At 54.1% G+C, this 256,187-nt stretch overlaps 10 protein-coding genes and 1 long non-coding RNA gene across 11 annotated transcripts; 5 read left to right on the forward strand and 6 right to left on the reverse strand.

Moving 5' to 3' along the window:
• The first annotated feature begins 48,773 nt into the window (after positions 1-48,773).
• On the forward strand, positions 48,774-50,906 carry LOC308525357 (mammaglobin-B-like). The gene is made up of 3 exons (XM_081100192.1): positions 48,774-48,848; positions 49,243-49,430; positions 50,806-50,906. The coding sequence occupies exons 1-3, from the start codon at positions 48,794-48,796 to the stop codon at positions 50,842-50,844; spliced, it is 282 nt and encodes a 93-aa protein (XP_080956318.1). The 5' UTR covers positions 48,774-48,793; the 3' UTR covers positions 50,845-50,906.
• Positions 50,907-65,667: 14,761 nt separating this feature from the next.
• On the forward strand, positions 65,668-68,785 carry LOC308525616 (secretoglobin family 1D member 2-like; the record flags this gene model as incomplete). The annotated part of the gene is made up of 3 exons (XM_081100378.1): positions 65,668-65,722; positions 67,389-67,576; positions 68,756-68,785. The coding sequence occupies 3 exons, from the start codon at positions 65,668-65,670 to the stop codon at positions 68,783-68,785; spliced, it is 273 nt and encodes a 90-aa protein (XP_080956504.1).
• A 9,592-nt stretch (positions 68,786-78,377) lies between these two features.
• Positions 78,378-80,591, forward strand: LOC308523975 (mammaglobin-A-like; the record flags this gene model as incomplete). Its single annotated transcript, XM_081098087.1, has 3 exons — positions 78,378-78,432; positions 78,828-79,015; positions 80,396-80,591. The coding sequence occupies 3 exons, from the start codon at positions 78,378-78,380 to the stop codon at positions 80,432-80,434; spliced, it is 282 nt and encodes a 93-aa protein (XP_080954213.1). The 3' UTR covers positions 80,435-80,591.
• A 14,299-nt stretch (positions 80,592-94,890) lies between these two features.
• Positions 94,891-97,604, reverse strand: LOC308524407 (mammaglobin-B-like). Its single transcript, XM_081098824.1, has 3 exons — positions 97,044-97,604; positions 96,461-96,648; positions 94,891-95,086 (listed from the first exon to the last, which is right to left on the reverse strand). The coding sequence occupies exons 1-3, from the start codon at positions 97,096-97,098 to the stop codon at positions 95,048-95,050; spliced, it is 282 nt and encodes a 93-aa protein (XP_080954950.1). The 5' UTR covers positions 97,099-97,604; the 3' UTR covers positions 94,891-95,047.
• Positions 97,605-117,549: 19,945 nt separating this feature from the next.
• Positions 117,550-120,461, reverse strand: LOC308524729 (secretoglobin family 1D member 2-like; the record flags this gene model as incomplete). The annotated part of the gene is made up of 3 exons (XM_081099282.1): positions 117,550-117,579; positions 118,636-118,823; positions 120,407-120,461. 3 exons carry the CDS (start codon positions 120,459-120,461, stop codon positions 117,550-117,552), a joined length of 273 nt encoding a protein of 90 aa, XP_080955408.1.
• Positions 120,462-134,976: 14,515 nt separating this feature from the next.
• Positions 134,977-137,099, reverse strand: LOC308524633 (mammaglobin-A-like; the record flags this gene model as incomplete). The annotated part of the gene is made up of 3 exons (XM_081099210.1): positions 134,977-135,086; positions 136,462-136,649; positions 137,045-137,099. The coding sequence occupies 3 exons, from the start codon at positions 137,097-137,099 to the stop codon at positions 135,048-135,050; spliced, it is 282 nt and encodes a 93-aa protein (XP_080955336.1). The 3' UTR covers positions 134,977-135,047.
• Positions 137,100-146,678: 9,579 nt separating this feature from the next.
• On the reverse strand, positions 146,679-149,789 carry LOC308524864 (secretoglobin family 1D member 2-like; the record flags this gene model as incomplete). The annotated part of the gene is made up of 3 exons (XM_081099466.1): positions 146,679-146,708; positions 147,883-148,070; positions 149,735-149,789. The coding sequence occupies 3 exons, from the start codon at positions 149,787-149,789 to the stop codon at positions 146,679-146,681; spliced, it is 273 nt and encodes a 90-aa protein (XP_080955592.1).
• Positions 149,790-162,855: 13,066 nt separating this feature from the next.
• INCENP (inner centromere protein) lies at positions 162,856-181,299 on the reverse strand (the record flags this gene model as incomplete). The annotated part of the gene is made up of 17 exons (XM_081099622.1): positions 162,856-163,315; positions 164,695-164,845; positions 166,201-166,293; positions 166,484-166,538; positions 168,145-168,299; positions 169,026-169,148; positions 169,474-169,594; positions 169,680-169,789; positions 173,864-173,998; positions 174,066-174,183; positions 174,581-174,632; positions 175,574-175,652; positions 176,506-176,560; positions 177,375-177,426; positions 179,192-179,889; positions 180,754-180,867; positions 181,160-181,299. The coding sequence occupies 17 exons, from the start codon at positions 181,297-181,299 to the stop codon at positions 163,101-163,103; spliced, it is 2,466 nt and encodes an 821-aa protein (XP_080955748.1). The 3' UTR covers positions 162,856-163,100.
• Positions 181,300-189,375: 8,076 nt separating this feature from the next.
• Positions 189,376-204,061, forward strand: ASRGL1 (asparaginase and isoaspartyl peptidase 1; the record flags this gene model as incomplete). The annotated part of the gene is made up of 6 exons (XM_081099283.1): positions 189,376-189,595; positions 192,588-192,730; positions 193,590-193,747; positions 202,468-202,586; positions 203,381-203,491; positions 203,850-204,061. 6 exons carry the CDS (start codon positions 189,376-189,378, stop codon positions 204,059-204,061), a joined length of 963 nt encoding a protein of 320 aa, XP_080955409.1.
• Positions 204,062-219,651: 15,590 nt separating this feature from the next.
• On the forward strand, positions 219,652-223,279 carry LOC308525031 (uteroglobin-like). Its single transcript, XM_081099726.1, has 3 exons — positions 219,652-219,888; positions 221,724-221,968; positions 222,188-223,279. Exons 1-3 carry the CDS (start codon positions 219,660-219,662, stop codon positions 222,233-222,235), a joined length of 522 nt encoding a protein of 173 aa, XP_080955852.1. The 5' UTR covers positions 219,652-219,659; the 3' UTR covers positions 222,236-223,279.
• Positions 220,628-223,611, reverse strand: LOC308525032. The gene is made up of 3 exons (XR_013996442.1): positions 222,853-223,611; positions 222,365-222,508; positions 220,628-221,876 (listed from the first exon to the last, which is right to left on the reverse strand). It is a non-coding gene; the product is annotated as an uncharacterized lncRNA (long non-coding RNA).
• Positions 223,612-256,187: the final 32,576 nt, after the last annotated feature.

Raw genomic sequence — 256,187 nt, forward strand, 5'->3', positions numbered from 1 at the left:
CCCCTCAGTGCCATCACCCCTCTCAGTGCCATCACTCCCCTCAGTGCATCACCCCCCTCAGTGCCATCACCCCTCTCAGTGCCATCACCCCCTCAGTGCCATCACCCCTCTGAGTGCCATCCCCCCCTCAGTGCCATCACCCCTCTGAGTGCCATCACCCCCCTCAGTGCCATCACCCCTCTGAGTGCCATCCCCCCCTCAGTGCCATCACCGCCAGCAGCAGCTGAGTGGCTCGCCTCCCTGGCGCGGGGCCCAGGCTGGGGGGGGTCCTACAGACACAAGCTCCTCCTGAGCATCGGCCATGGGGTCACCTTTGGGTGGGGCAGCAGCCCACAGCCTCCCGGACGGGCAGTGGGACTCCCTCTGGGCGCAGCGCCTTCGGAACCTTAGAAAGTCGCGCTTCCTAAAAGGAGCCGGGGAAGGGTCCCAAGTCAAATGTCGCCCGCATGAACGCGCTGCTCCCCCCGCTGCGAGGCGAGGCTCCTCTGGGGAGAACCACAGCCGCACGGGGACCACGCGGCCCGCTTCGTCTCCGATTGGCTCAGCCCATGGCAGGCGGGACACGCCCCGACAGAGCCGCCAAAACGCCTTTCTCCAGGGCGATCCCCGTGAGCCAAGGCCGGCGCATCAGTCTGCACATGACACTGTTGGGTTGAAACTCCCTCTTGCCTTGCCCTACCCCCCCGCCCCCCCTCCCCCCCGTCTGCGGGTCCCCTCAAATCCCTGTCCTTGATTGTCTTTCTGAGCCCAACTCACGTTTGAGATGTGCTTTCGCCATCTGGGGACACTGTCCACAGACAACGTGCGTTTGGGGTGCCCGTTGCTGCCTAAATGCCAAAGGGCCACGCCCCGGTCTACGTTCCAGACCTTTCTGAGCTCCAGACAGAATGCCTGACTCCTCGCCGGACGCCTCTGAGGTGGGGGGCGGGGGGGGGGGGATGTTCCTCCACCCTCAAGGCCCTGTCAGCTGGTGTAACAGTGAAGTGGACAGGAGGCAGAGCAGCACCATGAAATAACAGATTCAGTGCCTGCGTGTGTACGGGAACCCCGCCCACAGGAGAGAGACCCCACGTGAGGGGAGAGTCCGAGAGCAGGCAGGGCTTTCTGAAGACGCTCTGAGCGAGGGGTGCGCTAAGGTGGTCTGGGGGCTCCATGGGGCCCGTGCGGAATGATAAGACAGATGTTTGCTAACCTGGTCCAAGGGGGCCAGCTCTTGTGATGGGCACGGACTCCAATTCCAGCTCTTCTTGGGAGTTAAGGGAGGGGCGGAGGTTTCTCTGGGATCACGGCTAAAGATGCCTTCAGCTCAGGAGACTGTTTGGAGCCAGGACTCTCAAACTCAGCGGGACTCGCAATGTGAAATCTTTCCTGCGCCAAGTCCAGAGCCGCCCTGCACAGGCCGGCCCGAGGCAGACGGCTCCGGGGCCCCTGCCCAGTAGCGCTGATGTCGCCGGGAGGACATCTTCCATCAGGGGGTTGATCTCCTGCTTTCAGGAAGAGAGAGGCGCAGCCAGAGCACCCCACACATGGGCTGTTGTTTCTTTAAAAAATATATATATTTTATTGATTTTTTTACAGAGAGGAAGGGAGAGAGATAGAGAGTTAGAAACATCAATGAGAGAGAAACATGGATCAGCTGCCTCCTGCTCACTCCCTACTGGGGATGTGCCTGCAACCAAGGTACATGCCCTTGACCGGAATCGAACCTGAGACCCTTCAGTCCGCAGGCCGACGCTCTATCCACTGAGCCAAACCGGTCAGGGCTTGCTTTTTAAGCGTCTTAAGCTCAAAGGAACCCTGACGCCGAGGGCACATTTGGGAGTGGCGGGTCCTGCCACCGTTCCGTAGCGATTTCTAACATATTGCACAGAGCATGGACGTGTGACACGTTGGCAACAACGCGAAAGCGTCTGGTCCTCCCGCCCAGGGACGGTGGGAAGCGCTGAGCCAGCTGCAGAGGCGCCGGGCAGGGAGGCCGGCCTCGGGGGCGGTGCAGGGCCAGGCCCCTCCGGGCCTTGGGAGAACCAAGAGCCGGTCCCTCCGGCTGAGAACTGTGTCCCCCCGGACAGGCAGTGCTGGGGTGCTGGCCCGTGAAAGAGAGGACTGGGAAAGTAAGTAACGAGAGGCATGGCCAGTGTTGACAGAGCAGCAGCCACGGCGCCCGAGGGGCTGTTAGAAAGAGCGAAGGCGGGCAGGTGGCCGCGGGCAGCCACGGAGCAATGGGGCGCTCCCATTCCGTTCCCAAGCGATAGGATGAGCACAAGGGGGGGGTGGGGGGGTGGGGGGGGCGCGAGGAAGCCATGGCCCTCCCCACGCACCTCCCCATGCACCTCCCTCCCCTCCGGGCAGGGCCGAGCCGGGATTGCACTCAAATGGGATTGAAGTTCTGCCCTTTACAAGTCTCATTAAGGATGCGGGTCTCAGGGCCGGCTCACCGGCCGCAGTTCAGAACGCCCTGTGCTGTGCCGGGGGCTCTGCTGCCTCAGGCTCCCCTCTTTGTATTTTGGGCAGGAGGCGGCGGACACCCCAAATCCGACGGAGCCCCTGTGAATGAATCCGACGTGGCCAGCTCTGCACACCTGCCTCCGTAGGGGAGGAGAGGAGGGAGTCCCCCAGGAGCTCTGCACCCCCCGGGCGGGCGGGAGGACGCGGCCCTGAGCTCCCGGGACAGCGCCATTGGGGGCGGACCTGGTGCCACAGGTGCCCCAGCAGCACCTGCTCCGCCTTCAGGTGAAGGAGGGACTGGCCTGGGCTGGGGAGGCTCCTGCACCGGCGGGCTGGGGGAGGGGCTGGGGGAGGGGTTTGGAGAGGAGCTGGGGGAGGGTAAGTGAGTTGCTTGTTCTGCTTTCTGGCTGGAAGGCGGGGACAGAGCATAACTGTTAGCCGGGCTGGGCCGGAATGACCAAGGGCTTCATGGGAAATGGCCTCGGGGAGTGACTCAGGTCGCTATCTCAGCGCTGTTTACACCCCGGAGGCTATAACCCGAGGCAAAGAGCTCTAGGTGTCGCCCATAATTGCGGTAAATCATGATAAGGAGCCGGGAGGATAAGCCAGCCAGGTGATAACGCTGAGGCCGCAGCTGGTGACAGCTCGGTGACAGCGCACAGAGGAGCAGGGGCCTCTGCTCATCCCAGGAGAACAGTGTCACCCGGACACGCAGGGTGTGTCCTTGAGCCAGCCAGGCGGGAGGGCAGGTCTGTGAGAACGAAACACACAGAACGGCGCCAGCCCTGGGCCCGCGCGCTCCCTTCCAGAGAGATCCGAACACCAGGGCCCTCTCGCTCGCGTCTCCAAACAGACCCGGGGCCCAGGGAGGGCGTGTTGGACCGTTGTTCCGCCCAGTTCCCGCGCGGCAGAGGAATGAGCACCTTGCCCGTCCCCCTCCCCGGGGAAGGCTGACACACGTCTGGCTCGAGCACATCACCGACCTCATCGCAACGGGCTCGAGTCTGACACACGTGCCAATGCCAAAGCCGCGGGGACGCGAGAAGCTGTGCCAGGGGGACGCGGGAGAAAGGCGGATGCGGGTGCCGCTGACGCAGGAGGATGTGTTTAGGGGGCGTCTTTGGAGCCGTTCGACGTTAAAGGACGGGCTCCTGGGAACAGGAGCCTGAAGCTGGCAGAGGCGAGCTGCTCGGCCCCAAGAGATTCTTAGTAGGAAGAAGAAGCCAGGGTAGCGGCCGCAGACAACACTTGTTCGCCATCAGGAGCAGCAAAAAGAGCCTTTCTCTCTGCGTCCTTCCCATGGCCCCGGATGGACAAGGGGCCCTCTTCTCTTCCTGGGCCCGCGGCCCCTCCTCCACCTTCAGGGCCAGCAATGGTGGGCAGAGTCTTCCCCCTCCACCCCCCATCTGTCCCCTCCTCCGAGGGGAAGGACCCCCACCATCAGGCTGGGCCCCTGGTGAAGGTCAGTAGATAGCCCACCTTTTTCTTACGAACACACTTGAATTCCTTTTATTCTAAACACTCTTTGGTGACATGGTGCGCGAGACACATACTTCCGTCTGTGGCTTATCTCTTCTGCTTCATTGACATCGTCTTTGGAAACACGGGATTTTTACATTCCAAAGCCAACTCTATCAACCTTTTATTTTATGCGTTTTGAAGCGAATGAAACCCTCCCGTATTCAAAGGTCTTATACTTACGTACCCTTCTATGTTTTTAAGAGCATGTTAAAGGCGTGCTGTACGTTTAGATGCCTAATTCCTGGGGGTTTATTTTCCATGTTCGGTGCCGGACGGGTGTCTCTTTGTCTCTGTGTGCGAGTCTCGCCGGCAGTGTGCACGTAGAGTAGCCTCGGGAGCTTTGAGACAACAACACGATTTCTGGGCCTCAATTTCTGGGCCTCCAATAGGGGAGTGGGTCAGCAAACTGGTGAACTGGAACATTTTTTTTAAAAAAAATTAAATCTTTATTGTTCAGATTATTACATTTGTTCCTCTTTTTTCCCCCCATAACTCCCCTCCTCCCAGTTCCCACCCCACCCTCCGCCCTCACTCCCCACCCACTGTCCTCATCCATAGGTGCACGATTTTTGTCCAGTCTCTTCCCGCATCCCCCACACTCTTTTCCCCCCGCAAGAATAGTCAGTCCATTCCCTTTCTAGGTCCCTGATTCTATTATAATCACCAGTTCATTCTGTTCATCAGATTATTTATTCACTTGATTTTTAGATTCACTTGTTGATAGATGTGCATTTGTTGTTCATAATTTGTATCTTTACCTTTTTCTTCTTCTTCCCCTTCTTAAAGGATACCTTTCAGCATTTCATATAATACTGGTTTGGTGGTGATGAACTCCTTTTGCTTTTCCTTATCTGTGAAGCTCTTTATCTGACCTTCAATTCTGAATGATAGCTTTGCTGGATAAAGTAATCTTGGTTGTAGGTTCTTGGTATTCATCACTTAGAATATTTCTTGCCACTCCCTTCTGGCCTGCTTAGTTTCTGTTGAGAAATCAGATGACAATCATATGGGTACTCCCTTGTAGGTAACTGACTGTCTTTCTCTTGCTGCTTTTAAGATTCTCTCTTTGTCTTTTGCTCTTGGCATTTTAATGATGATGTGTCTTGGTGTGGTCCTCTTTGGATTCCTTTTGTTTGGGGTTCTCTGTGCTTCCTGGACTTGTAAGTCTATTTCTTTGACCAGGTAGGGGAAGTTTTCTGTCATTATTTCTTCAAATAGGTTTTCAATATCTTGCTCTCTCTCTTCTTCTGGCACCCCTATAATTCGGATGTTGGTACGCTTGAAGCTGTCCCAGAGGCTCCTTACACTATCTTCGTATTTTCGGATTCTTTTTTCATTTTGCTTTTCCGGTTGGGTGTTTTTTGCTTCTTCGCATTTCAAATCTTTGACTTGATTCTTGCGCTCCTCTGGTCTGCATAATATTCTTTATTTCAGTCTGTGTATGCTTAATTTCTAGTTGGTCCTTTATCACAACATCGAGGGTCCCACTAGATTTCTTGAGGATCTCACTACATTTATCGATGGTTTCTAGAAAGTTCTTGAAAAACCTTAAAAGTGTGATTTTGAACTCTATATCCAGTAGTTTGCTTTCCTCCATTTCTGTCATTTGTGTCCTGTTTCTTTGTCTCGGCATTTTTTATGCTTTGCTGTGCTGATAAAGTGGCCTTCTGTGCTAGGTGTCTTATAGGGCCCGGTGGCTCAGCCTCCCCAATTACCTGAGGTAGACACTCTTGGTGCACCCCCTTGTGGGCTTTGTGCACAGTCTTGTTGTAGTTAAGCCTTGATTGTTGTAGGTAACACTGGGAGGATTTGACCTCAGGCCAATTGGCTGTGAGAATCAGCTGTGTCGATGGTGGGAGAACTTCTGTGCTGAAGACACCCTTATGGGGCAAGACTTGCTTCAGTGGGGCTTTGGTGCTCACTGAGTCTGCCCCCTGAGTGTGTCCCATATGGATCTGCGGAGTTATAATTGGATGGTCCCACTCTGACCACTGGGTACACTGGCTCTTGAATCTAAGGAGGTGCTAATTTAGCCTCTGCCTGAGGCTACCCTGCAGAAGCCAGCTGTAAAGGATTGCAAGTTGCTCTGGGGCCTTGGGCAGCTGCAGTTTGTTAAGTAATTTTCAGATGACAAAAGGCCGGGCCTTTCATATGCAAAAGCCTCTTTGCACGGTTTGGGCGGGGCGGAGCCCCAGGGATCATTTGGGCAGCAGAGCAAGCAGTATGGCTGCTCTCAGTCCTGTCCTCAGAGGCCTCAGCAATAGCCGAGAGTGCCTCCGAGAGAAAGCGGCCAATGCCAGACAGTCCCGTTTCTCCCGTATGAGTCTGGGTCCCCAGAGACTCGCCTGGAATTGGAGCTCAGAGCCTGAGACTCCCTCCCGATTGAAAAAGACAATCGTGACCTCAGCCGCCAGCCCTCTCCGCATGCACCTCCGCACCTTTGTATTTTACTTCCGCACTGCACCTCCTCTGAGTCTTGGTATGCTTTTCTCTTTCCTTCTAGTTGTAGAATTTCCACTCAGCCAGCCTTCTTGTGGTTCTGGATGATGTCCGTTCCGTCTTTTAGTTGTATTTTTGAAGTGGTTGTGCGAGGCAGCAATCTCCGGTGTTTACCTATGCCGCCATCTTGGTTTCTCTGGAACATTATTTATAAAATTATTTATGGCACCTTATTTGGTGATAAAAACATCTGAGCAATCCAGCTATAAAAAGACTTAGAGGAACAGTAAATGCTACTTAGAGGCAGTCTTCAAAGGCTTCACACTGTACGATTCCAACTACTCGACTTTCTGGAAAAGGCAAAACGACGGAGACAGTAACAAGCTCAGCGGTTGGAGGGGCTGGGCAGGTGGAAGGCTGAGCAGGGAGCGCGGTGGGCGTGTGGGCAGTGAGACTGCTATAGGGCACCGTGCATCTGTCGAAGGCAGGGGGTGAACCTGGCGCGGGCGCGAGGAGAACACTCCAGCCCCAGGCAGGTGCGCAGTGACTGTGGATTTCACTGACATGTAATCCCATTCCTTTCATACTTCTTCTTCACATGGCTGTGTGGGCATGTAATAGCCCCCTCCTGGCAGTTCTAGAACTTTTGCTATCCTCAACAAGGCTACAATGGGCACCCTTGCACATGAATCTCCCAACACTTCTAAATGTATTTTTGTGCATTATTTTCTGTGCCATGTGGAGGTGAAATGTTAGGTCCCAGAGACCAGAAATTAAATGCTTTTATGCTTCCAAACAGCCAGCCAAAAGGCTAGGCTAAGCTCATGCAAGGCTGAAGGAGTTTCTGGCCCTGGAGAACAGGCGGAGCCTTTCCAAGCAGCCAGGACAACGGCACTCCCTGCTGGCCGAGTGCAGCCGCTAGCACCAGCTTCTGAAAGGCCGGCTCTGCCTCATCAGCCAGAAAATGTTCCTAGGCCGTGGAGACGTATTTCCACATTTAGGAATCTCCTCTCAGAAAACAAAGTGAACAAAAGTTAGTTACAAAATCACATTCTTCACAGCGTCGTTCGTGTGCAAGTAGAGAAGCATTACAATGCTGCTTATGAAAAACTTCTCCTGACTTGGGGAATGGTGTATATGCTATAATTTCTTTAAAACTTTGTTAGTGCTGGCCAGTTTGGTCAATGGTTAGAGCGTCGGCCCACACACCGAAGGGCTGCAGGTTTGATCCCAGGTTGGGATGGGAACTGGAGGCAGCCACTGATATGTCTCTCTCACACTGACATTCCTCTCTCTCTTCCCCTCTCCCCCTCCCCACCTTCCACTCTCTAAAAAAGATCAATGGGGGGGGGGGGGGAATGATCCTCGTGTGAGAATTTAAAAAAAACATACAAACTTTTATGAAAACAGGGAGAACACAAATCTATACACAACATATAATATATGTCAACAACCCACAGATGAGTATATACATTAACATGTATAAACTCATGTCCACAAAAAACAGAAAAAAAGAAAGGCATCCCAAATGTAAACTCCACTGAGCAGGACTGTATCTTTACCTCCTTAAATGTCTCTCTATTTTTATATTTCAGCAACGTGTATCAATTATTTCCTTTCCTACTCAAGAGAAAATACAAATTCTTTAATGATGGAGGAGCAAGCTGTGTGCAATGGTGTCCGAGGGAGTCGGAAGAGCAGGGTGTCCCACTGGAACGAAAGGTCCGTGAAGTCCCAGTCCGGAGGCCAGGACCCCGGCCCTCCGTCGCCCACCGCACAGCCGTCACCAGCTGCCAGGCGTTCCTGTCTTTGGGAACTCAGCTCAGGTCACTTCCTACATAGTCCTTCTCTTTAGCTCCCGAACCTGGATGGCTACTCACTTCCTTGACCTTTTCCCTCTGGTGCCCAGTTTAGCTGTGTTTGCGTTTTTTTTGTTGTTTTTTTTTTATCCTTTTGGAGTGTAAGTTTCTAGATGTTGCAGTAGGAACTGCATCTTACATGGCTTGCATCCCTTGTAGCATCTTAAACAAAGTAAGCATTCATTCACTCATTCGTTCGTTCATTCATTCATTCAAGTGAAATTGGCCAACGGGCTGCTATGTGCCTGGTGCTGCTGTAGGTGCTAGGGGTACAGAATGAAAGTCTCTGTTTTTATTGAGCTCTTTTGGTGTTAGAATTGCTGCTTCTTTGATAAATGTATTGATAAAAAAAAAAAAGTCTAAATTTGGCCTTTCTGTTTCACTAGCCAGTGTTATGTGAACTTGTTGGTCAATACTCACAGTAAGAAAACTATGTTTTCTGTGTAGGATCCTCAAGCATGTGTGAAACAAAGGTTATGTGAAACACTATCTGTGTGCGTGTTACTCCTCACGTGAGGATATTCTTTCCACTGATTTTCGGAGTGTGGCAGGGAGGGGGAGAGACTGAAAAACTGAGAACTATCAATGCACCGGGGATCCCGCAGCCGAGGAATGGAACCCAGGACCCTTCACTCTAACCACTGAGCAAAAGCGGCCAGGGACCAAAGTTAGGCCACTTTTGATTCAGGAAAGCTCAAGGGATTAACATGGCAATTAAAGGAGAAGCCTGGTTTTCCCAGATTCAAGATGCCTGAAGCTTGGAGTGGAGACACCACCCGCTCCACGAGCCCGACTGCCCTTGACCACGTGTGAGTCCAGCAGAGGAAGCCTGACCACGGCCTCCACAGACTCTGCGGCCGTGGACACTAAAGGACCCCACGCCTGGGCCTCCACGCAGGGCAGGCGGCGTGGGAACAGGCGGCTCATTCGTTGGGGCGGGAGGGACCAGGAGCTGGATTTTGAAGGACGGGTTGGACTTTAGAAGATGGACTGAAGTTCATGCTGGCTTAACTCACTAAAAAGAAAGGAGACACCAAGTCCATCTGAAGAAAGCGAGTAATGCACATGCCCAGGATCCCAGCGCAGATGAAGCTGCCCACAAGGCTCACCTCTGGGCCACCGCGAGCTCGGACTCCACGGGCAGCGTATAGGGCAGCGTATAGGGCAGCATCACATAACACATGACCTTCACCGGTAGGAAGCTGCAAATCTTGCTCAAGCAGCCACCTCGGGGTCTAAGTGCCTCACTCAGGCCTGAAAGATACCATTGGGGGGAGGGGCGTTCCCCCCAGTGTAACCTCACCCAGGTGCTGCCTGCAATTCCAGTGAAACACACAAATCCTGCTGCCAAAGAATCAGAAGCCGGGCCCATGCCATGGAGCAGGGAGTGCGGCCAGAATAGCCCTGGGACAGCCACAGGCCCGGGAACAACTCTGTCCCACTGGCAGCTCTCCCTGGAGGAGACACCGACCCCCAACCCCACCCGCCTTACGGGCTTTCCCAACACGCCCTCTTCTGCCTGGAGCCCTGGCTTCTGTTTCCCCTTCGTCGTGGCCCCAGGACCCTCAAATCGTAGCAACCTGGGCACCAGCGTCGTGTTTATCTTTGAATTTCTGCCAGTGCCCGAATGCATCTGGTGTGCACTCCTGGTCCATCTGGTGTCTGACGACATGATAAAATGCACTACCGTCCTTCAATGACAAGTTCAGAGCTGTGGGTTTGGGGAAGGGGAGGCAGACAGGATCCTCCAGAAAGAAGGCGTGGAGACGGGGCCCAGGCAGGAATGGTGTTCTGGAAGAAGGGGCCCACCCTCAGGGCCCCCAAATCCAGTGCGCCCGGACCCAGGAACTGGGTGCATGCCCGCGTAACTCCCAACGGGCTCACCGGGAGTGTGGCTTTTTCTGGCCATGCACACGGGGAAGGGAGGCTGAGCAAGGCGCCCGGGTGGGGAGATGGTGCCAGGAGGTGGGGCCTCCTCTCCTCCCCGTGGCAGCATCACCTCCTCCCCAACCCCGGAGAGAAGCCCTCTTAGCCTCAGCAACAGAGAGCAGCACCCTGCCGTCCTGCCAGAGGCGTCTCACCGCAATGAGCTTGGGCGACAGTGTCTCCAGGATGCTCTCGTCCCAGGGCCGGAGGCTGACACGCAGGTGGGCCAGCAGCTCGGCCACCTCGGGCCTCCCCTGCCAGGCAGCCGCCCCCGGGGAAGCCTTGGGGCTCAGGGTTTCCCAGGAGAACGGAAGGAACTCGGGCGTTGCCGAGGGCACACTCGGGCTCGGACGGGGCCTGTCACAGATGCCTACGCGGGGCACGGAGACAGGGGGCATGACTCACACACCCACCCTCCCATGACAGGAGGCCAGCGGCCACTGGACACTGCAGGCCTGGGATCAGCTCAGTAGCAGGCAGGATGGATGAGGGCAACAGGCTTCACAGGGAGGAGGCGGCACGGGGTCTGAAGCCACAGCGAAGGGCGCCGAACTCCTGGCTCCGTCTCGCACTCACTGTGGGCTGCACAGCCACTGTGGACTGGGAGGGAAAGGTGCCTGCAGCTAATGTGCACTGACTGTGGCACCGCTGGTGGAGCCCATGCCCCCGGCCCTGATAGGAACGCCCCAGTCAGGCCTGGCAGCAGCCCTGCAACTGCTACTATTATCAGCGTCTCCCCTTTTCAGCTGAGGAGTGGGAAGCACAGAGAGGTTAAGAGACTCATCTACAGCCACACAGCCCGTCTGGGGCAGAGTGGGATTTGAACCCAGGCCTGACATCAGTCATGGCCCTCTTCCACCACACAACCCTGAAAGCAGTATTAGGCACGGGAGAGTGTGTGTGTGTGTGTGTGTGTGTGTGTGTGTGTGTGTGTGGTGGGGGGGGGGGTGCTGCCCCAGGAGTTGGGGCGCAGTAGCCAACACCACAGGGGCTCCCAGCTCCCTCGGAATTGGCGCACAGGGTGGAGGCGGTCTGGGTGGGTGGGTGGGGACTGTAGTTTTAGAGGCTCCGGTTTGCCCTGGCTCACCTGTTGCCTCCATCCTCAGGTTACAAAGACCAGGGGCTGCCCCTGGACACCTCTCGGTGCTCCTAGATAACCCTCCCCTTTATGCTTCTCTCTCGATCTTTCCCGGGGCCTCCCTTAGACACGCTGCTCACCCTCTGGGACATCACCTGCCCCAGGTACAGATCTGTGCCCAGAGGACATCACCTGCCCCCCGCCGCCCACGACTCCCCTGCAGGACCCCAGGGACCAGCTGCCTGAGGACCTCCTCACATATTTGAACCCCAACCCGGCACCACGCCTGCAAACGCTGGGCCATGTGCCAATCTTTACAATGACCAAGAATCACCTGGACGTACTTGCATCCCAACTCCCCTCAATACAGAGGCGGGAATAGGCCCAGGGAGGGGGGGTGGCCTCCCCAAAGCCTCTGAGTGCTTCCCTGGGCCCAGACCATTGGGCCATTGAAAGCCCTTGTGAAACTAACAGGGGACACTGTGCCGGGGGAGCACCCTGGAGCAGGGACATCCTGGGTTCCAATCCCAGTTCTGCCCCTCAGTGGGTGGAGTGTGGTCCCTGGCTCGCCTCTCCAAGCCTCCATTTCCCCACCTGTAAAATGGGGCAGAGAGTTCCTATGTAGCAGAGCTCATTGGAGCACTGAGCCCGACAGATGGTGAAGGGGGGAGCACCACGTGATGTCACATCATCTGGGGCTCACCAAGCCTGCTAACAAACAGCTGAGGAAAAGGGCACATCTGGCCTGGCCAGTGTTGCTCAGTGGTAAGCACCAACCCATGAACCAGGAGAACACGGTTCTATTCCCTTTCAGGACACGTGCCCAAATTGCGGGCTCCATGCCCAGCAGGGGGCATACAGGAGGCAGCCGATCAATGATTCTCTCTCATCATTGATGTTTCTATCTCTCTCTCCCTCTCCCTTCCTCTCTCTGAAATCAAGAAAACCATATTTTAAAAAAAAAAGAAAAGTGCTCATCTGCTCCCCAGCCCACACATACCGTTTTCTTCCAAGAACCTGGCCGCGTCTAAATACCCTCGTAGGAATAACTCTGCAAGCACCTGTAAGCGAAGCAAGCGGGTGAACTACCGGGCGGGGTCACAAAGCCCCACTCACTTAAACCGGAGGCCCCTTCAAACTCTGAGCTGCCTCCACGGGCCAGGCACGGCCTCTGTGTGTGCGAATGTTTGGGGCTGTTTTGACAGTAGTTGATTTCTACTTTCCTAACACTGTGATCTGAGAAGACGCTTGTAGAAACTTGTTTTGTGCCCTAACATGTGGTCTGTCTTTGAGAATGACCCATGTGCACTCGAGAAGAATGTGTATCCTGCAGCTTTGGGGTGGAATGTTCCATAAATCTCAATTAAATCCATCTGATCCAGTGTGTCTTTGGAGTCACTGGTTCCTTCTTAATTTTCTGTCTGGATGATCTATCCAGTGAAGTCAGCAGGGTGTTAAAGTCCCCTACTGTAACTGTATTGTTCTCGATCTCTCCCTTAAAGTTCTTTAGAAGTTTTTTTTTTTTTTAATATATTTAAGTGCTCCTATATTGGGTGCACATATGTTTACCAGGGTTATTTCCTCTTGTTGGATTGATCCCTTAGTATTATGTCATGACCTTTGTTGTCTCTTCTCACGGCTTACATTTTGAAGTCTATTTTGTCAGATATGAGTATTGCCACCCCAGCTTTTTTTGTTTGTTTACATTTGCATGGAAAATTTTTCCCATTCCTTCACTCTCCTCTTATGTGAGTCTTTTGTTCTGGGGTGGGTCCCTTGTAGACAGCATGTAGTTGGGTTATCTTTTATATCCATTCAGCTACCCTATATCTTTTGATTGGAGCATTTAATACATTTACATTTAAGGTTATTATTGATAGGTACTTATTTATTGGCACTTTAATCCTGTATGCCTAGGTTTCTCTATTTCTTCTCATTACAGCAGTCCCTTTAGCATTTTTTGCAATGCTGGCTTGGTAGTGATAAACTATCTTAGGCTTTTTTTTTTTTTTTTTTTGTCTGGGAAGCTGTTTATTTCACCATCTATTCTGAATGATAGCCTTGCTGGATATAGTAATCTTGGTTTCAGATTCATGCTTTTCTTTACCATGAATACTTCTGCCATTCCCTTCTGGCCTGTAAAGTTTTTGATGAGGAATCAGTTGACAGCCTTATGGGAGCTACTTTGTGGGTAACAAATTGCTTTTCTCTTGCTGCCTTTAAGATTGTTTCTCTTTAATTTTTGGCATTTTAATTATGATGTGTCCAGGCCAGGGCCTTTATGGGTTCTTGCTTGGGACTATCTGTGCCTCCTGAACTTGTGCGACTTTTTCCTTCACCAGGTTAGGGAAGTTTTCTGCCATTATTTCTTCAAAAACGTTTTCAATCCCTTTCTCACTTTCTTCCCCTTCTGGTACAACCATTATGCGGACATTGTTACGTTTCACATTGTCCCACAGCTCCCTTAAACTGTCCTCTAATTTTAAATTGTTTTACTTTTTGGTTCTCTGATTGAGTGATTTTTTTCTACCATCGTCTAATTCACTGATATCATCCTAAGCTTCCCCTAATCTGCTGTGTATTCCTTCCAATGTGTTCTTTATTAGTGCTATGTCAATCTTTATTTCCGACTGTTCTTTTTTCATATTTACTATATCTTTTCTCATGCTGTTGAACATCTTTACCATCATTATTCTGAACTCTATATCAAATGAATTTCTTATCTCCATTTCATTTATCTCTGCTATTGGAGAATTCTCTTGTTCTTTCATTGGGGGTTGTTTTTTCATCTCTCCATTTTGGGTGCCTGCTTGGGTTTGTGACCGTGTATTAGGTAGATCTGCTACGCTTTGGGCAGCACAGTTTAAACGTCCCCAGATGATTCTCAAAATTAGAGTGGGGCGCCTATTCACTGAGGGGTCTGCTTTGGTTTGTCTGTGTAGTGAACCACACTAGTGGGTCCCCAGGAGCACAGAGCTGAACAAACAGCCCCACTCACCTTGACATCCGGGGGGGACACCATCTGCCTTATCAGCTGGATGTTCTCTAAGCAGATGCGGAGACTGATCTTGGAGACGTCCATATACAGGAAGTTCGTGGACTTGACCTTAGGACAGATGTCATGCTCCCCAAGGAACGGGGACTCAGTGATGGTCGTCTTGTCATCAAAGCAGGGTACGCTGTTAGTAAATACTCCATCCACGTACCGCTTGTAAGGGAGAGAGAAAACACATTCTGTCAGAGGCTCTGGGCAGGGAATTCTCAGAACCGCAGCTGACCCAGGAGAGGACCAGGTTGGGGGAGCCTCTTTCAACACTTTCGGCTGTGCAGGCAGGTTTGGTACAAGCTGGACAGTCTGCACCTGTCAAACCAATGCTAGGAGCCCTGCCCCATTGTGACATCCTCAACTGTCCGCAGACAGGACCGATGTCCCGGGTGGGGATCAATCAGCTCCAGTGGATAGTGGCTGCCCAGGAAGGAGCTGCCCTTGATGCTGCACAGCCCAGCACGCGTCCCAGAGCCTGCAGAGCACACACTCCACTCGGACTCTGCCCGTGCAGGGCTCACCATCAGCCGCATGTGTCTACAGAGAGTATTTGCTGATGGAACTGAACCGTAGCTCTGTCGGCAGCTCTGCCCCAAGCCACGGGCTGGAAGGACAGTCAGATCCAGAGAGGACTGACTCGCTCCACCCTGAGAGCGAAGCTCGGCTTAAGGGAGTGGCTGAGTCTTAGGTGTCGTATTCTGTAACTAGGCCACGGGGCACCTGTCCTCGGTGCACAGGTGAAGATGACATGAACAAGCTCACCTTCCAGAAAGCCAGATGGTGGGTTCTTGGTGAGGCTGGTTGGGCTGGGGGTGGGTGGGGTGGAGATGCAGCAGCTACGGAATCACTGTCTCAAGGCTGAGCCACAGAAGGCCCTGTGTTCGGATGCCTGCGCCCAGCATTGTGCAGGCAGGAGCTGTGCAAACACAGTATAAAAGCAGACTTACCACGCCTCTGAAGGTCGGGGGGATTAAGCCACAGAAGTAAGAGATGAAGGAGGTGCAGATCAAGGCCTGTGAAGATAAAAGGAAGTGAAACCTCAGGCAAAGCAGTAGGCCCTTCCTTCCCCTGGGCCTCCCTGAGCCTTCTCTCTGTGAGTGAGAAGAGCAGCTGGTCTGCATGTGCTCTTTGCACACAGTAGGCACTTTATTTAATGGGTTGAATGAACGATGAACCAACCTACACAAGTGTATTTCAGCCCCAAGTATATATCCCTGCTGCCCACGAGAGTCGCAATGGCCATCGCAGACTGGACCTGGAGCTGTGGACACGATGACTGACTGGGAAGGACTGGATCAGACTCAAGCTGCTTGACCCGCTGGCCCTGGACCCCGGCCTGGGATTCCGAGGCAGCAGCTTGGAGGAGGGGCCTCAGATTGCAAGTCTCACAGGTTCCCAGGTGATGCCCACGTGGGTCCAGGGACCACACTGGAGTAGCACCGGCTGGAGAGCATTAAGCAGCACACAACACTGACTCACAGAAGGAACGCCTGTGGGAGGAACAGGTGCTGGCTGAATAGAAACTTCCAGAAACAAGGTTCAATGAAAGATGGTTCTGGGTGCTGAGATGCAGCTGGCTCTATGGGCCAGGGCGCTCTGCAGACCTGTGTGAAGTGAAGTGTCTATTGAACCCCCATGAAGGTATCAGGCAAATACACTGTATTGTGACCTTGCAAACAACCTCCTCTGGGCTGAGCCCCGAGGAAGAGGCTCCGCCTTTCGCTGCTTCCCTCAAGCTGTCCTCCTGCAGGAACACGCATCCCGTGCAGGAGGGACACCGAGGGACAGGGCCCTGAGGAGGTGGACAAAGCCATGCCTACAGGATGGGGAGCCATCCTTTAACATGGAACCTGTGCTGGAACGCCCAGGGTTTCCCAGGCTGTGTCCCAGACCACAGGGGCACAGCGTGTACATCACAGGGTGCGGGCAGCGTCCCGGCCGGCCAGGTGCTTGTCCGTGTAAGAAACGGGGCAGGTGGCCTGTGCCAGCCTCTCCGTGTGACTCCCAGAATGAAACCGCCCCTCACTGCCAGCACCCAGACAGGCCCACCGCTTACGTCCACAACGTCGTCTTTGGACTGAAACTCGGACACCAGGACGTTTTCCCAGTCGGACACGCTGGTGAGCGAGATGCACATTTTGCCTGAGATGAGCTGGTGGACGTTGTCCGGGAGGTGTCTGTGGAGGGCTTCTCGGAGGGACCTGACTACGGTGATGGACGGATGGAGGATGCTCATGGTCCGGCTTCTGGCGGACTCAACAAGGTCTGTGAGGACCTGCAGAGTGTGGTCTGTGGGGGAGACAAGCCCACAGGGGGATGGATGTGCCGCCTGGGAGAGGGGCCGACTGTGGCAAGACCAGAAACCGGGCGGAGGGAGCTGTGTTCTCATGTGGCTACAGAGCCCTAACAATGGGGATCATCCAAACTGAGGTGTAGTTAGAGGATCTCAAAACTTAATGAAAAATAGAATGTAAAATATCTCAACATACTCTTATACTGACTAAATGGGAGCAGGGTACTGTTTGGAGAGAGAGAAGAGCAGGCATGAGAAGGGAACCCAGCCCTGATCTCTAAAAGGTTTGCAAACGACCCAGACACCAGGTGACTGTCTTGTCTGAGCGGCTTGGGACTCCATTGTGAAGCTCCCTTGGGCACCTGTAGAGGCGGAGAGGCCGATGCTGCAGCCAGCGGAGCCGCAGGGGCCAGGCCCAGCGCAGCTGCTCCGTGAGGAAACGTGGGGCTGAAAAGCGTGGCGGCACCTGCTGCAGAGGAAGCAGGTCTGTTCTAAGACACGGTCAAGAGCAAACGCCAAAGGGTGTAGAATCCACGGATCTTCAAGGAGCCGCCAGTACGAGATGGCTAATCAGGTGTCAGGGCTGATCTCCCTACACTTTTAACTCATCACACGTGTGACTGTAAACCCGCCCAGTGGACACCGCCACTGTTACCGCTGCCTTCGAAGTGGCTTCTCTCGCCTCCCGCTGTTTGGCTTCTCAACATCCTGCGCCTCGTCTTCCTGGGACCGGGAGGTGCCCAAAGGGGAAAGGTGCCGAGTGGCGCCCCCTCTCTGTCGCTGCCCTTTGCCTAGAATCTTGACCCTCAAGTCCATGCCGCCTTGGGGCGCACCAACTCCGTCAGGCAGCTCACTTCCCATTTCCTGTAGATGCTCTGCTTGTTCTTGGGGGACGTGTGGGTCTCACACAAGCTGTATGGTTATCGGCAGAAGTGGGAGTTTGTGGGGCTTCTTTATGGGTGTGGGATGGCTCATAACTTTGGCATTTGCTCATGGATTATTAATTCAACTGTTTACGATCCCATTAGTCTCACTTATGTCCTTTGTGGGTTCTAATTTCCCAGATGTCGGACCTCTCACATGGATCGCGGGGTGAGGAGTGGCCAGTCAGGTCCCCAGGGGGACTGGCACCCAGCAGGGAACAGCCTGAGTTTCCTTAGACTGAGCGCAACTGTGAGTCCTCCCCACCAGGGGGCGCCGTTTCATGCGGAACCTGGGCTCTCCCTGAACACGTGCAGTCTACCGCCCGCCACTAGGCGGCGCCTGTAGGCTTCCTCTGGATGCAATGGCCAGAGTGACTCCAAATGGCAGTTTCACTTGGATTTGGACTCCTTCCAAACGACGGGCCAGCTCTTCTCTCCTTTATTTTTAATCCTCACCCGAGGATATTATTTCATTGATTTTTAGAGAGAGTGGAGGAGAGAGGAAAGACAGAGAGAAACATCGATGTGAGAGAAACACATCCATTGGTTGCCTCCTGCATGAGCCCCAACCAGGTCCCGGGCCAGGGAGAAGCCTGCAACCAAGGTCATGACCTTGACCAGAATTGAACCCAGGACCCTTCGGTCCCGAGGCTGATGCTCTATCCACTGAGCCAGTCTGGCCAAGCCAGCTCTTCTCTTCTTGACAAAAGAGGCCTTTCCATAGCCCTGTCCAGTGGACTTAATGGCTGACTCTTCCGGTGTCACACCCACAGAGCAGCAGACGAGAAACTGAGGCCACCAGGAGCCCCGGAAGCTTGAGACACAAATGCCGCTGAGCCCGGGGAAGGTGTGAGCGTGGAGGGCACAGGGCCTGGAGGGGCAGCAGGTGGCCAGCTTGGTGGTGTGGAAGGACAGGAGGAGGCCGTGGAGGAGGAGCCGGGAGGGAGGAAGGTGCCTCAGAAGTGCCTTCTTGGAGAGGAAGGTCAGGGTCTGCATGGACGGCTCCTGTCAGGGGATCATCTGACCGAGACCCGGGGCGGGGTCTTGTACAGATGCGATCGTTTAATTCCTGTTATTTTCTTGTAAAGACAGAATCGCCTCCAGGTGCTGACACTCAGACAAGTTAATGGCCTCTCTCCAGCTGACTCAGCCCACATGAGCCCCAGGTGGAAAGGGGGATATGCACCCCAAATCCTGATGTTGCTGAGTGTTCCCCTGCCCGTCCCTACAGCCCCGGGAAGGCATCAGGGCCCCACAGTGGTGGCTGCAGAGACAGGTTCCACACTGGACCCGGGTAGCCGGGCTCACTTCTCCCTTAAGCAACACGGAAACGACCTCCCTGCTACCAAGGCCTCTCCTCTCTGTCACTACCATCCAGTGTCGGAGACCAAGGCTGTCAGGACAGAAACAATGTCCAAAGGAGAGTTAGCGGGAGTGATGTTTCCTTAGAAACACCCCATAAACGCACTTCCATCGGCCGCCACAGGTCAAAGCCCCCGACCCCATGGGAATCCACATCACCTGGGCTGAGTCCACAGCACACACTGGACCTGGGGTTCATGCCTGCCCGTCCTCCTTTGAAATCCCCCCACAAAACCCACCAAATATTAAACACTAAACCACCAAGTGGTCTTCCAATCCACAATGTGATACTGAAGAACAAAGCAGTACAGTCCCCAGTGCGGTGGGAAAAGAGAGTGGCAACATCTGGTTAGAAGTGTGTCCACGCGGATGGAGAGCAGGTGGGGCACCTGCTGAGACATCACCCTGGGGAGTGAGGGCCGAGCATGGGCTGGGGGAACTCCTGTAGAGCGAGCAGATTTCTGTGCAAAGGACAGAGGGGAGTAGAGGGGGCAGGGATTGAGACTGCAACTCAGGAGCCCTCTCCTCCCAGTTCACAGGTTGATGCTCAACAGCTGAGCCAGGCCGCCCGGGCTGACCTGTGGGAAGGACAGAGGACACTGAGCCCCACAGAGCGATTGAGTTCTGCAAGAGACGGACGACCAGAGGAAGGAAACAACCTCTGAAGCTCAGGCCCCCCCGCCCCTGCCCCATAGCCTGGGCCCCCCTCTGGAGCTCAGAGCTCAGAGCAAGAAGCCAGAGAGAATCTTAAAAGCAGCAAGAGAAAGAAACTCAGTTATCTACATGGGAGTACCCATACGACTGTCAGCTGATTTCTCAACAGAAACTATGCAGGCCAGAAGGGAGTGGCAAGAAATATTCAAAGTGATGAATACCAAGAACCTACAACCAAGATTACTTCATCACCACCAAACCAGTATTATATGAAATGCTGAAAGGTATCCTTTAAGAAGGGGAAGAAGAAGAAAAAGGTAAAGATACAAGTTATGAACAACAAATACACATCTATCAACAAGTGAATCTAAAAATCAAGTGAATAAATAATCTGGTGAACAGAATGAACTGGTGATTATAATAGAATCAGGGACCTAGAAAGGGAATGGACTGACTATTCTTGGGGGGGAAAGGAGTGTGGGGGATGCGGGAAGAGACTGGACAAAAATCGTGCACCTATGGATGAGGACAGTGTGTGGGGAGTGAGGGCGGAGTGTGGGGTGGGAACTGGGAGGAGGGGAGTTATGGGGGGAAAAAGAGGAACAAATGTAATAATCTGAACAATAAAGATTTAATTTAAAAAAAAGAGTATGGATCTAAAATGCCTTGGGATCTATCACTCAACATTATTTTAGTCTGGCCGGCGTTAGAGCATTGACTTATGAACCCCGAGGTCACGGTTTGATTCCCGGTCAGGGCACAGGCCTAGGTTTCAGGCTCAATACGCAGTGGGGGAAATGCAGGAGGCAGCTGATCAATGATTCTGTCTTATGGATGTTTCTATTTCTCTCTCCCTCTCCCTTCCCCTCTGAGATCAATAAAAGTATATTAAAATTACTTTTAATGAGTTATCAGCCACAATTAAGAGTCCTTCTTTAATTCCATTCAAAGCAAGGACAGGGAGGCCACTGTCATACAGTTCCACAAATGTCACTGACCCTGCTCGTTGTCACGAGAGCTGTACCTGTGGAGTGAATGCCTGCATGTCTGATGACGTGTGTGCCTTGGTCATGTAACACGGAACAGGATGAGTGTGACAGGGATGGGCCCATGGGGACTGTTGTCTCCAGAGGCTACGTAGAGGGCAAGAGCCCATGGGGACATCACGACCCAGAAGTGATGTCTGAGGCGCCTCCATCCCCAGGCACCTGGGGACCAGTTACAGCCTGAGCGCTGGAAGGGCCCTGGGATCCAAGGGACTCACGCGACCAGTGCCTCCTGCTGAGGACGGGAGTGCAGAGACCTGAGGGGCTCGGAAACATTATCCCTGTCCCCACCCGCCCCCTCCTGTTCCCTGACTCCAGTTCCCAAGGTGAAGGGTTAGAAAGTCACAATAAGCCTCGCTTAGATGTGACCATTAACTAGTCAATTAAGTGACTGAAAAGTAACCAGCTGGTGGTGACGAGAGAAATCCCAATAAAACCAGAGCCAAATTCCGACGCCCATCAGCCCGGAGGGTAAACCAACACTCCTCCTGGCAGAGCAGGTGAGATCGCCTGATATTTGCCTTTGGGGACGAGGCGGTCTGTTCTGTTCGACTGTCACTCACATTTTTCCATTTTGGTGCATAATTGTAATGGCTGACGCTGGCTGCCAGGGATGGCGCCGCCCATTTGTCCTGGATGAACCCACTTGTCCTAACGCACATCTGTGCTGTCCCCTTATTTCCAGACGAGGACACTGAGGCAGAGGGGTCAGCACCTGCTGGGGACCCCATAAGTGGGAAGCTCCAGAGCTGAGCTTGAACCCGGGTCTGGCCCTGAAGATGGGCTCTTGCTCTCAACCCACTGAGGGGAACGTCCCACATTTGAAAGAGAGACCCAAACGGCCTCCAGGTTCTCAACAATGTGTGAAGCTGCCGGTTAGGCTCTGATCTGGGGGGATGAACCTGCAGAATGACACCCGAAGAGGGGACTGTAAATGCTCCAATGTTTCCTCGGGGCAAGGTGTGTGGGTGGTGTTCTTAGATTCCTCGTCCCGTCGCTGAGGAAATGTTGGTGATTTCATACTTAGGGTTTGCCTGCTTCAAGTGTGTGGACGTCAGTGTGTTTTTGTTGCTGCTACAGTTCCTGTCGCCAAGGGGCCACTGTTTCTGTTAGGTCCACGGTGACAGGTTTGCATGGAGGATTGCTGTCCCTGGGCCGATCCTGAATTCAGCTACAGCATCAACTTTCATCCGTTCTCACTGCGTTCCTCACTAGAGTATCTTAGATTTCTCTGATGTTTGATTAATTGTCTATATACTAGTGGCCTGGTGCATGAAATTCGTGCACATTAAAAGGGAATTAATTAAAGGGAACATTTTAATATTGCTATTTGCTCGTTCTCTATAATAGAAGTTTCAGAGGTGAAAAAAATTAGTAAAATGTATATGAAAATCTCCCTCCTGTCAGAGTCAGGGGCAGGCTGCAGGACCCAGAGTCTAGTCCGCGCCAACCTGCACCTGCCTGGAAATTTCGTGAGACCCAGACCCGGCCGGCCCTGCCCTCATCAGGCCCTGCTGGGCAGGGCATAGGTTCAGGTACCTCGTCAAGCACTGCCGGGTGCAGGGAGCCACCTCAGGTCTCCCGTGAAGTCCCGCTAGGAGGGGGGAGTGTGGCCTCAATACCCCGGCCTGGCCTCAAGTCCCTTGGCCCCAGCACAATGGCGGGAGGGTGTGAGCGCATGACACCCATTTGCATGTTACCTCTTTATTATATAGGATTATGACCAACTTATTGATGGCTTTTTATATGCTTTCCGCCTGGTTGGAAGAGAATGTTTTCAACAAGTTGAGAGCCTCTGCGTTTGCTAGTCTTTACTTCACAGCAGCTTTTAGTTCACAGAAAACTTGACAGAAGGTATTGAGAGCCTGGCCAGGGCCTCTCAGTGGTTGAGCGTCACTCTGTGCGCCGATGGGTTGCCGGATCAATTCCTGCCGCCTGAATGCCCGTCCAGCACATACAGAAGGCGCCCGCTGGGTGCTTCTCATGGCCCTGGTGGGATTAAAACACAAAGAGAAAGCAGAGAGAGGTCCCACCGCCCCCTTCCTTCCGGACACACACGGAGCTTCCCGGGGTCAGCCCCAGGCCCGGTGATGCCGGGACCCCGGGGTCTCAGGTGCTGGGCTGGGTGCGGTGAGAGGGCGTGTCGGTCACAGGGAACTGCCCAGCTGTCCTGCCGAGTGGCCGTGCTCCTGTGCGTCCCCTCCCTCGGCGAGGACGCGTTACTACTGCCCCACACCCCGCCAGCACATGGCGTCCGTCAGTGAGCTTCTCTAAACAGAGAGAGGAGAAAGGACTGAGCAGGTGGAGGAATGAGGTGGCATCACTGAGAGGACGGGACTGAGTCAGAAACCCGGATGCAAGCGGCTGAGCCAGAGCGTCAGTGCCATGCACCTCCCTTCCGTCTGACAGGTCCCCCTGCCCGACACCTGTCAGAATCCTGTCTGTGCTGCGTGGTCTCAAGCCCGCTGGCCGTCACCTGCTTCCCACAGCCTGTCTCCGAGTCGGGCGGCCTCCCTGTGCCCACGGAGCAGCGGCCCACGGTCGGCTCAGGTGGCGGACCAGCCCTGTGGGCGCTTCTCCTGTGGAGCCCGATGGCCACAGGGGCCACCTCGGAACCGACAAGTGAAAGCGTCCCCAGGACACGTGGGCATTGGTGGATCTGAAGGTGTGGGCATGGCTTTCCACAGGCGCTCCAGCAGGAAGGTGGCAGTGGGAGGGTGGGCTTCCTCTTGGCACTGTTTTCTCCGAGGAGGCGGACACCACGGACTGACTCCCTCCACTGCCCTAAGCAGCCCTGGCACAGCGGGCACCATTTTACCCTGAGAGTGCGGCCCAGCCACTCTGAGAGCTCGTTCACTCGGGGCCACGCATCTCCCACAGGGTCACGTGCTGGCCCCCTTCTAGTGCCAGGCCCTGGGCTGAGGGAAGAGCAAAGCGGACCCTGTCCGCACTGAAGGAGCTGAATCCCAGGGGCTCCCCTCCATCCACAGGGCGCACACTTGTGACCCTCCCGCCTCGGGCGGGGCTGAGGGAGCCGTGCCCGGTGCCAGCAAGTCCCACTCTGACCAAGTCGACGGGCTGTGACGCTGATGGATGGTATCAGCCATCCATGAGGAAGGGTGGCTGGAAGCCAGGCCTTGTGACCTGCCCGTCCCCTGTGGCAGGACCAGTGAGGCTCCCTGGGTACAAATAGCCCTGGGCTCCCAGGCTGCTCAGTCCAGCTCCTCAGCGCTCACGGTTTGCTCAGCTGATCGCTCAGCCAGGAACCATGAAGCTGGCCCTGTCTCTGGTGCTGGTCACTCTGGCCCTTTGCTGCTCTGACGGTGAGTGTCACGTCCACTCAGACACCATCAGCCGGGAAGGGCCCCTCTCGGTCCAGGTGACTTACATGGGGAGGGGGGACGGTCAGAATCTAACCTTTCCCGCGCCCTGTGGACCAGCCCCCAAAGCCCAGCACTCGGGGTGTCCGATCCCGGGGCTCTGGAATTTCCACAGAAACCCCCGCAGCCAGTGTGGGCGGTCCCGTGGGAGGCCCCACTGCCGCCTGGTCTGTGTCCCAGAAGCAGCAGGACGGAGTCACCCTCTCGTGAGCCAGGGTCCTGCCCCTGCAGCGCTGTGGCCTGGAGCACAGGCTGCATCTCCCAGGCCTCCCCTCCCCGCATCCCAGTGCCCAGGAGAGCAGCTGGGGCGATGGCGGAGAGGAGGGGGTCCGAGGCCGCCCTGGTCTCACCGCCGTCTCCCCAGGGTCCCTTAGGTGCCAGGTGAGCCCAAGGCTGTTGGACTCCTAGGTTCAGACTCAGAGAATGTTCCAGCAGGAGAGGCCTCCGTTCAAGAGGAGCAGTGCCGCCTGCGGCTCAGAGTGGCCAGTGTCCACGTGGCTGTGAGACCCAGAGGTGCTCAGGCGCCCACAGGCCCGCCCTCCCCCAGGGGCCCAGCCAGGACGTGCAGAGCCAGTGGGAGCGCTGGGGCCGCCACTGCCCTTTTCCCGGTGAAGGTGGCCAGTGGCCTGCAATGCTGGGCGGGTCCTCACGCCCTCGGGGCTGAGCCAAGTCCTTTGGAGCCTCTTCCATCTGACTTTCTGAACCCGGTCCTCTCTCCCCACGTGACCCTTGACCTGACCCTCCACCTCCCTGCAGAGCGGCTGTCTCCCAGGTGGGAGGGGCCTGGTGGGCGCAGTCCCAGCTGCAGGCGCTGGCAGAGGCCTGAGGGTAGGGATGGAGGATCCAGACCTGGAAGGGGTTCCTGCAGGTCTCAGCACAACCCACTGGGTGGAAAGTCAGCCCAGTGCCTGCGCCCCCTCCAGGGGGTTCTGTCCTCAGGGCGGAACCAAAGAGCCAGTCCTGGTCTGGCCTCAGCGTCAGGTGTGACACTCACAGACTTCTGTGGTGAAGCCTGAGCCCTCTCCCTCCCATGACATGATCCCAGTGTTAGACTGAGCCTCCAAGGGCATCCTCCATCCCTTAGGAGCGTTCCTCCCTCCTCTCCACATTTACTGTCCCCCTCTGGGCCCTCTGCCAGGACCTCACCCTACCCTTCCCTGGAAAGACTGAGTGCTAACAGCTCCCTCCCCCAGAAGCCAGACAAAGGCAGGTGAGGCTCTATTGAGGAGCAAAGCTGAGTCTTTGAAATCCAGGGACAGTGACTGGGGCAAAGCAGGGGACTCTTGGGAGGCCTGGGTGTACTTGGTGAAGGGAAGACTGACCAGGGGGGTCACCTGTGCTCCATCTGGGCTCCGCTGCGTGCTCTGTGACCCGGCGCCAGTGAGGACTTGGGGGAGATGCCTTGTCCTGGGCACAAGTGTGGGAGGAGACCATAAGTCCCTGGGGTTCCTGTCTAGATCTGAGGTCAGGGAGCCGTGGGGAAAAGTGGCTTTCCTACATCCAATGTGTTTCTTTTTCTTCTCCTCCAGCAAATGCCAAAACCTGTCCAGCCCTTCAAAACGAAGCGAGAGCCTTCCTGTTGGACATTAAACCGCTCTTTTATTCCATCCTCAAGACGTTTCCTGCACCTGAACCCGCCTACGAGTCCACGATGGCTGTGAAGTATTGCGTAGATCGGATGTCCTTTAGCAACAGACTCAAAATTTACGACGTTGTGGTAACTCCATTCTCCTTGTGCATAGAGGCTGCTGCTCAGCTGCATGGCCAGGCGGGGGGAGGGCGCTGCTCTGTGGGGCACAGGTGGGGGCACCGGTCCCTCTGCTCACCTCTGAGAGAGGGGCCCGAGGCCAAGGGTGAATGGTGACCCGACACCCGCTGGGCCAGCCTCAGGCTGCACAGCCTCTGCAGGCCCCTCCCTGGGCTCCGGGTTCCCCAGGGGTCCTGAGGGGGGACAGCCAGGGCCCAGGCGGTGATGGTGAAGGGCCAGGCACTGCTGCCTTCCTGCCTGGGAGCCTTCTGGAGGGCGAGGTCCCTCACTGGGGGCAGGAGGCCCTGTCCCTGGGGAACGCCATGGGGTGGGGGTGCAGGGGGAGACAGGGGAGGCAGGGAGCTGGCCCCGCCCCATGACGGGGGAGGCAGACGAGGCTCTGGCAGCTTTTGCACAGCCAGGCCCAGTCCCTGTCCCCTCCCCCTCTCCCTCCTCAGCCATCAGGCCAGAGGGCAGAGCCCCTCCCAGTCTGTCCTCTGCAGCCACAGGTGGAGCTGACCGCCTCCCTGTCTCTCTGAGGAAATCAGACATTGGGGGGAGGGGGTGTGTCTCAGCTCCTCCACCCCTGAACCAGGTCGGGCTTTCAGCACGCGTCCCCATGAGCAGGGCCTCGGTGTGGACATGTCAGTGCGCCACCAGGTTGCACGTCGCCCACCCCCCCCCCCTACCGTCCCCATCTCCCCACCCCCACACCCCACCCCCGGGCTGCAGATCTCCGCAGGCAGCTCCTCCCGTGGCCCTTCCCGCCTGGCCACGCCCCTGTCCCCCCCCCCCCCCCCCCAACGTCCACTCTGGAGTGAACAGTCCCGTCCTGGAACCTGGGACTCAGAGAAAGCAAATTCTGGGCTCTCGTCCCCCCGTCCCCCTCCTGCTCCATCAGAAACCCGAGGCCACTCCTGGGCTCCTAGGTGTTTGCGTCCGGCCGTGGCCATGGCTCTTCCCTAACGTGTCTGCTGCTGGTCCTGCACCGGGACCATTGAATCTGCACCTGCACCCTGTCTGCCCGCCGCCCAGCTGGCCTGTGCTGGTTGCAATGCTTCGCGTCTTGGTTGTGAGCACACGCTGTGCCCGTGGCATCTCCAGGGCAGCGGGACTGACGGCCCTTTCTCTCTGTGTCTGTTTCAGGGGGCTATCGCGAAAAAGTGCAACCAATAGATTCAACATACCTCACCTAAGAGGGCCCCTGCTTTCACGGATGCCCTGACCTTCCCTGGAAAATGTAGAGGTTTCAACGTCTTGCTTCAATAAATCACTTGCCCTGCACGTCCCGCTTGTCTTGTTTTATGCCAGTCTCTGGCCGTGGGTGGGGGCATCATGAGGGGCCTTGGGTGGTGACAACAGAGCGTCACGCTGACCCGATGGGCAGTGACCTGTTGCCTGAGGTCGCGGATCACAGGGGAACGTTGGCTCAGAGCCTGGCCCGCGTCTCCGCACAGGCCTCCCAGGCCCAGGCCCTGCATGAGCCACGCAGGCTCCCGCACCTCCATCCCCAAGGGGCCCACTCAGCCAGCCGCACACCTGAGAGCTCAGACTCCTTTCCAGCGGCTGCTGCCAGGCCCGCCGCGCACTGGGTCAGGGCAGTCTGTCCCAGGGGCCAGGACAGGAGGATGCGGTCTGTCACCCTCTGCCCAGACCCCAGGGTGCGGAGGCCCTGCTGGCTGTGCAAGTCCAGGGGGAAGCTCTTCCTGGCGGCTTCCTGTGGGGAGGCGGATGCAGTCCCTGTCTGGCTGCATGGGCTCCAGGGCCCCCTGAGCTGCCATTGCGCCTCCTTCCTGTGGAACCTCTGCCTCCTCCTCCCCCACATGTGGGTGGCAGAGAGCAGGCCCAGGGAATCCAGGGTGTCGCCCACACTCAGAATCCGTACCTTTATGGCAGCTGCCAAGTCCCCACAGAGAAGAAAGGGAAGTCCGGGGCTTAGGGCATGGAACGTTTGGGGCTTATGGCCCCACTGCAGCTCATCTGACTCCTGACACCTGTGAGCCACGCCATCCCCCTGCACGGCCCCCCTCCCTCATACAGCCTGTCCTTTCCATCTGCACAGCCATCGTCATCGCCCTGCCCTCGTCCCTCCCGGCTTGTGCCCAAGGCTCCTACCCGGTCCCCTGGGGTCGGAGCTGCCCTCCCTGCAATGCGCCTGCGCGTCCACCCCACAGTGACCTCCCACAGGAGTGGAACCGGCCCTTCTTCTGCACCTGAGAGCCTAGGCCATGGTCCCCATGTTTCCAGGAAGAGGACGTTTCATTAGTCCTCAGCGTCTCCCATGACGAAGGGCACATGCTGCCCACATGACTGAGAGCATAGCCGATGGTGCCATGTTATCAGCGATGCCCCTGCGGCCACAGTGAGTGTGTGTGTGTCTCATCGGGAAACACGCACACTCAGTTGCCTCTTTTCTGAAGCACAGGTGTGCTCAGTCTACAGCCTGTGCTTGGTGGACGCAGGATTCTTGAGCTCTTGCCACAGCCTGAGAGACACAGGCTGGGGTCCTGCCGGGAGGGCCAAGACCCCGCTGGTGCTTCTCGCAAGGCCTCGCACTGAAGCATCCATCTTATATAAAAACTGCTGTTTGAAATTTTAACCCTGCTATTTTGGCTTCTGTAAATGCTTGCTTGCTTAAATAATAAGGAAAGTAAGACTACTCCCATCCAGACAGGCCGTTAACTATGCCCCAGACAGAGTTGTCAGTGCTGACACCAGGCCAGGCCTTGAGATATGGTGTCATGGCCCCTTCCCAGCATGCAGGCCTTCTTTCTCAGAAGGCCCGGAAGTCTCATTCCAAATTTGGGAGCGAAAGGACTGGAAAAAGTATAAATGAAGAGAGTTTCCTCCATGTTGGGAGGCCTAGAATTTGAAAGACATTTTTTGCTTTTTCTGGGCCTGCACAGAATTGAATAATAAAACGTAACTCCCTTTCTCTAAGCGTGGCTTGTTTTCTCTCAGGTCTTCTGGAACATTAATGGTTCCCTGACCGAGAGAAGGCCAAACATGCTGGCCTCTTGGCCTCCAGTGAGTGGACCGGGTTTGGGGTCCAGGGGAGCCAGACAGACAGACCTCCGGGAGGCGCCACTCTGCTGATCTAGCAGAATTGAACTGTGTACTCTGGGCACTCCCGGACCTCAGCCCAGGACCTGGCCAGCATCTGGAGAGAGTGGACAGACACTTCTGGACCTGTCAACAGAAACGGTAAGGTAGGGCCCCTATCAGTCAAGCCCACTCCCAGTGAGTGGAAGGGGGGCTAGATCACCTCCCTGGAGGTCATGCGACTTCCTCAGGGAAATTAATCAGGAATCAGGTGGACTGTTTAAACTCTGAGTAAACATCTGGTAGAAGTGAAAACTCAGAGTATCTGGTGTATGAACGTAAGTGTGAGAGTCTGTGTGAAGAGAAAGCTGCTTTGTGCCGTCTGGCTGTACACATGAGAGTATTTGTTTTATCTTTCTGCTGTTCAATTTGTTTAAAGATAGGGCAAACCCCACTTTAGGGGGAAGACAGTAGAGAACTTTAATTGATTTTCCCTGATGTGCAATTTGGCTGTGTTAGGTTAAGATTTCAGAAGTCTAAGGTTAATTAAAGTTGTGAAGGTTGCAACCCAGAGAAGTTTAAACAAAGGCTTATTGGGTTAAGATTAGTTCATTTTCTCATGGCCTGTGTAGGGTGAGGGAGAGGGACTGCCGGATTTTTATCATGTGGTCCAGAGACCTGTGACCTGCCTGCCCTTCCTGATAGGTGCACAGTGGATCTCTGTTGGGGACAGCATCTGCTCTGATTGGGGAGGAAGAGAGCTGAAAACTGCTCGGGAGCGGGTGTGATATGGGGTGGAGGTGGGATTCGCTGGATAGGGTGATAGGCTCTCAGCCTGCTGAGATGGAGGAGCCCGAGGCTGGGGGGTTGGGGGATGGTCAGAGAGATCACAAGTGGTAAAGGAGGAGAAGGATTTGAGCCTCTGGGGCTTAGAGTAAAGAAGGCAAAGTCTAGGAGGGAGAGGAGCTCAGAGTAAATAGTTAATGCAGAAAAGTGGGGGGTGTCGGCAGGGAGAGCAGGGAGAGATGGGTTTTTGTTGATTTTTACTTGTCTGAACTATGCTGGACTCAAGGCTGTAAGCTGCTACTAAGCACAAGTTTTTCTCTGCTACATTTTGTTCTCTTTAACCCTTCCAATACTAAATCAGACCAATGCAATATACTTGAACTTACATAGAAAAAATATAGCAGTTTTTACTAGACAAATTTTAATTTACCTGCTCTTAATAATCTAAGAAATACTGGCTGTTTACTTTTTAGTAATCATTAAAGGATTGATGTTTCTAAGAATATGGAATTACTGAGTAGAAGGTCTGAGGCATGGTTATGCATTTTTAAAGGACATAGAAAGAAGGTTTAAAGGCTAATTTAGACGTGTAAAATTTATAAAGGTTGGGTATGTATGTAAAGAAGGAGAAAAGAAATGTTAAGAGGAAATTAATCAAAATTACAGGCCAGTAAGCCAGGAAGAGTAAATAATTGACATTCTGCCTCCCTACACAGAGGGTAACTAGTTATGCCAAAGTACTTAGGGGGGACTGATAAAAGAAATCCAACAGTTACTGTTTTGTTATAACTCTAGAGAGTCCATAAAAAGAACTGGCAAGGAAAGTCAGAAGACCTTAAAGCAGGACAGTATATTTTTCTCCTTATACAATTCCTCCGAAATTTGGCAATGCTTAATAAATCATGGCAATACATTTCTTTGCATAAATTCAATAAGGCCGGTTTCCAATAGTGGTTTTATTGACCGAAAACTTTGACTGGAGTACCATGTATTAACGAGCCCTGTCTGAACTCTGAAGACTTGAAGCCAATAAGAGTGCCATGGAGAAAGCCTGGTATCCTGCTTGGTAGCCCTGAAAATAGCTGGTGCTGGAGTATCAGGCCCATGCCCTACCATCACTGGCGGTTGGTCAGAGTAGAAGGGGAGCAATAAGGGCGCCTCTGCATCCCTGCAGAACCCCCATGCACTCTGGGCCATGACGAGTAGTAGGGCTGCTGAGAAGGGCCTTAATGCAAGGACAATGGGCCCGGGTAGAGCCACTGCAGGTGAGGAATTCACCTAACTCAGCAGATACTGCAGGCAGGCCTGATGGCAGCTGGATGGCTTGGCTTCCTGGCCCTACAGGGCACATTAACATTCAATCATGAAATTCCAGCAAAGGTAGTCAGTTACCATTCTTGTTGTGTTTATGCAAACAATCAGGCCAAATTAAATACAGTAAATAAATTAGTCTTTTAATAAACAGAGGGATACTTTTAAGGAGGAAAAACTCTATTTCAATAAAGGTTATTAAAACTAAAATGTTTTCTTTCCCTTCCACCAGACCATTTGTTGCAGTTTGTCTCTGCCAGGTCACAAGCCCACCTCTTTCTGGGCCCAGGCCTCATAGTCCCTCTGACAGACAGCAAGGATCTCTTGGCTCTGAGAGCAACCTCTGACCCGCATCAGCAGAAAGTAATTACAGAAGAAAACCAACATCCATTATCCCTGAAAGAATTCAGAGCCAGGATCCTTGAGGTAATATAGGAGGCAGTTAGACAGACAGGAGCAGAGCAAGGGCGATGGGCCATCTGGCACTGCCAGATGTAACTACGTCTTTCCACCTCTATGTGTGTAAGACAAGGGGATTCCCCAGAAGCAAGAGGGAACTAGGCTGTAGATAAAGCCGCTCAGGAGGCTGCCCTAAAACCAATGGTGCCTCTACAGATTCTAGTGACTCTTCCAGACCCTGACCTACTCACCTCACCAGCTTACACAGAAACCCAATCTAGAAAAGCTGAAATCCATAACCAATCTTTACTCGAGTTCTTACAGGCTTTACAGTCCACCCAGAAAGCAGTCCGGAAGCATGTTCGAGATGCTCTGCCTATACCAACTTCTGATCCGGTTCATCCCTTCCAACCTGCTGACTCTATTTGGGAAAAGACGTTTGCCACCCAAGGACTGACTACAACCTGGAAAGGATCACCCCCACGACTGTCAAGGTCAACAGTGCCGGAAGCCGGTCCATCCTTGCTGCTTGACACAGTCGCTGCAGGAAAGAAACATCTGCACAGCATATGTTTCAAGGGACCTGGCATATATAGCATACTGTTCTTAATATGTTTGCTCCCCTTAGCGCTGTGTGTTTTAACCAAGGTCACCTCTCCGAGAAAGGTTGTTTCCCCAGGTAGGAATTTTTCCCTGAAGTCAGGGAGGGGATGCCTCTCCTAGAAAGGTTGTTTCCCCAGGCAGGAATTTTTCCCTGAAGTCAGGGAGGGGATGAAACTCCTTAACTAAGTGCCAGGCGGGTAGTTAATCACTACAAACAATCATGCTTAAGCTACATAATCTTTACTCCCTGGAATGGAGATAAGAAACGCCCTAACCTTTGTAATAGAAATTGACAGGTTTAAAATCAACTGGGATAAATACAGATGTAACAAGACAATAAACAGCAGAACCTCTCTGGAGATCGAGACCAGAACTTGGCTGGAGATCCTGGCTAGGCTGCTGATCAACTGAACGCTGTCTCCGTGTCATTCCTTCTTCGCCGACTCCGTCTACGCTTTTGGGAACCCCTGGACCTGCTGGCATTGGACCCCGGCATCTGGCGCCCGAACAGGGTTCCCTTAGGTAAGTCCCCCGTACTTGGGACAGATAGGACTGCACCGTAGGGTGCTTCAGACCCCCCCTATAGAGGATAAGTAGGGTAAGCAGGTAGTTAGCACAGAACTTAGATTGACAAGATGGGTCATACTGAGTCTAAAGAAAAAAGACTCTGTATTAATCTTTTAACGCATATGCTTACTAGCAGAATTGGAGTTAAGGTTACTACCAGTCAGACAGAAAGTTTTATAGAAGAAGTATGTCAATGGCTTCCAGAGGATGGAACTGTTAATTTAAAAACTTGGGTTGAAGTAGGAAAGCAATTAAAGAAACATCATGGATCTGAGAAGGTCCTGCCATGTTTCTTTTCCCTCTGGGATTCAATCTGTGACACCTTGGCACCAGAGGCAAAAACGGTTGAACTTTCTCAAAATTTAAATAGTCCCTCGGCTCCACCCAGAGAGGATACATCATCATTGTCTTCAGCTCAATCTAAAAGCAATTTAGCTATGCCTACTGATCGGGAGGAGAATAAATATCATAAACATGACCATTGGTCCTTTCCAGTCAGTAGAGAGGAGAGTGGCCCTCCCATTCAAAACAGGCTCCCCAAATTAGAAAGGAAGCCTAAACCAGGTCCTGTGGCTCCTATGAGCTCCATGTCTAAATTTCAAAGTGCGATAAGAGAAGCTGAAGCTAATGGAGATCTTGAATTCTCACTCTGCTTCCCAGTTACATATGAGAATGAGTCTGGTGGGAATAGAAACCCCACCTTGGAGCCTATACCTTACAAAGTACTTAAAGAATTAAAATTGGCCTGCTCTGAATATGGACCTCTAGCTCCTTACACACAAACCTTGGTAGAAACCCTAGCCAGTAAATGGATGACTTCTTATGATTGGTCACAGGTTTGTAAATCCTGTCTCTCAGGAGGCGATTACTTATTATGGAAAACTGAATATGATGATCTTGCTAAGAAAGCTGTAGCCACTAGCGAAAAAACCAGAAAAGGAATAACCCTAGACATGATATTAGGAGAAGGTGATTTTAACACGGCTGAGGAGCAAATGAATATGCCCACAGAGGCACTTACCAAAGTAACCAGTTGTGCAGTAAGTGCCTGGAAATCCCTACTTTATACAGCAGGAAAAACAACCACCCTTACAGAGGTTAAACAGAAGGTCGAGGAACCATATCAGGATTTCCTTTCTCGCCTCATGCAGGCAGTCAAGAGAGTAATCAATAACAAAGAGGCAGCCGATATCCTAATCAAACAACTGGCTTTTGAAAATGCTAATAATACCTGTCAGACTTTATTAAGGCCGATTCTCAGAACAGGAACTATAAATGATTTTATAAAACAGTGTGCTGATGTAAGTCCAGCATTTATACAGGGTGTAGCTATAGCTGCAGCTCTCAAAGGGGAGACATACCCTCAATATGTACAGGCTATAGGACAAGCCAGCAATAATACAGGTAATAAAAGAAATATGAACTGCTACTCTTGTGGCTTATCTGGGCACTTTAGCAGAGAATGCCCAAATAAAAATAATAATAATACTCAGGCCAGATGGCAAGCTCTTCGACAGCCTGGAAATACATTAGGGAATAATATTAATCCTCCAAAAACCGTTTGTCCCCGATGTCAGAAAGGATTCCATTGGGCAAAGGAATGTAGATCAAAATACCATAAAAATGGTCGGCCTTTAAACTCTACAAATAGCTCCCAAGGAGGTTATATCCCATCACCTCAATTGGGAAACTTGAGAAGGGGCCAGCCCCAGGGCCCTGCAATAATAGGGGCATCAACCCTCAACCCCTTTGCAAATTTCAATCAGTCAGTGACCTCTTCAGGGCAACCCCAGGCAGTGCAGGATTGGACCTCCACTCAACCACCCATGCAATACTAACCCCAGACTCACCAGTAGCAGCCATTCCTACAGGAGTGTCTGGGCCGCTGCCTGAGGGAACTGTAGGTTTAATATTAGGACGGAGCTCCACCTCGTTACAGGGGATCTTAGTCATCCCAGGAGTTGTTGATGCAGACTACACAGGAGAAATACAGATTTTACTTTCCCCACCCACCACAACTATACAGATTCAGCCCAACCAGAGAATTGCCCAATTAATCCTGTTGCCAATACATAAAATAGGGACAGCTGTTACCCAGGAAGCTAGAGGGGCCGGAGGCTTTGGATCTAGTGATGCAGCATTTTGGATACAAGAAATCCATGCTACTAGATCTACAAAAATTTTACAAATTCAGGGAAAACCAATTGAAGGTCTATTGGATACAGGAGCAGATGTTTCCTGCATAGCAGAGAAGGATTGGCCCTCTTCATGGCCCACGCATACCACCTCCACTTCCCTAGTAGGACTAGGCAAGGCATCTAATGTAAAAAAGAGTTCTCAGATTCTAACTTGGACTGATGAAGATCAACATTCAGGAACATTCTGTCCCTATGTAATTACGACTATCCCCTTTACATTATGGGGAAGAGATATCTTGTCTCAAATGGGAGTTGTATTATATAGCCCCAGTGATAGAGTAACATCACAGATGCTAGACACGAGATTTAACCCAGGAAAGGGATTAGGAAAGGAAAGTAATACCTCATACTCCTCGACAGGATCTGTAATTGGGGCCATTGCCCTTAGGACTGCTGATCCCATAGTCTGGAAATCGTCACAACCAGTATGGGTTGAGCAATGGCCCTTAACATCTGAGAAAATATCAGCAGCCCGACAATTAATTGATCAGCAATTAGCACAGGGACATATAGAGCCATCAAATAGTCCCTGGAACACACCCATATTTGTAATAAGAAAGAAATCAGGCAAGTGGAGACTTTTGCAAGATCTAAGAGCCATAAATGCCACCATGGAAGATATGGGCTCCTTACAACCTGGATTGCCCTCCCCTGTGGCAATTCCACAGGAGTATTGTGTTGTTGTTATTGACTTACAGGATTGTTTTTTCACTATACCTCTTCACCCAGCTGATTGTCAAAGATTCGCATTCAGCATACCATCAGAAAACTTTAAACAGCCTTATCAGAGATACCAATGGAAGGTTCTCCCACAAGGGATGAAAAATAGTCCTACATTATGTCAAAAGTTTGTAGATCAGGCATTGCAAGTTATTAGAAAGAAATTTTCAGATCTATATCTTATTCATTATATGGATGATATTTTGCTAGCTCATAAAGATCGGGCTACTTTACAGGAAATTCTTACTCAGACCATCCTTGCTTTAGAAGAACATGGTCTAAAAATAGCCCCAGAAAAGATTCAGACTGAACCTTCTTTTTCATACTTAGGCAGAATATTACATACCTCTACTATCACCCATCAGCCTCTACAATTAAGAAAAGATCATTTAAACACATTGAATGATTATCAGAAACTATTAGGTGATATCAACTGGGTCAGGCCATATCTAAAAATAACCACTCTTGACTTAAAACCTCTATTTGACATTCTAAAGGGAGATTCTAACCCTAAGTCTCCCAGACAATTAACTGTAGAAGGAGAAAAGGCTATAGCAAAAATAGAACAGGCCATCAATAAACAGCAACTACAGTATCTAGATTATTCCAAATCTTGGGCCTTAATTATTCTAGCCACTAAATATACTCCTACAGGATGCTTGTGGCAGGAAGGACCATTAATTAGAATGGATACATTTACCTGTCACTCCTAGGAAGATTGTACCACCCTATCCCTCCCTAGTGGCCACTCTCTTTATCAAAGGTAGACGACGCAGTATCGAACTCTTTGGAAGAGAAGTTACTGAGATAATAATACCTTATAAAAGAGAACAATTAGACACACTATTACAATTTGAAGAAGAGTGGCAAATAGCTATAGGTAACTTCCCAGGACAAATTTTACATCATTTGCCAAGATCACCTATATTGCAATTTCTCTCCCTACATCCGTTTATATTTCCTATTAAATGTTCAAAAGAGCCATTATCACCTCCTGCCTCCTTAGTATTCACAGATGGTTCCTCTAATGGTAGGGCAGTAACAATCATTGACTCAATAACCCATGTTCAACAAACCCTAGAGACGCCAGCCCAGAGAACAGAGCTTTTGGCAGTCATTTATGCTTTTGAACAATTGCAACAGGTTCCCTTTAACTTGTACACTGACTCTCAATATATAGTTAAATTATTTCCTCATATTGAGACCGCCTCTCTCCCACAAGGAAGAACAGCCATTTTCTCTTTGTTAACTCAGCTACAAACTTGCATTCACAAACGAGAAAAGGCTTTCTATATTGGACATATTAGAGCTCATTCCTGCCTACCAGGACCCTTAAGTGAAGGAAATTATCAGGCGGATTTACTAACTCGCCCAGTAGTTTGTACAGCTCTAGAAGAAGCCCGGCGGTCTCATGCCATTCACCATCAAAATGCTTCTGCTCTCCGTCTATATTATCGCATATCTAGAGAAGCTGCTCGAAGTATTGTGCGTGACTGCGGCCATTGTCCTACTCATTTTCCTAGCCCTGCTACTGGAGTTAATCCAAGAGGACTTAGACCCTGTGACTTATGGCAGATGGATATTACTCATGTCCCATCTTTTGGCAAACTTTGCTATGTGCATGTTTGTATTGATACCTTTTCTCATGTTATCCTTGCTTCTGCACGTACAGGAGAAGCCTTTAAAGATGTAAGTCAACATCTATTCCAATGTTTTTCCTACCTAGGAATACCAAGGGCACTTAAAACTGACAATGGGCCTGCCTATACCTCTAGAGCTTTTAAAAACTTATGCTCTACATTTGGCATCGCACATACTACAGGAATACCCTACAATCCTCAAGGCCAAGCAATAGTAGAAAGGGCTCACCAAACTTTAAAAACACAAATTAAAAAATTACAAGAAAATGAGTTTAAATATTCCTCTCCTCATCATGTTCTACAACATGCTCAATTTGTAATTAATATACTAAATGTAGATTCTGAGGGAAATTCCCCGATGTACAGGCATTGGAACCCTGATCTAACTAAACCTAAAGCCCTCGTCAAATGGAGAGACTTGCTTACAGGAGCCTGGAAGGGACCTGATGTACTTTTAACCCAGGGGAGAGGATATGTATGTATATTTCCACAGGACGCAGACTCACCTGTGTGGATTCCAGACCGTCTAGTCCGACCTTATGTCTCACCGCCTGCCATCTCTGCCTCATCATAGCACACCTGACCAGTGCCCATCTGCAGCAGATGTGCAGCCCTGAGCTGGAACAATCTGTCCATTGGGAGGATCACATGTGCCTCCGTTTTGTCTTTCCACATGTCCCAGCTTTGCCCCACATCTCCTTTCCTTTTTCCTTTTTTTAAAATCTAACTACTTGTTTGCTGGTTCTTTGGCCTTTCTCCTTCTTTCCTGAACACAGCGTTTTCTAGAATCTCCCTACCCTACTGTTCCAGGAAGGGCATCTCCCTTTTATGCCGTGACTAGGGGTGTTTGGTATATGCCCCATACATGGAGTTGTCTTGTGCCAAGAGCCTGACATCCTGGGCTGAGAAAGCCCTGTTCCAGGACTCTCCTTTGTCCTGTATTGGCGCCTCTTACCCTTGTGCCAAGAGGGACCCTCTTCTTACAATCCAATTGCCCATAGCTGTTGCCTGAGCTCTCTGTTCATGCTGAGGTTGAAGCCTCATGGTGGCTGGTACCATGGATCTGTATCTGGCCCAATGGCGTAAGCTGGGCCCTCTCTAGAGAAGAAACCTGAGTTCCCTATGATCAATGCCAGAGCCCCGCCAGCAGGCGAGGGAATCCAAAGGCAGTTGCTGGGCATGGAGGCCAGAGGGACATAGGCTATCAAGGAGACAAAACTGAACCTCACATCACCCTACTTGGCCCAGAGATGGCTGGTAGTCAACGACGGATAAGACTCCACAGGGTGGGGCAACCTAAGACAAGCACAGTCGGGGGCCAGTAGGAGAAAACTTGGGGTGCAACAAAGGTGGGGCACAGACCCCCCTCCCCAATGGTGCAGGGGCTTGAACACTCGCCTCTTCTGAGGAAGGTCTCCTGTCCCCATGGCTGCTTCCTGCTTCCCATGCCCAGCTCAGATCGGGACCCAGGTAAAGACAGAGACTGGCTGACAGCAGCTGCCCTCTCACTGCAACAGGCCTTGTTTCCCATTTCTACCTGGGACCACAGGGAAAGGGGAAGCTGAAGGAAAGGGCTGTGTCAGGATGCTGCCTTCTTCCCTTTCTTCTCCCTCTTTTTTCTAAACACTTCCATGCCTTGTAGTTCTTTTGCTTTCTCTTCTTTTTCTACTACCCTCCATTTTCCATATCAGCTGGATCCAGAGGGCACAGCTTACTCCTCCTCGGACATCGACACCACCAACCACGGCCCTGATGGACCCTTTGATGCAGCCCTTCAACTTGCTGACGCTTCGGGAAGCCTGTCGCCAGTGACGCCGCCCGCTAGCCAGACCAACAAAGACAATCAAACCAACAACTTGAGGACAGCTGAAATCCCTTGACTGAAGAGGCTGGTAACCTTCTACAGGAATGGGGCTCCTTCTGCGCTCCATCCACTATGTTTATAGCTATGCTCACTATCATTGCTTGCCACTCTTCTTCCGAGACTTAAATGGCCCAATCTGAGAGATGGCCACTGATTTGCATGCGTGATCATTTAAAAAATAAAAAAGGGGGAATTTGCCGGAAGCCGGTCCATCCTTGCTGCTTGACACAGTCGCTGCAGGAAAGAAACATCTGCACAGCATATGTTTCAAGGGACCTGGCATATATAGCATACTGTTCTTTTTTTTTTTTTTTTTTAATATATTTTATTGATTTTTTACAGAGAGGAAGGGAGAGAGACAGAGAGTTAGAAACATCGATGAGAGAGAAACATCGATCAGCTGCCTCCTGCACATCTCCCACTGGGGATGTGCCCGCAACCCAGGTACATGCCCCTGACCGGAATCGAACCTGGGACCCTTCAGTCCGCAAGCCGACGCTCTATCCACTGAGCCAAACCGGTTTTGGCAGCATACTGTTCTTAATATGTTTGCTCCCCTTAGCGCTGTGTGTTTTAACCAAGGTCACCTCTCCGAGAAAGGTTGTTTCCCCAGGTAGGAATTTTTCCCTGAAGTCAGGGAGGGGATGCCTCTCCTAGAAAGGTTGTTTCCCAGGTAGGAATTTTTCCCTGAAGTCAGGGAGGGGATGAAACTCCTTAACTAAGTGCCAGGCAGGTAGTTAATCACTACAAACAATCATGCTTAAGCTACATAATCTTTACTCCCTGGAATGGAGATAAGAAACGCCCTAACCTTTGTAATAGAAATTGACAGGTTTAAAATCAACTGGGATAAATACGGATGTAACAAGACAATAAACAGCAGAACCTCTCTGGAGATCGAGACCAGAACTTGGCTGGAGATCCTGGCTAGGCTGCTGATCAATTGAACGCTGTCTCCGTGTCATTCCTTCTTCGCCGACTCCGTCTACGCCTTTGGGAACCCCTGGACCTGCTGGGGTTGGACCCCGGCACAACAGGATCCTGATGTGGCTTCATCACACCCGGCTTAAGACAGCCCAGGCAAAATAGAGAGTCCAGGACTCTTCGGACCCTCTGATGATCACTCCTGTCCCTCATTACAGGCCCTTATCTTATAAACAGGCCCACTGACTTTTTTCGAAAATATTTAATTCTATTAAGCTTGTAGTCCTCAGGGGTCAATACAACTCCCTCCCAACAATGACCCAAAAGAGTCAATGATTTGACTCATGTACATAAAACCAGTAGGGAATGAAGCACCCCTCTTATAGAAAAACTGCCGTTTGAAATTTTAACCCTGCTATTTTGGCTTCTGTAAATGCTTGCTTGCTTAAATAATAAGGAAAATAAGACTACTCCCATTCCTGAGAGGCCATAAACTATGCCCCAGACAGAGTTGTCAGTGCTGACACCTGGCCAGGCCTTGAGATATGGTGTCATGGCCCCTTCCCAGCATGCAGGCCTTCTTTCTCAGAAGGCCCGGATGTCTCATTCCAAATGTGGGAGACAAAGGACTGGAAAAAGTATAAATAAAGAGAGTTTCCTCCATGTTTGCAGGCCCAGAATTTGAAAGACACATTTTTCTCTGGGCCTTCACAGAACTGAATAATAAAATAGAACTCCCTTTCTCTAAGCGTGGCTTGGTTTTTCTCTGGTCTTCTGCAACAGCACGACCCATCCCTTCACCCTCTGATCATCTCCCTGCTCAGCCTGGATCTGTGCTCAGATCTATATGCCACTCATGCAGGCAGTATGTTGGGTCACACCCCTGCACGTGGACATGTCGGGGTCCCTCTGCCTCCACACTGCTCCCTGCACAGGACAGGTGACCAGCTCCTTGGTCAGGCCCTTTCCACGTCTCCTCTCTGGCGGTCCTCTCTCACTCTCACCCCTAAAATAAACCTTTTTACACAAACACACAATTACATTCAGCGACAATCACAGAGATACACATATTTACACACACACACAGACCTCCCCGTAAGACATGCATAGCAAGACTCATGTGTGTGTGTCCTTGTGCGTGCACGCACACACGCACACACACACACACTCACACAAACAGACATGCACACAGGGAGACATATGTACATACACAGACATGCACACAGAGAGAGATGCACACAGGCAGACATGCACACAGGCAGACATATTCATACAGACATACAAACAGATAGCAAGCATACGGACAGACATATACAGACAGACATATGCACACAGACATATACAGACAGTCCTATGCACACAGGCAGACATGCACACAGACACATGCACACAGACACAGGCACACACACAGGCATAGTGAGCCGTCTGTGCGCACTGTGTCTTTCTGTGATGTGGTAGTCGCATCACAGAGTGGTTGCGAGAACACAGTGACTACATTCACAGTAAGAAGGACAAGTGGTATCACCCATTGCTGTGAGTTGTAAACTGCTCAGAGTTTGCCAGCAGCCAGCAGCCCCTGGGCGGACGGGGTCCGGGAAGGTCACAGTCCTGCCTCCCATTTCCCGGTGACTGGTCTCCAGGAAGGTGAGGGCGGTCACCACCACCGGACATGGGGAGGAAGCAAGTGCTCCCACGGCCCCTGCAGCCTGGCTCAGGTCCTGTCAGAACCAGCAGGGAAGACTCAATAGCAGGGATGCCCCCGCCCCGCCCAGACTGAGGTGTGGGGATCTCTGCAGGGAGAGCCCAGGTGGTCTCCGGGGCACCAGCTCCCCCGCCTGCAGAGCGGCCCCCATAGCCTACAAGGCAGGACCCGCAGACGTAGGGTTCGCAAGGCTGTGCCTGAGGGTGAGCAGCTACCAGCACAGCAGGAGCCTCGGGACCCTGCCCTCGCCGCCCCCCCCCAGCCCTGCCCTTGGCCCCCCAGGCCTGACCTCGGCCCCCCAGCTCTGCCCTTGGGCCCTCAGGCCTGTGCTCAAGGCCCCCAGCCCTGCCAGCCTGGCAGCTGCCGTCCCATCCTCATTCACGGGCTCTGCCACTAAGAGACCCAGGTCTGCACAGGCCTTTGCTCCTGAGCTGCTGACCGAGGGGGAGGGGGCCACAGGCTGCACGGGCGGGGCTGGGTGGGGGAGGGGAGGTGACGGTTTAATGGGGAGCGGGGTTTGGGCTGACCCTGGAGGGGACAGAGGTGACATAAAGACGGTGCGTGCAGCAAGGCCAGTGAGCGCTGCAACTCATTTCAGGCAACGTGGCTTCCACACTGAACCAAACTGAGGAGAAACGCGATGTCTTTTGTTGAAAGGATTCATTGGTTTCCTTAAGGAATCCATTGGAACAGCGGTTCTCAACCTGTGGGTCGTGACCCTTTGGGAGTCGAACAACCCTTTCACAGGGGTCGCCTGAGACCATCAGAAAACACACATATAATTACACATTGTTTTTGTGATTAATCACTATGCTTTCATTATGTCCAATTTGTAGCAATGAAAATACATCCTGCATATCAGATGTTTACATTATGATTCATAACAGTAACAACATGACAGTGATGAAGTAGCAACGAACATAATATATGGTTGGGGGTCACCACAACATGAGGAACTGTATGAAAGGGTCACGGCATTAGGAACGTTGAGAACCACTGCCTTAGCATGTTAAATGACAAGACCTAAGACAGGCCAGAGAAGGGAGATATGAGGTGTATCACTAGCATGAGATTGTATCATAGAAATTAAAGGCCTATAGACATTCAAGGGACACCAGGCCTTATGAGCTTGCATTCTCCAGGAAGAGAAGCTCTGTGAGGAGGTGAGGACTGAGTTGGACCTTGAAGGACAAAGTCCATGAGGATGGCAGACAGGAGAAGGTGAGGTCCTCCAGGAGTGAGGACAAGCCAGGCGAAGTCACCACCTTGAAGCTGAGCTCCGAGCTAGAGAACACACGGGCCCCAACCTGTCGGGCTAGGTCTGCACTGAGGCTCCACTCACTGTCCACTGAGTGTGAGACCACCTCACACTCCACCAGCGACAAGGCTTCCAGAGCTTTCTCCATCACTGGGTGTCTCAGCCAGGACTCCTGGTGCCACTGGATGTAGAAGAGTTCTCTTCTGGGTGGATGCCCTGAGCACTGCGTACCGTTTAGCAACAACCCGGTCTTACCCATTAGATGTCAGTGACACACCACCCACCTGTGGGGACACAAAGACATCTCTGGACCCGGACAAATGTCCTTAGGGGTGGGCGCAAGGAGGAGGAAGATCATCCCCAGGAAAGAGGCATTGGAAAGAAGTATTCTTAGACCTCTCAGAATCCCCTTGCCATGCCCCTAAGGGCTAGGGGTTCCCACACTGGAGGCCTATGGTTTGCAGGAAATTCTGGCATGAGCTGCAGGGAAAATTAGTAACAGAATGAGAAGATAATGGTGTAGAAATCAAATGACCCCTACGGACTGTCACAAGTGTGTGGGGATTAAATATTTAACCACACGATTTGTGGAAACATCAACTTATGTAAAGTTCAGGGTTTTCGTGAAGGAGCCAAGGGGAACTGGCTGGAGGCAACACCTGATCCTGAATCGGCTTCCACATCCGGGTCCCTGTCCCCAGGCATTAGATGGATCCGTGTTCCATGGGATCAAGCTAATGTTTACTGATAGGGAACAGGAGGACAGAGGTGGCCCAGGGCCTGGATGTCAGAGCTCCAACTTCTTGCTCTCCTGACCTGGTCCCACCTATGGTGATGCCACAGTTCTCTCCGGAAACACAAAGAACTCGGTGTTAGCCCCAGGATGTCAGGCTGATGCCTGGGATTAGTGTAGGGTGGGAGCCTTGCCTTTATTAGAGTTTCCAGTTAAAATGCACGTCTCCTTCTAAATGGACCCAATAAGTAAACATGTTATGTAGTCAGAGAATTCTTTCTAGAATTGCAAATCCTGTTCCTTAAGGAAGTTACACACCTAATTAGACACCTACTGTATCACTGTTGTCTCTCAAAAACCAGAAAAGCGCAGGGCATGACCTCCAGGGGCTCAACGTGGAGGAAAGGGCCTTGGCGTCAGGTCCTGGTCACCTGGAGAAAGGTGCACCCAGAAGCCACAGGGTCTTGGGAAGGGGATCCCTAGAGAGTAAAGGCCACCGTCCAAAACAGGAAATGGGCTGTCTGTGCTGTGGCATCGGGAATAAATAAAGAGTTTCCAGCTGAAGGGACTCAGGCAAGGACGGTGGAGGAGACTTCACCTGGAGCCAAGGCCTCGAGCAGAAAACTGTGGGTCCTGCTCAGACATCTGCCTGGAGCCCACACAGGGCAGTTGGGCAAGTCCAGGGCACAGGACGCCTCCTGAGTCATAACGTGAGGGGCCATAGAGTCACACTAAGGAGACCTGCCTCTGATATCAGCACACCTGGCTCCCTACCGGGCTCTGCCACCCTTCCCCCACCACCTGCGAGCCCTTGGTCAAGGGACTTGACCTCTGTTGCCCCACTGTGTGCAGCTGGGAAATGGTAGCCCAGCTCATGGGAGGGAGACCACACATGTCAGGTGCTCAGGAGGGTCCTGGTCTGTGCTGCTGCCCTGGCGTTCCCCCCGTTCAGTGACCTCTTCTCCTGTCAGAAGTGCCCCCGTTTGGACACTGTTTTCATCATCACTCTGCTCACTGGGCTGCTGCTGTGAAGACAAGAGAAGTGGTCACCAGTGCTCCGCAGGGAGTAATGATGTGCCATTACTGGCCACTCATGTTTTACTGAACCTGGAAGTAAGTAGCACCGGCAGCGGCTGGCTATTGAGAAGGTTAATAGACCAACATTATGTAGACGATGCTCAAAGAGAAGATCTGCACAAACTAGATCTCAATGAAACTCTTTCACGGAGTCAGAAAAATATCAGGTAAGAATGGATCAAAATATAGAGCTTAATTTTCAACTTTGACCTTTTCCTTCATATCTGAACATGATTATCTCTGGATCTCTTAGAGGATGGAGTGCAGCAGAAAGTTCTACGGTCTGTACTGGTCCTTGTAGGCCACCAGGATTTAATAAAACAGTCTTCTCAGGTTTATAAATTAACTAGAGGCCTGATGCACGAAATTTGTGCATTGGGCGGGGGGGGGGGGGGTGGGTAGTCCCTCAGCCTGGCCTGCAGTGATGCCAGCATCCCTAGCCTTGGACTCTGGCCCAAGGCCCCTGCCCTCCCCTTCCTCTGTGCATTGGGGTGCGAATCTGGCCCGAGGCCTTTCCCCTCCCCTCCCTCCGCCAGGCAGGGGTGCGGACACTGGGCATCTGTTGAGGGGGACTCCGCGAGCCCTGTGTTTCTCGCTGCAGACTCCAGCCCGAGGTCCCTCCCCACCCCTCCCTCCATGCAGCTGAGTCGGACGATGGGCTCGAATTGCTGGGGCAATGCCGCCAGCGTCCCGCACCAGCCACTATGGGTGCTGCCATCTTTGTCGTGAAGTGATGGTTAATTTGCATATTACTCTTTTATTAAATAGGATTGCTGGCTGCTGATGTGTAGAGAGCACCTACTCTGTGGAGTTACAGGCTGTACCTAATTCAGGCCTCACAACAAGTCTAGATCTCTTCCCACTATACAAAGAGACCCCGCTGTGAAACCCCACAGCCGTCTTGGCTCAAGGCATGGGAGGCACCTGCTCTAGGCCTGGACAACAAGACCAACAAACATCTCACTGCCATTGAGATGTCTCTAAGAGCCCTGACTGGTTTGGCTCAGTGGATAGAGCGTCGGCCTGCGGACTCAAGGGTCCCAGGTTTGATTCTGGTGAAGGGCAGGTACGTAGGTTGCGGGCACCTCCCCAGTAGGGGGTGTGCAGGAGGAAGCTGATTGATGTTTCTCTCTTCTCTATTCCTCTACCTTCCTCTCTGTAAAAATTCAATAAAATGCATTTTAAAAAAAATAAAGATGTCTCAAAGAACAGAGCCTGTCCTATAATTCTTTCTGGGAAAGTATCTCCCTACCAACTTCTAGATATTGGCATGACCTTAAGGAAGAAGAGGTTCACCTCCAAGAACATCCTGGAGGCTTGTGTCTCAACAGCCCTGGAAGTGAGGGGCAGAGCCAGTTTTACAGAATCAGTGAGAAGTAAAGTAGAAAGTTTCTTGTGGCCGAAACCGGTTTGGCTCAGTGGATAGAGCGTCGGCCTGCGGACTGAAAGGTCCCGGGTTTGATTCCGGTCAAGGGCATGTACCTGGGTTGCGGGCACATCCCCAGTAGGAGATGTGCAGAAGGCAGCTGATCGGTGTTTCTCTCTCATTGATGTTTCTAATTCTCTATTCCTCTCCCTTTCTCTCTGTAAAAAAATCAATAAAAATATATTAAAAAAAAGAAAAAAAAAGAAAGTTTCTTGTGTCCAAATACTGTAGAGCTAATTTGTTCAACTAACTTACAATGAATGAAAAATTCAAGGATCATATACCCTAAAGATCCTTGTATCAATTTTATTTTCAGCGAATCACTGAGCATAACAATAGCTCTCACTGAATGTTATTACTTTTATTAAGTATGACAAGTCCTCAAATAGAGAATATTAGGGTGAGTGTATCTTAGGTCTTGGTTGAGCCTGAGTACCGGTCAGATATAATTCTAACCGCACATTTATGTCCCACCTCTGACTGAGGAGCTCACCTCTACAGCAGGGTCTGTTATAGCAGATGCCCCGGAGATGTCACTCCAACACTGAAACCAAAGTTTACTTCAAAGGTCTAGTTTCTGAACTTAATTTGGGGACCCGAGTCAAAGGACCTTTGGGAGCAGAAACCATCCGGCCAGCAATACAAGCATTCACACCTTTGGCTTGATCCATTTCTGCTCGTGAACACTTCTTTTAAATGAGTCTCTTGGGAGCCGAGTTATAGCTCTATGATGCACCTGAGAATGGTCATCGTGGGCTCTGGGGAAAACATGGAAGTAGAGAAACACAGCCTTTATTGTACATGACATGGGGTTGCTTTCGCTCTGAGGGCCCAATGTCCAGCAGACAACAGGGCCGGTCCCTAACCACGGGGACAGCAGCAGAGTCCTCACTGAGTCCTGTTCAAGGAGAAAGTCTCCCATTCCATCATGAATGTCATTCCTGTGCCTTTGGAATGATGGCCAACAATGGTCAACTGGGAGAAGGTGCGCACATAAGAACAGAACCTTCTTTATCCCAGGCTTCTTCCTAAACCAATATTGTGCTTGGAAATGTAGGATGAAGCTGAATGATGGAAAGAAATGGGTCCCAAACCATCCACACAGAGGACAGTGCGTTCACGGGTCATTAACTATTGGCTCATCTCTCAGGCTCTCTCATCCATTTCTTTTCTTTACTCTAAGCCACGTTGGCTGTCTTGTTCCTTCATACAGTCACTGCTTAAACTGACGTGTGTTTTCTATCTTATGAGGTGGCCTGCCCTTGTCTGACACCGAGAGGCACACTCTCCATGCTTCCCTTCCCTTGCCGAGTGCCATCTGCACTCAGGGCCTCTGTACATGCTGTTGCCTCTCCTAGAGCACTCCTAAGCAGAAGTTTCCTTGGACTCAATGTTCACTGGTGCAGCAAATGTCACACAACCTAAGGAGTCCTGGTGGGACCGCCTGCTGGACCTCCTGGCAGGAGGCTGCCCTAGTGGATTTCTGTTGTTCATGATACAATCACGTTCCCTTTATTTCATATTCAAATGCAGGCTTGTTTGTGGCCTTCTAGTTAGAGGTAAGCTACACAGTGGCAAGGTTCTGCCCAGTTTTAGGAGAATCCTGGTTGTTATGAACATGAATGGATACAGGAATGGATGAATGGATGAGTAGATGGATGGATGGATGGATGGATGGATGTTTGGATGGATGGTTGGGAGGATGGATGGGTGGATAAAAGGATGTATGTATTTATTTATGCATGTATGTATGAATGGATGGGTGCATGAATGTGTAGATGAAACATCGGAATTAGTCATGATTACCCTTTCTAAGCCCTGTGCCAGGCTTCTACATGGAGTACCTGGAATTCTTACAAAAGCAGCCTTGGTGTCATTTATGCTCGTTGTAGAAACGAAGGAAAGGGAGCTCAGGACAACCAACACTATCTTAGCCCAGGACACTTCATGGGTAGCGGTGGCATCCAAGATGCAAATCCACACCTGCACGCGCCCATATGTCATCGCGGCATCCAGCACTGCCTCCCTTAAGCATCAGTAATTCTACTTCTCCCATCATCTACTGAATCAGTGGAAGAACAACCCTCAAGCTAACAAAACTGAACAAAATGTAACTCTACATTTTACTAAATTTATAAAATTGTCTTAACTAATGAGATCGTCTTTATACAAACAACCTTCAACCAAGGCAAGAAGCTATTGCCATTGTCCAACAGAGGCAGCTGACTCAGTCTATGGGCGAGGAAAGCCTGCCCTCCACAGGCGCTGGGTGGTATGGCCCCCAGCCCAGGTGACTGGTGGAGGAGGAGGCACAGAAAGAGGATGTGAAGATCTCTGTACTTGGCAGAAGCAGAAGAGAAAAAGAGGAGTAAGGGGGGTGGAGGGAGAAGGGGAGGGGAGGAGGCACGTGGAGGGAGAGGATGAGCTGGAGGAGGAGGAAGAGGTAATGAGGACCACAATAATAAAAATACAAGAATGACAACACAGACTCACAGTGCTGTAATTTACCTTCTTATTTCGCAAGCACTTGAGCATGAATTTCATCTAATGTCATTACCATGATTGCAGTTCTGAAAATTCTCAGATTTTTTTAAAGCTCTGTTTCCTTGGCTTCTACAAACAGACCATGGGCGGGCTGGGTTCTAGATGATTCTCCTGTCTTTTCTGGGCCCAATGCCAGGTTCATCCCGTGACTCATTCCATCATCTGTAGGAGGGATAAGTGGCCGCCAGGAGAATAAAAGGAGGAGTCTGGGCTCTCACCTCCAAAGTGAGACCTTCCTCCCTGCCACGTCCAGTGACCAGCCAACAGCAGCGCCTGAGCCATGAAGCTGGTGGTGGTCCTCATGCTGAGCGCCCTCCCCCTTTCCTGCTATGCCGGTGAGTGCTGCCAGGGCCAGGCTTTGGGGGGAGGTTGGTGTCAGGGCCCCTGTGGAAGACCTCCTGCTCCCCAAGCCCCAGGCCAGTGTCTCTCATTTCTCTGGTGTCTTCATTCCTCATGGCTCCCTCGTGTTTGGCTCTCTGGGCTGTGGAAACCAGGGAGCTGGAGGCGTTGTGTGCGGGAGGGGGGACAAGGAGGCAGATGTCTTCCTGCTCAGAGAAAATCCGAGACCCTGAGTTTGCTCTCCCAGAATTGAGGTCTCAGACCATTGCACATAATCTCTCTGAATGTCTGTCTCTACTGGGAGGTAAGAAAATGACAATCATCATGGTTACGCCCAGCAAGGAGTTGGTCCTCTGGAACTGAGCCTGGTTTTGTATGCTTCCTTCCCAGGTTCTGGCTGCCAAAGGTTGGAGGAGATGATCGATAACACCATTGATCCTTCGGTGACGAAGGATCAATTCATCGAAAGTCTTGAAGAGTTCATACCGGGTGATACCACGGAACAGCTTCTCGGGGAATTTAAGCAGTGCTTTCTCGACCAGAGTAACAGAACCCTGGGCAATATACAAGTGATGATGGTAATGTCGGTTTCTTCCTACCTTCCCTTGAATCACAGGCCAGGGAAACGCGGGCCTTCAGTTTGCTACTAACTTCTTAACAGCAAGTGTTGGTCACGCTTCATGTCACCTCAGTGAACGTGGGTGCTGACATCCAGAAAGCCATGCAAGGGGCTGGGGCTGGTTTGCCTGCTCACCTGGTGGAGTCTTTAGTGAATGACACAGGAGAAAGGCCATGAGGGAGGAGAGTGCGTGGGCAAAGGCTTGCCTACCCCTCAGCCCCAAAACATCTGATTCTCAAGAGGACCCTCACGTTGACGAGTGATAAACACAAATAGGAAAGCGTTTTAAAGAATTTCCTAAAGAGAGCAGACAGCTACATGTCAGGCAGATCCCACCTCTCAGGAACGCGATTCCCAGTGCCCTTTGGAGCATCCACGTTTGCTAGAAGAAGTGGTTGAATGTCCTGGGCATGAAGGAAGGCCCATGAGTGACCGGTGGACACCTTGGCTATGAACCCACCATGGCTGGTGGAATTGTTGAAAACGAAGTTCAGTATAAGCAAGGAGACCTTCTTTCTATTTAGAACATACATGGTTCAGATTTCCTGGTATTCATTCCCGACCCAAACGGCCCATTGCAAACATCCAGGCAGCAACAGAGAAATATTGCCCCAGCAGAGACATGAACATCTGCATAACTAGGAGCTTTCTGACACAGGTGTCTGACAAGCTGGGGGATCTGCAGGAACCATGATAAAAATGAGCGCGTCAGGAAAGGACACATGTTGGGTTCTGTGCAGGGCCAGTCTCTGAGGAACAGGCAGAGCGTGGCTTCCAGCGGAGGGTTGGGGAGGGGGAGACGTTCAGAGCCCGGGGCTGCACTTGAGCGACAGGAGAAGGCCCTGGAGGTTGGGACCTTAACACGACTAACCTGTCCATTGAAAAGGGTGACAGGGTCCTATTTCTGGGACAGGCATTGACCATAATCACACCTGAAGCCATGAGCAGCCCCTTCATGGCAGGTGACGGCCTTTCTCTTTGCAAACGGAGGTTGGACAAACCCCTGGAGGGCGCGGCCCCAGATGCACACGGGCTCCTGCTGGGCTGAGACACGGAGAAGGGGCAGCACAGCGGGTGGGGGGAGGCCCCTTTCACAGTAGAGGAAACGCGCAGGGAAAGGCTCCCAGGGCCCCGGCGGGACCGGGTCTGGAAGCCGCGCCCTTGGCATCAGGACGGGCCTCCTGAGCGACAGACAAGGAGAGAATTCTGGCTGAACCCAGCCCGCTTCTCTCCGTGGGTGCGGGCACAGCCGGGAAACAAGGAGAGGCCACTTCTGTGCTCCAGGACGGCCTCTGTGGGAGAGGGGGTGTGAGTGCTTCTCTGTCTGTTTCCAGGACAAAATATTCAACAGCAGGCAGTGTGCCTCCTACTGACCCACATGACCTTCCCTCCGACGACAGAATGGCCCGACAGCGACTCTCATGGCAGAACCCACAGCGTAGCTCCCCTCTGTGCCTTTTGGTCCTGAAACTGCAAGACAATTGTTGAAACCTCCCCCACATGCTCATTCCAATAAAGCGCCTGCAGCACCAAGGCTCTCTGGTTACTGACCGAATGGGGACTCAGGAGACGCCCCTCACCCTGCGCTGCTCACAGCGGGGACAGGGGCCTTCTGTACAGAACTCAGGGCTGAGGCATGGGAGCTGCAGGGCGCTCTGCCCCTGAGCATCAAAGCCCAACAGGACCCTGTCCCTGGGATAGTGTCCTACCCGCCCCCCAGGACCCTCTTAGCCAAGCTCAGGTGCACAGGTTCCAGGACCCACCCATGTCCTCACGTCCACGCTGCTCCCTCTCATCAGGGTCGGGCTCCCCTCTGGTGCTCTCTGTCCCTGACCCGAGGTGCGGGGAGGGAGCAGAGCAGTGAGAGAGGCGACTCAGGCAACGCAGGGCTGCATCCTGGCTTGAACGCCCTCCCGCTTCTCCAGAACTCCCCCTCTCCCCCGGCCCAGACACCACTAGGCCCAGGCAAAGGACTCTTTCCCCACACCCACAGCTTATAGCTTACCCAACACCCAACACCCCCCCCCACACACACACATCTGCACACACACACATGCACACATGCACATACATGCACACACATGCACATACGTGCACACACACGTACGTATGCACACACAGTTCTTTAGTGTGAACTCCTGGGCCATGCAGTCCTGGGCTCAGAGGCCTTCGGGAAGTGTCCATTGCTCCTGCGTGACCCTGGCCATTTGCAGAGGCGTCTGTCCCTTCGCCGTTGGTGTGGACATTGTGAGGGAGCCCTGAAGGCCCTGTGCGGTGAAAGTTGCTGGGTTGAAGGCAAATGGAACCTCAGATGAAAATTATATTTTTACATGTCTAAGCGTGATAAACACACAGTTCTGAGTGGATACAGACTGTCCATACTGTGCTGGTGCGCTCAGGCTGCCTAAGGAGGTACATAGACCAGGTGGGTGAAGCAAACATTTACTGAGACTGGGAACTCCAAGGTCAAGGTGCTGGCAGAGTCCGTGTCTGTGGGCTGCCCCTCTTTCCCTGTGTCCCCCCTTCCGTCCCTCCTCCCATCGCTGCTGGAGCCGCCACAGATCGGCCACCCAAACCCTGATCAGGGGAGGTGCTGGCCCGCCAACCTCCCGGCTACCCTCCTCCCTGCAGGACCCACCAGTGCATGAATTCGTGACTGGGCCAAATCATTTTAGTGGTAAATGTTACCATTTATTCAAGGAAGAAATCATACCAATTCTACACTACCTCAACCGGGAAACTGAACAGGTAAGAATACTTTCCCACTCAATCTATGCGGCCAACCAACATTGCTGGGATCCCTAAACCAGACAAAGATATTGTAAGGAAAACCAGACAATTATTCTTCATGAACATCAACATAACAGTTTTAAACAAATTGCTAGCACGTCAAATCCAATGTGATTCCACATTAAAAGGGATCATACATCTTAATCAAATAAGTTTATATCAATAATATAGATTGAACCTTTGAAAGTCAACTAATACAATTTACCATATCAATACATGAGGAAAACCATATGATGAACAGAGGCTGAAGATGGCTTTGACAATTCAGTAATTTATGATAAAAACTCTAGGAAAATTATAATTTAAAGGGAATTTCCTTGGTTTGTTAAAGCTCACTAAAAAACACACAAAAAACCTCTACCAAACATCATGGTGAGTGGATGCATTCCTCCCAACAAGCTGAGTGCGAGGATGACCAGGGCCATTGCTTCTGAACATTTTGTAGGAGGTTATACCCAGTGCAGTGGAGCAAAAAGGAAAGGGACCATAAATGAAGAATCACTTCTCGGCCTTTTGGCTAAGATCAAGTGTAAAACTATTTTCAGAGATGACTTTTAGAAAATCTGAGAGTGTCTACCAGAGGGTTAAGTGAGTTTAGCATGGTTGCAGGATATAAGATAAATATACAAAAATCAATTATATTTCTATACTCTTGAACAATCAGAAATTGAAATTAAGAAAGTGCAACTCACAATAATGTCTAAAATTATCAATATCTTAGGAATAAACTTAATAAAAGACACGAAAGACCTGTAGAGTAAAACATAAAATATTGCTGAGAGAAATTCATGAAGACCTACATGAGATATACATAGTGTTCATGGATAGGAAAGAATATTCTTAAGATGTCAGTTTCCTCCAAAATGATTTATGGATTTAATGCAATGCAATCTCAACCAAAGTCCAAATAGGCTTGTTTTATTTTGGTAAGTTTGTGAAAAATCTGGTTTCAAAATTTATATTTTACTGCTATGGACCTCAATAGCCAAAATAATTTTGAAAAATAAGAACAAATTTGGAGGGGCAATACTACATAACTTCAAAATTTATCACAAAACTACAGTAGTCAGTATAGTATGGTATTGATGTAAAGATGAACAAATAGATGTAAGGAACCATAGAGTCCAGAAACAGAACTTTCTATATAAAGTGGCCTGGTGCAGAAATTCATGCTTATTAAAAGGTAATTAATTAGAGAAAATATTTTAATATTGCTATTTGCCCTTTCTCTATAATAGAAGTGTCATAGATGAAAGAAAATTAGTAAAATGTGAAAATCTTCCTCCTTTCAGAGTCTGGGGCATGCCACAGGATCCAGAGTCAAGTCCCTGCCCACCTGTGTGTCCCTCAAAATCACACGAGACCCAGACCCGGCCAGTCCCATCCCCATTGGGCGAGATCCAGACCCTACTGCCCCACCCCCATCAATCCCCACCAGGCGGGGGGCACAACCTCAGGTTCCCCGTCAAGCTCCTCCAGTAGAGGGCGCAGCCTCTGGGCCTCCGTCAAGCCCGGCCAGGTGGGGGGCACAGCCTGAGTTCCCTCATCTTGGCACCGAGGCAGGGGGAGCGGTCTGAGCTTCCCTGTCAAGCCTTGCTGGGAGGGGGTGCACAGTCTCAGGTCCCCCAGCCTGGAACCGGGGTGGTGGACACAGCCTGAGTTCCCCCAGCCCGGCGCCGAGGCGGGGGGTGTGACCTGAGGTGGCCCATCAATCCCCTCTGAACTGGGGGCACGGCCTGAGGTCCCCCAGCCTGGTGCCAGGGCTAGGGGTGTGGTTGAGGTCCCCCGTCAGGCCCCACCGAGCAGGGGGTGCAGCCTCAGTTTCCATGCCCTAGCCCAGCGCCACACAGCCTCAGGTCCCTGCTGATTGCTCATTATGGCTCATTAAGGGAACCCCGCCTCCACTGTGGGCACAACCACCTTGTATTACGGGAACTCTGCCTCCTCTGTGGGCGCAGCTATCTTGTGACAGCATGATGGAGTGAGGGTCAATTTACATATTACCTCTTTATTATATGGGATGGTCACTTGGCTTTTCACAAAGGTGAATAAGCAATCGGTGCAGGAAGGATACATTTCAACAGATGGTTTATGAACAACTGGATATATTAAAAAATCTCCAGACCCACCAGTATATCAGATTTAACTCATGATGTACCATAGGACTAAATGTAAAATCTAAAAATATAAAACTCCTGGAAGAAAACAGGACAAAATCTTAGTGTCTTTACGTTAGGCACAGATTTCTTATACATGGCAAAAAAGTATGACCTATAGAAGAAAAAAAAAAGATCAAAATGTAAAACAAAATCCAACACCCTTTCTTGATAAAAACTCTCAGCAAGATAGGAATTGAGGGATCATACCTCAACATAATAAAAGCCATATATGACAAACCCACAGCCAACATCATAATCAATGGGCAAAAACTAAAACCATTCCCCCTAAAAACAGGAACAAGACAGGGATGCCCCCTCTCACCACTCCTGTTCAACATAGTACTGGAAGTACTAGCCGTTGCGATCAGACACGAAGAAGAAATAAAAGGCATCCAGATTGGAAAAGAAGAGGTAAAACTGTCCTTATTTGCAGATGACATGATACTGTACATACAGAACCCTAAAGACTCCATCAAAAAATTATTAGACTTAATAAATGAATTCAGCAATGAAGCAGGATACAAAATTAATGCTAAGAAATCCATGGCACTTCTTTACACAATAGTGAATTTACAGAAAGTGAAACTACAGAAGCAATCCCATTTACCATTGCACCAAAAAAATTAAAATACCTAGGAATAAACTTAACTAAGGAGGTAAAAGACTTATATGCTGAAAACTAAAGGACACTGAAAAAAGAGATAGAGGAAGACATAAACAGATGGAAGAATATACCGTGTTCATGGATTGGTAGAATCAACATCATCAAAATGTCCATACTACCCAAAGCAATTTATAGATTCAATGCAATCCCCATTAAATTACCAACGGCATATTTCACAAATCTAGAACGAACGTTCCAAAAATTCATCTGGAATAAAAAAAGACCCCGAATAGCTGCAGCAATCCTGAGAAAGAACAAAGTAGGTGGGATCTCAAGACCAGATATCAAACTGTATTACAAAGCCACTGTTCTTAAAACAGCTTGGTACTGGCACAAGAACAGACATATAGATCAATGGAATAGAATAGAGACCCCAGAAATCGACCCCAACCACTATGCCCAATTAATATTCGACAAAGGAGGCAAGAGCATACAATGGAGTCAAGACAGTCTTTTCAATAAATGGTGTTGGGAAAATTGGACAGATACATGCAAAAGGATGAAACTAGATCACCAACTCACACCATACACAAAAGTAAACTCAAAATGGATAAAAGACTTAAACGTAAGACGGGAAACCATAAAAATACTAGAGGAATCCACAGGCAGCGAAATCGCAAACATATGACGAAGGAATTTCTTCTCTGATAATGCTCCTAGGGCAATGGAAACTAAAGAGAAAATAAACAAATGGGACTACATCAAAATAAAAAGCTTTTGCACAGCAAAGGAAACCATCAACAAAACAACAAGAAGACCCACTACATGGGAGAACATATTTGCCCATGATACCACTGATAAGGGTTTAATTTCCAACATTTACAGGGATCTCATGAAACTTAACAAAAGGAAGATAAACAATCCAATAAAAAAATGGGCAACGGACCTAGATAGACACTTTTCGAAAGAGGACATACAGAAGGCCGAAAGACATATGAAAACCTGCTCAAAGTCACTAATTATACGAGAGATGCAAATCAAAATGACAATGCGTTATCACCTCACACCTGTCAGAATGGCTATCATCAACAAATCAACAAACAACAAGTGCTGGAGAGGATGTGGAGAAAAAGGAACCCTTCTGCACTGCTGGTGGGAATGCAGACTGGTGCAGCCACTGTGGAGAACAGTATGGAGCTACCTCAGAAGACTAAAAATGGAACTCCCATTTGACCCAGTGATCCCACTACTAGGAATATATCCCAAGAAACCAGAAACGCCAATCAGAAAGGATATATGCACCCCTATGTTCATAGCAGCACAGTTCACCATAGCTAAGATTTGGAAACAGCCTAAGTGCCCATCAGGAGATGAGTGGATTAGAAAACTGTGGTACATCTACACAATGGAATACTATGCTGCGGTAAAAAAATGGGAACTCTTGCCTTTTGCAACAGCATGGATGGAACTGGAGAGCATTATGCTAAGTGAAATAAGCCAGTCAGAGAAAGATAAATACCACATGATCTCACTCATTTGTGGATTATAGAGAACAACATAGACTGATGAAAAGAAACAGATCCAAAGACAGAGAAACAGCGATCAGACTATCAATCCGCAGAGGGAAAGTAGGGGAGGGCGGGGGTAAGGGGAAGAGATCAACCGAAGGACTTGTCTGCAGGCATATAAGCCAAACCAATGGACATGGACAACAGGGGGATGGAAGCATGAGTGTGTGTGTGTGGGGGGGAGGTTGGGGGTTAATGGGGGGGATGAGGACACATTTGTAATACCTTAACTAATAATAAAAAAAAGAAAAAAAAAGATCAAAATGTAAAACTTTTTGCTCTTTAAAAGTCACTGTTTTACAACATTTCCCACCCCTCCCTCCCCATTAGTGCTGTGGTGCAAATAACCAACCACCTTCCAGGAATAGAGTTGGTAATGATCACCACCTGGTGAGAGTGAAGGTGATGAAACAGGTTCAGCCAAGGGTGGGGAACGTCCGGCCCCCAGGCTCTATAAGGCCCGAGAAATCATTTGGTCGCCCTGCCAAGGCATTAGGGGAGAGTTAATGAAATGTTTGGTCAAAGTTAGCAGGCTAATTTTAAAGTTGATAATTTTGTATGGCCCACCAGTGATGTTCTAAGTATCCAAATGGCCCTTGGCAGAAGGAAAGGTTCCCCACCCCTAATCTAAGCTCTCTGTGTCCAAGGACCCATCCGGATGTGCCAAGCCCACCCCTAACTGTAGCCCATCCCCTCGCCTCCCTGCCACTGCCTGTCAGGCCCCAGCCTGTTACCTGCCTCACGAGGCTTTCCCTGTCTCACTCAGGTCGCCTGAGGCACAGCTGCTTCCTGCCTCCGTCTGGGTTGTGGGCAGCTTCGTCTGCTGAGCAGCAGTGGATGCCGGGTAAACTCTGCTTGGGCAGGAGCCATGGTATCTGCTCCCTCTGGGCTTCCATGATGCCAATGTCCCTCCAGAAGGTCTAAGAGGGAGAGAAGAGCAGGCATGAGAAGGGAACCCAGCCCTGACCTCTAAAGGTTTGCCAACGACCCAGACACCAGGTGACTGTCTTGTCGAGCGGCTTGGGACTCAATTGTGAAGCTCCCTTGGGCACCTGTAGAGGCGGAGAGGCCGATGCTGCAGCCAGCGGAGCCGCAGGGGCCAGGCCCAGCGCAGCTGCTCCGTGAGGAAACGTGGGGCTGAAAAGCATGGCGGCACCTGCTGCAGAGGAAGCAGGTCTGTTCTAAGACACGGTCAAGAGCAAACGCCAAAGGGTGTAGAATCCACGGATCTTCAAGGAGCCGCCAGTACGAGATGGCTAATCAGGTGTCAGGGCTGATCTCCCTACACTTTTAACTCTTCACACGTGTGACTCTGTAAACCCGCTCAGTGGACACCGCCACTGTTACCTCTGCCTTCGAAGTGGCTTTTCTCGCCTCCCGCTGTTTGGCTTCTCAACACCCTGCGCCTCGTCTTCCTGGTGCCTGGAGGTGCCCGAAGGGGAAAGGTGCCGAGTGGCGCCCCCTCTCTGTCGCTGTCCTTTGCCTAGAATCTTGACCCTCAAGTCCATGCCGCCTTGGGGCGCACCGACTCCATCAGGCAGCTCACTTCCCATTTCCTGTAGATGCTCTGCTTGTTCTTGGGGGACGTGTGGGTCTCACACAAGCTGTAAGGTCATGGGCAGAAGTGGGAGTTTGTGGGGCTTCTTTATGGGTGGGGGATGGCTCATAACTTTGGCATTTGCTCATGGATTATTAATTCAAGTATTTATGATCCCATTAGTTTCACTTATGTCCTTTGTGGGTTCTAATTTCCCAGATATCGGACCTCTCACATGGATCGCGGGGTGAGGAGTGGCCAGTCAGGTCCCCAGGGGGATTGGCACCCAGCAGGGAGCAGCCTGAGTTTCCTTAGACTGAGCGCAACTGTGAGTCCTCCCCACCAGGGGGCGCCGTTTCATGCAGAACCTGGGCTCTCCCTGAACACGTGCAGTCTACCGCCCGCCACTAGGCGGCGCCTGGAGGCTTCCTCTCTGGATGCAATGGCCAGAGTGACTCCAAATGGCAGTTTCACTTGGATTTGGACTCCTTCCAAACGACGGGCCAGCTCTTCTCTCCTTTATTTTTAATTCTCACCCGAGGATATTATTTCATTGATTTTTAGAGAGATTGGAGGAGAGAGGGAAAGACAGAGAGAAACATCGATGTGAGAGAAACACATACATTGGTTGCCTCCTGCAGGAGCCCCAACCAGGTCCCGGGCCAGGGAGAAGCCTGCAACCAAGGTGCATGACCTTGACCAGAATTGAACCCAGAACCCTTCGGTCCCCAGGCTGATGCTCTATCTGGCCAAGCCAGCTCTTCTCTTCTTGACAAAAGAGGCCTTTCCATAGCCCTGCCCAGCGGACTTAATGGCCGTCTCTTCCAATGTCACACCCACAGAGCAGCAGACGAGTAACTGAGGCCGCCAGGAGCCCCGGAAGCTTGAGACACAAATGCTGCTGAGCCGGGGAAGTGTGAGCGTGGAGGGCACAGGCCTGGAGGGGCAGCAGGTGGCCAGCCTGGTGGTGTGGAAGGACAGGAGGAGGCCGTGGAGGAGGAGCCGGGAGGGAGGAAGGTGACTCAGAAGTGCCTTCTTGGAGAGGAAGGTCAGGGTCTGCATGGAAGGCTCCTGTCAGGGGATCATCTGACCAAGACCCGGTGCGGGGTCTTGTACAGATGCGATCATTTAATTCCTGTTATTTTCTTGTAAAGACAGAATCGCCTCCAGGTGCTGACACTCAGACAAGTTAACGGCCTCTCTCCAGCTGACTCAGTCCACATGAGCCCCAGGTGGAAAGGGGGATCTGCACCCCAAATCCTGATGTTGCTGAGCGTTCCCCTGCCCCCTCCCTGCGGCCCCGGGAAGGCATCAGGGCCCCACAGTGGTGGCTGCAGAGACAGGTTCCACACTGGACCCGGGGAGCCGGGCTCGCTTCCCCCTTAAGCGACACGGAACCGACCTCCCTGCTACCAAGGCCTCTCCTGTCTGTCACTACCATCCAGTGTCGGAGACCAAGGCTGTCAGGACAGAAACAATGTCCAAAGGAGAGTTAGGGGGAGTGATGTTTCCTTAGAAACACCCCATAAACGCACTTCCCATCGGCCGCCACAGGTCAAAGCCCCCGACCCCATGGGAATCCACATCACCTGGGCTGAGTCCACAGCACACACTGGACCTGGGGTTCATGCCTGCCCGTCCTCCTTTGAAATCCCCCCAATAAACCCACCAAATATTAAACACTAAAGCACCAAGTGGTCTTCAAATCCACAACGTGATACTGAAGAACAAAGCAGTACAGTCCCCAGTGCGGTGGGAAAAGAGAGTGGCAACATCTGGTAGAAGTGTGTCCACGCGGATGGAGAGCAGGTGGGGCCCCTGCTGAGACATCACCCTGGGGCAGTGGTCGGCAAACTCATTAGTCAACAGAGCCAAATATCAACAGTGCTATGATTGAAATGTCTTTTGAGAGCCAGATTTTTTAAACTTAAACTATATAGGTCGGTACATCGTTATTAACTTAATTAGGGTCCTCCTAAGGCATAGGAAGAGCCACACTCAAGGGGCCAAAGAGCCGCATGTGGCTCGCGAGCCGCAGTTTGCCGACCACGGCCCTAGGCGAGTGAGGGCCGAGCATGGACTGGGGGAACTCCTGTAGAGCTAATAGATTTCTGTGCAAAGGAGGAATGCGGGGGGGGGGGGGGGGAGGGGGGGGGTAGACGGGGCCGGGATTGAGATCGCAACTCAGGAACCTCGATCTCTTCTGCCGGGGTCCAGCCCAATGGTCCAGGGGTTTCCAAAGGTGTGGACGGCGTCGGCGAAGAACGAAGGACACTGAGACAGCGTTCAGGTGATCAGCAAAGTTAGGTTCTTTTTTATTGTTCTGTTACAGCTGTATTTACACTATTTGATTCTATAAGCATGCCTCTATAGCTACATCAGGGTATGTTTTGGGTCCTCCTTTGACCTTTTACAGTTCCTTGTTCTCTTCTCTGGCCTTTGCTAAAAATCGTATCTCTATCTAGCTCTGTTGATTTTAATCTTATCTATTGTCTATGTTTCTACATTCTATTCTAAAGGTTAGTCTCTGTGTTTCATTATAAGGGCTAGTTTGTTATTTCTATTCCAAGTCACTATTCTGCTGCTCTACTGTTAAGCTATAAGGAAATAACTGAAGGAGATTTTCCTATTCTATGGACTCAGTAAAGGTTATGTCCTTTTAGCCTTGCTGGTGGTCTTCCTTGGGACTGACCTGCGTCGGCGGGTTTTTAGGGGTATAGGCTTTGGTATTTTCTCTGGTGGGTAGACCCCTGGGGATGTGGGCCTAGCAAGTCCTAAATTTACTGCTAACAGCCTTAGTCTAAGTTCCTCATAAGTAGTACACGGTATTTCTGTAACACTAGGGTGTTTTACTGATTTATTCCCTTCCCTAGTCCCGTTACTCCCTAACTCCAGGGAAACATTCCCACCTGGGGAAACAACCTTTTTTGGGGGGAGGTGGCCCTGGTTAGAACACATAGCCCTAAGAAGGGGAGAAAACATATTAAGAACAATATGCCATATATGCCAGGTCCCTTGGAACATATGCTGTGCAGATGTTTCTTCCCTGCAGACACTCTGTCAAGCAGCAAGGATGGACCGGCTTCCAGCACAGTTCATAGGTCCATGTTCAACCAGTGAGCCAGGCCAGGTGGATGCCTTTGTTTCATTGCTGACCTGTGGGAAGGACAGAGGACACTGAGCCCCACAGAGCGATTGAGTTCTGGCAAGAGACGGACGACCAGAGGAAGGAAACAACCTCTGAAGCTCAGGACCCCCTCCCCGGCTCATAGCCTGGACCCCCTCTGGAGCTCAGAGCGCAGAGCAAGAAGCCAGAGCATCTCTGGGTGCAGGAGGCTGTGGCAGGCGCTCTGTGGGAGGGGGAGGCATGTACAGCAGCTCACTCGTGTCCCGGGAGCCTCGGGGCCTGGACCTCGTAGCTCAGGGCAAAAGGGCAGGGGCAGAGGCAGTAGCGTGGCGCGTGCAGTTGGTCAGGTGGGGCACGTGGCTGATCTGGGCGCCATCAGGGACCTTTCTGTTTTTGATGCTTCTTCTCAAAGCGAAATGCTGTTGATCAATGCGTCTCCTAATGCGCTGGAGGGGGCTGGTGTCCATGTTCTCTATCCATGGGGGTATCATTTATTGGTCACCCAGAGGCCACTGTAGTCATGGCTTCCATTCTCAGGGGCCTAACTGCAAACATGCCTGTCACATGATTGTGCGGATGTGAAAAGAATGAGCCATGTCACTCAATTCCATGCGCCCTTAAGAGTATGCATCTAAAATGCCTTGGGATCTATCACTCAACATTATTTCAGTCTGGCCAGCGGTTGAGCATCGACTTATGAATCTTGAGGTCACGGTTCGATTCCCAGACAGAGCACATTCCCAGGTTGCAGGCTCAGTCCCCGGTGGGGGAAGTGCAGGAGGCAGCCGATCAATGATTCTGTCTTATCATGGATGTTTCTATTTCTCTCTCCCTCTCCCTTCCCCTCTGAGATCAATAAAAGTATATTAAAATTACTTGTAATGAGTTGTCGGCCACGGGTAAGAGTCCTTCTTTAATTCCATTCAAAGCAAGGACAGGGAGGCCACTGTCATAGAGTCCCACAAACGTCACTGACGCTGCTCTTGGCGCGAGAGCTGTACCTGTGGAGTGAATGCTTGCAGGTCTGACATGACCTGTGTGCCTCTGTCATGTAACACGGAACAGGATATGTGTGATGGGGAGGGGTTCAAGGGAACCAGTGTCTCCAGAGGCTCCATAGACGGCAAAGCCCATAGGGACATCACGACCCAGAAGTGATGTTTGAGGCGCCTCCATCCCCAGGCACCTGAGGACCAGTTAGAGCCTGAGCGCTGGAGGGGCCCTGGGATCCAAGGGACGCACGTGACCAGCGCCTCCTGCTGAGGACGGGAGTGCAGAGACCCAAGGGCCACAGGGACATTATCCCTGTCTCCACCCGCCCCCTCCAGTTCTCAAGGTGAAGGGTTAGAAAGTGACAATAAGACTCGGTTAGATGTGACCATTAAACGGTCAATTAAGTGACTGAAAAGTAACCAGCTGGTGGTGCCGGAGAGAAATCCCTATCAAACCAGAGCCAAATTCCGACGCCCATCCGCCCGGAGGGTAAACCACACTCCTCCTGGCAGAGCCGGTGAGGTCGCCTGATATTGGCCTTGGGGATGAGGCGGGCTGTTCTGTTCGACTGTCACTCACATTTTTCCATTTTGGTGCTTAATTGTAATGGCTGACGCTGGCTGCCAGGGACAGCGCCGCCCATTTGTCCTGTATGAACCCACTTGTCCTAACGCACATCTGTGCTGTCCCCTTATTTCCAGACGAGGACACTGAGGCAGAGGGCTCAGCGCCTGCTGGGACCCCACCAGCGGGAAGCTCCAGAGCTGAGCTTGAACCCGGGTCTGACCCTGACGATGGGCTCTTGCTCGCAACCCACTGAGGGCAACGTCCCACATTTGAAAGAGAGACCCAAACGGCCTCCAGCTTCTAAACAATGTGTGAAGCTGCCGGTTAGGCTCTGATCTGGGGGATGAACCTGCAGAATGACACCCGAAGAGGGGACTGTAAATGCTCTAATGGTCCCTCAGGGCAAGGTGTGTGCGTGGTGTTCTTAGATCCCTCGTCCCGTCGAGGAAATGTTGGTGATTTCATGCTTCAGGGTTTGCCTGCTTCCAGTGTGTGGACGTCAGTGTGTTTTTGTTGCTGCTACAGTTCCTGTCGCCAAGGGGCACTGTTTCTGTTAGGTCCCCGGTGACAGGTTTGCAGGGAGGATTGCTGTCCCTGGGCCGATCCTGAATTCAGCTACAGCATCAACTTTCATCCGTTCTCACTGCATTTCTCACTAGAGTATCTTAGATTTCTCTGATGTTTGATTAATTATCTATATACTAGTGGTCTGGTGCATGAAATTCGTGCACATTAAAAGGGAATTAATTAAAGGGAATATTTTAATATTACTATTTGCCCTTTCTCTACAATAGAAGCTTCAGAGTTGAAAGAAAATTAATAAAATGTATATGAAAATCTCCCTCCTGTCAGAGTCTGGGGCAGCCTGCGGGACCCAGAGTCTAGTCCCTGCCCACCCGCGCCTGCCTCAAAATTTCATGAGACCCATACCTGGCCAGCCCCACCCTCATCAAGTCCTGCAGGGCGGGTGGCTCAGCCTCAATTCCCCAGCCTGTCGCTGGTTGCGGGGTGCAGCATCAGGTCTTCTGTCAAGCCCTGCTGGAGGATGGGGCAGAACCTCAGGGCCGCCATCAAGCCCTGCTGGGCGGGTCATAGGTTCAGGTACCTCGTCAAGCACTGCCAGGTGCGGGGAGCCACCTCAGGTCCCCCGTGAAGTCCCGCTAGGAGGGGGGAGTGTGGCCTCGATACTCCGGCCTGGCCTCAAGTCCCTCGGCCCCAGCACAAAGGGACAAGGGTGTGAGCGCATGACACCCATTTGCATGTTACCTCTTTATTATATAGGATTATGACCAACTTATGGATGGCTTTTTATATGCTTCCACCCCGGTGAGAAGGGAATGTTTTCAACAAGTTGAGAGCCTCTGTGTTTGCTAGTCTTTACTTCACAGCAGCTTTTAGTTCACAGAAAACTTGACAGAAGGTATCCACAGCCTGGCCAGGGCCTCTCAGTGGTTGAGCGTCACTCTGTGCGCCGATGGGTTGCCGGATCGATTCCTGGTCAGGTCCCATTCCAGCTGCCGCCTGAATGCCCGTCCAGCCCGTACGGAAGGCGCCTGCTGGGTGCTTCCCGTGGCCCTGGTGGGATTAAAACACAAAGAGAAAGCAGAGAGAGGTCCCACCTCCCCCTTCCTTCCGGACACATGGAGCCTCCTGGGGTCAGCCCCAGGCCCGGTGCTGCCGGGACCCCGGGGTCTCAGATGCTGGGCCGGGTGCGGTGAGAGGGCGTGCCGGTCACAGGGAACTGCCCAGCTGTCCTGCCGAGTGGCCGAGCTCCTGTGCGTCCCCTCCCTCGGCGAGGACGCGTTACTACCGCCCCGCACCCCGCCAGCACGTGGCGTCCGTCAGTGAGCTTCTCTAAACAGAGAGAGGAGAAAGGGCTGAGCAGGTGGAGGAACGAGGTGGCATCACTGAGAGGACGGGACTGAGTCAGAAACCCGGATGCAAGCGGCTGAGCCGGAGCGTCAGTGCCATGCACCTCCCTTCCGTCTGACAGGTCCCCCTGCCCGACACCTGTCAGAATCCTGTCTGTGCTGCGTGGTCTCAAGCCCGCTGCCCGTCACCTGCTTCCCACAGCCTGTCTCCGAGTCAGGCGGCCTCCCTGTGCCCACAGAGCAGCGGCCCACGGTCGGCTCAGGTGGGGGACCAGCCCTGTGGGCGCTTCTCCTGTGGAGCCCGATGGCCACAGGGGCCACCTCAGAACCGACAAGAGAAAGCGTCCCCAGGACACGTGGGCGTTGGTGGATCTGAAGGTGTGGGCACGGCTTTCCACAGGCGCTCCAGCAGGAAGGGGGCAGTGGGAGGGTGGGCCTCCTCTTGGCACTGTTTTCTCCGAGGAGGCGGACACCACGGACTGACTCCCTCCACTGCCCTAAGCAGCCCTGGCACAGCGGGCACCATTTTACCCTGAGGGTGCGGCCCAGCCACACTGAGGGCTCGTTCACTCAGGGCCACGCATATCCCACAGGGTCACGTGTTGGCCCCCTTCTAGTGCCAGGCCCTGGGCTGAGGGAAGAGCAAAGCGGACCCTGCCCGCACTGAAGGGGCTGAATCCCAGGGGCTCCCCTCCACTGACAGGTTGCGCACTGTGACCCTCCAGCCTCGGGCGGGGCCGAGGGAGCCGTGCCGGGTGCCAGCAAGTCCCGCTCTGACCAAGTGCCCGGGCTGTGACGCTGATGGATGGCATCAGCCCTCAGTGAGGAAGGGTGGCTGGAAGCCAGGCCTTGTGACCTGCCCGTCCCCTGTGGCAGGACCAGTGAGGCTCCCTGGGTACAAATAGCCCTGGGCTCCCAGGCTGCTCAGTCCAGCTCCTCAGCGCTCACGGTTTGCTCAGCTGATCGCTCAGCCAGGAACCATGAAGCTGGCCCTGTCTCTGCTGCTGGTCACGCTGGCCCTTTGCTGCTCTGACGGTGAGTGTCACGTCCACTCAGACACCATCAGCCGGGAAGGGCCCTTCTCCGGTCCAGGTGACTTACATGGGGAGGGGGGACGGTCAGAATCTAACCTTTCCCGCGCCCTGTGGACCAGCCCCCACAGCCCAGCACTCGGGGTGTCCGATCCCGGGGCTCTGGAACTTCCACAGAAACCCCCGCAGCCAGTGTGGGCGGTCCCGTGGGAGGCCCCACTGCCGCCTGGTCTGTGACACAGAAGCAGCAGGACGGAGTCACCTTCTCGTGAGCCAGGGTCCTGCCCCCGCAGCGCTGTGGCCTGGAGCACAGGCTGCATCTCCCAGGCCTCTCCTCCCCGCATCCCAGCGCCCAGGAGAGCAGCTGGGGCGATGGCGGAGAGGAGGGGTCCGAGGCCGCCCTGGTCTCACCGCCGTCTCCCCAGGGTCCCTTAGGTGCCAGGTGAGCCCAAGGCTCTTGGACTCCTAGGTTCAGACTCAGAGAACATTCCAGCAGGAGAGGGCTCCGTTCAAGAGGAGCAGTGCCGCCTGCGGCTCAGAGTGGCCAGTGTCCACGTGGCTCTGAGACCCAGAGGCCTGAGGGTGGGATGGAGAATCCAGACCCGGAAGTGGTTCCTGCAGGTCTCTGTACAACCCACTGGGTGGAAAGTCAGCCCAGTCGCTGTGACCCCTCCAGGGGGTTCTGTCCTCAGGGCGGAACCAAAGAGCCAGTCCTGGTCTGGCCTCAGCATCAGGTGTGACACTCACAGACTTCCGTGGTGAAGCCTGAGCCCTCTCCCTCCCATGACATGATCCCAGTGTTAGACTGAGCCTCCAAGGGCATCCTCCATCCCTTAGGAGCATTCCTCCCTCATCTCCGCATTTACTGTCTCCCTCTGGGCCCCCAGCCAGGACCTCACCCTACCCTTCCCTGGAAAGACTGAGTGCTAACAGCTCCCTCCCCCAGTAGCCCGACAAAGGCAGGTGAGGCTCTATTGAGGGGCAAAGCTGCGTCTTTGAAATCCAGGTGCTACAGAAAAAAACTGGACCAGAACCTAACAGCGCTCTGAGAGCTTGGAGTTACACTTTATTCACCGCGGCGGGCTCAGGGAAATGAATCCAAATCTAAGCACAGCTACAAGCAGAACTTCCCGTTTTATAGAAGATCCAGCCCTTTGTGCGCTTGCTGGCGGCGGCCTTGAAAACTATACAGTTCTGTCCAATTAAAACATGCACCTGGCATGGCATTGGGTGTATCTAGTCTCTGGCCTACAAGGTCAGATAGTTAAGTTTATCTCCTCCACTATTCAAGCAGGCTAGAAAGCAAAGTTACTTTTTCAGAATAAGAGCCCATCCAAAGAATAGCAGAGAATTCCAAACAGTAGTTTTACAGAACAGGGGTTTCCTTCACACAGGGACAGTGACTGGGGCAAAGCAGGGGACTCTTGGGAGGCCTGGGTGTACTTGGTGAAGGGAAGACTGACCAGGGGGGTCTCCTGTGCTCCATCCGGGCTCCGCTGCGTGCTCTGTGACCCGGCGCCAGTGAGGATTTGGGGGAGATGCATTGTCCTGGGCACAAGTATGGGAGGAGACCATAAGTCCCTGGGGTTCCTGTCTAGATCTGAGGTCAGGGAGCCGTGGGGAAAAGTGACTTTCCTACATCCAATGTGTTTCTTTTTCTTCTCCTCCAGCAAATGCCAAAACCTGTCCAGCCCTTCAAAACGAAGCGAGAGCCTTCCTGTTGGACATTAAACCGCTCTTTTATTCCATCCTCAAGACTTTTCCGGCACCTGAACCCGCCTACCATTCCACGATGGCTGTGAAGTATTGCGTAGATCGGATGTCCTTTAGCAACAGACTCAAAATTTACGACGTTATGGTAACTCCCTTGTCCTGGTGCATAGAGGCTGCTGCTCAGCTGCATGGCCAGGCGGGGGGAGGGCGCTGCTCTGGGGGGCATAGGCGGGGGCACCGGTCCCTCTGCTCACCTCTGAGAGAGGGGCCCGGGGCCAAGGGTGGATGGTGACCCGACACCCGCTGGGCCAGCCTCAGGCTGCACAGCCTCTGCAGGCCCCTCCCTGGGCTCCGGGTTCCCCAGGGGTCCTGAGGGGGGACAGCCAGGGCCCAGGCGGTGATGGTGAAGGGCCAGACCCTGCTGCCTCCCTGCCTGGGAGCCTTCTGGAGGGCGAGGTCCCTCACTGGGGGCAGGAGGCCCTGTCCCTGGGGAACGCCATGGGGTGGGGGTGCAGGGGGAGGCAGGGGAGGCAGGGAGCTGGCCCCGCCCCGTGAGGAGGGAGGCAGGCGAGGCTCTGGCAGCTTTTGCTCAGCCAGGCCCAGTCCCTGTCCCCTCCCCCTCTCCCTCCTCAGCCATCAGGCCAGAGGGCAGGGCCCCTCCCAGTCTGTCCTCTGCAGCCACAGGTGGAGCTGACCGCCTCCCTGTCTCTCTGAGGAAATCAGACATTGGGGGGAGGGGGTGTGTCTCAGCTCCTCCACCCCTGAACCAGGTCGGGCTTTCAGCAGGAGTCCCCACGCGCAGGGCCTCAATGTGGACATGTCAGTGCACCACCAGGTTGCACGTCGCCCACCCCCCCCTACCGTCCCCATCCCCCCCCCCACACCCCACCCCCGGGGAGCAGATCTCCGCAGGCAGCTCCTCCCGTGGCCCCTCCCGCCTGGCCACGCCCCCCCCGCCACCCCACCCCCCCACCCCCCCGAACGTCCACTCTGGAGTGAATAGTCCCGTCCTGGAACCTGGGACTCAGAGAAAGCAAATCCCGGGATCTCGGTCCCCCGAACCCCTCCTGCTCCATCAGAAACCCGAGGCCACTCCTGGGTCCCTCGGCGTTTGCGTCCGGCCGTGGCCATGGCTCTTCCCTGACGTGTCAGCTGCTGGGCCTGCACCAGGACCATTGAATCCCCACCTGCACCCTGTCTGCCCGCCGCCCCACTGGCCTGTGCTGATTGCAATGCTTCGTGTCTTGGTTGTGAGCACACGCTGTGCCTGTGGCATCTCCAGGGCAGTGGGACTGACGGCCCTTTCTCTCTGTGTCTATTTCAGGAGGCTATCGCGAAAAAGTGCAACAAATAGATTCCACAAACCCCACCTACGAGGGCCCCTGCTTTCAAGGATACCCTGACCTTCCCTGGAAAATGTAGAGGTTTCAACGTCTTGCTTCAATAAATCACTTGCCCTGCACGTCCCGCGTGTCTTGTTTTATCCCAGTCTCTGGCCGTGGGTGGGGGCATCATGAGGGGCCTTGGGTGGTGACAACAGAGCATCACGCTGACCCGATGGGCAGTGACCTGGCGCCTGAGTGCGCGGATCACAGGGGAACGTTGTCTCAGGGCCCGGCCCCCGTCTCTGCACAGGCCTCCCAGGCCCAGGCCCTGCATGAGCCACGCAGGCTCCCGAACCTCCATCCCCGAGGGGCCCACTCAGCCAGCCGCACACCTGAGAGCTCAGACTCCTTTCCAGCGGCTGCTGCCAGGCCCGCCGCGCACTGGGTCAGGGCAGTCTGTCCCAGGGGCCAGGACAGGAGGCTGCGGTCCATCACCCTCTGCCCAGACCCCAGGGTGCGGAGGCCCTGCTGGCTGTGCAAGTCCAGGGGGAAGCTCTTCCTGGCGGCTTCCCGCGGGGAGGCGGATGCAGTCCCTGTCTGGCTGCATGGGCTCCAGGGCCCCTCAGCTGCCACTGCGTCTCCTTACTGTGGAACCTCTGCCTCCTCCTCCCCCACATGTGGGTGGCAGAGAGCAGGCCCAGGGAATCCAGGGTGTCGCCCACACTCAGAATCCGTACCTTTATGGCAGCTGCCAAGTCCCCACAGAGAAGAAAGGGAAGTCCGGGGCTTAGGGCATGGAACGTTTGGGGCTTATGGCCCCACTGCCGCTCATCTGACTCCTGACACCTGTGAGCCACCCCGTTTCCCTGCACAGCCCCCCTCCCTCGCACAGCCTGTCCTTTCCATCTGCACAGCCATCGTCATCGTCCTGCCCTCGTCCCTCCCGGCTTGTGCCCAAGGCTCCTACCCGGTCCCCTGGGGTCGGAGCTGCCCTCCCTGCACTGAGCCTGCGCATCCACCCCACAGTGACCTCCCACAGAAGGGGAACCGGCCCGTCTTCTGCACCTGAGAGCCTAGGCCATGGTCCCCATGTTTCCAGGAAGAGGACGTCTCATTAGTCCTCAGCGTCTCCCATGACGAAGGGCACATGCTGCCCACATGACTGAGAGCATAGCCGATGGTGCCATGTTATCAGCGATGCCCCTGCGGCCACAGTGAGTGAGTGTGTGTCACATCGGGAAACACGCACACTCAGTTGCCTCTTTTCTGAAGCACATGGTGTGCTCAGTCTACAGCCTGTGCTCGGTGGACACAGGATTCTGAGCTCTTGCCACAGCCTGAGAGACACCGGCTGGGGTCCTGCCAGGAGGCCAAGGCCCCCGCTGGTGCTGCTCACAGGGTCTGCACAACCCGTCCCTGCACCCTCTGACCATCTCTCTGCTCGGCCCGGATCTGTGCTCAGCCATCCTTGTCTTTATGCCACTGACACAGGCGGTACGTTGGGTCACACCCCCACACGTGGGTATGTCGGGGTCCCTCTGCCTCCACATTGCTCCCTGCACAGGACCGGGGACCACTTCCTCGGTCAGGCCCATTCCACGTCTCCCCTCCGGAGGCCCTCTCTCTGTCTCACCCCTAAAATAAACCTTTGTGCACAGACACACAGTTTACAGGCAGCGACACTCACAGAGATGCACATAGTTACACACACACAGACCTACCCCTGAGACACGCGTAGCAAGACTCGTCTGTGTGTGTCCGTGTGCGCCCACACACACACACTCACACAAACAGACATGCCCGCAGGCAGACATATGCATACAGACCAATGTGCACACAGGCAGACATGCATAAAAGTAGACATGCACAAAGGCAGTCATGCACGTAAGCAGACATGCATACAGGTAGACATGCACAAAGGCATACATTCACACAGGCAGACATGCACACAGGCAGACATGCACACAGGCAGACATGCATACAGGTAGACATGCATTCAGGTAGACATACACACAGACAGACATGCACACAGAGAGACATGCACACTGGCAGACATGCACACAGGAAGACATATTCATACATACATACATACATAGACATAGATACACAGATATGCACACACAGAGACATATACAGACAGACATATATATGCATACAGACATACATATACATACAGGCAGATATATACACAGACAGACATAAGCATACAGACATACAGACAGATAGACAAGCATACAGTCAGACATATACACACAGATATATATACACAGACAGACATGCATACAGACAGACATATACAAAGACATATATACACAGACATAGGCATACAGACAGACATATACACAGATACATATACACAGACATATGCATATAGACAGACATAAGCACACAGACAGACATATGCATACAGACCGACATATGCATACAGACATATACAGACAGTCATATGCACACAGGCAGACATGCACACAGGCAGACATGCACACAGACACAGGCACACACACAGGCATAGTGAGCCGTCTGTGCGCACTGTGTCTTTCTGTGATGTGGTAGTCGCATCACAGCGTGGTTGTGAGAACACAGTGACTACATTCACAGTAAGAAGGACAGGTGGTATCACCATTGCTGTGAGTTGTAAACTGCTCAGAGTTTGCCAGCAGCCAGCAGCCCCTGGGCGGACGGGGTCCGGGAAGGTCACAGTCCTGCCTCCCATTTCCCGGTGACTGGTCTCCAGGAAGGTGAGGGCGGTCACCACCATCAGACATGGGGACAAAACATGTGCTCCCACGGCCCCTGCAGCCTGGCTCAGATCCTCTCAGAACCCGCCAGGAAGACTCAGAAGCAGGGATGTCCCCGCCCCGCCTAGGACCAAGGTGTGGGGCTCTCTGCGGGGAGAGCCCAGGTGGTCCCCAGGCCTCAGCTCCCTGCCTGCAGGGCGGTCCCCAGTGCCTGGGAGGTGGGGCCTGCTGACCTGGGGGGACAGCAAGGCTGTGCCTGAGGGGGAGCAGCTCCCAGCACAACAGGCACCCCGGGACCCTGCCCTTGGCCCCCCAGGCCTGACCTCGGCCCCCCAGCTTTGCCCTTGGGCCCTCAGGCCTGTCCTCAGGGCCCCCAGCCCTGCCAGCCTGGCAGCTGCGGGCCCATCCTCATTCACGGGCTCTGCCACTGAGACCCAGGTCTGCACAGGCCTTTGCTCCTGAGCTGCTGACCGAGGGGTTGGGGGCCACAGGCTGCATGGGCGGGGCTGGGTGGGGGAGGGGAGGTGACTGTTTAATGGGGAGCCGGGTTTGGGCTGACCCTGGAGGGGACAGAGGTGACATAAAGACTGTGCGTGCAGCAATGCCAGTGAGTGCTGCAACCCATTTCAGGCAACGTGGCTTCCACACTGAACCAAACTCAGGAGAAACGCGATGTCTTTTGTTGAAAGGTTTAATTGGTTTCCTTAAGGAATCCATCGGAGCAGCGGTTCTCAACCTGTGGGTCGTGACCCCTTTGGGGGTCGAACTACCCTTTCACAGGGGTCGCCTGAGACTATCAGAAAACACATATATAATTACATATTGTTTTTGTGATTAATCACTATGCTTTAATTATGTCCAATTTGTAGCAATGAAAATACATCCTTCATATCAGATATTTACATGATGATTCATAACAGTAGCAACATGACAGTTATGAAGTAGCCACGAAAATAATATATGGTTGGGGGTCTCCACAACATGAGGAACTGTATTAAAGGGTCGCGGCATTAGGAAGGTTGAGAACCACTGCCTTAGCATGTTAAATGACAAGACCTAACACAGGGCAGAGAAAGGGGATATGAGCTGTATCACTAGCGTGAGATTGTATCACAGAAATTAAAGGTCTATAGACATTCAAGGGAGACCAGGCCTTACGAGCTTGCATTCTCCAGGAAGAGCAGCTCTGTGAGGAGGTGAGGACTGAGTTGGACCTTGAAGGACAAAGTCCATGAGGATGACAGACAGGAGAACGTGAGGTCCTCCAGGAGTGAGGACAAGCCAGGCGAAGTCACCACCTTGAAGCTGAGCTCCGAGCTGGAGAACAAACGGGCCCCAACCTGTCGGCCTAGGTCTGCACTGAGGCTCCACTCACTGTCCACTGAGTGTGAGATCACCTCACACTCCACCAGCGACAAGGCTTCCAGAGATTTCTCCATCGCTGGGTGTCTCAGCCAGGGCTCCTGGTGCCACTGGATGTAGAAGAGTTCTCTTCTGGGTGGATGCCCTGAGCACTGCGAACCGTTTAGCAACAACCCGGTCTCACCCATTAGATGTCAGTGACACACCACCCACCTGTGGGGACACAAAGACATCTCTGGACCCAGACAAATGTCCTCAGGGGTGGGCGCAAGGAGGAGGAAGATCATCCCCAGGAAAGAGGCATTGGAAAGAAGTATCCTTAGACCTCTCAGAATCCCCTTGCCATGCCCCTAAGGGCCAGGGGTTCCCACACTGGAGGCCCACGGTTTGCAGGAAATTCTGGCATGAGCTGCAGGGAAAATTACTAACAGAATGAGAAGATAATGGTGTAGAAATCAAATGAGCCCTACGGGCTGTCACAAGTGTGTGGGGATTAAATATTTAACCACACGATTTGTGGAAACATCAACTTATGTAAAGTTCAGGGTTTTCGTGAAGGAGCCAAGGGGAACTGGCTGGAGGCAACACCTGATCCTGAATCGGCTTCCACATCCGGGTCCCTGTCCCCAGGCATTAGATGGATCCGTGTTCCATGGGATCAAGCTAATGTTTACTGATAGGGAACAGGAGGACAGAGGTGGCCCAGGGCCTGGATGCCAGAGCTCCAACTTCTTGCTCTCCTGACCTGGTCTTACCTAAGGTGATGCCACAGTTCTCTCCAGGAACACAAAGAACTCTGTGTTAGCCACAGGATGTCAGGCTGATGCCTGGGATTAGTGTAGGTATGGAGTCCTGCCTTTATTAGAGTTTACAATTAAAATGCACGTCTCTTTCGAAATGGACCCAATAAGTAAACATGTTATATAGTCAAATAATTCTTTCTAGAATTGCAAATCCTGTTCCTTAAGGAAGTTACACATAATTAGACACCTACTGTATCACTGTTGTCACTCAAAAACCTGAAAAGCGCAGGGCATGACCTCCAGGGAATCACCATGTAGGAAAGGGCCTTGGCGTCAGGTCCTGGTCACCTGGAGAAAGGTGCACCCAGAAGCCACAGGGTCTTGGGAAGGGGATCCCTAGAGATTCAAGGCCACCGTCTGAAACAAGAAATGGGCTGTCTGTGCTGTGGCATCGGGAATAAATAACGAGGTTCAAGCTAAAGGGACTCAGGCAAGGACGGAGGAGAAGACTTCACCTGGAGCCAAGGCCTCGAGCAGAAAACTGTGGGTCCTGCTCAGACATCTGCCTGGAGCCCACACAGGGCAGTTGGGCAAGTCCAGGGCACAGGACGCCTCCTGAGTATTAACGTGAGGGGCCATAGAGTCACACTAAGGAGACCTGTCTCTGATATCAGCACACCTGGCTCCCTACCGGGCTCTGCTACCAGCCCCCCCCACTCCCAGCGAGCCCTTGGTCAAGGGACTTGACCTCTGTTGCCCCACTGTGTGCAGCTGGGGAAATGGTAGCCCAGCTCATGGGAGGGAGACCACACATGTCAGGTGCTCAGGAGGGTCCTGGTCTGTGCTGCTGCCCTGGCGTTCCCCCCGTTCAGTGACCTCTTCTCCCGTCAGAAGTGCCCCCGTTTGGACACTGTTTTCTTCATCACTCTGCTCACTGGGCTGCTGCTGTGAAGACAAGAGAAGTGGTCACCAGTGCTCCGCAGGGAGTAATGAGGTGCCATTACTGGCCACTCATGTTTTACTGAACCTGGATGTAAGTAGCACCGGCAGCGGCTGGCTATTGAGAAGGTTAATAGACCAGCGTTATGTAGACTGTGTTCAAAGAGAAGATCTGCATGAACTAGATCTCAATGAAACTCTTTCACGGAGTCAGAAAAATACCAGGTAAGAATGGATCAAAATATAGAGCTTAATTTTCAACTTTGACCTTTTCCCTCGTATCTGAACATAATTATCTCTGGATCTCTTAGAGGATGGAGTTGTGCAGCAGAAAGTTCCATGGTCTGTAGTGGTTCTTGTTGGCCACCAGCGTTTAATAGAACAGTCTTCTCAGGTTTATAAATTAACTAGAGGCCTGATGCACAAAATTCGAGCATGGGTTGTGGAGGGGTGGGTCCCTCAGACTGGCCTGCAACGATGCCAGCATCCCTTGCCTCGGACTCTGGCCAGAGGCCTCTTCCCTTCCCTCCCTCCGCCTGGCTGGGGCACAGACGCGGGATATCTGTGGAGGCGGACTCCACGAGCCCAGCATTCCTCGCCACGGACTCCAGCCCGAGGCCAATCCCCTCTCCTCCCCCCATGCAGCTGGGTCGGATGATCGGCTCAAGTTGCCAGAGCAATGCCGCCAGTATCTCGCCCCGGCCACTTAGGGCACCGCTGTCTTTGTCATGGAGTGATGGCTAATTTACATATTACTCTCTTATTAAATAGGGTTGCTGGCAGCTGACGTGTAGATAGCACCTACTCTGTGGAGTTACAGGCTGTACCTAATTCAGGCCTCACAACAAGTCTAGATCTCTTCCCACTGTACAAAGAGGCCCCCTGTGACACCCCACAGCTGTCTTGGCTATAGCCATGGGAGGTGCCTGCTCTAGGCCTAGACAACAAGATCAACAAACATCTCACTGCCATCAAGATGTCTCTAGGAACAGAGCCTGTCCTGAATTTCGTTCTGGGAAAGTACCGCCCCAACCAACTTCTAGATATTGGCATGACCTTAAGGAAGAAGAGGTTTACCTCTAAGAGCATCCTGGAGGCTAGTGTCTCAACAGCCCTGGAACTGAGGGGCAGAGCCAGATTTACAGAATCAGTGAGAAGTAAAGTAGAAAGTTTCTTGTGTCCAAATACTGTAGAGCTAATTTCTTTAACTAACTTACAATGAATGAAAAATTCAAAGATCTTATACACTAAAGATCCTTATTTAGATTTTATTTTCAGTGAATCACTGAGAATAACAATAGCTCTCACTGAATGTTATTACTTTTATTAAGTATGACAAGTCCTCAAATAGAGAATATTAGTGTGAGTGTATCTTAGGTCTTGGTTGAGCCTGAGCACCGGTCAGATATAATTCTAACCGCACATTTATGTCCCACCTCTGACTGAGGAGCTCACCTCTACAGCAGGGTCCGTCATAGCAGATGCCCCGGAGATGTCACTCCAACACTGAAACCAAAGTTTACTTCAAAGGTCCAGTTTCTGAACTTAATTTGGGGACCCGAGTCAAAGGACCTTTGGGAGCAGAAACCATCAGGCCAGCAATAGAAGCATTCAGACCTTTGGCTTGATCCATTTCTGCTCGTGAACACTTCTTTTAAATGAGTCTCTTGGGAGCCGAGTTATAGCTCTATGATGCACCCGAGAATGGTCATCGTGGGCTCTGGGGAAAACATGGAAGTAGAGAAACACAGCCTTTATTGTACATGACATGGGGTTGCTTTCGCTCTGAGGGCCCAATGTCCAGCAGACAACAGGGCCGGTCCCTAACCACGGGGACAGCAGCAGAGTCCTCACTGAGTCCTGTTCAAGGAGAAAGTCTCCCATTGCATCATGATGTCATTCCTGTGCCTTTGGAATGATGGCCAACAATGGTCAACTGGGAGAAGGTGCGCACATAAGAACACAACCTTCTTTATTCCTAGCTTCTTCCTAAACCAATATTGTGCTTGGAAACGTAGGATGCAGCTGAATGATGGAAAGAAATGGGTCCCAAATCATCCACACAGAGGACAGTGCATTCACGGGTCATTAACTATTGGCTCATCTCTCAGGCTCTCTCATCCATTTCTTTTCTTTACTCTAAGCCACGTGGGCTGTCTTGTTCCTTCATACAGGCACTGCTTAAACTGATGTGTGTTTTCATCTTATGAGGTGGCCTGTCCCTGTCTGACACCGAGAGGCACACTCCCCATGCTTCCCTTCCCTTGCCGAGTGCCATCTGCACTCAGGGCCTCTGTACGTGCTGTTGCCTCTCCTAGAACAGGCTTCCCCAGAAGGTCCCTTGGATTCACTGTTCACTGATGCAGGAAAAGTCACACAACCTAAGGAGTCCTGGTGGGACCGCCTGCTGGACCTCCTCACAGGATGCTGCCCTAGTGGATTTCTGTTGTTCATGACACAATCACTTTCCCTTTATTTCATATTCAAATGCAGGCTTGTTTGTGGCCTTCCAGTTAGAGGTAAGCTGCACAGGTGCAAGGTTCTGCTTTAACTTGTTCCTGTGGCTGAATCTGTGACATGAAGCACAGGGCCCAGTCTTAGGAGAATCCTGGTTGATATGAACATGAATGGATACAGGAATAAATGAATGGATGAATGGATGAATGGATGAGTGGATGGATGGATGGATGTATGTTTGGATGGATGTTTGGGAGGATGGATGGGTGGATGAAAGGATGTATGTATTTATTTATGCATGTATGTATGAATGGATGGATGCATGAATGTGTAGCTGAAACATCGGCATTAGGCATGATTACCCTTTCTAAGCCCTGTGCCAGGCTTCTACATGGAGTGTCTGGAATTCTTACAAAAGCAGCCTTGGTGTCATTTATGCTCGTTGTAGAAACGAAGGAAAGGAAGCTCAGGACAACCAGCACTATCTTAGCCCAGGACACTTCAAGGGTAGCGGTGGCATCCAAGATGCAAGTCCACATCTGCACGTGCCCAGATATCATTGCGGCATCCAGCACTGCCTCCCTTAAGCATCAGTAATTCTACTTCTCCCATCATCTACTGAATCAGTGGAAGGAAAACCCTAATGCTAACAAAACTGAACAAAATGTAACTCTACATTTTTAACTAAATTTATAAAATTGGCTTAACTAATCAAATAGTCTTTATACAAACAACATTCAACCAAGGCGAGAAGCAATTGCCATTGCCCAACAGAGACAGCTGACTCAGTCTATGGGCGAGGAAAGCCTGCCCTCCACAGGCGCTGGGTGGTATGGCCCCCAGCCCAGGTGACTGGTGAAGGAGGAGGCACAGAAAGAGGATGTGAAGATCTCTGTACTTGGCAGAAGCAGAAGAGAAAAAGAGGAGTAAGGTGGGTGGAGGGAGAAGGGGAGGGGAGGAGGCACGTGGAGGGAGAGGATGAGCTGGAGGAGGAGGAAGAGGTAATGAGGACCACAATAATAAAAACACAAGAATGACAACACAGACTCACAGTGCTGTAATTTACCTTCTTATTTCGCAAGCACTTCGGCATGAATTTCATCTAATGTCATTACCATGATGGCAGTTCTGAAAATTCTCAGATTTTTTTAAAACTCTGTTTCCTTGGCTTCTACAAACAGACCACGGGCGGGCTGGGTTCTAGATGATTCTCCTGTCTTTTCTGGGCCCAATGCCAGGTTCATCCCGTGACTCATTCCATCATCTGTGGGAGGGATAAGTGGCCGCCAGGAGAATAAAAGGAGGAGTCTGGGCTCTCACCTCCAAAGTGAGACCTTCCTCCCTGCCACGTCCAGTGACCAGCCAACAGCAGCGCCTGAGCCATGAAGCTGGTGGTGGTCCTCATGCTGAGCGCCCTCCCCCTTTCCTGCTATGCCGGTGAGTGCTGCCAGGGCCAGGCTTGGGGGGAGGTTGGTGTCAGGGCCCCTGTGGCGGACCTCCTGCTCCCCAAGCCCCAGGCCAGAGCCCCTCCTTTCTCTGGTGTCTTCATTCCTCATGGCTCCCTCGTGTTTGGCTCTCTGGGCTGTGGATGCCAGGGAGCTGGGGGCGTTGTGTGCTGGAGGGGGGACAAGGAGTCAGGTGTCTTGCTGCTCAGAGAAAATCCAAGACCCTGAGTTTGCTCTCCCAGAATTGAGGACTCGGACCATTGCCCATAATCTCTCTGAATGTCTGTCTCTACTGGGAGGTAAGAAGATGACAATCGTCATGGTTACGCCCAGCAAGGAGTTGGTCCTCTGGAACTGAGCCTGGCTTTTTGTGTGCTTCCTTCCCAGGTTCTGGCTGCCAAAGGTTGGAGGAGATGATCGATAACACCATTGATCCTTCGGTGACGGAGGATCAATACATCGAAAGTCTTGAAGAGTTCATACCGGGTGATACCACGAAACAGCTTCTCAGGGAATTTAAGCAGTGCTTTCTCGACCAGAGTAACAGAACTCTGAGCAATATCCAAGTGATGATGGTAATGTCGGTTTCTTCCTACCTGCCCTTGAATCACTGGCCAGGGAATAGCGGGCCCTCAGTTTGGTACTAACTTCTGAAAAGCTAGTGTTCATCATGTTTCATGTAACCTCAGTTTACGTGGGTGCTGACTTCCAGAAAGCCATGCCAGGGGCCGGGGCTGGTTTGCCTGCTCACGTGGTGGAGTCTTGAGAGAGTGACACAGGAGAAAGGCCAGGAGGGAGGAGAGTGCGTGGGCAAAGGCTTGCCTACCCCTCAGCCCCAAACATCTGATTCTCAAGAGGACCCTCACATTGACGAGTGATCAACACGAATAGGAAAGCGTTTTAAAGAATTTCCTAAAGAGAGCAGACAGCTACATGTCAGGCAGATCCCGCCTCTCAGGAACGCGATTCCCAGTGCCCTTTGGAGCATCCACATTTGCTAGAAGAAGTGGTTGAACGTCCTGGGCATGAAGGAAGGCCCATGAGTGACAAGGTGACTCCTTGGCTATGAACCCGCCATGGCTGGTGGAACTGTAGAAAACAAAGTTCAGTATAAGCAAGGAGACCTTCTTTCTATTTGGAACAGACATGGTTCAGACTTTCCTGGTATTCATTCCCGACCCAAACGGCCCATTGCAAACATCCAGGCAGCAACAGAGAAATATTGCCCCAGCAGAGACATGAACATCTGCATAACTAGGAGCTTTCTGACACAGGTGTCTGACAAGCTGGGGATCTGCAGGAACCATGATAAAAATAAGCGCGTCAGGAAAGGACACACGTTGTGACCTGTGCAGGGCCAGTCTCTGAGGAACAGGCAGAGCGTGGCTTCCAGCGGAGGGTAGGGGAGGGGGAGACGGTCAGGGCCCGGGGCTGCACTTGAGCGACAGGAGAAGGCCCTGGAGGTTGGGACCTTAACACGACTAACCTGTCCATTGAAAAGGGTGACAGGGTCCTATTTCTGGGACAGGCATTGACCATAATCACACCTGAAGCCATGAGCAGCCCCTTCATGGCAGGTGACGGCCTTTCTCTTTGCAAACAGAGGTTGGACAAACCCCTCGAGGGCGCGGCCCCAGATGCACACGGGCTCCTGCTGGGCTGAGACGCGGAGAAGGGGCAGCACAGCGGGTGCGGGGAGGCCCCTTTCACAGCAGAGGAAACGCGCAGGGAAAGGCTCCCAGGGCCCCGGCGGGACCGGGTCTGGCTGGAAGCCGCGCGCCCTTGGCATCAGGACGGGCCTCCTGAGCGACAGACAAGGAGAGAATTCTGGCTGAACCCCGCCCGCTTCTCTCCGTGGGTGCGGGCACAGCCGGGAAACAAGGAGAGGCCACGTCTGTGCTCCAGGACGGCCTCTGTGGGAGAGGGAGTGTGAGTGCTTCTCTGTCTGTTTCCAGGACAAAATATTCAACAGCAGGCAGTGTGCCTCCTACTGACCCACATGACCTTCCCTCTGACGACAGAATGGCCCGACAGCGACTCTCATGGCAGAACCCACAGCTTAGCTCCCCTCTGTGCCTTTTGGTCCTGAAACTGCAAGACAATTGTTGAAACCTCCCCACATGCTCATTCCAATAAAGCGCCTGCAGCACCAAGGCTCTCTGGTTACTGACCGAATGGGGACTCAGGAGACGCCCCTCACCCTGCGCTGCTCACAGCGGGGACAGGGGCGTTCTGTACAGAACTCCTGGATGAGATGCGGGATCTGCAGGGCGCTCTGCCCCTGAGCATCGAAGCCCAACAGGACCCTGTCCCTGGGATGGTGTCCTTCCCCCCTCTCCCCCCGCCCTCATCCCCAGGACCCTCTGGGCCGAGTACCGCCGTTTAGGCTCCAGGACCAACCATGTCCTCACGGCCACAATGCACCCTGTCCCCAGGGCCGGCTCCCCTCTGGTGCTCTCTGTCCCTGACCCGAGGTGCGGGAAGGGAGCAGAGCAGTGAGAGAGGGGACTCGGGCAGTGCAGGATCGCATCCTGGCTTGAACGCCCTCCCGCTTCTCCAGAACATCCCTCGTGCCCTGATACCACTAGGCCCAAGCAAAGGTCCCTTTCTCCACACCCACAATTTATAGCTTATCCAACACACACACACACACACACACACACGTGCGTGCTCACACACCAAAACACACACGCACATGTGCACATACACAGCACACACACAAAACACACACGCATATACATGCACACACACTCACATGCACACAGTTCTTTAGTGTGAACTCCTGGGCCATGCAGTCCTGGGGCTCAGAGGCCTTCGGGAAGTATCCTTTGCTCCTGCTTGACCCTGGCCATTTGCAGAGGCGTCTGTCCCTTCGCAGTTGGTGTGGACATTGTGAGGGAGCCCTGAAGGCCCTGCGTTTGAAAGTTGCTGGGTTGAAGGCAAATGGAACCTCAGATGAAAACTCTATATTTTTTACACGTCTAAGCGTGATAAACACAGAGTTCAGAGTGGATACAGACTGTACATATTGTGCCAGTGCGCTCAGGCTGCCTAAGGAGGTGCATAGACCAGGTGGCTGAAGCAAACATTTACTGAGACTGGGAACTACAAGGTCAAGGTGCTGGCAGAGTCAGTGTCTGTGGGGTCCTTACACCCATCCTCCCACTGTTGGACACGCCACAGATCGACCACTCACACCCCGATCAGGGGCAGGACAGGCCCATAAACCTCCCGCGTTCCCTTCCCCCGCGAGGATGAACCTGTGCATGAATTGGTGGCCGGGCCTCTAGGAAAAGTATGAGCAGAAGAAGGGGAATAACAAAGGTAAAGCAGAAGTCAATGACACTGGAAAAAAGTCATAGAAAACATTTAACCCAAAGCTGGTTCTCTGAGAAGCTCAAAAACCATTCACACACCTGTCTAGACTGAACAGGATAGAGAGAAAGAAGTGAGCAATGCCAAGAATGATGGAGGTAAAACCACTACAGACTTTACAAATATTAGGAACAACTATGGCAATGAATTTTATTGTAGAAGAAATGAGCACAGATTCCTTGGAAGATACAAAATATTAGAGTTCACTCAGGAAGAAAGAAAAAACCTAAATGGCCCTATTTATGAAATTGACTTGTACTTTAAAATCTCACAAAGAATACTAGGCTAAATCATTTTAGTGGTAAATGTTACCATTTATTCAAGAAAGAAATAATACCAATTCTACACTACCACTCCCGGGAAATTGAAGAGAAAAGAATACTTTCCCACTCCATCCATGAGGCCAACCAGTATTGTTGGGATCCCTAAACCAGACAAAGATATTGTAAAAAAAAACCAGACAATTATTCTTCATGAACATCAACATAACAATTTTAAACAAGTTGCTAGCAAGGCAAAATCATTAAAAGGGATAATACATGTTAATCAAATACGTTTATCTCAGTAAGATAGATTGAACATTTGAAAGTCAACTAATACAATTTACCATATCAATACATGAGGAAAACTACGTGATTAATAGATGCTAAAGATGGCTTTGACAATTCAGTAATTTATGATAAAAGTTCTAGGCAATTATAATTAGAGGGAGTTTCCTTGGTTTGATAAAACTCATTAAAAAAAACCCCAAAAAAACCTCTACCAAACATCATGGTACATTCTTCCCAACAAGCTGAGTGCAAGGATGTCTAGTGCCATTGCTTCTGAACATTTTTTTAAAAATATTTTTTATTGATTTTTTACAGAGAGGAAGGGGAAGGAATAGAGAGTCAGAAACATCGATGAGAGAAAAACATCGATCAGCTGTCTCCTGCACACCCCCTACTGGGGATGTATCCACAACCAAGGTACATGTCCTTGACCGGAGTTGAACCCAGACCCTTCAGTCCACAGGCTGACACTCTATCCACTGAGCCAAACCAGCTAGGGCTGCTTCTGAACATTTTGTAGGTAGCCAGTGCAGTAGAGCAAAAAGGAAAAGGCACCATAAATGAAGAATCGCTTCTTGGCCTTTTGGCTAAGATCAAGTGTAAAACTATTTTCAGAGATGACTTGTAGAAAATCTGAGAGTGTCTACTAGAGGGTTAAGTGAGTTTAGCATGGTTGCAGGATATAAGATAAATATACAAAAATTAATGATCCTATATAATAAAAGGCCATAGGCATCATGACTGCAACAACCAGAGACCAGACCATCATAGCCCATCATGGGCTGGTCCCACCCCCAATCAAGCAGTTAGGGGCAATGAGGCAGGCAGGCAGAGTGGTTAGGGGTGATCAGGTAGGTAGTCCAGCAGTTAGCGGTGATCAGGGAGGCAAGCAAGTTGTTGGGGGCGATCAGGTAGGCAGACCAGCGGTTAGGTGCGATGAGGCAGGCAGGCAGAATGGTTAGGGGTGATCAGGTAGGCATGCCAGTGCTTAGGGGCGATGAGGCAGACAGGCTGAGTGGTTAGGGGTGACCAGGTAGGCAGACAAGCCCTCGCAGGGCTGGCCTCACCCCCCAGCAAAGAAAGAGGGAGGCCCAGGCCAGCCAAGCCATCCCACCCCAGCCTGTTACCTGCAGAGGGAGGCCACAGGTGGCAGATGAGGGGAGGCCGTGCTGCACAGATGGCAAGCACTGGCAGTGGTTGGGGTGGAGCCAGCTGCCTGCAGCCGGGGGAAGGGAAGCCCCAATAGGCCCTGATCTCAGGCCAGGCCTAGGGACCCTACCGGAGGGCCCCGGAGAGTGAGAGGGTGCAGGCCATGCTGAGGGACCCCCGAGTGCACGAATTTTCAGGCACTGGGACTCGAGTATTCTATATTCTTGAACAATCAGAAATAAAAATTAAGGAAGTGCAATGTACAATAATGTCTAAAATTATCAACATCTTAGGAATGCACTTAATAAAAGACATCAAATACCTGAACAGTAAAACTTATGAAATATAGCTGAGCAATTCATGAAGACCTGCATGGGTACACACAGTGTTCATGGATAGGAAACAATATTCTTAACATGTCAGTTCCTCCAAATTGGTTAATGGATTTAGTGCAATGCAATCTCAACCAAAGTCCAAATAGGCTTGTTTTATTTTGGGAAGTTTATGAAAAATCTGGTTTCCAAATTTATATTTAACTGCAAAGGACCTACAATAGCCAAAACAATTTTGAAAAAGAACAAATTTGGAGGGGCAGTACTACATAACCAACATGTATCACAAAGCTACAGTAGTCAGGACAGTATGGCATTGATGAAAAGATGAACACATAGATGTAAGGAACCGTAGAGTCCAGAAACAGAACTATGTCCATTTGGTCACTTTGCTTTTCACAAAGGTGGGTAAGCTCCAGTGCGGGAAGGACACGTTTCAACACATTGTTTTGGAACAACTGGACATATTAAAACACCTCCAGCCCATGATGTACCAGATGACTAAATATAAAATCTAAAAACATAAACCTCCTAGAAGAAAACAGGACAGAATCATAGTGTCTTTATGTTTGGCACGGATTTCTTACACGTGGCAAAAAAGTAGGAACTATAGAAGAAAAAGAATGACCAAATGTAAAACTTTTTGTTCTTTAAAAGTCACTGTTATACATCATTTCCCCCACCCTCTCCCTCCTCATTAGTGCTATGGTGCAAATAACCGACCACATTCCAGGAATCAAGTTGGTAATGATCATCACCTGGTCAGAGTGAAGGTGAAAGAAACAGGTTCAGCCGGGGAGAAGGGCAGGGGGGTGGGGAACGTCCGGACCCCACGCTGTATAAGGCCCAAGAAATCATTTGGTCGCATTGCCAAGGCATTAGAGGCAAGTTAATGAAATGTTTGATCAAAGTTAGCAGGTTAATTTTAAAGTTGATAATTTTGTATGGCCCACGAGTGATGTTCTAAGCATCCAAATGGCCCTTGGCAGAAGGAAAGGTTCCCCACCCCTAATCTAAGCTCTCTGTGTCCAAGGACCCATCCGGATGTGCCAAGCCCACCCCTAACTGTAGCCCATCCCCTCGCCTCCCTGCCACTGCCTGCCAGGCCCCCGCCTGTTACCTGCCTCACGAGGCTTTCCCTGTCTCACTCAGGTCGCCTGAGGCACAGCTGCTTCCTGCCTCCGTCTGGGTTGTGGGCAGCTTCGTCTGCTGAGCAGCAGTGGATGCCGGGTAAACTCTGCTTGGGCAGGAGCCATGGTATCTGCTCCCTCTGGGCTTCCATGATGCCAATGTCCCTCCAGAAGGTCTAAGAGGGAGAGAAGAGCAGGCATGAGAAGGGAACCCAGCCCTGACCTCTAAAGGTTTGCCAACGACCCAGACACCAGGTGACTGTTTTGTCGGAGCGGCTTGGGACTCCATTGTGAAGCTGCCTTGGGCACCTGTAGAGGCGGAGAGGCCAATGCTGCAGCCAGCGGAGCTGCAGGGGCCAGGCCCAGCGCAGCTGCTCCGTGAGGAAACGTGGGGCTGAAAAGCGTGGCGGCACCTGCTGCAGAGGAAGCAGCTCTGTTCTAAGACACGGTCAAGAGCAAACGCCAAAGGGTGTAGAATCCACGGATCTTCAAGGAGCCGCCAGTACGAGATGGCTAATCAGGTGTCAGGGCTGATCTCCCTACACTTTTAACTCATCACACGTGTGACTGTAAACCCGCCCAGTGGACACCGCCACTGTTACCGCTGCCTTCGAAGTGGCTTTTCTCGCCTCCCCCTGTTTGGCTTCTCAACACCCTGCGCCTCGTCTTCCTGGGGCCTGGAGGTGCCCGAAGGGGAAAGGTGCCGAGTGGCGCCCCCGCCTCTGTCGCTGCCCTTTGCCTAGAATCTTGACCCTCAAGTCCATGCCGCCTTGGGGCGCACCGACTCCGTCAGGCAGCTCACTTCCCATTTCCTGTAGATGCTCTGCTTGTTCTTGGGGGACGTGTGGGTCTCACACAAGCTGTACGGTCATTGGCAGAAGTGGGAGTTGGTGGGTCTTCTCTATGGGTGGGGGATGGCTCATAACTTTGGCATTTGTCATGGATTATTTTTTTTTTAAATATATTTTATTGATTTTCTACAGAGAGAAAGGGAGAGGGACAGAGAGTTAGAAACATCGATGAGAGAGAAACACCGATCAGCTGCCTCCTGCACACGCTGTACTGGGGATGTGCCCGCAACCAAGGTACGTGCCCTTGACCGGAATCCAACCTGGGACCCTTGAGTTCGCAGGCCGACGCTCTATCCACTGAGCCAAACCGGTTAGGGCTGCTCATGGATTATTAATTCAACTATTTATGATCCCATTAGTCTCACTTATGTCCTTTGTGGATTCTAATTTCCCAGATGTCGGACCTCTCACATGGATTGCGGGGTGAGGAGTGGCAGTCAGGTCCCCAGGGGGATTGGCACCCAGCAGGGAGCAGCCTGAGTTTCCTTAGACTGAGCGCAACTGTGAGTCCTTCCCACCAGGAGGCGCCGTTTCATGCAGAACCTGGGCTCTCCCTGAACACGTGCAGTCTACCGCCCGCCACTAGGCGGCGCCTGGAGGCTTCCTCTCTGGATGCAATGGCCAGAGTGACTCCAAATGGCAGTTTCACTAGGATTTGGACTCCTTCCAAAGGACGGGCCAGCTCTTCTCTCCTTTATTTTTAATTCTCACCCGAGGATATTATTTCATTGATTTTTAGAGAGAGTGGAGGAGAGAGGAAAGACAGAGAGAAACATCGATGTGAGAGAAACACATCCATTGGTTGCCTCCTGCATGAGCCCCAACCAGGTCCCGGGCCAGGGAGACGCCTGCAACCACGGTGCATGACCTTGACCAGAATTGAACCCAGGACCCTTCGGTCCCGAGGCTGATGCTCTATCCACTGAGCCAGTCTGGCCAAGCCAGCTCTTCTCTTCTTGACAAAAGAGGCCTTTCCATAGCCCTGCCCAGCGGACTTAATGGCTGTCTCTTCCGGTGTCACACCCACAGAGCAGCAGACGAGAAACTGAGGCCACTGGGGGCCCCGGAAGCTTGAGACACAAATGCCGCTGAGCCGGGGAAGTGTGAGCCTGGAGGGCACAGGGCCTGGAGGGGCAGCAGGTGGCCAGCCTGGTGGTGTGGAAGGACAGGAGGAGGCCATGGAGGAGGAGCCGGGAGGGAGGAAGGTGACTCAGAAGTGCGTTCTTGGAGAGGAAGGTCAGGGTCTGCATGGAAGGCTCCTGTCAGGGGATCATCTGACCAAGACCCGGGGCTGAGTCTTATACAGATGCGATCGTTTAATTCCTGTTTTTTTCTTGTAAAGACAGAATCGCCTCCAGGTGCTGACACTCAGACAAGTTAACGGCCTCTCTCCAGCTGACTCAGTTCACATGAGCCCCAGGTGGAAGGGGGACCCGCACCCCAAATCCTGATGTTGCTGAGCGTTCCCCTGCCCCCTCCCTGTGGCCCCGGGAAGGCATCAGGGCCCCACAGTGGTGGCTGCAGAGACAGGTTTCACGCTGGACCCGGGGAGCCGGGCTCACTTCTCCCTTAAGCAACACGGAAACGACCTCCCTGCTACCAAGGCCTCTCCTCTCTGTCACTACCATCCAGTGTCGGAGACCAAGGCTGTCAGGACAGAAACAATGTCCAAAGGAGAGTTAGCGGGAGTGATGTTTCCTTAGAAACACCCCATAAACGCACTTCCATCGGCCGCCATAGGTCAAAGCCCCCGACCCCCATGGGAATCCACATCACCTGGGCTGTGTCCACAGCACACACTGGACCTGGGCTTCATGCCTGCTCGTCCTCCTTTGAAATCCCCCCACTAAACCCACCAAATATTAAACACTAAACCACCAATTTGTCTTCAAATCCACAATGTGACATTGAAGAACAAAGCAGTACAGTCCCCAGTGCGGTGGGAAAAGAGAGTGGCAACATCTGGTTAGAAGTGTGTCCACGCGGATGGAGAGCAGGTGGGGCACCTGCTGAGACATCACCCTGGGGAGTGAGGGCCGAGCATGGGCTGGGGGAACTCCTGTACAGCGAGCGGATTTCTGTGCAAAGGAGGAATGCAGCGGGCATGGGGGGCAGAGGGGAGTAGAGGGGGCAGGGATTGAGACTGCAACTCAGGAGCCCTCTCCTCCCAGTTCAGAGGTCCATGCTCAACAGCGGAGCCTGGCCGCCCGGGCTGACCTGTGGGAAGGACAGAGGACACTGAGCCCCACAGAGCGATTGAGTTCTGGCAAGAGACGGACGACGAGAGGAAAGAAACAACCTCTGAAGCTCAGGCCCCCCTCCCCTGGCCCACAGTGTGGGCCCCCCTCTGGAGCTCAGAGCGCAGAGCAAGAAGCCAGAGCATCGCTGGGTGCAGGAGGCTGCGGCAGGCGCTCTGTGGGAGAGGGAGGCGTGTACAGCAGCTCACACGTGTCCCGGGAGCCTCGGGGCCTGGACCTCGGGGCTCAGGGCACAAGGGCAGGGGCAGAGGCAGTAGCGTGGCACGTGCAGTTGGTCAGGTGGGGCACGTGGGTGATCTGGGCGCCATCAGGGACCTTTCTGTTTTTGATGCTTCTTCTCAAAGTGAAATGCCTTTGATCAATGCATCTCCTAATGCGCTGGAGGGGGCTGGTGTCCATGTTCTCTATTCATGGGGGTATCATTTATTGGTCACACAGAAGCCACTGTAGTCATGGCTTCCATTCTCAGAGGCCTAAATGCAAACATGCCTGTCACATGATTGTGCAGATGTGAAAAGCATGACCCATGTCACTCAATTCCATGCACTGTTAAGAGTATGGAACTACCAAGAGCCAGTGTACCCAGTGGTCAGAGTGGGATCATCCAATTATAACTCCGCAGATCCATAAGGGACACACTCAGGGGGCAGACTCAGTGAGCACCAAAGCCCCAGTGAAGCAAGTCTTGCCCCAGAGGGGTGTCTTCAGCACAGAAGTTCTCCCACTGTAGACACAGCTGATTCTCACAGCCAATTGGCCTGAGGTCAAATCCTCCCTGTGTTACCTACAACAATCAAGGCTTAACTACAAAAAGTCTGTGCACAAAGCCCACAAGGGGGTGCACCAAGAGTGTCCACCCCAGGTAATCGGGGAGGCTGAGCCACCGGGCCCTAGAGGACACCTAGCACAGAAAACCACTTTATCAACACAGGGAAGCATAAAAAATGCCGAGACAAAGAAACAGGACACAAATGACAGGAGGAAAGCAAACTACTGGATATAGAGTTCAAAACCACACTTCTAAGGTTTTTCAAGAACTTTCTAGAAGCCGCCAATAAATGTAGTGAGATCCTCAAGAAATCTAGCGAGACTCTTGATGTTGTGATAAAGGACCAATTAGAAATTAAGCATACACTGACTGAAATAAAGAATATTATACAGACTCCCAACAGCAGACCAGAGGATCACAAGAATCAAGTCAAAGATTTGAAATGCGAAGAAGCAAAAAACACCCAACCGGAAAAGCAAAATGAAAAAAGAATCCAAAAATACGAAGATAGTGTAAGGAGCCTCTGGGACAGCTTCAAGTGTACCAACATCCGAATTATAGGGGTGCCAGAAGAAGAGAGAGAGCAAGATATTGAAAACCTATTTGAAGAAATAATGACAGAAAACTTCCCTTACATGGTGAAAGAAATAGACTTACAAGTCCAGGAAGCACAGAGAACCCCAAACAAAAGGAATCCAAAGAGGACCACACCAAGACACATCATCATTAAAATGCCAAGAGCAAAAGACAAAGAGAGAATCTTAAAAGCAGCAAGAGAAAGAAACTCAGTTACCTACAAGGGAATACTCATACGACTGTCAGCTGATTTCTCAACAGAAACTTTGCAGGCCAGAAGGGAGTGGCAAGAAATATTCAAAGTGATGAATACCAAGAACCTACAACCAAGATTAATTTATCCAGCAAAGCTATCATTCAGAATTGAAGGTCAGATAAAGAGCTTCACAGGTAAGGAAAAGCTAAAGGAGTTCATCACTGCCAAACCAGTATTATATGAAATGCTGAAAGGTATCCTTTAAGAAGAGGAAGAAGAAGAAAAAGGTAAAGATACAAATTATGAACAACAAACATGCATCTATCAACAAGTGAATCTAAGAATCAAGTGAATAAATAATCTGGTGATTATAATAGAATCAGGGACATAGAAAGAAAATGGACTGACTATTTTTTGGGGGAAAGGAGTGTGGGGGATGTGGGAAGAGACTGGACAAAAATCGTGCACCTATGGATGAGGACAGTGGGTGGGGAGTGAGGGTGGAGGGAGGCGTGGGAACTGGGAGGAGGGGAGTTATGGGGGGAAAAAAGAGGAACCAATGTAATAATCTGAACAATAAAGATTTAATTAAAAAAAGAGTATGGATTAAAATGCCTTGGGATCTATCACTCAACATTATTTTAGTCTAGCCAGCGGTTGAGCATTGACTTATGAACCCCGAGGACACGGTTTGATTCCGGGTCAGGGCACAGACCTAGGTTTCAGGCTCAATACCCAGTGGGGCAGCCGATCAATGATTCTGTCTTATCATGGATGTTTCTATTTCTCTCTCCCTCTCCCTTCCTCTCTGAGATCAATAAAAGTATATTAAAATTACTTTGAATGAGTTGTCAGCCACGGCTAAGAGTCCTTCTTTAATTCCATTCAAAGCAAGGACAGGGAGGCCACCGTCATAGAGTTCCACAAACGTCACTGATGCTGCTCGTGGCACGAGAGCTGTACCTGTGGAGTGAATGCCTGCATGTCTGATGACGTGTGCGCCTCGGTCATGTAACACGGAACAGGATGTGTGTGACCGGGCAGGGGCCCATGGGAACCGGTGTCTCCAGAGGCTACGTAGAGGGCACAAGCACACGGGGACATCACGACCCAGAAGTGATGTCTGAGGCGCCTCCATCCCCAGGCACCTGGGGACCAGTTAGAGCCTGAGCGCTGGAGGGGCCCTGGGATCCAAGGGACGCACGTGACCAGCGCCTCCTGCTGAGGACGGGAGTGCAGAGACCTGAGGGCCTTGGGGACATTATCCCTGTCCGCACCCGCCCCCTCCTGTTCCCTGACTCCAGTTCCCAAGGTGAAGGGTTAGAAAGTCACAATAAGCCTCGCTTAGATGTGACCATTAACCGGTCAATTAAGTGACTGAAAAGTAACCAGCTGGTGGTGCCAGAGAGAAATCCCAATAAAACCAGAGCCAAATTCCGACGCCCATCAGCCCGGAGGGTGAACCAACACTCCTCCTGGCAGAGCCGGTGAGGTCGCCTGATATTGGCCTTGGGGACGAGGCGGTCTGTTCTGTTCGACTCTCACTCACATTTTTCCATTTTGGTGCTTAATTGTAATGGCTGAAGCTGGCTGCCAGGGATGGCGCCGCCCATTTGTCCTGGATGAACCCACTTGTCCTAACGCACATCTGTGCTGTCCCCTTATTTCCAGACGAGGACACTGAGGCAGAGGGTTCAGCGCCTGCTGGGACCCCCCCAGCGGGAAGCTCCAGAGCTGAGCTTGAACCCGGGTCTGGCCCTGACGATGGGCTCTTGCTCTCAACCCACTGAGGGGAATGTCCCACATTTGAAAGAGAGACCCAAACGGCCTCCAGGTTCTCAACAATGTGTGACGCTGCCGGTTAGGCTCTGATCTGGGGGATGAACCTGCAGAGTGACACCCGAAGAGTGGACTTTTTTTATTATTATTATTTTTTTATTGCTTAAAGTATTACAAAGAGTATTACATATGTCTCCTCCCCCTCCCCCCCCCCCCGCTCTGCCCTTGACAATCCCCTGGCCTCCCCTACCCCCCAGTGTCTTATGTCCATTGGTTATGCCCATATGCATGCATACAAGTCCTTCGGTTGATCTCTTACCCCCCCTCCCTCCTACCCCCCAACCCTCCCTGGCCTTCCCGCTCTGTTTGATAATCAGTTTGAGGCAGCTCTGCCTCTGTATCTATTATTGTTCATAAGTTTATAATGGTCTTTATTATCCCTGAGTGAGTGAGATCATGTGGTATTTTTCCTTCACTGACTGGCTTATTTCACTTAGCATAATGCTCTCCAGTTCCATCCATGCCGTTGCAAATGGTAAGAGTTTCTTCTTTTTTACAGCAGCATAGTATTCCATCGTGTAGATGTACCACAGTTTTCTAATCCATTCATCTACTGATGGGCACTTAGCTGTTTCCAGATCTTAGCTGTGGTGAATTGTGCTGCTGTGAACATAGGGGTGCACATATCCGTTCTGATTGGTGTTTCTGTTTTCTTGGGATATATTCCTAGAAGTGGGATCACAGGGTCAAATGGGAGTTCCATTTGTAGTTTTTTGAGGAAACTCCATACTGTCTTCCATAGAGTCTGCACCAGTCTGCATTCCCACCAGCAGTGCACGAGTGTTCCTTTTTCTCCACATCCTCTCCAGCACTTGTCGTTTGTTGATTTGTTGATGATAGCCATTCTGACAGGTGTGAGATGGTACCTCATTGTTGTTTTGATTTGCATCTCTCGGATGATTAGTGACTTTGAGTATGTTTTCATATGTCTCTTGGCTTTCTGAATGTCCTCTTTTGAAAGGTGTCTATTTAGATCCTTTGCCCATTTTTTTTTAAATATATTCTATTGATTTTTCACAGAGAGGAAGGGAGAGAGATAGAGAGTCAGAAACATCGATGAGAGAGAAACATCGATCAGCCGCCTCCTGCACATCTCCCACTGGGAATGTGCCCGCAACCAAGGCACATGCCCTCCACCGGAATCGAACCTGGGACCTTCCAGTCCACAGGCCGACGCTCTATCCACTGAGCCAAACCGGCCTCGGCCCATTTTTTGATTGGATTGTTTATCTTCTTTTTATCAAGTTGTATGAGTTCCCTATAAATTTTGGAGATTAGCCCCTTATCAGATATGACGTTGGCAAATACGTTTTCCCACACAGTGGGTTTTCTTGTTGTTTTGTTTATGGTTTCTTTTGCTGTGCAGAAGCTTTTTATTTTGATGTAGTCCCATTTGTTCATTTTCTCTTTAGTTTCAAGTGCGCTAGGAGCTATGTCAGTGAAGAAATTGCTTCGGCATATGTCTGAGATTTTGTTGCCTTTGGATTCTTCTAGAATTTTTATGGTTTCTTGTCGTACATTAAAGTCCTGTTATGCCCAGAGTTCGGGGTCCCCAATAATCCACCACCAGGGAGCCTTTTCCGATGCAAAAGCAAAGAGTCTTTATTCAAACCCAGGTTTGGCTCCCAGCCGCTGTCCGACGCAGCGGTGAGACGAGAGACAGTGTCCCAGGAGGACAAAGGTTATATAGGGCAAGTTATTTGGGTGGGCTTTAGGGGTGCCGTGAGTTACAGACATTGGTCATTTAGGTCAGGATAAATGTTCCCCAAACAGTGTGTGGCGGTCACCTCCTCCTCTGGCCAAGGCACTGAGCCTTGCTGGAAGGTTCCCTTCCCGCATCTGCGTCCTGACTACCTGGGTCTCTCCGCCTGGAAAACGCAGTCCTCTGTGGTGGCTACTCTGAGCCAACTGGTGTCTCATCTGTTTTCTCACCTCCCTCTCTTGGAGCTGAGTGTCCCCCACTGGGCCTTCACTCCACTGGTCAGTGAGGCACTGCCCAGGGGGACTCGGGGGGCTGGGCTGGGCATCTGATGCCTCAGAGACGCTGCTCATCCCTTCTCATCCTTTCACACAGATGCTCCTTCCCAGGTCATTCCGGGAGCTGTCAGCTGCTCTGCCTCCCTGGGGGCAGGGCCTTGGCACCTGCACGGATCTGACAGGCCTGGAGGTGGACGCGTCCTCAAGAGCCAACCACCCTCCTGGGGCCTCACTTGCCGGCTATTTGGCACGGGCATCGGGAGCCGGTGCTGCCCTACACCATCTCCAGCTCTGACCCCAGCCCTCTGTCAGGCCCAGTGCTATGGGCACCACCCACACTGTTCCTGGCACCTCTTCTTCCTCAGGCAGCCGAGTGCCCTCCCACGAACTCTCTCCAGCTACATCATCAGACCAGAGCTCTCCCGGGAACCGCACGAGCATGTTGGTGGTGCCCTGACCCACGGGGGCAGCTCAGGGAGATGGGCATAGGGGGCAAAGTGCTGAGTCAGAGGAGGGGGGCACCCTAGGTGCCTGCCCAGGGGCTGGACTCTAACTCTGCACCTCACTCCTGCTCTGCTTCCTCCTTGGAGCCGCCATTGCTCAGAATCCTGAGGATGTGCCTCCTTCCAGGCGGGACCAGCCTGACTAGAGATGGTAGTTCCAGGGACTCCAGTCCCGTTTCCCCTTCTGACTCCCAACACAGGGCCTTCTTGCTCCATCACGAAGTCCACACCAACTGCAAAGGGACAGACGCCTCTTCAAATGGCCAGGGTCACGCAGGAGGAAAGGCAACTTCCCAAAGGCCTCAGAGCCCCAGGACTGCATAGCCCAGGAGTTCTCACTAAAGAACTGTGTGTGTCTACGTGTGTGTGTGCACATATGTCTGCATGTGAGTGAGTGTGTGTGTGCACGCATGTGTGTGTGCACGTGTGTGTGCGTGTGTGTGTGTGTGTGTGTGTGTGTGTGTGTTAGGTAAGCTATAAGCTGTGGGTGTGGGGAAAGGGTCCTTTGCCTGGGCCTAGTGGTGTCAGGGCCCAAGGGTTGTTCTGGAGAAGTGGGAGGGCGTTCCAGCCAGGATGCTGCCCTTCTTTGCCCGAGTCCCCTCTCTCACTGCTCTGCTCCCTCCCCGCACCTTGGGTCAGGGAGAGAGAGCACCCAGAGGAGAGCCGGCCCTGGGGAGAGGGTGCGGCGTGGACGTGAGGACATGGGTGTGTCCTGGAGTCTGAGCACCTCAGCTCAACCCAGAGGGTCTTGGGGGTGAGGGCCGGGGGAGGACACTTTCCCAGAGACAGGGTCCTGTTGGGCTTCCAATGCTCAGGGGCAGAGCACCCTGCAGATCCCGCATCTCATCCAGGAGTTCTGTACAGAAGGCCCATGACCCGCTGTGAGCAGCGCAGGGTGAGGGGCGTCTCCTGAGTCCCCATTCGGTCAGTAACCAGAGAGCCTTGGTGCTGCAGGCGCTTTATTGGAATGAGCATGTGGGGAGGTTTCAACAATTGTCTTGCAGTTTCAGGACCAAAAGGCACAGAAGGGGGCTAAGCTGTGGGTTCTGCCATGAGAGTCGCTGTCGGGCCATTCTGTCGTCGGAGGGAAGGTCATGTGGGTCAGTAGGAGGCACACTGCCTGCTGTCGTATATGGCGTCCTGGAAACAAACAGAGAAGCACTCACACCCCCTCTCCCACAGAGGCTGTCCTGGAGCACAGACGTGGCCTCTCCTTGTTTCCCCGCTGTGCCCGCACCCTCGGAGAGAAGCGGGCGGGGTTCAGCCAGAATTCTCTCCTTGTCTGTCGCTCAGGAGGCCCGTCCTGATGCCAAGGGCGCGGCTTCCAGACCCGGTCCCGCCGGGGCCCTGGGAGCCTTTCCCTGCGCGTTTCCTCTGCTGTGAAAGAGACCTCCCCCCACCCGCTGTGCTGCCCCTTCTCCGTGTCTCAGCCCAGCAGGAGCCCGTGTGCATCTGGGGGCCGCGCCCTCCAGGGGTTTGTCCAACCTCCGTTTGCAAAGAGAAAGGCCGTCACCTGCCATGAAGGGGCTGCTCATGGCTTCAGGTGTGATTATGGTCAATGCCTGTCCCAGAAATAGGACCCTGTCACCCTTTTCAATGGACAGGTTAGTCGTGTTAAGGTCCCAACCCCCAGGGCCTTCTCCTGTTGCTCAAGTGCAGCCCCGGGCCCTGAACGTCTCCCCCTCCCCCACCCTCCCCTGGAAGCCACGCTCTGCCTGTTCCTCAGAGACTGGCCCTGCACAGAACCCAACATGTGTCCTTTCCTGACGCGCTCATTTTTATCATGGTTCCTGCAGATCCCCAGCTTGTCAGACACCTGTGTCAGAAAGCTCCTAGTTATGCAGATGTTCATGTCTCTGCTGGGGCAACATTTCTCTGTTGCTGCCTGGATGTTTGCAATGGGCCGTTTGGGTCGGGAATGAATACCAGGAAATCTGAACCATGTCTGTTCTAAATAGAAAGAAGGTCTCCTTGCTTATACTGAACTTTGTTTTCAACAATTCCACCAGCCATGGCGGGTTCATAGCCAAGGAGTTTACCTGTCACTCATGGGCCTTCCTTCATGCCCAGGACGTTCAACCACTTATTCTAGCAAACGTGGATGCTCCAAAGGGCACTGGGAATCGCGTTCCTGAGAGGCGGGATCTGCCTGACATGTAGCTGTCTGCTCTCTTTAGGAAATTCTTTAAAACGCTTTCCTATTTGTGTTTATCACTCGTCAACATGAGTGTCCTCTTGAGAATCAGATGTTTGGGGCTGAAGGGTAGGCAAGCCTTTGCCCACCCACTCTCCTCCCTCAGGGCCTTTCTCCTGTGTCACTCACTAAAGACTCCACCACGTGAGCATGCAAACCAGCCCCGGCCCCTGGCATGGTTTTCTGGATGTCAGCACCCACGTTCACTGAGGTTACGTGAAGTGTGACCAACACTAACTGTTAAGAAGTTAGTAGCAAACTGAGGGCCCGCTATTCCCTGGCCAGTGATTCAAGGGCAGGTAGGAAGAAACCGACATTACCATCATCACTTGTATATTGCCCAGGGTTCTGTTACTCTGGTCGAGAAAGCACTGCTTAAATTCCCCGAGAAGCTGTTCCATGGTATCACCCGGTATGAACTCTTCAAGATCTTCGATGAATTGATCCTCCGTCACCGAAGGATCAATGGTGTTATCAATCACATCCTCCAACCTTTGGCAGCCAGAACCTGCGAAGGAAGCACACAAATCCAGGCTCTGATCCAGAGGACCAACTCCTTGCTGGGCGTAACCATGATGATTGTTATCTTCTTACCTCCCAGTAGAGACAGACATTCAGAGAGATTATGGGCAATGGTCCGAGTCCTCAATTCTGGGAGAGCAAACTCAGGGTCTTGGATTTTCTCTGAGCAATAACATATCTGCCTTCTTGTCCCCCCTCCCACACATAACACCCCCAGCTCCCTGGCTTCCACAGCTCACAGAGCCAAACCTGATGGAGCCATGAGGAATGGACACACCAGAGAAATGAGGGGCTCTGGCCTGGGGCTTGGGGAGGAGGAGGTCTGCCACAGGGGCCCAGACACCAACCCCCCCCCCAAAGCCTGGCCCTGGCAGTACTCACCGGCATAGCAGGAAAGGGGGAGGGCACTCAGCATGAGGACCACCACCAGCTTCATGGCTCAGGCGCTGCTGTTGGCTGGTCACTGGACGTGGCAGGGAGGAAGGTCTCACTTTGGAGGTGAGAGCCCAGACTCCTCCTTTTATTCCTGGCGGCCACTTAATCCCTCCCACAGATGATGGAATGAGTCACAGGATGAACCTGGCATTGGGCCCAGAAAAGACAGAAGCATCCAGAACCCAGCCCGCCCATGGTCTGTTTGTAGAAGCCAAGGAAACAGAGCTTTAAAAAAATCTGAGAATTTTCAGAACTGCCATCATGGTAATGACATTAGATGAAATTCATGCTGAAGTGCTTGCGGAATAAGAAGGTAAATTACAGCACTGTGAGTCTGTGTTGTCATTCTTGTGTTTTCATTCTGTGGTTCTCATAACCTCTTCTTCCTCCTCCAGCTCATCCTCTCCCTCCACGTGCCTCCTCCCCTCCCCTTCTCCCTCCACCCCCCTTACTCCTCTTTTTCTCTTCTGCTTCTGCCAAGTACAGAGATCTTCACATCCTCTTTCTGTGCCTCCTCCTCCACCAGTCACCTGGGCTGGGGGCCATACCACCCAGCGCCTGTGGAGGGCAGGCTTTCCTCGCCCATAGACTGAGTCAGCTGTCTCTGTTGGGCAATGGCAATAGCTTCTCGCCTTCGTTGAAGGTTGTTTGTATAAAGACTATTTGATTAGTTAAGCCAATTTTATAAATTTAGTTATAAATGTAGAGTTACATTTTGTTCAGTTTTGTTAGCTTGAGGGTTTTTCTTCCACTGATTCAGTAGATGATGTGAGAAGTAGAATTACTGATGCTTAAGGGAGGCAGTGCTGGATTTCGCAATGATATCTGGGCGCGTGCAGATGTGGACTTGCATCTTGGATGCCACCGCTACCCATGAAGTGTCCTTGGCTAAGATAGTGCTGGTTGTCCTGAGCTTCCTTTCCTTCGTTTCTACATGAGCATAAATGACACCAAGGCTGCTTTTGTAAGAATTCCAGACACTCCATGTAGAAGCCTGGCACAGGGCTTAGAAAAGGTAATCATGACTAATGCCGATGTTTCATCTACACATTCATGCATCCATCCATTCATACATACATGCATAAATAAATACATACATCCTTTCATCCACCCATCCATCCTCCTAGTCATCCATCCAAACATCCATCCATCCATCCATTCATCCACTCATCCGTTCATCCATTCCTGTATCCATTCATGTTCATAACAACCAGGATTCTCCTAAAACTGGGCCCTGTGCTTCCTGTCACAGATTCAGCCACAGGAACAAGTTAAAGCAGAACCTTGCACCTGTGCAGCTTACCTCTAACTGGAAGGCCACAAACAAGCCTGCATTTGAATATGAAATAAAGGAAAGTGATTGTGTCATGAACAACAGAAATCCACTAGGGCAGCCTCCTGTGAGGAGGTCTAGCAGGCGGTCCCACCAGGACTCCTTAGGATGTGTGACATTTGCAGTATCAGTGAACATTGAATCCAAGGAACCTTCTGGATAGGAGTGTTCTAGGAGAGGCGACAGCATGTACAGAGGCCCTGAGTGCAGATGGCACTCGGCAAGGGAAGGGAAGCATGGAAAGTGTGCCTCTCGGTGTCAGACAGGGGCTGGCCACCTCATAAGATAGAAAACACACATCAGTTTAAGCAGTGACTGTATGAAGAAAAAACACAGCCAACGTGGCTTAGAGTCAAGAAAATAAATGGAGTCCCAGCAACAACAACAACAACAAAATCACAGACATTCCAGAAAACTGGGAACTTAAGCCAGCCAAAGGAATGATATTTCAATTTTTCATTTTCCTTTTTATTATTATTTTGTTAGGTGTTTTTTCGTTGTTGTTTTTTTTTTTGTTCTCCTTTTTGTTTGTTTGTTTCTTCCTTTATTTCCTACTTCTTTTTACATTATTTTTTCAACCACGTGAGCATCAGACAGGAGAGCTGCATGCTCTTGTCCAGGGAGCATCAGCCCCGTGAGCAGCCTGCCTCGAGCCTAAGAGCAGCAGCCTCATGTGGCCTGCCCCTGTCCAAGGAGCAGCAGCTGTGTGAGCGGCTATCTTCCCCGTCCGAGGAGGAGCAACCCTGCGAGCAGTCCGACCTGTCCGAGGAGCAGCAGCTGCACGAGCAGTCTTCCTACGTTTGAGGAACGGCAGCCCTGCGCAGCCTGCCCCCATCCGAGGAGAAGCAGCTGCGCACACCCTGCACTCGTCCGAGGAGCAGCAGCTGCACAAGCATCTTGCCCTCGTCCAAGCAGCAGCAGCTGCACGAGCAGCATGCCCAATCCGAGGATCAGCAGCTTTGCGAGCTGCCCGCCCCCATTCGAGGAGCAGCAGCAGCCCACCCCAGTCCGAGGAGCAGCAGCCACACAAGCAGCACACCACATCAGAGGAACAACAGCAGCATGCAGCCAGTCCCCACCCAAGGATCAGCAGCCAGGTGAGCAGTCCGCCCCAGTTCAAGGAGTAGCAGCTGCATGTGTAGCCCGCCCCATCCAAGGAACAGCAGCCTCATGATCAGACACCCTCTGTCTGAGGAACAGCAGCTGTGTGTGAAGCCTCCCCCCACCAGCCAGAGGACCCACCACAGCTGTGAACAGCACCCACCAGAGGAGCTGCTGCCAACTGAGGAGCAGCTGCTACCACAACTGCCCGAGGAGCAACCACAGCCCGAGAAGCCACTGCCACCCAAGGAGTAGCCCCTGAACGACTCAACATCTAGATATGTCGGTGAGATCAAACATGGGTAGACAAAGAAACCCCCAAAGGAAAGAAAAGGAGGACACGACAAAAAACCAGCTAAGTGAAACAGAGGCATGCAGCATGACAGAAAACGAATTCAGATTAAGGGTCCTAGAATGCATAAACTGGATGGAGGAAAAAATCAACAACTTATGTGAGAATCAAAAAGAAACGGATGAAAAAAATCAACAAATTATGTAAGAACCAAGAAGAAATGAAGAGTGATATAGCTGCAATGAAAAACACCATTGAAAGTTTCAACAGTAGACTAGGAGAAGCGGAGGACCGAATTAGCGAATTAGAAGACAGGGAAGCAAAACACACCCAAACTGAACTGCAATTGGAGATAAAAATTAAAAGACAGGAGGAGAGCCTAAGGGAGCTATAGGACAACATGAAACAAAACAACATACGAGTAATAGGGGTGCCAGAACAACAGAAAGAGGAACAAGGGTTAGAAAACCTACTTGAAGAAATCATATCAGAAAAGGTCCCTGAGGTGGGGAAGAAAAAACTCACACAAGCACAGAGAGTCCCAAACAAGGTGAACCCAAAAAGACCCACACCAAGAAACATCATAATTACCATGGCAAATGTTCAGGACAAAGAGAGAATCTTAAAGGCTGCAAGAGAGACGGAAAGTTACACACAAGGGATCTCCCATTAGATTATCAAATGATTTCTCAACAGAAACACATCAGGACAGAAAAGAATGGATGGAAATTTACAAAGTGATGCAAAGCAAAGCACTGAATCCAAGAATACTCTATCCAGCAAGGCTTCATTCAAAATTGAAGGGGAAATAAGAAGCTTCACAGACAAAAAAAAAAAAAGGCTAAGAAAGTTTATCACCACCAAGCCAGCAATGCAAGAAATGCTAAAGGGACTGGTGTAAAAAGAAGAAATAAAAAGCTCAGAAAGAAAACAGCCACAAAAAATAAAAATGGCCTCAAACAAGTACCTTTCAATAATAACTTTAAACGTAAATGGACTAAATGCTCCAATCAAAAGACATCAAGTGTCTGAATGGATAAAAAAACATGACCCATACATTTGCTGTCTACAAGAGACGCACCTCAGAAGTAGGGACTCACACAGACTGAAAGTGAAGGGATGGAAAAGTATCTTTCAGGCAAATGGAAGTGAAAAAAAAGCTGGGGTAGCAATATTTATATCGGACAAAATAGACCTCAAAGTGAAGGCCATAACAAGAGATAAGGGAGGCCAATTCATAATACTAAAGGGATAATACAACAAGAGGATATAACCCTGATAAACATATATGCACCCAATGCGGGAGCACCCAAATACATAAAAAGAAAACTCCTGGAAGATATCAAGGGAGAGATCGACAACAATACAATCCTAGTAGGGGACTTTAATACACCACTGACATCACTAGATAAATCCTCTAGACAAAAAAATCCGCAAAGAAACAGCGATCCTAAATGACTCACTAGATCAGATGGACTTAATTGACATCTTCAGAACATTTCACCCCAAAGCCACGGAATATACATTCTTCTCAAGTGCTCATGGGACATTTTAAAAAATAGACCACATATTGGGTCACAAACAAAGTCTCCCCAAATTCAAGAAGATTGAAATCATACCAAGCATCTTCTCAGACCACAATGGCATAATGTTAGAAATAAACTACAATAAAAACAACCCAAAATACTCAAACACCTGGAAGCTGAATAGCATGTTATTAAATATTGATTGGGTTGCCAATGAAATCAAAGAAGAAATTAAAAACATCCTGGAAACCAATGACAATGAAAACACAACAATCCAAAACCTAAGGGACACAATGAAAGTGGTCCTGAGAGGGAAGTTTATAGCTCTACAGGCCTATCTCAAAAAACAAGAAAAAATGGTAGTAAATCATCTAACTCTACATCTCAAAGAACTAGAAAGAGAGCAACAAGAAAAGCCCAGAGTGAGCAGAAGGAAGGATATAATAAAGATTAGAATAGAAATAAATGACATAGAGACCAAAAAAACAATACAGAAAATCAATGAAACCAAGAGCTGGTTCTTTGAAAGGATAAACAAGATTGACAAACCTCTAGCCAGACTCACCAAGAAGCAAAGAGAGAGGACCCAAATAAACAAAATCAGAAATGATAGAGGCAAAATAACAACAGACCCCACAGAAATACAAATGATTGTTTAAAAAATACTATGGACAACTCTACTCCAACAAACTAGACAACCGGGAGTAAATGGACATATTCCTAGAAAAATACAACATTCCAACACTCAATCAGGAAGAATCTAAAAATCTCAATAGGCCAATAACTATGGAAGAAATTGAAGCAGTCATCAAAAAGCTTCCAGCAAACAAAAGCCCAGGACCAGACGGCTTCACAGGGGAGTTTTACCAAACATTCAAGGAAGAACTAAAACCTATCCTCCTCAGACTATTACAAAAAATTCAAGAGGAAGGAACACTTCCAAGCTCATTCTATGAAGCCAGCATCACCCTAATACCAAAACCAGGTAAAGACAACACAATGAAAGAGAATTACAGGCCAATATCTCTCATGAACATAGATGCCAAAATCCTCAACAAAATCCTAGCAAATCAAATCCAGTAGTACATCAGAAATATCATACACCATGACCAAGTAGGATTTATCCCAGGGATGCAAGGCTGGTACAATATCCGCAAATCAATAAACGTGATACATCACATAAAAATATTGAAAGAAAAAAAACACATAGTCATATCAATTGATGCAGAAAAGCTTTTGACAAAATTCAACACCCATTTTTGACAAAAACTCTCAGCAAGGTGAGAATAGAAGGATCATACCTCAACATAATAAAAGCCATATATGACAAGCCCACAGCCAACATCATACTCAATGGACATAAACTAACACCATTTCCCTTAAGAACAGGAACAAGACAGGGATGCCCACTCTCACCACTCCTGTTCGACATAGTACTGGAAGTATTAGCCATTGCAATTAGACAAGAAGAAGAAATAAAAGGCAACCAAATTGGAAAAGAAGAAGTAAAACTGTCCTTATTTGCAGATGACATGATATTGTACATAAAGAACTCTAAAGATTCCATCAAAAAACTATTTGACTTAATAAATGAATTTGGCAATGTAGCAGGATACAAAGTTAACGCCAAGAAATCTATGGCATTTCTATACACCAATAGTGAACTTTCAGAAAGAGAGACTAAAAAAACAATCCCATTTACCATCGCAACAAAAAAATTAAGATACCTAGGAATAAACTTAACTAAAGAGGTAAAAGACCTCTACTCAGAAAACTACAGGACGTTCAAAAAAGAGATAGAGGAAGATATAAACAGATGGAAGAACATACCATGTTCTTGGATTGGTAGAATCAACATCATTAAAATGTCCATACTACCCAAAGCAATCTATAAATTCAATGCACTTCCCATTAAAATACCAACGACATATTTCACAGACCCAGAACGAACACTCCAAAAATTCATCTGGAATAAATAAAAAAAAGACCCCGAATAGCTGCAGCGATCCTGAGAAAGAACAAAGTAGGTGGGATCTCAATACCAGATATCAAGCTGTATTCCAAAGCCACTGTTCTCAAAACTGCCTGGTACTGGCACAAGAACAGACATATAGATCAATGGGATAGAATAGAGAGCCCAGAAATCGACCCGAACCAATATGCTCAATTCATATTTGACAAAGGAGGCAAGAACATACAATGGAGTCAAGATAGTCTCTTCAATAAATGGTGTTGGGCCGAAACCGGTTTGGCTCAGTGGATAGAGCATTGGCCTGCGGACTGAAAGGTCCCATGTTTGATTCCGGTCAAGGGCATGTACCTGGGTTGCGGGCACATCCCCAGTGGGAGACGTGCAGGAGGCAGCTGATCGATGTTTCTCTCTCATTGATGTTTCTAACTTTCTATCTCTCTCCCTTCCTCTCTGTGAAAAATCAATAAAATATATTTTTTTTAAAAAATAAAAATAAAAAATAAATAAATGGTGTTGGGAAAATTGGACAGATACATGCAAAAAAATGAAACTAGACCACCAACTTACACCATACACAAAAATAAACTCAAAATGCATAAAGGACTTAAATGTAAGACAGGAAACCATACAAATACTAGAAGAATCCAAAGGCAACAAAATCTCAGACATATGCCGAAGCAATTTCTTCACCGATACAGTTCCTAGGGCATTGGAAACTAAAGAGAAAATAAACAAATGGGACTACATCAAAATAAAAAGCTTCTGCACAGCAAAAGAAACCATCAACAAAACAACAAGAAAGCCCACTGCATTGGAGAACATATTTGCCAATGTTATCACCGATAAGGGTTTAATCTCCAACACTTATAGGGAACTCATACAACTTAACAAAAGGAAGATAAACAATCCAATCAAAACATGGACAAAGGACCTAAATAGACACTTTTCAAAAGAGGACATTCAGAAAGCCAAGAGACATGAAAACATGCTCAAAGTCACTAATCATCTGAGAGATGCAAATCAAAACAACAATGAGGTGCCATCCCACACCTGTCAGAATGGCTATCATCAACAAATCAACAAACAACAAGTGCTGGAGAGGATGTGGAGAAAAAGGAACCCTTGTGCACTGCTGGTGGGAATGCAGACTGGTGCAGCCACTATGGAAGATAGTATGGAGTTTCCTCAAAAAACTAAAAATGGAACTCCCATTTGACCCCGTGATCCCACTTCTAGGAATACATCCCAAGAAACCAGAAACACCAGTCAGAAAGGATATATGCACCCCTATGTTCATAGCAGCACAATTCACCATAGCTAAGATCTGGAAACAGCTAAGTGCCCATCAGTAGATGAATGGATTAGCAAACCGTGGTACATCTACACGATGGAATACTACGCTGCTGTAAAAAAGAAGGAACTCTTACCATTTGCAACGGCATGGATGGAACTGGAGAGCATTATGCTAAGTGAAATAAGCCAGTCAATGAAGGAAAAATACCACATGATCTCACTCATTCATGGATAATAAAGACCATTATAAACTTATGAACAAAATTAGATACAGAGGCAGAGCTGCCTTGAACAGACTGTCAAACTGCAGCGGGAAGGCCGGGGAGAGTAGGGGGGAAGAAGCGGGGTGAGGGGGGGGGGTAAGAGATCAACCTAAGGACTTCTATGCATGCATATAAGCTTGACCAATGGACGTAAGACACTGGGGGGGTAGGGGAGGCAGGGGATTGTCAAGGGCGGGGGGGAAAGGGGACATATGTAATACCCTTTGTAATACTTTAAGCAATAAAACAATAAAAAAATCAATAAAATATAATTTTTTAAAAAGACAAAGAAAAGAAATGGATGAGAGAGCCTGAGAGATGAGCCAATAGTTAATGACTCGGGAATGCACTGTCCTCTGTGTGGATGATTTGGGACTCATTTCTTTCCATCATTCAGCTGCATCCTACGTTTCCAAGCACAATATTGCTTTAGGAAGAAGCTAGGGATAAAGAAGGTTCTGTTCTTATGTGCGCACCTTCTCCCAGTTGACCATTGTTGGCCATCATTCCAAAGGCACAGGAATGACATTCATGATGGAATGGGAGACTTTCTCCTTGAACAGGACTCAGTGAGGACTCTGCTGGTGTCCCCGTGGTTAGGGACCTGCCCTGTTGTCTGCTGGACATTGGGCCCTCAGAGCGAAAGCAACCCCATGTCATGTACAATAAAGGCTGTGTTTCTTTACTTCCATGTTTTCCCCAGAGCCCACGATGACCATTCTCAGGTGCATCATAGAGCTATAACTCGGCTCCCAAGAGACTCATTTAAAAGAAGTGTTCAGGAGCAGAAATGGATCAAGCAAAAGGTGTGAATGCTTGTATTGCTGGCCTGATGGTTTCTGCTCCCAAAGGTCCTTTGACTCGGGTCCCCAAATTAAGTTCAGAAACTGGACCTTTGAAGTAAACTTTGGTTTCAGTGATGGAGTGACATTTCGGGGCACCTGCTATGACAGACCCTGATGCAGAGGTGAGCTCCTCAGTCAGAGGTGGGACATAAATGTGCGGTTAGAATTATATCTGACCGGTACTCAGGCTCAACCAAGACCTAAGATACACTCACACTAATATTCTCTATTTGAGGACTTGTCATACTTAATAAAAGTAATAACATTCAGTGAGAGCTATTGTTATGCTCAGTGATTCACTGAAAATAAAATTGACACAAGGATCTTTAGTGTATATGATCTTTGAATTTTTCATTCATTGTAAGTTAGTTGAAGAAATTAGCTCTACAGTATTTGGACACAAGAAACTTTCTACTTTACTTCTCACTGATTCTGTAAATCTGGCTCTGCCCCTCACTTCCAGGGCTGTTGAGACACTAGCCTCCAGGATGTTCTTGGCGTTGAATCTCTTCTTCCTTAAGATCATGCCAATATCTAGAAGTTCGTTGTGGAGGTACTTTCCCAGAACGAAATTCAGGACAGGCTCTGTTCCTACAGACATCTTGATAGCAGTGAGATGTTTGTTGATCTCACTGTCCAGGCCAAGCAGGCGCCTCCCATGCCTTGAGCCAAGCCAGCTGTGGGGTGTCACAGCGGGGTCTCTTTGTACAATGGAAAGAGATCTAGACTTGTTGTGAGGCCTAAATTAGGTACAGCCTGTAACTCCACAGAGTAGGTGCTAGCTACACATCAGCTGCCAGCAATCCTATTTAAGAAAAGAGTAATATGTAAATTAACCATCACTCCACGACAAAGACGGCAGCACCCATAGTGGCTGGTGGGGGACGCTGGCGGCATTGCCCCCGCAACTGGAGCCCTTCGTCTTACCCAGCTGCATGGAGGGAGGGGTGGTGAGGGGCCTCGAGCCAGAGTCTGCAGCAAGAAACACAAGGCTCATGGAGTCCGCCTCCACAGATGCCCAGGATCAGCGCTTCTACCAGTCGGAGGCAGGGGAGGAGAAAACCTCCGGCCAGAGTCCCACCCCGGATGCACAGAGGGAGGGGAGGGCAGGGGCCTTGGGCCAGAGTCCAAGGCAAGGGATGCTGGCATCGTTGCAGGCCAGGCTAAGGGACCCCTACCCCCACACCCCGCCATGCACAAATTTCGTGCATCAGGCCTCTTGTTAAATTATAAACCTGAGAAGGCTGTTTCATTAAATCCTGGTGGCCTACAAGGACCACTACAGACCACGGAACTTTCTGCTGCACGCCGTTCTCTAAGACAGTGGTTCTCAACCTCCTGGCCCTTTAAATACAGTTCCTCATGTTGTGAACCAACCACAAAATTATTTTCGTTGCTACTTCATAACTGTAATGTTGTTACTGTTATGACTCCTAATGTAAATATCTGATATGCAAGATGGTCTTAGGTGACCCCTGTGAAAGGGTCATTCGACCGCCAAAGGGGTCGCGACCCACAGGTTGGGAACTGCTCCTCTAAGAGATCCAGAGATAATCACGTTCAGATACGAGGGGAAAGGTCAAAGTTGAAAATTAAGCTCTATATTTTGATCCATTCTTACCTGATATTTTTCTGACTCCTTGAAAGAGTTTCATTGAGATCTAGTTTGTGCAGATCTTCTCTTTGAGCATCGTCTACATAACGCTGGTCTATTAACCTTCTCAATATCCAGCTGCTGCCGGTGCTACTTACATCCAGGTTCAGTAAAACATGAGTGGCCAGTAATGGCACATCATTACTCCCTGCGGAGCACTGGTGAGCACTTCTCTTGTCTTCACAACAGCAGCCCAGTGAGCAGAGTGATGATGAAAACAGTGCCCAAACGGGGGCACTTCTGACGGGAGAAGAGGTCACTGAACGGGGGGAACGCCAGGGCAGCAGCACAGACCAGGACCCTCCTGAGCACCTGACATGTGTGGTCTCCCTCCCATGAGCTGGGCTACCATTTCCCCAGCTGCACACAGTGGGGCAACAGAGGTCAAGTCCCTTGACCAAGGGCTCGCAGGGAGTGGGGGAAGGGTGGCAGAGCCCGGTAGGGAGCCAGGTGTGCTGATATCAGAGGCAGGTCTCCTTAGTGTGACTCTTATGGCCCCTCACGTTATGACTCAGGAGGCGTCCTGTGCCCTGGACTTGCCCAACTGCCCTGTGTGGGCTCCAGGCAGATGTCTGAGCAGGACCCACAGTTTTCTGCTCGAGGCCTTGGCTCCAGGTGAAGTCTCCTCCTCCGTCCTTGCCTGAGTCCCTTCAGCTGGAAACTCTTTATTTATTCCCGATGCCACAGCACAGACAGCCCATTTCTTGTTTTGGACGGTGGCCTTGAATCTCTAGGGATCCCCTTCCCAAGACCCTGTGGCTTCTGGGTGCACCTTTCTCCAGGTGACCAGGACCTGACGCCAAGGCCCTTTCCTCCATGTTTAGCCCCTGGAGGTCATGCCCTGCGCTTTTCTGGATTTTGAGTGACAACAGTGATACAGTAGGTGTCTAATTAGGTGTGTAACTTCCTTAAGGAACAGGATTTACAATTCTAGAAAGAATTCTCTGACTACATAACATGTTTACTTATTGGGTCCATTTAGAAGGAGACGTGCATTTTAACTTGAAACTCTAATAAAGGCAAGGCTCCCACCCTACACTAAACACAGGCAACAGCCTGACATCCTGGGGCTAACACCGAGTTCTTTGTGTTTCTGGAGAGAACTGTGGCATCACCATAGGTAAGACCAGGTCAGGAGAGCAAGAAGTTGGAGCTCTGACATCCAGGCCCTGGGCCACCTCTGTCCTCCTGTTCGTTATCAGTAAACATTAGCTTGATCCCATCTAACCCGGATCCATCTAATGCCTGGGGACAGGGACCCGGATGTGGAAGCCGATTCAGGATCAGGTGTTGCCTCCAGCCAGTTCCCCTTGGCCCCTTCACGAAAACCCTGAACTTCACATAAGTTGATGTTTCCACAAATCGTGTGGTTAAATATTTAATCCCCACACACTTGTGACAGCCCGTAGGGCTCATTTGATTTCTACACCATTATCTTCTCATTCTGTTACTAATTTTCCCTGCAGCTCATGCTGGAATTTCCTGCAAACCATGGGCCTCCAGTGTGGGAACCCTTGGCCCTTAGGGGCATGGCAAGGGGATTCTGAGAGGTCTAAGGATACTTCTTTCCAATGCCTCTTTCCTGGGGATGATCTTCCTCCTCCTTGCGCTCACCCCTGTGGACATTTGTCTGGGTCCAGAGATGTCTTTGTGTCCCCACAGGTGGGTGGTGTGACACTGATATCTAATAGGTGAGACCGGGTTCTTGCTAAACGGTTCGCAGTGCTCAGGGCATCCACCCAGAAGAGAACTCTTCTACATCCAGTGGCACCAGAGCCCTGGCTGAGACACCGAGTGATGGAGAAATCTCTGGAAGCCTTGTCGCTGAGTGTGAGGTGGTCTCACACTCAGTGGACAGTGAGTGGAGCCTCAGTGCAGACCTAGGCCGACAGGTTGGGGCCCGTGTGTTCTCCAGCTCGGAGCTCAGCTTCAAGGTGGTGACTTCGCCTGGCTTGTCCTCACTCCTGGAGGACCTCACGTTCTCCTGTCTGCCATCCTCATGGACTTTGTCCTTCAAGGTCCAACTCAGTCCTCACCTCCTCACAGAGCTGCTCTTCCTGGAGAATGCAAGCTCATAAGGCCTGGTCTCCCTTGAATGTTTATAGGCCTTAAATTTCTATCATACAATCTCACGCTAGTGATACACCTCATATCTCCCTTCTCTGCCTTGTCTTAGGTCTTGTCATTTAACATGCTAAGGCAGTGGTTCTCAACCTTCCTAATGCCACGACCCTTTCATACAGTTCCTCATGTTGTGGTGACCCCGAACCATAACATTATTTTCGTTGCTACTTCATAACTGTCATGTTGCTACTGTTATGAATCATAATGTAAATATCTGATATGCAGGATGTATTTTCATTGCTACAAATTGGACATAATTAAAGCATAGTGATTAATCACAAAAACAATATGTAATTATATGTGTTTTCCGAAGGTCTCAGGCAACCCCTGTGAAAGGGTTGTTCAACCCCCAAAGGGTCACGACCCACAGGTTGAGAACCGCTGCTCCGATGGATTCCTTAAGGAAACCAATGAATCCTTTCAACAAAAGACTTCGCGTTTCTCCTGAGTTTGGTTCAGTGTGGAAGCCACGTTGCCTGAAATGGGTTGCAGCGCTCACTGGCCTTGCTGCTCGCACCGTCTTTATGTCACCTCTGTCCCCTCCAGGATCAGCCCAAACCCGGCTCCCCATTAAACAGTCACCTCCCCTCCCCCACCCAGCCCCGCCCGTGCAGCCTGTGGCCCCCTCCCCCTCGGTCAGCAGCTCAGGAGCAAAGGCCTGTGCTGACCTGGGTCTCAGTGGCAGAGCCTGGGAATGAGGATGGGCCAGCAGCTGCCAGGCTGGCAGGGCTGGGGGACCGAGGTCAGGCCTGGGGGCCCAAGGGCAGGGCTGGGGGCCAAGGGCAGGGTCCGGGGCTCCTGCTGTGCTGGCAGCTGCTCAACCTCAGGCACAGCCTTGCTAACCCCCACGTCAGCGGGCCCTGCCTCGTAGGCCGTGGGGGCTGCCCTGCAGGCGGGGAGCTGATGTCCACCTGGGCTCTCCCTGCAGAGAGCCCCACACCTCAGTCTGGGCGGGGCGGGGGCATCCCTGCTATTGAGTCTTCCCTGCTGGTGCTGACAGGACCTGAGCCAGGTGGCAGGGGCCGTGGGAGCACTTGCTTCGTCCCCATGTCCGGTGGTGGTGACCACCCTCACCTTCCTGGAGACCAGTCACCGGGAAATGGGAGGCAGGACTGTGACCTTCCCGGACCCCGTCCGCCCAGGGGCTGCTGGCTGCTGGCAAACTCTGAGCAGTTTACAACTCACAGCAATGGTGATACCACTTGTCCTTCTTACTGTGAATGTAGTCACTGTGTTCTCACAACCACGCTGTGATGCGACTACCACATCACAGAAAGACACAGTGTGCACAGACGGCTCACTATGCCTGTGTGTGTGCCTGTGTCTGTGTGCATGTCTGCCTGTGTGCATAGGACTGTCTGTATATGTCTGTGTGCATATGTCTATCTGTGTGCATATCTCTGTGTCTGTATGCATATGTCTGTGTATATGTCTGTATGTGTGCATATGTCTGTCTGTGTATATGTCTCTATGCATATCTGTCTGTGTGTCTGTGTGCATATATCTGTTTGTATATGTCTGTCTGTATATGTCTGTCTGTGTGCATGTCTGCCTATGTGCATGTCTACCTGTGTGCATATGTGTCTGTGTGCATCTCTGCCGTGTGCACGTCTGTCTATATGCATATGTCTGTATCCGTGTATATGTCTGTCTGTGTATATGTCTGCCTGTGAGTCTTTCTGCATATATCTGTGTGTATATGTCTGTACATATGCTTGTCTATCTGTTTGTATGTCTGTGTGCATATGTCTGTCTGTGTTGATATGTTTGTATGTATATGTCTGTCTGTATGCATATGTCTGTTTGTATGTATCTGTCTGGGTGCATGTCTATGTGCATGTCTGCCTTTGTGCATGTCTACTTGTATGCATGTCTGCCTGTGTGCACGTCTGTCTATATGCATATGTCTGTTTCTGCGTATATGTCTGTCTGTGTATATGTCTGTGTGTCTTTGTGCATATATCTGTCTGTATATGTCTGTCCGTATGCTTGCTATCTGTTTGTATGTCTGTATGAATATGTCTGCCTGTGTGCATGTCTGCCTGTGTGCATCTCTCTCTGTGTGCATGTCTGTGTATGTACATATGTCTCCCTGTGTGCATGTCTGCCTGTTTGCATGTCTGTTTGTGTGAGTGTGTGTGTGTGTGTGTGCGTGCGTGCACACAAGAAAACACACACATGAGTCTTGCTATGCATGTCTTGCGGGGAGGTCTGTGTGTGTGTGTAAATATGTGTATCTCTGTGATTGTCGCTGAATGTAATTGTGTGTCTGTGTACAAAGGTTTATTTTAGGGATGAGAGTGAGAGAGGGCTGCCAGAGAGGAGACGTGAAATGGGCCTGACCAAGGAGATGGTCACCTGTCCTGTGCAGGGAGCAATGTGGAGGCAGAGGGACCCTGACATGTCCACGTGCAGGGGTGTGACCCAACATACTGCCTGCATGAGTGGCATATAGATCTGAGCACAGATCCAGACTGAGCAGGGAAATGGTCAGAGGGTGAACGGATGGGTCATGCTGTTGCAGAAGACCAGAGAAAAACCAAGCCACGCTTAGAGAAAGGGAGTTCTATTTTATTATTCTATTCTGTGCAGGCCCAGAGAAAAATGTGTCTTTCAAATTCTGGGCCTGCAAACATGGAGGAAACTCTATTTATACTTTTTCCAGTCCTTTGTCTCCCAAATTTGGAATGAGACATCCGGGGCCTTCTGAGAAAGAAGGCCTGCATGCTGGGAAGGGGCCATGACACCATATCTCAAGGCCTGGCCAGGTGTCACCACTGACAACTCTGTCTGGGGCATAGTTTATGGCCTCTCAGGAATGGGAGTAGTTTTATTTTCCTTATTATTTAAGCAAGCAAGCATGTCCAGAAGCCAAAATAGCAGGGTTAAAATTTCAAACGGCAGTTTTTATATAAGAGGGGTGCTTCATTCCCTACTGGTTTTATGTACATGGGTAAAATCATTGACTCTTTTGGGTCATTGTTGGGAGGGAGTTGTATTGACCCCTGAGGACTACAAGCTTAATAGAATTAAATATTTTCAAAAAAAGTCAGTGGGCCTGTTTATAAGATAAGGGCCTGTAATGAGGGACAGGAGCAATCATCAGAGGGTCCGAAGAGTCCTGGGCTCTCTATTTTGCCTGGGCTGTCTTAAGCCGGGTGTGATGAAGCCACATCAGGATCCTGTCGACCTTGACGGTCGTGGGGGTGATCCTTTCCAGGTTGTAGTCAGTCCTTGGGTGGCAAACGTCTTTTCCCAAATAGAGTCAGCAGGTTGGAAGGGATGAACTGGATCAGAAGTTGGTATAGGCAGAGCATCTCGAACATGCTTCCAGACTGCGTTCTGGATGGACTGTAAAGCCTGTAAGGACTCGAGTAAAGACTGGTTATGGATTTCAGCTTTTCTAGATTGGGTTTCCTTGTAAGCTGGTGAGGTGAGTAGGTCAGGGTCTGGAAGGGTCACTAGAATCTGTAGAGGCCCCATTGGTTTTAGGGCAGCCTCCTGAGCGGTTTTATCTACAGCCTAGTTCCCTCTTGCTTCTGGGGAGTACCCTTGTCTTACATACATAGAGGTGGAAAGACGTAGTTACGTCTGACAGTGCCAGTCGGCCCATCGTCCTTGCTCTGCTCATGTCTGTCTAACTGCCTCCTGTATTCCCTCAAGGATCCTGGCTCTGAATTCTTCCAGGGATAATGGATGTTGGATTTCTTCTGCAATTACTTCCTGATGAGGTGGGTCAGAGGTTGCTCTCAGAGCCAAGAGATCCTTGCTGTCTATCAGAGGGACTATGAGGCCTGGGCCCAGAAGGAGGTGGGCTTGTGACCTGGCAGAGACAAACTGCAACAAATGGTCTGGTGGAAGGCAAAGAAAACATTTCAGTTTTAATAACCTTTATTGAAATAGAGATTTTCCTCCTTAAAAGTATCCTTCTGTTTATTAAAAGACTAATTTATTTACTGTATTTAATTTGGCCTGATTCTTTGCATAAACACAAGAATGGCAACTGACTACCTTTGCCAGAATTTCATGATTGAATGTTAATGTGCCCTGTAGGGCCAGGAAGCCAAGCCATCCAGCTGCCATCAGGCCTGCCTGCAGTATCTGCTGAGTTAGGTGAATTCCTCACCTGCAGTGGCTCTACCCGGGCCCATTGTCCTTGTGTTAAGGCCCTTCTCAGCAACCCTACTACTCGTCGTGACCCAGAGTGCATGGGGGTTCTGCAGGGACGCAGAGGTGCCCTTATTGCTTCCCTTCTACTATGACCAACCGCCAGTGATGTTAGGGCATGGGCCTGATACTCCAACACCAGCTATTTTCAGGGCTACCAAGCAGGATACCAGGCTTTCTCCATGGCACTCTTATTGGCTTCAAGTCTTCAGAGTTCAGACAGGGCTCTTTAAAACATGATACTCCAGTCAAAGTTTTCGGTCAATAAAACCACTATTGAAAACCGGCCTTATTGAATTTATGCAAAGAAATGTATTGCCATGATTTATTAAGCATTGCCAAATTTCGGAGGAATTGTATAAGGAGAAAAATATACTGACCTGCTTTAAGATCTTCTGACTTTCCTTGCAAGTTCTTTTTATGGACTCTCAAGGGTTATAACAAAACAGTAACTGTTGGATTTCTTTTATCAGTCCCCCTGAAGGACTTTGGCATAACTATTTACCCTCTGTTTAGGGAGGCAGAATGTCAATTATTTACTCTTCCTGGCTTACTGGCCTGTAATATTTGATTAATTTCCTTTAACATTTCTTTTCTCCTTCTTATTACATACCCAACCTTTATAAATTTTACACGTCTAAATTAGCCTTTATACCTTTTTCTATGTCCTTTAAAAATGCATAACCATGCCTCAGACCTTCTACTCAGTAATTCCATATTCTTAGAAACATCAATCCTTTAATGATTACTAAAAAGTAAACAGCCAGTATTTCTTAAATTACTAAGAGCAGGTAAATTAAAATTTGTCTAGTAAAAACTGCTATATTTTTCCTATGTAAGTTCAAGTATATTGTATTGGTCTGATTTAGTATTGGAAGGGTTAAAGAGAACAAAATGTGGCAGAGAAAAACTTGTGCTTAGTATCAGCTTGCAGCCTTGAGTCCAGCATAGTTCAGACAAGTAAAAAACAACAAAAACCCATCTCTCCCTGCTCTCCCTGCCGACACCCCCCACTTTTCTGCATTAACTATTTACTCTGAGCTCCTCTCCCTCCTAGACTTTGCCTTCTTTACTCTAAGCCCCAGAGGCTCAAATCCTTCTCCTCCTTTACCACTTGTGATCTCTCTGACCATCCCCATACCCCCTAGCCTCGGGCTCCTCCATCTCAGCAGACTGAGAGCCTATCACCCTATCCAGCGAATCCCACCACCACCCCATCTCACACCCGCTCCCGAGCAGTTTTCAGCTCTCTTCCTCCCCAATCAGAGCGGATGCTGTCCCCAACAGAGATCCACTGTGCACCTATCAGGAAGGGCAGGCAGGTCACAGGTCTCGGGACCACATGATAAAAATCCGGCAGTCCCTCTCCCTCACCCTACACAGGCCATGAGAAAATGTACTAATCTTAACCCAATAAGTCTTTCTTTAAACATCTCTGGGTTGCAACCTTCACAAATTGTATACCTTTAATTAACCTTAGACTTCTGAAATCTTAACCTAACACAGCCAAATTGCACATCAGGGAAAATCAATTAAAAGTTCTCTACTGTCTTCCCCCTAAAGCGGGGTTTGCCCTATCTTTAAACAAATTGAACAGCAGAAAGATAAAACAAATACTCTCATGTGTACAGCCAGACGGCACAAAGCAGCTTTCTCTTCACACAGACTCTCACACTTACGTTCATACACCAGATACTCTGAGTTTTCACTTCTACCAGATGTTTACTCAGAGTTTAAACAGTCCACCTGATTCCCGATTAATTTGCCTGAGGAAGTCACATGACCTCCAGGGAGGTGATCAAGCACCCTTCCACTCACTGGGAGTGGGCTTGACTGATAGGGGCCCTACCTTACCGTTTCTGTTGACAGGTCCAGAAGTGTCTGTCCACTCTCTCCAGATGCTGGCCGGGTCCTGGGCTGAGGTCGAGGAGTGCCCAGAGTACCCAGTTCAATTCTGCTAGATCAGCAGAGTGGCGCCTCCCGGAGGTCTGTCTGTCTGGCTCCCCTGGACCCCAAACCCGGTCCACTCCCTGGAGGCCAAAAGGCCAGCATGTTTGGCCTTCTCTCGGTCAGGGAACCCTTAATGTTCCAGAAGACCTGAGAGAAAACAAGCCCCGCTTAGAGAAAGGGAGTTACGTTTTATTATTCAATTCTGTGCAGGCCCAGAAAAAGCAAAAAATGTCTTTCAAATTCTAGGCCTCCCAACATGGAGGAAACTCTCTTCATTTCTACTTTTTCCAGTCCTTTGTCTCCCAAATTTGGAATGAGACTTCCGGGCCTTCTGAGAAAGAAGGCCTGCATGCTGGGAAGGGGCCATGACACCATATCTCAAGGCCTGGCCAGGTGTCAGCACTGACAACTCTGTCTGGGGCATAGTTTATGGCCTCTCAGGAATGGGAGTAGTCTTACTTTCCTTATTATTTAAGCAAGCAAGCATTTACAGAAGCCAAAGTAGCAGGGTTAAAATTTCAAACAGCAGTTTTTATATAAGATGGATGCTTCAGTGCGAGGCCCTGTGAGCAGCACCAGCGGGGCCTTGGCCCTCCCGGCAGGACCCCAACCTGTGTCTCTCAAGCTGTGGCAAGAGCTCAAGAATCCTGCGTCCACCGAGCACAGGCTGTAGACTGAGCACACCTGTGCTTCAGAAAAGAGGCAACTGAGTGTGCGTGTTTCCCGATGAGACACACACACACTCACTGTGGCCGCAGGGGCATCGCTGATAACATGGCACCATCGGCTATGCTCTCAGTCATGTGGGCAGCATGTGCCCTTCGTCATGGGAGACGCTGAGGACTAATGAGACGTCCTCTTCCTGGAAACATGGGGACCATGGCCTAGGCTCTCAGGTGCAGAAGAAGGGCCGGTTCCCCTCCTGTGGGAGGTCACTGTGGGGTGGACGCGCAGGCGCATTGCAGGGAGGGCAGCTCCGACCCCAGGGGACCGGGTAGGAGCCTTGGGCACAAGCCGGGAGGGACGAGGGCAGGACGATGACGATGGCTGTGCAGATGGAAAGGACAGGCTGTGCGAGGGAGGGGGGCCGTGCAGGGAAACGGGGTGGCTCACAGGTATCAGGAGTCAGATGAGCTGCAGTGGGGCCATAAGCCCCAAACGTTCCATGCCCTAAGCCCCGGACTTCCCTTTCTTCTCTGTGGGGACTTGGCAGCTGCCATAAAGGTACGGATTCTGAGTGTGGGCGACACCCTGGATTCCCTGGGGCTGCTCTCTGCCACCCACATGTGGGGGAGGAGGAGCAGAGGTTCCACAGGAAGGAGGGGCAATGGCAGCTCAGGGGCACTGGAGCCCATGCAGCCAGACAGGGACTGCATCCGCCTCCCCGCGGGAAGCCGCCAGGAAGAGCTTCCCCCAGGACTTGCACAGCCAGCAGGGCCTCCGCACCCTGGGGTCTGGGCAGAGAGTGACAGACCGCATCCTTCTGTCCTGGCCCCTGGGACAGACTGCCCTGACCCAGTGCGCGGCGGGCCTGGCAGCAGCCGCTGGAAAGGAGTCTGAGCTCTCAGGTGTGTGGCTGGCTGAGCGGGCCCCTCGGGGATGGAGGTGCGGGAGCCTGGGTGGCTCATGCAGGGCCTGGGCCTGGGAGGCCTGTGCAGAGACGCGGGCCGGGCCCTGAGCCAACATTCCCTCTGTGATCCGTGCCCTCAGGCGCCAGGTCACTGCCCATCCGGTCAGCGTGATGCTCTGTTGTCACCACCCAAGGCCCCTCATGATGCCCCCACCCATGGCCAGAGACTGGGATAAAACAAGACAAGCGGGATGTGCAGGGCAAGTGATTTATTGAAGCAAGACGTTGAAACCTCTACATTTTCCAGGGAAGGTCAGGGCATCCTTGAAAGCAGGGGCCCTCGTAGGTGGGGTTTGTGGAATCTATTCGTTGCACTTGTCCACTATAGCCTCCTGAAATAGACACAGAGAAAAAGGGCTGTCAGTCCCACTGCCCTGGAGATGCCACAGGCACAGCGTGTGCTCACAACCAAGACGTGAAGCATTGCAACCAGCACAGGCCAGCGGGGCGGCGGGCGGACAGGGTGCAGGTGGGGATTCAATGGTCCTGGTGCAGGCCCAGCAGCTGACACCTCAGGGAAGAGCCTTGGCCATGGCGGGACGCAGACGATGCCGAGGAGCCCAGGAGTGGACTCGGGTGCCTGATGGAGCAGGACGGGGATCAGGGGGGAGGCCAAACGGGAGGGGCCATGGGAGGAGCTGCCTGCGGAGATCTGCAGCCCCGGGCGGGGGTGGGGGAGGGGGGGGGGTACGTGCAACCTGGTGGCGCACTGACATGTCCACACTGAGGCCCTGCTCGTGGGGACTCCTGCTGAAAGCCCGACCTGGTTCAGGGGTGGAGGAGCTGAGACACACCCCTCCCCCCAATGTCTGATTTCCTCAGAGAGACAGGGAGGCGGTCAGCTCCACCTGTGGCTGCAGAGGACAGACTGGGAGGGGCCCTGCCCTCTGGCCTGATGGCTGAGGAGGGAGAGGGGGAGGGGACAGGGACTGGGCCTGGCTGTGCAAAAGCTGCCAGAGCCTCGTCTGCCTCCCCCGTCACGGGGCGGGGCCAGCTCCCTGCCTCCCCTGTCTCCCCCTGCACTCCCACCCCATGGCGTTCCCCAGGGACAGGGCCTCCTGCCCCCAGTGAGGGACCTCGCCCTCCAGAAGGCTCCCAGGCAGGGAGGCAGCAGGGTCTGGCCCTTCACCATCACCGCCTGGGCCCTGGCTGTCCCCCCTCAGGACCCGTGGGAAACCCGGAGCCCAGGGAGGGGCCTGCAGAGGCTGTGCACCCTGAGTCTGGCCCAGCGGGTGTCGGGTCACCATTCACCCTTGGCCACGGGCCCCTCTCTCAGAGGTGAGCAGAGGGACCGGTGCCCCCACCTGTGCCCCCCAGAGCAGCGCCCTCCCCCCGCCTGGCCATGCAGCTGAGCAAGTAGCCTCTATGCACAAGGAGAAGGGAGTTACCACAATGTCGTAAATTTTGTGTCTGTTGCTAAAGGACATCCGATCTACGCAATACTTCACAGCCATCGTGGACTCGTAGGCGGGTTCAGGTGCCGGAAACGTCTTGAGGATGGAATAAAAGAGCGGTTTAATGTCCAACAGGAAGGCTCTCGCTTCATTGTGAAGGGCTGGACAGGTTTTGGCATTTGCTGGAGAAGAAAAAGAAACACATTGGATGTAGGAAAGTCACTTTTCCCCACGGCTCCCTGACCTCAGATCTAGACAGGAACCCCAGGGACTTATGGTCTCCTCCCATACTTGTGCCCAGGACAATGCATCTCCCCCAAGTCCTCACTGGCGCCGAATCACAGAGCACGCAGCGGAGCCCGGATGGAGCACAGGTGACCACCCTGGTCAGTCTTCCCTTCACCAAGTACACCCAGGCCTTCCCAAGAGTCCCCTGCTTTGCCCCAGTCACTGTCCCTGGATTTCAAGGACTCAGCTTTGCCCCTCAGTAGAGCCTCACCTGCCTTTGTCTGGCTTCTGGGGGAGGGAGCTGTTAGCCCTCAGTCTTTCCAGGGAAATGTAGGGTGAGGTCCTGGCTGGGGGCCCAGAGGGAGACAGTAAATGCGGAGAGGAGGGAGGAACGCTCCTAAGGGATGGAGGATGCCCTTGGAGGCTCAGTCTAACACTGGGATCATGTCATGGGAGGGAGAGGGCTCAGGCTTCACCGAGGAAGTCTGTGAGTGTCACACCTGACGCTGAGGCCAGACCACCACTGGCTCTTTGGTTCCGCCCTGAAGACAGAACCCCCTAGAGGGGGCGCAGGCACTGGGCTGACTTTCCACCCAGTGGGTTGTGCTGAGACCTGCAGGAACCATTTCCGGGTCTGGATCCTCCATCCCACCCTCAGGCCTCTGCCAGCTCCTGCAGCTGGGACTGCGCCCACCAGGCCCCTCCCACCTGGGAGACAGCCGCTCTGCAGGGAGGTGGAGGGTCAGGTCAGAGGTCACGTGGGGAGAGAGGACGGGGTTCAGTAAGTCAGATGGAAGAGGCTCCAAAGGACTTGGCTCAGCCCCGAGGGCGTGAGGACCCGCCAAGCATTGCAGGCCACTGGCCACCTTCACCGGGAAAAGGGCAGTGGCGGCCCCAGCGCTCCCACTGGCTCTGCACGTCCTGGCTGGGCCCCTGGGGGAGGGGCGGGCCTGTGGGCGCCTGAGCGCCTCTGGGTCTCAGAGCCACGTGGACACTGGCCACTCTGAGCCGCAGGCGGCACTGCTCCTCTTGAACGGAGCCCTCTCCTGCTGGAATGTTCTCTGAGTCTGAACCTAGGAGTCCAACAGCCTTGGGCTCACCTGGCTCCTAAGAGACCCTGGGGAGACGGCGGTGAGACCAGGGCGGCCTCGAACCCCCTCCTCTCCGCCATCGCCCCAGCTGCTCTCCTGGGCGCTGGGATGCGGGGAGGGGAGGCCTGGGAGATGCAGCCTGTGCTCCAGGCCACAGCGCTGCAGGGGCAGGACCCTGGCTCACGAGAAGGTGACTCCGTCCTGCTGCTTCTGGGACAAGACCAGGCAGCAGTGGGGCCTCCCACGGGACCGCCCACACTGGCTGCGGGGGTTTCTGTGGAAGTTCCAGAGCCCCGGGATCGGACACCCCGAGTGCTGGGCTGTGGGGGCTGGTCCAGAGGGCGCGGGAAAGGTTAGATTCTGACCGTCCCCCCTCCCCATGTAAGTCACCTGGACCAAGAGGGGCCCTTCCCGGGTGATGGTGTCTGAGTGAACGTGACACTCACCGTCAGAGCAGCAAAGGGCCAGAGTGACCAGCAGCAGAGACAGGGCCAGCTTCATGGTTCCTGCGGCTGAGAGATCAGCTGAGCAAACCGTGAGCGCTAAGGAGCTGGACTGAGCAGCCTGGGAGCCCAGGGCTATTTGTACCCAGGGAGCCTCACTGGTCCTGCCACAGGGGACGGGCAGGTCACAAGGCCTGGCTTCCAGCCACCCTTCCTCACGGTCGGCTGATGCCATCCATCAGCGTCACAGCCCGGGGACTTGGTCAGAGCGGGACTTGCTGGCACTGGGCACGGCTCCCTCGGCCCCGCCCGAGGCAGGAGGGTCACAAGTGTGTGCCCTGACGGTGGGGGGGAGCCCCTGGGATTCAGCTCCTTCAGTGCGGGCAGGGTCCCCGTTGCTCCTTCCCTCAGCCCAGGGCCTGGCACTAGAAGGGGTCAGCACACGTCCCTGCGGGAGATCGTGACCCCGAGTGAACGAGCTCTCAGTGTGGCTGGGCTGCACCCTCAGGGTAAAATGGTGCCCGCTGTGCTAGGGCTGCTTAGGGCAGTGGAGGGAGTCAGTCCGTGGTGTCCGCCTCCTTGGAGAAAACAGTGCCAAGAGGAGGCCCACCCTCCCACTGCCCCCTTCCTTCTGGAGCGCCTGTGGAAAGCCATGCCCACAACTTCAGGTCCAGCAACGCCCACGTGTCCTGATGACGCTTTCACTTGTCGGTTCAGGGGTGGTCCCTGTGGTCACCAGGCTCCACAGGAGAAGCGCCCACAGGGCTGGTCCCCCACCTGAGCCGACCGTGGGCCGCTGCTCCATGGGCACAGGGAGGCCGCCCGACTCGGAGACAGGCTGTGGGAAGCAGGTGACGGGCAGCGGGCTTGAGACCACACAGCACAGACAGGATTCTGACAGGTGTCGGGCAGGGGGAACTGAGGTTGCTCCCCGCACCTGGCAGTGCTTGACGAGGGACCTGATCCTATGCCCCAGTAGGGCTTGATGGTGGCCTGAGGCTGTGCCCCCTCCTCCAGCAGGGCTTGACAGAAGACCTGAGGCTGCACCCTGCAACCGGCCCCAGGCTGGGGGACCTGAGGCTGAGCTACTCGCCCTGGGGGACTTGATGAGGGTGGGGCCTGCCGGGTCTGGGTCTCACGAAATTTCCAGGCAGGCGTGGGTGGGCGGGGACTAGACTCTGGGTCCCGCAGCCTGCCCCAGACTCTGACAGGAGGGAGATTTTCATATACATTTTTCTAATTTTCTTTCACCTCTGAAACTTCTATTATAGAGAACGAGCAAATAGCAATATTAAAATATTCCCTTTAATTAATTCCCCTTTAATGTACAGGAATTTCATGCACCGGGCCACTAGTATGTAGATAATTAATCAAACATCAGAGAAATCTAAGATACTCTAGTGAGAAACGCAGTGAGAACGGATGAAAGTTGATGCTGTAGCTGAATTCAGGATCAGCCCGGGGACAGCAATCCTTCCTGCAAACCTGTCACCATGGACCTAACAGAAACAGTGGCCCCTTGGCGACAGGAACTGTAGCAGCAACAAAAACACACTGACGTCCACACACGTGAAGCAGGCAAACCCTAAGGATGAAATCACCAACATTTCCTCAGCGACGGGACCAGGGATCTAAGAACACCATGCACACACCTTGCCCTGAGGGAACATTGGAGCATTTACAGTCCCCTCTTCGAGACTAAAAAAACAATCCCATTTACCATCGCAACAAAAAAATTAAGCTACCTAGGAATAAACTTAACTAAAGTGGTAAAAGACCTCTACTCAGAAAACTACAGGACGTTGAAAAAAGAGATAGAGGAAGATATAAACAGATGGAAGAACATACCATGTTCTTGGATTGGTAGAATTAACATCATTAAAATGTCCATACTGCCCAAAGCAATCTATAAATTCAACGCACTTCCCATTAAAATACCAACGGCATATTTCACAGACCTAGAACGTACTCTCCAAAAATTCATCTGGAATAAAAAACGACCCCGAATAGCTGCAGCGATCCTGAGAAAGAACAAAGCAGGTGGGATCTCAATACCAGATATCATGCTGTATTACAAAGCCACTGTTCTCAAAAATGCCTGGTACTGGCACAAGAACAGACATATAGATCAATGGACTAGAATAGAGAGCCCAGAAATCAGCCCCAACCAATACGCTCAATTAATATTTGACAAAGGAGGCAAGAACATACAATGGAGTCAAGATAGTCTCTTCAATAAATGGTGTTGGGAAAATTGGACAGATATATGCAAGAAAATGAAAATAGACCACCAACTTACACCATACACAAAAAATAAACTCAAAATGGATAAAGGACTTAAATATACGACGGGAAACCATACAAATACTAGAAGAATCCAAAGGCAACACAATCTCAGACATATGCCAAAGCAATTTCTTCACCGATACAGCTCCTAGGGCACTTGAAACTAAAGAAAAAATGAACAAATGGAACTACATCAAAATAAAAAGCTTCTGCACAGCAAAAGAAACCATCAACAAAACAAGAAGAAAACCCACTGCGTGTGAAAACATATTTGCCAATGTCATATCTGATAAGAGCCTAATCTCCAAAATTTACAGGGAACTCATACAACTTAACAAAAGGAAGATAAACAATCCAATAAAAAAATGGGCAAAGGATCTAAATAGACACCTTTCAAAAGAGGACATTCAGAAAGCCAAGAGACATGAAAACATGCTCAAAGTCACTAATCATCTGAGAGATGCAAATCAAAACAACAATGAGGTACCATCTCACACCTGTCAGAATGGCTATCATCAACAAATCAACAAACGACAAGTGCTGGAGAGGATGTGGAGAAAAAGGAACCCTTGTGCACTGCTGGTGGGAATGCAGAATGGTGCAGCCTCTATGGAAGACAGTATGGAGTTTCCTCAAAAAACTGAAAATGGAACTCCCATTTGACCCTGTGATCCCACTTCTAGGAATACATCCCAAGAAACCAGAAACACCAATCAGAAAGGATATATGCACCCCTATGTTCATAGCAGCACAATTCACCATAGCTAAGATCTGGAAACAGCCTAAGTGCTCATCTGTAGGTGAATGGATTAGAAAACTGTGGTACATCTACACGATGGAATACTATGCTGCTGTAAAAAAGAAGGAATTCTTACCATTTGCAACAGCATGGATGGAACTGGAGAGCATTATGCTAAGTGAAATAAGCCAGTCAATGAAGGAAAAATACCACATGATCTTACTCATTTCTGGTTAATAAAGACTATTATAAACAAAAATAGATACAGAGGCAGAGCTGCCTCGAACAGACTGTCAAACTATCGCAGGAAGGCCGGGGAGGGTGGGAGGGCTGGAGGGGGGTGGGTAAGAGATCAACCAAAGGACTTGTATGCATGCATATAAGCATAACCAATGGACATAAGACACTGGGGGGTAGGGGAGGCCAGGGGATTGTCAAGGGCGGAGGGGGGGCGGGAGGAGACATATGTAATACTCTTTGTAATACTTTAAGCAATAAAAAAAAATAATAATAAAAAAAGTCCACTCTTCGGGTGTCACTCTGCAGGTTCACCCCCCGATCAGAGCCTAACCGGCAGCGTCACACATTGTTGAGAACCTGGAGGCCGTTTGGGTCTCTCTTTCAAATGTGGGACGTTGCCCTCAGTGGGTTGAGAGCAAGAGCCCATCGTCAGGGCCAGACCCGGGTTCAAGCTCAGCTCTGGAGCTTCCCGCCGGTGGGGTCCCAGCAGGCGCTGAGCCCTCTGCCTCCGTGTCCTCGTCTGGAAATAAGGGGACAGCACAGATGTGCGTTAGGACAAGTGGGTTCACCCAGGACAAATGGGCGGCGCTGTCCCTGGCAGCCAGCGTCAGCCATTACAATTATGCACCAAAATGGAAAAATGTGAGTGAGAGTCGAACAGAACAGACCGCCTCGTCCCCAAGGCCAATATCAGGCGACCTCACCGGCTCTGCCAGGAGGAGTGTTGGTTCACCCTCCGGGCTGATGGGCGTCGGAATTTGGCTCTGGTTTTATTGGGATTTCTCTCTGGCACCACCAGCTGGTTACTTTTCAGTCACTTAATTGACCGGTTAATGGTCACATCTAAGCGAGGCTTATTGTGACTTTCTAACCCTTCACCTTGGGAACTGGAGTCAGGGAACAGGAGGGGGCGGGTGCGGACAGGAGTAATGTCCCCGAGCCCCTCAGGCCTCTGCACTCCCGTCCTCAGCAGGAGGCACTGGTCACGTGAGTCCCTTGGATCCCAGGGCCCCTCCAGCGCTCAGGCTCTAACTGGTCCCCAGGTGCCTGGGGATGGAGGCGCCTCAGACATCACTTCTGGGTCGTGATGTCCCCATGGGCTTGTGCCGTCTAGGAGCCTCTGGAGACACCGGTTCCCATGGGCCCCTCCCCATCACATACATCCTGTTCCGTGTTACATGACAGAGGCACACAGGTCATGTCAGACCTGCAGGCATTCACTCCACAGGTACAGCTCTCGTGCCACGAGCAGCATCAGTGACGTTTGTGGAACTCTATGACGGTGGCCTCCCTGTCCTTGCTTTGAATGGAATTAAAGAAGGACTCTTAGCCGTGGCTGACAACTCATTCAAAGTAATTTTAATATACTTTTATTGATCTCAGAGAGGAAGGGAGAGGGAGAGAGAAATAGAAACAAACACGATAAGACAGAATCATTGATCGGCTGCCCCACTGCGTATTGAGCCTGAAACCTAGGTCTGTGCCCTGACCGGGAATCAAACCGTGTCCTCGGGGTTCATAAGTCAATGCTCAACCGCTGGCTAGACTAAAATAATGTTGAGTGATAGATCCCAAGGCATTTTAATCCATACTCTTTTTTTAATTAAATCTTTATTGTTCAGATTATTACATTGGTTCCTCTTTTTTTCCCCCATAACTCCCCTCCTCCCAGTTCCCACGCCTCCCTCCACCCTCACTCCCCACCCACTGTCCTCATCCATAGGTGCACGATTTTTGTCCAGTCTCTTCCCGCATCTCCCACACTCCTTTCCCCCAAAAAATAGTCAGTCCATTTTCTTTCTATGTCCCTGATTCTATTATAATCACCAGATTATTTATTCACTTGATTCTTAGATTCACTTGTTGATAGATGCATGTTTGTTGTTCATAATTTGTATCTTTACCTTTTTCTTCTTCTTCCTCTTCTTAAAGGATACCTTTCAGCATTTCATATAATACTGGTTTGGCAGTGATGAACTCCTTTAGCTTTTCCTTATCTGTGAAGCTCTTTATCTGACCTTCAATTCTGAATGATAGCTTTGCTGGATAAAGTAATCTTGGTTGTAGGTTCTTGGTATTCATCACTTTGAATATTTCTTGCCACTCCCTTCTGGCCTGCAAAGTTTCTGTTGAGAAATCAGCTGACAGTCGTATGGGTATCCCCTTGTAGGTAACTGAGTTTCTTTCTCTTGCTGCTTTTAAGATTCTCTCTTTGTCTTTTGCTCTTGGCATTTTAATGATGATGTGTCTTGGTGTGGCCCTCTTTGGATTCCTTTTGTTTGGGGTTCTCTGTGCTTCCTGGACTTGTAAGTCTATTTCTTTCACCATGTAAGGGAAGTTTCCTGTCATTATTTCTTCAAATAGGTTTTCAATATCTTGCTCTCTCTCTTCTTCTGGCACCCCTATAATTCGGATGTTGGTACGCTTGAAGCTGTCCCAGAGGCTCCTTACACTATCTTCGTATTTTTGGATTCTTTTTTCATTTTGCTTTTCCGGTTGGGTGTTTTTTGCTTCTTCGCATTTCAAATCTTTGACTTGATTCTTGCGATCCTCTGGTCTGCTGTTGGGTGTCTGTATAATATTCTTTATTTCAGTCAGTGTATGCTTAATTTCTAATTGGTCCTTTATAACGACATCAAGGGTCTCGCTAGATTTCTTGAGGATCTCACTACATTTATTGGCAGCTTCTAGAAAGTTCTTGAAAAACCTTAGAAGTGTGGTTTTGAACTCTATATCCAATAGCTTGCTTTCCTCCTGTCATTTGTGTCCTGTTTCTTTGTCTCGGCATTTTTTATGCTTCCCTGTGTTGATAAAGTGGTTTTCTGTGCTAGGTGTCCTCTAGGGCCCGGTGGCTCAGCCTCCCCGATTACCTGGGGTGGACACTCTTGGTGCACCCCCTTGTGGGCTTTGTGCACAGTCTTGTTGTAGTTAAGCCTTGATTGTTGTAGGTAACACAGGGAGGATTTGACCTCAGGCCAATTGGCTGTGAGAATCAGCTGTGTCTACAGTGGGAGAACTTCTGTGCTGAAGACACCCCTCTGGGGCAAGACTTGCTTCACTGGGGCTTTGGTGCTCACTGAGTCTGCCCCCTGAGTGTGTCCCTTATGGATCTGCGGAGTTATAATTGGATGATCCCACTCTGACCACTGGGTACACTGGCTCTTGGTAGTTCCATACTCTTAACAGTGCATGGAATTGAGTGACAAGGCTCATGCTTTTCGCATCCGCACAATCATGTGACAGGCAGGTTTGCAGTTAGGCCCCTGAGGATGGAAGCCATGACTACAGTGGCCTCTGTGGGACCAATAAATGATACTCCCATGGATAGAGAACATGGACACCAGCCCCCTCCAGCGCATTAGGAGACGCATTGATCAACAGCATTTCGCTTTGAGAAGAAGCATCAAAAACAGAAAGGTCCCTGATGGCGCCCAGATCAGCCACGTGCCCCACCTGACCAACTGCACGCACCACGCTACTGCCTCTGCCCCTGCCCCTGTGCCCTGAGCCCCGAGGTCCAGGCCCCGAGGCTCCTGGGACACGTGTGAGCTGCTGTACACGCCTCCCCCTCCCACAGAGCGCCTGCCGCAGCCTCCTGCACCCAGCGATGCTCTGGCTTCTTGCTCTGCGCTCTGAGCTCCAGAGGGGGGCCCACACTGTGGGCCAGGGGTGGGGGGTCTGAGCTTCAGAGCGTGATTCCTTCCTCTGGTCGTCCGTCTCTTGCCAGAACTCAATCCCTCTGTGGGGCTCAGTGTCCTCTGTCCTTCCCACAGGTCAGCCCGGGCGGCCTGGCTCCGCTGTTGAGCATCAACCTCTGAACTGGGAGGAGAGGGCTCCTGAGTTGCAGTCTCAATCCCTGCCCCCTCTACTCCCCTCAGCCCCCCATCCCCGCTGCATTCCTCCTTTGCACAGAAATCTGCTCGCTGTACAGGAGTTCCCCCAGCCCATGCTCAGCCCTCACTCCCCAGGGTGATGTCTCAGCAGGGGCCCCACCTACTCTCCATCCTTGTGGACACACTTCTAACCAGGTGTTGCCACTCTCTTTTCCCACCGCACTGGGGACTGTACTGCTTTGTTCTTCAATATCACATTGTGGATTTGAAGACAAATTGGTGGTTTAGTGTTTAATATTTGGTGGGTTTAGTGGGGGGATTTCAAAGGAGGACGAGCAGGCATGAAGCCCAGGTCCAGTGTGTGCTGTGGACACAGCCCAGGTGATGTGGATTCCCATGGGGGTCGGGGGCTTTGACCTGTGGCGGCCGATGGAAGTGCGTTTATGGGGTGTTTCTAAGGAAACATCACTCCCGCTAACTCTCCTTTGGACATTGTTTCTGTCCTGACAGCCTTGGTCTCCGACACTGGATGGTAGTGGCAGAGAGAAGGGGCCTTGGTAGCAGGGAGATGTTTGCATGTCGCTTAAGGGGGAAGTGAGCCCGGCTCCCCGGGTCCAGCGTGAAACCTGTCTCTGTAGCCACCACTGTGGGGCCCTGATGCCTTCCCGGGGCCACAGGGAGGGGGCAGGGGAACGCCCAGCAACATCAGGATTTGAGGTGCGGGTCCCCCTTCCACCTGGGGCTCATGTGGACTGAGTCAGCTACAGAGAGGCCGTTAACTTGTCTGAGTGTCAGCACCTGGAGGCGATTCTGTCTTTACAAGAAAATAACAGGAATTAAACGATCGCATCTGTATAAGACTCAGCCCCGGGTCTTGGTCAGATGATCCCCTGACAGGAGCCTTCCATGCAGACCCTGACCTTCCTCTCCAAGAAGGCACTTCTGAGTCACCTTCCTCCCTCCCGGCTCCTCCTCCATGGCCTCCTCCTGTCCTTCCACACCACCAGGCTGGCCACCTGCTGCCCCTCCAGGCCTGTGCCCTCCAGGCTCACACTTCCCCGGCTCAGCGGCATTTGTGTCTCAAGCTCCCGGGGCTCCTGGCGGCCTCAGTTTCTCCTCTGCTGCTCTGTGGGTGTGACATCGGAAGAGACAGCCATTAAGTCTGCTAGGCAGGGCTATGGAAAGGCCTGTTTTGTCAAGAAGAGAAGAGCTGGCTTGGCCAGACTGGCTCAGTGGATAGAGCATCAGCCTCGGGACCAAAGGATCCTGGGTTCAATTCTGGTCAAGGTCATGCACCTTGGTTGCAGGCTTCTCCCTGGCCCGGGACCTGGTTGGGGCTCCTGCAGGAGGCAACCAATGGATGTGTTTCTCTCACATCGATGTTTCTCTCTGTCTTTCCTCTCTCCTCCACTCTCTCTAAAAATCAATGAAATAATATCCTCGGGTGAGAATTAAAAATAAAGGAGAGAAGAGCTGGCCCATCGTTTGGAAGGAGTCCAAATCCAAGTGAAACTGCCATTTGGAGTCACTCTGGCCATTGCATCCAGAGAGGAAGCCTCCAGGCGCCGCCTAGTGGCGGGCGGTAGACTGCACGTGTTCAGGGAGAGCCCAGGTTCTGCATGAAACGGCGCCCCCTGGTGGGCAGGACTCACAGTTGCGCTCAGTCTAAGGAAACTCAGGCTGCTCCCTGCTGGGTGCCAATCCCCCTGGGGACCTGACTGCCACTCCTCACCCCGCAATCCATGTGAGAGGTCCGACATCTGGGAAATTAGAATCCACAAAGGACATAAGTGAGACTAATGGGATCATAAATAGTTGAATTAATAATCCATGAGCAGCCCTAACCGGTTTGGCTCAGTGGATAGAGCGTCGGCCTGCGAACTCAAGGGTCCCAGGTTCGATTCCGGTCAAGGGCATGTACCTTGGCTGCGGGCACATCCCCAGTGCAGCGTGTGCAGGAGGCAGCTGATCGGTGTTTCTCTCTCATCGATGTTTCTAACTCTCTGTCCCTCTCCCTTTCTCTCTGTAGAAAATCAATAAAATATATTTAAAAAAAAATAATCCATGAGCAAATGCCAAAGTTATGAGCCATCCCCCACCCATAGAGAAGACCCACCAACTCCCACTTCTGCCAATGACCGTACAGCTTGTGTGAGACCCACACGTCCCCCAAGAACAAGCAGAGCATCTACAGGAAATGGGAAGTGAGCTGCCTGACGGAGTCGGTGCGCCCCAAGGCGGCATGGACTTGAGGGTCAAGATTCTAGGCAAAGGGCAGCGACAGAGGCGGGGGCGCCACTCGGCACCTTTCCCCTTCGGGCACCTCCAGGCCCCAGGAAGATGAGGCGCAGGGTGTTGAGAAGCCAAACAGCGGGAGGCGAGAAAAGCCACTTCGAAGGCAGCGGTAACAGTGGTGGTGTCCACTGAGCGGGTTTACAGTCACACGTGTGATGAGTTAAAAGTGTAGGGAGATCAGCCCTGACACCTGATTAGCCATCTCGTACTGGCGGCTCCTTGAAGATCCGTGGATTCTACACCCTTTGGCGTTTGCTCTTGACCGTGTCTTAGAACAGAGCTGCTTCCTCTGCAGCAGGTGCCGCCAGGCTTTTCAGCCCCACGTTTCCTCACGGAGCAGCTGCGCTGGGCCTGGCCCCTGCGGCTCCGCTGGCTGCAGCATCGGCCTCTCCGCCTCTACAGGTGCCCAAGGGAGCTTCACAATGGAGTCCCAAGCCGCTCAGACAAGACAGTCACCTGGTGTCTGGGTCGTTGGCAAACCTTTAGAGGTCAGGGCTGGGTTCCCTTCTCATACCTGCTCTTCTCTCTCCTAGACCTTCTGGAGGGACATTGGCATCATGGAAGCCCAGAGGGAGCAGATACCGTGGCTCCTGCCCAAACAGAGTTTACCCGGCATCCACTGCTGCTCAGCAGACGAAGCTGCCCACAACCCAGACGGACAGGAAGCAGCTGTGCCTCAGGCGACCTGAGTGAGACAGGGAAAGCCTCGTGAGGCAGGTAACAGGCGGGGGCCTGGCAGGCAGTGGCAGGGAGGCGAGGGGATGGGCTACAGTTAGGGGTGGGCTTGGCACATCCGGATGGGTCCTTGGACACAGAGAGCCTAGATTAGGGGTGGGGAACCTTTCCTTCTGCCAAGGGCCATTTGGATGCTTAGAACATCACTCGTGGGCCATACAAAATTATCAACTTTAAAATTAACCTGCTAACTTTGATCAAACATTTCATGAACTTGCCTCTAATGCCTTGGCAATGCGACCAAATGATTTCTTGGGCCTTATACAGCGTGGGGTCCGGACATTCCCCACCCCCCTGCCCCCCTCCCCGGCTGAACCTGTTTCTTTCACCTTCTCTCTGACCAGGTGATGATCATTACCAACTTGATTCCTGGAATGTGGTCGGTTATTTGCACCATAGCACTAATGAGGAGGGAGAGGGTGGGGGAAATGATGTATAACAGTGACTTTTAAAGAACAAAAAGTTTTACATTTGGTCATTCTTTTTCTTCTATAGTTCCTACTTTTTTGCCACGTGTAAGAAATCCGTGCCAAACATAAAGACACTATGATTCTGTCCTGTTTTCTTCTAGGAGGTTTATGTTTTTAGATTTTATATTTAGTCATATGGTACATCATGGGCTGGAGGTGTTTTAATATGTCCAGTTGTTCCAAAACAATGTGTTGAAACGTGTCCTTCCCGCACTGGAGCTTACCCACCTTTGTGAAAAGCCAAGTGACCATATAGACATAGTTCTGTTTCTGGACTCTACGGTTCCTTACATCTATGTGTTCATCTTTTCATCAATGCCATACTGTCCTGACTACTGTAGCTTTGTGATACATGTTGGTTATGTAGTACTGCCCCTCCAAATTTGTTATTTTTCAAAATTGTTTTGGCTATTGTAGGTCCTTTGCAGTTAAATATAAATTTGGAAACCAGATTTTTCATAAACTTCCCAAAATAAAACAAGCCTATTTGGACTTTGGTTGAGATTGCATTGCACTAAATCCATTAACCAATTTGGAGAAACTGACATGTTAAGAATATTGTTTCCTATCCATGAACACTGTGTGTACCCATGCAGGTCTTCATGAATTGCTCAGCTATATTTCATAAGTTTTACTGTTCAGGTATTTGATGTCTTTTATTAAGTGCATTCCTAAGATGTTGATAATTTTAGACATTATTGTACATTGCACTTCCTTAATTTTTATTTCTGATTGTTCAAGAATATAGAATACTCGAGTCCCAGTGCCTGAAAATTCGTGCACTCGGGGGTTCCTCAGCATGGCCTGCACCCTCTCACTCTCCGGGGCCCTCGGGTAGGGTCCCTAGGCCTGGCCTGAGATCAGGGCCTATTGGGGCTTCCCTTCCCCCGGCTGCAGGCAGCTGGCTCCACCCCAACCACTGCCAGTGCTTGCCATCTGTGCAGCACGGCCTCCTCTCATCTGCCACCTGTGGCCTCCCTCTGCAGGTAACAGGCTGGGGTGGGATGGCTTGGCTGGCCTGGGCCTCCCTCTTTCTTTGCTGGGGGGTGAGGCCAGCCCTGCGAGGGCTTGTCTGCCTACCTGATCACAACTAACCACTCAGCCTGTCTGCCTCATCGCCCCTAAGCACTGGCATGCCTACCTGATCACCCCTAACCATTCTGCCTGCCTGCCTCATCGCACCTAACCGCTGGTCTGCCTACCTGATCGCCCCCAACAACTTGCTTGCCTCCCTGATCACCGCTAACTGCTGGACTACCTACCTGATCACCCCTAACCACTCTGCCTGCCTGCCTCATTGCCCCTAACTGCTTGATTGGGGGTGGGACCAGCCCATGACGGGCTATGATGGTCTGGTCTCTGGTTGTTGCAGTCATGATGCCTATGGCCTTTTATTATATAGGATCATTAATTTTTGTATATTTATCTTATATCCTGCAACCATGCTAAACTCACTTAACCCTCTAGTAGACACTCTCAGATTTTCTACAAGTCATCTCTGAAAATAGTTTTACACTTGATCTTAGCCAAAAGGCCAAGAAGCGATTCTTCATTTATGGTGCCTTTTCCTTTTTGCTCTACTGCACTGGCTACCTACAAAATGTTCAGAAGCAGCCCTAGCTGGTTTGGCTCAGTGGATAGAGTGTCAGCCTGTGGACTGAAGGGTCTGGGTTCAACTCCGGTCAAGGACATGTACCTTGGTTGTGGATACATCCCCAGTAGGGGGTGTGCAGGAGACAGCTGATCGATGTTTTTCTCTCATCGATGTTTCTGACTCTCTATTCCTTCCCCTTCCTCTCTGTAAAAAATCAATAAATAATATTTTTAAAAAAATGTTCAGAAGCAATGGCACTAGACATCCTTGCACTCAGCTTGTTGGGAAGAATGTACCATGATGTTTGGTAGAGGTTTTTTTGGGGTTTTTTTTAATGAGTTTTATCAAACCAAGGAAACTCCCTCTAATTATAATTGCCTAGAACTTTTATCATAAATTACTGAATTGTCAAAGCCATCTTTAGCATCTATTAATCACGTAGTTTTCCTCATGTATTGATATGGTAAATTGTATTAGTTGACTTTCAAATGTTCAATCTATCTTACTGAGATAAACGTATTTGATTAACATGTATTATCCCTTTTAATGATTTTGCCTTGCTAGCAACTTGTTTAAAATTGTTATGTTGATGTTCATGAAGAATAATTGTCTGGTTTTTTTTTACAATATCTTTGTCTGGTTTAGGGATCCCAACAATACTGGTTGGCCTCATGGATGGAGTGGGAAAGTATTCTTTTCTCTTCAATTTCCCGGGAGTGGTAGTGTAGAATTGGTATTATTTCTTTCTTGAATAAATGGTAACATTTACCACTAAAATGATTTAGCCTAGTATTCTTTGTGAGATTTTAAAGTACAAGTCAATTTCATAAATAGGGCCATTTAGGTTTTTTCTTTCTTCCTGAGTGAACTCTAATATTTTGTATCTTCCAAGGAATCTGTGCTCATTTCTTCTACAATAAAATTCATTGCCATAGTTGTTCCTAATATTTGTAAAGTCTGTAGTGGTTTTACCTCCATCATTCTTGGCATTGCTCACTTCTTTCTCTCTATCCTGTTCAGTCTAGACAGGTGTGTGAATGGTTTTTGAGCTTCTCAGAGAACCAGCTTTGGGTTAAATGTTTTCTATGACTTTTTTCCAGTGTCATTGACTTCTGCTTTACCTTTGTTATTCCCCTTCTTCTGCTCATACTTTTCCTAGAGGCCCGGCCACCAATTCATGCACAGGTTCATCCTCGCGGGGGAAGGGAACGCGGGAGGTTTATGGGCCTGTCCTGCCCCTGATCGGGGTGTGAGTGGTCGATCTGTGGCGTGTCCAACAGTGGGAGGATGGGTGTAAGGACCCCACAGACACTGACTCTGCCAGCACCTTGACCTTGTAGTTCCCAGTCTCAATAAATGTTTGCTTCAGCCACCTGGTCTATGCACCTCCTTAGGCAGCCTGAGCGCACTGGCACAATATGTACAGTCTGTATCCACTCTGAACTCTGTGTTTATCACGCTTAGACGTGTAAAAAATATAGAGTTTTCATCTGAGGTTCCATTTGCCTTCAACCCAGCGACTTTCAAACTCAGGGCCTTCAGGGCTCCCTCACAATGTCCACACCAACTGCGAAGGGACAGACGCCTCTGCAAATGGCCAGGGTCAAGCAGGAGCAAAGGATACTTCCCGAAGGCCTCTGAGCCCCAGGACTGCATGGCCCAGGAGTTCACACTAAAGAACTGTGTGCATGTGAGTGTGTGTGCATGTATATGCGTGTGTGTTTTGTGTGTGTGCTGTGTGTGTGCACATGTGCGTGTGTGTTTTGCTGTGTGAGCACGCACGTGTGTGTGTGTGTGTGTGTGTGTGTTGGATAAGCTATAAATTGTGGGTGTGGAGAAAGGGACCTTTGCCTGGGCCTAGTGGTATCAGGGCACGAGGGATGTTCTGGAGAAGCGGGAGGGCGTTCAAGCCAGGATGCGATCCTGCACTGCCCGAGTCCCCTCTCTCACTGCTCTGCTCCCTCCCCGCACCTCGGGTCAGGGACAGAGAGCACCAGAGGGGAGCCGGCCCTGGGGACAGGGTGCATTGTGGCCGTGAGGACATGGTTGGTCCTGGAGCCTAAACGGCGGTACTCGGCCCAGAGGGTCCTGGGGATGAGGGCGGGGGGAGAGGGGGGAAGGACACCATCCCAGGGACAGGGTCCTGTTGGGCTTCGATGCTCAGGGGCAGAGCGCCCTGCAGATCCCGCATCTCATCCACGAGTTCTGTACAGAACGCCCCTGTCCCCGCTGTGAGCAGCGCAGGGTGAGGGGCGTCTCCTGAGTCCCCATTCGGTCAGTAACCAGAGAGCCTTGGTGCTGCAGGCGCTTTATTGGAATGAGCATGTGGGGGAGGTTTCAACAATTGTCTTGCAGTTTCAGGACCAAAAGGCACAGAGGGGAGCTAAGCTGTGGGTTCTGCCATGAGAGTCGCTGTCGGGCCATTCTGTCGTCAGAGGGAAGGTCATGTGGGTCAGTAGGAGGCACACTGCCTGCTGTTGAATATTTTGTCCTGGAAACAGACAGAGAAGCACTCACACCCCCTCTCCCACAGAGGCCGTCCTGGAGCACAGACGTGGCCTCTCCTTGTTTCCCGGCTGTGCCCGCACCCACGGAGAGAAGCGGGCGGGGTTCAGCCAGAATTCTCTCCTTGTCTGTCCCTCAGGAGGCCCGTCCTGATGCCAAGGGCGCGGCTTCCAGACCCGGTCCCGCCGGGGCCCTGGGAGCCCTTCCCTGCGCGTTTCCTCTGCTGTGAAAGAGGCCTCCCCGCACCCGCTGTGCTGCCCCTTCTCCGTGTCTCAGCCCAGCAGGAGCCCGTGTGCATCTGGGGGCCGCGCCCTCCAGGGGTTTGTCCAACCTCCGTTTGCAAAGAGAAAGGCCGTCACCTGCCATGAAGGGGCTGCTCATGGCTTCAGGTGTGATTATGGTCAATGCCTGTCCCGTAAATAGGACCCTGTCACCCTTTTCAATGGACAGGTTAGTCGTGTTAAGGTCCCAACCTCCAGGGCCTCCTCCTGTCGCTCAAGTGCAGCCCCGGGCCCTGACCGTCTCCCCCTCCCCCACCCTCCGCTGGAAGCCACGCTCTGCCTGTTCCTCAGAGACTGGCCCTGCACAGGTCACAACGTGTGTCCTTTCCTGACGCGCTTATTTTTATCATGGTTCCTGCAGATCCCCAGCTTGTCAGACACCTGTGTCAGAAAGCTCCTAGTTATGCAGATGTTCATGTCTCTGCTGGGGCAATATTTCTCTGTTGCTGCCTGGATGTTTGCAATGGGCCGTTTGGGTCGGGAATGAATACCAGGAAAGTCTGAACCATGTCTGTTCCAAATAGAAAGAAGGTCTCCTTGCTTATACTGAACTTTGTTTTCTACAGTTCCACCAGCCATGGCGGGTTCATAGCCAAGGAGTCACCTTGTCACTCATGGGCCTTCCTTCATGCCCAGGACGTTCAACCACTTCTTCTAGCAAATGTGGATGCTCCAAAGGGCACTGGGAATCGCGTTCCTGAGAGGCGGGATCTGCCTGACATGTAGCTGTCTGCTCTCTTTAGGAAATTCTTTAAAACGCTGTCCTATTTGTGTTGATCACTCGTCAATGTGAGGGTCCTCTTGAGAATCAGATGTTTGGGGCTGAGGGGTAGGCAAGCCTTTGCCCACGCACTCTCCTCCCTCCTGGCCTTTCTCCTGTGTCACTCTCTCAAGACTCCACCACGTGAGCAGGCAAACCAGCCCCGGCCCCTGGCATGGCTTTCTGGAAGTCAGCACCCACGTAAACTGAGGTTACATGAAACATGATGAACACTAGCTTTTCAGAAGTTAGTACCAAACTGAGGGCTCGCGTGTCCCTGGCCAGTGATTCAAGGGCAGGTAGGAAGAAACCGACATTACCATCATCACTTGGATATTGCTCAGAGTTCTGTTACTCTGGTCGAGAAAGCACTGCTTAAATTCCCTGAGAAGCTGTTTCGTGGTATCACCCGGTATGAACTCTTCAAGACTTTCGATGTATTGATCCTCCGTCACCAAAGGATCAATGGTGTTATCGATCATCTCCTCCAACCTTTGGCAGCCAGAACCTGGGAAGGAAGCACACAAAAAGCCAGGCTCAGTTCCAGAGGACCAACTCCTTGCTGGGCGTAACCATGACGATTGTCATCTTCTTACCTCCCAGTAGAGACAGACATTCAGAGAGATTATGGGCAATGGTCCGAGTCCTCAATTCTGGGAGAGCAAACTCAGGGTCTTGGATTTTCTCTGAGCAGCAAGACACCTGACTCCTTGTCCCCCCTCCAGCACACAACGCCCCCAGCTCCCTGGCATCCACAGCCCAGAGAGCCAAACACGAGGGAGCCATGAGGAATGAAGACACCAGAGAAAGGAGGGGCTCTGGCCTGGGGCTTGGGGAGCAGGAGGTCCGCCACAGGGGCCCTGACACCAACCTCCCCCCAAGCCTGGTGCTGGCAGTACTCACCGGCATAGCAGGAAAGGGGGAGGGCGCTCAGCATGAGGACCACCACCAGCTTCATGGCTCAGGCGCTGCTGTTGGCTGGTCACTGGACGTGGCAGGGAGGAAGGTCTCACTTTGGAGGTGAGAGCCCAGACTCCTCCTTTTATTCTCCTGGCGGCCACTTATCCCTCCCACAGATGATGGAATGAGTCACGGGATGAACCTGGCATTGGGCCCAGAAAAGACAGGAGAATCATCTAGAACCCAGCCCGCCCGTGGTCTGTTTGTAGAAGCCAAGGAAACAGAGCTTTAAAAAAATCTGAGAATTTTCAGAACTGCCATCATGGTAATGACATTAGATGAAATTCATGCCGAAGTGCTTGCGAAATAAGAAGGTAAATTACAGCACTGTGAGTCTGTACTGTCATTCTTGTGTTTTTATTATTGTGGTCCTCATTACCTCTTCCTCCTCCTCCAGCTCATCCTCTCCCTCCACGTGCCTCCTCCCCTCCCCTTCTCCCTCCACCCCCCTTACTCCTCTCTTTCTCTTCTGCTTCTGCCAAGTACAGAGATCTTCACATCCTCTTTCTGTGCCTCCTCCTCCACCAGTCACCTGGGCTGGGGGCCATACCACCCAGCGCCTGTGGAGGGCAGGCTTTCCTCGCCCATAGACTGAGTCAGCTGTCTCTGTTGGGCAATGGCAATAGCTTCTCGCCTTGGTTGAATGTTGTTTGTGTAAAGACTATTTCATTAGTTAAGCCAATTTTATAAATTTAGTTATAAATGTAGAGTTACATTTTGTTCAGTTTTGTTAGCATTAGGGTTTTCCTTCCACTGGTTCAGTAGATGATGGGAGAAGTAGAATTACTGATGCTTAAGGGAGGCAGTGCTGGATTTCGCAATGATATCTGGGCGCGTGCAGATGTGGACTTGCATCTTGGATGCCACCGCTACCCTTGAAGTGTCCTGGGCTAAGATAGTGCTGGTTGTCCTGAGCTTCCTTTCCTTCGTTTCTACATGAGCATAAATGACACCAAGGCTGCTTTTGTAAGAATTCCAGACACTCCATGTAGAAGCCTGGCACAGGGCTTAGAAAGGGTAATCATGACTAATGCCGATGTTTCATCTACACATTCATGCATCCATCCATTCATACATACATGCATAAATAAATACACACATCCTTTCATCCACCCATCCATCCTCCCAAACATCCATCCAAACATACATCCATCCATCCATCCACTCATCCATTCATCCATTCATCCATTCATTTATCCCTGTATCCATTCATGTTCATATCAACCAGGATTCTCCTAAGACTGGGCCCTGTGCTTCATGTCACAGATTCAGCCACAGGAACAAGTTAAAGCAGAACCTTGCACCTGTGCAGCTTACCTCTAACTGGAAGGCCACAAACAAGCCTGCATTTGAATATGAAGTAAAGGGAAAGTGATTGTGTCATGAACAACAGAAATCCAATAGGGCAGCATCCTGTGAGGAGGTCCAGCAGGCGGTCCCACCAGGACTCCTTAGGTTGTGTGACTTTTCCTGCATCAGTGAACAGTGAATCCAAGGGACCTTCTGGGGAAGCCTGTTCTAGGAGAGGCAACAGCACGTACAGAGGCCCTGAGTGCAGATGGCACTCGGCAAGGGAAGGGAAGCATGGGGAGTGTGCCTCTCGGTGTCAGACAGGGACAGGCCACCTCATAAGATGAAAACACACATCAGTTTAAGCAGTGACTGTATGAAGGAACAAGACAGCCCACGTGGCTTAGAGTAAAGAAAAGAAATGGATGAGAGAGCCTGAGAGATGAGCCAATAGTTAATGACCCGTGAATGCACTGTCCTCTGTGTGGATGATTTCGGACCCATTTCTTCCCATCATTCAGCTGCATCCTACGTTTCCAAGCACAATATTGGTTTAGGAAGAAGCTAGGGATAAAGAAGGTTGTGTTCTTACGTGCTCACCTTCTCCCAGTTGACCATTGTTGGCCATCATTCCAAAGGCACCGGAATGACATCATGATGCAATGGGAGACTTTCTCCTTGAACAGGACTCAGTGAGGACTCTGCTGCTGTCCCCGTGGTTAGGGACCGGCCCTGTTGTCTGCTGGACATTGGGCCCTCAGAGCGAAAGCAACCCCATGTCATGTACAATAAAGGCTGTGTTTCTCTACTTCCATGTTTTCCCCAGAGCCCACGATGACCATTCTCAGGTGCATCATAGAGCTATAACTCGGCTCCCAAGAGACTCATTTAAAAGAAGTGTTCACGAGCAGAAATGGATCAAGCCAAAGGTGTGAATGCTTGTATTGCTGGCCTGATGGTTTCAGCTCCCAAAGGTCCTTTGACTCGGGTCCCCAAATTAAGTTCAGAAACTAGACCTTTGAAGTAAACTTTGGTTTCAGTGTTGGAGTGACATCTCCGGGGCATCTGCTATGACGGACACTGCTGTAGAGGTGAGCTCCTCAGTCAGAGGTGGGACATAAATGTGCGGTTAGAATTATATCTGACCGGTGCTCAGGCTCAACCAAGACCTAAGATACACTCACACTAATATTCTCTATTTGAGGACTTGTCATACTTAATAAAAGTAATAACATTCAGTGAGAGCTATTGTTATTCTCAGTGATTCACTGAAAATAAAATCTAAATAAGGATCTTTAGTGTATAAGATCTTTGAATTTTTCATTCATTGTAAGTTAGTTAAAGAAATTAGCTCTACAGTATTTGGACACAAGAAACTTTCTACTTTACTTCTCACTGATTCTGTAAATCTGGCTCTGGCCCTCAGTTCCAGGGCTGTTGAGACACTAGCCTCCAGGATGCTCTTGGAGGTGAACCTCTTCTTCCTTAAGGTCATGCCAATATCTAGAAGTTGGTTGGGGCGGTACTTTCCCAGAACGAAATTCAGGACAGGCTCTGTTCCTTGATGGCAGTGAGATGTTTGTTGATCTTGTTGTCTAGGCCTAGAGCAGGCACCTCCCATGGCTATAGCCAAGACAGCTGTGGGGTGTCACAGGGGGCCTCTTTGTACAGTGGGAAGAGATCTAGACTTGTTGTGAGGCCTGAATTAGGTACAGCCTGTAACTCCACAGAGTAGGTGCTATCTACACGTCAGCTGCCAGCAACCCTATTTAATAAGAGAGTAATATGTAAATTAGCCATCACTCCATGACAAAGACGGCGGTGCCCTAAGTGGCCGGGGCGAGATACTGGCGGCATTGCTCTGGCAACTTGAGCCAATCATCCCACCCAGTTGCATGGGGGGAGGAGAGGGGATTGGCCTCGGGCTGGAGTCCGTGGCCAGGAATGCTGGGCTCGTGGTGTCCGCCTCCACAGATATCCCGCGTCTGTGCCCCAGCCAGGCGGAGGGAGGGAAGGGAAGAGCCCTCTGGCCAGAGTCCGAGGCAAGGGATGCTGGCATCGTTGCAGGCCAGTCTGAGGGACCGCCCCCCCCCCCCCCACAACCCATGCACGAATTTTGTGCATCGGGCCTCTAGTTAATTTATAAACCTGAGAAGACTGTTCTATTAAACGCTGGTGGCCAACAAGAACCACTACAGACCATGGAACTTTCTGCTGCACAACTCCATCCTCTAAGAGATCCAGAGATAATTATGTTCAGATACGAGGGAAAAGGTCAAAGTTGAAAATTAAGCTCTATATTTTGATCCATTCTTACCTGATATTTTTGACTCCTTGAAAGAGTTTCACTGAGATCTAGTTTATGCAGATCTTCTCTTTGAACATAGTCTACATAACGCTGGTCTATTAACCTTCTCAATAGCCAGCCGCTGCCGGTGCTACTTACATCCAGGTTCAGTAAAACATGAGTGGCCAGTAATGGCACCTCATTACTCCCTGCGGAGCACTGGTGAGCACTTCTCTTGTCTTCACAGCAGCAGCCCAGTGAGCAGAGTGATGAAGAAAACAGTGTCCAAACGGGGGCACTTCTGACGGGAGAAGAGGTCACTGAACGGGGGGAACGCCAGGGCAGCAGCACAGACCAGGACCCTCCTGAGCACCTGACATGTGTGGTCTCCCTCCCATGAGCTGGGCTACCATTTCCCCAGCTGCACACAGTGGGGCAACAGAAGTCAAGTCCCTTGACCAAGGGCTCCCAGGTAGTGGGGGGGGAAGGGGGGCAGAGCCCGGTAGGGAGCCAGGTGTGCTGATATCAGAGGCAGGTCTCCTTAGTGTGACTCTTATGGCCCCTCACGTTATGACCCAGGAGGCGTCCTGTGCCCTGGACTTGCCCAACTGCCCTGTGTGGGCTCCAGGCAGATGTCTGAGCAGGACCCACAGTTTTCTGCTCGAGGCCTTGGCTCCAGGTGAAGTCTCCTCCACCGTCCTTGCCTGAGTCCCTTCAGCTGGAAACTCTTTATTTATTCCCGATGCCACAGCACAGACAGCCCATTTCTTGTTTCGGACGGTGGCCTTGAATCTCTAGGGATCCCCTTCCCAAGACCCTGTGGCTTCTGGGTGCACCTTTCACCTGGTGACGGGGACCTGACGCCAAGGCCCTTTCCTCCATGTTGATTCCCTGGAGGTCATGCCCTGCGCTTTTCAGGTTTTTGAGTGACAACAGTGATACAGTAGGTGTCTAATTATGTGTAACTTCCTTAAGGAACAGGATTTGCAATTCTAGGAAGAATTCTTTGACTGCATAACATGTTTACTTATTGGGTCCATTTAGAAAGAGATGTGCATTTTAATTGGAAACTCTAATAAAGGCAAGGCTCCAACCCTACACTAATCCCAGGCATCAGCCTGACATCCTGGTCATCCTGGTGCTAATACCGAGTTCTTTGTGTTTCCGGAGAGAACTGTGGCATCACCATAGGTAGGACAGGTCAGGAGAGCAAGAAGTTGGAGCTCTGACATCCAGGCCCTGGGCCACCTCTGTCCTCCTGTTCGTTATCAGTAAACATTAGCTTGATCCCATGGAACACGGATCCATCTAATGCCTGGGGACAGGGACCCGGATGTGGAAGCCGATTCAGGATCAGGTGTTGCCTCCAGCCAGTTCCCCTTGGCTCCTTCACGAAAACCCTGAACTTTACATAAGTTGATGTTTCCACAAATCGTGTGGTTAAATATTTAATCCCCACACACTTGTGACAGCCTGTAGGGCTCATTTGATTTCTACACCATTATCTTCTCATTCTGTTACTAATTTTCCCTGCAGCTCATGCCAGAATTTCCTGCAGACTGTGGGCCTCCAGTGTGGGAACCCCTGGCCCTTAGGGGCATGGCAAGGGGATTCTGAGCGGTCTAAGGATACTTCTTTCCAATGCCTCTTTCCTGGGGATGATCTTCCTCCTCCTTGCGCCCACCCCTGAGGACATTTGTCCGGGTCCAGAGATGTCTTTGTGTCCCCACAGGTGGGTGGTGTGTCACTGATATCTAATGGGTGAGACCGGGTTGTTGCTAAACGGTACACAGTGCTCAGGGCATCCACACAGAAGAGAACTCTTCTACATCCAGTGGCACCAGAGCCCTGGCTGAGACACCCAGTGATGGAGAAATCTCTGGAAGCCTTGTCGCTGGTGGAGTGTGAGGTGGTCTCACACTCAGTGGACAGTGAGTGGAGCCTCAGTGCAGACCTAGGCCGACAGGTTGGGGCCCGTGTGTTCTCCAGCTCGGAGCTCAGCTTCAAGGTGGTGACTTCGCCTGGCTTGTCCTCACTCCTGGAGGACCTCACGTTCTCCTGTCTGCCATCCTCATGGACTTTGTCCTTCAAGGTCCAACTCAGTCCTCACCTCCTCACAGAGCTGCTCTTCCTGGAGAATGCAAGCTCATAAGGCCTGGTCTCCCTTGAATGTCTATAGGCCTTTAATTTCTTTGATAGAATCTCACGCTAGTGATACACCTCACATCTCCCTTCTCTGCCCTGTGTTAGGTCTTGTCATTTAACATGCTAAGGCAGTGGTTCTCAACCTTCCTAATGCCGTGACCCTTTCATACAGTTCCTCATGTTGTGGAGACCCCCAACCATATATTATTTTCGTTGCTACTTCATAACTGTCATGTTGCTACTGTTATGAATCATCATGTAAATATCTGATATGAAGGATGTATTTTCATTGCTACAAATTGGACATAATGAAAGCATAGTGATTAATCACAAAAACAATATGTAATTATATATGTGTTTTCTGATGGTCTCAGGTGACCCCTGTGAAAGGGTTGTTCGACCCCCAAAGGGTCACGACCCACAGGTTGAGAACCGCAGTTCCGATGGATTCCTTAAGGAAACCAATGAATCCTTTCAACAAAAGACATTGCGTTTCTCCTGAGTTTGGTTCAGTGTGGAAGCCACGTTGCCTGAAATGAGTTGCAGCACTCACTGGCCTTGCTGCACGCACCGTCTTTATGTCACCTCTGTCCCCTCCAGGGTCAGCCCAAACCCGGCTCCCCATTAAACAGTCACCTCCCCTCCCCCACCCAGCCCCGCCCGTGCAGCCTGTGGCCCCCTCCCCCTCGGTCAGCAGCTCAGGAGCAAAGGCCTGTGCAGACTGGGTCTCTTAGTGGCAGAGCCCGTGAATGAGGATGGGCCAGCAGCTGCCAGGCTGGCAGGACTGGGGGCCCTGAGCACAGGCCTGAGGGCCCAAGGGCAGAGCTGGGGGGCCGAGCTGAGGCCTGGGGGGCCAAGGGCAGGGTCCCGGGGTGCCTGTTGTGCTGGGAGCTGCTCCCCCTCAGGCACAGCCTTGCTGTCCCCCCAGGTCAGCAGGCCCCACCTCCCAGGCACTGGGGACCGCCCTGCAGGCAGGGAGCTGAGGCCTGGGGACCACCTGGGCTCTCCCCGCAGAGAGCCCCACACCTTGGTCCTAGACGGGGCAGGGGCATCCCTGCTTCTGAGTCTTCCTGGTGGGTTCTGAGAGGATCTGAGCCAGGTGGCAGGGGCCGTGGGAGCACATGTTTTGTCCCCATGTCCGGTGGTGGTGACCGCCCTCACCTTCCTGGAGACCAGTCACCGGGAAATGGGAGGCAGGACTGTGACCTTCCCGGACCCCGTCCGCCCAGGGGCTGCTGGCTGCTGGCAAACTCTGAGGCAGTTTACAACTCACAGCAATGGTGATACCACTTGTCCTTCTTACTGTGAATGTAGTCACTGTGTTCTCACAACCACGCTGTGATGCGACTACCACATCACAGAAAGACACAGTGCGCACAGACGGCTCACTATGCCTGTGTGTGTGCCTGTGTCTGTGTGCATAGGACTGTCTGTATATGTCTGTGTGCATATGTCTGTCTGTGTGCATATGTCTGTCTGTATGCATATGTCTGTCTGTGTGCATAGGACTGTCTGTATATGTCTGTGTGCATATGACTGTCTGTATGCCTATGTCTGTGTAAATATGTCTTTGTATATGTCTGTCTGTATGCATGTCTGTCTGTGTATATATATCTGTGTGTATATGTCTGACTGTATGCTTGTCTATCTGTATGTCTGTATGCATATGTCTGTCTGTGTATATATCTGCCTGTATGTATATGTATGTCTGTATGCATATATATGTCTGTCTGTATATGTCTCTGTGTGTGCATATCTGTGTGTCTATGTCTATGTATGTATGTATGTATGAATATGTCTTCCTGTGTGCATGTCTGCCAGTGTGCATGTCTCTCTGTGTGCATGTCTGTCTGTGTGTATGTCTACCTGAATGCATGTCTACCTGTATGCATGTCTGCCTGTGTGCATGTCTGCCTGTGTGCATGTCTGTCTGTGTGCATGTCTGCCTGTGTGAATGTATGCCTTTGTGCATGTCTACCTGTATGCATGTCTGCCTACGTGCATGTCTGCCTGTGTGCATGTCTACTTTTATGCATGTCTGCCTGTGTGCACATTGGTCTGTATGCATATGTCTGCCTGCGGGCATGTCTGTTTGTGTGAGTGTGTGTGTGTGGGCGCACACGGACACACACAGACGAGTCTTGCTACGCGTGTCTCAGGGGTAGGTCTGTGTGTGTGTAACTATGTGCATCTCTGTGAGTGTCGCTGACTGTAAATTGTGTGTCTGTGCACAAAGGTTTATTTTAGGGGTGAGACTGAGAGATGGCCTCCGGAGGGGAGACGTGGAATGGGCCTGACCGAGGAAGTGGTCCCCGGTCCTGTGCAGGGAGCAATGTGGAGGCAGAGGGACCCCGACATACCCACGTGTGGGGGTGTGACCCAACGTACCGCCTGTGTGAGTGGCATAAAGACAAGGATGGCTGAGCACAGATCCGGGCCGAGCAGGGAGATGGTCAGAGGGCGCAGGGACGGGTTGTGCAGACCCTGTGAGCAGCACCAGCGGGGGCCTTGGCCCTCCCGGCAGGACCCCAGCCGGTGTCTCTCAGGCTGTGGCAAGAGCTCAGAATCCTGTGTCCACCAAGCACAGGCTGTAGACTGAGCACATCATGTGCTTCAGAAAAGAGGCAACTGAGTGTGCGTGTTTCCCGATGTGACACACACACACTCACTGTGGCCGCAGGGGCATCGCTGATAACATGGCACCATCGGCTATGCTCTCAGTCATGTGGGCAGCATGTGCCCTTCGTCATGGGAGACGCTGAGGACTAATGAGACGTTCTCTTCCTGGAAACATGGGGACCATGGCCTAGGCTCTCAGGTGCAGAAGACGGGCCGGTTCCCCGTCCTGTGGGAGGTCACTGTGGGGTGGATGCGCAGGCTCAGTGCAGGGAGGGCAGCTCCGACCCCAGGGGACCAGGTAGGAGCCTTGGGCACAAGCCGGGAGGGACGAGGGCAGGACGATGACGATGGCTGTGCAGATGGAAAGGACAGGCTGTGCGAGGGAGGGGGGCCGTGCAGGGAAACGGGGTGGCTCACAGGTGACAGGAGTCAGATGATCTGCAGTGGGGCCATAAGCCCCAAACGTTCCATGCCCTAAGCCCTGGACTTCCCTTTCTTCTCTGTGGGGACTTGGCAGCTGCCATAAAGGTACAGATTCTGAGTGTGGGCGACACCCTGGATCACCTGGGCCTGTTCTCTGCCACCCACATGTGGGGGAGGAGGAGGCAGAGGTTCCTAGGAAGGAGGCGCAATGGCAGCTCAGGGGCCCTGGAGCCCATGCAGCCAGACAGGGACTGCATCCGCCTCCCCGCGGGAAGCCGCCAGGAAGAGCTTCCCCCTGGACTTGCACAGCCAGCAGTGCCTCCGCACCCTGGGGTCTGGGCAGAGGGTGACGGACCGCAGCCTCCTGTCCTGGCCCCTGGGACAGACTGCCCTGACCCAGTGCGCGGCGGGCCTGGCAGCAGCCGCTGGAAAGGAGTCTGAGCTCTCAGGTGTGTGGCTGGCTGAGCGGGCCCCTCGGGGATGGAGGTGCGGGAGCCTGGGTGGCTCATGCAGGGCCTGGGCCTGGGAGGCCTGTGCAGAGACGCGGGCCGGGCCCTGAGCCAACGTTCCCCTGTGATCCGCCACCTCAGGTGCCAGGTCACTGCCCATCGGGTCAGCGTGATGCTCTGTTGTCACCACCCAAGGCCCCTCATGATGCCCCCCCCCCACGGCCAGAGACTGGGATAAAACAAGACAAGCGGGACGTGCAGGGCAAGTGATTTATTGAAGCAAGACGTTGAAACCTCTACATTTTCCAGGGAAGGTCAGGGCATCCTTGAAAGCAGGGGTCCTCGTAGGTGGGGTTTGTGGAATCTATTTGTTGCACTTTTTCGCGATAGCCTCCTGAAACAGACACAGAGAGAAAGGGCCGTCAGTCCCGCTTCCCCTGGAGATGCCACGACATAGCGTGTGCTCACAACCAAGACGCGAAGCATTGCAACCAGCACAGGCCAGCGGGGCGGCGGGCAGACAGGGTGCAGGTGGGCATTCAATGGTCCTGGTGCAGGCCCAGCAGCTGACACATCAGGGAAGAGCCATGGCCACGGCCGGACGCACACGCCGAGGGACCCAGGAGTGGCCTCGGGTTTCTGATGGAGCAGGAGGGGTTCGGGGGCCGAGATCCCGGGATTTGCTTTCTCTGAGTCCCAGGTTCCAGGACGGGACTGTTCACTCCAGAGTGGACATTGGGGGGGGGGGGAGTGGCGGGGGGGGCGTGGCCAGGCGGGAGAGGCCACGGGAGGAGCTGCCTGCGGAGATCTGCAGCCCGGGGGTGAGGTGTGGGGAGGGGGGGAGATGGGGACGGTAGGGGGGGGTGGGCGACGTGCAACCTGGTGGTGCACTGACATGTCCACACCGAGGCCCAGCGAGTGGGGACGCGTGCTGAAAGCCCGACCTGGTTCAGGGGTGGAGGAGCTGAGACACACCCCTCCCCCCAATGTCTGATTTCCTCAGAGAGACAGGGAGGCGGTCAGCTCCACCTGTGGCTGCAGAGGACAGACTGGGTGGGGCCCTGCCCTCTGGCCTGATGGCTGAGGAGGGAGAGGGACCAGGGGACAGGGACTGGGCCTGGCTGTGCAAAAGCTGCCAGAGCCCCACCTGCCTCCCTCCTCATGGGGCGGGGCCAGCTCCCTCCCTTCCCTGCCTCCCCCTGCACCCCCACCCCATGGCGTTCCCCAGGGACAGGGCCTCCTGCCCCCGTGAGGGACCTCGCCCTCCAGAAGGCTCCCAGGCAGGGAGGCAGCAGGGTCTGGCCCTTCACCATCACCGCCTGGGCCCTGGCTGTCCCCCCTCAGGACCCCTGGGGAACCCGGAGCCCAGGGAGGGGCCTGCAGAGGCCGTGCAGCCTGAGGCTGGCCCAGCGGTTGTCGGGTCACCATCCACCCTTGGCCCCGGGCCCCTCTCTCAGAGGTGAGCAGAGGGACCGGTGCCCCCGCCTGTGCCCCCCAGAGCAGCGCCCTCCTCCCGCCTGGCCATGCAGCTGAGCAGCAGCCTCAATGCACAAGGAGAAGGGAGTTACCATAACGTCGTAAATTTTGAGTCTGTTGCTAAAGGACATCCGATCTACGCAATACTTCACAGCCATCGTGGAATGGTAGGCGGGTTCAGGTGCCGGAAACGTCTTGAGGATGGAATAAAAGAGCGGTTTGATGTCCAACAGGAAGGCTCTCGCTTCGTTTTGAAGGGCTGGACAGGTTTTGGCATTTGCTGGAGGAGAAGAAAAAGAAACACATTGGATGTAGGAAAGTCACTGTTCCCCACGGCTCCCTGACCTCAGATCTAGACAGGAACCCCAGGGACTTATGGTCTCCTCCCATACTTGTGCCCAGGACAATGCATCTCCCCAAGTCCTCACTGGCGCCGGGTCACAGAGCACGCAGCGGAGCCCGGATGGAGCACAGGTGACCACCCTGGTCAGTCTTCCCTTCACCAAGTACACCCAGGCCTCCCAAGAGTCCCCTGCTTTGCCCCAGTCACTGTCCCTGTGTGAAGGAAACCCCTATTCTGTAAAACTACTGTTTGGAATTCTCTGCTAGTCTTTGGATGGGCTCTTATTCTGAAAAAGTAACTTTGCTTTCTAGCCTGCTTGAATAGTGGGGGAGATAAACTTTACTATCTGACCTTGTAAGCCAGAGACTAGATACACCCAATGCCATGCCAGGTGCATGTTTTAATTGGATAGAACTGTGTAGTTTTCAAGGCCGCCGCCAGCAACACACAAAGGGCTGGCTCTTCTATAAAAAGGGAAGTTCTGCTTGTAGCTGTGCTTAGATTTGGATTCATTTCCCTGAGCCCGCCGCGGTGAATAAAGTGTAACTCCAAGCTCTCAGAGCGTTGTTAGGTTCTGGTCCAGTTTTTTTCTGTAGCACCTGGATTTCAAAGACGCAGCTTTGCCCCTCAATAGAGCCTCACCTGCCTTTGTCAGGCTTCTGGGGGAGGGAGCTGTTAGCCCTCAGTCTTTCCAGGGAAGGGGAGGGTCAGGTCCTGGCAGAGGGCCCAGAGGGGGACAGTAAATGCGGAGAGGAGGGAGGAAGGCTCCTAAGGGATGGAGGATGCCCTTGGAGGCTCAGTCTAACACTGGGATCATGTCATGGGAGGGAGAGGGCTCAGGCTTCACCGAGGAAGTCTGTGAGTGTCACACCTGACGCTGAGGCCAGACCAGGACTGGCTGTTTGGTTCCGCCCTGAGGACAGAACCCCCTGGAGGGGTCGCAGGGACTGGGCTGACTTTCCACCCAGTGGGTTGTGCTGAGACCTGCAGGAACCACTTCCAGGTCTGGATTCTCCATCCCCACCCTCAGGCCTCTGGGTCTCAGAGCCATGTGGACACTGGCCACTCTGAGCCGCAGGCGGCACTGCTCCTCTTGAACTGAGCCCTCTCCTGCTGGAACGTTCTCTGAGTCTGAACCTAGGAGTCCAAGAGCCTTGGGCTCACCTGGCACCTAAGGGACCCTGGGGAGACGGCGGTGAGACCAGGGCGGCCTCGGACCCCTCCTCTCCGCCATCGCCCCAGCTGCTCTCCTGGGCGCTGGGTGCGGGAGGAGAGGCCTGGGAGATGCAGCCTGTGCTCCAGGCCACAGCGCTGCGGGGGCAGGACCCTGGCTCACGAGAAGGTGACTCCGTCCTGCTGCTTCTGGGACACACACCAGGCGGCAGTGGGGCCTCCCACGGGACCGCCCACACTGGCCTGCGGGGGTTTCTGTGGAAGTTCCAGAGCCCCGGGATCGGACACCCCGAGTGCTGGGCTGTGGGGGCAGGTCCACAGGGCGCGGGAAAGGTTAGATTCTGACCGTCCCCCCTCCCCATGTAAGTCACCTGGACCGGAGAGGGGCCCTTCCCGGCTGATGGTGTCTGAGTGGACGTGACACTCACCGTCAGAGCAGCAAAGGGCCAGCGTGACCAGCAGCAGAGACAGGGCCAGCTTCATGGTTCCTGGCTGAGCGATCAGCTGAGCAAACCGTGAGCGCTGAGGAGCTGGACTGAGCAGCCTGGGAGCCCAGGGCTATTTGTACCCAGGGAGCCTCACTGGTCCTGCCACAGGGGACGGGCAGGTCACAAGGCCTGGCTTCCAGCCACCCTTCCTCATGGACGGCTGATGCCATCCATCAGCGCCACAGCCCGGGCACTTGGTCAGAGCGGGAGTTGCTGGCACGGGGCACGGCTCCCTTGAGCACTGCCCGAGGCGGGAGGGTCACAGTGCGCAACCTGTCACTGGAGGGGAGCCCCTGGGATTCAGCTCCTTCAGTGCGGACAGGGTCCGCTTTGCTCTTCCCTCAGCCCAGGGCCTGGCACTAGAAGGGGGCCAGCATGTGACCCTGCGGGAGATGCGTGGCCCCGAGTGAACGAGCTCTCAGTGTGGCTGGGCCGCAGCCTCAGGGTAAAATGGTGCCCGCTGTGCCAGGGCTGCTTAGGGCAGTGGAGGGAGTCAGTCCGTGGTGTCCGCCTCCTCAGAGAAAACAGTGCCAAGAGGAGGCCCACCCTCCCACTGCCCCCTTCCTGCTCGAGCGCCTGTGGAAAGCCATGCCCACACCTTCAGATCCACCAAAGCCCACGTGTCCTGGGGACGCTTTCTCTTGTCGGTTCCGAGGTGGCCCCTGTGGCCATCGGGCTCCACAGGAGAAGCGCCCACAGGGCTGGTCCCCACCTGAGCCGACCGTGGGCCGCTGCTCCATGGGCACAGGGAGGCCGCCCGACTCGGAGACAGGCTGTGGGAAGCAGGTGACGGCCAGCGGGCTTGAGACCACGCAGCACAGACAGGATTCTGACAGGCGTCGGGCAGGGGGGCCTGTCAGACGGAAGGGAGGTGCATGGCACTGACGCTCCGGCTCAGCCGCTTGCATCCGGGTTTCTGACTCAGTCCCGTCCTCTCAGTGATGCCACCTCGTTCCTCCACCTGCTCAGCCCTTTCTCCTCTCTCTGTTTAGAGAAGCTCACTGACGGACGCCACGTGCTGGCGGGGTGCGGGGCGGTAGTAACGCGTCCTCGCCGAGGGAGGGGACGCACAGGAGCTCGGCCACTCGGCAGGACAGCTGGGCAGTTCCCTGTGACCGGCACGCCCTCTCACCGCACCCGGCCCAGCACCTGAGACCCCGGGGTCCCGGCAGCACCGGGCCTGGGGCTGACCCCGGGAGGCTCCGTGTGTGTCGGGAAGGAAGGGGGAGGTGGGACCTCTCTCTGCTCTCTCTTTGTGTTTTAATCCCACCAGGGCCATGAGAAGCACCCAGTGGGCGCCTCTATAAGGGCTGGACGGGCATTCAGGCGGCAGCTGGAATGGGACCTGACCAGGAATCGATCCGGCAACCCATCGGCGCACAGAGTGACGCTCAACCACTGAGAGGCCCTGGCCAGGCTGTGGATACCTTCTGTCAAGTTTTCTGTGAACTAAAAGCTGCTGTGAAGTAAAGACTAGCAAACACAGAGGCTCTCAACTTGTTGAAAACATTCCCTTCTCACCGGGGTGGAAGCATATAAAAAGCCATCCATAAGTTGGTCATAATCCTATATAATAAAGAGGTAATATGCAAATGGGTGTCATGCGCTCACACCCTTGTCCCTTTGTGCTGGGGCCGAGGGACTTGAGGCCAGGCTGGGGTATTGAGGCCACACTCCCCCCTCCTAGCAGGACTTCACGGGGGACCTGAGGTGGCTCCCCGCACCTGGCAGTGCTTGACGAGGTACCTGAACCTATGCCCCGCCCAGCAGGGCTTGATGGCGGCCCTGAGGCTGTGCCCCATCCTCCAGCAGGGCTTGACAGAACACCTGAGGCTGCACCCCGCAACCAGCGCCAGGCTGGGGACTTGAGGCTGAGCCACCCGCCCTGCAGGACTTGATGAGGGTGGGGCTGGCCAGGTATGGGTCTCATGAAATTTTGAGGCAGGCGCGGGTGGGCAGGGACTAGACTCTGGGTCCCCCAGGCTGCCCCAGACTCTGACAGGAGGGAGATTTTCATATACATTTTATTAATTTTCATTCACCTCTGAAGCTTCTATTGTAGAGAAAGGGCAAATCGCAATATTAAAATATTCCCTTTAATTAATTCCCTTTTAATGTGCAGGAATTTCATGCCCCAGACCACTAGTATCTAGACAATTGATCAAACATCAGAGAAATCTAACACACTCTAGTGAGAAACGCAGTGAGAACGGATGAAAGTTGATGCTGTAGCTGAATTCAGGATCAGCCCAGGGACAGGAATCCTCCCTGCAAACCTGTCACCGGGGACCTAACAGAAACAGTGCCCCTTGGCGACAGGAACTGTAGCAGCAACAAAAACACACTGACGTCCACACACTGGAAGCAGGCAAACCCTAAGGATGAAATCACCAACATTTCCTCAGCGACAGGACCAGGGATCTAAGAACACCACGCACACACCTTGCCCTGAGGGACCATTGGAGCATTTACAGTCCCCTCTTCGGGTGTCACTCTGCAGGTTCACCCCTGATCAGAGCCCTAACCGGCAGCGTCACACATTGCTGAGAACCTGGAGGCCGTTTGGGTCTCTCTTTCAAATGTGGGGCGTTCCCCTCAGTGGGTTGCGAGCAAGAGCCCATCGTCAGGGCCAGACCCGGGTTCAAGCTCACCTCTGGAGCTTCCCGCTGGGGGGATCCCAGCAGGCGCTGAGCCCTCTGCCTCAGTGTCCTCGTCTGGAAATAAGGGGACAGCACAGATGTGCGTTAGGACAAGTGGGTTCATCCAGGACAAATGGGCGGCGCCGTCCCTGGCAGCCAGCGTCAGCCATTACAATTAAGCACCAAAATGGAAAAATGTGAGTGACAGTCGAACAGAACAGCCCGCCTCGTCCCCAAGGCCAATATCAGGCGACCTCACCGGCTCTGCCAGGAGGAGTGTTGGTTTACCCTCCGGGCTGATGGGCGTCGGAATTTGGCTCTGGTTTTATTGGGATTTCTCTCCGGCACCACCAGCTGGTTACTTTTCAGTCACTTAATTGACCGTTTAATGGTCACATCTAAACGAGGCTTATTGTGACTTTCTAACCCTTCACCTTGGGAACTGGAGTCAGGGAACAGGAGGGGGTGGGTGCGGACAGGGATAATGTCCCCAAGGCCCTTGGGTCTCTGCACTCCCGTCCTCAGCAGGAGGCGCTGGTCACGTGAGTCCCTTGGATCCCAGGGCCCCTCCAGCGCTCAGGCTCTAACTGGTCCCCAGGTGCCTGGGATGGAGGCGCCTCAGACATCACTTCTGGGTCGTGATGTCCCCATGGGCTTGTGCCGTCTAGGAGCCTCTGGAGACACCGGTTCCCATGGGCCCCTCCCCATCACACACATCCTGTTCCGTGTTACATGACAGAGGCACACAGGTCATGTCAGACCTGCAGGCATTCACTGCACAGGTACAGCTCTCGCACCAACGAGCAGCGTCAGTGACGTTTGTGGAACTCTATGACAGTGGCCTCCCTGTCCTTGCTTTGAATGGAATTAAAGAAGGACTCTTACCCGTGGCCGACAACTCATTACAAGTAATTTTAATATACTTTTATTGATCTCAGAGGGGAAGGGAGAGGGAGAGGGAAATAGAAACATCCATGATAAGACAGAATCATTGATCGGCTGCCTCCTGCACTTCCTCCACTGGGGACTGAGCCTGCAACCCGGGAATGTGCTCTGTCCAGGAATCGAACCGTGACCTCAAGGTTCATAAGTCGATGCTCAACCGCTGGCCAGACTGAAATAATGTTGAGTGATAGATCCCAAGGCATTTTAGATCCATACTCTTAAGGGCGCATGGAATTGAGTGACATGGCTCATTCTTTTCACATCCGCACAATCATGTACAAGCATGTTTGCAGTTAGGCCCCTGAGGGTGGAAGCCATGACTACAGTGGCCTCTGTGTGACCAATAAATGATACCCCCATGGATAGAGAACATGGACACCAGCCCCCTCCCGCGCATTAGGAGACGCATTGATCAAAGGCATTTCGCTTTGAGAAGAAGCATCAAAAACAGAAAGGTCCCTGATGGCGCCCAGATCAGCCACGTGCCCCACCTGACCAACTGCAGGCGCCACGCTACTGCCTCTGCCCCTGCCCTTGTGCCCTGAGCCCCGAGATCCAGGCCCCGAGGCTCCCGGGACACGTGTGAGCTGCTGCACACGCCTCCCCCTCCCACAGAGCGCCTGCCGCAGCCTCCTGCACCCAGCGATGCTCTGGCTTCTTGCTCTGCGCTCTGAGCTCCAGAGGGTGGCCCAGGCTATGAGCCGGGGGAGGGGGTCCTGAGCTTCAGAGCGTGTTTCCTTCCTCTGGTCATCCGTCTCTTGCCAGAACTCAATCGTCCTGTAAGGCTCAGTGTCCTCTGTCCTTCCCACAGGTCAGCCCGGGCGGCCTGGCTCCGCTGTTGAGCATCAACCTCTGAACTGGGAGGAGAGGGCTCCTGAGTTGCAGTCTCAATCCCTGCCCCCTCTACTCCCCCCTGACCCTCCACCCCCACCGCATTCCTCCTTTGCACAGAAATCTGCTTCTACAGGAGTTCCCCAGCCCATGCTCGGCCCTCACTCCCCAGGGTGATGTCTCAGCAGGGGCCCCACCTGTTCTCCATCCGCGTGGAGACACTTCTAACCAGGTGTTGCCACTCTCTTTTCCCACCGCACTGGGGACTGTACTGCTTTGTTCTTCAATATCACGTTGTTGATTTGAAGACCACTTTATGGTTTAGTGTTTAATATTTGGTGGGTTTTGTGGGGGATTTCAAAGGAGGACGCGCAGGCGTGAACCCCAGGTCCAGTGTGTGCTGTGGACACAGCCCAGGTGATGTGGATTCCCATGGGGTCCGGGCTTTGAACTGTGGCGGCCCATGGAAGTGCGTTTATGGGGTGTTTCTAAGGAAACATCACTCCCGCTAACTCTCCTTTGGACATTGTTTCTGTCCTGACAGCCTTGGTCTCCGACACTGGATGGTAGTGACAGAGAGGAGAGGCCTTGATAGCAGGGAGGTCGTTTCCGTGTTGCTTAAGGGGGAAGCGAGCCCGGCTCCCCGGGTCCAGTGTGGAACCTGTCTCTGCAGCCACCACTGAGGGGCCCTGATGCCTTCCCGGGGCCGCAGGGAGGGGGCAGGGGGACGCTCAGCAACATCAGGATTTGGGGTGCGGATCCCCCTTCCACCTGGGGCTCATGTGGACTGAGTCGGCTGGAGAGAGGCCGTTAACTTGTCTGAGTGTCAGCACCTGGAGGCGATTCTGTCTTTACAAGAAAATAACAGGAATTAAACGATCGCATCTGTACAAGACCCCGCCCCGGGTCTCGGTCAGATGATCCCCTGACAGGAGCCGTCCATGCAAACCCTGACCTTCCTCTCCAAGAAGGTACTTCTGAGTCACCTTCCTCCCTCCCAGCTCCTCCTCCACGGCCTCCTCCTGTCCTTCCACACCACCAGGCTGGTCACCTGCTGCCCCTCCAGGCCCTGTGCCCTCCACGCTCACACTTCCCCGGCTCAGCGGCATTTGTGTCTCAAGCTTCCGGGGCCCCCGGTGGCCCAGTTTCTCGTCTGCTGCTCTGTGGGTGTGACATCGGAAGAGACGGCCATTAAGTCCGCTGGGCAGGGCTATGGAAAGGCCTGTTTTGTCAAGAAGAGAAGAGCTGGCTTGGCCAGATAGAGCATCAGCCTCGGGACCGAAGGGTTCTGGGTTCAGTTCTGGTCAAGGTCATGCACCTTGGTTGCAGGCTTCTCCCTGGCCCGGGACCTGGTTGGGGCTCCTGCAGGAGGCAACCAATGGATGTGTTTCTCTCACATCGATGTTTCTCTCTGTCTTTCCTCTCTCCTCCACTCTCTCTAAAAATCAATGAAATAATATCCTAAGGTCAGAATTAAAAATAAAGGAGAGAAGAGCTGGCCCGTCGTTTGGAAGGAGTCCAAATCCAAGTGAAACTGCCATTTGGAGTCACTCTGGCCCTTGCATCCAGAGAGGAAGCCTACAGGCGCCGCCTAGTGGCGGGCGGTAGACTGCACGTGTTCAGGGAGAGCCCAGGTTCTGCATGAAACGGCGCCCCCTGGTGGGCAGGACTCACAGTTGCGCTCAGTCTAAGGAAACTCAGGCTGCTCCCTGCTGGGTGCCAATCCCCCTGGGGACCTGACTGGCCACTCCTCACCCCGCGATCCATGTGAGAGGTCCGACATCTGGGAAATTAGAACCCACAAAGGACATAAGTGAGACGAATGGGATCATAAATAGTTGAATTAATAATCCATGAGCAAATGCCAAAGTTATGAGCCATCCCCCACCCAGTAAAAAGCCCCACAAACTCCCACTTCTGCCCATGACGGTACAGCTTGTGTGAGACCCACACGTCCCCCAAGAACAAGCCGAGCATCTACAGGAAATGGGAAGTGAGCTGCCTGACGGAGTCGGTGCGCCCCAAGGCGGCATGGACTTGAGGGTCAAGATTCTAGGCAAAGGGCAGCGACAGAGACGGGGGCGCCACTCGGCACCTTTCCCCTTCGGGCACCTCCAGGCCCCAGGAAGACGAGGCGCAGGATGTTGAGAAGCCAAACAGCGGGAGGCGAGAAAAGCCACTTCGAAGGCAGCGGTAACAGTGGCGGTGTCCACTGGGCGGGTTTACAGAGTCACACGTGTGATGAGTTAAAAGTGTAGGGAGATCAGCCCTGACACCTGATTAGCCATCTCGTACTGGCGGCTCCTTGAAGATACGTGGATTCTACACCCTTTGGCGTTTGCTCTTGACCGTGTCTTAGAACAGACCTGCTTCCTCTGCAGCAGGTGCCGCCACGCTTTTCAGCCCCACGTTTCCTCACGGAGCAGCTGCGCTGGGCCTGGCCCCTGCGGCTCCGCTGGCTGCAGCATCGGCCTCTCCGCCTCTACAGGTGCCCAAGGGAGCTTCACAATGGAGTCCCAAGCCGCTCGACAAGACAGTCACCTGGTGTCTGGGTCGTTGGCAAACCTTTAGAGGTCAGGGCTGGGTTCCCTTCTCATGCCTGCTCTTCTCTCTCCTAGACCTTCTGGAGGGACGTTGGTATCATGGAAGCCCAGAGGGAGCAGATACCATGGCTCCTGCCCAAGCAGAGTTTACCCGGCATCCACTGCTGCTCAGCAGACGAAGCTGTCCACAACCTAGAGCAGTGGTTCTCAGCCTTGGCTGCACATTAGAATCACCTGGGAATCTTTTTAAAATCCTGATTTCTGGACCTCATCCTCCAGAAATTCTGTTTTTTTGTTACTAATATTGTGGCCCCACCCCATAACAAAGAAAGAATTTCCGGAGATGAGGCCCAGAAATCAGGATTTTAAAAGGATTCCCAGGTGATTCTATTGTGCAGCCAAGGTTGAGAACCACTGACCTAGAGGAAGCCATGAAGCAGCTGTGCCTCAGGCGACCTGAGTGAGACAGGGAAAGCCTCGTGAGGCAGGTAACAGGCGGGGGCCTGACAGGCAGTGGCAGGGAGGCGAGGGGGTGGGCTACAGTTAGGGGTGGGCTTGGCACACATGGATGGGTCCTGTGGACGCCAAGAGAGCCTAGATTAGGGGTGGGGAACCTTTCCTTCTGCCAAGGGCCATTTGGATGCTTAGAACATCACTCATGGGCCATACAGAATTATAAACTTTAAAATTAGCCTGCTAACTTTGATCAAACATTTCAATAATTCACCCCTAATGCCTTGGCAGGGCAACCAAATGATTTCTGGGGTCTTATATAGTCTGTAGGCCGGACGTTCCCCACCCCTGGCTGAACCTGTTTCTTTCGCCTTCACTCTGACCAGGTGGTGATCATTACCAACTCGATTCCTGGAATGTGGTCAGTTATTTGCACCGTAGCACTAATGGGAGGGAGAGGGTGGGGGAAATGATGTATAACAGTGACTTTTAAGAGCAAAAGTTTTACATTTTGATCATTCTTTTTCTTTTATAGTCATATTTTTTTGCCATGTATAAGAAATCCGTGCCAAACATAAAGACACTACGATTTTGTCCTTTCTTCTAGGAGGTTTATATTTTTAGATTTTACATTTAGTCCTATGGTACATCATGAGTTAAATCTGATATACTGGTGGGGCTGGAGGTGTTTTAATATGTCCAGTTGTTCCAACACAATCTGTTGAAACGTGTCCTTCCCGCACTGGAGCTTACCCACCTTTGTGAAAAGCCAAGTGACCAAATGGACATAGTTCTGTTTCTGGACTCTACGGATCCTTACATCTATGTGTTCATCTTTTCATCAATGCCATACTGTCCTGACTACTGTAGCTTTGTGATATGTTTTGAAGTTATGTAGTACTGCCCCTCCAAATTTGTTCTTCTTTTTCAAAATTGTTTTGGCTATTGTAGGTCCTTTGCAGTTAAATATAAATTTTGAAACCAGATTTTTCATAAATTTCCCAAAATAAAACAAGCCTATTTGGACTTTGGTTGAGATTGCATTGCACTAAATCCATTAACCAATTTGGAGGAACTGACATGTTAACAATATTGTTTCCTATCCATGAACACTATGTGTATCCCATGTAGGTCTTCATGAATTTCTCTCAGCTATATTTTATAAGTTTTACTCTACAGGTCTTTCGCATTTTTTATTAAGTTTATTCCTAAGATGTTGATAATTTTAGACATTATTGTAAACTAGGGGCCCAGTGCATGAAATTCGTACACAAGGGGTGGGGGGTGTCCCTCAGCCTGACCTGCACCCTCTCCAATCTGAGAACCCTCAGGGGATGTCCTATTGATGGCTTAGGCCGGCTCCCCGTGGTTCTCTGCTCTCTGCAAGGCCTGCCTGCTCCACACCGCAGTGACTGCCAAGCAGGCCATGCTGGGTGCTGCCTGCAGGCAGCATTTGCCTGCTCCCAGGTCGCCGTAGCAACGGCCAAGCCGGCCATGCTGGGAGCTGCCTCCTACCTGTTGTCAGTCTCCACAGAGGCGATGAGGTTAATTTGCATACTCACTCTGATTGGCTGGTGAGCGTAGCGGAGGGACAGTTAATGTATGTTTCTTTTATTATATAGCATTGCACTTTCTTAATTTCAATTTCTGATTGTTCAAGAATATAGAAAGATAATTAACTTTTGTATATTTATCTTATATCCTGCAACCATGCTAAACTCACTTAACCCTTTGGTAGACACTCTCAGATTTTCTAAAAGTCATCTCTGAAAATAGTTTTACTTTTGATCTTAGACAAAAGGCTGAGAAGCGATTTTTCATTTATGGTCCCTTTCCTTTTTGCTCCACTGCACTGGCTGGAACCTCCTACAAAATGTTCAGAAGCAATCGCACTGGACATCCTTGCACTCAGCTTGCTAGGAGGAATGCATCCACTCACCATGATGTTTGGTAGAGGGTTTTTTTAAATGAGCTTTATCAAACCAAGGAAATTCCCTTTAATTATAATTTGCATAGAGCTTTTATCATAAATTAGTGAACTGTCAAACCCACCTTCAGCATCTATTAATCACGTAGTTTTCCTCATGTATTGATATGGTAAATTGTACTAGTTGACTTTCAAATGTTCAATCTATCTTATGAAGATAAACTTATTTAAGATGTATTATCCCTTTTAATGGAGTTGACTTGCTAGAAATTTGTTTAAAATTGTTATGATGATGTTCATGAATAACTGTCTGGTTTTCCTTACAATATCTTTGTCTGGTTTAGGGATCCCAACAATGTTGGTTGGCCTCATAGATGGAGTGGAAAGTATTCTTTCCTCTTCAATTTCCTGGGAGAGGTGCTGTAGAATTGGTATCATTTCTTCCTTGAATAAATGGTAACATTTACCACTAAAATGATTTGGCCTAGAGTATTCTTTGTGAAATTTTAAACTACAAATTCAATTTCATAAATAGGGCTATTTAAGTTTTTTGTTTCTTCCTGAGTGAACTATGATATTTTGTATCTTCCAAGGCATTTGTGCTCATTTCATCTACATTTAAAATGTATTGCCATCGTTGTTCCTAATATTTGTAGAATCTGTAGTGGTTTTACCTCCATCATTCTTGACATTGGTCATTTCTTTCTCTTTATCCTGTTCAGTGTAGACAGGTGTATGATTTGTTTTTGAGCTTCTCAAAGAACCAGTTTTTGGTTTAAATTTTTTCTATTACTTTTTTCCAGTGTCATTGATTTCTGCTCTACTTTTATTATTTCTCTCCTCCTGCTTATAGTTTTATTTGCTCTTCTTTTTCTTAAGTGGAAGCTGGGGTCCCTGATATGAGACTTTTTTCCCCCTAACATAGCATCTAGTGCAGTAATGGTGAACCTTTTGAGCTTGGCATGTCAGCATTTTGAAAAACCCTAACTTAACTCTGGTGCTGTGTCACATAGAGAAATTTTTTGATCTTTGCAACCATAGTAAAACAAAGACTTATATTTTTGATATTTATTTTATATATTTAAATGCCATTTAACAAAGAAAAATCAACCAAAAAAATGAGTTCCCGTGTCACCTCTGACACGCGTGTCATAGGTTTGCCATCACTGATCTAGTGCTATAATTTTCCCTCTAAGTACAGCTTTCATTGCATCCTAAGATACAAGGTTAACACACATAATTTAACTGTTATGGTCCATATACCAGTGATGAACAAGTAGAAACCAAAATTAGGAATACACCACCATTTACAATAGCTCCAAGAAAAATAAATACTTAGCTCTAAATCCAATAAAACTTGTACAGAATCTGTATGCTGAAACTACACAACGCTGGTGAAAAAAACAAACAAAAAATGGAAATAAGTGGAGATATGTCATGTTCATAGTTTAGAAGATTCACCATCATAAATATTTGAACTCTCCCCAAACTTATCCTATAGACTTAATGCAATTCCAGTGAAAATCCCAGCAGGGCTTTTGTATAGCTGATTCTGAAATTTACAAAGGAAGGCAAAACTTACATAGGAGGAAAAGCCAAAATAATTTTGTAAGAATAAAGTAGGAATCACACCACCAGATTTTTTTTTAATATATTTTATTGATTTTACATAGAGGAAGGGAGAAAGATAGTTAGAAACATCGATGAGAAACATCAATTAGCTGCCTCCTGCACGCCCCCTACTAGGGATCGAGCCCACAACCAAGGTACATGCCGTTGACCAGAATTGAACCCAGGACCCTTCAGTCCACAGGCCAACACTCTATCCACTGAGCCAACCCATTAGGGCACACTACCAGGTTTTTAAGACACAAAAAGCTACAGTAATCTTGACCATGTACTATTGGCAAAAGGAGAGACTCATAGACCAATGAAAGAGAATACAAAGTCTAGAAATAAACCTATATTAAAATGGCTGATTGATTCTTGACAAAGATACAAAAGAAATTCAGTGCAAAAAGAATAGTCTTTCCAACAAAGGGTCCTGGAACAAGTGGACATCCATTCACGTGTCCCCAAACAAAAACCATAAACCTCACACTTTGAAAAAATTAACTCGAAATAGATCATAAATGTAAATTTAATGTTAAACTATAGAACATTTAGAAGAAAATCGAGAACTGAGGCCGGACAAAGATTTCTCAGACATGCCACAAAAAGCATAATCCATGTAGGAAAACAATTGGATAAACTGGATTTCACCCAAATAAAAACTGTTGCTCTGTGAAAACCCGCTAAGTGAAGAGACAAGCTGCAGACCAGGAGAAAATACTGCAATCACGTAGCTGGCAACCAATTTGTACCCATAACACATGTGACAACCTATATTAAAATGGCTGATTGATTGTGCACAGTCCTACGCACAACAGTAAGAAAACTACCCAATGCAAAAATGAACAAAAAAGAAAAAAAAGTTAGAAAAGAACAAAAATAATTAAAAAGGCAAAACAAATTTAAAAACAAAAAATGAACAAAAGATTTGGAAACGTCTTCAAAGATACACAGATGGTAAGTAAGCACGTGAAAAGGTGTTCACCATCATTCCGTTAGGAAAACGAAAATGAAAACCACAGTGAGCTTTCACTACACATCTATTAAAGTGGCTAAAATGAGAAATCCTGCCAACACCAAGTGCCGACGAGGATGCAGAACAACTGCAACTACCTTTTCTAAAACACGATAGAAACACGCTCAGAGGAAGTAAGATTTTGACATGGTGACTCACCCTTTGACTCAACACAAGTTTCTAGTCAGGGAATATATGGAATCAATTTGAACTGTGCACCGAATTTGAAGGACGTGTAAAATGTTTGCGTGGGCATGGGTGGGGTCCCTAGATTTCAGCAACCATGGAAAAGCATGGTTAAAAGCACTCCTGAATGCAGCCTGGGCTGAGCTCTAAGGGAGTCAGCACGCGTTTTCTGTAAAGGGTCATCGTAGTACTTGCAGCTTTGCGGGCCATCAGGCCTGTGGCGGCTCCTTCACTCTGCCCCCGGCAGAGCAGTGGGGACAACGGGCCTTTCCATTGGGTGGGTTCCAATCAGACTGCACAGGACTGGCTGCGGCTTGACCTGGCCCCTGACCCACCGGGGGCTGGAGCGGCAGCGGACAAGGGGCGTCCTCACACATCTAGAACTCAGCTGGCAGGTCTGGGCAGGACCAGGGCCGGCTCCCACAAGCACTACGCATTCATTAGCAGCTTCCTGGTTTTGTTGGAAAACATCTCAGCTGCTGGCAAGCACGGGCCAGAGGTAGTTTGAAGAGCCATCTTTCTCCTCATCCCTTTCTGCTCCTATGAAGCTCAACCCGTCACCATCCACGCAGCGAGGGGCTGAGGGACTGCCTTAAGGGGCGGAGCTCAACCCCAGGCCTCTCCCAGGGAGTAGCATCCCCCTTACAAACAGGGAGCGCCCCAGAAGCACAGGAAGGATCTGCACCTGCCCATCCTGGGAGCAGCAGTGTTTCTCAGGCCGCCCAGGGAAGGCAGCACAAGCACCCACCGCATCTCATCTCTGGGGGCGGGACCGTGACCTTGAAGCACAAGGACAAGGCACAAAGCCTGGCCCCCGCCCCAGCCCTTCTGGTGGCCCATGACACACGGCGGCAGGGCCAGGGGCCAGGGTCAGCCGAGGCCCCTGTCTTCACAAAACCCACAGCAGGCTTAAAGGAATGAACTTTATTAATCTACCTGTTCGAGTCCAGGCTAAATTATTGCAACCTATTTACAGAACGCCGCCGGCGGGCCACGTGGGCTGCCCGGGACATCCCCAGACGCACACCACGTGCAGCCTCCACACAGCCGGGGCCACCAGAACATGGATAGAACAGACAGACCACCCTCAGGGACAGAACACAAGGCAGGAGGGCACAGACCAACGGAGACAGGACAGACAGACAGAGGGGCTGCCTCAGAACTTCTTCAGGCTGTAGGTCAGGCTGCTGGGGACCCGGGGGCCCGGCAGGGGCGGCGAGTTCCAGACGGCGGAGCTGGTGCGCTTGTGATAGCGAGGCTTGCTCTTCTTGAAGATGTCCTCCAGGTCCAGCTGGCGAATGGTGCCAAAGAGCTCCAGCAGGTTCGGGGGGTGGTAGTACTGGTGGAGGATGGCCTGGCTGAGCTGGGCACCTGCAGGGGACACAGAGCCGGGTCACTGCCTTGGGGATCCCCCTGCCCCCCCCCGGAGCCCCGTCAGCCTCTCCACGCCAGCAGGCCCCACCTGCTGCCCGGCCAGCTCCTCGGAGCCCTGCTCCTCCCACCCCCACCAAACACCATCACCCTCTCCTGCCATCGTCCGGCAGCCGCGTCTGCACGCTGTCCTCAGGCGCTCACAGGGGCCGGGCTCTCGTCACCCCCCACACCTGGAGCCCATCCTTCATTCTCCCCGTGTGACAGTGGTGAGCTGGGCCCAAAGGCGCCCGGCTAGTAACTGGCAGAGCCAGGGTTTCGAGCCAAGCTCAGAACTTAAGCCTATGATGCCGCCCGCCCTTGACTCCTGTGCGCAGCCATTTATCTCGGCAGCCAGCCGCTCGGGCCCCGAGGTGGGGGTGCAGACAGAGGGGGCCATCAGGGAGGACCAGGGGGAAGGTGTGCCCGCTTGCTCGGCACCAGGCCTTCAGTGTGCTAACTTCTTCCTCAATAACCCTTCTCAGCTGGTGCTATTATCATGCCCACTTCACAGATGAGAAAAAGGAGTTTAAGCTGACGAAGGTCAACTAGTCAGGCGGCTTTGCTAGTCCCCTGGCTCCCTGGCCACAAGGACCCCTGCTGACACCTCCCAAGTGACCGATGCTGGCCGTTAGGGAGCCTGGCTACTGTGGGGCTGAAGTGAGGCGGCAGTCCCAAGAGCAAGCTGCCTGCTGCAGCTGCCGGCCCAGTCCTGCTCTCTGCCGAGCACCACTGTATGCACGAGCACCACTGTATGCATGAGCACCACTGTATGCACGAGCACCACTATACATGAGCACCACTGTATGCACGCCCGCTCCACTGCCGCAGGCTGCACACCCGGCCCAGGCCGCAGTCACACTCACCTACATCCTGTTTAAGCGCTGGGGCCCGTGAACCGCAAGGTAAAATCCTGCTCCAGTGCCCACCCCCCCGCCCGCCCCCCATGGGCTTCCCTGCCTCCCCGGCGGGATCTCCCACCGGAGCTCAGGGCGCTACTAAGCCCCATCACCTCTCGGGGCTCTATTCACCCCACGCTGCTTACTTAGGCCCAAGTCTCATCGCCCGCAAGGAGGGGCAGGCCTGCGAGGAGGGCCGAGAGCCGGAACACCCAGCACCAGGTGCCCACGGCCAGCCCCACGTGCATGTGCTTGGTGAGAACACAGGCATCAGCATCTGCTCCAAGGGTGAGCCCACGGGACAGGGCCCCACTCTTCCCTGAACGCGTCCCAGGCGGGTGCAGGCACCACAGCCTCCCAACACCGCACCGGCCAAGCCACTCCCTCCAGGGCCCGAAGGCACAGTGAGGACCAGGACCCAGAGCTCCGGGCCCTGCTCACCTCTGGCCCAGGAGGGGATGGGCTTCCGGGGATGCGACTCATCATCGGTGGAGTCATCGCTATTCAGGTCCATCCCGTAGTTGTCCGGGTTGATCTTGGGGGGAGCCCTGTGCCCCTGTGGCGTCATTTGATAGGAGGTACAAGCTGGAGACTGGAAAAGTAAAAGAGGGCGTCAGCGCCCCTCCCCCACTCCTGCCCCTCCCTCACGGAGGGGCTGGGGCCCGGCCACCTCCCCTCCTGTCACAGGAGAAATCAAAAGGCTCAGGGCCAAGTAAAGTCACACCCATACACACCCGGCCTCCTCCTGTTTCATGTGGAAGTTGCGGACGTCCCCCCAGGTCCGCATGTCTCTGCACAGCGCCTGGGGACCCCTGGGAACCCCGTGGCCTGACACTTCCTGTGCTGCGCTGAAACCCTCCCTCATTACATGCTGCTTGCAGAGCGCCCAACTGGAAGTCACCTAAGTGCCTGTCGGCAGGCGCCGGTACCAGCAGCTGGCACAGTCAAAAAGGAGAGACGTACAAGTGCCGACAGAGGTATACAACATAATCTAAAAACTGGAGGAAGAAATATCAAGCTGCCAGTGGCATGCACTGGAGTGAATACAGGCAGCCCTCGGGTTCGTCCTTCCGTGGTTACGTCGCCACCTCCCACTTATTTATAAAAAAAAAAGTTCCGTCATTTCGACCTATGTACACATGTGCTTTATGCTTCTTATTATTTATTCACCACAAGTAAAGGCCAGGAATTGTTATCTTTCTTTTAAATTGTTTCACTGTTTCCCTTCGTTACAGCTGTGTCTGTGCTCCATGTGAGGGACGTAGGTGCTTATGGAGGTGGGTTCCCACTTACAGTGAAAATCGCGTTACGTCGCCGTAGGAACAGATCTCCGACGTCACCCGAGGACCTACTGTACTTGTGTCCCCCCAAATCTGTTAAACCCCCTCCCTCCACACGATGGGATCAGGAGGGGGGCCTTCGGGGGGTGCTCAGGTGATGCGGGTGGAGCCCTCGGAATGGATCAGTGCCCTCAAACAGACTCCAGAGCTCTGTCCCCCCGCCCCCCCCCCCCCCCCCCCGCCCAGGGCACAGCGGGAAGAGCTGTCTGTGAACCACGAAGCTCCCCGCAGACACGGACTGCGGGCGCCTTGGCCTTGGCGGTCCCGTCTCAGGAAATGCTCGCTTCAGCCACCCGGTCTCCGCAGCCGGGACTAGGACAGGGGCACAGTCGTGTCCGCTCAGAACTGTCCATAATGTTTACACGTGTGAAAACAGCACTTTCACCCAAGGTTCCTTTACTTTCTACTCTCTTATAAAGTTTAAGTTTCTCTTCTTAAAAAAACAAATTATATTTGAAGATTAAGAAAGAACACGCGTATCCAGAACAGTGAGAACTACTGGCCCCCGCGGCTCCCTTTCTTAGGGTCCTGAGGTCCGACCACGCCCCCAGCTCCGGGAGGAGAAGAATCAGAACCTGGGCTCCTCGCTGCCCGGGCCCAGCCTCACCTGCACGTCCACGGTCGTGTTCAGGCCTTTGCTGGCCGCGGCAGCCTCCCTGGCTTTCTTCTCCTGCTCCTCCTGCAGACGCTGCTGCTCTTCCTGGGACCAGCAGCCGGCCGGGGGTCAGGGGCCGAGTGCATGTGCTCTGCCCGACCCCAGGCCCACCCCACACGGCCAAGCAAGGCAGTTCCCGCCCCGGAGCCCCCATGTCAGGGCTCCCCGCCCAAAGCTCAGCACAGACCCGAGCGAGCCCCCCCCCCACCTCATCCCCACCCCCGGCTGCCTGTACCTTTTTCTTCTTCTCCTCCAGCTCCCTCTGCAGCCTCTCCCTCTCCTGCCGCTCCCTGAGGACCAAGCACGGGCCTGTCAGGGCAGAAGCTGAGCCCTGGCTCGGTTCCCATCCCTGCCAGGGAAGCCGGGCCCATGCGCTGGCGTAGAAGGCGGAATGGCAGGACGGGCACAGCAGCCAAGAGCCCACCGCCGCGCCTGTGCCCCGAGGACTGGAAAGCGCAGGACCAGGGGGCAGGGAGCACGCGGCTTCGGAGTCACCAAACCTGGCCCCGCTTGCAGCTGATTTAGGTCTGAGCTGCAGTCTTGCCTGCTGCACAGCGGGGATCCTGACACCTTCCCTCCAGAATCAGGTGAGAAAACCTGAGCTACCTCGGAAGGTCCCGGCCCACAGGGGGCCTTGGGCTCCAAGCCTGGCGTGAAGCGGGGCTGGGCCGTTACTGGGCTTTGGCGCCACCTCCACTTACAGCTGTGGCTTAGCGAGGCCTTTAACCCTCTGCGCCTGCCCCGTGCTGGGAGGGGACCTGCTGGTTCCTATGCCACAGGCCTTCACGCGAGGCTTCGACAAGAAACACGTGTGGAGTGTGGCGCGCAGCACCCACCTCCGCTGCCAACCATTATGACCCTCACCTGTCACCCCCATGAAGACCCTGGCATTGGGTGGCACACATGCCATCCTAAAGCCACATCAACTGTCACCCCACCCTTTGTCCCACCCAGACCCGTCTCCGACTCTGCCACAAGGAGCGTCAATCAAGAGGCACAGGGAGCCCTGGCCGGGTCACTCAAGTGGTTAGAGCGTCGTCTCGCTACACCAAGGTTGCGGGTTCGATCCTGGGTCAGGGCACACACAAGAACCAACCAATGGCCCTAGCCAGTTTGGCTCAGTGGATAGCATCGGCCTGCGGACTGAAGGGTTCGGTTCTGGTCAAGGGGCACGTGCCTGGGTTGCAGGCTTGATCCCTAGTAGGGAGCATGCTGGAGGCAGCCGATCAATGATTCTCATCATGTTTCTCTCTCTCCCCCTCTCCCTTCCTCTCTGAAATCAGAAACTAAAAAAATGAAAAGAATCAGCCAAGGAAGGCATAAATAAGTGGAGCAAACCAACGTTTCTTTCCATATAAAATCAGTAACTTAGAAACTCAAGCAGAGAGCAGGCCCCTGCGGCTCAGGCCCCGGCTTCCACTCCCCACTCCGCTCTCAGGACTGGCTGCGGGTCCTGCCCGCGCATGGATACCAAGGGGGGCAGTCGGAAATGAGGGGGGCGGGAGGGGGGACTGAGTTCTCATCACCACAGAGGAGGCACGTTTAGTGGGGTCTGCAGTGCACCTCAAAGAACTCCTGCTCAAATGCACACACACACCCCCACCCTGTCAGCTGAGGACAAAATGAACCAAGGGGGCAGCACACCGGCTGGAGGCAGGACAGGAGAGTCCCACACCTTCCCCACCCAGAGCCACCACCACCTCTGGGCGCGGAGCCAAGGGAAGCGTGACCCGCTTTTGCCAAGCCCAAGGGAAGGGGGAGCGGCGCCAGGGGGCCGCTCGGGCTCTCATCCATACACACACACACACACACACACACGCACACACACGCACACACACACACCTGGGCCCCCAGGGGCTGCCCCCCGAGCCGAGCCCGGCCCTCCGGCTCCCTCACCTCTCGGCCTGGAGCCGCTCCTGCTCCCTCCGCCGCTCCTGCTCCCGCTGCTCCGCCAGCCTCTTGGCCTCGGCCGCCTTCCGCAGCCGCTCCTGCTCCTCCTCCTCCTCCTTCTTCTTTTGCAGCAGCTCTTGGTGTCGCCGCTCTTCCTCCTCCTGAGAACGCAGAACAAGGTCAGGGGCTCAGGCCAGGCCTGGGCTGCAGGCATCAGAGACGGTCAGGGGCTGAGCCAGGCTGGCCCCACGCCAGGCATCACAGAGTCACCGCCACCAGCCGGAAAGGCATTTTGCACAACGGCCTCTGTGGCAGGTTTGGTGGTTAAGGCACAGACGGGAGCCGGACGCACTCGCTGGGACACTGGGCTACCTTTTCAGCCCTCTGGCCTTGGTTTCCTCATCGATCAAATGGGGACAAAAGCAGGAATACCTACACCTCACGTTCCTAGAACAGTGCCTGGCACGGAGCACACACTCAGCAAACTTAGCCGTGAGTGTCACAACCCGACGGACTCGTGTGCCCCAGGGTCGTAAGATCGACAGCTCCACGGAAGAAGTAGGTCCCCACGTGTAGAGGTGAACATCCCACCCTCACAGCAGCCCTACCGAGTAGATCCCACCGCCACCTGAGGACCCAAAGCACCGAGAGGCCCGTGGCCTGTGCGGGCCACGCGGCTAGCAAGGCGCAGAGCCGAGACCGGGAGTCTGGCTTAGCGTCCATGTCTATCCCAACGTGTTTGTTAATCCTCCTCAGAGCTGGAAGCCACAAGCGCCACCAGAATTAAGCCAACCAAGTGGGGTGTGCCCAGCAGCCCTCAGGGGCTCAGGCAGCGCCCATCTGCCGCCCCTCCTCCTGGATGCCCACGCCCGCCCCCTGCATCGCACCTGCTGCAGCCTCCTGAGCCTCCGCGCCTCCTCCTCCTGCTTCCTGCGCGCCTCCATCTCCTCCATCTTCTTGGCCGCTGCCTTTTTCTTGGCCTTCTCCTCCGCCAATCGCTCCTCCTTGGCCTGCAGAGCCCACCCACACGTGCCCGTGAGAGCAGCCCTCTTCACTCAACCCTAGAGCGGGTCCCAGAACTGTGACAGGCACCCGAGGCCCCTGCAAACCCACTGGTCCCTCCAGCCCTGCCCAGAGCACCAGCCACCCACTCGCCAAGGGCTGCTGCTTACACCTCCCGCCCTCGGGGGGCGCAGAACCAACTCCAGGCCCTGGACGCAGAGGAGAGGCGCCCCGGGCGTCAAGCCCTAACTTATGAGGGTCCAGTCCTAACCCTTGGGCCCCAGCAGGGAACAGCCGCTGAAACCTGGCCGCCCACCGGCCCAGGGCCCGCACCTTCTCGGCCTTCTCATCCAGGTGAGCCAGCTTCTGCTCAATCTGCTTCTTCTTCTCCTCCTTCATCTGCTCCGCCCGCTCCCGGGCCTGCAGCACCTTGCGCAGGCGCTCCTCCCGCTTCCTGTGAGCACAGGGCCGTCAGGGGGAGCCCAGCACGGCCTGGGCCGCCCAGGGCCGGGACCTGGGCCGGGACCTGGGCCACTTACAGCTTCACCTCCTCCAGCCGCTGCCGCTTGGCCTCCTCCACCTTCTGCCTGCGGAGCTGCTCTGCCTCCTCCTTCCGCCGCAGCTGCTCCAGGCGCTGCCGCTCCTTCTCCTGGGTGGGAGGGGGTGTGAGGAGGACGGCCCAGGACAACCCCCCAGCCCACAGCCTCCAGCCACATGGGCAGCAGCATCAGACTGCTTCTGAGGGCAGAGTCACCCCCAAACACCCTCCACTGCCACTCAGGCAGAGGCCTCCCTTCCGTCTTTCTGCTCAGGACACCTAAGGCCCTCGACTTAGCCCTGCCAAACTGTGGGCAGCACAAAAAATAGGTTCGAATTGGATGTACGCTCTGAGGATACCAATGTTCAAGTGCATTGGAAAGGAGAAGGAAGAACGGGACTGGGGATCTGTGACGGTGCTTTGCACACTGTGTGTGCGCTTTAACAAGTGGTCACAGCATCCTCAAGACAGCTGGGAAAGGAGTCCTCTCGGCCAGCAGGAGATCCGCGGAAGAGCAAGATGGGCATTTTAGAACTAACAGTACAATCCCCGCACTAAAGGCAGCGGGTGGGTCCAGGGCAGATGGAGAGGACAGACATCAGTAAAACATGCAGACAAATTAATAACATGCATCCACTCTGAACACAGAGAAAACATGGAAGAAAAATTAATAAGCCTGAGGCAACCCTGAGATGGCACCAAAGGTCCATCGCTGTGCCATCGTCATTCACAACAGGAAGAGTGCAATGCAGGGGAAAGTGTGGGGAAATAATGGCTTGGAAACACTCCAAATTGGGTAAAAGGCATAAATTTACAGATTCACGGAGGTCATCGAAACCCAAGTAGGATAAATCCAAGGAAAGCCGTGTCTCGCCACATCATAATCACACAGCTGATAACTTAACCCAAAGGGAGAAATTCTCAAAAACAGCCACAAACAGGCACATGACTTAGGGATGGGGCTGAGGTGGGGCAACGACCTGAATGACTGAAGACTTCTCAGCAGAAACGATGGCTGCCAGAGGAAGTGGCACCACGTGGGTAAAGTGCTGAAAGCAAAGAACTGGTCACTAAGAACTCTATCTGCATTCAGTGCCAATATCCTTCAGAAATGAAGAAACTAGACAGCCCTCGCCAGTTTGGCTCAGTGGATAGAGCGTCAGCCTGTGGACCAAAGGGTCCCGGGTTCAATTCCGGTCAAGGGCACATACTTAGGTTGCAGGCTCTTCCACAGCCCAGGCCCTGGATGGGGCACGTGCAGGGAGGGGCAACCAATCGACGTGTTTCTCTCACATTGATATTTCTCTGTCTTTCCCTCTCCTACACTCCCTCTAAAAAAATCAATGGAAAAATGTCATCAGGTGAGGATTAAAAAAAGAACACAAAAAAAAACAAAAAACCCTGGAGAACTCGTTGCCAGCAGACTCCCTCTCAAAGAATTACTAAAGAAAGTCCTCCCGACAGAAAGGAATACGAAGGAAGAGTGAGACATAGAACTGAAGAGCAGTAAGGATGGTAAGTCTCTGGTTAGATACGATGGACCGTTTTCCCTCAAGTTCTTGACAATGTGACAGTGGCAGCAGGACTGGTGACAGCCTGGCAGGGCACTGATGTATGCGGCTGTGGCGTGGAAGAGAATGCACACAGCGGGAGATGAGGTTTCTAATTGCAGCTGAACCGAGATCGAAGTGACTGGGAAAGTCCTAGCAGGTGTGCTCAGTGGGTAGAGCATCGGCCTATGGACTGAAGGGTCCTGGGATCGATTCTGGTCAAGGGTAAATGCCTGGGTTGTGGGCTCAATCCCCAGTGGGGGGGCATGTAAGACACAGCCAATTCTCTCTCATCATTGATATTTCTATCTCTCCCTTTCCCTTCCTCTCTGAAATAAAAATATATTTAAAAATAAAAAAATAAAGAGACTGTGAAAGCATGTAACGCCTAGAGCAACCAGTGCAATAGTGTAAAATGAAAGAGTCAACATCACAACAGACACATTAAAACTAAAGATGCTCACGTGGACCTTTACAAACATAGGTTTTGGCGTATAATTTTCAACAGAAACTTCACTGTACATTTTTAACATAAAAAAATCTTTTTTCTTGAAGACGGAGAAAAAGAAAAAATGAGCCATGGAGGCGGAGTGGGTGCGGGAAGGCCCTGGAGGAGGTCGCGGGTTTGGGGGGCCCCCGGGGGGATTAGGTGGCCTTTGGCTGGCTCTCTCTCCAATGGCCAGACCCACAGACCAGCAGGAGGCTGGTCCTCGCGCCATCGCACCGCCTGCTCTCTGTGGGAAAGCACCTGGGAAGCGAAAGCGGGTGCCGCCGCCTCTTCCTGCCCCGAGAGCCTGTGTACAGGCGCCCGCCTTCAGCAAAACAGGGTTTGCCCCAAAAGCCGAGCTACCATCCCCAGCACAGGCCAGAGGACTCGGAGTCGCACTGGGAGTTTCACAGACAGCTGTTCGTATCATAGAAGGTGCTTCCGGCTGCCCGCCCGACAGGGGGCTGGACTGTTCCTGTCCTGCCTCCAGAGCTTCAACAGGCAGTCACCCTGCACGCCAAGCCCTGTGCTGCTGCTGGACACGACTTTCTGGTCCCCCGATCTCTGTGCGGGGCCAAGGACACTGACGCGCAGAGATTAGGAACCAGCCAAGGCCCTGTGACCTAGCGAGGACCCTGTCTCCTGAGGACTGTCCTCCCCCCACCAGATGCCCTGGGCAGGGGCCTGGGCTCCCCAAAGCAGGAAAAGGCTGTTTCCCAGACCGCTCGGCCATCCCGTGAGCCTGCAGGGCCCCACGCAGTCTGGATGGGGCACAGGTCCCTGTGGGGTCAACAGTCCGAGTCTGGTCCCCAGCTCTGGGCCTCGGTGCCCAGCAGGGGCCTGGCAGAGAAGCAGGCACGAAGGGCTCCCAGCCCGCTCGCTGGCATATTGGAAGGTAAGCCCTCACCATGGCCACCCAGAGAGCAGCCTCCTCACAGGAGAGGCCAGTTCAGGGCCCACCTGTCCACCTGCTTGGAAGCCCTTCATCTGCCAAGCCCACGGCCAGCTGCGAGGCCCTCGGGTCGGTGGGAACTTGGCAATGAAGCAGCTGCCGCTGTGCAAGGTGGAGCCCCGGGGAGCCAGGATTCGGCCAGCAGATCCCAGCTCTGTGCTCCCAGCTCCCGGCTGGGCCCAGCCCTGAGGTGTCTGAGAAGAGACCAGCTTCTGTGGCCTCCTCTCCAGAGACCACTGCTGACAGCCCCCCTCAGTCACCTGCCTGGCCTTCCAGCACCCATTGCTCCACCCTCCCCTCAGGTGGTAGCTCAGGTGTGTGGCCCAATAAACCTCAGCTCAGACCCCGAGAGGAAGCCCAGGGCTGGGCGGGAGGGAGGGAGGTGGCTGTGGGGAACTTCACGCTGTGGCCTGTGGCAGCTGCAGGTCACACACCCTGTGCTTCCTCTGCCTCGGGGAGGCCCTGACACGCCTCCTCCTGGCAGCAGGCAGAGGCAGAGGCAGAGGCAGAGGCGGGGAGGAGGCCTGACCAGAACGGCCGCGCCCAGCAGGGCCCCAGCGCCCCGGGTTCACCGCCCACCGCCCTTACAGCTCCCGCTTCGCGTGTCAGTGCCTCTGCGCGCGGTCAGTGTGCAAGGCTGGCTAAAGCAGCAAGCGCTGGGCGGAGCGAGGTTAAGGACAGGAAGAGGTTTTACTTACAACGAAGCTGCACTGTGGAGGAGAGGAGACAGGGAAAAGCCGAGTTAATGCCGGCCAGGGGACGTCCTGGAAGCTGGCCAGGCTCCTGGCTATGCCAGGGCGTCTGCTCGGGCCGCACCCTCTCATCTCACCCAGCCCGCATCCCACCAGCGTGTCCCTCACCTTAACCCTCCAGGCACTGGGGTGTGGAATGGGGGGCAGGGCGGGGGCCTGCTAGGCCAATTCCGCTACTTCCCAGCCCAGGGGTCACACTGAGATGGCCAAGCCTCTCGGCCACAGCAGAGAACCCAAGAGTTCAGGACAATCCCAGATGTCAAGGCAGCTCATGGCCAAAGAGGCCTGAGCCGGCCGTGGGCCAGTGCCAGGTCACACCTGCCTGGGCGCAGACGCCCTGCTCCCAGCAGCCTCGGGGCCAGACAGGAGCCTCGGGCCCAGCCAGGAGCCTGCGGCCATGCAGCGCCGCTGGCAGAGCTCAGCTCGGGGCACGGGCTCCCTCACCTTCGGGTCCATGCGCAGGGGAGTGTTGCGCTTAATGAAGGATTTCATGACGCTGCAGCGGGAGGCGGACGTCGGGGTCATGAGCATCTGGTTCCTCTGCACGGTGTGCAGGAAGGTCCGGGGAGGCCGCACCACCTGCGGACGGGTCAGCGTCAGGACTCAGGGCGGCCCAGGCCCCGAAGGCGGGCCGACGCCCACTCACCTTGCTGGCCGGACAGGGCGGGGAAGGGGTCTTGCTCCGGGGGGGCTGCAGCTCCTCCTCGTCCAGCTGCTGCTCCTCGTCCAGCTCACTCACAGCCTGCTTGTAGCTGCGCTTCCTCCTGCAGGCGCGGAGGCAGCAGCATCACGGGGCTGACCCGGGCACCCCCTCCAGAGCCCTAGCTACACCCCATCAAAGTTCGCCCCATGAAGCAAACCGGGACCAGCCCATTGGACTCTAGGCGGCAGAGGTGGGGTCTCCCTGACCGCCCCTCCACTGCCCAGGCAGAGAAAGGGAAGTGGCCAGTCCAAGGTCACACGGCCAGGAGGACACAGAAGGATGGGGTCTAGGATCTGGACACTCCCTCCCAGGCCAGGCTCCCCCAGCATCAAGCTGCCTCCTTCATCGGGTCAGAGCACCAGCCCCTGACCACGCGCCCATCCTCCCCAACAAGACTCGAGGTTCATGTGCTCTGGGCCCCTCGGAACAGTGGCCCACACCCCTTCCCCGATACAAACCTGACACTCTGCGGTGGCTCCGTGGGGCCATCTGTTTGGTGGGTCTTGGCCTCTGTGAAGACAGCAATTTCAGTGAGGGAGCAGGGACAGCATGGCGGGTCGGGAAGGGGCCCACATGCACAGCCGTGGCAGACCCCACGGTGGCCTGGGGCAGAAGCATCAGCCTTAGCGCCGACGGGCCTGGGCAGATCTGTGGACACCCAGAGCCAGCCCAGCATCCCCGGCCCATGGACCGCTCACCCCCAGCCGGGCCTGTGAGAACTGCAGGACAAACCAGGGCTGAGCTGGGGGGGGCCTGCAGCAGCAGAAGCCTGTGGAAGGTGCAGGCTCTCCCAGGCCACTGACAGCTTCCCAATCCCCTCCTCCTGGCCCTCAGCTGGAGCCCACGTGACAGAAGGGCGGGGCTCCCATGAGCGTCCACACGGAGGGGACGGGTACATGTTGTTTCACAGCCAGGACAAAGCGCGGAGCTCTCCCGCTCCCTGCATTCCAAAGGGTCCTTGCAGCCCCTGGGAGCTGTGGGGCCGGCATGGCCATCGTCCTGACCTGGCCGGGGTCACTGGGGAAGCCGAGTTCAAGACCCCACAACTACAGCACTCTCTCTCCCCACCAGGGAGACAGGAGCTGGACCCCAGGCACCTATGGCAGAGCCTAGGGCACTCCTGTTCCCTGTAGACAGGGACCCACAAAGGTGGGAAGTGAGCCAGTGCCAAGGACAAAACAAGGCCCAGCACAGAACAAGACCACTGCCCCCGGAGTGGAGTTCCAGGCCTCGCCCCAATTCAGGCCCTGCCCCCGGTTTCCTGCACCAACCAGCCATGGCCACTCACAGGACACTTGGCAGCAGCTCCAGCCAAAAGGCGGGGGATGGGTCTCATTTACCTTCAGCATCGGCCCAGAAAATGGGCTTCCCTCTCCCCGAGAGCAAGGCAGGCCGAGGCCCAGGCCCGCCTGGCGCTGGGTATGCGCACACGGCAGGTCAGGAAGACTCACCTCGCTGCCCCACGGAGGGCGTGTCCTGGCCACCGGCCGCAGGCTGCGAGCCGGGCGTGCTTGTGACAATCTTGGGGACCTGAGGGAAGAACCGAGACTTTAGGGGTGTATGCACGAGGCTTGCAACCAGGGCAGCGGCAGTGTATCCCGGGCAAACCCCCTGAACCTGCCCCCTTTTCTCTGACTTCTTAGTGAGCCAGCGCAGCCCAGCCTGGGCTCATTTCCCCCCCAGTCCCTCTCCTGTTGTCCCAGCCCTTCCTTGTTTCACTGTCCCCAGCTTTAATCAACGTCCCCTAAAATTCCAAGTAAGCCCTAGTCGGTTTGGCTTGGTGGACTGAGCGTCAGCCTGCGAACTGAAGGGATCGGTTTTGATCCGGTCAAAGGCAGGTACCTCGGTTGCAGGCTAGATCCCCGCCCCTGGTCGGGGTGCATGCGGGAGGCAACCAATCATGGTATGTCTCTCAGAGCCACGTTTCTCTCTGTGTGTCTCTCCCACTCTCTCTAAAAATCAATGGAAAAATATCCTTGGGTGAAGATTAACAAAAAAATGAATACATTTAAAATAAATAAATAAAAATTTTAAATAAGACTCTAGCCCTGTCCAGCGTGGCTCAGCAGATAGACCATTGTCCTGCGCACCGAAGCGTCATGGGTTTGATTCCCAGTCGAGGGCACATCCTGGGTTGCAGGTTCAATCCCCAGCCTCATTCAGGGTGCATGTGGGAGGCAGCCAATCGATGTGTCTCTCTCATATGGATAGCTCTCTCTCTCTTCCCGCCTTCCCCTTCCACCCTTAAAAAAGAAAACCAATGGGAAAAATATAGTCAGGTGAAGATGAAAAAAAATAATAGGACTTTAGGGACTCACAGCACAGAGCACACGCCCCAAGGCCCTCGAGCCCTCCCCTCCCTGGCCTGCCCGCCTCGCCTCACCTCTGGCTCAGCCTCCACCACAGGCTCCGCCTCCTCGCTGGGGTCCTCCTCGGGGCTGAAAGCAGAGCAGGAGACACTGTGAGACCCACCAGCCCAAATCGCCCACAGGCGCTCCACCTCCAACCCCCGGGGAGAGACCCGGGAGGGCTGCATGTCAGAGACCCTGGTCTGGGCCGCAAACCCACAGCCCCGGCAGGACGGGAGGACAGCAGCCGGAGCAGGGCTCTGGAGCGCCTGCTGCCTGAGGGATGTCAGCTCTGAATGTGCCTCCCCCACCCCCATCGGGGCCTTGGCTCAGGATGGGAGCCGCCTCCCCGCTCCCCCTCAGCCCCTTGGGCCTGGGCAGCCACGTCTCTTTTGAGGCCTGCTCTCCGCTCACCACGGGGCCAGCAAAGCCAGCAGCTCTGCCGTCACCCTGTCCCATCCCAGGCACTGGCCCCTGCTGCAAAGCAAGGTGTGGGCCTAGTGTTAGCGCCAGCAGGATGCAGCCCCCAGGCCGGGAGCGCCAGTCCAAAGCAGCGCTGGGTGCGATCCCGGAGCAGGGAGCAGCCCAGCCCCTTCTCCCCGCCCCGACTGGCAGGTGGCTCCTCCTGGCTGCACTGGCTCGTCCACAGGCCTTGGGATCTGACAACCAGGATGAGGCTGGAGGGGCTGAGGCCAGGCCAGTGCTGACAAGTGATACTGACCGGCAATGTGAGAAGACCTGACCCTGTGCCCCTCACTTCCTGGTCAGACTGGGGCAGGGCCAGGGCTGCAGCAGTGGGCAGTGCCCAGGAGGAAAGGGCCGGGCATCGGAAATGCTTCCAATCCTAAGCGCACCAGGACAACCTGGCCCCAGTGTGTCCTCCCAGACCTGGAACTGAACTCACCTGACTTTTTGGGGCACCTCAACATTTAGGAGTCTCTCCAGGTAACTGTGACCTGAGGGGAAAACAAAGGAACAAAAGCTGACCTCAGAAACCAGCCAACTGCCACCTGGCTGATGGCTCAGTGGTTAGAGCACCAGCCCTCGGACCGTGACCCTCTTCTTGCCACAAATGCAAAGCAAATGACAGGGCCAAGGGGGAGGGGCGATAGGAACGGCTAAAGCGCTGGGGCCTGGATTCAGATCCAAAAGCAGAACAGGTTCTAGACCAGTGGTTCTCAACCTTGGCTGCTCATTAGAATCACCTGGGAATCTTTTTAAAATCCTGATTTCTGGGCCTCACCCTCCGGAAATTCTGTTTCTTTGTTAGTAATGTTGTGGCCTCACCCCATAACAAAGAAACAGAATTTCCGGAGGATGAGGCCCGGAAATCAGGATTTTAAAAAGATTCCCAAGTGATTCTAATGTGCAGCCAAGGTTGAGAACCACTGTTCTGGAGTCTCTCCTGCCCGCTCCCTGGAGCTCCAGGCTCCACTGGCCCTGGGGCCTCCTGCCAGGATCAGAGTCAGGCCTGAGGAAACCTCCAAGGCAGGTCCCAACTGGGCCCTTCTGAAGATCCACACACAGACAGTGGGTCAGACCACACACCTGCATGCGCCCCAGGCTTAGTATCCGAGCCCCGTACCCAGAGCAAGCCCTTCTCCGGATGCCCGCACCGGCCTGCCTCACCCCCACCCTGGGCTCTCCAGGAGGCCTCCTCCCCAAGTGGCTGCTGGCCAGTTGATAGACTCAGTGGCCTCATTAAACCTCAGTTTCCTCCTCTGTGAAATGGGAAAATACTAGCAGGCTAACAGCTACTGGGGGGACCAAATGAGACAACCTTGAGTTTTATAAATCTTAAAGTGCCAGGTAGGTGTCGACTATAATTTTAATCCACATAAATTTAAAACCTGGCCGTCCTCTCCATCAATCCAACTCCCTCTCCGTCCTCTGCTGGACCCGTAGCAGCCTCCTCCTGGTCTCCCTCCCTCAGGGTCCGCCTCCGAGCTGGTCCCTCTGCCAGGGATACCTTTCCCCACATTTGCTCCACCTGGCAGGCCCCTTCCTCCATGCAGCCAGCCTGCCTCAGAGCTGCCCGTCCTCCTGCGAGGCTCCCACGGGGACTGTGCCCTCTGAGCTGGGAGCCAATGAGGATAAAACGGGCAAACACTGTTCTAGGCGCCCGCGGGGTTAACGAAGGGAACCCCGGCCCTTTCAGCAGATGCCGTTATCCCCCCAGCCGACAGGTGCGGAGGCTCCTGGAACCTGCCAGGGTCGCAGGGGAGGTGAAGGGACGAACTGGCCTCAAACCCAGCTCGCTGTCCCCCGAGGGCGAGTCGGCTGCGTGACTATTCACACCCTTCACCTCAGTGTCTTCAGACTCAGCCGCTTCCCTCACAGAACAGCCCACAGACGTGGTGAAGCTGGCCCCGGCCGGAGAGCAGGACCCGCTGGCCCCGGTACATTAACTACAGGGCGGGCGGTCCGCCTCCCCGGCTCAGTTTCCTCATCTGTCAAACCAGAGGCTTGGCCGAGATCTGCCTGTCCAACACAGTGAACACCAGCGAAGTGCGGCTCTGTGCACCTAAATCACAATGTAACAACAGTAAAACCCAGATCCACAACCACACCCCTGGTTTGTGGCGGGCAGGTAGGAGACATGACATCCCCACAGTTCTCTGGACAGACAGCTCCTCGCTGGATGATTAGATGGGTCCCCCAGAGCCAAGCTGGGCGCCCAGGACCCCACTGCACCCCACCCACTGCTGAGCCCCGACTCACAGATGATGCGGGCAGAGGCCGCGGGCTCTTTGGTGGCATTCTGGGCAAGTCTGTTTGACCTGCGGACGGTGCTCCTGGGTTTGTCCACCAGGGAGTACTTCTGGGCCAGAGAGTTCTGGGGACCCGGGGAGGACGGGGCGATCAGGCTGCGCCGCACCGACCGCCGGTCCACAAGGGCCCCCTTGGGGGTGGACAAGTTATCCGGCAGGATGGGCGCCAGCACCCGCTCCTGCCACGGGGAGGCTGGAGAGCCGGGTACGTCCTGCAGGCCCGGGGAGGTCCGTGCAATCCTGAGCTTGGAGGCCGACCGGCCCGCGTTGACCCCTCGGCCCTTGGGGTCCTGGGGTGTAGCCATCAGAGAGCTCACGGCGACCGACTCCAGTCTCCCGGCCTCTGACTTCTTGGGTGTAGATTCCGCATCTGACGGAGCCGGGGACGGAGCCCGGGCGGAAACGCGCCGGCTGACGTGCTGCTCCGCTCTGTGGCGCTCGCTGACGCCGATCTCCACCCTGGGCACGATCTTGGGCTTCCTGGTCAGCGGGGTGGGAGACTCGGGGATGGGCGAAGCAGAAGCCATGATGGCCGCCGCCGCAGCCGCAGCCGCCGCCCGAGTCACCCGCCGCATGACGGCGCCGTTCTCCCCGGCCACCAGCAGCTCCACCTTGTCCTCGCTGATCGCAGACTTCCTGCGGGACAACCTGCCGAAGCCAGCAGAGCAGAGGCTGAGAGGGCCCAGCAGGGCAGGAGGCACCCAAGTTCGAGCGGGGGCACCAGTCTCCCCGCGGCCGCCAGCTCGGGGCGAATAGAGGTGAAGGGCTGGGAGGCAGACGACAGGTTCTGGCCCAGGCTCTGCCTGTTGCCAGGAGACGCTGGGCCGCCCTCTCTGAGCCTCCGTCTCCCAGCCTGGGACGGGGGACAGGCCGGGGCTCCCCGCACTCTGGGAAGGTTACAGTCAGAGACCTCTCGCCGACTGAGCTCACACCGCACAGCACCCTGCCGCAGGCTCTGCTCATGTTATCACTTAATCCACGGCGCTGAGAGGCAGGGCCATTCTCACTTTAGATTTGAGGAAACTGAGGCTCAGAGAGGTGGGAATTAACAACGGGACAGAGAGCTTCCTACGGGGCAGAGCTGGGGTATGTGCCCAGGACCTCCTGCCCCAAGACCCAGCCTCCTCTGCCGGTCGTCTGCAGCCCACGGCCATTTCCATGGGCATCACCACGAGCAGAGCACGGGGCTGAGCACAGGCCCCGTGGCCACAACTGGTGGCTCTCGCCCAAGATTCTGTCTTTTCCCACCTCTGGAAACGCTTCCCATCCTCCAAGGCCCGGATCAGACACCCCGACCCCAACACACGCAGACACACACGCCCCGGTCTCCGCGGTTTTGGGTGATGCTGTTTCCCTGTGATAGCTCACCCCTCAGCATGGCCACAGGGCGCACATCACCACCCCTGCAGGCCTCTGCTCCCAGGCCGCGCGTGGGAATCAAACCCGCCTGTGGGCACCACGCCTCCAGACTCCGACTGCCCAGCCGAGCCCCCCGCCCCCAGCCCCTCCTACCTTTTCCGGATGGGGTCTCTGTTTTCATCCTGAACATATGAAATCCGTTTCTTTTTCCGTCGGTTCTTCTGAGAAGGCGTTTTGGGCATCAGCTCGGGCTCTTTGCTGAATTCTCTGGTAGAAGAGTGACATTTGTAGCTGCCTGGGACCACTGGCCTCCTTCCCCCAGGGACAGCAGGGGAGCAAGGTGGCCGGGGGAGCGTGTGCAGCGCCATCCTGAGGCCCAGCCACACCTCTCCTCCCTCTTCCCATTGCGCTAGCTCAGGCCGCAGCACACTGGGCCCCCGGGAGGGACCCCTGGCAGCCTGTCTGTCTTGCCTGTCCAGTCAGGCAACAGGCGGCGATGTCCCCGAAGCTGTAGCAGCCAGGAGCCCCTGGCGCCTCCTCCTGCCTGCCCGGCCCTCACCTGGTGAACATGCGCTTGGCCTCCTCCTCGATCTCCTCGAGCCACACCAAGTGCTTATTGTCCACGTTGCACACAAACTCCATGAGCTTCTGGTCACACAGCTCCAGCAGGTGGACGGGCCCGGGGGCGGTCGTCCCCATGGTGGCTCTGTCTGGGGAAAAACAAAGACAAAAGGCACAGGGCTCAGGGCTGGAGACTGGAACCTTCTCCAGGGAGAGCCTGCCAGGCCAAGCCCCCAGCCCCCAGCCCCCTGTCACCACAAGACACCAAGTGCCTGAACCAGAGCTGAACTCCAAACGCCAACCAAGTCGCCTCCTTTTTGCAAAAAAGAACCCGTCCTCCTCACACTCTTCAAGCGCCTTCCCTCTGCCCACCCACCGCACACCGCCCGCCCACCGCCCCGCCCGCCGCGCGCCGCCCTGCCCGCCCGCCGCACACCGTCCCAAGTCCACGCTTCCAACCCAATTCCGGTATCAACAGTCCCCTTACAGTGGCCTTTTCTGGGCTCACAGTGTAAGTCACGGCCAGTGGCCTTCCTGGATCAGGGAGAAACTGCGGCCGCCTCAGGACCCGTTTACCTGCCCAAACGCAGCCCCGCTCCTCCTCTCCTGTGGGTTCTCCCCTTCCTCCCTGCGGCTGAGCAAGGGCTTAGACACAGCCACCCTGAGCCACTCACGAGCTGACCCCTGGCCTCACACCAAAGAACATGGAACCCAACTGCCTCTTCGAGGGGGCGGCTGGGAGGGGCTCTGCTCCGAGGGGGTCAGGAAGGAGGGGCAGAGGCTGCTTTCCTCCCGCTCCCCGCCCCCCAAGAGGCCCCACCACCTCTCTCCTTGAGCTGAGATGCCCCCGTCATGAATACGGAAGCAGGAGGGGAGCCGAGAAGCGATGCTTCTTTTTAAGAATTTGTGTAGAATTACGGGGCAGGGGAGAATACAAAGCCAGTTTTCTCTTGTTTTCTTAAAAAGGAGCAGCTCAGGAGGGGAACCCAGATGGTGGTGGAGGGAAACGCCCGCACTCACCACCTCCCAAACACATCAAAATTACACCTAAAATACAGGGGTAATTCCATCATCCAGAACCACCTGAAGGCTGGCTAAATGGAAGTCCTACAACTAGAGAAGAAGAAAGCAGGTTGAGACTGGTAGGAGGGACAGAGACGGGGAACCAGCTGGTCCAGCACCCACGTGGGCTGCGGAGGCCGCCATGAGGAGCAAGGGGTCCCAGCCCCACACCAGTCCCCCCACCCAGGGTCCCAGAGCTGGGAAAATAAGTTCCCATAATTTTGTGCCATAAGAATCAGTGGGGTTTGGGGCTGAGACACACAAAAGCTGCCAGAGACCCAGGTATCCCTCTTAAAGGGCTGAGCACAAACTTACTCGGACTCACTTCCTTTGAGTTTCAGTGCCAGGAGGTTGTTGGGGGACCCAGACACATATGGGGAGGATCTGGATTGTCTGGCATCAGGGGTGGAACTTGGGACAGCTTTCTACCAGACGGAGGTGCTCACAGGGGTCATTGTTCGTGTGCTGGGACCACCCTCATTGCAGGGCTGACTGGCAGCCATATCTGAGTCCCCATCAACCTGGAGCACACTGTTTGTCCCCATCCAATGTGCAGCCCCACCCAAGCTGTTTGCAGTAGCTTTTCCATATGAAAGAGCTGTCCTGGCTCAGGTTTCAGACTTTGCTAAAATCTCTCAAACAAGCTGCAGCTGGTGTCAGCATGCCCCAAACCTATCACTAAAGATGGTGCTGGTGCCAGGATCCGGCACCAGCACCAGCATGCCTTGCTTCACACCTGGGCCTCACCTGGGCACTTCCAAACCCGGTACAAATAGGAGGATGCTGCAGGCCTCCCTGGAGGCCCTAGACCAGGGTTGGGCAAACTTTTTGACTCGAGGGCCACAATGGGTTCTTAAACTGGACCAGAGGGCCGGAACAAAAGCATGGATGGAGTGTTTGTGTGAACTAATATAAATTCAAAGTAAACATCATTACATAAAAGGGTACGGTCTTTTTTTTTTTTTTTAGTTTTATTCATTTCAAACGGGCCGGATCCGGCCCGCGGGCCGGAGTTTGCCCACGGCTGCCCTAGACCCACCTGGTGGACAGCTTCAGACCACAGCAAATTATAACTCTGCACAACCACAAGCAACACATTCGAGGGGCAGCCTCAGTGAGCACCAAAGCCCCACGGAAGCAAGTCCTGCTCCATAGGAGTGTCTTCTGCACAGCCGTTCTCTCACTGTAGTCACAGCTGGTCCTCACAGCCAATTGGTCTCGTGGTCAACTCCTCCCAGTGACGCCAACAGCAGTCAAGGCTCGACTACAAAACTGTGCACACAGCCCACACAGGGACTCAGCTAGAGTACTCAGCTCAGGTGACGAGGGAGGCTGAGCCACTGGGCCCTACAGGACACCTATTACACAAGGACACTCTACCAACTCCAGGAGACGTAGCAGCTCTGCCTAATACACAGAAACAAACACAGGGAAGCAGCCAAAATGCGGAGACAAAGAAACATGTCACAAGTGAAAGAAAGGGAGGCGAGCAAACCACTGGGTACAGATTTCAAAACCACGGTTATACTAGTACTACTCAAGGATCTTCATGAGGACCTTCACGGGAGTTAGTGAGACTTCCCAGGTCTTCCACAGGGAAGTTTGTGTTTAGCAGAGCTCAGCTTTAAAAGGGGCCACCAGTTAGGACAAAGGTGAGCCTGAGAAAGGAGGGGGGTCATTGCACAAGAAGGAGGCTCCTGGGAAGAGCAGCATAACTGTCTTCGGCCGTGTCAACCCTGTGCACAAACCCAGAGCACCCCACCTGCCCCCGAGAGGGAAGAGAGCTCATCCTCCCCTCCCCCAATACCACCCTCACACCACACAGCAGACCCGAGGCCCCACCGCCCTCCTTTGCAATGCCTGTTCTTTTTTGAGGGTGCAAGAAGTTAGGGAGCTGCTCCCATTTACAGAGCCCTATTCCATGCCCAAGTCAGGCATCATCTCATTTAATTCTCTCCCAGGTGCAGATGAGGAAACTGAGGCAGAGAGAAATTAACTCAGCTACCCTGGGGCCTGGATTTAAGCTGTGCTCTTAAACCACAAGCTAGGCCGATTCAACCTCTGACAGGCAGGCATCGCGTTTGGGCCTGGGGCACCCGCACCCGCCCCCCTCCTCCCCCCCAAGACCGGGGTGTCTGGATGGAACTGAACCTCTGACAGCGAACCTGCCTGGGGAGGGGCGAGGGGCGGCCCTGGCACCCGGAAAGGGCTAGTTTGAAATGTTGCTCGGCGGGAAGGGGAGGTGTTGAGCGAAGGCTAACTGTACAGAAACGGAGTCTGGCACAAGCCCATCCCACGACCCGGGGGCTGTGCGCTATCCCCGCGGCCAGGTCAACAGGCGGCCTCCCAGACCCGGAGCAGGGTGCTGGGCACCCGGAGGGGACGGGCTTATGTTCTCAGAACCTGTGACCTAGGTGGGAGGTGGGGGTCACTCCGGCCCCAGGGCTAAGGAAGGCCACCTCGCCACGTGAAAGAGGTGACCCGTCCATTCCCAGGCCGAAAGGGGGCAGCCCCCCTCCCCCTCCGCTCCCCCTCCGGAGTTGGCGGGAGGAGTAACACATTGCTAACCGCCACCCGGTCGGGCACATTCTTGCACCCCATTCGGCTCGGCTGGGGCTCTCGCCCCACCGCCACCCCCGGCGACTGTCCTGTTATTCTCGTTATAGGTCTCAGGTGAGCGGCCTTGGCTTGCAGTGGACCGCCTGCACCTGGTCCTGGACTGACCCTTACAAGGGACGTAAACACCCCGCTCCCCCTGCTCTGCCCCGCTGGTGCCATTTTGGTCTCAGCCCTTCTGCTGGCGGATGTAACAATAAAGGTATAATCCTTTACCCTTCTTGGCCTCCTGCGTTCCTCCTTCAGCGACCCTAACACAGCCCCTCACACACACACTCCCCCACCCCCGGCCCCCCTCCCCCATAGCCGCCCGCGCACACTCACTCGGTTAAACCGCGTCTCCTAAGTGCTACTCAGATCCAAGTCCAGCGACCTCCCCAGACGAGGCCCCCGACCGCCCAGACCCTCAGCTCCCGAACGCTGAGGCTCACGGCTCCGGGGAAGCAAATGGGCCGCGCTGGGCGGGCGAAATCTAGAATTTTCAAAACTGAAGGCTCCACCAATCCCCGGCAAATTTATCGGGGCGGCTGCAAAACTCTAAGCCAATCGGGTAAAAGAAAGCGCCAGTCAGGCCACCTATTGGCTACTTGCGTTGTCAGTCTGCGGGACTAGGAGGCGGGGAAAGGAAGCGTTGAACTTTAACTTGCTTAGCTTCCGGGAGCCGCGGCCGAAGAGGAAGTCGCCCGGCGGTTGGGGATGCGCGCGCAGGACTCCGCACGCCGGAACTACAAGCCCCAGCATGCACTGCGAAGGACCGGCGGGGCGTGGGAGGCGGGTCTGGAGGGACCTCTCTGGTACCGCTCGCCCAGGGAGTCCTGCGCTTCGCCATTTCTTCTTCCCGCTTTGCCTTCCATGCAGGAAGCGTGATTGACAACTGGAAGAAGGAGTTGGACAGGGAACGCTCTACAGAATCTTTATAGATTTGCTGGAGTTGCTGTAACAAAAGCATCACAAACAGAGTGGCTTAAGGGACGGAAACATATTGTCCTCACACTTCTGGGGACCAGACGTCCGAGATCAAGGACATGGGCGGAGTTGGGCCCTTCCGAGAGCTGCGAAAGAGACCGGTCCTTCTTCCTCCGCGTCCCGTGCTGTCCTCCCTGGGCGTTTGCCGTCTTTGGCCACATGGCTGTCTCCTAGGCGTCCTCCGCAGCCACGGTTCCAGGCCGGGTGGCACCCGTCTTTGCCTGGCACAGTATGAGCCGTGCCCAGCACTCGAGAAGGGCGCAGAACCACGTGGAGTCCGCCGGACCGAACGGAGCTGCCCTGCAGCGCCAGGTGGCGGATGGGTCGGGACCTGGGCCGCGTAGCCCTGGACCCCACCTGTGACTTTGAGCGTCAACATCTCGCCTGCAAAGTGAAGGAGATAAAACAGGTGGCTTCTTAAGGTCCCTCCAGCTCTGGGGATGAACTCCAGCAGCACCTGGGAAATCCTGTTAGATTATTAGACTCTCCATTTAGAGATGAGCCCCATGCTGTGGCCACTAGGAGGCAGTAACGTCTGCGTTGGATCCACTGCCCTTTGACCAGAAGCCCCGCCTTACTAGATGTCAGTTAATGCTGGGGAGAGGGGGAGGGGGAGGCGGGGGGGGGGGGAGAGGGGGGATCAGGAATCTTTGCACATCCTCCGGGATCAGTGATCACTGCTTCAGAGAAGGCGGGATGTCACACTGAGCGACGCTAATGCAGGTGCTCAACGCCAGCTCCTTGCACCGCGATGCCTGGCCCTGAACCCACCTGCAGGAGTCCTCTCCGGAAGGATTCCAGGCTTGGTCTTTGCTAAGCTATTCCCACTGTCATCGCTTCTGTGGCTTCCCGATTCCAAACCCATGTTGCTTGTGCCTGATGTGGGGAGACTGGGGTGGAGCCTACAGTTGCCAGCATTTAGGGCGTGGTACTGCCACACAAAGGTGGCACCCACACAAAAGGCTTCACACGCCCTTCCCTAGCCTCACCCTCATGCTTGAACATTTTCTCTGCCAGGTCAGACACAGAGAAGATGGAAAAAGGGCCTCGTCCTTCCCCATCCACCTGCGATCTCTGACTCTCCTTTCCAATGGGACTCCGGGTGCCTAAGTCAGGGACTCCTATGCAGTCCATGCAACCTACTCTTCTGCCGCCCCCCCTCCCCCCCCCCCCCCCCCCCGCCAAGGAATGGCTAATTGGCTTAGAAAAGATGGTCCTTGGTGAAAGAGGCAACTCCAAAGTTCTTAACCAGCTGTGCAAGATGATAAAGAGAATTCGAGATCCTAGACCAGAGGTCAGCTGCTTTGTCTGTAGCAGCCAGAGGGAGAACGGCTGATGGTCTCAGTTGAAGCTCCAAGTCTCTCCTCATAGTTTGACAGCAGTCATCAACAATATGTACACAAATAGGTGTGGCTATATATATGTCTATATAGAAAAGGCTAATATGCTAAGTGTCCCCTATCAGTGGCTATGATGCGCACTGACCACCAGGGGGCAGACGTACAATGCAGGAGCTGCCGAGCTGTAGTGACTTGGCAGCGGCGGTTCTCGGGTGATGCACCCCGAAACCACAGAGGAGGGAGCCCAATCCCTCGCCGGGTTGTGCGATTCCACCTTCAGCCGTGGGTTATGTTGTTGCTGGGGCGCTGTCAGCCCAGAATCTGGTTTACTGCACACTTGTGTTTGCGTTCCACACCCTGTACGGCAGCAACTTTGCAGAGTGCCCTCTCGTACTCCAGGACCCCTCGGGGATGTCAGAGAGCCGGTTTCGGCCTGATCCCCACAGGCCAGGCCAAGGACCCCACCTGCCGGGGGGACCCCACTCACTCCAGAGACGCCCTTCGAGCCACGGCGCCACCCCAGGTGCAGCCAGCAGCGGAAGGACTGCAGGAGGTTGGCTCCAGGGCTTGTCTGACCATCTAGCCCAGTCCCACCCCACCCGCCAGCCACCTTCTAATTAATTTCCTTTCCTAATGTGCATGAATCTGTGCACCAGGTCAGTAGTATTCTAATAAACTGTATTTGTGGGCACTAAGGTGTGAATTTCATATCATTGTCATGTATTAGGCTCCAAGGCTCTGAGGCTCTGCTCCAAAGCTGGACTAGGCTCCTAGGCTAAGCTTAGACACTAGGCTAGGCTCATCGGCTAGGCCCTGCCCCTTACCAGTGTGCTCCGCTCCTAGGTGTTTGAGCCCCGCCCAGTCTTCAGGGGGAAGGGAAACTACACTTGCAGTTGGTTCATTGAGGCAGAAGTCCCTGCCCCTGGTCCCTGATTGGTCCTTTCTCGGCAAAGGATGGATGACTCCAATTCTTTGAAGTTTGTTTGGTCCAAAAGGCAAGGTCCTTAGTGAGGATGGAGCCACTCTGGTTGGTAGAGCTTCAGGGCTCTGATCGGGCGGGGAAGGAACAGAGGCGGCAGGCGGTGCAGACAGTTCAGGGCAGAGGCAGCAGCTTCCAGCCGGCTTCTCCCGCAAGTGCAGTTCCCTGGAGAGGCCCCTGCGTAGCAATGGCTGCTACGCTTTGTGTGTGTGTGTGTTCGTTTTGTTTTGAGCCCAGTTAGCCACCAGAAGCCCTTCCTAGTAGGTCTCTTCGTTCTCAACGTTCACATTTAAATTACAAAACCGTCTTCACCCAACCCCGCCCGCACTGGGGCTCCTGGTGGTGTCGAAGTGGTTGGTGGGCACTTAGACCATCTTTGGGCGCATCTCGCCGGCAACGCCAACACCCGCCCAGCCGTTAAGGAGGAGGACGAGGTGCGGGCCTCCCTCTAGCAGCTCACCTGGGTGCAGCAGCCCCGGGTCCGGCGGCCGCGGAGACGCCTGCCGAACCGGGAGATCCACGCCGGGCCGCCTCCCGCGGGGGTTACGGCCATTCCGCGCGCGCCCCGCCCTCGCGGCCCCGGCGCCCTTGCAGGCGGGGCAGTTGCGAGCCCAGCGGTTTCCAGACCCGCCTGGCGGAGGGTCTGGGCCGTGCAGGTTCCGAGTCCTGCGGGGCGGCTCAGCCCGTCCCGAAGCCCGGCGTCCCCTCCCGTGGTGCCTCGGTGAGTCCACGCCGGTGGTTCGAGGCGGGGGGGGGGCGCCGGTGAAGCGGCCCCTGGGGTGTCCGGCCTAAGGGATGCCCGGGGAAATGGCTGGCGGGGAGCCGCGGGGCCCCGGCAGCGTGGGGGGCCCCCAGCAGTCCATGCCCGTGACACTCAGGCCCGACGGGGAGCCCGGGAGGCGGGCTGGGGCTCTGGCCCGGGTGCCACCCTCGCACCTGCCCGGCCGGTGGCCCGGCTCCGGGGGGGGGGGGGGGGGGGCAGGGGGGGGCGGGAGGACACGGGAGCCAGGGGGCGCTCTAGGCTCCTCCTGCGAAGTTCAGACCAGCCGCCTCTTCCCCCGTCCCCACCCCGACCCCCCACCATCCCCACCCCTCGTTTCCAGAAAGGGCCTGAGCTGTGTTCCCCGCCTTCCTGCCGGAGTAGAAGCCCGACCAGGTCCCCAACGGAATCCCGAGCCGACTGCGCCCGTGGGGCTCCCTGGGCCCTCTGACATGACCTGCTCGCCCCGTTGATCCCGCGGGTCCGTCGACATGAACCCCTGCGGCGTGAACCCGGTGGCCGTGAACCCGGTGGTGGTGGTCCACGGGGGCGGCGCCAGCCACATCGCCAAGGACCGCAAGGAGATGGTGCGCCAGGGCGTGCTGCGCGCCGCCACCGCGGGGTACAGCGTCCTGAAGGCGGGGGGCAGCGCGGTGGACGCGGTGGAAAGCGCGGTGGCCGTCCTGGAGGACGACCCCGAGTTCAACGCAGGTGGGTCTGCGCGGCGGCCAAGCCGGTTCAGCGACTCCCCCGGAGGAACGGGACCCCGTCTAACGGGCTCGTGAAGCGAATCCGCCTTGGGGTCGACTTTAAAATGCTTCAGAGATTTCATTTTTCTCTTAGTACCTGTTGACCAAGTTGCTTTAAACTTGTTTAAGCTTTTCCTCCCTTTTTCCCCCCCTGTAACCTCTTCACATCGTTAAGAGGTGTTCTTATGACATCTTTTTGTGGGGGCGTTGGGGGTAGACTACGTACCATAAACTGCGTCCATTTTGAGTTGTGAAAAATGCATAATACACCTGTGTAACCACATCACAAGCAAAATTTAAAAAAAAAAAAATGAGAGGACGCTAATTAGAGTTGGGGATAGTGACCCAAGGAAGGGCCTAGGGTAGAAGCAGCAACAGGAGAAAGGGGCTGCTCTGGCCACTGAGAAGTCAGGTAAAAAGGGACCTTGTGGCAGGTTTGGGGGGGAGGGTAGCCCTGGTGGAGCTGCCACTGGCCATTGGGCGGCTGGTGCACGGCTGGTGGGGTCTCCTCGAGTTTAGATGGGTGATGCAGGCCTGTGGGGGGAGAAGAGGGGAGGGAAAGGCTGGGGCATGCTGCTGGGAAGGGGAGCGCGCTCACAATCAAGGTTTAAAACCTTCCCATCACCCCCAAAAGTCGCTTCTTTGCCGTGACTCTCCCCCACTCATCCCCAGCACCAAGCGTCACTGAGCTGCTTCTGTCACTGTAGACCAGTGGTTCTCAACCTTGGCTGCACATTAGAATCACCTGGGAATCTTTCTAAAATCCTGATTTCCGGGCCTCATCCTCCGGGAATTCTGTTTCTTTGTGATGGGTTGGGGGCCACGACATTAGTAACAAAGAAACAGAATTTCCGGAGGATGAGGTCCAAAAATCAGGATTTTAGAAAGATTCCCAGGTGATTCTAATGTGCAGCCAAGGCTGAGAACCACTGCTGTAGACGGATTTGCATTCTCGGGAGCGCCATGTAAATGCAGCCGTGAGAATGGATCGGTCTGTGTTTGCCCCCTTTCACTCAGTGGATTAGAGTCATCACGATCATAACTGCTCTGAATGCCCACTGCTTACCCGACAGTGTCTGCGAAATGTGCATGATTAACTCATTGCGTCTGCACGGTAGTCTGATGAGTGGGGTGTAATTATTATACTCATGTGTCAGGTGAGAAACCTAAGGCACAGAAAGGTTACGTAGCCCAGCGGTGGCGTGGCTCCGTGGTTGAGCGTTGACCTAGGAACCAGGGGGCCACGATTCGATTCCCGGTCAGGGCATGTGCCCGGGTTTCGAGCTCCATCCCCCAGGGTGGGGCGTGCAGGAGGCAGCCGATCCATGATTCTCTCTCATCATTTGTTAGATCTATACCTAATTATTTCATGTATTTTGGTGGCGGGGTAAATACGACATGCTTTTTAAAATTTCAGTTACCGATTGTTCATTGCTGGGTTATGAAAATAGTTGATTTTTGTCACAAGCTATTTGCTTATTTGCATTTATCTTCTTCTGCATGTGGGTGGCCAGTTGTTCCAGCACCACTTGTTGAAAAGGCTTAGCTTTGCTCCATGTGGTTGCCTTTGCTCCTAAGATTCTGCACCTCGTTCCGTGCGTGTGGGTTTTCCTACCCCACCGAGCAGTGCTCAGGCACCGGCGAGGTGTCCAACAATTCAGCTCAATTCTGACCCATCTACACCCCTGATCCGGTGTTAATCCCACCCAGTAGGTTCTAGTTCAGTCTTTTGTTTTCATCTCTAGAAGTCCTATTTGAGCCTTTTTCACAGTTTCCTCCACGTTCTGGTACATAAGGAATATAGTTGTAACCACTGCTTTAACATCCTTGTCTACTAATTCTTTTTTTTTTTTTATCACTGATTCTCATCATTGATGTTTCTTTCTTTTTTTTAAATATATTTTATTGATTTTTTTTACAGAGAAGAAGGGAGAGGGATAGAGAGCTAGAAACATCGATGAGAGAGATCAATCAGCTGCCTCCTGCACACCCCGCACTGGGGACGCGCCCGCAACCACATGCCCCCGACCGGAATCGAACCTGGGGCCCTTCAGTCCGCAGGCCGACGCTCCATCCACTGAGCCAAACCGGTTCGGCCTTTGTCTACTAATTCTATCATTTGTGTCATTCCTGGATCTATTACCATGGATTGATTTTTTTTTGCCTTATTATGGGTCATGTTTTCCTGTTTCTTTGTGTGCCTGGTAATTTCCTACTGGATACCAAACACCAAATTTTACCTTATTAGGGCTGGATATGTTTATAAGCCTTAAATATTCTTGAGCTTTATTCTTACTCCACTTTTACAGATAAGGAGACCATCACAAAGAGGTAAAGAATAGCTAGACTGCCCTAGCTGGCTTGGCTCAGTGGATAGCGTGTCAGCCTGCGAACTGAAGGGACCCAGGTTCAATTCCAGTCAAGGGCAAATGCTTGGGTTGCGGGCTCCATCCCCCTTAGAAGGTGTGCAGGAGGCAGCCGATCAATGGTTCTCTCATCACTGATGTTTCTCTCTCTCCCTCTCCCTATCTCTCTGAAATCAATAATAATTTGAGAGAGAGAGAGAGACAGACAGACAGACAGACAGATAGAGAGACAGAGAGAGAGAAGCTAGACTTATAGGCATTATGCAGGCCGAGAAAGCTGGAGGAAGTGTCCTAGCGGGAAGGAGAGCAGCATTGTCAAGCGCAGGGCAATGAGAGCTGATGGTGCGTTCAGGGAAACCTGACAGGTCAGGAACGCCTCGCCCAGGCGAGGAGGTGAAGCGGGGAGAGTGAGTCAGAAGGGCTCCGTAGTGTTGACTGGCAGGTCATGGGGTACCAAGTCAGGTTTCTGTCTTAAGAACTATTCCTTTGGCGCCAGAGTGGAGGGGGAGGTAAAGTGGGCAGCTTAGCAGGAGCTCGGAGCCAGTTCTGAATTCTGGATTCTTGCTTTCCCCTTCCTTGTGGGTCTAGGCTGTGGATCCGTCTTGAACGTAAATGGGGAGGTGGAAATGGACGCCAGTATCATGAGTGGAAAAGACCTGTCTTCGGGCGCCGTGTCTGCCGTGCGCTGTATCGCGAACCCCATCAAGCTGGCACGGCTCGTGATGGAGAAGGTATGCGCGGCCGGAGAAGCGCCCTTTCCCTGGGGGCGGCCGCGGCCCTTGGTGACCAAAGGGGCCTGCTTGTAGGGACGTACTTGAGGTCACTCTTCCAGTTGTGGGAAAGGAGGGAAGGAATGTCAAGTCCCTGCACGGAGCCGGGGTCTGACTCCGTGGGCAATGTAACTGGACCAGTGATCTCTCTGTTTCCCTGTTATGTTCCGTGTCCAGCCTTCTCACAACACATAGAACATAGCACATGCAAACCGAACAGACCAGCTGTTTAATAGGATGTGTTAAATAAAAACGGATCATGTTCTCTAAATGTAAGATCATATGTAGCCTTGGTTGGTTGGAGCGTCATCCATACACCAAAATGCCAGGGTTCAAGTCCCAGTCAGGGCACAGACCTAGGCTGCAGGTTCGATCCCCCGTCGGGATGCATACGGGAGCCATCCGATTGATGTTTCTCTCTCACATCGAAGTTTCTCTCTCTCTCTCTCTCTCTCTCTCTCTCTCTCTCTCTCTCTCTCTCTCCTCTCTCTCTCTCTCTCTCTTCTCCCTTCCTCCCTCTCGATCCCTCTCTTTTCCTCTCTCTCTAAAATGTTTCAATATATTCTCGGGTAAGGATTTTTTTTAAAAAGACCTATGTAAGTCACATCTCTAGCATTATACCATCGTTTTTATTTTTGTGGGGTTTTTTTTTAATAGAAAACTCAAAGCCAGCCTCTTTTCAACATTCAGAAAAGTGAGCCACTGAAATCTGCATTTCTGAGGTTTTGTACCCGGAGAGGAGTCATTCTCTTCACATGGTAGGAACAGCTAAAAAGATTTCAACTTTTTCAAAAACTCACCACGTTTCCATCTGGTCCAGACGCCTCACTGCTTCCTGACTGACCGGGGGGCCGCAGAGTTCGCAGCCGCCATGGGGGTCCCAGAGGTTCCTCGGGAGCAGCTGGTAACAGAGAGAAACCAAAAACGCCTGGAGAAGGAGAAGCGCTGCAAAAGCGCTCCGAAGCCAGAGCCGCAAAAGTAAGCGCCGCCTGTGGCTCGCGGTCGGGGGAAGCTCGGGCGTGAAAGGCGGGCGGATGTTGGGTTACTTACAGTCCTTCCAGAAGCCCAGCAGTGCTCGGCAGTTTCACTCTTTGGACAGCATAATGCACAAAAGTAACGGGAAGACTGCCCCTTTGCATTTTAATAATAATAAACTTAACCTCATTGATTACTGCTACCTCAGGCCCAGTGCACAGAATTCATGCACTGGTAGGGTTCCTAGCGGCTGCCCTCCCAGCCGCCTGCTGCCACCAATGGCAAGGGTGTCCCTCCCTTCCCCTGGCCACCTGCCAGTGCCAGGGCCTCCCTCCCTTCCCCCGCCCAGCCCACCCCCTGGTCGAATTCCCGGAAGAACTCTGGTGGAGGGGATAATTTGCATACTACGCTTTTATGATATAGGACAGTGATGGCGAACCTATGACACACGTGTCAGAGGCGACACGCGAACTCATTTTTTTGCGTTGATTTTTCTTTGTTAAATGGCATTTAAATATATAAAATAAATATCAAAAATATAAGTCTTTGTTTTACTATGGTTGCAAATATCAAAAAATTTCTCTATGTGACACGGCACCAGAGTTAAGTTGGGGTTTTTCAAAATGCTGACACGCCGAGCTCAAAAGGCTCGCCATCACTGATACAGGGTGAGAACTCACTCACACTCGGCCAGCAGAGCTCCCTCCCAGCATGACTTGATACAGGCGTGCCTGCGTTACTGTGTGAACTCACTGATGCTTCTTTTTCTTTTTTTAAATATATTTTTATTTTACTATTTTTTAAAATATATTTTTATTAATTTCAGAGAGGAAGGGAGAGGGAAAGAGAGAGATAGAAACATCAACGATGAGAGAGAATCATTGATTGGCTGCCTTCTGCACGTCCCCTACTGGGGATCAAGCTGGCAACCCAGGCATGTGCCCTTGACCGGAATCAAACCCGGGACCCTTCAGTCCGCAGGCCGACGCTCTATCCACTGAGCCAGACGGGCCAGGACTCGCTGATGCTTCTGGACCAGCTTGCTATCTTATAGACTAAACACACTCTGTCATCTGGTGTCCCCTCTGGGCCCCTTACGCCCTTTTCGGGTGCAGAGAAAGCAGCACAGCTCTTAGGGCAGTGTTCTCAACCTTCCTCACGCCACGACCCTTTCATACGGTTCCTCGTGTTGTGGTGACCCAACCATAAAATTATGTTCGTTGCTGCTTCATAACTGTCATTTTGCTACTGTGATGAATCATCATGTAAATATCTGATATGCAGGATGGTCTTAGGCGACGCCTGTGAAAGGGTCGTTCGACCCCCCAAAGGGGTTTCGACCCACAGGTTGAGAACCGCTGTCTTAGAAGTTCGCATTAATCCTACGTCCTGAACTGCGGTTTTCTGTTACAGGGGTCAGAATCCCAAATAAAACCCCCCTTATTTGAAACGAAATATGAGAAGTGAAATTTGAACGTGGCCTGGGAGTTTCCAATGGGACGGAATCTACTGGCGTTGCCTGGTTTTCAGATGTGAGCCCTTTAGCCAGGGGCGCCTCTGCTGTCACCTAGTCCTAGGGAGCTTTCTCGAAGGCAGCATGGCCGGCCTGGATGGCGGCGGGCGGGCACAGGAGGCGTCTCCCGCGGTAAGGGTGTGTTTCACCCTCCGTTGGCGGCTGTTGGTAACCCCGGAGCGTGCTGTGGTGTCCGCAGGCGGAGTCCCCGGGACAGGGAGGCTCTGTCAGCGGTTCATGTACGATTTCGCCACGCTGTTTCCTGACACACCTCTCCGCCAGCCAGGATTGCACGAAGGGCTCTGTCCCGGGCCCTGCCCTCGGGGGACCCTCAGGCCACAAAACCACAAAGCAGTCGGTGTGTTACAGGCACCCGGGCACCTGTCACTCAGCCACGGCACCGCGTGACCCGTGACCCATAGCCCTCGTCATCCACGCTCGTGACTAACACCATTCAGCCCCCAGGGAGGCGCCTCCGTGCGCCCCTTGCTCTGTGTCCGGGAAGCAGAGGCCGCCTGGGTCTAAAGGCCGCTCGGAGTCGGGGAGAGCGAACAGCAGCATCAGGTAAGAGAAAAAGGCCAGCGAATAGCTTGTCAAGTCAGTTCTCGCCTAACGGCGTGTTGCTTCTCGGGGGTGCCGCGTCTCCGTTCTTTGTTTAAACGTGTGGTTCTGGGGTGTTCGTGAGTTGGTACAGCAGCTGCCAGACTTGTACGCGAGGGCTGGTGCCTGTCACTCTTCAGTTTTGTATATACAGGGTGTCCCCCCAAAAATCGATACACACGTTAACAGCCGATAGCTCAGTGTTGAAAATGGAATGTATTTTAATAAACACTGCCTTTATAATTATTCAAAGTGTGTGTATACATTTTGGGGGGACACCTTGTATATGTAGGTCTGGATCAGCACTGTCCAATATGAGCGACTTATTTTTAAAAAGTAAAAAGAGCCGAAACCGGTTTGGCTCAGTGGATGGAGCGTCGGCCTGCGGACTGAAGGGTCCCAGGTTCGATTCCGGTCAAGGGCATGTACCTGGGTTGCGGGCACATCCCCGGTGGGAAATGTGCAGGAGGCAGCTGATCGATGTTTCTCTCTCATCGATGTTTCTAACTCTCTCTCTCCCTTTCTCTCTGTAAAAAATCAATAAAATATAAAAAAAAAATAATAATAAAAAATAAAAAATAAAAAGTAAAAAGAAACAGGTGAAATTAATATTATATATATTGAACCCATTATGTCTAAACACATCATCAGTATAAGAAAGTATTTGAGCCCTGGCTGGTTTGGCTCAGTGGATCGAGCATCGGCCTGCGGACCGAAGGGTCCCAGGTTCGATTCCGGTCAACGTCACATACCTGGGTTGCAGGCTCCTCCCCGGCCCAGGCCCTGGTCAGGGTGCGTGCAGGAGGCAACCAGTCGATGTGTTCCTTTCACGTTGATGTTTCTCTCTGTCTTTCCCTCTCCCACTCTCTCTAAAAATCAATGAAAAAATGTCCTCTGGTGAGGATTAAAAAAAAGAAGGAAAGAAATTATTTGAGATATTTTATATTCTTCTTTCATACGAAATCTTCAAAATCGGACGTGTACTTGACATTTGCAGCCCGTCTCCCTGCGGACTCCCCATCCCCTGTGCCTGGTGCCCCGAGTGGCCAGTGCCCGCTGGACTGGGCAGCGCAGTCCTCACAGCACCTGCAGGAAGACCCAGTGCTTTATGTTGGCAGCTAAACACACACTGAATGTTAGAAGTAGGGATGCTTGTATCCTTATAAAAGGTTTAAACAATTTAGTTGAATTTTCAAAGGTATAAAGTTAAAATTTCCAGCTTTTAAGCAATTTTGGGTTTAAGAGTCATTGTAATTCATGGTTTGACTATAATATTAATAGACTAGAGGCCCAGGGCCCAGAATTCATGCACAGGTAGGGTCCCTAGGCCTGGCCGGAGATCAGGGCTGGCCAGGGCCTCCCTTCCCCGGCTGCCGGCCCAGGGGTCTTCCTTTGTTCCACGCCCCACCCCGGTGGCCAGCGCATGTCATAGCAAGCGATCAAACTCCCGATCTCCTGGTCGAAATCCCGAGGGGACAATTTGCATATTAGCCTTTTATATAGAGAGATAATTTTGCATCTTTTAGGAAAAAACTAACCTTTTTAAACTGTACCTAAAATTTTTTCTACTGTTTTGCTCTTTAGTTTTGATGAAACTATATTCTAATTTTGTGCATTCATATCATTACATTTCGCTTTTTCAACCCTAGATCATTGAAAATGGGTCCACGTCTCACGCTCTTGATAGAAAAGACCAGAGGAGCTCCCAAAGGAAAAACTGAGAAGGAAGAAGAAAAAAACCTCCAAGAAGCCGTCTGCTTGCATTTTTAGAGGCAAAACAGTAAAAGGAGGCCGCCTTCCTCCCGGCTGAGCCCACAAAAGCTACGCGCGCGGGCGCGACAGTCTCTGTCCAGTGAAGAGCTCATGACTCGTCCAAACAATGAAAGTCACAACAACACTGTTCTCTCCAAATCCACAACCTGGCGGGTCCGGATGAAGTCCCTGCAACCTCGGCTTCTTCCCCAACGGGCGCCGTAGCTGCTAATCCACAGCCTCCCACACAGAACAGGACGGAGCAGGTGCCAGCGGTGGGGGGGACGCTGCCTTGACAGCGGACCACTGATAACATGGGCAAACACTGGCAGGAAACATCAGTGTCGTGTCCTCCAAAGAATGAGGCCAGGTGCCCGACATTAGCCAAGCTGAACGCTGCCTTCCAGGCGCACAGCACAGTGTTTACAAAAACAATGGAAACTTTCTAGGTTGAGTAACAGTTATTTCACAATCTGATAAAATGCCAAACGTGTGATTAGGAGAAATAATAAGGAAACTAATGATCACTATCTAGATTGGTTGATTGAATGGGTAATACCTGAGAGATGAAATCACCTGTAAACTTTTTAAAGTACTCAGTTCAACTAGAATGTTCCCTGGTGAGAAGACATGTTGAACAGCTAACATTCTGTGCGTCGTTACACTCCCCGGAGAAGAAAAGCAAGCTTAAATCAGTGAGCATTTCAGTGGCTTTACACCTGCTTTTTAAGGGATGCGTTTTGAATGAAGAGAAGAATTGGGGAACGCTTTTTAACTTAGACTAAAATTAATGTTTAAAATGATCGCCTAGCCCTAGCTGGTTTGGCTCAGTGGATAGAGCGTCAGCCTGCAGATTAAAGGGTCCCAGGTTTTGATTCCAGTCAAGGGCACATGTGGGTTGTGGGCTCGATCCCCAGTAGGAGGTGTGCAGGAGGCAACCAATCAATGATTCTCTCTCATCATTGATATTTCTATCTCTCTCTCTCTTCCTCTCCCTTCCTCTCCTTTCCTCTCTGAAATAAAAAAAAAATATGTATTTAAAAGAATAAAATGATCACCTGGCCGCATGGCTCAGTGGTTGAACATCGACCTATGAACCAGGAGGTCATGGTTCGATTCTCTGTCAGGGCACTGGCGCCGGTTGCGGGCTCGATCCTCAGTGGGGGTCATGCAGGAGGCAGCCAATCCATGATTCTCTCTCAACATTGATGTTTATATAGATCCCTCTCCCTTCCTCTCTGAAAACAAGAAAAATATTTTTTAAATCAATAAATTAAATTAAATGCTGGAAGGCAAGCCTATGATAGGGAGCTAACGTGGTTGGTAAGCTAAAGGCATAGAAGCATGAAATGTGGCCACGAATCCAGCAGTACTCTGTGTGACACGCGTGCAGCGCACGGTTTGAATTTTTCTAGGAGACACGCCCTCAGCTGGGCCAACAGTGAAGATGCTGTGGGACAGTCCGGGGTCTAGATCTGCCCAAAATGGGGCAGCTTGGTCAGACGCATAGCTGACTTCACAACGAATCTCAGACACGTGGTGGGAACAGCGACTAAATGCTGTTGAAGCAATTAAATCCAATCTAGATAAGAAGAGTTGATCAAAACCGCAGAAGATTCTCAAAGAGCAAATCATGGCCTTTAACAGAAAGTGAAATTTAATTTTGAATGTATGCTATCTACAGTTACTTAGTTTGAACTGTCAATTTCCATTGCCAAGCTTGACAGAAGCTTTGAACACATCCAAGTTTGGTTATTTGCTTTTTAATAGGATTAAAAGTATCCTTTTACGTCTAGAGAAACAAAACCAAAAGTGCACGTGAACGATGCAAGAATAACAACCCCATCAAATATAAAGAAATTGGATCAAGGAAACAAAGATATTGGTCTGGCTTGGAGCAGACTCGCGTCCCAAATCCTGAAACCAGTTTCTACGGAGGCTACTTTTCTGTCCACTCTCAGAGCGCGGCTCCACTTGCAGAGAGGTTTGAACAGCGTACTGCTGTTTCCGGTTTTCTTTATAACCACCAGCATTTAAATTTGAAAGAACTTAAGATGTTCCGCATGGATCTAAATAAGGGATTGTGATGCATCTGATCAGATGAAAGTGGTAATATCTTCTGCGAGGAGAGTTTATCATATGTAACCCCGTATTGCATTTGAGTGTGGTAACGTCAGAATCGGGACTCATTTCCAAATCTAGGTAATCCAGCTTCCAGAATTCTATTGGAAATTCCAGTTGCTGCTGCCTCAGTGGAGTGAAGTTTCTCCAACTAAAATGAGTGAAGAACTTGCTAAGAAGTCTGTGGACTCAGGAAAGTCTGCCTCGTTCAGCGCTTCCCCCGTGGGGTGGGTGCTGTGTGGAAATGCTGATTATGAGAACGTCATGAGTGCTCTCTGATACAAGGCGAGGAAAATCAATTTCACGGAGTAAATACACAATTGATGTATTTTGTGTGTGTCTTGTTTCACTCCTCCCGGCGTCCCCAGCTGATGAGAGGATCCAGATGTGAACAGTAACAACTAAGTCCTCATTGGTGGTTTGTCAGCGTTCAGTCATATGAATACCATAGCAGGACAGTATATTTTGAGACACATTTATCACATGTTTATAACTAAACTAGAGGCCCGGTGCATGAAATTTGTGCACGGGGGGTGGGAGGGGCTCAGTCCGGCCTGTGCCCTCTCGCAATCTGGGACCCCTCGGGGGATGTAGGGCCTAAACCAGCAGTCGGACATCCCTCTCGCAATCCCTCTGCATGCACCAGTGACCATACTTTTCATACAGGTGAGAGGCATCTTGCTGTTGTATGGGCAGCTACATTTATTTGCCCTGATTATAAAAAGTAGTACAGAACATGATCCTTCTGAGGCAGTGGTACCATTTTCCCCATCTTACGGGTGGAAAAACTGAAGCAGAGAGAAGTTAATTGGCTTTGTCACACAGTTATAAGCGTCCGAATCAGGGCTGACCACAGAATGTGCAAGCCTGATCCATGCATGGCATCGCTGCATCATCCTGTTTTTTCAGTGTTAGAGTAGCCTTGCCAGGTTTTAATTTTTAACTCTAAGAGACTGTTCCCAACATATAGGGTAGGGTCCCTAGGCCTGGCCGGCAATCAGGGCCAAGCTGTGGGGCAACCAGTGGGTGGGTGATCGGGGGACCCCCACTGGCACCCACCTTGGCTGGCAGCCTGGTGCTGCCTACTGGGCGGCCCCGCCCCCTGGTCACCTCCCTTAGGGGGGGGCGGGAAGAAAGACGCTCCTGCGATGAGGGTCTGCCCCCTGGTGGTCAGTGAGCTTCATAGCGACCAGTTGTTGCGCTGTTCGGTCAGTTTGCATCTTAGGGTTTTCCCCGGTGCACGCGCGGGAGCAGGCCCGCTCGCCCCGTTGGGCAAGGTGTAGGCGTGCCATTGCTGCACCGGCTGCCGTAGACGCTGCGCGTGGCTTTCTGGAGGCCGTCTTCGTTGTTGTTTTGTTATCCTCATTCCAGGATATTTTTCCCATTGGTTTTTAGAGAGAGTGGAAGGGAATGAGGAGAGAGAGAGAAACATGGATGTGAGAGAGACACATCCATCGGTTGCCTCGGGGTTGGTCCGTGCCCTTGACCCGGAATCGAAACCGAGACCCCTCGGTGCACTCACGGGCCGACGCGCTATTCACTGAGCCACCCTGGCCAGGGCTCCAGAGGGGCTTCCCCTCTCCTGCGGGGGTGAGTGAGGACCCAGGCCCCGCACAGCCCGGCCCACACCCGATACCGAGGCCTTCACTGTAGCCGCGTGGGGGGGGGCCAGGTCCTTTCTAAGCCCCGGCCGACGCTGTGACGGTCTCGGCTCACACGCCCAGGTCTCCGCAGTCGCTGGTGGAAGCCCTCCCGTGGCCTGTGCGCGGCGGGGGGGGGGGGGGGCCCTGTGCTGCGGGGTCCAAGCCGGGACTCCATGCTGAGCGTGCAGGGGCCACTGAGCCTGGACGGCGGCCTCAGACAGGACTGACCTGGGTCGCCGGCCGGGGGTCACCCACCTGTCCCAGCCTCCCGTCTGGCTGCCGGCCAGCCCTGTGGCCTCCCACACCCTCCCTGGCTTTGCTGTCTCCCGCCACTGTGGCCTAGCAGCTGTGTTCAGGTTTTGGGGGTCAGCGGGGCTGGCTCCCACTTCCTCCTGAGGCCCTAGACACAGACCAGCGCCACCCACGCTCCCCTCCCCCCCCCTCCCCCCCCACCCCCGCCGCTGCAGTCGCCTTAGGCTTCGATGGGTTCAGTGAAACGTGGAGGTTGAGGCCCTGTGGCCTGGGCCCGGCAGCTCCAGGGGAGGGACAGCCCGCAGGGCACCCACAAAAGTGCCCCATACCTCGCTCGCTGCAGGATCTGGGGGGGGGGGGGGAGGGGGCGTGTGGCTACCGTGCAACTCCTTCAGCGTTTCTTCTGGAAGGTGTATAACAAAATGGTCGGGGGAAATGACCGCCTCTCGTCTTTACAGCAAGTCCTGGCAACGCGGGGTGCGGCCAGGCAGCCTCGGCGGCTCCTGGGAGGTGGTCGGAAATGCGGGGTCTCGGGTCCCACCCGGGATGGGAACTCTGGGTCTCTGGGGGAGGGGGAAGGGAGGAGGGAATGAGGGGGAGGGGAAGGGGAGGGGGAGGGGCAGGGGGAAGGGGAGGGGGAGGAGGGGACCCAGGGAATTGTTGATCGCACTCCAGTCTGAGCTGCACTGTCACCTTACGCTTTCCCTGCCGGCTCCTGAGTCAGGACCGTGGGGATCCGTGTGTCCCGTTTGCCACTTGCAGGCGGCGTGGCCTTGGCAGGCACTGAGCTGCGTGGTGCCCGTCTTCACGCTGCCACTTTTTTTTCTGTTTACTTTTTGCAGACACTTGGGGACGGTGGGCGCTGTTGCCTTGGACTCCAAAGGAGACGTCGCCTACGCCACCTCGACGGGGGGCATCGTGAATAAGATGGTCGGCCGAGTCGGGGACTCGCCCTGCATAGGTAGCGCTGCCAGAGGACTCCTGCCCCCATTTCCTTCCTGTCATCAAGTTCACATTCGCTGACTGCTCCCCTCCCCTCCCCTCCCCTCCCCTGCCCTTTCCTCCCCTCTCCGAGGAGCGGCAGCGGTTGGAGGGGTCGCTGGGGCGCTGCTTCCTACCCAGCAGGCGCTGTTTTCCCTCAAGCGCATGACCTGAGTCGGGGTGACATGGGGAGGGAGATGGAGATCAGGAAGCTGAAGGTGCCCCCAAGCTACCCACCGTGCCGCCCTCTTCTCTCCAGCTCTAGTTTCCGGATCCACAGACTTAGTCCCGAATGTTAAATACGCCGCCCTCTGCCAGGCACGGGCGCAGATTAGCGAGGGAGGGAGCTGAGAGCTGGCGGGCGCGGTCATTAGGTTTGAGTGGCACCAGAGGGAGGCACCGCTCGCCACAGAAATGTTACAGATTGAAACGTGCCCCATGAGGATGGAAGCCGGTTCCCTCTCGTTCCCAGGAGCAGGTGGTGGGGAGGGGGTGCAGACTGGGGGGTGTGGGGCAAAGGAGGAGCTGTCCTGGTGTAGCTGCCCCAGGCCTCCCCTCCCCTCCCCTCCCCTCCCCCACCCCGGCTCCCTGCATCCTCCTGATTTCAGGGTGGTCACAGGTGCTTACTGGTCCACCTTGGCATCCCAAGGTCATGGCCCCCCTCTGACCTTGTCTGCGCTCTGGGACTGGACATCGAGGTAGCTTTAGACTCGGACTGTGTGTGTGAACGGCCTCCCTCTTGCTCAGGCAGAACCCACCCTTCCCTCCGAGCAGGATCCGGGGGCTACGCCGACAATGACATTGGAGCCATTTCAACCACGGGGCACGGGGAGAGCATCCTGAAGGTGAACCTGGCCAGGCTCACGCTCTTCCACGTGGAGCAAGGTACGCGGACCGAGGCCGCGCCGTCTGCAGACGGACGGACGGAGGGACGGACGGACGCTGCTTGTAAATAGATGGGGACAGGTCTCCCCCTTTCTCCTTTGCGGCGCTGGTTGCTTTCAGCTTGTCAGCAGCACTGTCCGCCGCCTGTAGGGGGCAGCGGCGGCTCGGAGCCTGGGTGGGAGAAAAGGCCCGCTCAGAGGGAGGTGGGGGACCGTCCCTCTTGGGGGCACTCAGACAGACATGGTCTGCCAAGAACCCCCGCCAGCGCGCTCTGGGTTTTCACACCGCGAGTGATTCTTCCATCAGATTCCGTCGGAAGTAACTGACCCGCTGTTTCTCCACCTGCCCCTGCTTTCAGGAAAGACGTTAGAGGAGGCTGCTGAGGTGTCGCTGGGTTACATGAAGTCGAAGCTCAAAGGACTAGGGGGGGTCATCTTGGTCAACAAAGCGGGCGACTGGGCGGCCAAGTGGACCTCGGAGTCCATGCCCTGGGCGGCCGCCCAGGCCGGCAAGCTGCACTGCGGCATTGACCTCAACACGACCAGCATCACTGACCTTGACCTGTTCTGAGCCCACTCCCACCGCCCCCCCCCGCCCCGCCCGCCCCCCAAGACTGTATCCAGGTGCCAGCCTGCAGGTAAAGTAGGTTCCTGGCGTGGAGACTTAGCCTGAGCAATTAGAGCCAGAGATGGAAAACTCCGCGGTCTGTCCCGCCTTTTGTCGCCTGCTCAGGAAGTGGCTGCTGGGTGCGGGGCGGGTTCCCGAGGGATGAGCCGCCCACAGTGACGTCCAAGTAAGACGAGCAAATACGGGCCCCCAGCCCGCCTCTGGAACCGTCGCGGGGTCTCGGGTGAGGAAGAAGAAGCGCAGGAGCGTAGCCCAACGGAAACCGCCCTTGGAATTGGGGACCCGCCCCCGAAGCGGCAGGGCTCACCGCCCAGGGTGTGCAGGTTCTGAGGGGACGTGAGGGGCGAGGTGGGAAGGAGAGAGCCGGGGGAGGCGTCCCAGAGCCAGGCCGGAGCAGCAGAGCCCGTGGGCGAAGTCTAGTGGGGCCGCCAAAGGCCAGGTCGCAGCAACCATGGGCTCAGGACAGCATGGGCAAGAGAGTCCCTTGTGGGGGGGGACACTGGTTTTCCTAAGAAAGGTCAGATCTCCCCTGACTCACTGATATAGAGGTTTCCAGATGCGTTCAAAGGACCCTGTGGTAACCCCTAGCGCCCTCATCTGGGGTTGAAGGTGATCACGGCCCGTCTGAGAGTTCCCTGGGGCTCACACATGAGCCTGCGGGCCCCCCAACCCCCCAACCCCCCACCCCGTGTCTCGCTGCTCAGCTGTGCAGCGCTGCTCAGAGCAGCCTCTGCTGCCGCACGCCCTGTGGGTCCTCACGGCAAGTCCTGGGGCTCGAAACTGCCCATCCCTCGGCTTCCACGGGCCTCTGATAAAATGTGATTTGGAAGAACAGCCGTGTGGCTAGGAGTCCCCGTGGACCAAGGCCGGAGCGTGCAGGCGGGCGGGCGGTGACAGGCCTGCGAGGTGCGGGCGGCGTGGGGCCCGCCAGCCCGCCCTGCCTCGCGGAGCGCACCCGGGAGGTCGGAGGTCGGCAGAAGAACTGAGCTTTTCTGGGCGGGTTCAGGAAGGAACGAAACCCGTGCCAGTACCAGCAGGGCCTATGGCCCCGGCTGCCGGCCGTCGGCCAGTGCTCACCCCCGACCGTCACACGGTTCTGGCTCCTGTCCGCTGACCCTGCTCCAGACTAAAGAGGAAGAGGTGGCACTCGGAGGCAGAGCCGAGATGAACTCTGCTGGTGACCCTGGGCAGGTTAACTTCATCTAGAAACACAGGTCGCTCTGAAGAGTAAAGGAAATTAAAGCATTGCTCAGTGGCCCTGGCCGGTGTGGCTTGGTCGGTTGAGCATCATCCCAGGCACCGAAAGGTCACGGGTTCAATTCCCAGTCAGGGCACATGCCCAGCGTGCAGGTTCAACAAGAGGCAACCAATTGATGTATCTCTCTCACATCGATGTTTCTCTCTCTCTCTCTCTCTCTCTCTCTCTCTCTCTCTCTCTCTCTTCCTGCTCCTCCTCCTCCTCCTCTCCTTCTAAAATCAATAAAAACAATTTTTTTTTTAAAAAAAAAGACTTGCACAGTGTTTGTCTTAAGTGTCCTATGGACAAATGTCAGAGTGGCCAGGCCCAGGAGGGAGTCTGTGCGTGGATGTCCTTGAAAGCCCCCACATGCAACAGCTGCGCCTCGAAATAAGGATTTGTCAGCAGGTGCATTCTTTTGCTAGGCCTGCCGGCCACAGTCCCGCAGACAGTGGCTTAAACACAGGTATTTTGTCCCAGTTCTGGGGGCTGGAGGTTCAAGATCAAGGTGTCGGCAGGTTTGGCTTCTCCTGGGGCCTCCTCATTGGCTCCTCGCGTGGCCGTTGCATCATATACGCTGTGGCCAGGTTTCCCCTTCTATAAGAGCATCAGCCAGATTCACCGAAGGCCCCCTTACAGCCTCACCCGGCCTCAATCGTCCCTCCCAAGGCCCCATCTCCAGCCCAGGCGGGGTTAGGGCTTTGACCTGGGAGTTTTGAGGGGACCCTATTCGGCCCATCACAGGAGGCTAAGCCGGGTTACTTCAGGGGTGGGAAAGGGAGAGGCTCTGGAGAAGATACGATCGCGGTAGAAAATGGAAAAGGAAGGGAGGCAGGGAGGCCAGTTGGAGGACGTGACTTGAGCTTATCAGTTCTGCCGTTCACAAGGGAAGTGACTGTTGAGACGCCGGAGGCTCCGCTCGGCTGGGGCCCCCTGACCTCCGTGGCCAAGCAGCCCCACTGAGCATGGGCGTGGCCACCCCTCGTTGCAAGCCCCGGTGCGGACTGGAGCCTTGGACCTTGGTTCTGTGAAAAGTCACCGCCACCAGCCTGGGCACTGCCTACGCAGAGACCACGGATCGGATCGGACTCTCCTTGGCCCCACACTTTGCGCCTCTGCCTGGCTCCCTAATTGCCGAACAAATAAACGAGCCGGACAGTGCCAGAAGGAGAATGCAATGCTTTCCTCACGTCTGAGCCACAAGAGGGCAGCAAACGACAGATGTCCTAAGGCAGCGGTTCTCAACCTGTGGATCCCGACCCCTTTGGGGGTCGAACAACCTTTTCACAGGGGTCGCCTAAGACCATCGGAAAACACATATAATTACATATTGTTTTTGTGATTAATCACTGTGCTTTCATTAATTTCAATTTGTAACAATGAAAATACATCCTGCATATCAGATATTTACATGACGTTTCATAACAGTAGCAAAATTACAGTATGAAGTAGCCACGAAAATAATGTTATGGTTGGGGGTCACCACCACATGAGGAGCTGTATGAAAGGGTCGCGGCATGAGGGAGGTTGAGAACCACGGGGACCTAAGGTCTCGGCCGCCCCGAGCCAGGCGCTTGGCCTGGATCTGGATCCGAACCATCTGCTCAGAAAACATCAAACCAAACGAGGGTTCGGTTCCCGAGCCTCAGTTCATCCGCATATTACAGTTTATTTTAGGGCAGAATTGTCGGAAACACAAGCCTCCCGGGAGGACAGGCGGAGATCCTGGGATAATGGGAGCCAGAGGGGAGCTGCCCAGCAGGTGGCGCTGCAGTCGCCCACCGGCCGCGGGGAGGCGCGCCCCCACCTGGGGGCTGTCACAGCACCTGTGCGGGGGGGGCTTTTCCAAAGGATGCTCTTTCCCACGTTCCTTCCTCGCCTGCGAGTTTATAAACTCTGAGGGCGGAAGCGGAGCGGGGCGCGCTTCAGGCCTGTCCGTGTCCCTCCCGTCAGAAGGGGGGGGGGGCGTGTGGGAAGCTGGCGGGGGGTCCCTCCAGCCCACACCCTCCCGGGCCCTCCTTCAGCCCCAAACCTCACTGCCTTCACACTTGGTAGCAGCTTTTTAAAAAAATACATTTTTATTGATTTCAGAGAGGAAGGGGGAGAGAGAGAGATAGAAACATCAAAGATGAGAATCATGGATTGGCTGCCTCCTGCACGCGCCCTACTGGGGATCGAACCCGCAACCTGGGCATGTGCCCTTGACCGGAATCGAACCCGGGACCCTTCAGTCCACAGGCCGATGCTCTATCCGCTGAGCCACACCAGCTGGGGCCGTGGCAGCTTTGAGGGAGCCAGGAAGCGCCCCCACAGAGCCTGTCCGCTCAGAAGAACCCAGGCCTCCCGCCCTCTGCGGAGCTGTAGGCGGCACCAGGGAGGAGGGGGTGCTGGGCTGAGGGCCAGAGGCAAGACCAGGTGTCAATGGGCTTGGGGGGAGGTTTGGGCCTGGAGCTCAGGTGGGGGTGGGGCTGGGAGAGGGTGCGGGTGCAGTCCCAGGAGCCTCCAGGTGAGCAGCAGGAAAGAGCAGCTCAAGCACTGCCCTTCCTTTTGTTGTCCTTGTTAGTCCCACCCCAGGATATCTTTTCCATTGATTTTTAGAGAGAGGGAGGGAGCGAGAGGGATCAATGTGAGACATAGCGATTGATTGCCTCCCACACATGCCCCGACCGGGGCCAGGGATCGAACCGTAGACCCTTTGGTGCTCAGGCTGGCGCTCTAACCACTGAGCTCACAGGCCAGGGCAAATCCTGCTCTTTTCCCCAACCCGCTGTTAAAATGAAGTTGGATTTTCCGACAGTAAGAGGTCTGGACCAGGCACGGGCTGGGTGGCTAAAGGAACCAGACGGAGATTCATAAAAAATAAAAAAATCACTCGAGTTAACTATTTCTTGCCATGCAGTGTCAGCGTTTCCTGGACCCTGGGCAGTTGGGGTTCTAAGCAATGCGGGGTGGGGAGGGGGGTAGACAAAGGGGAAAGAGGCTGGTCCCAGGCTGTAGGCCGAGGCCCCCACGGAGCCCCTGGCTGCAGCTGCCCCGCGTTGCTATCTTGCAGGGTAGCAATGTTTCACTGAACATGTTTAAGTTGAAAATAACCTCATCAGCCCTGGCCGGTTTGGCTCAGTGGCTAGAGCATTGACCTTTGAACTGAAGGGTCCTGGGTTCGAGTCCCATCACGGGATTGCCCCTTGGTTGCAGGCTCGATCCCCAGTAAGAGGCGTGCAGGAGGCAGCTGATCGCTGTTTCTCTCTCATCAATGTTTCTAACTCTCTATCCTGCTCCCTTCCTCTCTGTAAAAAATCAATAAAGATATATATATTTTTTTTAAATAACCTTTTCATACAATAAAAGGGATATAGCTAGCTGTATTGTAGAAGCTGGAAAAACTAACGATAACAAGAATTGTAAAATAAGTGTGAGAAAACAGCTCCATAAAAATGAGAGATGGGGGGAATTTCCTAGCCCCAGTGAATATCACTATTAATGCCTAATTAATTCATAGGTATTTTTTTCCAAAATGAGATCATATTATGCATGCTTTTCCCGCCAGTTAACCACGTTTCCACACCAAACTTGGGCCTGATGTAACCCTCAGTCACTTGGCAAACTCCCGCGTTTTCTCCAAAACGCACCCCCAACAGCAGGTTTGCTGCGGGCTGTGGCCCACGTGGGCTCTGGGTGTTGGCTGGGGCCAGTCCCCAGCGGGGCCACACCTTCCCGGCGGGACAAGGTGAGTGTTTGGCCAGAACGTTCCGCAGGGCTGGGTGCCAGGCAGGCCCCTGGGACTCGTCTGCGTCCTTCTGCAGCGAAGCCGGTGCTGGGCTGGACTGTGGGAACCCCGCTGGGCCGCAGGTGTGGAGGAGGAAATGCCGGTTGGGCCAAAGAGCCACCTGGAGTGGGAGGAGCAGGTGGGGCGCGAGTTCACCCTGTGCCGCCGCGCGCCTCTTCCCAGGTCACTGCCTCTTCCCAGCAGCGGCCAACCTTTCCCCGGGCCTGACCTGCCCCGCAGCCAGCCAGAGCTGCCCTGGGTGCCCCTGGGCAAAGGGCAGCTGTCAGAAGTGTTTCCTGCCACGGTGGATGCGTCTCCCTGCAGACCCAGGACATGTCCCAGGGGGTGCGGACAAAGGCGGGGTGCTCCTGCCGTAGAGAACAACCTCCCACTGTCCACACAGTGCCGTCCCTGAGCTCTCTCCCAGGTTCTATTCGGCATCAAGCATTGCGTCTTTTAAACGGAAAGCTCAGCCCTCACTGGTGTGCTCAGTGGATAGAGCGTCGGCCTGCAGACTGAAGGGTCCCAGGTTCGATTCCCATCAAGGGCATGTACAATGGTTGCGGGCACATCCCCAGTAGGGGGTGTGCAGGAGGCTGATTGATGTTTCTCTCTCATCGATGATGCTAACTCTCTATCCCTCTCCCTTCCTCTCTGTAAAAAAATCAATAAAATATATTTAAAATAAATAAATAAATAGAGCCCTAACTGGTTTGGCTCAGTGGCTAGAGCAGTGATGGCGAACCTTTTGAGCTCGGTGTGTCAGCATTTTGAAAAACCCTAACTTAACTCTGGTGCTGTGTCACATATAGAAATTTTTTGATATTTGCAACCATAGTAAAACAAAGATTTATATTTTTGATATTTATTTTATATATTTAAATGCCATTTAACAAAGAAAAATCAACAAAAAAAATGAGTTCGCGTGTCAGAGGTGTCATAGGTTCGCCATCACTGGGCTAGAGCGTTGGCCTGCGGACTGAAGGGTCCCAGGTTCAATTCCAGTCAAGGGCATGTACCTTGGTTGCGGGCACATCCCCAGTAGAGGGTGTGCAGGAGGCAGCTGATCGATGTTTCTCTCTCATCGATGTTTCTAACTCTCTATCCCTCTCCCTTTCTCTCTGTAAAAAATCAAAATATTTTTAAAAAATAAAATAAGATAAATGAAAATAAATAGAAAGATCAGGGTGATTTCTCCCCCTCTCTCCCCGCTACCCCCCACTCCCGTCCCCCTCCACCTGCACCCCTCCCCCTCCTGGGCCCACTGGCTCACTCAGAGCCCACATGCTTCCCCGGTGACCTCACCCGGACGCCTGGACGCTGGGGGCGGGGCGGGGGGGGGGGCAATCTCCCCGGCCATCTCCCTTCATCTTATCTCTGGCACAGATATCACACCCGGATGCCTCATGACTAAAAACTGCTGCTCTCCCCGCAGGCCTTCCCCACCCTGTCTGTTCCTTAGAAATTCCAGCTTGGTTTGTCAGCTGTGTCCTGAAGAGTCAGGACACAGGGTAGGGCGCCCCGCAGAACTGAGTCTCCCCAGCACGCACCCCGCCTTCCCACCCCAAGTCCTGGCCCAGCTCGATGCGCAGGAAACAGGAGGCCAGTGCCGGAGAGCATGGCGGTCTGCCTTTAGGAGGGAGCCCACGGGTGTGTCTGCCCTTAGGGGAGGGAGCCCACGGGTGTGTTTTCGGCCTGGACGGCCTCCTTGGGAAGGGGCTTCGTTCTATTCCAGAGAGAAGGTTCCGGCACTGCGCCTGGGGCTCAGACCCTAGAGGGGGGCAGTGGGGGGGTGGGGGGGAGGATGCTCCAGGCTCCTCCCCCGGTTAGGTCCCAGGGTGGGGCCTGGCACAGGCGCCCCCTGCCCCAGGCCACATGGCTGCCACTCCAGTAGACCCGGGCTCTGCGGGCTCCACCACAGACCACCCAGCTTCCTAGCCTGTCCTGGCGGCCAGGCTTCCCCTGGGGCCACTTGGGTGGCAGCTGGGCCAGAGCTCAAGTATGAAGGCAGCAGAATGAGGCGCCCCACCTCCCGCCTTGGCCTCTGCACCCCAGCGGCCCAGCCCCTCCTCCCAGGAACCCCACCCGCCCACCCAGGAGCCTGGCCTCCTGCGGCTTCCCCTCCACCCCAGGCCCTCGGCTGCCCCCCTCTGCCCCCCGCAGGCCAGGGCTCCCCGGTCCTCTGCGCTCCCAATCCCTCTCCCCAAATGCCTTTCTACCCTTAAGGAGTTTAAAGGGGGCGTACAGTTGCTCCCTCAGAGGGCTCCTGCGAGAATCCATCAGTGGATACGTGGAAAGTTCTGAGAACTGTGCCGGGCACGTGGTGAGTGTTGGCTGTTACTATTGTGTTATTTTGTGCCCAACCAAGGGGACCCTTCCTTTCTGAGCCCCGGCCACTCTTCGGGGTCACCAAATGGGCCTCTGTGGGGCCCGAAGGTTGTGTGACCGTCATGACCGTGTGGCCGGGTGCTCGGCCCGCAGGCCTGGCTGTTCTGTGCGGGCACGGCCCCTGGGCAGAGAGCTGCTCACCACGATGCCAACACAGAGGCGACCCCCACGCTCATAAGTTATGGTGACAAAGCACTTTCGCGTCCATTTCTACCTGTGGAGGAGGCAGAGCTGAAGTATTTACTCCCGTTTTCCAGACGGGCCCTGGGCACACAGAGGAGTGAGGACCTCCCCGCCCACCCCCACTACCCCGGACCCGCATGGCTCACGGGAGGGCGCCGTGGGCTTCGATGCCTGACTCCGGCCTCTGAGCTGGGTCACAGCCAGGTAGGCGCATCCCCTCCTCCCGCAGAGCAGCTCGGACACCAGAGGAACCAGAGCCAGCGCGATGGAAACCAGACGTCCTCCCGGGTCTCTGGACCAGCTCCCAGCAAAGGAAGAACCACCGACATGTGGCCCCGGGACCCGCCCGTGAGCTCAGCTCCTGGCAGAACCGAGTCCCCTGGGCCCAGGAAGGCTCCTCCCGGAGCTGGGGCCAGACCAGGGCTCCTTAACTCCGGGGTCAGAACAGGGAGCGTCAAGGCCATTAACCCTCTTGAAGCCTAACTACTCCGCCAGCCCGGGGATAAGCCCATTGTGCAGGCGGGAAAATCCAGGCTTGGAGACATGTGACCTCCCTCTGGGGCTCAGACCTACATCCAGGGCGCAGAGCTCGAACCAAGGATACAGTCCGGTAGTGGGGGCCCAGACCACCATTCCATTACCCAGAGGCCCAGCCCATGTGCCAGCCCTCCCTTCGGGGCCCAGACCTCCCTCCGGGGCTCAGGCCTACATCCGCATCCCAGACCTTCATGCCAGTTCCCAGAAGGCCATCCTAGGGCCAGTCCTTGAACCCCTATATCGTCCTTTATGTAGGTCCCTTCCTCCGCCCTCCCCCGTCGCAACCCTCCCCTGAGGCTGCCGAGAACCAGAAAGAACCAGAGAACCGAGAGGAAAGGAGAGAGAATAACTTAGGGTGACGTTTCTGCACCTGCGCGGAGCAGGTGAGGGCCTTGCGCTCTCGCCCTGGGCCCTGGCCTCACAGGTCGCGGAGGATCTCCACAGCCGCTGGCCTCACGGTTGTGGGTGGATCTCTGCAGCTGCGTCTGGTTTGCCCAAATGGGAACTCTGGGGAAGCTGCCCTGTGATCTGGAAGGGACATGCCGCCCCCTGCCCGCCCCCCCCCCGCCCCCGCCCCCCGCAGGCTCTGGGGGAAGGGAGAATTTTAAAGCGTAGGAATGGAAGGGCCTTGGGGAACTCATGGTGTGTGAGAGCCAGGCTTCCAGAGCCCCCACCACACCCCCAGGTTAGAACAGGACTCCCAGGCCGGGCGGGAAGTGAAGACCTCGGTTTGTGTCCCTGCTGAGCTGGTGGCCTGCTGCCCACTCCAGGTGCAGGCGGTAAGAGGATCTAAAAGCAATGACACGCCCTAACCGACTTGGCTCAGTGGATCGAAGGGTCCCGGATTCCATACTGGTTAAGGGTACATGTCCGGTTGCAGGCTCAGTTCCCAGTAGGGAGCATGTAGGAGGCAGCCAATCAATGATTCTCTCTCATCATTGATGCTTCTATCTCTCTCTCCCCTCCCTTCCTCTCTAAAATCAATAAAAAAATATATTTTTTAAAAAAAGCAATTTATAGGCCCGGACAGCGTGGCTCAGTGGTTGAGCATCAACCTATGAACTAGGAGGTCATGGTTCAATTCTGGGTCAGGACACCTGCCTGGGTTGTGGGCTCGATCCCCAGCATGGGGCATGCAGGAGGCAGCCGATCAATGATTCTCTCTCATCAGTGATGTTTCTCTCTCCCTCTCCCTCCTTCTCTGAAATCAGTTTTTTTTAAAAGCAATGATAGGACCCACTAGAAAGTATGCTTTATATCACCAGCAATTCCAAACAATGTCCATGATAAGATGCTGTTGCCGAACTCAAGGGGTTCGCAGCTTGGGTGCCCTGTTCAACAGCAAGGCGTGGTTGTCTGGTTGGAGTTAGGTAGTTCTATTAGCAAGTAGAGGAGACAGGACTCACATCTCCCGCAGGAAAGCTCATCAGCCGTGGCTCAGAGACACTGTTTGGTCAGTTACATGTTGATTTCCTCTTTGCAGTTGCCTCCCCTTCTGGCTGGGCTCCTGTCAAGCTCCTGTATACAGGTGTTGCCTCTGCAAAAAGATATGCTCTACACGCTTACATTTAGCAAGAGAGCCTTCAGGGAGAAGCCCGGACCTCGCGACTCTGCTCCAGCCTAACAATCCTGCTCCCTGGAAGATTCCCTACGTCCAGCTGTAAGCATCTGCGAGGGTCACCGTTGAGTTTCCATAATATAGGCATAAGCTGCAAATGAGCACGTTTATCGCTTCTTTTATTTTTTAATCTTTATCGTTTAAAGCATTACCTATGCCCCCTTTTTCCCTCCAGCCCACCTCCCCACCCCCTCCGCCCCAGGCCCTCACCACCCCACTGTCTGTGTCCATGGGCCATACACACTAGTATAGGCACACAAGGTCTTTGGTTAATTACCTCCCACCCTCCCACCTCCGCCTTCCCTCCGAGATTCCGCACTGTTCCCTGCTTCCATGTCTCTGGATCCACTCGGTTCACCAGTTTATTTTGTTCATTAGATTCCACTGATGAGTGTGGTCAGATGAGTGTGGTCATGAGATCCTTGTCTTTCTCTGACTGCAGGGCTTATCTTTTCATTGACCATGTGATCCGCACGGACATTATTTCTAAGGACTCTCCGTGGAGCAGTTCGCCTCTCACCGGCAGTGGCGTGGGCTTCAGGTTCAGCTCTTGTCTCCAGCTCCCAGGAGCCACACACCCCCGGTTCAGGCAGAAACGGAAAAGCAAAGGGCCAAAGCCCGGGGCGATAAAGACCGAAGAACCGAACACGAGTCGACTCACTTCGACTGTCACCCAGGAGCCCACAGAGAGTTTTCACGCGAGTTTAAAGTTTCAAATAGTAAAATAGTGTAAGGGGTAATATTTCTGTCTGGGAAGTGAAGGTTTTAGTTTGTACATGAAATATTTTTGCATTAAATATCTTTAAAGTTGAAATGTATTCTTTTTCAATTGTTGGTTGCTTTAGAACTAAAGAACAAATCACAAAAATAAATCATTGCCTTGGCGGTACAATTTAGTTGACTAAATTTTATACTTGGCAGGTATTTCGGTATCATTAAAAGATCACTTATAGGTGAGTTTTCACTGGGTAATCACTCACATACAATGTTAACATAAAATATCACCAAGGAGTCAAAATTCATTAGGTAAAGATACAAGCTACGGAATAAACAGTTGTGTGTTAATGTGTGAACATGTTGTGTGCTCCAATGTCAGGTGTCGTATTGGCATGATTTGCTGTATCTGCATGTGTAGGTGTGTATTTCAATGAAGGGAAATGACCTTGAATAAATACATGAAAATTGATCACTGTCTGCATTTCCATCCTGGCCTTTATTCTTCATTTCATTTCTCAGTTATTACCCAGATCATTTCCGTTTGTGGAGAGGGAGGCGCTAAAAAAGGCCTCTGGGCCCTGGCTCAGCTGGTTAGCTATCATCCCACCACACCCAGGTTCGGGCTGGGTCCCCGGTCAGGCACATACAGCAAATCAGGCTCCCTCTCCCTCTCTCCCTCTCTCCCTCTCTCTCTCTCTCTCTCTCTCTCTCCCTCTCCCCCCCCCCCCCCCATTCTCTCTTTCTAAAATAAATAGACAAATGTTGTAATGGTCCTTCCTCTTCAGGCCTCGGTGAGGTGGCAGAGTCCCCAGGTGGGTGTGACGAATCGGGGAGCAGACTGAGACGGGGTGCCCACAGGGGATGGTGTAGCCCATGGGTGAGGACCAAGGGCCAGGGGCTTCCCCGGCTCCTTTGGGCCTCAGACTAAGAGTCAGAAGGAGCCCCGATCACCTGCTCCCCCCTCCCAACCCCCACCCCCACCCCCCCCTGCATAGGACAACTGCAGCCCTGCAGAGCCGCTCGCTGGCCAGCGGCAGAGCTGGGCCCTGACCCACGTCCGCTGACCACGTCGGCTCGCATCCCCATCACAGCCCAGAGCAAGGCGTACAGCCCCCTGAGGCGCCGGGGCAGGGGGACCTGAGCAGTGGCCTGCCAGTCCATGGGGGGAACGGGGCGGGGTGTGGAGAGGCAGGCACAGGGCAGGACCGGGTGACTCCCGCTGCACAAAGATCCTGCAGAGACGGGCAGCACGTGGAGCCAGCTTCCTGGAAAAGGGCAGGGAGTGAGTCCTGTCATGTGCGGTCAACCCCAGGCCTCCTGCCAGACCCCAGTGCCAGGCTGGTTGCCCGCCTGCAGAGCAGGGCCTCCCCCGTCGCTGTCCCGCCCCTGGGAGGGAGCTCAGCCCAGCTGGTTCCGCAGGGCCGGGCTTCAGGAGGGCGCTCCCCTGCTCCCAGCCCCACTCCACCCTTCTGCCCCCCAAGTTTTAGCTCATCCATCAGCCCATCTGGGGAGCCAAGAAAGTGCTCAGATCCTCCGCAGGTTGACAAGGCGCACCCCGACCCTCCCTGAAACCCCGGAAACAGCCCAAGCCAGGTCACGTGTTCCTAGGATGGGGTGGTGATGGTTGCCATGGGAACAGATAGGCTTCGGCTTGGGAAAGTCATAGCGATGAGAGAGGCAGCGTGTCTAAACCCACCTCCCACGGAAGAAACCCCCAGGGCAGAGCAGGCGTGTAGGTCCGGGTGTGGTTTGTCTCGGCAGAAAACTAGAAGGACACAGGCAGGCCCCCCGGGTCAGGGACAGGTGGCTGAGATTACGCTGCCTCCGTAAAGGGACAGCCCGGAACGTGAAAAAGAGCAAGTGTGTTTCTAAGTGTCAGAGCGGGCAAGCCGCCCGAGGCGCGACAGGGAGCGGGAGAAGCAAGAGCCGTGTGGACAGGACCGATGCCACTGTGGGCTGCGGGCCGGTAGTTGGCACTCACCTGCCCACCTTCTCTGACCCGCTGTGCCCGGGAGGCGCCCGCTAAGGGCCTCTATAGAACAGCGGGTGGGCTGGAGAGAAGCAGGCACCTCCCCGCCCCTCCGGCCTGAGGCCACGGCTGCACGCGGGGGACGGGGTGAGGCCCCCTGCGTTCTGATGTTTCCGCCCCGTCATCGCAAACACGTCAAAACACACACGCTCACACCTAAGTATCAGCTGGGCTATACACTTTGGAAGAGGCTCGTATCAGTTTAATAACTCTGACACTAGGAAGAGATTGCACACTGGCTTCCCATGATCTAAACTTCATGGCGTCTCTAGACGACACACCCCAGCACAGCTGAGCTGAGCCGCAGTGAGCTGGCTGAAATAATGTTACTTGGACGAATTTTCATTCATTACAACTTTGAGGTTTTCTGTTTACATTTTGGAGCCGACAGGGACAGGACGAACGTGCAGGCCCTCCAGAAGCCATCAGGCATCTCGGCCGGAGACAAGATGCTGGGCCATCAGCAGTCGCGGGGCCTCTGGGAGGCCTGGGTCAAGGCCGGGGTCAGGCTCGGGGAGAACAAGGCTCTGCTCACGGCTGCTTCCCGAGCTGCACGGAGCCGGGCCCAGGGCGGAGGGAGGAGGCGCCCCGTTTGCCCCCTCAGCTGACCTAGGAGCCTGCGGCCAGCCCGTCCCCAGCTGCCCAGCCGGATGGGTAGGATCAGCATGGCCCACCCACGGCGTCTGACCTGTTTTCCGGGCCGTGCCGGGACTTGCCGCAGCCTGGCGCCCGCACAGGCTGCACCCCCACTTCCTGCTCCTGAGGACAGACAAGCCCTGCGCCAGGGGGAGTCTGCCCAAGTAACACCGCTGGCGGCGAAGGCGGGGCTGCTGCCCCCACGGCCCCCAGGCTCTGTGGGCCCCTGGCAGGCTCCAGGGCACCGAGAGCGTGGACCACCCACCTGCCCTCTGGTGCACATACACCAAAGGCCTGGGGGGGCTGGCAGGTCTTACAGCCCAAACCCAGGCAGGGCCCACCCAGACCCAGACCCAGCCAACGGGGCGCTGCTGGGGGGAGGTGCCAGCCCACAGTGGCTCCCTTCCCCCAGACCAGTTGGGTTGTCCTTGCACGGTGACCAGGCCACCGCCCACACACAGCCAGAGCCGTGGCTCCCCGTCTTTGCCACGTGCGAAGGCCGGCCTGAGGGGTCCCGCCTGGCGCTCACATGTGGGGGGTGAGGATTTGAGGAGCAGGTGTTAAGGCCTAAGCTGAGTGCCCTGAGCCTTGGCTAACTGTTAGGCCTCACTGCCCCACAAAGCAAGTCTCCCTGCAGCTCTAGGCAGGGAGACAAAGCCCCCACCACCACCACCACCAAGGAGGCCTCCCAAGGGCCGGGATGGGAGAGCACGTCCTGGGGCAGCTGCTGGGGGCTGTCAGGGTCCCGCCTGGAACTGGACAAATCCCCAGCCTCACACCCCCTCTAGGACGGGGTTCGCACGCACACAGCTGTCTTGGCCGTGCTAACTCCACTTCCCATAGAGCCCTCAGGCTCGTCCACGCTCTAGCAGGAGTCAGGCGCCTCTCTCTTTTGAAGTTTTCCTTGGAATCCATAGTGCAGTTTTACAGCCCGAATTCAAAGGGCCCAGAGTGCTCAGGGCCGCCTCCTCCCTCCCTGTCCCTCGCACTGTGTCCTGCAGCAGCCAGACCCGCCCCCTCCAGGCGTTCAAGCACCACAAGCAACCGCATCTCCTTCCTGCTCGCCTTCCGCTGCTCACTCTGTGCTGCCTGTTTCGTGTTTGTTTGTTTTTTGTTTTGTTTTTTTAATATATTTTATTGATTTTTTACAGAGAGGAAAGGAGAGAGATAGAGAGTTAGAAACATCGATGAGAGAGAAACATCGATCAGCTGTCTCCTGCACATCTCCTACTGGGGATATGCCCGCAACCCAGGTACATGCCCTTGACCGGAATCGAACCTGGGACCTTTCAGTCCGCAGGCCGACGCTCTACCCACTGAGCCAAACCGGTTTTGGCTGTTTGTTTGTTTTTAAGTATATTTTTATTAATTCCAGAGAGGAAGAGAGAGACAGAAACATCAATGATGAGCCCAGCTGGCGTGGCTCAGGGGTTGAGCGTGGACTTATGAACCAGGTCACAGTTCGATTCCGGTCAAGGGCACCTGCCCAGGTTGCAGGCTCCATCCCCAGGAGGGGTCGTGCAGGAGGCAGCTGATCAATGGTTCTCTCTCATCATGGATGTTTCCATTTCTCTCTCCCTTCCTCTCTGAAATCAATAAAAATGTATGTTTTTTAGAAAAGTGGGCTGTAGAAAGATCTCTCTGGTGATGGCTGAGGAGGCAAGCGAGGAGGTGGGCAGGCTGATTAAGAGGTGACGGACCAGGCTGGCGGGTGCTCTGGGCTGGGCATGGGAGAGGGAAGGAGCAGCCCCGGGACACAGAGATGGGAGAGAAGGGGCCACGGCCCAAGCCTGGCACCAGGGCAGGCGGGGCGGCGTGTCCATGCAGAACCAACGACGAAAGCGCAGGGAGGAAAGCAGGAAGGACCCAGGCGTGGGAACACAGCAGAGAAAACAGCTCAAGAAGGAAATGTCAAGAGGGTCAAGGCCACGAAGAGGTCAAGCGAGATAAGGCCCGAAGGTGCCCTGGATCCGGCCACCAGGAGGGCTGGCCTCCAGCGGTGTCGGTGGGAAGGGCCCAGGGGAGCGGGGGCGCTGCCGCCGGTGCCCTCCCTGAGCCTGCCCACCGCGCTGCCCACCACGCTGCCCGGCACGGCGGCCCTCGGGGCTGGAGGTCCAGCGCCGTCCTCGGAGGAGCAGGCGTCCCCAGGCCCAGTTCCCCCACTGCCGCCTGTGAGGCTCTGAGCCTCAGCATCACCTTGGGGTGATGGGTCCGGGGTCTGACCATTGCTTCTGCTGGCCGGACTGCCCTGTGCTCAGGTTCAAGGAGAGGCACAGGCGGCCAGACCCCCACCCCCTGTGACTCGGGTCCCCTTGCTGCCCCACCTGGGACGCTGGGCTCCCCACCACCACCTCGCCCCCCCGCCCCCCAACCAGGTGACTCATGTGTGAGCTACTTCAATGGGGACAGTAACCGTGCTGAGAAAAGAGAATGTTTACTTTTTCCACCGAGTCGCTGCCCAGATTAACAGCGTGGTCCCTGAGTGGAGCCCAAGCCCTGCCTCCCCCTGCGGAGGAGGACATAAGAGGGCACCTGCCGGACGGTCACCTCTCACATGAGATCACGGAGCAGCGACGACCGAGCCGCCCTCCAGCCTCCGCCGCCATGAAGCTGGCCGTCACCCTCGCCCTGGCCACCCTGGCTCTCTGTTGCCGCCCTGGTGAGTGCCCAGAGCCTGTCCCCAAGCCGGACAAGGGAACTCTCCCTGCCGCCCAGTGCTACCCGGGACAGGGGCATCTGTCTGCCCACTGCTGGGCTGCTGGGAGGGCTGGGGATGCTGCCGCCCAGCCAGGGAGCGGGGTCTGGCGACCGGCCTGTCTTGGGAACTTGGGAAGAGCCCTGAGGCTATGAGGAAACCCGAAAAGTATCTCATCTTCCACCTCCAACGCCCCCAGAATTCCATGGGAGAGGGATAACGCGCTCCCCAAAGCCCAGTCTTGGACAGACCCCAAGAGGCCTTGAGGCAGCCTCCAGGTTCGGGGTCTCCACCCAATTCTGGCAGCCAAGGCGGCTGGAAGGAGCTGCAGAGCCTCGAGTCTCCAAAAGAAACCCAAGCCAAAGCAAGATCTCCATTCTGGGCAGAAAGGAGTATTCTAGAAAGGGGTCTTCCCTTTAAGAAACTAGCAACCCAGAGAGGCGTTTTCTAAACATTTTCGTCCTCTGAAGAGAGGGTTAGGAGTCTCTGCGTAGTTGCAGATGATACTGATAGTAAAGGGGAGGGAGGGAGGGAGGGAGGGAGAGAGAGAGGAGAAAGGTGGTCACACCTCCCTCCAAGCCCCTTCATCTCAACTGGGAATTTGTTACCTGCTTTTTACTCTGTATCTGCCTTCCTACTCCTTTCAATACACACACACACACACACACACACATTTATGAACACGTTCCAGTGAATTCACTTTGCGAGTTTCACAATATCCACGGCAATAACCTTTATGACCCTGGAGGAGGGCAGGGGAGTTAGAAACCAAAACCAGAGGCAGTGGGACAGCTACAGTGTGTTTGTTCTTAAGGAGACATCACATCTAGGACTAGTGTGTACACTAGTGAGGGGGTCTCAGTGCTGTGGATGGAGGGGGCGCTCAGCCAGATAGGGCTGAAATAGGACTGTTGAGGGCTGGGTCTGGGTGCGTTTGCACGTCTGTGTGTGCACATCTAACAATGACAGCAGCAATATCCAACCTTTACTTAGCACTGAAGGGGTGCCCATCACTGCTCTACCCCTTCACATATTATCTCTTCATCCTTACAACGACCTTATGGGGTAGGGATGTTGTACCCATTTCACAGTTGAGAAAACTGAGCTACCGAATGATACGGTAACTTGCCTGATGACATAGTCAGTGGCAAAACAGGGATCCAAGTTCCGGAGAAGTTTGGTTTGAACTGGCCACTTTGGGTAAGGCCCTGGAGTCCAGGCAGAGAGACTTCAAGGACGAGGATCTGAGACTCCGTGGGAGATGGGGCCTGCAGGGAACAGGAAATGGTGACTCCCATGTTCCTGGGGGCAGGGACCTGAAAAGGGAGCACAGCCTGGGAGCACTCGGGGTGAAGGGGACACGGCGGGCGAGGCACAGACACACGAAGCGTGTCCATCTGTGGGTGAGCGTCCCCCAGGGCCCAGCGCTCACGGGGCCACCCCTGCTGGGCCAGGGACCAGTGGCTGAGACTGTCTCTAACCATTGACAAGAGACGTTGTCTCTGCTAGAAACATGTTACCAGAAACCCGCAATGGTCTCTTCCCAGCCCCCACACGGCATCGAAAATCAGGCCAGCAGCTCCTAAGATCAGTACTCTGTCTAGAGACCCAGGAGAAAGAGCAAGTGGCATTTTGCCCCCGCCCCGCCCCAGGAAGTGCAAGGAAGGCCCAGGCGAGCCGCAGAAAGCCGGCTGCCACCCAGAAAGTATGCCCACAGCACCCAAGAGCCAGCTGCTTGGAGCACCACCAATGCCCACGGCCAGGCCACTGATGAAAAGGCTGCTCTCTCTTGCGGACAGGCCCGGCCTTTGCCTCGCAGGCAGACCCAGCCAGGGGGCTGCCCTCTTGGGAAAGTGTTGCTGATTCCGCAGAGAGCTGCTTGGATTTCATCGTGAAAACCTTCTTCGTGAGCCTGCTGTCCAGTCACGAGGTCTCGGTGGAACTTTTCAGCCCTGATGCAGACATGAGAGATGCGGCGATGAAGATGAAGGGGCTGGTGGACACCCTCCCCCAGCAGGACAGGGACAGCATCAGGAGGGCCATGGTACGCGCTTCCCTGCTGGGTGGTGGGTTCCCCAAGTCCCTCCGCTGCGTGTTTTGGACCCTTAGCCTCCGGGAAATCATCAAAGCCCTTAGGGGCCCACCTCCTCCCACGGCCAGGGAACCTCCGAGCTGACAATGAAATCTCTGTGTCTCATCATCTTGGTCTACCGTCCAGGTTCATGCACTCTTATACGATGCGCTGTTTGTTTCTTTGTTTTAGGACAAAATAATAAAAAAGCCCACGGTGTGCTTAGGATTTAGAAGCTGAAGCTCTCCAACCGCTGGGTCTCCGGCTGCTCCCCGGCGCCGCCTTTGCGCCCTCCCACCAGCGGGGCCTGGCTCCCTCCCATAAAAAAGCACCAGCATCTCCCCTCTGTGTCCCGGCCTTTTCATTTACCTACGAGCGTGAGAAAGTCCGCCTGCTCTGAGGGGTAGGGTTAGCCAGAGCAACATCCAGGCAGCAGACACGCAAATACAGGGAGCCCTTCCGGCGGGGCGGGCCGCCACCTGGAAACGTACCAGGACGCTGCTCGGACTTGACCTTCAGGAAAAGGGGCGGCCGAATAGGGTGGCAGCTAACCTCAGGCTGAACCTCCAACCCCCACCACCTAGTGGTGAAATTAACTGTCCTGTTTCCCAAGGTCCCTTTGGGTGTCTGCTCTTGGGTGGGAAAAATGCGTAAGGTGATCATGCGATCAAACACGCCTACAAGCAAAGACGGGCGAAATTTCCAGAGAGTCCTGCTTCCGAACGAGAAATGGTGGACGTTTAGACAGAGCCCTGGGGACTGCCAGGACCGGGTGGGCCTGCGTCAATCCCTTCACGCCGCGGAGAAGGAGCAGATTCCGGTCAAACGAGACAAAGGCCGGAGGGGAATGGACTTGCCTCGATGGGGGGCCAGGGTCCTGGGAGTGACTCTGAGGCGTGACAGACCCATTTTCTTTCCTCGTTTTGTATTTGGTCATGAAATTAGTTGTCTGCCTATTGTCGAAAGGGGGTAGAAACAGAAAAAACAAACGGTTTATTTTCTAGACCCTTTATCTGTCCCATTAGGACCGCCTACGTCCAGGCTTCACCTGCAGGGGCCTAGCAGGCAAACTGTGCTTCGAGTTAGCCCTGCTCATGCCCTCTCTGCCCAGGAGACCTGGGGAAGGGCTGGGGGTGGGGGGGGGTGTCACCGCCAGGCTGCCTCGCTGGGCAGCGCCTGGCTCTCACCCCAGGGCCCCTCCGACCTGCTCCCCTTCCCTGAGCCCCTGTCCTGTCCAACTTTCCTGCAAAAAAAGAGAATCAGACACGTCTCTTCTCTTGTGGCACAAGAGTCTTCAGGAGTGAAATTAATCCCTAGGTATCGACTGACACTTTTTGTTGATGTTGCTAATCCTCACCTGAGGATATTTCCCATTGATTTTTAGAGAGAGTGGAAGGGAGGGGAGAGACAGAGACACATCCATTGGTTGCTTCCCCCACACACCGGCCTTCAGCTCCCAGCCTCCCTCCCTCCGCCACTCCCTCCGCCAGGTCCCGGCCCGCCCCCCATTTCACCCCACCCCCCTCTGCACACGCCACGCAGCATCAGCTGCTCCGAATGTGTTGATCGCTTTTTAAACCGCCCTGGAGCCAAATATGCAAAGAATAGAGCTCTTCATAAAGAAATAAAACCCCACACACCCCACCCCCACCCCCCCACCCCGCACCCCCACCCCCGTCCCTGGGCGGTGGATCCCGGCGGCGCCGCACCCTCCGCAGCCGGGAAAGGGCCGCTGCCGGCCACGAGGGGGCGCTGTCGGCCAGGCTGTCCGCGTGCGGACGTGAGCAGCGGGCGGCCCCGGGCTCGGTCCCTGCACGTCCCCGCGGCTCGCTCTGCGGGAAGATGATGCAACGCAGCCCCTTTCCAGGGATCGCGTCTCCGGACACCGTCGCTTCCAGCGCCTTTCCGGGCTGTTGTTAAAAACCCGAACTCTGAGGACGGGCAGGCGGCCACACGCAGCTGCGGCCCGTGGCGCCCTGCGGGGACGGCAGCCCTTTCGGAACCGGTAACCGGTAACCGGTCCCGGCCCATCGCAGGCGCGTCCAAGGGCAAGGCCCACGGAGCCTGGGCCTGGGATGCCCGGCAGGCGGCGAGGACCGCGGTGTGGGCGGAGCAGGACTGACCTGTCCCGGCTTCAGCGTCGGAAGCAGAAGCCACAGCCTAAGGTTCACTCTGTCGGTTGCTGACTCGCTGCAGGCGCTTCTGCAAGTTCTCAGCTGGGGAACCCTCACCCACCCAGCCTCCAGCCCCTGCCCTTCAGGGCGTGGGGTCCCCAGTGCGGGGTCTCCGGCGCCTATGCATGCAGTGACCCGGGCGCCAGCGCCCTCCCGCCCGCACACTACACACCGGCGTGCACCCCCATAAGGCCGCGCCCAGGGCATTCCAGAGCAGGTCAGGGGGACGGCCCATGCCCATGCCCATTCCCACGGAGCGTCTCGCCGGGGTGGAGCTCTCCGCCCCCCACCCCCTCCCTGCTCCTGCCCTGCTTCTTGGGCATCTAGGTCACCATTATCCACACCCCTTTGCCTGGGGTGAGCCGCCCACCCAGGTCAGCGCTGTTCAAAGGGTTGGGATCCAAGGCCATCAAAGGGTCAGAATGTTAACTGCCTGCTCACAGCTGGGGGAATGTTTACCCAGGGCAAAGCCAGCTCAGGCATCGGGACAAAAGGAAGTGGATTGCATGGTGGAAGGCCTCTGCCCCCAGAGGCCTACACATGCAGTGATGCGAGTTCCATCTCTATATAAAGAGCCAGGGGCTGTCACATCCGAAACAACCGAACAGATGACCAAACTGAGCCGACCAAACAGGCTGAATGGGGCGACCAGGCCGGCAGGGGGATTAGTGAGGGATGACCAAACGACTGAGCATCAGGCTGCGTGGGGGAACCAGGCCGGCAGGGGGAGCAGTGAGGGGCAATCAGGCCAGCAGAGGGGGGCAGTTGGTGGTGACCAGGCTGGTGGGGGGGGGCAGTTAGGGGTGACCAGGCTGGTGGGGGTGGGGGGGACAGTTAAGGGTGACCAGGCCAGCAGAGGAGGGTAGTTGGGGGCGACCAGGCTGGCAGGGGGGCAGTAAAGGGCGACCAGGCTGGCGGGGGGGGGGCAGTTAGGGGTGACCAGGCCAGCAGGGGGGGCAGTTAGGGGCGATCAGGCAGGCAGGTGAGCAGTTAGGAGCCAGCGGTCTGGATTGTGAGAGGGATGTCTGACTGCCATTTTAGGCCCCGGGCCTAAACCGGCAGTCGGACATCCCCTGAGGGGCCCCAGATTGGAGAGGGTGCAAGCTGGGCTGAGGGGCCCCCACACACATGAATTTTGTGCACCCGGCCTCTAGTTTTACTATAAAAGGGCAGAATGTGGGAGTCGTTGCCTGAAAGCAGAGGAAGCAGAGAAGTGGAGGGTTGTTCTCTCTCACATTGATGTTTCTCTCAACAAAACAAAAGATTAAAAACAAGAAATGTGTTTTTAGCGCTCTATTCGTCCAGTGCTCATGCCTCTGAGGGCTCCAGAGGAAAGTGCACATTTCTTTAAAAATACATGTTTATTGCCCTGGCTGGTTTGGCTCAGTGGATAGAGCGTCGGCCTGCAGACTGAAGGGCCCAGGTTCAATTCCGGTCAAGGGCACATGCCCAGGTGCAGGCTTGATCCCCAGTGGGGGCCGTGCAGGAGGCAGCCAATCAATGATTCTCTCTCATCATTGATGTTTCTATCTCTCTCTCCCTCTCCCTTCCTCTCTAAAATCAATAAAATATATATTTTAAAAAAAATGCATGTTTATTGATTTCAGAGAGAAAGGGAGAGGGAGAGAGAGATAGAAACATCAGTGATGAGAGAGCCACAACCAGGGCATCAGGGCATGTGCCCTTGACAGGAGCTGAACCTGGGACCCTTCAGTCCGCAGGCTGACGCTCTATCCACTGAGCCAAACCGGCGAGGGCGAAAGTTCATATTTCTTGATCACACTGTCAACTACACTCTGAATCTGGGTGAAAATTTCCTTTGAAAAATCACCTGTGACCAGTCCACCTCCCCCAGCCTGGAGCCAAGGCAACATTTCCCCTTGAAGAAAGCTAAAGAGGAATGGTAGGCCTGAACCGGTTTGGCTCAGTGGTTAGAGCGTCGGCCTGCAGACTGAAGGGTCCCAGGTTCAACTCCGGTCAAGGGCATGTACCTTGGTTGCGGGCACATCCCCAGTAGGGAGTATGCAGGAGGCAGCTGATAGATGTTTCTCTCTCATCGATGTTTCTGACTCTCTATCCCTCTCCCTTCCTCTTTGTAAAAAAATCAATAAAATATATATATCTTTTAAAACAGGAATGGCAGTTCTCAAACATGGCGTCATATTGCATAAGCCAAGGGCTGGCCCTGCCCGTACTGATTGACGGGTAGGAAAGCTGCATCTTACACCCTCAACACCTGAGCTGGGCAGGGCTGGCCCGGCAGAAAAATCTATCAATGACTCACAGGGCAGGGAGAGGACATAAAACCAGCCCTCGCCGACTCTATCAAGATGATGGGGACAAAATTATGTCCGGTGCGTGGCTGACGCAAGGCGTGCTGAGGGCCCATGCCAAGGCACTTGTGGGCGGTAGTTCACCGAGGGTGGCTGCAGCTCGGAACGGCTTCGGCGAGGTGATAAAGAAAGACTGGACGGAGGATGGCGGGGCCACGCAAGCGCTGCACCCGGGAACGTGTAATTAGGGGCCGTTCCTCCCAGCGCTCACAGGGCACATGGGAACAGTGTGAGGGTGAGTCATGAGTTAACCGCCCAACATATTTCCACGACCAAACTAAAATTATGCGACTATAATACATGCGGGGGGGGGGGGGGGGATCTGAAAATAGAATCAGTTCCGCGTGCCGGGCGCCAGCGTCCGAATGGATAAACCAAGGGCTTGGAGCTCAGAGATGTGTCTCCATCGAAGGAATGGATGCCTCTCCTCTCCCACAGCCCAGTGCCCTCAAAGTCTGCGCTGGGCCTGCAGGGCCCCGTCCTGCGTCACCCCGAGGCACGTAACTGTAGAGGCCCTTGAGGACCCCTCTCGTCCCCAGGTCAGGGTGGAGACCTGGGCTGGGGGCTCCCCCAAGGGGATGAGATGGAAAACATGCCTCGGGGCAGGAGAAAGATCTGACCCACTGACCTTATGCATCCGGCGGGTCTCCGAGTCTGTCGTCCCTTCTCGATTTACCTTGAACTTGCCTGGCCGATTTGGCTCAGTGGATAGAGCATCGGCCTGCGGACTGAGGGTCCCGGGTTCGATTTCGGTCAAGGGCACATACCTCGGTTGCAGGCTCCTCCCCGGCCTGGACCCTGGTCGGGGTGCGTGCAGGAGACACCCAATAGATGTGTTTCTCTCACATCGATGTTCCTCTCTGTCCCTCTCTCTTCCACTCTCTCTAAAAATCAATGGGAAAATATCTTCAGGTGAGGATTTAAAATAAATTAAAAAATAAGAAAGTATTTTTAAAAAATTACCTTGAACTTGTTCCCTTCTCTCTATCGCTATTGCCAATGCCAGGTTTTCACCATCTATGGCCTGAATTCTTGCAAATGGCCTCTAAATCAGTGGTCGCCAACCGCTGGCCTGCGGACCATCAACGGCCCGTGAGGTTCGAAAGGTTGGCGACCGCTGCTCTAAATCACTGTCCTAAGGTCGCTGTAACAAATTGCCACAAAATGAGTGCCTTAAAGAAACAAAACCCATGCCCTGGCTGGTTTGGCTCAGTGGATAGGGCATCAGCCTGTGGACTGAAAGGTCCCGGATTCGATTCCGGTCAAGGGCACGTGTCTGGCTTGAGGCTCGATCCCCGGTTGGGGCCGTGCAGGAGGCAGCCGATCAGTGACTCTATCTCATCATGGATGTTTCTGTCTCCCTCTCCCTCTCCCTTCCTCTCTGAAATCAGTAAACATATATATTTTTTAAAAACCCACACATTTATTCTCTTATAGACCTGGAGGTTGGAGGTCCAAAAACGGTTTCCCTGGGCTAAACGTCAAGGCTTCCGCAGGCTGGAGCCTCGCGGGGGGCATGAATCCTTGCTTAGTCCGTTTCTAGGGGCTGCCCCCGTTCCTCGGGGTGTGCCCCCCATCTTCATAGTCAGATGTGCAGCCTCTTGGGTTCTCTGAGCCTGGCCTCCTCTTCCACGTACACCCACCTCGTAACTACACGGGGCCCGTCCCGCTGGCCCGGGTGCTGAGTCCTCTCTGCAGCCTGCCCCGGCCTTGGCCCTGGCCCCTCACAGCCCCGGGTCCGGGACCAGCACCACAGGTCTCTGCAGGACCGTTTTCCCGCCTCGTAACTGGTCCGCGCGTGGTCTCGCCCCCTCCTCCGAACAGCTCACCTTCTTCATTGCCCTTTGCTCTGTGGTGCTTCACAGGCCACATGGTTTGGACACATTGACGACAAGACCCTCTACCGGCAAAGGGTCAGGACTCGCTGTGTTTCATGAACCGAGTTCACAGCATCTCCCCGGCCTCCCACGTTCTCCTCACGGTTGCCAGGCATCAAACCGCATGTCAGGCTCTTGCTGAAGACCCTTCCCACCCCCCCACCCCCCCACCCCCAGGCTCCTACGCCGCACCGAGCCCCCCCCCCCCCAAGCCGGGGGAGACTGGCCCTGCCTCTCGCTCTGGCCTCACACCCCGCTGCTCCCTCCACCTGCATCGGGTGCAGCGGTGCACAGATGGGAAAATCGCCGACAGTGGGTGGGGCGAGCCTTCTGCGGGGATGAGCCCAGAGATTGTCTCTGGAAGAAAAGAATGCAGCCACACCCTACACTCTACGGGGTGAGGGGGAGTCATGAGGGGCAGGGCTAGAATGTGGGTGTGATCCAGGGCGTGGGCACCTCGTCGGATGTACCGCACCCCTGGGATGAGCAGCGGGGAGGGTGGGAGTCAGCAGGGAGCAGGGGCCCTGCGCAGGGAGAAGCGCAGCCTCCATGAGGCATGTCCACACGCTGGTCTGTCGCCTCGGGCTCCGCTTCTGCTGCAGCTGTCGCCCCCTCCGAGGGAGGACCTTCTCCTCTGCCCCCCACCCCCGCCCCCTGCAGATTCTGAGGCGCAGGGCCGGGCAGTGCTTCTGGGATAACCCACGTCCGGCTTCCCACCCGCCTCCGCCAGCCCAGGCCGCGGAGAGTGACTGACGGGGAGGGAGCACAAGGACAAAGCTCCCGATGCCCTCCGTCCTCCGGTGCCGCCGCGTCGGGGGCCACACACCCTAATGTGTGAAACGAGCAGCAAGTCCCTGCTGCTCCCCGGACCACAGGGCCTCCCCTTCCCAAGGTCACCCCAGACCCGAGCGCCAGCCGTGCAACCTGTGCAATGTTTGGGACACACTCCACTGATCATGGGACACACTCCACTGAACATGGGACACACTCCACTGAACATGGGACACACTCCACTGAACATGGGACACACTCCACTGAACATGGGACACACTCCCCTGGACATGAAACCACTGAACATGGGACACACTCCACTGATCATGGGACACACTCCATTGAACATGAAACACACTCCACTAAACATGGGACACACTCCACTGAACACGGGACACACACCACTGAACATGGGACACACTCCACTGATCATGGGACACACTCCACTGAACATGAAACACACTCCACTGAACATGGGACACACTCTCCTGGACATGAAACCACTGAACATGGGACACACTCCACTGAACACGGGACACACACCACTGAACATGGGACACACTCCACTGAACACGGGACACACTCCCCTGAACACAGGACGCACTCCACTGAACACGGGATGCACTCCACTGAACATGGGACATGCTCCACTGAACATGGGACACGCTCCACTGAACATGGGACACGCTCCACTGAACACGGGACACATTCCACTGAACACGGGACGCACTCCACTGAACACGGGACACACTTCACTAAACACGGGACACACTCCACTGAACATGAGACACACTCCACTGAACATGGGACATGCTCCACTGAACATGGGACACGCTCCACTGAACAGGGGACACACTCCACTGAACACGGGACGCACTCCACTGAACACGGGACACACTTCACTAAACATGGGACACGCTCCACTGAACACGGGACACACTCCACTGAACATGGGACGCACTCCACTGAACATGGAACATCACTAAACACGGGACACGCTCCACTGAACACGGGACACACTCCACTGAACACGGGACACACTCCACTGAACACAGGACGCACTCCACTGAACACGGGATGCCCTCCACTGAACACGGGACACACTCCCCTGAACACGGGATGCACTCCACTGAACACGGGACACACTCCACTGAACACGGGACACACTCCACTGAACACGGGACACTCCACTGAACACGGGACGCACTCCACTGACACGGGCATCTAACCAGGCACCTCCATGTGCATTGGCTAAACTGCCAGCCTAGGATTCCTGCAGGACTTGGTCCTGGGCGCCCCCCACCTGCCTCCGATTTGCTTGTATCCCTCCCTCTCGAGAGTGGGGTTCCCAGGAAGGCGTGACCCCATCTTGCCCCTCATTTGAAAAAGCTTAGAAAATCCAAATAAGCGAAAGGAAAACACGTCCCTCAAACCTGAGCCTGCACCACGGCCCTGACAGCAGGGCCTCCTGGGACAGCTGAGACCAAGGTGACACTAAGGAGGCGGTAAGTGCGTCACAGGACGAGCACCCCTCTGCTCCCCCCTCTTCCAGGCAGACCCCGGGATCCCCAGGGGCCCCAGGAGATGGGTCTGGCTCCCAGCGCAGGCCCGCCCGGCCCACCCCCGGGAGGAATGCACCGCCTCGCGGACAGGAAGTTCCGGCCAAAGTCAACACATTCCCCAAAGTTTGAAATTCACTGTTTACCGTCGCTCTCTTCCTCTTTCTCATTCTGATGAAGATAAGATCAGCTTATGAAACAGGACTGACTCCTCGAAACCGCAAATCCCCGGGAGATGTATTCCTGGCCCAGGTGGTAAATTTCAAGATGTGATTATTTTGCAATTATATCAATGCTGATAAATGTTAAATATTAACCAGATCCCCAGAAAAGTGTCTTTTGATATTTAACATCATAGAACAAGAATTTCAGATTGGCCCCAGCCGGTTTGGCTCAGTGGGTAGAGCGTCAGCCTGCGGACTGAAGGGTCCTGAGTTCGATTCTGGCCAAGGGCACATAGTCTACTGGGTTGCGGCCTCGATCCCCAGTGGGGGGCGTGCAGGAGGCAGCCAATCAATGATTCTCTCTGATCATGGATGTTTCTCTCTCCCTCTCCCTTCCTCTCTGAAATCAATAAAAATATATTTAAAAACAAAAAGAATTTCAGACTGTACCCCAGTGACTGGTAACTTTGAGAAAAGTCATATGCCTAAAGAAATGCATTGACTGACGTTACAAAAGCACTTTTATGGCCCTGGCCGGGTCGCTCAGCTGGTTGGAGTGTCAACGGGATACACCAAGGTTGTGGGTCTGACCCCTGGTCAGGGCACATGCAGGCATCAACCCACAGGATGCAAACTAAGTGGAACAGCAAACTGATGTTTCTCCCTCTCTCTCCCTTCCCCTCTCTCTAAAATCAATAACAAAAAGTACTGCCGTTTTTACTTCTGTGAATGAACAAAGAAGGAACCTAGAGGAGGGAGGGGAGAACGAGGGAGGGAGGGAAGGAGCCACGTGCGGAGGGTCTCCGGCTCCTCAACACTGGAGGCAGGAGTCACCCCCCGACTCTGACCCTCAGAGACAGAAAAGCTGCGGGGACAGCAGCTCCCCTGGGACAGCAGCCCCCCCCGCTGGGCCCAGGACACAGAGAAACCGCCAGGCCGGCCGCGCCGACGCTGCACAGACGTTTATTGGGGGGGCGAGTAGGGACCATCACCGGGGCTGCCGAGGCCCCGTGACACGGGCGAGTCCCCTCGGGTGGCTCCGCGGCCGGTGTCCCAGGAGCTGCAGGTGCCCGTAGCTTTGGCTCGGCCACGGCAACGCGTCATGTCCCACTTTCAGCACCAGCGCCGGAGCCGTCACCCATCGCCGCACAGCCTTCCGAGGGGCGGCTGCTCCCGGCCCCGCTGAGGGCTAAGGTCCTGCAAAGCAACAGCAGCAGATTGGCATTCAAACAGTGAGCGCCCTCCCTAAACAGGGGGCTGCGGGCACCCCACAGGGCTGGGGGTGGTGGGAAGGACCTGCCTTGGCCCAGCATGGGGCGTGCCATGCCTCTCCCCCCCCTCCCCCCCGTGCGTGCGGTTCCACAGGGAGAGGGTGGGAAGGACGCTTGCGGGAAGCCAGTGCGTGTCCCCTGGGTGCCCCCGAAAGGGTGAGCCCAGAAGAGGACGCCGTGTTTGTGTTCGTGTTCGGAGAACATGCAGACAGAGAGGGAAGCACGTCGGGGCCGGGAGGGACGAGCGGCGCCCCCGTGGCTCTCAGACAGCAGGAAAGCCCCCTCACCGTCTGTCCCCTCCAAGCTCAGGTCTCTCTGCTTCACACCCTCGGGAACTGGTGCCCAGACCTCGGGGTCCCCCCTCCCTGCCCATCTCCCCTCACCTTCCTCTCCACCCACCTCCCAGCAATCAGCCCGCCCCGAACCTGGTGTTTCCCGTTGCCCTCCTCCCTGGCCTCCGGGCCTAGTGGCCGGCACCTCCGGGGGGGGGGGGGGCGGGGTGCACACCCGCGCTTCCTCCCGCCCCTCCCTGCCCAGCAACACCCCAGACTCGTTTCCTACAGGGAAGTCGTAGGGAGCCAGTCTTCCTTTTCAAGTTCCTGCCTAAGCCTTCGCGCCAACGAAGATGGCCTGCGCCTCCCAGACTCCCCCTTTGCTCTCAGGGGCCACCTCCTCCCCCAGCTCAGGGCCCCCCCCTGGCCCTGGGACCGCGCCTAACCCTCCCTGGGAGGCCCTGGCAAGCAACACCTCCTAGCTGACCGGCCCAGTGAAAGTGCCCTCCCCCCGGCCCCTCCCTTCCCGCAGCCCTGAGATTCCCTCTTTCCTTCCGCGTCGCGTGGGTGCTCGCTGCTCGGCAGAAACCAGCAGCCTGACTGCTCCAGCGGCGGAGAAAGCTGCCCAGCCGCCCTCCGGGCCGGCCGCGCTGGGCTCAGTGACGCGGAAGCTTTGACATTTCGACACCACCCTTCCCCGAGCACTTGCTGTGCCCAGGCCCTGAGCTGGGCACTTCTTTTTTTATATTTTTAAAATATTTTGTATTGATTTCAGAGAGGAAGGGAGAGGGAGGGAGAGAGAGAGAAACATCAATGATGAGAGACTATCACGGACCGGCTGCCTCCTGCACGCCCCACACTGGGGATCGAGCCCGCAACCCCAGCACGTGCCCTGACCAGGAATCGAACCCTGACCTCCTGGTTCATAGGTTGACGCTCAACCACTGAGCCACACTGGCCGGGCAATGATCATTTTCATATGAATGCACCTACGTCACCACCTCCGCAGCCAAGATCGGGACTATTTCTAGCACCTCCCCCCCCCACGCACACAGGTCCCCTCATGCACCCCTCACCCGTACCCCGCAGAGTCCACCATCACACGCTCCCTGGGCCTCTGTCTGAACCTGCGTTACTGGGATCGGGCGGCTGCCGTCTGAGGCCTGGGTGGTGCTCCACGGGGCGAACGTGCCGACGCAGGTTGGCTTCTCAGCCTTCTGTTGATGGGACCGTGGGGTGTCTGAGGTTCAGAGCCAAGCCCTTCGAACATTCTGGTACCCACCTGTGCGTGGGCACGGGCGCTGCTCTCTTGAGCGTGTACATGGCCTGGGGTGGGTTCGCTAGGTCACCGGGTCAGCCTGTCTCTCGCTTTAACAGAATCTGCTGAGCACCTTCCCCCAGCTGCGCCCTCCCCCCACCCCCCACCCCAGCAGTGCCGTCGTCCCAGTGGGTCCCATTGCCACTGTCGCGCTTCAGCGTCGCGGTTCCGGTGGGCCTGCAGGGTGCGCCCCGTCGCTTGCATCTGGATTTTCCTGAGGAGCCTGCTGGGCGCCTTCTCAGAGTCCAGGTGGCCGCCTGGGTAGGCTCGTCTGCGAGTGTGAAGTCTTTGCCCAGAGTTTACTGGGCCAGAGGCCTAGGGGTTTTCGCGTAGATTCTGGAAATGAATGCTTGGTCAGATATATATTTTTTAAACCTGTTCCTTTTTTTATTTGTTTATTTGAGAGAGAGAGGAGAGAGATGGAGAGAGCGATTTGTTGTTCCGTTTATGTGTGCGCTCACTGGTTGTTGCTGGCTGTGCCCTGATGGGGGATCAAACTCGGAACCTTGGCTCATCGTGAGGATGCTCGGCCGCGAGCTGCTGGCAGGGCCTGTCGGATGCATTTACTGCAGACAGTGTCGCCGAGGCTGAGCCTGCCTCTGCATGGGGACGGGACACGTCTGATTTTGCTGAAGCCCAAAGTATTGGTTTTTTGGGGGGTGCTTTTTAGTCTTGTTTTAGAAGGCGTGCCCACCCCCAGGGTCCTGAGACATTCTGTCCGTGTCCATTTCTTCTCTAATTGCATTTTCCAGTTATGACTGGCGTTCCGTGTCGCTCTGTGTTAGTTGCGGGTGCGGGGCAGTGGTTAGGCAGTCATAGGCTTTACCGAGTGTCCCCGGTGTTTCCAGGTCCCGTCCCCCCGCACCACCCACCGAGACCGCAACGTTGTGGACGATGCTCCCTGTGCCGGCTGTCACAGCGCCCACCGGGTCAGTTTCTCAGACGCTGGCTTTTCTGGCACCTTCCTCTGGACTTGGGCATCCCGACTCACGGCCATTCCAACGAGGAGCATCGTCTCGTAGGAAAACCACCCGCCGGACTCAGGACAGCGCTCCTGTGATGGCGACGCCTACGTCTCGGGCCAGCGGCCAGTTATCCGAGGCCCCTGTGGCCCCACAGGCCCACCGCTGCCCGGCGGCACTGCTGAGCCCATAGAGGAGCCCCGAAGAGGGGTGGCATCCTCCAAAGTGCACCCAGAAGGAGAGGGGGGATAGCGCCACGCACACACATGCACACACATACACACACACACGCGCACATACACACGGGCACGCGCGCACATGCATACACACACATACACACACACGCATGCACACACACATACATACACGTGCGGACACATGCGTGCACGCACACTGGTTCGCGCTCTCGGCTGGCGGGCAGCTTCGCGTGACAACCCCAGCTATGATCACTTTGCAGACACTTCCTCCCGTCCCGGCTTCTTTCCTCCTCTGCCTTTAACAACCTGCTTCCGGTGCATTTTCTTTGCTCCCTGAATTCTCCCTTCAGTCGCCATTTGCCAAACCATCTCTCACCTGCAGGGCCTTTGTCATGCATTTGCCTTTTAAATCTTTTAGTCCTTCTACCTCCCCTGAGGCAGGAACGCTCAGCTCAGCACCAGGATGTGGGCCAGAGTGTGAGTGAGTGTGTGTGTGAGTGTGTGTGTGCGCGTGCCAGCCAGTGTGTGCTGTGGGGGACAGTGCGTGCTGTGGGGCAGAAGGTGTGTGCTGTCGGGGGACAGTGTGCTGTGGGGGACAGTGTGTGCTGTGGGGGACAGTGTGCTGTGGGGGACAGTGTGTTGTGGGGGACAGTGTGTGCTGTGGGGGACAGTGTGTGCTGTGGGGGACAGTGTGCTGTGGGGGACAGTGTGTTGTGGGGGACAGTGTGTGCTGTGGGGGACAGTGTGTTGTGGGGGACAGTGTGTGCTGTGGGGGACAGTGTGTTGTGGGGGACAGTGTGTTGTGGGGGACAGTGTGTGCTGTGGGGGACAGTGTGCTGTGGGGGACAGTGTGCTGTGGGGGACAGTGTGTGCTGTGGGGGGACAGTGTGTGCTGTGGGGGGACAGTGTGTGCTTGGGGCCGGTCCACACGGGGGCGCACAGCCTGCCCGCCCTTCTCCTGTGGGTCAGAGGCTGGAGGGAAAGTGAGGGGGGCTGGAGGTGAGTCACAGCTTTCTCAAGTTGACGGGACTCAAGATACAATCTAGTGCAACCCCCTCATTTCACTTTACAGATGAGGAAACAGCTCGGGGGGAGGGAGGCTGGGGGAGGATGTGTCAGGCCGTGTGTGTGTTGGGGGGGGCGCCCACAAGTGCCAGGCCAAACAGGAAGTCAAGTCCCAGGGCCACGGCAGAACGTCCAGTACCACCGGGAACCCGGATGGCGTCCCCCGCTCCCGGCTCCCCGAGCCGTGCGTGCCTCCCAGAACCACGGCCCGTCGGGGGCAGCAGCCCCCCACCCGCCAGCCCCAGCACGTGCGCACGCGTGGCCCTCCCTGGGAGCCCCCCGGGGCCACCAGGCGCAGAGCAGCCACCACCGCCGACGGGATGTTCCAGGATGACTAATGCGGTGACCACATCTGAGGTCCATCCTATAATCACGCGGGAACGGCCGGCCATGCCCCTGGCCGCACCCGGCTCAGCGGAGGAGGGAGAGCAGCAGGGACCCGGGGGCGGGAGGGAGCCTGGGCCTGTCTGTCCCGGCCTGTCCCCCGAGCCGGCAGGCCACGGGACACCCCCCGCAGGAGGCCGGGAGCCAGCAGCCAGAGGCCCCCAGATATGGGGGGTGTTAACACCTGTTGAGCGCTTATCACGCATGAGACGTGTTCTAAACACCCCACAAACAGATGCCCAAGCCCCCACCACCACCAGCACCCCCTGAAGGAGGCACCATCACTCCTGTCGGACGTGCTGACGTGGCGCGGGAGCCCTTGGCCACCAGCAGGGTGCTCCCCCCAGAGCCTCTGGGAGGGGTCACAGTCGGACAAACCCCCCACCCCTCACTTCTCGCCAACATCAGCTCCCCCAGCGTCACCATCAGACACGCGTGCAGACCCCCCTGTGTGTAAAAGCCCCGGGTGGTGGTCGAGATTTCAGTGGGACAGCCCGGCCGGCTCCGGGACTGAGCATCAACCTATGAACCAGGAGGTCACGATTCCCGGTCAGGGGCACAGGCCCGGGTTGTGGGCTCGGTCCCCAGTGGGGGGCGTGCAGGAGGCAGCTGATCAGTGATTCTCATCATTGATGTTTCTCTCTCTCTCCCTCTCCCTTCCTCTCTGACATCAATAAACATCTATTTTTAAGAAAAAGATTTTAGTGGGACCTGATGACTGTCTCTATTTTAATGGTAAGGAACTTGCTTCAATGCTTGTCAGAAAAATGCCAGGTTTCACTCATGTAGTGACATAAAGATGTCTTTTTAATTAAATGTAAGGCCTTAAAAGTAAATCCATGTAAAGAGATCTATGAGACAAATGGTATAAGGGCGTGGCAGAGAGCGTGATGGCGGCACTTGAGTGACAAGCCTGGCCGCTCGGTCCTGGGCTCATCTATCTGTTCGCCCCGTTCGGGGCTGGGCCACCCCCTGGCTCCTCTCACTCCCACCTGCCAGTTTTCTCACTAAAACCCGCATCTTTCTCACGGAAACCCGGTAGACCGGAAGCCCACAGCCCCGAAGCCCTCCGGCCTCCGCCTGCCGCTTTCCACGCGGGACTCGCTCGCCTTGGGGTTCGCTCTGCTCTCTGGCGACGAACGAGACACGAGGCCGGTGGACCCCCTGGAATCCACAAGTACCGGCCACGTGCGAAGAGGGAACGGAACGAGGAAACCCCGCCCGTCCCCTGGCCCTTGTCCTGGGCGCCGCCCCAGCTGGCGTCCTCCGCTGCGGCCCCTCCCGGGCGCCCCGGGAGCTGGGCTCGGCCTGGCCACGGGCTCACCAACCCAACACTGTCCCCTCCCACGGGGGGCGCCGCAGCAGGGAGTGGCCTCCTGGCCCCAGGTCCCCCCCTGTGCCCGCCCAGCCTCAGAAGGATCCTGGTGGTACCCCAAGGACGGTCCTGCCCTGGCTAAGAGGGGCCGTTCAAAAATAACAACAACAATAATAATAATACTCATAAAGGAGACCGGGGCGGGGGGGGGCCTTGCTCCAGGCCCCGGGATAGAACCACACACAACAGGCTGGGACTTGAAGGGCCCCGAGTCCCACTGTCCCCCGATTCTCAGAGGTCACGGATCAAAGCCATGTGCCCGGGACCGTGTCCTCCTGGGCACCGCCTCGTGCAGCTGGGCGGGCGCCCGCCAGGAAGCGGGCCTTGTTCGGGGCATTGTTCTCTCCGAGAAGAGGATCTCGAAAGCAGAAGGAAATTGGAAACAACCACACGATGAATATCAGATGCTCCTTTCTCCCGCTGCAGCGGCAGGAGGCCCAGCGGACGGCGCCCCACCCAGCAGCTGCAGCCACCCGTCCAGGCCGCCCGCCGCGGGCAAGGGCTGGCCCGGCCTCCTCGCCTCCATGGATGCCCTGGGCCGGGTCCGTTCTGCAGCCACTCCCGGGTTCACCGAGGGCCCAGCCGCCCGAGGCTCCTTCCCACCAGGCACAAGCGGACCCACGGCAGGCACCGTACTTGTCGCCTGAGGACCTGGGCACGTTCTTACACACTCACTCACTGAGCCCCCAGCCCCCAGGCCGGGCCACCCGCCGACTGGATTGGGCATCTTTGGTGGCAACAAAGGGCCCTTCTCCTCGCCTCTTACGTATCAACCGCCCCAGTGCGTTCAGGAGACCAGCACGAAGCCCCACTTAAGTCAAAGCCCCCCCCCCCCCCCCGCGCGCCCCGTGCCCGCGCCTCGCCGGCCAGAGAGAGAGGGTGGCCCAGGGGGAGACGTGTCCACTCCAGGACGTGCGCCCCAGAGACGGCAGGAGATGGGGGTGGACATTAAGGAGCTTGGAGGGGGAGACACGCAGGGAGTGCGTGCCAGTCTCACCAGCGTTGGGTCAGGACTGTCAGGCTCAGAACTTTTTCTTAAAAAGGCACTTTTCCTTAAAAAGGCACTTTTTCTCCCTGTTGGGGCTATGATTCATCTTAACGTGATGCGGTGTTCGCCTCCTGCGCAGACAGACACCAGCTGTAAGGGGGACTCGCAGCTCCTGGATGGCCTCAGAGCTACCCACGGCCGCCACAGCTACCATCTGAGCAAACAGCAGCAGGCTGGCTCCCGTCCTCCGGCTGGGCCCCGGCCACCCTTCCCCAAACCAGGGAGAACAATGCCAGCAGGGGGGACCAGGCGGTGGTGAGGAGCACGCAGTCCTCTGCAGGGGTCCCTGAGCAGGGTCACGCTGCCCAGGGCCGGGGGGGGGGCATCCCCGTGAGTCCCCCTGAGAGCAGCACAGCGGCCGGCCAGCGGGGGGCAGAGGCAGGCGGAGCTGAGCTGCCCCAGCCCGACCCCCTGCAGGTGAGGTCACGCGCGTGGATGCCCAGGAGCCCAGCTCGAATGTAAGCGGTGGGCCTGGGCCTGGGCCTGGGCCTGGGCAGGAACCCAGTCTTCTCTGCTGGGCTCAGGGTGCCCTCCGCCTGCTGCCTGGGGCTGCCGGGCCCGCGGCTCTATGCCATCAGGCAAGTGACCTTCCCCCTCTGGGGAGCAGCAGGCAATGGCCACGCCGCTGCTTCCTGCCACTGACCAGCCGTGTGAGGGGGGAAGGGGGAGGCCTGAGGCTGAAGGAAGGCCAAGAGGACCCCCGAGACACTGACCAGAGCTTGGAACGTCCCGACCGTGAGAAAGATGACCCGCTTGTCAGTGTCGCCACCGCTCAGGTGTGCTGTCACCTGCAGCCAAACTGCTGTGCCCGCCGCTCCTGCTCACTGACTCCAGCCTCCCTTCCCGCCGGTGGAGCCCCCAGGCCAATGGGCCATGTCGCCCCAGGGGCCCTGCTCGTCTGAAGGTTGCGGAGCTGTCCCTGCCTCCTCCCGACCCCAACCCCACCCCCGCCAGGGCCCCTGCCACCCTGTGCTCCGCAGCTGTGTCCCATGAACCAGCAAGCCCCTCCCAGGCCCCACTCCTCTGTGACTCACCCCAGAGCCAAGTGCCCTCAAGGACCCTTGTTCCGCGAGTCACCTTGGGAAAAGGCTTAGCTCGCCAGCGACAGAAGTGACAGCTGCCTCAAGGACAAGTGCAGGGCTGCCTCCCCGGCCCCCCAACCCCCGGGCCAAAGGTCAGCGCTGCAGGGCCTCAGAGACATCCCCCAGTCCCTCTTGGTCCCCCCGCCAGAGGCCACTCGGTGCAGCAGGAAGAGCAGGGGGTTCTGAGACAAGAGCCTGATGTAGGCAGCAGGGAACGGCCCCTCTACCCTGCAGGCCCGACGAAGGCCAAGTGCACCCTGTGCTCACAGAGCCGAGCTCCGGAGCCCGAGCGGGTGAGTGAGGACAGCAGTGGCCGGGACGATGTCCCCCAGGCTCAGCCCTCACTGCACGCTCTGCGTGCCCGCGCCACCCACCGGGCCACCCACTGGGGCTGCTCCCCCGCTGCCCCACGCACAGCGCACAGTGTGTCTCTCCAGGTGTGGCCCGGAGCCACCTGCCCACACTCACCTGGGGGCCTTCATTCACTGCAAATTCCCAGTCCCCACTCGAGTTCTACTCAGCCAGACTCTCCAGGGAGGGGCCGGCGACGGGCATGTCAGGCACCCAGGTGAATGCGGTTCCCTGACCTGCCGGCTCCTTCCTTTCACCATGACCGTCCCGCTAGGGAAGTCGGCCAGGCCCTGGCGAGAAACATCGGTAGGGGAGCCAGCCATCTGGTGGGGCCTGGGGGGTTGCCTGGGACTTGGGGCTCCAGCGCTAAGACGGGGAGAGCCCAGGACAAGCCGGGGCGGTCGGCTGTCCCAGCCCCTTCCAACCCGCATGGAACAGGGAGCAGGGCTCCCGGCTCACGGGCCAGAGCGATGTTCCCCGAGGGGCTCCTGTGGTGTCGGTCGGAGCTGGCATGCACCACGGAGGCACTTGGCTTGAAGTGGGTGTGGACGCGCTTCTGGGATTTCACAACGCTGCAAGCACAACACGAAGGCAGCCACAAGGAACTGACTCAGGGCTCTGGAAGCGAGTCCCGCTTCCCCAGGCCGCCCCCCAAAACCTACTCTCGCCACCCACCCTGTGCCCGCCCTGAGCTGACTTGCTCCCTCCGGGCCAGGGGGGTCACTCTGGGGAGGAAGGAGATAGTGAGAATCACAGGGTATCAAACCAGGAAGTGTCCCGGAGATCAAACAGGCCTGGCCCCTCACTTCTCAGCTGAGAAAATGAAGGCCCCGAAGGGCCAGGCGACTGGCCGGGACACAGGGCTAGCCAGCCCCAAGGTGACCCCGGCTGTCCTGACCTCGCCCCTCTGGGCAAGCCCCTCTGCTGGGCAAAACTGACAAGAGCAGAAAACGAAACCAGAAATAGTCACTGCAGGGAGGCGGCGGCGAGGCTCACGGGCGGGTCAGGGCAAACGAGTGCCTGAGGGACCAGGGCGTCCAAACCCTGCATCTTACAGAGGGGGAAACTGAGCCCCGGGGAGGTCAAATAAATTTCCTGGGCTACAGACAGGACCTCCTGCAGGTCACCGAGGCCGTCACAGGGGCTACGGAAGCGGCACTGCCAGCAACTCTGCAGACGCTGTGTCTGTGTCCACAGAAAGGGGGGACCGGGGACAGTGTCCGCAGAAAGGGGGGACCGGGGACAGTGTCCGCAGAAAGGGGGGACCGGGGCCCCGCAGCTGGAACTGGAGACCTGGGTCCCAGACGCTCGGCCTGGGGAGCCTGCCCACCAGGCCACGTGGGGGCTCTCAGGGGCAGGGACATGACCTGCACTTTTCACTTTAAACATAATTGAGTTGCATAGAATAATTGAAAATAATTTAGTTTTTGCACCCTGGCCGGTTGGCTCAGTGGATAGAGTGTTGGCCTGTGGACTGAAGGGTCCCAGGTTTGATTCCAGTCAAGGGCACGAACCTCGGTTGCAGGCTCCTCCCCAGCCCGGGCCCTGGTCGTGGCTCGTGCAGGAGGCACCAATGTGTTTCTCTCACATCAATGTTTCTCTGGGTCGTGAGCAAAGAGCAGGGGGACCCCGCCCTGAGCTTGGACGCAGGGACCCCGAGGTCTGTGTCCTGGTGGAACTGGATTCCACGCCGCCCTTTACCAACAGTGAGATCAGGAGCCTGCCACACTTCATCGGGAGGGAGGACAACGTCTGAGGACTGCGGACCGATTCCTAAAAGGTATTTTGCGTTTGCCCAACTGAGAATTCAAAAACACGTCCTCCACGGTCCAGCCCATGACCAACGGGCTCCTCCTTTGGTCTGTCGGCTGGCAGGCCCTGGCGCGGCCGGCCCCTCGGGGAACGAGTGAGTCACTTTAGAGTAGAATTTCCTGAATAGCTGCAGGAGGAACCTTGGAGTGATAGACACTGAAACTTTCACATAGAATTCTCTCTAAAATGGCCTTTCCCCCTCCCCCTTCCCAAAACAGGCGCTAGGAGGTTCCCCCCACGGCCCAGCCCTGGATCTGCTCTGACCTCAGTGTCTTGCATTCAGAGCTTTGCCTCTCTTCCCACAGTCCCCGCAATCCACGCCCCCCCCCATGCCCGTGGCGGCCCCCCCTCCCCCGCCCTCCCTGGCACTTCATCTCCGGTCTCTAGCCCAGCGCCTCAGCCTCCCGGTCACAGGGTCACAGGGTCACAGGTGGGGAGCCCAGCTGCCACTCCCGGTGGCTCAGCAGTTTCTGTCCGTTGTTAAGGCGCAGGGCTGGGAACCTCAGAAGATCCCAGAGCCAGAGCCGTGCTGCCAACAATCACAGCGACCGCCCCTTCACACTGCGCTTTCGTCCGCAGATCCCGTGGATCCTGACCAGCCACCCCAGCAGGTTTAGCCACATTTTTATGACCAAACTAAGGCTTACAGGTGAGTGAGCTTCCAAAGGTGGACGGTTTGAACTAAGGTCTCCTCACTCCAAGTCCACGTGCTTTGCCGGTTTTTCTTGTGCTGTTGTTTTATATGTTTTCATTGATCTCGGAGAGGAAGGGGCAGAGAGATGGAAACACCAGTGATGAGAGAGAATATTGACCGGCTGCCTCCTGCACACCCCACCCTGGGGATCGAGCCTGCAACCCGGGCATGTGCCCTGACCGGGAATCAAACCCTGACCTCCTGGTTCCTAGGTCGACGCTCAACCACTGAGCCACACCGGCCAGGCTGCTTTGCTGTTCTTGGACCGCCTGCTCTGATTAAACATCTGTTCTCTACAACCTGCCACGAGGATGGGCAGAATGAGTGAAACTTGGCGATCCGGCTGAACTCCTCCGGCAGGGAGATCAGCAGCATCACGCTGCCAATGGCTTTCTCTTTCCATTAGGGTTAAACTGCTGCTTGTGCCAATCACTGTAATTGCTAGTTGCAAAGACGAGCTCGGTGCAAGCAAGCCACGGAGGTGTCCGTGCAGGAGGTGGAAGGAAGGTGATGTGGTCACAAAGGGTTTGGACAGCCTGGCTGGCGTGGCCCAGTGGTTGAGCCTCAACCTATGAACCAGGAGGTCACAGCTCGATTCCCGGTCAGGGCGCCTCCCCAGATTGCAAGCTCAGTCCCTGGTGGGTGGGGGGTGAGGGGGAGAGGGGGACAGGCAGGAGGCAACCAATCCATGATTCTCTCTCATCATTGATGTTTCTATCTCTCTCTCCCACTTCCTTCCTCTCTGAAATCAATTATCCTATATAATAAAAGCCTAATATGCAAATCGACCAAACAGCAGAACAATGGGTCACTATGACACACACTGACCACCAGGGGGCAGACGCTCAGTGCAGGAGCTGCCCACTGGCCCCAGGCCAGCCAAGGCAGGTGCAAGTAGGGCTTCCCCCCGCCCCCGCCCCCGCCGCCCAATCACCTCGCCTGTCACTACACAGATCGACCCGAACTGCCAGCCAGGCCTAGGGACCCTACCCATGCATGAATTTCATGCACCGGGCCTCTAATAAATAAATAAATAAAAATAAAAGACCTGCTTTACTTGGTGGTCAGGCAAAGCCTGGCCCCTCCGCACCTTTACGGGACACCCCTGAAAGCAATGTGGTTGTGCTTCTTTAAGGGAAAACACATATTCCACGGCCAGACTTTCGCAGTGGCCTCATTAGAAAGCATGTGCAATAAACACCTTCTACCTCTCGTCTCCACCGTGGCTCGCCCAGCATGCCAAGAATTCATCTTGAAACGCTCAAGCCTTTGGACACAGAGGAAAGAATGTTAGCAGTGGTCACTGGTTTGGAAAATGAGAGCCGGAGATGGTCTCAGGCAGTTCCCAGCGAAAACGGGCAACAGTGCCTTCCTTCCATCCGCACGCAGTGGCCCGAATCTGCCATTTTCCCCGTGAGATCCTGGCTTACGGTTCACTCCTCTGAAGTTCAATTCGACTCAACAAACGCTTCCCGGGGCCTGATCTCGGGTCAGACCCGGTGCCGGTGCCGAGGCCTCAAAGATAGGAAGCGGCACATGGTCCCTGCCCCCAGCACCTTCTTCCACTGGGGGGTCAGGGTATGAGTCATAGCCCTTCTATTGGGATTATATTCCCATAACCAGACTCCAGCAGGATATGTGGTTGAGGGGTGCCCCCGGTGTGACATGGGTACAGGCAAAGCTACAGGTGGTTCCAGAGAGAGACAGAAGTTAAGGACAGAGAAGCTGACGTGTGGAACCACCTGAGTTCACACGTGGACGGCCCGGGGGCAGCAGGGGCGCTCCAGGTCTAAGGGCCGGGTCCTAACCCCGAATCGCTGGCTTTACGGAGCCCTGGTGCTGGCTGCCCAACCCACAAACACAGCGCAGTGTACACGCTGCTGCCCATCGAACGCTCTGGCCCGCAGCCACACAATGCGCTTGCGTGCGATGAAAGGTCCCATGGGTGGGCCTCCCGGGAGGGCAGGGCCCGCAATCTTGTGAAAGGCCGTCTACATCAGATCCTCGTCTCCCGCCCAACCCCATCTCTCATCTCTTTATTCTCTCAGGGAATCAACAAAAATTCCAAAGAGCCGCTCGCGCACCAAGCCCCACGCCCACCCAGCTGGTGGATTTCAATAGAATGAATAGCTGACACCAGATGCCAGGCCTGCTGCACGTCCTCCAGGCCTCGCCCGCCTGCTGTTCGGCCCAGGCCCCTCCTCCACCGGGGTCAACCGCGGCAAGGTCAAAGGGCGTCCCATCTTGCCCGGCCGGTGCAGTTCAGGGGTTGAGCATCGACCCAGGAACCAAGAGGGCATGGGTTCGACTCCCAGTCAGGTCGCATGCCCTGGTTGCAGGCTCAATGCCCAGTAGGGGGCATGCAGCAGGCAGCCGATCCATGATTCTCTCATCATTGATGTTTCTATCTCTCTCTCCCCCTCTCCCTTCCTCTCTGAAATCAATAAAAATTAAAGGAAATGCCATCGCCTGCGAGGCTTGAACCGTAGAAACCTATCTCAGCCCCGGAGGCTGAGAGCCTAAGGTCAGATCCAGCTCCATCCACAGGGTGGGGCCGAGGAGGGGGTGAGGAGGGGGCCTCACCAAGGTGCAGAGCAGCTACTCTAACTTTCCGACACAGACAGGAAACCTGCAGTTTAGGTTGGAAGAGACGACACTTTCATTCATGAATTAGAGGCCCAGCGAAATCGCACAGAGTAGCCCGCCGCTGCTGGCAGCCCCGCCCACCCGCTCGCCCGCTCACCCGCCACTCGCCTTGCTGTGATCGGAGCCTGTGGGCCGCAGGGGAGGGACCGAGAGGTGCTCAATGAACCTCATGGTGACCGGCCGTTTGGTCGTCCTGGTTGTCACAGGCACTGGCTTTTTATATACATAGATGTGCAACGCGAATGGAGTGCAATGTGCACACTCACATGTGCCCGGCCACCCGAGTCCGCGCTGCAGGTCGGGGCCATTTTGACAGTGATAATGTGGATGTCATTGAGTCTTTCCTCTGACGCCGAAGACGGGGTCCCAGCCCCCTCCATAACCTACCCCTTAAATACACACTCACACACACACACACACACTCACATTCACACTCACATTCACACACTCACACACACACTCACACACACGCACACACACTCACACACACACACACACTCACACACACACACACGCACACACTCACACACACACACATTCACACTCACATTCACACACACACACACACACACTCTCACACACTCATACTCACACACACTCTCTCTCTCACACACACACACACGCACACACACACGCGCATAGTTATTCTGAAGTTCCTGAAACTGACCCCATCTGCTCCCACGAAAGGTCTGCCATGATTCCCACCTCAGCATCTCCCCCGTGGACGGCCCCCCAACCCCGCCACCCCCCGTCGCCTGTAGAGCCTCCTGAGGACCTCACCACGGGCCCTGCCCTCACACCAGCCACTGCCGCAGGCAGCAGATGGCTGCCTGCCCCGGACAGCATGGCACCTCCTCCTGGGCCCTGCTCCTCCTGGGTGCCCCCACTGGGGGCGACGCCCACTCTGACTTTTCTCACCCTTGTGGCCCCCAAGCCCCCTCATGCCTGGCTCCCTCCTTCTCTGCTTTCCCTTGTCTGCTCCCCATCCTGGCCTGGGACCCACGGCTCCTGGACAGACATGCCCTGAGCTGACCAGTGCACACACTGTCCCTCCACACCCTCCCACTGAGCCCTTAGCCTTGACCCACCCCCAAGCAGTACTTGCCAAAACCAGCCACGGCCCACCTGGTACCTCTGTCACCATCCCCCTCACCTGCCCCTCCTGCCTCAGCCCCACGGCTCCCGACTCACCCAGCCCCCCATCCATGTCAGCTCAGCCCTCAAAGCCCGAGCCAGGCCCCAGCCGGCTTGGCTCAGTGGATAGAGCGTTGGCCCACAGACTGAAGGGTCCCAGGTTCGATTCCTAGTCAAGGGCACGTGCCTGGGTTGCAGGCTCCATCCCGGCCCTGGTCCACATGTATGCAGGAGGCAACCAATTGATGTGTCTCTCTCACATCAAAGTTTCTCTCTCTCCTCCCCCCCCCCCCGCCCCCGCCCTTCACTCTCTAAAACTCAATGGAAAAATATCCTCGGGTGAGGATTAAAAAAAAAGCCTGAGCCAGGGCCAGGACGGCGTTTCCCTCCCCTCCTCCCTTCCCCGTCCCCCTCCTGGAATCTCCCGCAGTGGCATGGCCCCTCCCGCAGGCTTGCCAGGGACCCTTGTTTAAAATGCGGTGACAGTGAGATTGGCCAGACCCAAAAGCACACACACTACAGAGTCCCACTGGCAGGAGTGGCTGGAGGAGCCACATTCAGAGACAGAACAGAGCACGCGGTGCCGGGGCAGGGAGGGGGTTAGTGTTTAAGGGGGACAGAGGTTCGGTTTGGGAAGATGACAAAGTCCCGGAGAGGCCGGTGCTGAGGGTTGTACAACAATGTGCCTGTGCTGAATGCCACGGAAATGGCCACCGAACGTGGCTAAGCTGGCAGGTTTCCTATCATGTATATTTACCACAAGGAAAAGCAGTGTGCCTCCCTGGTGTGGCTCAGTGGTTGAGCGTTGGCCTAGGAACCAGGAGGTCATGGCTGGGTTCCTGGTCAGGGCACAGGCCTGGGTTGCGGGCTCCATCCCCAGTGTGGGGCATGCAGGAGACAGCCATCAATGATTTTCTCCCTCTCCCTTCCTCTCTGAAATCAATAAAAATACACTAGCCCTCGCTGGTGTGGCTCAGTGGATGGAGCGTCAGCCTGTGGACTGAAAGGTCCTGGGCTCGATTCCGGTCAAGGGCACATGCCCAGGTTGTGGGCTCCATCCCCAGTAGGGGGCGTGCAGGAGGCAGCCGATCCATGATTGTCTCTCATCATGGATGTTTCTCTCCTCTCTCCCTCTCCCTTCCTCTCTGAAGTCAATAAACATACAGTGGGGCCTTGACTTACGAGTGTCCCCACTAACGAGTTTTTTGTGATACCAGCTGTCTCTTGGCCGATTTTTGGCATTGAGTTGACAGAGTAATTTGAGTTAACGAGCTCCTTAACGAGCTCGGTCTCAGAATGAATTAAACGCGTAAGTCAAGGCCCCACTGTATATTGAAATAATACAATAATACTAATAACGCTGCGACAAAATCGAAACCCTGGGAGTAGTGCAGGGGCACCCTCCCTACCCCCACCCACCCCCCATTCCCGCCATGGCTCTTCGGCTCCGGCGTGAGGACTGGCGCTACTGCCTCTCGGCCGTGGAGCCTCGCCCAGTCCCGCGTCCTCCCCTGGACAGACACGGCTCCTCCTCACACGGTACCTGCCCCTCGAGCGGGTGACACAGCCCGAGGAACAGACAGTGCGAGGTAGTAGCTGCTCAGCTAAAGGACCTTCTGTCCTTCTGTCCTTCCGTCCTTCCGTCCACCACAAACAGTGCTGGGCAGCCCCAGGCCCCGCAGGGTGAGCCCCGCGCCCGGAGCCTGCAGACGCGGGGCCTGCCAAAGGGGCGCAGGAGGCTCCGACCTCTGAGGGGCTGAGCGCCACCTGGCCAGGGCGAGGCAGAGCTCAGAGGCAAAGTCCCAGGAACATCGGGAACTTGGTAGGGGTCCCCCCCCCTGGACGGAGGGGGGGCGGGCGGCTCAGTTGGTTGGAGGGTCGTCCACACACCGAAAGGTTTCGGGTTCCATCCCCAGGTGCGCGTGTACGGGAGGCACCCGATGGATGTTTCTCTCTCTCTCTCTCTCTCTCCCTCCCTTCCTCTCTCTCTTAAACACACACACACACACAAACCCATATCCTCAGGTAAGGGATTAAAATAAAAGGGGAGACCTGGCCGGTTTGGCTCCACAGACAGAGCGTCCGCACGCCACCTGAAAGGTCTCGGATTCGATTCCGGTCAAGGGCAGGTGCCTCGGTGACCGGCTCCATCCCTGGCCCTGGTCAGGGCTCGAGAGGGAGGCACCCAATCAGCGTATCTCTCACACTGATGCTTCTCTCTGTCCCTCCCTCCCTTCCACTCTCTCTTTTAAAAAGTATAAAAACTAAAAGGAGAGCCCAACTCAGTGGAGGGTCGCGGCTTTCTTGGGCGGCGGGAGGGTTTCACCAAATCCTGAAGGATAATGGCCCGGGGAGGCGGGGGGAGGGGGGACAGGCCATTCCCGGCCAACGGAATGGCACGTGCAAAGGCCCGGGGGCCTCGGTGCTTTTGAGAAGGAGCAGGAAGGGTGGTGGGGCTGGGGGTGCCCACCAGCGTTACGGGAAGCTTGGGCAGATGGTTCTCTCAGAGCCTCAGCCTCCCGAGGCCCCGCATCATCTCCTCCAGCTGCCTCTGCTCCCGGAATGTTCCCTGAAGAACAAAGCGCTTGTGCTCCTTATCTGCTCACCCGCCCACTGCCTGTGGCTCCTGGGGGGCCTCCCCTCCCACCGCCTCACCCAGGGCCCAGGCAGGCTGGTCAGCACACACACACATTCCATTCTCCATAGCTGGAAGGGGCGGGGGCGGGGGCTAGCCCAGCAGGAGCCCAGCTCCGAGTTATCTGCTGGGCCTGCTGGCGGGTTTAAATTAACCATTTTCTAGACCTCAGGAGCGGGCTGACGGGAAAGCGTGTGTCTCCTTCCCGCCCCCCTTTTGCTTTTCCCACATTAACCACCTGCCATGTTTAGAAGAGAGGAACATGCCCGTCCGACCGGTGTGGCTGAGCGTCCGTCCATGAGCCAGGAGGTCGGGATGGGTTCCCAGTCAGGGCACCTGCCCGGGTGCGGGCTCCATCCCCATGTGGGGGAGCAGGAGGCAGCCGATCAGTGATTCTCCCTCTCCCTTTCTCTCTCTAAAACCAATTTTTTAAATATATTTTATTGATTTTTTACAGAGAGGAAGGGAGAGGGATAGAGAGTCAGAAACATCGATCAGCTGCCTCCTGCACACCCCATATTGGGGACGTGCCCGCAACCAAGGTACATGCCCTTGACCGGAATCAAACCCGGGACCCTTCAGTCCACAGGCCGATGCTCTATCCACTGAGTCAAACCGGTTAGGGCTAAAACCAATTTAAAAACTTTTTTTCCCCCCAGAAAAGAGGAGCGGGTACGCCCAGCACAAAAAGCACTCAGACGGAACCTCCGGGGCCTGGCACACGCGCCTCACTCAGTCCGCAGTTAGATTACAAAGCGCCCGCTTGGCGCTCACTGCGATCAGAGCGCCGGACGCGTGTTTAACAGCTTTGTTGTCTCAAGGAGATCGATTGCGCGAGTGGCTGGAGGTCTGTAAGGCGGTGGCTGCGTAGATGCCCTGAACGGCCGGGGAGGCCCACATTCTTGTCTCGGTACCAGGAGGGTTGGAAGGCCGCCCGGCTGCTCCCGACCCTTTTCTTGGGGTGTCTCCCTCAGCAGCCGGCCGGCCATGGCTGCACAGAGGGGGACACCTGGCCTCCACCCCCCGACCCCCGCCAACACCCCGCCCTCCTTGCTGTGCTGTGCGCTTTCTGGAACCAGCTCTCCAAGTGGGTGATCAGCCCTGTGTGCAACCCTGGCCTTTTCCCTGTTTGGAGTGAAACTATTCTTGAAAGTGTTCCAACATGGCTTTAGGGAATAGTCCCGTCTCAGCGGCTTTCCACTCCAGTAGAAAGGAGGGCAAGCTTGGCCGTGCCAGGGAGCGAGTGCGAGTCCCCGGGTCGAGGAACGGAAGACGCAGGTGCCCCCCAGGCTTGGCTCTGCACTGAAGGGCCTCACCCCCTCTCCCCTCACGTCCAGCAAGACAGGGAGGACTTGGGGGGCCTGGCCCAGACCCGGCTCCCCCTGCCTGTGCCCACGGGGGGGAGCAGGCTGGACCCAGGGGCCAGCTGTCCTCCATTCCCCTCGGTGGCTAACGCTTCGGGGGCGGGAGAAAATGATGCTTAAGGGGGAAAGCAGTCGCTGATGGTGACAGAGGTGATGCTAGGTACCAGCCAGCGTGGGGTTCGCAGAGGAGACCCGACCGACCCCTTCTCGGGGCCCCTGAACGCGCAGCCCTGACCTCTGTCCCCGGACAGGGCCTTCCTTCCTGGCTCTGCTATGCAAGGAATTCTACAAGCAGTAAAAAAGGGGGGTGGATCCCCCTGGATTTGCTGCGTTCTGGTCTGACCTCGTGGGGTGCGGCACAGAGGGACTCCTTGCCCAGCCAGGACAGCTGGGCAGCAGAGCCAGGCCTCGGGAACCAATGCGCTCCTCCTCCCAGAGCGTTCAGGGGCCGCCCCGCGAGCAGCCAGCTGACCTCTCACCGTGAGGTCACTTGGGGGAGAAGGAAGGTGTTATGGGCCGAATTGCGTGCCCCCCACACCCCGCCCCCAAATTCACACGGGGAAGGGCCAGCTCCAGAACCTCCAAGTGTGAGCGCATCTGACGACGGGTCTTTAGAGAAGTGACTGAGTTACAGTGAGGTCAGGACAGCTTGTCTGAGACGATGACCCTCCAGGTGCAGGCTGACCCCTCTGCCTAGATGCTGAGACCTTTCACTATCTGTCCCCACCCTCCTGCCCCACCACCTTCCCGCTGCCCGCCCGTGCCTCCTCTCCGCACGTGACGTCAATGCCATCTTCCCTGCCGGCGTCCGCCATGCCCACTCCCGGCTGGGCCACCGAGCAGACCGTCCTCATGCTGTAGGGCGTCTCATTCTTCAAGGCTCAGCTCAAGTGTCACCACCAAGCCTCCACGGACGCCGTGGGAAGGGCGCAGAGCCAGCCGGCCGGGATTCCGGTCCTGGCTTTGCCCTTGTCGGCTCTCTGTGACTGTGGGCAAATTTCTTCACCTGCATTTTCCTCCACCATAAAACGGGGATGTGACTTCACCTGCTTCCCAGGTCATCACGAGGAGTTAAGTCACAGAACGTGTCTGTGCTGTGCCTGACACATAGAAGAGGCTTGATCGGGGTCCGTCCTTACTTTCATTTGTACGACTACCCCCCCCCCGTCCCCACCCTGTCCAGGGCTGTCCTCCCCCGAATGTCTTCACCTAACACGGAGACGCCGCGCCGCTCGGGGCTTAGCTACCGCGATCGTGGGCTGCTCCCTGCAAGTTCAAGTGTCACAAAGCCGAACAAGAGCAGCGTCTCGTCGTCGGAACATCAATAAGCAATGGCTTATTCGTGAACGGGAAACACGCCTCGTCCCTCCCGGGAGCACTTCGCCCCTAAGAAACCTGGCAGGGAAAAGGCGGGGACAAGTTACAAGAGACATTAACCCCCGAAAACGCCCGGGAAGGGTCCTGGCACTCCGCCATCCGTGCATTTGCAAACCACGAAGCCGGCCTTGGAAAGACCCGGTTTTCGCATCGAGTAGCGCTGTCTGGGGGGGCGGCCTGATCAGAGGCAGGGACCTCAGCCGGCATCTGCTCCTCCTGGAACTGAACAGCCCCCGAGTTACAGGAGACCCCCCAAGGCCAGGGCCCAAGACGGGCTCGTATCCGGTGGGCTGAGTCCCCGAGGCTGGGCAGGCCTTCAGGTCTCCCACCCAGACCCTGAGGCTCATGGATTCGTCAGTCATGGCTCCAAACAGCACAGACGTCCCGCGACACTCGCCGCCCCCGGGTCTCCGTTTCTCCGGGTTTGTGGCACCGGCACCGGAGGACGGTAACAGAACCGAGTTCTGAAATCCTGCATGGCGCACTCACGCGGCCAGAGCGGACACGCGGCCAGAGCGGACACGCGGCCAGAGCGGACACGCGGCCAGGCGCACGCCGCGAGTCTGATGATCAGTGATAGCAGCCACAGCACTCCACAAGCTCACGCAAACCCCATCAGACCCCCAATGGCGTTCTTCCCAGAAACAGAACAATCAATCACCAAGTTCGCTGGAACCCCAGAACACCCCAAAGGGCCACAGCACCCCAAAGACAGAACACAGCTGGAGGCATCGCACTTCCCGGTCATGAGGCCATGGCACCCAAAACGGCATGGCACCCGCATAAAAACGGACGCGCGCCTCAGTGGAGAAGGGAACGGAGAGCCCAGAAATAAACCCGCGCGGATGGTGAGTCACCTGGCAATGAAGAAGCCAGGAGCTCACCGCGGGGAGAGAGCGGACTCTTCAGCCAGGGAGGTGCGAGTCCCCCTCGCCCCGCGCACAGCGCAGCGCAGTGCTGGAGAGTCGGAGGGCGCAGAGCCGCACGCTAACCGGTCTGTGCCTGATGCCGGGGCCTCCTGGCTGCGAGGTGCCCGAGCTAAGGATGGACACAGCAAGGTGTGCCCCCACCTGGGTTCAAGTCCCAGCTCTGACGGGCACTTCCAGGCTAGGTGCCTGACCTCGGTGAAGCTTTTACTTACGGCTCATAATAACCATTTCACGCACTTGCTGGCCCAGTTTAAACCGGCGAGGGCCAGAGACCCCAGCTTAAACAACAAGAGTGAAAGGCCATCGCTTCAGCTGCCCACGGGCACCAAGAATGCCATTCAGCCCTAGCTGGTTTGGCTCAGTGGATGGAGCATCGGCCTGCGGACTGAAGGGTCCCGGGTTCCATTCCGGTCAAGGGCACAGGCCCGGGTTACGGGCTCGATCCCCAGTGGGGGGCGTGCAGGAGGCAGCCGATCGGTGGCTCTCTCCCATCATTAATGTTTCTATCTCTCTCTCTCCCTCTCCTTCCTCTCTGAAATCAATAAAAGTAAAAATACTTGGGGAATAAAAAGAATGCCACACACATAATGCAAACGGCACGCCGGCACCACTTGCGTGGCACCTGGCTGTACGGCAGCCATCAAAACACCAAGAATTAATTTAGTTTCCTTTCTTTTTTGTCCTTGGATTGTCACCGAAATGTGAAAACAAACGTGTGAACCGTGTCGACTCCCTGAGCCCCTGAGGAGACACCCACAGAGCCGGTCGGAGGAACGGGGCGCCCCTTAGAAGGGCTGCTGAGTTTAGGAAAAGTCCTTGCAGCAATCGGGGCGTTTGCAGGCATCTCGGAGGCTAACGGGAGCCGCCAACACTGACCCGCCATTTCCCTTCGTTCGGAAGCTGCCCTGAGCCGGAAAGGGGGTGCTGGGCCTCGTGCCCCTGCACAGCAGGCGGGGGCAGAGGAGCCTCCCAGCGCCCACCGCCCGTTCACTGATTCACAGGTACTAACGGAGCACCTGCTGTGAGGCCCTGCCGTCCGGAAGCTCACGCTGCAGTGGGAAGAAGAGAATAAAGCGGGGTGAGCTGTCAGAGCGGTAAGTCAGCGGGTAGAAGGACGGACATGCCTGAGGTCAGGGGCCGCGGGCTTGTTCCTCTACGTCAGGGGTCAGCGAAGGCCGCTGGTGAAGTGGCCATGAGGGCGAAGGGCTTGTCGAGGGAAGAACATTCCGGGCATAGTTCGCCGCAGACGCAGAGGCCCGAGTGGGAACAGCAAGGAGACGGGTCAGGAGAGCGAGAGCGGCCTTGGCAGCACCTGCGCTTCGCCTGGAGGAGGCGGCCAATGGGGTCGTGAGTGAGGCAGGACCCTGCCCGACTCCTGTGGCTGCGCTGGGAGGAGACCAGAGGGTGACCAGTTAGGAAACCCGTCGCGGTCCAGACGAGAGAGGGCGAGGCCGGGCTGGGCAGTGGCCGTGGGGATGGGCGATGTGACCAGACTCAGAAGAGGAGCCGATGGGAGGCGCTAATGGCCTGAATGTCAGGCGGAAAGGAACGCGAGGGGTCCAGGGTGACGCCGACGTTTCAGCCTGAACCACCCGAGGGTAGAAAGGACATCTCCGGAGAGGACGTGTGTGGGAGCCCCTGGGGTCGGGGGGCTTAAAGGGAGAGGCGTGTGCATAGTTACTTGCGGAAAGGAGACACCAGGATAGAGCTGGGGTGCTGGGGAGAGAAGGGGTGACTGCAGACGTGAGAAAAGGGGGTGCACAGAGTCCCTGGAGGGGGGTGCTGGGACTCGGGGGCCCGCGGGGTGGAGGAGGAAGCAGCTGATGGGTTCCAATCCCCCGCGACAGGGAGTCACTCTGCCCCAGCTGCCCCTTCCCTGCAGGCTCAGGGAGGCTTTCAAAACCCCCAGCGAGGCCGCATGCTGCGGGGTCTCCTGAGAGCCGAGTGGTTGCAGCTACCTCAAGAAAAAGGCTTACAGTCGGGCAGGCCCAACACACAGCGATGCCCAGGCAGAGCCCACGGGCCCGCGGGGGGCTCCCTGCCACCCAGGATTCCACACCCGGAGCTCCCCTTCCCCTCGGCTCGCCCTGCACGCGGGCGTCTCCTGCTGGGAGGCCAGAGCAGGCGCTGCCCTAAATGCTGGTGGGTTTCCAGCCAGAAGTGGAGGCTGAGCCTTTCACGCTTGCTCGGCCTCCGTCCCGCCCCGCCCCGCCCCGAGCCCCGAGTGAACAGAGGCGCCCCGTGAGCAGGAAATGTTCCAGGGAGACGCGTACAAAGGACCCCTTGAGGCTCCTTCTGATGGAGTCAAAAGGTCCCCAGAGTGAGAGCGTTTTGTACCGACTCCGAAAAGCGGGGAGAGAGAAAGGACTTGAATGCCGAGGCCCTGGAGGGGGCGGGCCCTGGTCCCCAGCCAGCTCTCGGCAGCGTGACTTCCACGGCCCAGGAAGGCAGGGTCACATGCCGCGGCTCCTTATCTCTGGTGGCGGGGACCGCTGTCCCCATGAGGTCATCATCCCTGCATCCCCGCCGCCTCCTCTCACCTGCTTTGGGAGCGGAGACAGACGCTGCCCGGGCGTGGCCGGGGGCCGCTCGGCCGGAGGCCCCGTCGGGTCGGTTCTGGTCTTCGCGGTCCAGTGCTGACGGCCGGGGCGGGTTCTATCAACAAGGACATGGATCATTAGTGGTAACTCAACAAGTCACCCCACCGGCTAACGTTCTCAAACGCCCCGTGTGGGTCTGTGATAACCCAGAGGCCCACCTGCACCCGCACCGGCCCGGCCCGGCCCACTCCACCCCGGCCGGCCGCTCTGCGGGCAGATAAGAGTCTGGAGAAGTGGGCGGCGTAGCTGGAAGACACCCTGCGAGAGCGAACCGACCACCGGACACTCAGAGGAGACACCGCCAGCCCAGCTTCCTCGGGTCAGCAGACGCGTCCCGGGCCTGGGGAGGTTGGCCGAGGCAGAAGGAAGATGAGGTTCAATTCCACCCTGAGGAGCAAGCGCCTCCCGGGGAGAATGTGCAGGGGCGGGGGGGGGGGGGGGTGCTGGGCGTCTCTGTGCACTGAGCTCCCCTCTGCCCAGCCCTGAGCTGGGTGCCAGGGGCTGTGGAGAGCCGGCACGGCCATGGCATACTCAGCCCCGCGTTGGGCGCCTTATGTGCCGCCACGCCAGCTCAGCCAGGTTCAGTGACCCTGAGAGGGGGCGGTGAAGGACGGAGAAAAGGCAGACAAGAGAAGAAAGCTGGGTCTGGGTCTGGGTGGGACATTGTCCTCTCTGGTGGAGAGACAGCGCCACGGACTACAAGCCGAGTCTTTATTTTACAGCAGATGCCACGAGGCAAAGTCAGGGCGTGGCCAAGATGGTTACAACGTTCTCGTGGGTGTCCATCCTACTCAACTA

Source organism: Myotis nattereri, assembly GCF_964212035.1.
Source record: "Myotis nattereri genome assembly, chromosome: 9".
Taxonomy (NCBI): Eukaryota; Metazoa; Chordata; class Mammalia; order Chiroptera; family Vespertilionidae; genus Myotis; species Myotis nattereri.

Excerpts from the sequence above, each read along its gene's own strand:
- LOC308524407 (XM_081098824.1), bottom strand. The coding sequence starts at position 97,098 with ATGAAGCTGGTGGTGGTCCTCATGCTGAGTGCCCTCCCCCTTTCCTGC. Across the intron at positions 96,649-97,043 it reads CCCCCTTTCCTGCTATGCCG|GTTCTGGCTGCCAAAGGTTG; the intron begins GTGAGTACTGCC and ends CTTCCTTCGCAG. Across the intron at positions 95,087-96,460 it reads GCAATATACAAGTGATGATG|GACGCCATATACGACAGCAG; the intron begins GTAATGTCGGTT and ends GTTTGTTTCCAG.
- LOC308525031 (XM_081099726.1), top strand. The coding sequence starts at position 219,660 with ATGTTTACTTTTTCCACCGAGTCGCTGCCCAGATTAACAGCGTGGTCC. Across the intron at positions 219,889-221,723 it reads GGCTCTCTGTTGCCGCCCTG|GCCCGGCCTTTGCCTCGCAG; the intron begins GTGAGTGCCCAG and ends TCTTGCGGACAG. Across the intron at positions 221,969-222,187 it reads ACAGCATCAGGAGGGCCATG|GACAAAATAATAAAAAAGCC; the intron begins GTACGCGCTTCC and ends TCTTTGTTTTAG.
- LOC308525357 (XM_081100192.1), top strand. The coding sequence starts at position 48,794 with ATGAAGCTGGTGGTGGTCCTCATGCTGAGCGCCCTCCCCCTTTCCTGC. Across the intron at positions 48,849-49,242 it reads CCCCCTTTCCTGCTATGCCG|GTTCTGGCTGCCAAAGGTTG; the intron begins GTGAGTGCTGCC and ends CTTCCTTCCCAG. Across the intron at positions 49,431-50,805 it reads GCAATATACAAGTGATGATG|GACAAAATATTCAACAGCAG; the intron begins GTAATGTCGGTT and ends GTCTGTTTCCAG.